A 288,358-nucleotide genomic window follows, 5' to 3' on the forward strand; every position below is an offset into this window, starting at 1 on the left:
ACAGCAGTGCAAACCAATACTATAATTTGATGAAGAACAGTCCAGAGGCACAGTAAAAAAAATAGTCTCAAAGTCCCGAGTCGATCGACTCCCGAGTCCCCGATAGCGGCGGCAAAAGGGAGAAACTCCCTGCCATAAACCTCCAGGCACCATTAACTTGCCGATACCATGGAAGCAGCCGACCACAGCCGACCCTGAGTCCATCCGTCTGAAAACTCTGAGCTTTGAAGCAGCCTCTCCGATACAGTTTCCCGAGCACCATCCTCTGCCGAGCGCCTTCGACCTCTCCCCGGCCGCAGAAACACGCAAAGCAGAGGATTTCGAGGCCTTCAGCTCCAGAGATTCCGGTTACCACACAATAGCAGCGGTAGCAAAGCAGACATTTCAGAAGTTTTCCAGATGTTCCGTTATGCACTCACATCTGTCTCCATCAAATCAGGATTGTGCACGGTCCCCTACTTGACAAATAACAGATATTCATCACTGGAGAGGCCGCGCGCGCTGTCGTCGCGCCGCCATCTTCTCCAAGACCTTCTCCAAGACTTTTCTCTATTTCAGCAGACTTCTAAGGAGTAGCGGCAGTGACATGCTTTCTTTGCAATTACATTTATCAGGTTGGTCCAGGATAGGCCCTCTGAGATAGTGTCACCCAGGAATTTAAAGTAACTGACTCTCTCCATCTCTGATCCTCTGATGAGGACTGGCTCAAGGACCTCTGATTTCCTCTCCTGAAATCTACAGTTAGTTCCTTGGTCTTTCTGACTTCAAGTGAGAGGTTATTATGACACTACTCAGACACATTTTTAATTTCCCTCCTGTATGTTGATTCATCTCCACTTTTGATACCACCCACAACAATGGTGTCATCAGCAAACCTGAATATGGTGTTGCAGCTGGACTTAGCCAGTTATAGGTTAAAGCGGGTAGGGTAAGGGGCTACATACATCAAAGTTGCTGGTGAACGCAGCAGGCCAAGCAGCATCTATAGGAAGAGGCGCAGTCGACGTTTCAGGCCGAGACCCTTCGTCAGGACAAGGGGCTATGCAGGCAGCTCTGTGGTACACCTGTGCTGATGGAGATTGTGGAGGAGATGTTTTTGCCAATCCAAACTGACTGGGGTCTGCAAGTGAGAAAATCCAAGATCCAATTGCACAAGGAAACAGCAATTTCCATTTTTTTGAATATCAGACCACCGACAGACCTATTGAAATAAAACAAGCAGAGAGTTAATTTTTCACAAAGCAAGTCAGTTAATTAACAGCCTGATCAGCAGAAAATCTAATAGACCAAGGGGTAAACGGTAAGTATGATGGTCTTTTCTTTGAGCTTTTATGTTGAATTTTTTTGTGATAACAGCAAATACTATTTACTTTATTTCCTTTTCCCTTGTCTTCAATCATATTTTAAAGTTATTAAAGTAAATGTTTACTCAATAAATTTGGCCTGCATTCCTATCTCAGGCATTCCGTCTATTCTATCCCCCTTTCTCTCCTTCTGAAAAATAAATTAACCTTATTTCTTATGTTTTATCTGAATCCTTTGCCTTGCTTCATTCTTCACTGATGCTGTTTGACTGGCATTCTCTGTTTTTCTTTCAGATTTACAGCGTCTGCATTTTCTCCTTCCCATTCCATAAAATGTACATGGTTTGCTTAGTTCTGCATCCAAAGTCTTTAAATAATTGTTAAACTATTTATTCTTGTAGAAATAACAGCAGTCAGTTGTGATTTTACCCATACAATTAATTATTGGAGGTTCTGAGCAGCTAAGGCTCTGATGAACTCTTCAATTAGTTTCTAAGTGTACTCTTCAGAGCAGCATTTTTCTAGGAGTTCCATGGTAGGGATGTATAAATTCACTCTCCCTGATATCAATTCTCTGTTGTAGAGAAAGGATTAATAAAATAACGTATAGCTTTCTAAAATGTCCCCCTTCTTGCACTTTCTCTACAGACAAAGTGTTTCAACATCAGACAATCACAGAACAGGCTTGCATATACTGTAATAGGTTCTGATCCATTACGACATACACAAAGAAGTAAAGCAAAGGGTAGACTGAATGGAAGAAGACAGCTCTTTTTTTATGCTGCACCATGGCATCCATCTATGTTCCACAAGCTTAAGGTGAAATGTTGTGCCATTTTTCTATGTTGTCATTGACTGTCTGAACAAGGACATGGCCACAAAAGTTAACGTGTATTCACAATCACTACTTAAGGGGATACAATTAAAACAGAAATACACAGCAAAAGAGAATTTTCAACTTTATTAATTAAAGCAAAGTATGTATCTTATTTTATGTGTGATATAATTTTGTTTCTGACCTCATGACCGTAAGTGATAACGTGTTCCAAAAACAGATCAAAAGAAGTCTAGATAAAATAAGCAAACGTACATATGCATACCAATTATAGAATAATGAAAAGGAATACTCTTCAGAATTCCTTATACTACGTGAAAAGAAAGAGGAGTGACACTCAGTACAAAATTGTGTATGTAACTATATTCTGCTGTCTATCCTTAGACTGTTATGCCTCATCTGGCAGATGCAGTTTTGTCTATAAATAGAAGAAAAATAGGCAAAGGCAGTAATTCTTGTGACAGGACTTGATGTCATTGTATATTTTCCATGTTCAAACAAGAAAATCTATAAACAAAGATGATGTGGAAGGTACTTTTCAAATATCATTGCTGGGGAAAGAGAGAGGAAAGAAAGCATTACTGTAAAGTTAAATCTCATCTGCAATATTTGGAGGTCTTGTTTAGGCAAGTGAGGAGAGAATAGCCAAAAGATGATAAGTGATGGCAGGTGGGTGGGAAAGGAAGGAATCTGATAATAGGTAAGACGCTGAAGTGAGTAATCGAGAAAGAGAAAGGTGGGGGGGGGGAAGAAGGAGAAATCGATGTTCATTCAATCAGCTTGGAGGCTACCCAGATGGAATATGAGGTTTTACTCCTCCACCCTGAGAATGGCCCCATCACAGCACAAGAGGAGGCCATGGACTAACATGTTGGGACAGGAATGGGGATCAGAATTAAAATGGTTGGCCACCAAGAAATTCGACTTTTTACGGATGGAAAGGAGCTGCTCGGATGTAGCACTTTGGCTGCTTGCAAGGATAAGTGCCAGGAGGGAGAATAGTGGGGAGCAACAAATGAACAAGGAAATCACGGAGGGAGCGATCCATGTGGAAAGCGGAGAGTAGGTTGGGAGGGGGAAGGTAAAGATGTGTTTGGTGGTAGGACCCCTTTGAAGATGGCAGATTTATGGAGAATTATGTGTTGTAAGCAGAGTCTTCCAAGAGGACAAGAGGAATTTTATCCCTGTTAAGGCGGCAGGAAGATGGGGTTTGAGCAGATACTGGGAAATGGAGGAAATGTGTATGAGGGCAACATCAGTGGTGGAAGAAGGGACGCCTTATTCTTTGAAGAAGGAGGGCATCTCTGATGTTCTAGAAAGGAAAGTCTTATTCTAGGGAAAGATGTGCCAGGGACGAGAAAACTGAGAATAGCATTTTTACAGGAGACAAGGTGGAAAGTAGTATTGTCAAGATATACATGGGAATTGGTAGGTTTATAAAAGATGATAGTAGACAGCGTGTCTCCAGAGATAGAGATGGAGAAATAGAGAATGGTGAGGGAGGAGTCAGAAATGTACCAAGTGAATTTAAGTACAGGATGGAAGTTGGAAGCAAAGTTGCTGAAATTGACAAGCTCATCATGGGTAGATGAAGCATCACCAATACAGTTGTCAATGTAGTGAAGGAAGAGTTCTAGGGTATTACCAGGGAAGGCTTGGAACAGGGACTTTTGTACGTATTCAACTAAAAGACTGGCATAGCTGGGGTCCATGTGGATGCCCATGGCTACATCTATGCTATCTCTTGAAATTATTTAGTACGTGTTCGCAATTGGAATATTCTTTCTTAAGCTTAACCAGTTTATTGCCTTCCACCATTGTACTTTAAGGGACAGTGAATTCTGGTTAACTGGGCCATCAGTTAATCAGGACAGCTGCCTTATTATGATACGGCTCTTAAAGTAGAAAATTTATTCAAGAAAATAGCTGGGATTTCCTTTGTTTGATTGGGATACTGTGTCGCTTAATTGGGCCAGGGGACTGTGGCTGAATAGTTTCTAACTAGCATCAATCTCTTGCTCTTACTTGGCCATTAGACACTACACCGTTCTCAGATTGAAGTTTTTAAACAGTGCCATTTGCATGTTTTTGTGTTCAAAGAACAGTGATTTTCGTCACTGATATTTGGTGAGAAATAAGCTGTAAGGGAATTCAGACACAAGGAATTCTGCAGATGCTGGAAATTCAAGAAACACACATCAAAGCTGCTGGTGAACGCAGCAGGCCAGGCAGCATCTCTAGGAAGAGGTACAGTCGAAGTTTCAGGCCAAGACCCTTCGTTAGGACTAACTGAAGAAAGAGCTAGTAAGAGATTTGAAAGTGGGAGGGGGAGGGGGAGATCCAAAATGATAGGAGAAGACAGGAGGGGGAGGGATAGAGCCAAGAGCTGGACAGGTGATTAGCAAAAGGGGTGTGAGAGGATCATGGGACAGGAGGCCCAGGGAGAAGGAAAAGGGGGAGGGGGGGAAAAGCCCAGAGGATGGGCAAGGGGTATAGTCAGAGGGACAAAGGGAGAAAAAGGAGAGAGAGAGAGAAAGAATGTGTGTATATAAATAACGGATGGGGTACGAGGGGGAGGTGGGTCATTAGCGGAAGTTAGAGAAGTCAATGTTCATGCCATCAGGTTGGAGGCTACCCAGACGGAATATAAGGTGTTGTTCCTCCAACCTGAGTATGGCTTCATCTTTACAGTAGAGGAGGCCGTGGATAGACATATCAGAATGGGAATGGGATGTGGAATTAAAATGTGTGGCCACTGGGAGATCCTGCTTTCTCTGGCCGACAGAGCGTAGGTGTTCAGCAAAATGATCTCCCAGTCTGCGTCGAGTCTCGCCAATATATAGAAGGCCACATCGGGAGCACCGGACGCAGTATATCACCCCAGCCGACTCATAAGTGAAGTGTCGCCTCACCTGGAAGGACTGTTTGGGGCCCTGAATGGTGGTAAGGGAGGAAGTGTAAGGGCATGTGTAGCACTTGTTCCACTTACAAGGATAAGTGCCAGGAGGGAGATCAGTGGGGAGGGATGGGGGGGACGAATGGACAAGGGAGTCGCGTAGGGAGCGATCCTTGCAGAAAGCAAACGGGGGGAGGAGGGAAAGATGTGCATAGTGGTGGGATCCCATTGGAGGTGGCGGAAGTTACGGAGAATAACATGTTGGACCCGGAGGCGGGTGGGGTGGTAGGTAAGGACCAGGGGAACCCTATTCCTAGTGGGGTGGTGGGAGGATGGAGTGAGAGCAGATGTACGTGAAATGGGGGAGATGTGTTTAAGAGCAGAGTTGATGGTGGAGGAAGGGAAGCCCCTTTCTTGAAAAAAGGAGGACATCTCCCTCATCCTGGAATGAAAAGCCTCATCCTGAGAGCAGATGCGGTAGAGACGGAGGAATTGCGAGAAGGGGATGGCATTTTTGCAAGAGACAGGATGAGAAGAGGAGTAGTCCAGGTAGCTGTGAGAGTCAGTAGGCTTATAGTAGGCATCAGTAGATAGATCTTTCTAGATCTTTCTGTCTCTACCTCTGGAGACAGCTTATCTACTGATGTCTACTATAAGCCTCCTCTACTGTAAAGATGAAGCCACACTCAGGTTGGAGGAACAACACCTTATATTCCGTTTGGGTAGCTTCCAACCTGACGGCATGAACATCGACTTCTCTAACTTCCGTTAATGCCCCACCTCCCCCTCGTACCCCATCCGTTATTTATATACACACATTCTCTCTCTCTCTCTCTCTCCTTTTTCTCCCTCTGTCCCTCTGACTATACCCCTTGCCCATCCTCTAGGCTATTTCCCTCCCTCCCCTTTTCCTTCTCCCTAGGCCTCCTGTCCCATGATCCTCTCATACCCCTTTTGCCAATCACCTGTCCAACTCTTGGCTCCATCCCTCCCCCTCCTGTCTTCTCCTATCATTTTGGACCTCCCCCTCCCCATCCCACTTTCAAATCTTTTACTAGCTCTTCTTTCAGTTAGTCCTGACAACGGGTCTCGGCCCGAAACATCAACAGTACCTCTTCCTAGAGATGCTGCCTGGCCTGCTGCGCTCACCAGCAACTTTTATGTGTGTTGGTTGAAATTCCAGCATCTGCAGATTTCCTCGTGTTTGCGTTTTTAAAGATTGTTAATATAGTTTTCTGGGTGGAGGTGTTACCCTCAGATGGAAGTACTGTCAGCTATTCTCCTGCAAAAACTGTTATACTGACAAGCATCAAATTTTACTCCTGACCATAATTATTTTTAAAACTGTGTTCACAAACCATATCTCTCAGAGAGTCACTAGTCCTGTTCTGTTCTCAAGCATATAACGAGTATAAAAGTAACATTGCAGACCATGGCTGAAAAGTCTGGTACTCATCTTAAATTAAGTGTCAAATCACGTTGATATACATGTGAGTTTCCAGCACAACATTTGGACCCTGGTTAGCACATTTAAGTTATGCTTTTGCAGAATAAACTATTTTTCTCCCTCCAAAACCATTATCTGATCTGATGAGTATTTCAAGCAATTTCTATTTGGCAAACAGATGAAACTGCAGGTGTTGGAATCTGAAACAAAAACAGAAACCCAAGGTTTCAGCCAGTCAAACAGCATCTGCCAGATGATTCCACAAACAATGCGACAATCTTATCAACCCTGTACTCGCCCTATCCTTTCCCTATTTCTGTGCAACTTAAGACAAAGTTACTTCCTTACTTTCTCAGTGGGACAATGGGACAAAGGGTGCTCATGAACCAAGTGTTAATTCTGTTTCTATTATCTCCTAAAATTCTGTTGTACAAGTCATAATTCTATCAGTGGTGGCAGTGACTATTAAAACGAGAGAATATAAGAAACAGAAGCAGGGGACATTCTCCTCATCTGCACCTCTTCTTCCATTCAGTAAGATCTTTTACTTCAACTTTTCTTGCAAACCCCAAGCCCTCTGTGTAAAGAAAGTGTTGCTTACCTCTGTCCTGATTTTCAGACTATGATTCCCAAAGAGGGGAAATATGAACTGTGTGTTCATACTGTCAATCCCTGTGTAATAGGATTACAAATGTTTCAATGTGACTAAAAGATCCAGTTCATATTTTCTTTCCTTTTTGGACAATTTCCCCATCCCTGCAATCATAACCAAACTAATATACCATATCAGCCTGAGCTCACCTTAATCAATTAAAGTAATGATAAGGGAAGATGAAAGACATTGCCCCAGATAGCCAATTGTGTAGCATAATGTTTTCGTCATTTAAAGAAAAAATATGTTTTGGATACAATCTGATCTGAAACTTGATCATATTTCAGGTACATGCAAATCTGCTTCAACAGCTTGTATCACCATTTATGCAAGGAATAGGTACAGACATTTGAATAGGTTATAATCTTACAATAAAGCCTGGTCCTATATTTCTTAAAGTGACCACCTTAACTAAGACATTGTCTGTGATATACAGGGCAAGTTGGCGTTCCATAATGCCAGTACCTGTTTCCTTTTGAAACCATCAAAGACTCCCTTTAAGCATTCTCAAAACAATATGCATGTTTAAAAGAAACAGGCAGATTTAAAAGGAATAGAGCCTCATAGAGCAGGCAGCGTAGTTTGCGGGCTGCGGAGTGAGCCGGGAGCAGAATGAAGACTTAAGGGCTTCGGCTCAAAGAGCTTAGGCGGAAACGGGTGAGGCGAGGAAGGTTTGGCATTCATTTTCTGTTGTTATTTGAGGAGAGGGGCAGTATGAGTGTGAGGGCAGTTTGCTGTTCTCGGTGTCGGATGTGGGAGGCCCTGGAGTCTCCAAGTCTCCCGGACGTCCACATCTGCGCCAGGTGCATCGAGATGCAGCTCCTAAGGGACCGCGTTACGGAACTGGAGCTGCAGCTCGATGACCTTCGTCTGGTCAGGGAGAGTGAGGAGTTGATAGAGAGGAGTTGCAGGCAGGTGGTCACCCCGGGGCCACGGAAGGCAGACAAGTGGGTCACGGTTAGGAGGGGTAAGGGGAAGAGTCAAGTAATAGAGAGTTCCCCGGTGGCTGTGCCTCTTGACAATAGGTACTCCTGTTTGAGTACTGTTGGAGGGGACAGCTTACCCGGGGGAAGCGACAGCGGCCGTGCCTCCGGCACAGGGTCTGGCCCTGTAGCTCAGAAGGGTAGGGCAAGGAAGAGGAGGGCAGTTGTGATAGGGGACTCGATAGTAAGGGGGTCAGATAGGCGATTCTGTGGATGCAGTCCAGAGACCCGGATGGTAGTTTGCCTCCCTGGTGCCAGGGTTCGGGATATTTCTGATCGTGTCCAAGATATCCTGAAGTGGGAGGGTGAGGAGCCAGAGGTCGTGGTACATATAGGTACCAATGACATAGGTAGGAAAAGGGATGAGGTCCTGAAAGGAGAATATAGGGAGCTAGGAAGGGAGTTGAAAAAAAGGACCGCAAAGGTAGTAATCTCGGGATTACTGCCTGTGTCACGCGACAGTGAGAGTAGGAATGCAATGAGGTGGAGGATAAATGCGTGGCTGAGGGATTGGAGCAGGGGGCAGGGATTCAAGTTTTTGGATCATTGGGACCTCTTTTGGCGCAGGCGTGACCTGTACAAAAAGGACGGGTTACACTTGAATCCTAGGGGGACCAATATCCTGGCAGGGAGATTAGCGGGGGCTACTGAGGTGACTTTAAACTAGAATGGTTGTGGGGTGGGAATCAAATTAAAGAGGCTAGGCGTGAGGAGGTTAGTTCACAACAAGGGGATGGGAACCAGTGCAGAGACAGAGGGGTGTAAAGTGAGGGTAGAAGCAAAAAGTACTAAGGAGAAAAGTAAAAGTGGCAGGCCGACAAATCCAGGGCAAGCATTAAAAAGGGCCACTTTTCAACACAATTGTATAAGGGCTAAGAGAGTTGTAAAAGAGCGCCTGAAGGCTTTGTGTGTCAATGCAAGGAGCATTCGTAATAATGTGGATGAATTGAAAGTGCAGATTGTTATTAATGATTATGATATAGTTGGGATCACAGAGACATGGCTCCAGGGTGATCAGGGATGGGAGCTCAACGTTCAGGGATATTCAATAATCAGGAGGGATTGACATGAAGGAAGGGGAGGTGGGGTGGCGTTGCTGGTTAAAGAAGAGATTAACGCAATAGAAAGGAAGGACATAAGCCGGGAAGATGTGAAATCGATATGGATAGAGCTGCGTAACACTAAGGGGCAGAAGACGCTGGTGGGAGTTGTGTACAGGCCACCTAAGAGTAGTAGTGAGGTCGGAGATGGTATTAAACAGGAAATTAGAAATGTGTGCAATAAAGGAACAGCAGTTATAATGGGTGACTTCAATCTACATGTAGATTGGGTGAACCAAATTGGTAAAGGTGCTGAGGAAGAGGATTTCTTGGAATGTATGCGGGATGGTTTTTTGAACCAACATGTCGAGGAACCAACTAGAGAGCAGGCTATTCTGGACTGGGTTTTGAGCAATGAGGAAGGGTTAATTAGCAATCTTGTCGTGAGAGGCCCCTTGGGTAAGAGTGACCATAATATGGTGGAATTCTTCATTAAGATGGAGAGTGACATAGTTAATTCAGAAACAAAGGTTCTGAACTTAAAGAGGGGTAACTTTGAAGGTATGAGACGTGAATTAGCTAAGATAGACTGGCAAATGACACTTAAAGGATTGAAGGTGGATATGCAATGGCAAGCATTTAAAGGTTGCATGGATGAACTACAACAATTGTTCATCCCAGTTTGGCAAAAGAATAAATCAAGGAAGGTAGTGCACCCGTGGCTGACAAGAGAAATTAGGGATAGTATCAATTCCAAAGAAGAAGCATACAAATTAGCCAGAGAAAGTGGCTCACCTGAGGACTGGGAGAAATTCAGAGTTCAGCAGAGGAGGACAAAGGGCTTAATTAGGAAGGGGAAAAAAGATTATGAGAGAAAACTGGCAGGGAACATAAAAACGGACTGTAAAAGCTTTCATAGATATGTAAAAAGGAAAAGACTGGTAAAGACAAATGTAGGTCCCCTGCAGACAGAAACAGGTGAATTGATTATGGGGAGCAAGGACATGGCAGACCAATTGAATAATTACTTTGGTTCTGTCTTCACTAAGGAGGACATAAATAATCTTCCAGAAATAGTAGGGGACAGAGGGTCCAGTGAGATGGAGGAACTGAGCGAAATACATGTTAGTAGGGAAGTGGTGTTAGGTAAATTGAAGGGATTGAAGGCAGATAAATCCCCAGGGCCAGATGGTCTGCATCCTAGAGTGCTTAAGGAAGTAGCCCAAGAAATAGTGGATGCATTAGTGATAATATTTCAAAACTCGTTAGATTCTGGACTAGTTCCTGAGGATTGGAGGGTGGCTAATGTAACCCCACTTTTTAAAAAAGGAGGGAGAGAGAAACCGGGGAATTATAGACCGGTTAGCCTAACGTCGGTGGTGGGGAAACTGCTGGAGTCAGTTATCAAGGATGTGATAACAGCACATTTGGAAAGCGGTGAAATCATCGGACAAAGTCAGCATGGATTTGTGAAAGGAAAATCACGTCTGACGAATCTCACAGAATTTTTTGAGGATGTAACTGGTAGAGTGGATAGGGGAGAACCAGTGGATGTGGTATATTTGGATTTTCAAAAGGCTTTTGACAAGGTCCCACACAGGAGATACGTGTGCAAACTTAAAGCACACGGTATTGGGGGTAAGGTATTGGTGTGGGTGGAGAATTGGTTAGCAGACAGGAAGCAAAGAGTGGGAATAAACGGGACCTTTTCAGAATGGCAGGCGGTGACTAGTGGGGTACCGCAAGGATCAGTGCTGGGACCCCAGTTGTTTACAATATATATTAATGACTTGGATGAGGGAATTAAATGCAACATCTCCAAGTTTGCAGATGACACGAAGCTGGGTGGCAGTGTTAGCTGTGAGGAGGATGCTAAGAGGATGCAGAGTGACTTGGATAGGTTGGGTGAGTGGGCAAATTAATGGCAGATGCAATTTAATGTGGATAAATGTGAAGTTATCCACTTTGGTGGTAAAAATAGGAAAGCAGATTATTATCTGAATGGTGGCCAATTAGGAAAAGGGGAGGTGCAACGAGACCTGGGTGTCATTATACACCAGTCATTGAAAGTGGGCATGCAGATACAGCAGGCGGTGAAAAAGGCAAATGGTATGCTGGCATTTATAGCGAGAAGATTCGAGTACAGGAGCAGGGAGGTACTACTGCAGTTGTACAAGGCCTTGGTGAGACCACACCTGGAGTATTGTGTGCAGTTTTGGTCCCCTAATCTGAGGAAAGACATCCTTGCCATAGAGGGAGTACAAAGAAGGTTCACCAGATTGATTCCTGGGATGGCAGGACTTTTATATGAAGAAAGACTGGATGAACTGGGCTTGTACTCGTTGGAATTTAGAAGATTGAGGGGGGATCTGATTGAAACCTATAAAATGCTAAAGGGATTGGACAGGCTAGATGCAGGAAGATTGTTCCCGGTGTTGGGGAAGTCCAGAACGAGGGCCACAGTTTGAGGATAAAGAGGAAGCCTTTTAGGACGGAGATTAGGAAAAACTTCTTCACACAGAGAGTGGTGAATCTGTGGAATTCTCTGCCACAGGAAACAGTTGAGGCCAGTTCGTTGGCTGTGTTTAAGAGGGAGTTAGATATGGCCCTTGTGGCTACGGGGGTCAGGGGGTATGGAGGGAAGGCTGGGGCGGGGTTCTGAGTTGGATGATCAGCCATGATCATAATATATGGCGGTGCAGGCTCAAAGGGCCGAATGGCCTACTCCTGCACCTATTTTCAACATTTCTATGTTTCTATGTTTGTTCTCCATTTATATTTGCAATCCATCTCTAGTCATCCAAGAAGAGTATTTCCAAGTATGTGTATTTCTAAATGCAAGCCTTTCCACTTTATAACTTTTTGTCATAGAGCTCACAGCAAGATTTGGCCTTTCAGGCACATACTTCATATTCAACATGCTAATTAAATCCAGTGAACCAGAAATCCTTCAATAAATCAGTCTGATCTTCAGCTGTGAGCTTCTGACTACATGTTACAATCAGCAATCACAAGTCTTGCAAGTGTAGAGAAAAAGTAATCCTAATCCTAATGAAATGATCCAGAACTTTTTTGAATGTGGAACAGAATGCAATGTAACTTACAAAATATTTGTGGACTCTATATTTTCACAGATCTTTCATCTACATTAAAATAGATATAGTCAGGCACCATAAACTTTTGTTAATTCACGTATGTAAAATTTCATATTCTGTCATAAAGATAAATCACTTCTGTATAACATTGGTAGAGGAATAATTTCAATGGAAGCCTTCCAGAGAGGCTGTATTGTTATTTGAGAAGAAAGAGTTGTATTCATATTTTCCATATGAAGGACCCCAACCTGAAACATCAACTGTCTGTTTCCCCACTGAAAATGTGACATGTTCAAAGGTTCAAGGTTCAAAGGTACAATTTAATGTCAGAGAAATGTGTACAATATACATACTGAAACGCTTTTTCTTCGCAAGCCATCCACGAAAACAGAGGAGTGCCCCAAAGAATGAACAACAGTTAAATGTTAGAACCCTAAAGTCCCCCTGAGCTCCCCTGTCTCATGCATAAGCGGCAGCAAACAACAATCCCCCCTCTCCCCACTGGCAAAAAAAAAAGTATTACCACTTGAGCACTCATGTCCCATTGAGTAAACCTCTTCTTCACATCCTTCCACATCCTTCCTGTAATAGGGCAAACAGAATTCCATACAATACTCCAACCAAAGTTTTATTCAGCATCAATATGACTTTTTGACTGTTATAACACTGGACAGCAAATGTTTTGTAAAGTGGTACTTTCTCAGAAAACTTTTGTGGCTATGACAGACCAATTGAAGCTAAAAACAAATAGAATTCCAGCCTACTCGTATTACTTAAGAATTTGGAGAGAAAGAGCTTAACTTTCATTGAATATAATGCATTAAATTGCATAATGGTGCTAACACTTTGCAATAGTTTAACTCGGCTAAAAATGTATTGTTGATGATTTTCATTTGTACTCAGTGTCTGAGGTTTCTCGCCTAAGTGTCCAACAATAATCAGCTGGCATTGATGGATTCCAGTTGCCCTGATAATGTTTTTCCATGACAGCAATGTCCTGGTCAAATCTTTTACCATGCTCACCGTGTTTGACAGCACCAAGATTTCCAGGGAAAAAGTACAAACGAGAATGCAATAAATGAATCTTCAGTGACTTGTAGCACTTCATGGTTTTGTATGCTTGAAGCATGCTGTCAACCAACTGTATGTAGTTAGGTGCTCTGTCGTTGCCAAAAAAAAAATTTCAATAACATCCTTAGATGCCTTCCATATGATTTTCTCTATCTCACTATTTCTTTGAGTCGTCTGTCATTGATGACCTCTTTGATTTGTGGACCAACAAAAATGCCTTCCTTAATCTTGGCATCAGTTACTCTGGGAAATATCTGTCTCAAATGTTGAAATCTCTCATGGAAATCTTTGCGCTGGGTGTCAGCAGATTCCATCCTTGCAGTCTTGAATCCAGTAATTCTGCTTTTGCCTTTGACAAAGCCTAGTCTCTGACCATATAATATAACCATATAACCATGTAACAATTACAGCATGGAAACAGGCCATCTCGGCCATGCCAAACGCTTACTCTCACCTAGTCTCAGTCCATAACTCTCTATTCCTTTCCTGTCCAGAAAGCTATCCAATTTTACTTTAAATGTCAATATCGAACCTGCCTCTATCACTTCTGCTGGAAGCTTGTTCCACACAGCTACCACTCTCTGAGTAAAGAAGTTCCCCCTCATGTTACCCCTAAACTTTTGCCCCCTAACTCTTAACTCATGTCCTCTTGTTTAAATCTCCCCTACTCTCAATGGAAAAAGCCTATCCACGTCAACTCTATCTATCCCCCTCATAATTTTAAATACCTCTGTTAAGTCCCCCCTCAACCTTCTATGCTCCAAAGAACAAAGACTCAACTTGTTCAACCTTTCTCTGTAACTTAGGTGCTGAAACCCAGGTAACATTCTAGTAAATCTTCTCTGTGCTCTCTCTATTTTGTTGACATCTTTCCTATAATTCGGTGACCAGAACTGTACACAATACTCCAAATTTGGCCTTGTACAATTTTAACATTACATCCCAACTCCTATACTCAATGCTCTGATTTATAAAGGCCAGCATACCAAAAGCTTTCTTCACCACCCTATCCACATGAGATTCCACCTTCAGGGAACTACGCACCATTATTCCTAGAACCCTCTGTTCTACTGCATTCTTCAATGCCCTACCATTTACCATATATGTCCTATTTTGATTAGTTCTACCAAAATGCAGCAACTCACATTTATCAGCATTAAACTCCATTTGCCATCTTTCAGCTCACTCTTCTAACTGGCCTAATTCTCTCTGCAAGCTTTGAAAACCTACTTCATTATCCACAACGCCACCTATCTTAGTATCATCTGCATACTTATTAATCCAATTTACCCCCCATCATCTAGATCATTAATGTATATGACAAAAAACATTGGACCCAGTACAGATCCCTGAGGCACACCACTAGTCACCGGCCTCCAGTCTGTCAAACAGTTATCCACCAGTACTTTCTTGCATCTCCCATCCAGCCACTGCTGAATCCACTTTACTACTTCAATATTAATACCTAACGATTGAACCTTCCTAACTAACCTTCTGTATGGAACCTTGTCAAAGGCCTTACTGAAGTCCACATAGACAAGATCCACCGCTTTACCCTTGTCAACTTTCCTAGTAAGCTCTTCAAAAAATTCAATAAGATCTGTCAAACATGACCTTCCATGCACAAATCCATGTTGACTGTTCCTAATCAGACCCTGTATATCCAGATAATTATATATACCATCTCTAAGAATACTTTCCATCAATTTACCCACCACTGACGTCAAACTCACAGGCCGATAATTGCTCGGTTTGCTCTTAGAACCCTTTTTAAACAATGGAACAATATGAGCAATACTCCATCAGGTTGGAGGCTACCCAGATGGAACATGAGGTGTTATTCTTTCAGCCTGTGTATGGCCTCACCATGGTAGTAGAGGAGACCATGGACTGGACATTTCAGAATGAAAATGAGAAGTCAATTGAAATGGATGGCCTCCAAGAAATCCCAATTTTTATAGTGGATGGAGTGAAGGTAATCAACGAGTATGTAATACATTATGAGTAATGAACAAAAAATGATTTTGTTGTCTTTCCATCCTTTCCATCCCTCAGAAAGATGGCCTGCACTTATGCATATGATATTATCTGGTGTGACTCAGGAACACATCTGTGATCCAATAGTCTTTACTGAACATTCTTCAGATGAAATCAGGTAACTGAGAAGATGCACACAAGAGCAGAACACAAGAAAGTGGGAGCAGGAGTAGATCAGTTGGTCCCTTAAGCTCATCTTGCCATTTCACGTGATCTTTTTCTGTGCCAATTCCCCACAGAGCTCAAAAACACAATACTAGACCATCTCCTCAACCAACTGAATTTTCTGGTTCTTATCGTTCCATTAAATGCATCCTGAATTCCTCTTCTAGTTTTGACCATGAATGGTCATTGTCTCTTTGTCAGTTTCAATGCCCCAATGTTCACCATCTTTCATATCTCTTTGTGGTGAAACTATGGGCATCTGATGGAATCAACTTTAGATCACATGAAATGAGGTAATGTTCATGGGTTTGTGGATTATTCAGAAGTCTGATAGCAGAGGGGAAGAAACTGTCCCTAAATCATTGATTGTTCCATCTCCTATACCACCTTTCTGACGGTATTAATGCAAAGAAGACATGTCTCAGATGGTGAGGGTACTTAAGATGGATACCGCTCTCTTGAGGCACCTCCTCTTGAAGATATACGCAATGGTGGCAAGAGATGTGCTTGTCATGGAACTTGCTGAATCTTTAAAGGTTTTAGCCTCTTGCAATCCTGTGAATTGAAGGCTCCATACTGGGCTATGGTACAATCAGTCAGAATGGTCTCCACTGTTTATTATAGAAAATTTTTAAAGACTTTGTTCAGATATCAAAGCTCTTCAGACTCTTAATAAAGTAGAGCCACGGTTGTGCCTTCTCATGATTACATCAATATGATGAGTCCAGGACACATCCTCTGAGTTATTAAATGTCCAGGAATTTGAAGTTACTCATGCTTTCCATTGTTGAACTCACAATGAAGACTGATGTGTGTTCTTGCAACTTCCCTTTCATCAGGTCCACATACATTTCCTTGGTCTTAGTGACTTTGAGCATAAACGTGTTGTTGCACACTACTCAACCAGTTGATCTAGTTCATGCCTATATACTTTCTCATCACTATCTCAGTTTCAGCCATCAATTGTGGTGTCATTAACAAATTTAGAGCTGGTGTTTGAGCTGTACTTGATTGCAGAGAGAGTAGTGCAGTGTGCTAGGTATGCATCCTTGATGTGTATCTGTGTTGATAGTCAGTGAGGAGGAAATATTATTACTGACCTACACTCTCTGTGGTCTGCCAATAAGGAAGTTGTGGATTCAATTGCAGCGGGTTGTAAAGATGCCTATGATCTGAAGCTTGATTATTAGTACTGATGGAATGAAGGTCTTGAGCGCAGAGATGTAGTTGATACACAGGAACATGATGTAGGTACTGCTGTTGTCTAGGTGCCCCAAAGTAGAGTGGAGAGCCAGTGGCATCTCATCAGCAGTAGACCTATCACAGCAGTGGGTAAACTGCAGCAATTCTAGTCTTTGCTCAGGGAGGATTTAATTCTAGCCATTACCGACCTCTTGAAGCACTTCAATACAGTAAGTGTGTTACCAGTCAACAGTCGTTGAGGCAGCTCATCTGCTCTTCTTGGGTACCAAAATGTTTGCTGCCTTTTAAAAGCAATTTTAAATGAAATAGAGCATTTATAGGAGTTAAACACAAGATAATTAATATTCTGAGCAATTACTTCTTCCAGGTTTATATAGACAAACCCGTCAGCAATATGGCCCTTCCAAGCAACTGTAACTAAAGAAAATTAATGACCTCCATATAAATGAGATGGAAGTCCTAAGACAGGTTAAAGTGCTACAAGATAAATAAATCTGCAGGGATAAATGGTGCTTTTCCGAGACTACTGAGAGAGGATATGGAGAAGATTTGTCAAGCTTTGACAACCGTAATGAATGAGTAAACAAGCACCGTAAAGCACCCCAAGGATTGGTAACAGGCTAGCATGGTATTTTTTTTCAGGATGTGTCAAAGCAAATTCAGGCAAGTACAGAGTCATTAGTCTAACTTCAAAGCTGCAGCAAGTAATGAAATCAATCATCTGAAGTAAATGTAAGGATTATCTCCGCACTCTAAGCCAGCACACAGCAGTCAACATGAGTTCTGAATCATATACAGTCTTCTTCTTCTTCAGCTCTCCATTGATTTCGATGTTGACTGTGCTGAGAGTTTAGTCTCTGCAGGCACCTTTATGGGCCACAAGACCAGCATTGGATCGGCACTGTCTCCCACATCGGTTGTGTTTGTGATTTGACTGGTCTAGCACCGAATGTCAGCGTTCGTAACCTGCTTCATATTTCTTCTGCCTTTTCTCCTCGATAGCTGGGATTGACTTCTTGACATTGCAGTACCAGCTTCTTCTGTCCAAAGCATCTTTCTCCCAAGTGTTGATGTTCATGTCAGTGTTCTTCATGTGGCAGCTGAGCACATCTTTGTAATGCAGCTTCTGACCACCATGCTTCCTCTTTCCTTCATGTAGCTCACCAGAGAGAACAGCTTTGGGTAAACGATCATCGCTCATTCTTCTGACATGACCAGTCCAACGCAGCTGAGAAGCTGTGATGAGTGATTCTACGCTGACTGTTCCAGCACGTTTAAGCACCTCGACATCCAGTACCCTCTCTTTACACTTGATGTGTAATATTTGGTGTAAATGCCTGTGTTGTGTCTTGGTCAATTCTTTGATGTACTTCCCATACAATATCATCATTTCAGTTGAATAAAGCAGGGATGGTAAAACAACTGTGTTATACACTTTGACTTTGGTTGCAATTTTAATATCATGGTGAGACCAAAGTCACTTCTGCAAAGCACGAAAGACTTTTGTAGCTGATTGAATTCTCCTATCAGCTTCCAGATCTGATGAGTTGGTGTTGGTCACAGTTCTTCCTAAGTATGTGAAAGAGTCACAACATTTCAGCGCTACCCCATTGACTGGTGGTTGGGTCTCACTGGGACTACACAGAGAAGGAGGCTGGTACCGAAGTTCGGTTTTGGAGACAGGTTTAAAAAGAGTGGCAGCAAACGAGAAGTGGTCTACAATTTCTTGAATCACTTTAACATCAGTAGCAACCAGGGCTGAGTCATCTGCATACAGAAGCTCTCTGACACATCTCTCTTGCTTTGGTTGAGGCTTTGAGTCTTGACAGGTTGAACAATTTTCCATCTGAGTGAGTCCTGATGTACATACCTTTGCCCAAATTATGGTCCATTATTTCCAAAACTGCAGCAAGATATAGTGTGAACAAAGTTGGAGCAAGAACACATCCCTGTTTTACCCCGTGGTTGATGGTAAGGGCTTCGCTGACGTCTCCACCGACATACAGTGGATTCAGTAGATTCTGCATGACAAGATTTTATGATATTTTAACAGGAAAGCCACCATAATGAACAATTAGGATTTGTATGATCTTATGCATCCAGACTTCTAAAAAGACATCTGATAATGTCTGGTGATCAAGCCCCATGGTGGTGGGTGGGATGGGTGTTTCCACGGAGAAGTTTGCACTATAGTTTTGGAGCTTCATGATAAATTTATTTTAATATACAGAGAAAAAGGTTAGAAATCAGTAGAAATCTATTACAAGAGTTTTATTGTGATACATAGAGGGAATTCCTGAGTGTGAATAAATAAAAGCAAGAACTGGAATCACTGATTATTTTAATGTATATCAAAAATGAAAATTAGCAGGATTTATATTGAGCACTAAAAACAAATGCCGGGTTTTTCAGAAGAGACTCCTCTCAATGCCAATTCCTAATCCAACAATTCAACAAAATCTAAATGGGCAGAATTACAGTTATAAGAGAATATGCATGAGTAAGGCAATATGTTTTAAAAGTCACATTGTGAGAACCTGCTCCCATGATGGAGGAATGAATGAAATGGCAAAAGAACCTAAAGTAACTTAAGGAAAACCTCATTTTTGTAAATGTTAGAATCAGAACTTCATTGTTCAAGTGAGTAGTGGAGACAGATTCAATCATGTCACTCAGAAAATAAGTGGATAAGTAATCAAAAAAGAGAAAATAAAACAGACTTATTGGGAAAGAATGACAGTGTGGAATTGGCAGTAATGTTCTTTCATTGGCCACTATAACGTTTGCAGACTGAATAGCTCCCTTTCCCGCAATATTTTTTGCTTGATTCTTTGAGACTCTTCTCCTTGACTTCAGGTTTCCAGAATAAATCTGAACAATTGTTTTAAAGAAGTGGCTGTTCTGTACACTCAGAAAACATATTCAACCATATTTATTCAGGCTCCTCTCAAACGTTCTTAGGGAGAAGAAAAAAATTCTTGAAATATTGCAAAAAATATTATTATGTGTTCTCTTCAGACTTTGGAAGCAAAGATGACCAATTTATGGCACCAGATGCTCAAGTAATTTAGTACAGTGACTGACAAGCCAAGTCAAATAACTTTTGGATAGTTATTGGAACTATCGAAGAAAATCATGCCTGTCTGTACAGTTCTGAACTAACACTGAAAATAGTTACAATAAATATCAGGTATTTCATATTGATGTTCTGAGATGAGAGTGGGTTTGAGCATAAAGGTCCCCTCCGATCTACCAACTAACGGACATACGAATGAGCATTTGGGAGAACATCAGGACAGATGCAGATTAATTTGATGATTGCCGTAGGCAGCTTGTGTCAGATGTGAATGAGACATTTCCACAAACCTTCTTTCACCATTCACCCAGCATTTGCCCTTCCATCCCACAACAATGGGAGATTGGGACAAACTGAGCAGGGCTGAGAGGGCTAAGCAGACTCTTTGAGCGAGTGAGGCTAGCTAGCAGGCACTCTTCCCAGTCCTCCTCGCTCTCCTGAAAAATCTGTTTCTCTGGACTTCTTCCTCATTCCGTTTCTGTTAATTTATTGCTTACAAAGAGTTTGGATAGTGAACAGTTTTCAGGAATAGAACCAAATCAAGACACGAGGACCACCTGCAGTTATTTCCTTGCAGTACAAACTGAGTAATTGAGGAAGATGCATCTGGAAATCTAGATACATGGCACTGTTTCCCATCACTGTTACATACCTACACATCATTTTTTTCTTGACTAGAATAAAATCATGATCATTTTAGGGAAGAATGTTGGCGCACTTGACCTTTGGAACTCCAGCAGCACTTGTCATCAATTGCGTTTGCATCTTAAACACTTTCTATGCACCAAATAATAGCTGATATTGTCATGCACACACAACACCCCTTTGGCATGTTGCTACAGAAACTAGTCCAAGTAACTCCAGCATGTGCCAGTTATTTGCACTCTGAGAACAATTAAATTTTAATAACTCTGTTTTGTATGCTCAGCAAGCTTTAAAGGAAGGTTGGCAATGGCTACCTTATTTCCCATTTTAATTTATTTCCTTGCCTACAATCCAGTAGGCACCAAACCAAGCCCTACCCACCAGATTCATAACAATTTCCTGAATGGATTTTGTGACTCGGGCAATACACCAGCAATACTAGTAGAGCTGCTGCCTCACAACCCCGTTCCTGACTTGGGAACATGCAAACAGCAGGCTCAAGAACAGCATCTACTCTGCTGTTACAAGACGACTGAATGTGCTATAAGATGGACTCTTGACAGAAAGTATATATTAACTATTTGTTAAGATCAAAAGTCTGAGGACTCTAATGCTGTTGGCAGTTAAGTGATGGGTTCATAGCCAAACTGATCATTGGTGTGCTCTAAATGAAATACCACAATCCTGTTGGTAATGAAGAATCCCAAGTCCACAGTACCCATTCAGTGTGTGAGGACAACTTCAAAGATGTGATTACAACCACAATTGTTTAAGGAACTAGGGTTGTGGGTGGTAAATTAGTGGATACATCACTGAGCTGGTAACTGAGAGGCATGGAACAAAAATCTAGTTCCTTGAATTTCGACACCTCACAGAGGCTGGGAAAATTAAATTTAGTTAATTAAATAAATCTGAAATAGAAAATCCAGTATCAGCAATTATGAGCATGAAATTACCAGATTGTCGTAAAAAATTATCTGGTGTATTAATACCGCTCAGGGATAAAAACTTGTTGGCCTTGCTGGGCTAGACCTGCATGCAATTCTGCTTGACTCTTAGCTTCCTTTCCCTCCTGAAAGGGCATATCAAGCCTCTCAGTGTCATAAAGTTGGCTCATCACCCAGTCAGATAGTAATCATATCAGTGACACCATCCTTCCTGAATGAATAGAAACAATTATGCTGTGACAAGTTTCAATAGAGAGCTTCCATTACAAAGGTGGAATCAGTAATTCATAATTTTTAAAAAATGACAGGAAATTATATATTACGTATATGAGGTCGTTTAGAAAGCTAATGATATACAATATGACCTTCAGTCTAATATACAGAACATCAATTTGAAAATCAAGTTATTTAATATTATTAAAGGGCAGCACATTCTGTAAAATTGTAACAGGCGACTGTGCTGATACGGGTGCCATGGTAGCGTAGCGATCAGACGATGCAGTTACAGCTTGGGTTATTTTGGACTTCGGAGTTCAATTCCAGTGCTGTCTGTAAGGAGTTTGTATGTTCTCCTTGTGAGTGTGTGGGTTTCCTCAGGATGCTCTGGTTCCCTCCCACTATTCAAAGACATATCGGCTAGTAATTTAATTGATCATTTTAATTGACCTCTGATTAGGCTAGGGTTAAAGAGGTGGATTATTATGTGGTACGGATAGTTGGGCTGGAAGGGCCTGTTCTGTGCTGTGTCTCTAAATAAGTAAATAAATGAATAGATAAATAATTAAAGAAATATAAAGGAAACTAACTCTGCAATGATTTTATGTCCTTGTGCTGTTTATTAAAATTGAAATATGAGAGGAGTCCTGATATTGCTAATCTTCAAATCCAAATTAGTTTAAATCAACATAATTTAAAATGATTTACTTAGCTGGTGTTATCTCTCTTGAAGAAAAACTATTAAGTTGTTGGCTGAAGATTCCCGGATGGCTAATTCATGAAAACCTTTAATTTAATGATGACCTCATTTCATCCCGCAAATTTTTTCTGAAATCATAAAAAGGCCAGACTTACAGTGCCTTGTAAAAGTATTCAGCCCCAACCTTATGTTGACATAAATGAGTATTACAACCAGGAAATTTGATCAATTTAAATGAAAATTTTTATTTGTGAATCACATGCTCCTTTTTTTCACAGTAGAGTCCAAAAAACAGGGACAATTGTAAAGCATGAAAAGCTAAAAAATCAAAAGCTTAAATATCAGCAGTTCAAAAGTATTCAACCCCTTTTGCTCAGTACTTAATTGAACCACCTCTTGCACCTATTACAGCCAGTTGTCTTTTTTGATATGTCTCAATTAGTTTTGTACAATGTGATAGAGTAAGATTTGCCCCATTCCTCCTTGCAAAGTTGCTCAAGCTGTGTCAGGTTAGTTGGGGAGCAACGGTGGACAGCAATCCTGAGGTCTGTCACAGATGTTGATTGGGTTTGTCATGTACCCTGTGACAGGTTAAAGAACCAGCAGAAATGAAAAACACTTTGGAGTCCAGTATTGCTATTAACTAATGGTATTTATTAGTAACTACGCAATACAGTAATATAAATGCAGATAAATCAAACAGGTTAGCAATGAATATATATAAGTAAGTGTGAAATATATATGAAAACCAAGCATCTTCAAGTCTAGGGGTAAGTAGATAGTCTTACGATAATGAGTAAAGTTCAGTTCAGTTCGTGGTATTGTGTTGAGTAGTGATGGAGAGAGGGAGGGGGAGAGATTTGAGTCTTCAGATAAGCTGACGCCATCGATCTTCCCGTTGTCTCCGAAATCCTTTAAAAGTCACCGACTGTGACCACAACAAAGGGGACCATTCTTCTGTGGTGGAGCTATCAACCCAGGAGAGGGTTGCACACACAAATAACTCTCTACCAATCACACCTTCTCCACACTGCGAGAGCCACTGATCGATCCTCCAAAACCCACCTTTTCTGCGGGCACAACAAAGCTCATTCAGTGTCCAAAATCATGTGTCTGTGGTCTATCATCTGACCTTCTCCTTATCTCCCTGTACTGAGTACCAACTGTCATTCAAACAGCTCCTTCCTTCCTTGTCTGTGTAAGAATACAAGCAGGCAATGCCCTTGGAGAAAGAATAAACAACCTGTGAGCGGTCTTCGTCTCTCTCTCTCTCTCTCTTTTAAACAAGTTGTTTGTGTTAAATAACTCTCTCTCTCTCTCTCTTTTCAAAAGCACAGTTCATAGGGGTAATCGAGCACAGTTTATAGGGGTAATTCAGGACCCCGTCACAGGTTAAGGTCAGGACTCTGACTGGGTTACTTAAGGACATCAATTTTCTTCATTTGAAGCCACTCCATGTTTGTACTAACAGCATGCTTTTGGACATAGTTCTGCTGAAAGATGAACTTCTCCCTTAGTTGAATCACCTCTCGCAGCTATTACAGCCAGTAGTCTTTTTGGATAAGTCTCCATTAGCTTTGTACAATGTGATGGAGCAGGATTTGCCCAGGCTTCCTTGCAGATTTGCTCAAGCTGTACCAGGTTACTTGGGGAGAATGAACTTCCTCCACAGTTTAAACTTTCTGGCAGAGGCTAAAAGGTTTTTATCCAGGATCTCTCCGTATTAAGCAGCATTCAGCTTCCCATTAATACTGACCAAATTTCCAGCCCTGCTACTGAAAAGTATCCCCATAGCATGATACTACCCCCACAATACTTTACATTTGGGATGTCATTACTTGGCTGACATGTAGTATCAGATTTAAACCATATGTGCCACTTAGTGTTCACACATTCATCCGACCACCAGGCCTTCTTCCACATGTTTAAGTTTCTTCTAACTGATGCTTTGCAAAGTCTTTACAGGCAAGGATGTACTTTTTTCTTTAGCCAGATTTCTTCCTTGCTACTCTTCCATAAATATCCCTTTTGTGCAAGGCCTTAGAGATTGTGGAGCCACAAATTTCATCTCCAATTGCAGTCACTGACTTCTAAAGCTCACTCAGGGTGACTGTTGGTGTCACGCTAGCCTCTCTTATGTGTGTCATTCTTCTCCAGTGACTAAGTGTAGAGGGGCAGTCTGACACAGGCAGTGTAGCTGTGGTTTCATATTTTTACAATAGACTGCAGCAAGCTCTGAGGTACGATCAATGCCTGTGGGATGGTCTTGTACCCTCACCCACATCCACAGATTTGTAAGGTATACAGTATTGCATCTGATGAAAGTTAAAATAATAATTACAAAGTGATGAATGCTTCTTCAGCCTCACAATTTTATTTTTAATTTTCAGTAAATTGTTAACAAATTGTGGAATTTTTCTTTCGATTTGACATGATACACAATGTTTTGTGCAATAGCTCAAAAATTCCTACGTCAATATAGCTTAAATTTAGAAAATAAGACATAAAATGTGAAAATAGTAGTAGGGGCTGAGTACTTTTTGAAGGCACTGTAAATACACCTAACATCTTGCTATTTACTGAACTGACAAAATACTCTATTCTCCAGAAACTATCAGGATGGCTTTCCAAATAATCTGCAAGTTAAGAACTGCTGACTACATACCCATTCAATGGAGCTCAAACTTAATGGATTGGGAGCAGCTGCTGCTATGAAAGTGGTGGATAATAAAAGCTTTCTAATCTCACCGTCCTTATAGACAAAAGGTAAAATCATGATATGAGATTGAACATGTATGTTTTAGATTTCAATAGAATTGTGGATGCTGTTTAGCAGACACTCTATGTTACCTTGAAGACGACGTCAAAAGTAGCGCCAAGGATTTTGCGATGTACTGACGTCATGAATGACTCTATATATATGTGGGAGATCCTTCCACATAAACAAGCTGTCAGTTGCTGATAAGTTTTATGCAACAGACTTACTGCATAATTTACATTTTCATTCATGTGAATTGTTCAAATTACATTTCAGAATTACACTCACAAACCATATATAAATGTGAATTCAACTGGTTAATTTTGTGTATGAATGATATTGCAAAAAAGCATAATTTAAGATCTGTTTGTCAACTAATTGAATACTTTTTTCTTATTGTGTCTAAACAGAAGTACCAGGTACTTTTGCCTTGGAGATTCTGCTAACAACAAACATCACAGTGCAGAGGGAGAGGAAAGTCAAAGGCTTTCACTCTACTTTCAGACTTGATAAAATTGAAAAATTTTCACAAAATGGCTTTTGGATTCCTTTTGCCTGCTTCACAGCTTTTCCCTTTTAATGATTAATGAACATGGCATTTTTCAAAAGAATGCCAAGTTGTTGGAGGTTTCAATCCTTCATTTACATTGTTTATTAACAAATGGGTCAGCTAGTTTTGTAAGACGTCAGGAAAAAAAATTGAAACACCTCAGCTGATTTTTGTTGATGATGTGACAAGCATTTGAGGAGAGATTTTGTTTTTCTCATTCCTCCTCTGTCTCTTCAAGAACAGCAGACACTACATAGTCAAAAGAAAGATGAGGGAGGGAGATAGATAAAGTTTTGATTTTGTCTCGTTCGTAAGTCCAAGGTTAATTCACTTCATCTAGAAGTTAACCAATGAAGTCACTCGGTTAGCTGAACCCAACTGGTATATTCTAGTGTGCCACAATGTGCAGAGTTTTGTTCACCTTGCCTAGAGCATTAACATCTACCATAAATCACATAACATTGTTCAATGTACAGACCTAGGTCAGATTATTTGATATTATCATTTCATATTTCTTATATGAGAATATCTCTCACAGAGGAAGCCAAATAGCCCGTCAAACTTATGCTAGCTGTTCGAGCAATCCCATTCACCTCATTCCCCCACTTATTTCTCTGTAGTGTGATCATTTGAGTCACGTATGATGCTCTCCCAAAGGATTATTCCCTTAAGGAAGAATACCTATGTGTGACATTGTTTAACATGGAGAGGCTGATGCATGAGCAGCCACCACAAGGTCTTTGCCAGATCAGGATCAGCATCCAGTGACATGGAATAAAAGATAACTGGGGATCCTTCACTGCTGCAGCTTTCCTCCTCCTTCACTGCCGAAGTGATGTGTCATCATCTTCCACCAGCATGATTGTTGAGGTTTTGGTTGGATTGCTCATTGACCTTACTGACATGGGTGATTCTACCAGGAGCTAAACTCAAGACATTATCGCTTTCATGATCTCAGGATATCACAAGCTTCTCCACCACAACAAGCTGATGATTCTCAGAGAAGCATTTCCCTGTAACCTATTCTCTCTCACATGACCATTAACACCTCCCAATTTTGCCACCCATCTACAGCACATTAGGATAAGTTTACAATAATCAAACCATTGCCAGCCAATAAAAAAATTGTGATGTTTAAGCAGTGGAAACCTTTCTACCACATAAAAGATCAAAAGTTATTATAGGCACAGGAACACTGAGTAGTTCCCAGCAGCTGAAGGAAGCCAGCATTGTTGGTGGATGCCATTTTCTCCAAAATGAAATTGAAACAAAAATGTTAACTTTCCTTCATAAGGTGACCACTGTGGCACAATGTTGAGCATAAAGTTGAGAGCTATGGCAAAGATTAGTGATGACCACCTGGAATGTTGCAGCAATTTGCAAGTTGAATTATCATGACCTTCCCCTCATAGAGACATGTGAGAAGATGAGACCAAAGGTTTCATGAGAACATCACAGGGTAGTATTCAATCAGGAGGGAACCCAGGATGATGAGTGATAGGTGACAGTGTCTATGTTGCTGGGTCCATGTATGGCTGGTTCATTCTGTCATCAGGGGGGCATTGGTGGCGGACCCAAATGCAAGACACAGACACTGTAGTAAAAGGAACAGGGCTTGACTAGAGAGCTGGGACAAGAACACAGACTTGGGCTAGGACATTGGCTAGACAAGCGGGACCAGGACAAGGAACTGGGAACTAGGAGCCTGGGCTTGGACTCCGAGCTGGAGACTGGACAAGGACCCAGAACCTGGGTCTTGACTTGGGCTCAGACCCTGGAACTAGGTGAGGACATGACATGGTTACAGGATGGTGCATGGCTTGGGTTCCTCGAGGTGAGGACATAACGAGGCTTGGGTTCCTCGAGGCGAGGACATGACTAGACTTGGGTTCCTCGAGGCGAGGACATTATGAGGCTTGGGTTCCTCGAGGCGAGGACATGACGAGGCTTGGGTTCCGCGAGGCAAGGACATGATGAGGCTTGAGTTCCTCGAGGCAAGGACATGACGAGGCTTGGGTTCCTCGAGGCAAGGACATGACAAGGCTTGGGTTCAGACTCTGAGCCAGAGACTGGACAAGGACCCAGAATCTAGGTCCTGACTCAGGCTCGGACTCCAGAACTAGGCAAAGACATGACGTGGTCTTGGGAGATAGGAACCTCGGAGCCTTGGGTGAGGACTGGACGCTTGGAGCCTTGGACAAGGACTAGATGCTCGGAGCCTTGGTCCAGAGCATGGGAAAATGGATCCTTGGACTTGAGAGACAGGAACATGGAACACAGAGCCGGGACCCCTCCTTGGGAACAGGACATAGGGCCGGGACTCATACATAGAATGCTGAACATGACGAGACGGTTTCCAACACTAGGTAGCGGCAAACGGCCGGACCTACCTAGCGAAGGCAAGGACACAGAGACAGTTCCCAACACTAGGTAGCGGCAAACGGGTGGACCTACCTAGCGAAGGCGTGGACACAGAGACAGTTCCAGCTCAATGATAGACAGTTTGCTATCTTGACACAGCAAGGCTCCGGTCTCACTCTGGTCGTGTCGTTGAACTTGACAAGGTTGCAGACGAGGCTCCAGACACAGGTTGCGGGGCAAGGCTTCAGAAGGAAGGAGACGGGAAGAGAACAGTCCAGCCTCAGGGTAACGGCAAAGACAGCCTGGCTTACCCAACGGAGGCAAGGACAGGAAGGGACAGATCCAACCGTAGGGTAACGGCAATGACGGCCTGACTTATCCCACAGAGGCGAGGACAGGATACTGACAAGACGAACCAGCACCACACTCGAAACCAGGGCCACTTATATTCCAAGCCTCAAGATGAGCATCAGGTGCCTATGATTCAGCCCAATTGAAACAAGGGACAGCCGAAAGACCTGGAAACCAGAGTCCACAGACCGGACCATGAACCGGAACGCAGACTTCACGAACCGGACCATGACAGTGTTAGGTGTTCCTTCCCACCACTATTCTGCAGGACATGTCTGGGCAAGGTGTAGCACCTGCTTAGAACCACCACCAACTCCCCCCCCCCCCCCGCCACCGATCAGAGTTAAATGAAGCCATTGGGCCAGGTGATAGATGATCATATGAGCAGCTGGTGAATATCTCAAATCCTACTTATACAACTACTAATGCTAGGCAGATAATCTCTGAAGACTAGTGATAATGGCTGGGGTCACCCATTCTGTAAAAACACTGCCCACAAGAAGGCTACCTCTTGGGCAAGCAACCTCTGTATGAACAACTGACAAGACCATTTTGGTCATGGAAAGACTATGATCACCAACATCATACAACACAGCATATAGGGAACAAACAAATGCCAGTATTGCATCCCTTTAGATCATACACAAACCAAGAATTTGATGTTCCTCTGCTGCTCATCCTGAGATTGTTCCACAGTGATTGCTGTGGATCTCGAAGATCCAGTCTGATTAGGTCAGCACTGCATGATGGTTGAGTTTTCTTAAATGTAAATCTAGTACTGAGAAAATGTCAGATACTCTAATATGGGTCACAATAGGAAGTGCTTCATCTAATTTCACAATTGGCAGAAATTCATGGAGAAATAATCACCAACACAATTTATTTTGGGTACACTGGATTTTAGATCCCATGTTGCTGGAAGGGAAAAGAGCTGAATAATCTAATTCCTTGACTCATGTTGTTCAGAATCAGGTTTATAATCACTGACATACTTCATGAAATTTGTTGTTTGTGACATCAGTGCAGTGCAAGGCATAAAAATCACTATAGATTCAATACCTCTTATCAAAAATGCTTGCAGCCAGAAGTGTCATTTTGTATCTTTTCAGATTTTAGAATATTTGCATCTACATAATGAGGTAGCTTGGAGATGGGACCCAAGTTTACACACAAAATCCATTTACAATACAAATACAGCTTATATATATACAGAGAAAGTAGTTTAAGTAATATTTTTAATAAATAAAATGTTAAAATTTAAAAATTTAATGTCATGCTCTTTCTGAAATTTCTGCAACCAGCCTACTGAATATTCACAATTACCTCCAATTTTCAGTTCATCGTGATAGATCTTTGCTTATTTCATGATCAGCACACCACTAAGTAGCATATGTTCACTCTGACACTGACAAATCCACTCTTTATATTGAGATCCTCACCTCGTTTTGTGCAGAGTTTTCCTATTTTCCATGAACTTCTACTCATTGCTTTCAGCATAATACTTTAACAGTCTGTCCTTCTGTTTCCTTAGGTTATAGATGGTGATCTTTGCAACATCATACTTCTCTGTCAGATGCTTCACACTTAGGATGCTGTCGACTTTTTTCCAACAACTTGACTTCCTGTGTTATAGATAAGCATAAACTCTTTCTTTTCTTTTCATTTTATCATTACCCACAGGAGTAACTGTAGGCCTTTTTGACACTTTCAACAACATCTTTACAGCGCAGAGCAAAGAATAAATGCAAACACATGTTAATCATTGCGAGTAATGCACAAAGATCTGTCTGTGATGACTTCTGAAAACAAACTGGTACCAACAGGGCCCCACTCAATGTATGTGAAGTCACTTCTCAGAACTCTCTGCGGTGCATAGAGACCTGCGCATTGCCTACAAATCTTCCCAGGGCCTGGTGGAATTTCCCATTTGTGGTGTCATGTGTTACGAGAATACACATAAAATTAAGATGTTTGCCGGCCTGGGCTAGCATCAGTGGCATCAGCAGTTGGTCTGCCACCTGCCCTCAGGGGAAGGAGAGATAAGGAACAATGGAGCAGCGTCTGGAGATGTGTAATGAAGGGATGTGGGAGGAAGAGCTGTCTGGAGCGGCTCCCCCCTTTGAACCCTGAACTGTTTGAAGTGATGGACAGGCGATAGCCCAGCAGGGGGATAAAAAGGGACAGGTTCGCTAAGACAGACACACGCCACCCGAGGTAACGAGACCCTGGAAGCGGTGCGCTTCTCACGAGTGGGTGAGAAGTACCAGACAACGACAAGGGTGGAAAGGTACGATCAGCGGGAACCCGGTGTGTGTCCGCCCTTGCCTGGGTGCCGGGTTCACTGCAGAGGATCGACCGCATCTGGAGGAGGGGTCACAGTCGGTGACCTCAGGTGACATCACCAAGGACCTGCCCAAAAGCTGTTTGTGAGCCATCTCGCTGGTCTGTGAGCCATCTTGCTGGTCTGTGAGTGAAGCCGTTCTGAATGATCAGTTGTTCCTGTTCTATGTCTCTCTTCCCCCACGTTGTCCACCGCCATGGCAATGGCTACTGCGAACTGAACTACTAACTGGACTGAACTTTGAGTAATTTTGAAATTGGTCATTTACCCCTAGACAACGATAGAGCTTGATTGATGCTGTTATCTTAATTCTGTGCACATGTGTGGTTATCATTGTTGAATTGTTGCATTTATTATCCTTTCGATTACTGTGTTGCTTGCTTCTTTAATAAAACTTTCTTAGTTCTAGTACTCCAGACTCCAACTGAGTGATCCATTTCTGCTGGTTTGGCAACCCAGTTGCGGGGTACGTAACACATGTCAACACTCCATAAAAATTTGGATTTAGATTTTTTTGGATTTTGGATTCTCAACCTGTATAACTAATGATAGATAGATAGACACTGAAGATAGTTGGCCAAACACACAAATAAATGGTGCAAAAGGAGTATAGTGAAATAGTGTTCATGGACCACTCAGAATTTTGTTGGCACAGGGGAAGAAGCTGATCCTGTTCATACTTGAGTTTGACAATAAAACTACTGCCCTTTCTAAATCAATGGCAGCAAAACCCATTCTCTGCCAATATAACAAAACGTGCCATATAGCAGCAACAGAAAATTCAGTTTCAGCGATGGAAGTAGAATTTTGAAAGCAGTGTACCATGCACTATCAAAACTATTTAGTGTTTTAACGGAGGATGAACTTCTGAGCCCAGATATCTACTTACCAAATCATTAGTTATGTTACATTTTTGGTTCATTACTGAATAATGAACTTCATCCAGCAAGTAAAATTTGGGAAGCTATTGCTTTGCACAAAGATGCACAAAGAAGCAAGGTACAGTGTACATAGAACATAGAACATTACAGGCCCTTCGGCCCACAATGTTGTGCCAACCATTTAACCTACTCTAGAGACTGCCTAGAATTTCCCTACAGCATAGCCCTCTAATTGTCTAAGCTTCATGTACCTATCTAAGAGTATCTTAAAAGACACTGTTGTATCCGCTTCCACCAGCAGCACATTCCACACACCCACCACTCTGTGTGAAAAACTTACCCCTGACATCCCCTTGATACCTATTTCCAAGCACCTTAAACCAATGCCTCCTTGTGTTAGCCATTTCATCCCTGGGCAAATGCCTTTGGCTATCTATATGATCAATTCCTCTCATCATCTTATAGACCTCTATCAGATCACCTCTCATCCTCCAGCACTCCAAGGAGAAAAGGCCCAGTACACGCAACCTATTTTCATAAGGTACACTCTCCAATCCAGGTAACATCCTTGTAAATCTCCTCTGCACTCTCTGTGTAGTATCCACATCCTTCGTGCTGTGAGCTGACCAGAACTGAACACAATACTCTAAGTGGGGTGTGACCAAGATCTTATATAGCTGTGACGTTATCTCATGGCTCTTGATCTCAATCCCATGGTTGATGAATGCCATCACACCATACGCCTTCTTAACAACACTGTCACCCTGCACAGCAGCTTTGAGTGTCCTATCATCTCTCAGATCTTCCACACTGCCAAGAGTCTCACCATTTATATTATATTTTTTCTACAAATCGGACCTAACAAACTGAAACACTTCACACTTATCTGGGTTGAACTCCATCTGTCACTTCTCAGTCCAGTTCTGTATCCTATTGATGACCCACTGTAACCTCTGACAACCCTCCAGACTACCTACAGCACACTCAACCTTTGTGTCATCAACAAACTTGCTAATCCACCCTTCTACTTCTTCATCTAGGTCATTTATAAAAATCACGAAGAGGAGGGATCCCAGAACTGATCCCTGCAGAGCACCATTGGGCACTGACCTCTATGCAGAATATGAATCATCTACAACCACCCTTTACCTTCGGTGGGTAAGCCAATTCTGGATCCTCAAAGCAGGGTCTCACTGGATCCCATGCCTCCTTACTTTCTGAAGGAGCCTTGCATGGGGAACCTTCTTAAATGCCTTACTGAAATCCATATACACTACTTCCACTACTCTATTTTCATCAATGTGTTTTGTGACATCCTCAAAGAGTTCAATCAGGCTCTAAGGCACTTGAAAAAACCTTGCAGGCTATCCCTAATCAGATTATATCTCTCCAAATGCTCATAAATCATACCTCTCTGGATCTTCTCCAACAACTTGCCCACCACTGAAGTCAAACTCACTGGCCTATAATTGTCTGGCTTATCTATACAACTTTTCTTGAACAAGGGAAGAATATTCGCAACCCTCCAATCCTCCGGTACTTCTCCCATTCCTATTGAAGACACAAAGATCATCACAAGAGGCTCAGTAATCTCCTCCCTCATTTTCCACAGTAGCCTGGGGTATATCTCATCCGGTCCCGGTGACTTATCCAACTTAATGCTTTTCAAAAGCTCCAGCACATCCCCTTTCTTAATGTCTATTTGCTCAAGTGTTTCAGTCTGCTGTAAGTCATCCCCACAATTGCCAAGGTCTTTTTCCCTGATGAATACTAAAGCAAAGTATTCATTAAGTACCTCCGCAACTTCCTCCGACTCCATGCACATGTTTCCACTATTGCACCTGATTGGTCCTATTTTCTCATGTCTTATCCTTTTGCTCTTCACATATTTGTAGAAAGCCTTGGGGTTTTCCTTAATCCTGCTTACCAAGGCCTTCTCATCGCCCCTTCTGGCTCTCCTAATTCCATTCTTAATCTCCTTCCTACCAAGCTTGTAATTTTCTAGAGTTCTAACAGTACCTAGTTACTGTAATATTGTCAATTCAACTGGAATCCAATTGATGTTAGCTATAGAATATCCATCTGAGATCTAACTGTGGCCCACCAGCTCAGCAGAAATAAAGGCAAGGGCCTAACTGGATACATTGTATCAAGATTTATGAGGAGAAGGACATCATATTTGGTGAATAGAGGGAAAGGAGAATCAGAATCAAAATCAGTTTTAATATCATCGACATATGTCATGAAATTTGTTGAATTTCTTTAAAAAAGGAAGACATCTCATTCGTCCTAGAATGAAAAGCCTCATCCTGAGAGCAGATGCGGCGGAGACGGAGGAATTGCGAGAAGGGGATGGCGTTTTTGCAAGAGACAGGGTGAGAAGAGGAATAGTCCAGATAGCTGTGAGAGTCAGTAGGCTTATAGTAGACATCAGTGGATAAGCTGTCTCCAGAGACAGAGACAGAAAGATCTAGAAAGGGAAGGGAGGTGTCGGAAATGGACCAGGTAAACTTGAGGGCAGGGTGAAAGTTGGAAGCAAAGTTAATAAAGTCAACAAGTTCTGCATACGTGCAGGAAGCAGTGCCAATGCAGTCGTCGATGTAGCGAAGGAAAAGTGGGGGACAGATACCAGAATAGGCACGGAACATGGATTGTTCCACAAACCCAACAAAAAGGCAGGCATAGCTAGGACCCATACGGGTGCCCATAGCTACACCTTTAGTTTGGAGGAAGTGGGAGGAGCCAAAGGAGAAATTATTAAGAGTAAGGACTAATTCCGCTAGACGGAGCAGAGTGGTGGTAGAGGGGAACTGATTAGGTCTGGAATCCAAAAGAAGCGTAGAGCTTTGAGACCTTCCTGATGGGGAATGGAAGTATATAAGGACTGGACATCCATGGTGAAAATAAAGCGGTGGGGGCCAGGGAACTTAAAATCATCGAAAAGTTTAAGAGCGTGAGAAGTGTCACGAACATAGGTCGGAAGGGATTGAACAAGGGGTGATAAAACAGTGTTGAGGTATGCAGAAATGAGTTCGGTGGGGCAGGAGCAAGCTGAGACAATAGGTGATCTCCCTCCTGGCACTTATCCGTGTAAGCAGAACAAGTGCTACACATGCCCTTACACTTCCTCCCTTACCACCATTCAGGGCCCCAAACAGTCCTTCCAGGTGAGGCAACACTTCACCTGTGAGTCGATTGGGGTGATATACTGCGTCCAGTGCTCCCGATGTGGCCTTTTATATATTGGCAAGACCCAACGCAGACTGGGAGACCGCTTTGCTGAACATCTACGCTCTGTCCACCAGAGAAAGCAGGATCTCCCAGTGGCCACACATTTTAATTCCACATCCCATTCCCATTCTGCCATGTCTATCCACGGCCTCCTCTACTGTAAAGATGAAGCCACACTCAGGTTGGAGGAACAACACCTTATATTCCGTCTGGGTAGCCTCCAACCTGATGGCATGAACATCGACTTCTCTAACTTCCGCTAAGTCCCCACCTCCCCCTCGTACCCCATCTGTTACTCATTTTTATGCAAACATTCTTTCTCTCACTCTCCTTTTTCTCCCTCTGTCCCTCTGAATATACCTCTTGCCCATCTTCTGGGTCCCCCCCCCACCTCCTTGTCTTTCTTCCCGGACCTCCTGTCCCATGATCCTCTCGTATCCCCTTTTGCCTATCACCTGTCCAGCTCTTGGCTCTATCCCTCCCCCTCCTGTCTTCTATCATTTTGGATCTCCCCCTCCCCCTCCAACTTTCAAATCCCTTACTCACTCTTCCTTCAGTTAGTCCTCACGAAGGGTCTCGGCCTGAAACGTCGACTGCACCTCTTCCTACAGATGCTGCTTGGCCTGCTGCGTTCACCAGCAACTTTGATGTGTGTTTCTAGACCAAGGTGTAGGTTTCAAAAGTGTAGAAATCAAGAGATTAATCAAGAAATTGCGTCAGTGAGGAAAGTAAGGACAACAAAGAGGTGGCTGTGGGCGTAAAAGGATGGGCTACAGGATTGCTTGAGTTGGTGGAGTGAGCCGTGTTCAAGGCTCATCAGAGGATCTGAACGAATATACCCTGGTTGTCACAGACTTCATAAAGACTTTCATGGACAAGTGTTTCCCCACAGAATCATTCAGAGTCTTCCTCAACCAGAATCCGCTGAGGGCTAGATCAGTGGTGTTCAGGTCTGGCAACCAAGGGAAGGTCCAGGTACAACCTCTGGAAAGCCATATCCCATGTGAAGTGGCAATTCTAGACCAAATTTGAATTACACAAAAATGCTTGACCATTGTGTCAGGGCTAAAATGTTATCACCTCCTACAAAAGTAAAACCAAGCAAGATACTATATGTGACAACAAGGTTTCTCTCCCAGGTGAGCTCAATGCCTTTTATGCTCACTTTGACTGACAATAGGAGGCGGGAGGAGAAGATGGCAGCGCACCACGCGTGCGCAGCTCTCTGGTGAAAGTGATACTATATCCGTTAAATAGGGGCTGTAGACAATTCTGATTTGATGGAGGATGGACGTGAAAGCACAGAGGAACATCTGGAGAAATTTCTGAAGTGCCCGTTCGCTGCTGTCGTTACTGTGTGGTTGTGAATCTTTCGGAGGATAGGCCTCAAAATCCCCGGCCTTTCCTGCTTTTGGTGACCGAGAAGGAGGTCGGGTTGTTCGGACAGAGATGGCGCTCAGTACTCGGTGTTGGAGAGCTGATCAGAGCTTGAAGTCTTCGGATGACTCAGAGTCGAATTGTGGTCGGCATGGCAGGGAGAGTTTTTCTTCCTTCCCTTGTCTGCGTGAGATGTGGGACATTTGAGAAACTTTGAACTTTACTGTGCTCACAGACTTCTTCATTAAGTTATGGTATTGTTACACTGTTTGTAACTATATGTTATAATTATGTGGTTTTGTCAGTTTTTTCAGTCTTGGTTTGTCCTGTGTTTTGTGATATCACACCGGAGGAAATAATGTATCATTTCTTAATGCATGCATTACTAAATGACAATAAAAGAGGACTGCGTGTCTTCATAATCAAAAAAAAATGGAGGCACATTCAAACTCCCACAGCTCCCAAATACTCCGTCATTTCAGTCTTTGAGGCTGATGTGAGAGCATCCTTCAGGAGGGTGAACCCGTGGAAAGCATCTGGCCCTGTGTATCTGGCCAAGTACTGAAGACCTGTGCTAATCATCTAATTGGAGTGTTTACTGTTATCTTTAACTTCTCTCTTTGTCAGTCTGAGATGCCACTTCAAGCAGGTTTCAATCATACTGGTGCACAAGAAGAACGTGATTGGCTTCGATGACTATCATCCAGAGGAATTTACATCCACTGTGAAGATGTGCTTTGAGAGATTTGTGATGAAATATATTAACTCCTGCTTGAGGAGTGACTTGGATCTGCTCTAAGTTGTTTACCGTCATAACAGGTGAATAGAAAGTGCCATTTCAATGGCTATTCACTAAACGCAGGAACGTCTGAAAGATGTATACATCAGCATGCTATCATTGACTACAGCTCAGCATTCAACACTATCGTCCCCTCAAAACTAATCAATAAGCTTCAAGATCTAGACTTCCTTGTGCAAATAGATCCTCAATTTCCTCACTTGCAGACCCCAGGTAGTTCAGATTGACAATGGTATCTCCTCCACAATCACCATCAGCACAGAATGATGCCACTACAGCATCCTCTCATTCAACATCAGCAAAACCAAAGAACTAATCATTCACTACAGGAGGAGGAAACAGGAGTTTCATGAGAATAGAGGTGATCAGAGGTGGAGGGGGAGAGTAACTTTAAATTTCTCAGCATTATCATTTCAGAGGATCTGTCCTGAGTTCCAGCATGTAAGTGCCATTACAAAGAAAGCCTGTACTTTCTAAACAACAGGAATTCTGCAGATGCTGGAAATTCAAGCAACACACATCAAAGTTGCTGGTGAACGCAGCAGGCCAAGCAGCATCTATAGGAAGAGGTGCAGTCGACGTTTCAGGCCGAGACCCTTCGTCAGGACTAACTGAAGGAAGAGTGAGTAAGGGATTTGAAAGCTGGAGGGGGAGGGGGAGATGCAAAATGATAGGAGAAGACAGGAGGGGGAGGGATAGAGCCGAGAGCTGGACAGGTGATAGGCAAAAGGGGATACGAGAGGATCATGGGACAGGAGGTCCGGGAAGAAAGACGGGGGGGGGGTTGACCCAGAGGATGGGCAAGAGGTATATTCAGAGGGACAGAGGGAGAAAAAGGAGAGTGAGAGAAAGAATGTGTGTATAAAAAAGAGTAACAGATGGGGTACGAGGGGGAGGTGGGGCCTAGCGGAAGTTAGAGAAGTCAATGTTCATGCCATCAGGTTGGAGGCTACCCATACGGAATATAAGGTGTTGTTCCTCCAACCTGAGTGTGGCTTCATCTTTACAGTAGAGGAGGCCGTGGATAGACATGTCAGAATGGGAATGGGATGTGGAATTAAAATGTGTGGCCACTGGGAGATCCTGCTTTCTCTGGCGGACAGAGCGTAGATGACATTAATCCCCCCCCCCCGTCTTTCTTCCCGGACCTCCTGTCCCATGATCCTCTCGTATCCCCTTTTGCCTATCACCTGTCCAGCTCTCGGCTCTATCCCTCCCCCTCCTGTCTTCTCCTATCATTTTGCATCTCCCCCTCCCCCTCCAACTTTCAAATCCCTTACTCACTCTTCCTTCAGTTAGTCCTGACGAGGGGTCTCGGCCTGAAACGTCGACTGCACCTCTTCCTATAGATGCTGCTTGGCCTGCTGCGTTCACCAGCAACTTTGATGTGTGTTGCTGTACTTTCTAAGAAGTTTTCAAGAATACAGCTTGTCATCTAAAAGTTTGACAAACTTCTGTGGATGCATTGTGGACAGTATACGCACTGGTATGGAAACACCAAGGCCCTTGAATGAAGAAGCCTCTAAAAATAGTGGATACAGACCAGTCCATCACAGGTGAAGTCCTCCCCAGCACTGAGCAGATCTACAAGAAAAATATGCAAAATAACAAGAAATAATTAAGTAATAAATATTGAAAACACAAGTTGTAGAATCCTTAAATATAAGTCTGTAGGTTTACATCAGCTATTCCGGGAAAGCACCATCCATCATCTTCTCACCATTCCGATTGGGAAGGAGGGACAGGGGTCTTAGGTCCCCACCATCACGTTCAGGAACAGTTATTACTCTCAACCATCAGGCTCCAGTCTTTTGCTCATTGGCTGCTTGTCTGTCTTAGTGTGAAGTTTATCATTGATTCCATTGTGGTTTTTTGTATTTATTGTGAATGTCTGCAAGAAAATGCATCTCAAGATAGTATATGGTGACATATATGTACTTTGATAATAAGTTTATTTTGAACTTTGATAGCTGACTAAATGCAGGAAATGGTTTCAGTATAATGTTTAATGTAGGTTACATCGCTTCCAAGTTATCCAGGTGTAAGGATGGACAGCGGAGCTGATCCCAAAGTTGAAGAGCCTATTTGGAATCTGAATCAGGTTTATGACCTCTGTCTTATATGACATGAAAATTGTTGTTTTGCAGCAGTGGAGCAGTGCAAAGATATACAGTAAAATTATTATAAATCATAAAATAAATAGAAAGGAACAATGAGGTAGAATTTGTGAGTTCATGTACCATTCAGAAATTGAGGGGAAGAAACTGATTTTAGATCACTGAGTCTTCAGGCTCCTAAACCTCCTCCCTGATGGTAGTAACTTGAAGAGGGCATGTCCCAAAAAGTGAGGGTCCTTAATGATGGATGCTGCCATCTTGAGACACTGTCTGTTGAAGATGACCTCAAAGATGAGGAGGTTGCGGCTATGATAGAGCTGGCTGAGTCTATGACACTCTGTAGCCTCTAGTGATCCTGTGCATTGGAGCCTCCATACCAGGCTGTGATGCAACCAGTCAAAATGCTTTCCACTGTATATCTATAGAAATTTGCAATAGTCTTTAGAGACATACCAAACCTCCTCAAAGTTCTGATCAAGCAGATCTACTATTGTGCCTTCTACATGATTGCACCAAAATGTTGGGATACCTCGATCTTCCAAGATGGTGATCCCCAGGAACGTAAAGCTGCTTACTCTTGCCACTGCTGCTCCCTCAGAGAGGACTGGTATGTGATCTCCTGACTTCCCCTCCCTGAAGTCCACAATAAATTCCTTGATCTTACTGATACTGAGTGCAAGGTTGTTGCTACGCACACATACAACTTTGAATCACAATAACTTATCTGATATTACCACATCTCTTTTACTGAACTAGAAAGGTGGTCTCTACTTTAGATTCAAATTTCCAACTGGAATCACAATTTAGAAGTCTGGACTTTGGAACAGAAGGTGTTGTTTCTGTATTTTGAGTCTGTCCCAGAAAACAAAACCTATTCAGTCTCACTCTACAGGAATGTGGCTAATATGTATCTTAACCCTGCCCTGGCTTCATAACACCTAACAAATGTCTCTATCCAAGCAAGATACACAGATTTTCTCATATTCTCTACTTATCTACCTCAGTTAAGGAGGTTCTCTGCCTAATTCAAGCAGACTTCCAGCCGCACATTAGAACAGCCTGGTCATTTTGAGGTAAGTCCATTTTGTTTAACCATCTAACAATTTTGAGGACATTTTTTGTGCCATAAGACATAAGAACAGATTTTAAATTGAACACCACCAAAACTCACCTTCCTTGTTTTGTCTTTAGTACATCCACTAGATTTCTACATTTTGCAATTTGTACCAAAATAACAACTTTCCAGTAAGTCTTCCTTTTCTCCTTTGCATCATCTTTCACTAAGATCAGTGCACACTCTCTTGGTCATGTTTCAGTACCTAAATGTTTTTGAATTAATCAAAGCACTCACTGTAATATAAAAGAAACCTTTTTTCTCATTCGTTTGAAGAAGTATAATCAATCAATCTCAATACAATCCATATTTTGATTTTGGAAAGACACATCTACAAATTATAACCAATTTTTAAATTAAATGAAGTGAATGTTCTATATAGCTTTACAAAGGTTTCCTAGTAGCTCATGTAAATATGCCTTATAACAACCTGTTTTTCTTTTTCAAATGCTGTGCAATATCAGTACTTCCCTAGTTTGATTTCTGTACTCTTGTTTGGTTTAAGCTAGGAACTAGAGTAACCCTCTTAATAGCTAACAAATGATTTTGCAATCTCTACAGCTATCTCTCGCCTCCCACAAAGTCCGGTGGGAGCAGCACATATTCAGGTATGAAGAAAGGACAGGCAAGCACTCAGTTGTGATACTCCAGTACAGTCAAAGTAATTACCAACATGAATTTGCACAGGAGAACTAAACAAGTTAGGAAAGAGTGAATGTAGACATCTGCAGCCCAACAGAGTCAACCCTATTAATTAGAACATAGAACCTAGTACAGCACAGGAACTATCACATTGGCCCATGAAAGATTTGCCTGTGCAATTTCTCCCTTTTGAGAACACTATCTGCAGGTTGTGACCTTGTGTGGTCATGAGGACAACAAAGAAGCAACCATGAGCAGAGTGGTCTTGCTTAATCATGAATATAAGAGCTAAATTATTAGCGTTTACACACTGCAGCACACATGAGCACCTGCAGGAGGTTACCTAACATTTTATGAATGATCCATGAATCCGGAACATAATTATTTGGTTTCTGCATTACTAATTTACTTTGTAAATTTTAGTAATTCTCATGTCCAGCTCTGTACTGCTGCTGCCTGTCAATGGCAATAAACCTAATTCTGATTCTGGACAGATATAAAATCTGGTTTTTGTCTATCAGCTTTGAACATTCTTTGAAATAAAAAGTAGCTGGTTCTTTATGGAAGTCGTTCATTTATCTCCAGATGAAATGTTGTTTTCCATATGTAATCTTTAACTAAAAGACATTTCCCGAAAAGAAATTAGAATCAAAAAGTCACGGAATTGTATGGATGAAAACAGGCCCTTTGGCCCAACTAGTCAATGCTGATTGTGTTGCACAGTGAGCTATCCCTATCTGCCCATATTTTACACAGAGCCTTCTAAACCTATTCTATCCATGTATTTATCTACATTGCTTTTAAATGCTGCTAATGTGCCACTTCTGCCAGTATTTCCTGCAACTCATTGCAAAAACGTACACTCTTTTCGTTAGGAGGCTGCCCCTAATGTTCCTTTTAAGTTGCCCGCCCCTGATCTTAAACCTATGCACTCTTGTTTTTAGCCATCTGGAAATAGATGTTGAGATTTCAGTGTTCTTGCGCCCCTCATGATTTTCTATTCTTGTATCAGGTCACCCCTCAATCTTCTACATTCCAGGGAAGAGAATTCTAGTCTCCATAGTCTTCCGTTGTAACTCAGGTCTCCCAAGCAGAAGCAAAATCCTTTCTGCATTCTTCCTAGTTTAATACTATCTTTCCTATGACAAAGGCTCAACGGGCTTAGGCGGAAACGGGCGAGGCGAGGAAGGTTTGACATTCATTTTCTGTTGTTATTTGAGGAGGGGCAGTATGAGTGTGAAGGCAGTTTGTTTTTCTCGGTGTCGGACGTGGGAGGCCCTGGAGTATCCAAGCCTCCCGGACGTCCACATCTGCGCCAAGTGCATCGAGATGCAGCTCCTAAGGGACCGCGTTACGGAACTGGAGCTGCAGCTCGATGACCTTCGTCTGGTCAGGGAGAGTGAGGAGTTGATAGAGAGGAGTTGCAGGCAGGTGGTCACGCCGGGGCCACGGGAGGCAGACAAGTGGGTCACGGTTAGGAGGGGGAAGGGGAAAAGTCAGGTAATAGAGAGTACCCCGGTGACTGTGCCCCTTAACAATAGGTACTCCTGTTTGAGTACTGTTGGGTGGGACAGCTCACCCGGGAGAAGCGACAGTGGCCGTGCCTCCGGCACAGAGTCTGGCCCTGTAGCTCAGAAGGGTAGGGAAAGGAAGAGGAGGGCAGTTGTGGTAGGGGACTCGATAGTAAGGGGGTCAGATAGGCGATTCTGTGGACACAGTCTCGAGACCCGGATGGTAGTTTGCCTCCCTGGTGCCAGGGTCCAGGATATCTCTGATCATGTCCAAGATATCCTGAAGTGGGAGGGTGAGGAGCCAGAGGTCGTGGTACATATAGGTACCAATGACATAGGTAGGAAAAGGGAAGAGGTCCTGAAAGGAGAATATAGGGAGCTAGGAAGGGAGTTGAGAAAAAGGACCGTAAAGGTAGTAATCTCAGGATTACTGCCTGTGCCACGCGACAGTGAGAGTAGGAATGCAATGAGGTGGAGGATAAATGCGTGGCTGAGGGATTGGAGCAGGAGGCAGGGATTCAAGTTTTTGGATCATTGGGACCTCTTTTGGCGCAGGCGTGACCTGTACAAAAAGGACGGGTTACACTTGAATCCTCGGGGGACCAATATCCTGGCAGGGAGATTAGCGAGGGCTACTGAGGTGACTTTAAACTAGAATGGTTGGGGGGTGGGAATCAAATTAAAGAGGCTAGGTGAGAGGAGGTTAGTTCACAACAGGGGGATGGGAACCAGTGCAGAGAGACAGAGGGGTGTAAAGTGAGGGTAGAAGCAAAAAGTACTAAGGAGAAAAGTAAAAGCGGCAGGGCAACAAATCCAGGGCAAGCATTAAAAAGGGCCACTTTACAACATAATTGTATAAGGGCTAAGAGAGTTGTAAAAGAGCGCCTGAAGGCTTTGTGTGTCAATGCAAGGAGCATTCGTAACAAGGTGGATGAATTGAAAGTGCAGATTGTTATTAATGATTATGATATAGTTGGGATCACAGAGACATGGCTCCAGGGTGACCAAGGATGGGAGCTCAACGTTCAGGGAAATTCAATATTCAGGAGGGATAGACATGAAAGAAAAGGAGGTGGGATGGCGTTGCTGGTTAAAGAGGAGATTAACGCAATAGAAAGGAAGGACATAAGCCGGGAAGATGTGGAATCGATATGGGTAGAGCTGCATAACACTAAGGAGCAGAAAACGCTGGTGGGAGTTGTGTACAGGCCACCTAACAGTAGTAGTGAGGTCGAGGATGGTATTAAACAGGAAATTAGAAATGTGTGCAATAAAGGAACAGCAGTTATAATGGGTGACTTCAATCTACATGTAGATTGGGTGAACCAAATTGCTAAAGGTACTGAGGAAGAGGATTTCTTGGAATGTATGCGGGATGGTTTTTTGAACCAACATGTCGAGGAACCAACTAGAGAGCAGGCTATTCTGGACTGGGTTTTGAGCAATGAGGAAGGGTTAATTAGCAATCTTGTCGTGAGAGGCCCCTTGGGTAAGAGTGACCATAATATGGTGGAATTCTTCATTACGATGGAGAGTGACATAGTTAATTCAGAAACAAAGGTTCTGAACTTAAAGAGGGGTAACTTTGAAGGTATGAGACGTGAATTAGCTAAGATAGACTGGCAAATGACACTTAAAGGATTGACGGTGGATATGCAATGGCAAGCATTTAAAGATTGCATGGATGAACTACAACAATTGTTCATCCCAGTTTTGCAAAAGAATAAATCAAGGAAGGCAGTGAACTCGTGGCTGACAAGAGAAATTAGGGATAGTATCAATTCCAAAGAAGAAGCATACAAATTAGCCAGAGAAAGTGGCTCACCTGAGGACTGGGAGAAATTCAGAGTTCAGCAGAGGAGGACAAAGGGCTTAATTAGGAAGGGGAAAAAAGATTATGAGAGAAAACTGGCAGGGAACATAAAAACTGACTGTAAAAGCTTTTATAGATATGTAAAAAGGAAAAGACTGGTAAAGACAAATGTAGGTCCCCTACAGACAGAAACAGGTGAATTGATTATGGGGAGCAAGGACATGGCAGACCAATTGAATAATTACTTTGGTTCTGTCTTCACTAAGGAGGGCATAAATAATCTTCCAGAAATAGCAGGGGACAGAGGGTCCAGTGAGATGGAGGGACTGAGCGAAATACATGTTAGTAGGGAAGTGGTGTTAGGTAAATTGAAGGGATTAAGGGCGGATAAATCCCCAGGGCTAGATGGTCTGCATCCCAGAGTGCTTAAGGAAGCAGCCCAAGAAATAGTGGATGCATTAGTGATAATTTTTCAAAACTCGTTAAATTCTGGACTAGTTCCTGAGGATTGGAGGGTGGCTAATATAACCCCACTTTTTAAAAAAGGAGGGAGAGAGGAACCAGGGAATTATAGACCAGTTAGCCTAATGTCCGTGGTGGGGAAACTGCTGGAGTCAGTTATCAAAGATGTGATAACAGCACATTTGGAAAGCGGTGAAATCATCGGACAAAGTCAGCATGGATTTGTGAAAGGAAAATCATGTCTGACGAATCTCATAGAATTTTTTGTGGATGTAATTAGTAGAGTGGATAAGGGAGAACCAGTGGATGTGGTATATTTGGATTTTCAAAAGGCTTTTGACAAGGTCCCACACAGGAGATTAGTGTGCAAACTTAAAGCACACAGTATTGGGGGTAAGGTATTGGTGTGGGTGGAGAATTGGTTAGCAGACAGGAAGCAAAGAGTGGGAATAAACGGGACCTTTTCAGAATGGCAGGCGGTGACTAGTGGGGTACCGCAAGGCTCAGTGCTGGGACCCCAGTTGTTTACAATATATATTAATGACTTGGATGAGGGAATTAAATGCAGCATCTCCAAGTTTGCGGATGACACGAAGCTGGGTGGCAGTGTTAGCTGTGACGAGGATGCTAAGAGGATGCAGGGTGACTTGGATAGGTTGGGTGAGTGGGCAAATTCATGGCAGATGCAATTTAATGTGGATAAATGTGAAGTTATCCACTTTGGTGGCAAAAATAGGAAAACAGATTATTATCTGAATGGTCTCCGATTAGGAAAAGGGGAGGTGCAATGAGACCTGGGTGTCATTATACACCAGTCATTGAAAGTGGGCATGCAGGTACAGCAGGCGGTGAAAAAGGCGAATGGTATGCTGGCATTTATAGCGAGAGGATTCGAGTACAGGAGCAGGGAGGTACTACTGCAGTTGTACAAGGCCTTGGTGAGACCACACCTGGAGTATTGTGTGCAGTTTTGGCCCCTAATCTGAGGAAAGCCATCCTTGCCATAGAGGGAGTACAAAGAAGGTTCACCAGATTGATTAGGAAGAGGTGCAGTCGACGTTTCAGGCCGAGACCCTTCGTCAGGACTAACTGAAGGAAGAGTGAGTACTCACTCTTCCTTCAATTAGTCCTGACGAAGGGTCTCGGCCTGAAACGTCCTTACACACTCTTCCTTCAGTTAGTCCTGACGAAGGGTCTCGGCCTGAAACGTCGACTGCACCTCTTCCTAGAGATGCTGCCTGGCCTACTGCGTTCACCAGCAACTTTGATGTGTGTTGCCTGAATTTCCAGCATCTGCAGAATTCCTGTTGTTCACCAGATTGATTCCTGGGATGGCAGGACTTTCATATGAAGAAAGACTGGATGAACTAGGCTTGTACTCATTGGAATTTAGAAGATTGAGGGGGGATCTGATTGAAATGTATAAAATCCTAAAGGGATTGGACAGGTTAGATGCAGGAAGATTGTTCCCAATGTTGGGGAAGTCCAGAACGAGGGGTCACGGTTTGAGGATAAAGGCGAAGCCTTTTAGGACTGAGATTAGGAAAAACTTCTTCACACAGAGAGTGGTGAATCTGTGGAATTCTCTGCCACAGGAAACAGTTGAGGCCAGTTCATTGGCTATACTTAAGAGGAAGTTAGATATGGCCCTTGTGGCTACGGGGGTCAGGGGGTATGGAGGGAAGGCTGGTGCAGGGTTCTGAGTTGGATGATCAGCCATGATCATAATAAATGGCGGTGCAGGCTCGAAGAGCCGAATGGCCTACTCCTGCACCTATTTTCTATGTTTCTGTGTTTCTATGTAAAAGGTATCACCCTAAGTGCAGCAAGCACATTTTCTTATAGAACTGCATCAACTCCTGTACTCAGTACCCTGACTAATGAAGGCCAGCATTATAAATACTTTTGTCACTGACCTACCTGCCTGTGACATCAATTTCAGCAAACTATGCACTTGCTGTCCTCAATCCCTCTGTTCCATAAGGCTCCCCAGGGTCCTATCATTCACGATATATGTCAAACCCTAGTTTCATCTCCCAATATACAATACCTTACATTTATCTAGATTGAAAGTGCCATGCATTTCATATTTCAGTAATATTTGAGAAATATTATAAATATATCATTTGGTTAAGCTTTCCTTGTTTGTTTAAATAATTTATAATGGGTTATATGTAAAAATAAGTGAATTGTATACATCCTGACACTACCACATGATGCATTCACACCTCGCTTAAAGTAAAATCACCAAGTTAGACTGATATTTCAGACTCCCTTGTTTTTCTTCCAATTAGCTTAATGTTTTGGAACTGCAAAACATAACAAAAAGCCATATGTCAATTCCTAGTCCACCATAATTTTCCATAGTCTTCTACACAATAATACCACCCGTTTTAGTATAATCTGCATAATTAATAATCATGCCTTATACATTCACAATGACATTATGATCAATGACATTGTGATTCAGCATATGAATCACAAACAACAAAGGTCCCACTGACTGCTGTGTCACACCTTTAGACACAGACCTCCAGTCTGAGAAACAACCCTCGGCCATCTGTTTCCTAGCAATGGTCCAATTTTGAATCAAGTCCATTATCCTGCCCTGGATTCCCTGTGATCTAACCTTCCAAACTGATGAAAACCATATCAAAGGCCTTGCTAAAGTCCACAGTGATAATATCATCCCAAAGCCATGTTGACTGCCCTGAATCAGACCCTGTCTTGTAAAATTCAATCATATTTCATAGTCGAACATGCCAAACAGTTAGAACACATATATTTAATATAATTTGGAGTAGAGAGAACAATAAAGTGAATAATTCTCTCAATTTCATGTTCAGTATTTGTTGACTATGTGTAACACCTGTGTAGTCTTTGCCTTATCTTGTGTGACTGGTGCCACACTCTTTATGAGTAAATCTAATTACATAGTACTACACTAGAGTAGCCATCAGAAGCTCTAGTATCGGAAGAAAGCAGAGAATTGAAAATACGCTTCTAGAGGTAAGTTTGTTTATAAAAAATAGCAATATATAAAAAGTATTTATATGACTAGGCACAATTCAAAATTCCAACATTCTGTTTAGGTTTCAAATCTCAGATATCAAATGAAAACCAAATTCCTTTTTAGTTAGAATCAGTGAGATTCATTAGAATGACCTTTATTATTCCAATTTCTCTCACTAATTAGATCTTGTTATTCCTTATTTAAAGATTTACAGAATAGCATTTGGCTTTTTCATTTAGTTATTCCTAGTTAGTTAAGAAACAAATTGAATTGCTAATCTTAAGTATTATGATTAACCTCAGTTTCAGTTTCAGGTCAGTATATCTAAAACTTCAAGTTTAATTCCAAAAATTTAACCAGCTTCCATGTGGGATTTCTTCTTCTGAATTTGGTTACTTTCCTCTCAAGCCCTTTCCAACAAAGATACAACCCATACACCCTTAGATAAACTGCAACTCTTCAAATTTATTCTAAATATTAGAACTATGTACTTCATCATATACCTTCTTTACAAACATCTACAAATATTTAAAATTATTCTTCACTTGATCAGTCTTTACCAATCATCCTCTGTAAGCTTTTTTTTGAACCATCAGAAAACATATTACATTAGATCTGGCATCTTATCTCCCTTCACCACTGAAGCCTGTGGATTTAAATGTCCAAAGGGACTTCTGTTTCATTCACTTTTCTCATTTCAGATTATCCTAAAGCCCATCTGCTTGGCCAAAATTTTCATCATCAGCATTGTTTTTTCTTTCTTTCATCTGATTAGCCATTGTGTTATTGGATGATTTATTATATCATATGTGAAGGGGAATTGCAAATTAGTATAATTATTACTTTCTAATTTGATTAATGTTGCTGATAGCTGTAGTGCTTGATTTGAAGGACCTCTCAAACAGTGTGATGGCATTTGCTTTGCTGACCACGAAGCTCTAAATTCAAACCAAAATATAAGCCCTATCAGATATAAATAGACATAAATATTCTCACTAAAGGGAGATTATACTGTAACAACTCAATCTTCAAAGACTAGTTCACATTCCTGTTTATTCTTCATGACAAGTTCCCAGTATTTGAGCAGTGGGTCCCCTCTCCCTACTAAGGCAATAATACTTCCAGCTGACAGAGTAGTTTAAAACACAGTTCATTTATTTTCAGTATGACATGCTTAAATCCAAACAACATTTCTAAATCACATTTAAAGCTCACAGAGGATTTTGATCTTAACCATTTCCATATTACAAACCATTGCTAAAACACAGATCATTTCCAAATTACAAAGCATTTCTAAAACATAAATAACAAATGATTCCCAAAACACGGGTACAATTCATATAAACTAAAAAGACACACCAGTGAGTTGCAGATGAACAAATCAACCACTGCAGAAATTAAAGCAAGAGGATTGGATTCATGTTCATCCATGTTTTTTTAAACTCAACCTTAATAGACCTGAACTGCTCTCTACATTTATACCTTTTTGTCCACTTGGGTGACTTCACTTGTATACTGTATATTTCTTCAATTGTCCTTTTTGCACTAAAAGGTCTAAAAGCATCTTGGAGATTTAGTTCTCAGCTAGCTACCATTAATGCTGTAAAGCTAACTTCCTTGAGGACATAAACCTTCCAACACTAATAGATCCGTTATTTGATATGCTAAATGATATTACCAAGCTTTCTTGAATTAAGCAACTTGGTCTGTTTTTAAATAAGCAAAATTAAACTACCCATGGTCATAAACTGACCCCTTGAGCAGTTATCCTCTTGTTTTGATACACGTTTTGCTTTCCAGTTACATTTTTAAGAATGGAAGACTGATATCCATTTACAACAGAAAGTAAACCAACTGTTAATTGGAAGTTTACGTGCATTTGTTTATGATCTCACAAGTGGCAGCTGCTGTGTTTAGAAAATGAGATTAGCAAACAACTAGTAAGACTAGAAAGTGAATGTCCATCAGAACTGCAGAGCTTTCATCAAGAGTCATTGCTGCAGACTTCAAGCATATCAAGTCATAAATTTCTAGGACGCAAACATGAGGAAATCTGCAGATGCTGGAATTTCAAGCAACACACATCAAAGTTGCTGGTGAACGCAGCAGGCCAGACAGCATCTCTAGGAAGAGGTACAGTCAACGTTTCGGGCTGAGACCTTTCGTCAGGACTAACTGAAGGAAGAGCTAGTAAGAGATTTGAAAGTGGGAGGGGGAGGGGGAGATCCAAAATGATAGAAGAAGACAGGAGGGGGAGGAATGGAGCCAAGAGCTGGACAGTTGATTGGCAAAAGGGATATGAGAGGATCATGGGACAGGCGGCCCAGAGAGAAAGAAAAGGGGGAGGAGGGAAAACCAGAGGAGGGGCAAGGGGTATAGTGAGGTGGAGAGAGGGAGAAAAAGGAGAGAGAGTAAGAAAAAACAACGCAGACTAGGAAATCGTTTCACTGGAACCCGACACAGACTGGGAGATTGTTCCGCTGAACATCTACGCCCTGTCTGCTAGAGAAAGCAGAATCTCCCAGTAGCCACACATTTTAATTCCATGTCCCATTCCCATTCTGATATGTCTATCCACAGCCTCCTGTACTGTAAAGATGAAGCTGCACTCAGGTTGGAGGAACAACACCTTCTATTCCGTCTGTGTAGCCTCCAACCTGATAGCATGAACTTTTATTTCTCAAACTTCTGCTAATGCCCCAACTCTCCCTCGTACCCCATCCGTTATTTATTTATTTACACACAATCTTTTTCTCTCTCTCCTTTTTCTCCCTCTCTCCACCTCACTATACCCCTTGCCCATCCTCTGGTTTTCCCCCCTCCCCTTTTTCTTTCTCCCTAGGCCTCCTGTCCCATGATCCTCTCATATCCCTTTTGCCAATCACCTGTCCAGCTCTTGGCTCCATCCCTCCCCCTCCTGTTTTCTCCTATCATTCCGGATCTCCCCCTCCTCCTCCCACTTTCAAATCTCTTACTAGCTCTTCTTTCAGTTAGTCCTGATGAAGGGTCTCGGCCCGAAACTTCGACTGTACCTCTTCCTAGAGATGCTGCCTGGCCTGCTGCGTTCACCAGCAACTTCTATAAATTTCTAGGACCTGCCTTCAGGAAATTTAAGTATTTGACAGGACTGGGCTATTTAAGATATGCTTGATGATGATATTTCTTTCTCTAAGGGCATCACTTAAAAAAGTATCTCAGACTTTTGTATTTCCACCATGGCTTCCATTAGCAAGGAACCCAAAAGATACACACATTTTATTGAAGTTTTAGTGAGAGGGGTTATGATGGAGAAGGGATTTTCAAAAGAAATGAGATTTCTCTAAGCTTCAACAGTGATGTATTCAAAAGCAATATGATAGTATAGAACTCATTGCATGGCATAGCAGTGAATGCCCTTGCCTCACATCTCTGGGAGCCAGGGTTTGATTCTGACCTTGGATGCTTTCTATGCACATTCTTCCTGTAACTGTACAGACCTTTTTTAATCAGTACTTCAGTATTCTTTCACATCTCAATGCAAACATATGTTGGAAGGTCAATTGGCTACAGTAGTTACCTTTTACTGGAGGTAAGGGGAAAAAAATAAAGGATGAGTGAATGCTCCTGTGAAGGAAGCAATGTATGGAGCTTCAGAGAAATAAGGACAGATAGAGTAGAGTTGATTTGTATTGACGCTGGCTTGGTCTACGTTGGTTCATGACCTTGTTCCCTGCTATAATTAATAAGAAAGGCACTTTAAGTCTTCAGTCATGTGGAATGTGCACTGAGGCTGGAAAAGTGATGAGGTAGAAAGGAAGCACAATTCCAAAAACTGGTTTCATTCAATATTTATGATTAATATGAAAAAATAAGAGGATTTGTCATATGAAAAATATGTGGATAGAGGTGAATTTGTGGGATGGTGATGAAAAAAATCTTGGTAAAATGGCCAGCAGCACAGAAGCTTTAGGAATCTGTGCCTTAGCTGATCTGGAATCCAATTCCCAATTCCATTGGGTAAACCTAGTTTTGGATCACTTGACCTTGATCTACAGTTTTAATAGAAATAAATATTGCATGATTCTGAAATCTACTGAAAAGTCACTACTGAAGAAACCTATGCATCCTTTTCCTTTTTAATTCTCTGATCCCGCAAAAACCACATCTCCCTATATTTGCCCCTTCCCATGACCTTTCCATCTGCCTGTCATCCACATGATCCTCCCACTGGCTCCTGTCCCCACATCTTTCTCCTTATTCCATGGTCCACTGTCCTATTCTATTAGATTCCATCTTGTTTGCACTTTTGCCATTTGCACATATCATCTCCCAGCTTCTAATATTATTCCTACTCTCTTCTTTCCCTCACCTGCCTATCAACACCTCACATGGATCCACCTATCAACTATATGCTCTTGCCCCACACCTGCACCTTTTTTTTGCCTGCTATATTCCCTCTTCCTTTCTAAATCTGATGAAGAGTCTCAACCTGAAATGTCAACTGTCCGTATCCCTCCATAGATTCTGCCTGACCCCTAAGTACCTCCAGCATCTGCAGTCTCTTGTGTTTCCAAACTAAAGAATTATATATATTTTTGAACTAAACTGTATTACCCATGTGTCTTAAAGGAAGATACAAAAATGTTTAAGGAGGCAAGTTCAGGAAAGGATATCACACTGTTCTGAGTATTTTACATTAATGATTGGAAAATCTAAATAACGTTAATCATAGCACAGTCAATGCACTTCCATGTGTTGTTCTGAATGCACAAACCTCAGTGTATAAACTGTGGTAAAAGAAAAATCTTTTCAAAATGCATTCATTCCTTAAATCAGTTAAGCTACATCTAAAATTTTATCCTTTTGTCTTTCTAGATTCCAGTTGAGGTGTTCAGCAAATAAACTTAGGTGACCCTCAACTACTTGGGAAGCCTGTTATTCTTGATTACAGTTTGATTTCTGTTATTTATCTAGTGTTGGCTGTGTGTACAAAACCCAGGCCTCAGCAAAACACAGCTTCCCTGAAAGTATATGGTCCTAAAAATGTGGTCTTCAGTGAATACTGGATTTTGGGCAGGTCAAGGTGGGGTCGATTGGATAAATTCAACACTGGTATTCATTTATAAGAGTGATGCAATGATTCAAAAGTGACAATAAGGCAAGGTAGGGAGCTAGGGGGTATTTTCTGATAAGATTCTGCTTCATAAGTTATCTGTAAATGTGAAGAGCGATCAGCTTCAAGTTTCTGGACATCAACATCTCAAAGGATCTTTCCTAGGCGCAAAGCATTGTTGCACATCACAAAGAAGGCACTTCATCAGCAGTTTGAAGAGATTTGGTATATTACCAAAGACTCATGCAAATTTCTACAGATGTCCGATGGAGAGCATTCTGGCTGCATCAGGAGAAGTGAAAAGGAGATGAGGGAGCAATGTTGAAAGTTGATTCATTAGCTTGTGGGACACTGAGCACTTCTGTAACTATTCCCGTGGCTCCAGGGTGGCTTGTTACATTCCATATACCAGCGTCAACATGAGTAGAGAGTGAAGGTCAGATTACAGTAAACAACAGAAATTCTGCAGATGCTGGAAATTCAAGCAACACACATCAAAGTTGCTGGTGAACGCAGCAGGCCAGGCAGCATCTGTAGGAAGAGGTGCAGTCGACGTTTCAGGCCAAGACCCTTCATCAGGACTAACTGAAGGAAGAGTGAGTAAGGGATTTGAAAGTTGGAGGGGGAGGGGGAGATCCAAAATGATAGGAGAAGACAGGAGGGGGAGGGATAGAGCCGAGAGCTGGACAGGTGATAGGCAAAAGGGGATACGAGAGGATCATGGGACAGGAGGTCCGGGAAGAAAGACAAGGAGGTGGGGTGGGGGGGACCCAGAGGATGGGCAAGAGGTATATTCAGAGGGACAGAGGGAGAAAAAGGTGAGTGAGAGAAAGAATGTGTGCATAAAAATAAGTAACAGATGGGATACGAGGGGGAGGTGGGGCCTTAGCGGAAGTTAGAGAAGTCGATGTTCATGCCATCAGGTTGGAGGCTACCCAGACGGAATATAAGGTGTTGTTCCTCCAACCTGAGTGTGGCTTCATCTTTACAGTAGAGGAGGCCATGGATAGACATGTCAGAATGGGAATGGGATGTGGAATTAAAATGTGTGGCCACTGGGAGATCCTGCTTTCTCCAGCGGACAGAGCGTAGATGTTCAGCAAAGCGGTCTCCCAGTCTGCGTCGGGTCTCGCCAATATATAAAAGGCCACATCGGGAGCACCAGACGCAGTATATCACCCCAGTCGACTCACAGGTGAAGTGTTGCCTCACCTGGAAGGACTGTTTGGGGCCCTGAATGGTGGTAAGGGAGGAAGTGTAAGGGCATGTGTAGCACTTGTTCCGCTTACACGGATAAGTGCCAGGAGGGAGATCAGTGGGGAGGGATGGGGGGGACGAATGGACAAGGGAGTTGCGTAGGGAGCGATCCCTGCGGAATGCAGAGAGACGGGGGGAGGGAAAGATGTGCTTAGTGGTGGGATCCCGTTGGAGGTGGCAGAAGTTACGGAGAATAATATGTTGGACCCGGAGGCTGGTGGGGTGGTAGGTGAGGACCGGGGAACCCTATTCCTAGTGGGGTGGCAGGAGGATGGAGTGAGAGCAGATGTACGTGAAATGGGGGAGATGCATTAAACTCTGCTCTTAAACGCATCTCCCCCATTTCACGTACATTTGCTCTCACTCCATCCTCCCGCCACCCCACTAGGAATAGAGTTCCCCGGTCCTCACCTACCACCCCACCAGCCTCCGGGTCCAACATATTATTCTCCGTAACTTCTGCCACCTCCAACGGGATCCCACCACTAAACACATCTTTCCCTCCCCCCCTCTCTCTGCATTCCGCAGGGATCGCTCCCTACGCAACTCCCTTGTCCATTCGTCCCCCCCAACCCTCCCCACTGATCTCCCTCCTGGCACTTATCCATGTAAGCAGAACAAGTGCTACACATGCCCTTACACTTCCTCCCTTACCACCATTCAGGGCCCCAAACAGTCCTTCCAGGTGAGGCAACACTTCACCTGTGAGTCGACTGGGGTGATATACTGTGTCTGGTGCTCCCGATGTGGCCTTTTATATATTGGCGAGACCCGATGCAGACTGGGAGACCGCTTTGCTGAACGTCTACGCTCTGTCCGCCAGAGAAAGCAGGATTTCCCAGTGGCCACACATTTTAATTCCACATCCCATTCCTATTCTGACATGTCTGTCCACGGCCTCCTCTACTGTAAAGATGAAGCCACACTCAGGGTGGAGGAACAACACATATTCCGTCTGGGTAGCCTCCAACTTGATGGCATGAACATCGACTTCTCTAACTTCCGCTGAGGACCCACCTCCCCCTCGTACCCCATCTGTTACTTATTTTTATGCACACATTCTTTCTCTCACTCTCCTTTTTCTCCCTCCGTCCCTCTGAATATACCTCTTGCCCATCCTCTGGGTCCCCCCCCCCCTGTCTTTCTTCCCGGACCTCCTGTCCCATGATCCTCTCATATCCCTTTTGCCAATCACCTGCCCAGCTCTCGGCTCCGTCCCTCCCCCTCCTGTCTTCTCCTATCATTTTGGATCTCCCCCTCCCCCTCCCCCTCCTACTTTCAAATCCCTTACTCACTCTTCCTTCAGTTAGTCCTGAAGAAGGGTCTCGGCCTGAAACGTCGACTGCATCTCTTCCTACAGATGCTGCCTGGCCTGCTGCGTTCACCAGCAACTTTGATGTGTGTTGTCAGATTACAGTATCAGATTTCAACAGGTACTGGAGGACCAAGTAAATTAATGCATGGCTGCAGAGAGCTCACAGGAACAAAAGCTTTGGATTTCTGAACAATACGTCAGTTACAATGCAGGCAGAATTTTTCTGTGCTTTGGGGGAGGGCTTAAACTAGCTTGGTGGGGAATGTGACTTAGAGAGGTGACTCAGGACAGAAAGAATCAAAGCTAAAATAGGATCTTAGAAATATAGTGACGATAATAGACTGTCAAACTAAGGACCTAAGAATAAGAAGAATAGACTGCCGACACAAAGGCAAGTAACGAATACTGTTAGAGTATGGAAATGTCATACAAGTCCAAATTCAAAGCCACAATATCTAAATGCACACAACATCTGTAGTAGTTTAAGTGAATTAATATTTACAGAATGAGAATCACCTTGTTATAATGAGGGGCATTGATAAGGTGAGTACACTATTTTTTCCCAGGGCTTGGATATCTGGAACTAGAGGGAAGCCTTTTTGCATAGAGGGTGGTACATATGTGGAAAGTGCTGCCAGAGGAAGTAGTTGATGCAGGTACAATAACAACTTCTTAAAGACAGTTGGAAAGGTATATGGATAGCAAAGGTTTGGAAGGATATGGGCTGATGGGCATTTTGGTCAGCGTAGACCAGTTGTTGCCATGCTCTACACTTCCTGTACCTAATAAAGTGGCCACTGAGTGTCTGCTTATTAAGTTCTGCTACTGTAGTCCATCCACTTCAAGGATCCCTGTGTTGTATGTCCAGTGATGTTTTCTGCACATCACTGTGGTAACGTGGTTATTTGAATTACTGTCGCCTTCCTGTCAACTTGAACCAGTCTGGCTGCTCTCCTCTGAGCTGTTTCATTAACAAGGCAACTTCTGCTCACTTTTTATTGTTTTTTTTTTCTTTTGCACCATTCTCCTTAAACCCAGAGGATGGCTGTGTATGAAAATCCCAGGAGATCAGTAGTTTCTGAGCGATATAAGCCACCCCGTCTGGCACCAACAAGTATTGTACAGTTGAAGTCACTTAGATCACATTTCTTCCCCCATTCTGAAGTTATGTCTGAACAACAACTGAACTTCTTGACCATGTCTGCATGCTCTTCTGCATTGGATTACTACAACATGATTGGCTGATTAGATATGTGCATTTACAAGCAGGAGTACAAGTGACTCTATATCTCTAAGGCGTGTAAAAATGAGTAGGATCTAATTACTCATATATATGTGGTTACAGGTGAGCAAGAATATAATATTCGAAGAACAAGCAAAAAGGAAAAAAAAAGTGGATAGCAATGTTAAAAAGTACAGGATTTATTAGGATGAAGTTAAGAAGAATCATGGGCACAAAGGATTAGCGGTAATAGTTCATAGGCCTTTGACTAACAGTTATGGGCAAAGAATAACAAAAGAAACTAAATACACTGGTACCAAAGGACAGCGCTAATTGTGGAGCCTTCACACTTCAATGGGACAATCACTTTAGTACTAACACTGTACTGAGTGAATTTTTGAAATATAAATGAGATGCATTTCTTGATTACTGGAGGAACCAATTGAGGAAAAGGCTATTCTTAATGTCAAACTGTGCAGTAAGAAACAGTTAATCGATAACAATGGTGTAAGGGCTACCAAGTCAAGATTGATCATGAAATAGAAAACTTTACAGTTACGTTCAAGGTGATGTGATTCGATATGGAAATAAAGATTTTTTTGGTTTAAAGAAAAGTAACTATAATGGTTTGTTGGTTGTGTTATATTGGAATCTATAGTATATGAATAGAAGTGACAGTGGAAAAATATTGCTACCATTTAAAAATTACATTACTTGTGACAAAAAATATTATTTTAAGGCATAAAGATGCAACTGAAAATGTGATCCAACCAAGATTACAGAAGAAATCAAAGATAATATTACTTCTAGAAGAAAGCCTTATAAAATTGCCAAAAAAGCAGTTAGTCCAAGAATGGGGAGATTATTAGAATTTATCAAGAAATGACCAAGAAATTGATAATGAAATGGAAAATAGAACCCGAGAGTACACTGTCAAGAATCATATACACTGTAAGAGCAACAATAGGAATATGGGAAGGGAAGAGTCTAGTGAGGGCAAATGTATATCCTTTTGAGAGAAAGAGAAGTACAAGAATTCATAATAAAGAATAAGGGAATGGGAGAGGAATTGTCTTTCTCTGTAGAATAAATCCAAACAACTTATTAGAAATATCAAAGAATCAAAGCTTCAGTACAAAGAGGAAATAAACTAAAAATGGGAATAATGCAGGAAAATGTTTTTGAGATAGATTAGTCACTATCTATTGAACAGCAGAGCAAATCCAATGGGCTGAAAGGCCTCTACTATAATGATTTATTTTGTCATTATATTGCTTATTCTCACAACAAACATGGAGAAAGATGAAGAAGTATAAGTGTTGCAGGAATATGTACAATTGGTTCATTTGGCTCTCTAACTAAACCACATGTGTATGCATGTCATTATATACATTGCACATTTATATACAGTTCTCTCTCTTTGAAAAGAAAAAAAGGAATCATATATTCACATTATTTATTGATTTAAACTATTCATATGTTTCTGAAGTCTCTTTGATGTTCTTATAAGACTTGTCCTTTCATGGTATCCACTTTTGATTCAATAGAGTTTGTGAAGTTTCTTAAACATTTTCTATTGAATTAACTTCTGGAATACACTTATAATAAAATAACTCTGATATCCTCTGGTATATCTCTTCCAATTTTATTTAATATTATCACAATATGTCTCCTGTACCACTTATTTCAGCTCATTTATGAATATTAGATAATATAACACAAAAACTCCATGTTTTTTTTTCTGTCAATGATTTCAACTACCTTTCATTTCTGTCTCATCCACCTCCCACTCTTCTCTCAAGATTTGGCTACATTCAGATCTATCTTGTTTTGTTTGCTGTACGTTAACATATTTCCAAAAGTTTGTAAGTTAATTTTTTACATGGATGTAATTGGGCAGTGTGGGTTCACTGGTCCAGAAGGGTCTGTTAGTGTCTGTATCTTTAAATAAATAAAATTAAATCTCAGCTGGAGTGTGACCTTTTGCCTCCTATGGCAGCAAAATAATATTAATTCACTGCAAAATTCATAACCCATTTATGTTTAAAAATTGATTTTTTTGCACTTGCGTAGTAGAACATTTGATGGGGCCATACTCACAGTCATCATCAATTTCCACCATATTACATATTCCAAAAATCCTTACCATACACTGCATGTCTAAATTTACCCAGTTATTCTTTACTTTTGTTTATTGAGATACGACGTAGAGAAGGCATCCCAGCAAACCCCGATTTAACCTCAGCCAAATCATGGGACAATTTAGACAGGTGCACATTCCTTTATCCGAAATTCTGAAATCCAAAAAAGCTCCGAAAACCGAAGTTGTTTTCACCAACAGCTGATGTCACTCAGGTGTGACGTGGCAGCACTAGCAGAGGCCGCCAGACGCCAGTTGTTGTTCAGCGCTCATACTGGTTACACGTGCATTTGCTGTTTGCTAATATTTTGTGTTCAGTATTGATTTTATGTTTAATTTCTCTGTGAAAATGTCAGAAAGAGCTGCAGATACCCCTATGGGTAACAATGAGAAAAAGAGAAGGAATCTTCTCTATCAATAACGCAGAAAGTTGAGTTATTGCAGAAGCTTGATTGTGGTGTGTCTGTGCAGCGTCTTACTGAAGAAAATAGTGTCGGAACTACCACTGTATATGATTTAAATAAACAGAAGGACATGTTACTGAAATTTTATAGTGACAGTGACGTTCTACATTTATTCCAATAAGTCATTTACCATGTGATTGATTTGATTCGTTTGAAGCTGTATATTTTTGTTTTATTGAATGTTTTTGTTGGAAATAAAATTTCTTCTTGTCATTATTCCCTAAACAATACAGTGTAACAGTTACTTGCATAGCATTTACATGGTATTAGGTGTTATAAGTAATCTAGAGATGATTTAAAGTATATGGGAGGATGTGTGTAGGTTTGGTGTGCCGCTGGGTCCTAAAGTCCACCACACTGGAACAGGTTAAATAAGGGACTTGAGCATACGTGTTTTTTCGGTATCGGGGTGGGGGGGGGGGTCTGAAATCTGAAAAACTCTGAATTCCAAAATGCAACTGGCCCCAAGGATTTCAGATAAAGGATTGTGGACCTGTAATGACTAATTAACCTAGCAATCGGTACATCTTTGGACTGTGGGAGGAAACCAAGCACCCAGAGGACATCCATGTCGTCACAGGGAGAACATACAAACTCCTTACAGGCAACAGCGGGATATACACCAAATCTTCCTCCGAGTCTAAATGGGCACTTTGTTCTCGTCTTCTGATTTTGTTCCCAACAAAACATTTCCTCACCTTTCAGTACCTGTTTTAATTGGTACATCTTCACTGTACCATTTTACCTGATGTGGCTCCTACACTGCCGAATTATTGGGACCTTTCTTATCTCAGTGCACACACATCAAAGTCACTCTGCTGGTTAAATGAAAAATCTGCTGAAACTCTCTGAAATGTCACAAGGTATCTTGCTTTTTCTGCAATTCTCTGCGCTATTTGGCCAACATTTTTTCCTCTGCTGAAACTTACTGGTACTTACTCAAAGTTAGTTGCCATAATGCTGCCAATACTGTCCCAAAGTGTCAACACTTTTGTCTGTATAATTTTCCTTGTTATACTGTACCTCCCTGAACAAAAAGAGAGAATCCTGATGAGTTGCAGCTCCATCTGGTATGGAAGCAGTCAAACATTGGACCTGAAGTCCCTACAATGGACTGTAGGAATAGCCACCCATCCATCCAGCATCCTCTTTGACTTTCTACCATTAGGCAGGAGACTACAATGCATAAGTACAAGAACAGTCTGGATGAGAAACAGTTTCTTCCCCCAGGGCATTAGGTTTCTGAACTCCCGGCCACATCATATTCATGGCTAATCTGTTTAGGTACCTTACGGCATTTAATATTAAGGCGCTTTAGTTTATTATTTATGTGTGATTCTTCTGTAGGTTTTATCATTACCTTCATAAGATGTGTTATGTGTATTATGCACATTAAATGCTGGTTTGAAGAAACACTTTCTCATTTCTATATACATTCTATACATATATGTAGTTAAATGACAATGAAATTCACTTGACTTGACTTGACACTTCTTAAGTTTCAAGCCTGTTAAATCTGTATTAATCTTTAGTTTGAGTAATAGATAAGTCTTTGAAAGATTTTCCTTTCTAAGTTCAATCTCTCAATCTGCTATCCTCATCATAATTTTGTAACAGATATGAGGATCTACACATTTCTTATTTTAAGGATGGAGAGAATGTAATGTAGAGAACATGAAGACATATTGAGAGCAGTTGAGCTTGTGACCCAGGATTATGCAACTCTTCCTAACATAGTCATAGTCATACTTTATTGATCCTGGGGGAAATTGGTTTTCATTACAGTTGCACCATAAATAGTAATAAAACCATAAATAGTTAAACAGTAATATGTAAATTATGCCAGTAGATTATGAAATAAGTCCAGGACCAGCCTATTGGCTCAGGGTGTCTGACCCTCTAAGGGAAGAGTTGTAAAGTTTGATGGCCACAGGCAGGAATGACTTCCTATGACGCTCTGTGTTGCATCTCGGTGGAATGAGTCTCTGGCTGAATGTACTCCTATGCCCACCCAGTACATCATGTAGTGGATGGGAGATATTGTCCAAGATGGCATGCAACTTAGACAGCATCCTCTTTTCAGACACCATCGTGAAAGAGTCCAGTTCCATCCCCACAACATCACTGGCCTTACAAATGAGTTTGTTGATTCTGTTGGTGTCTGCCACCCTTAGCCTGCTGCCCCAGCACACAAAAGCAAACATGATAGCACTGGCCACTACAGACTCGTAGAACATTCTCAGCATCGTTCGGCAGATGTTAAAGGACTTCAGTCTCCTCAGGAAATAGAGACGGCTCTGACCCTTCTTGTAGACAGCCTCAGTGTTCTTTGACCAGTCCAGTTTATTGTCAATTCGTATCCACAGGTATTTGTAATCCTGCACCATGTCCACACTGACCCCCTGGATGGAAACAGGGGTTGCCGGTACCATAGCTCTCCTCAGGTCTACCACCAGCTCCTTAGCCTTTTTCACATTAAGCTGCAGATAATTCTGCTCACACCATGTGACAAAGTTTCCTACCGTAGCCCTGTACTCAGCCTCATCTCGAATGTTCTATAGATTCGGGATCAGTTCCTGTGGATTGGAGGGTGGTTAATGTTGTCCCTCTCTTCAAGAAGGGAGGAAGAGAGGAAACAGGAAATTATAGACCAGTTAGCCTGACATCGGTGGTGGGGAAGATGCTGGAGTCAATTATAAAAGATGAAATTACGAAACATCTGGATAGTAGTAACAGGATTGGTCCGAGTCAGCATGGATTTACGAAGGGGAAATCGTGCTTGACTAACCTTCTGGAATTTTTTGAGGATGTAACTATGAAAATGGACAAGGGAGAGCCAGTGGATTTAGTGTACCTGGACATTCAGAAAGCCGTTGATAAAGTCCCACATAGGAGATTAGTGGGCAAAATTAGGGCACATGGTATTGGGGGCAGAGTACTGACATGGATTGAAAATTGGCTGGCTGACAGAAAACAAAGAGTAGCGATTAACAGGTCCCTTTCGGAATGGCAGGCGGTGACCAGTGGGGTACCGCAGGGTTCAGTGCTTGGTCCACAGTTGTTTACAATATATATTAATGATTTAGATGAGGGAATTAAAAGTAACATTAGCAAATTTGCCGATGACACAAAGCTGGGAGGCAATGTGAAATGTGAGGAGGATGTTATGAGAATGCAGAGTGACTTGGACAGGTTGAGTTAACAGATGCATGGCAGATGCAGTTTAATGTGGATAAATGTGAGGTTATCCACTTTGATGGTAAGAACGGGAAGGCAGATTATTATCTAAATGGAGTCAACTTAGGAAAAGGGGAAGTACAACAAGATCTAGGTGTTCATGTACGTCAGTCACTGAAAGTAAGCATGCAAGTACAGCAGGCAGTGAAAAATGCTAATGGCATGCTGGCCTTCATAACAAGGGGAATTGAGTATAAGAGCAAAGAGGTCCTTCTGCAGCTGTACAGGGCCCTGGTGAGACCACACCTGGAGTACTGTGTGCAGTTTTGGTCTCTAAATTTGAGGAAGGACACTCTTGCTATTGAGGGAGTACAGCATAGGTTCACAAGGTTAATTCCCGGGATGGTGGGACTGTCATATGTCGAAAGTTTGGAGCGACTGGGCTTGTATACTCTGGAATTTAGAAGGCTGAGAGGGAATCTTATTGAAACATATAAGATTATTAAGGGATTGGACATGCTGTAGGTAGGAAGCATGTTCCCGCTGATGGGTGAGTCCAGAACCAGAGGCCACAGTTTAAGAATTAGGGGTAGGCCATTTAGAACGGAGTTGAGGAAAAACTTTTTTCACCCGGAGCGTGGTGGATATATGGAATGCTCTGTCCCAGAAGGCTGTGGAGGCCAACTCTCTGGATGCTTTCAAAAAAGACATGGATAGAGCTCTTAAGGATAGTGGAATTGAAGGTTATGGGGATAAGGCAGGAACTGGATACTGATAGTGGATGATCAGCCATGATCACAGTGAATGGTGGTGCTGGCTCGAAGGGCCAAATGGTCTACTCCTGCACCTATTGTCTATTGTCTATTGTCTATCTCCCTTGCTGATGCATCCAACTATGGCAGAGTCATCCGAAAACTTCTGAAGATGACAAGACTCTGTGCAGTAGTTGAAGTCCGAGGTGTAAATGGTGAAGAGAAAGGGAGACAAGACAGTCCCCTGTGGAGCCCCAGTGGTGCTGATCACTCTGTCGGACACACAGTGTTGCAAGCACATGTACTGTGGTCTGCCAGTCAGATAATGAAGAATCCATAACACCAGGGAAGCATCCACCTGCATTGCTGTCAGCTTCTTCCCCGGCAGAGCAGGGCGGATGGTGTTGAACGCACTGGAGAAGTCAAAAAACATGACCCTCACAGTGCTCGCTGGCTTGTCCAGGTGGGCATAGACACGGTTCAGCAGGTAGATGATGGCATCCTCAACTCCTAGTCGGGACTGGTAGGCGAACTGGAGGGGATCTAAGTGTGGCCTGACCATAGGCCGGAGCAGCTCCAGAACAAGTCTCTCCAGGGTCTTCATGATGTGGGAGGTCAATGCCACCAGTCTGTAGTTATTGAGGCCGCTGGGGCGTGGCGTCTTCGGCACAGGGACGAGGCACGACGTCTTCCGCAGTACAGGAACCCTCCGGAGCCTCAGGCTCAGGTTGAATACATGGCGAAGTACTCCACATAGCTGAGGGGCACAGGCTCTGAGCACCCTGGTACTGACACCATCCGGTCCTGCAGCCTTGCTAGAGTTGAGACATTTCAGCTGTCTTCTTACCTGTTTAGCTGTGAAGCCCACCATGGTGGCTTTGTGTGGGGAAGGGGTATCGTCATGAGAGCAGGGTAGGCATTCACCTTGTATATACTTCATACATTTACATATACCAGTAACAGATGAGAAATTCCTCATTATTCTTCGAACATGGAAGGAAACTATTTGGTCCATCAAGATTTCACCAGCCATAAAAATATTCCGTCCATTCCATTCCATTCAATTGCCTTGTAGTCTATTCTCTGTCATCTGTCTATTGACTTGCCCGTAATGTTTTTGTCACCTACATATACTTGGGTAACTTATTGACTATTAGCATATTTTGGCATTTTGGAGGAAACAGGAATATTTGGGGGTTAATGTACAAACTCCCCACAGACAGCATTGAAGGTTAGACCAACACATACAAAATACTGGAGGAACACAACAGGCCAGGCAGCAGCTATGGAAAAGAGTAAAGACCCTTTGTCAGAACTAGTGAACAGTCTTTGCCTGAAACGTCAGCCGTTTACACTTTTCCATAGATGCTGCCTGGCCTGCTGAGTTCCTTTAGCACTTTCTATGTGTTGCTTGGATTTCCAGCATCTGCAGATTTTCTCTTGCTTGTGATTGAAGGTAAAAATCTTATTCAGTCACTGGAGCTGTGACGCCTCATCACTGTCTACTTTGTCATTGTGCCATCTCTTCCTTCGGGGCTCCACAGATAAGTTTGTACGATAGCAATATATTTTAAAGCAGAAAATGAAAATTTAATTTTAAAAATTCGCTTATGTTCTTATTAAATGAAGGAAGATGCTTTCAATTAAATGTTTGTAGTTAACACAAACACATTCTGAGGTTCACATTAATTTTCAACCTGTGTATTTCTGATCCACGATACTCCATAATGTGAGAAGAATGGTGTTCCACTTTTTCGTTTAAAAATTCCAAGAAAACTATATAAGAAACAGGAGAACTTCAGAAAAATTATATGTCATTTTCAATATATATCTATATTGAAATGATCACTCATTAAGAAAAAAAGTACTTCGAAATATCTTCATTCATCATTCTCTAATGACATAACCACGATGCAAACATAATTTGTCAATTATGTCTTTTATTAAAGCTACTGTAGTAGTAACTGAAAGTGAATCTCAGTGCATGAAAACATTTAAAGAACATTCATTTTGCTAAGAGCTCTATCACGCCAAGAGTATTATTGGAATTTCCTATTGAATGGCTTGCATTTTATAAGCTTACCCACCCTTACCCACAACAGCAGGCTCCGTCACCTTGTTAGGGCACAAGAGCCACCCTCACTTGGCTACAGAAAGTTTAAAAAGAAGTATACCCCCAGAGTCTGCGAGAGCGGGGGTGCAAGAAGACTCTCTGACTGACCTCCCGGTAACGAACCTTGGCATGGACACGACAATGAATCAAGAAAATAGCAATTCTCTTGAGAAACCAGCAGCTGGATATGTTCTTCAGACCTGTAGGTGTGGCTGGACTGAAGTAACATCAACTCGTGGTCTAAAAACTCATCAAGGATTGAAGAAATGCTTGAAAATCTCCAATGCAGGGCCCCGCATTAACCGGATTCTGTTAAGAGGAAGGTCGAATCAGTCGGATGAAACTCAGTGACAGGAAGAAACCCACAGTCCACAGAGTATCAGCACCCTACGGGATGTGGAAGAAGTTTCAGGCACAAGCAGCAGTCCAAGACACAGCCAGGCACATCGTAAAGTGGAGAACATGCAAGGACCTAAGCCATTGGTGAAATGGCCAAAGTCTAACAGCGAGGAGTGGGAAACCATCAATGAAGGTGTTAGCCTGATCTTAAGTGGCATCAAGAGATCAGCAGAAAAAAGGTTGGAGAAGATGGGCAACCCGATCTGCAGCTACGGAAAGGAGAAATTTGGAGTCAGCAGGAAAGATATGCCTCTTCCCCCCAAATCCCGTCATCTCCAGGAAATCCAACGACCTGTTAAAGAGAGAAGAGGCCTGAGGAAGGTGTGGAAAAAAGCAACAGCGGAAGAAAGGGAGGGCATCAACCTCCTTCAAGAGGACCTAAAACAGGCTCTCGAAGCTGCGCAGAGCAGAGAATTTAAGGAAACGACGCAAAAAGAAGGCAAAAGCAAGAACAGACTTCTACAAAGATCCCTTTAAATATGTGAAAGGCATTTTCACTAAAGAGAAAAGTGGATATTTGAAAGCATCAAAAGAGGAGTTTGAAAGACATCTCAGAATCATCCACACTGATAAGCGAAAAGATGAACCAATATTTGTCCCAGCTAACACCCCACCAATCTCACCCCCACAACGTCAATTAAGCATCAGCCCTCCCAAGCTGAGCGAGGTGAAAGAGGCAGTGAAGAAGGCAAGATCGGCATCAGCGCCGGGCCCTAACAGTGTTCCGTATTGTGTCTGAAATTCCTTTGGAAAAACACAAAGGTTGCGTGGAAAAGCAAATTATCCCCAAAGCCTGGAGAAGAGTGGGGGGAGTTCTGATCCCAAAAGAAAAGAATTCATCCACCATCGAGCAGTTTCGCCAAATAAACTTTCTGAATATAGAGGGCAAGATCTTTTTCAGTGTGTTGGTGCAAAGACTTACGAAGTATCTGAAACAAAATCATTTCATTGCTACGTCAATCCAAAAGGCTGGCATAGCAGGTTTCTTGGGATGCCTTGAACATACCAGCATCATTTGGCATCAAATCCAGATGGCTAAGAAAGAAAGAAAGGATTTGCATGTCTTGTTCCTTGACCTGGCCAATGCCTATGGATCAGTTCCTCATTCCCTACTGTGGACTGTTTTTGAATTCTTTCAGGTGCCTGCAGCAATAACAAATCTGGAAAAACACTACTTCCAGGATCTGCAAGTTTGTCCCACAACATTAGTCTTCACCACAGTGTGGCAACCACTGGAAGTAGGCATCATGGCGGGGTGCACCATCTCCCCACTGGCCTTCACTATGGCAATGGAGCTCATTATCAGAGCCTCAAAATGGGTTGCGGGAGGAAAAAGGCTACAGTCTGGTCAACGGTTACCACCGATATGAGCCTATAGAGACGATATAACGATACTAACGACAACTGTCCCCTGCACCAAGAGACTTCTGGAAAAGCTTCATCAAAACATCACATGGGCGAGGATGAAGATCAAGCCCAGCAAGTGCAGAAGCATCTCCATTGTTGAAGGTCAAGTCACGGAGAAAAGATTTCATATTGACAGAACACCTGTCACAACTGTTTCAGAAATGCCAGTGAAGAGCTTGGGCCGATGGTATGATGCTAAGCTCAAGGACACTGAGCAGTTTGAACAACTCAAAAAGGATACCATCATGTACATAGCTCACATCAACAAGACCTTGCTGCCAGGAAAACTCAAGCTGTGGTGCTTCCAGTTCGGCATTCTCCCAAGCCTCATGTGGCCTTTAACAGTGTATGAAATCCCCATCAGCAAGGTGGAAAAGCTCAAAAGAATGATCAGCACACATGTAAAACAGTGGCTTGGACTTCCAAGATGCTTAAGTCCTGTAGGACTTCACGGGAACGGCAAATTGGAATTACCAATTGCAAGTCTTGTGGAAGAATTCAAATGCACCAAAGCAAGGTTGGTCATGACCCTCACTGAATCTGAAGATACTGTTATTCGAACAGCAGCTCCCCATGTGGTAACGGGGAGGAAGTGGATCCCATCTGAAGCTGTTCAGAGTGCTAAGTCTGCTCTTCGCTTCAGGGATGTGGTTGGCCAGGTCCAACATGGGAGAGCCGGGCTCGGGCTTATCCCAAAGGCTCCTCAATGGCACAAGGCAACATCAGTGCAGAAGAGACCACTCATGGTAGAGGAGTTGAGAAGACAGGAGGAGGCAGAGTGACATGCCAGGGCCATCTCAATGACCAAGCAGGGCCACTGGACTAATTGGGAGAGCCTGGAAAAGAGGAAACTTAGCTGGCGTGACATCTGGAAGATGGAGGGATCTCGGCTAAGTTTTGTCATCAGAGCCACTTATGACCTCTTACCCACACACCAGAACCCGAAGCAGTGGTGGGGAGAAGACCACACTTGCTCTCTTTGTCAAGCACCTGGATCACTAAGGCACATTTTAACAGGATGCACTACGAGCCTCACCCAGGGGCGGTACACTTGGCAGCATAACCAAGTTCTCAGACAGCTGGCATCAATTTTGGAACAGAGGTGAATCACCACAAATGCTCTCCCACAAACATCGGCAGGAAATGTCCACATCACGTGATTTGTACCAGCAGGTCAACCTCCCGAGCACCATATAACATCAAAAGATGTAAGCATTCTGCAGGTTGCTCGGGATTGGAAAATGGACATGGACCTGGAAAAAAGGCTTGTGTTTCCCCCAGACATTGCAGCTACAACACTCCAGTCAGATATAGTCCTGTGGCCCACAACAGCCAAGCTGGCATATGTTGTGGAATTGACAGTACCATGGGAAGATGGTGTCGAAGAAGCTTATGAGAGGAAAAAGACCAAGTACTCTGAACTGGCAACTGAAGCTGCCCAGAATGGCTGGAAGACCAAGATTTTCCCTGTAGAAGTGGGATGCAGGGGATTCGTTGCTACATCTACGACCAGTCTATTGAAGAAGATTGGGGTGAGGGGTCACTCCCTCCAACAAGCAATCAAGTCCTTGTCAAGCGCAACAGAAGAAAGCAGCAATTGGATTTGGATTAAAAGGAAAGACAACAACTGGGCTGCAAGATGAAGACAGGAGGGTATGGAACTGAGGAGGGTGTATCTGGGATGTCAGGTAGCACCGTTGAGCCCTCTGGAGACGTCGTGGGCTTATCAACGAAACGTTAAAGAAGGAGGGTGCCCACCTGATGACGTACCTACCCTCCCTCCTTGTCACCACTCCAAGCCCACTGTCAACATCGAGAGTGCCGACTTACCATAGGGATTGAAACATCAAGTCCTAGTAGCTCTACTATTTCTCAGATGGTAAATTTGAAGGGATAAAAATTCACCTTCCTCAGTTGTGTGCATTGTTTGTCCTTTAAGAATCCATCTTACCTTTATTTCAATTGACTGTTATCTTGGCAATCTATAACTACTAGTCTCTCAATATCCACTTCCCTAGGAAGGCTCAAATTCTGATAGGGCCGACTGGTTTAACAGTGCCAGTTCTTCTAATTAATGAGCTGACCTTTTAAACCATCGCAATCATTGATCGAAATGTGCTGTTAGGTAGGCAGTCCAAGAACCTTTGTGCAATGGCAATGAAGGAACCCAGTATAGAGTGGATTATGGTAAATTGTGCCATCGGTTAACCGGGGCATCCGGGATTCCCTTTGTTTATCTGGGAAACTATGCTGCCTAAATAGGGAAGGTGACTGTTACCACACAGTTTCTAATTAGTGTAACCTTCAGGCTCATCCAGCTCTCATTCGTCTAGGGGAAACAGCCTTCAGCCCCGCCAAACTGGGTAATCACGTTTGTGTGGATGCTGTGTAATGTACCCCCAGTTACAAACCCACAACGCAAAATATCAGACAGTACACCATATGCAATTAAATGATTGAACTTTATGTATCTTAATCTGAATATAGGGTTAGTAATGACAATAAAAAAAGGGCCCAAGTCAAGTCAAAGTCACGTTGGAGCTCACTCAGTAGTCATTCTTCCACCATCGGTCTTCTCCGAGCATCGCCGACCTTCGGACCCTCAGATCCCAGTCCACTCCGTCCGGTGGTCTACCAGCTCTCTCCACATGCTTCCTCCCTCTTCCTCTCTCCTCGACAAAAGACTGCAAAAACAACATCCTTCCAGATACACAAGACAGAGCAACAAGCTCTTATTGGCTAACATGCATCCTGTTATCTCCAGCCATAACCCAAACATTGCTGCTAAAGAGAAACCGTTACCTCAGCAGTGAACATTACAAAGAAGCCATTACATTAGCAGTGAAACCCTACAGCACATTACACTCTCCCCCCACCAAATTTAGTCATGTCCTCATGACGTTGAGACAATTCGCCAACCCTTCGTGCAAAACACAAAGCCCAATCCAGGTGCAAAAAGCAGTAACATAGCTCCCTAAAACAACAGAGATCACGCCCTGTTCCCCAGGTGCTACATAGGCCCACCTATCTGGTGGTCTCCTAATTTTCTGAGATCTCCGTACCTCTTCACCTAACTCTTCAGGCTCAGACGCTACTGGGGATAATTCGGGTCTACTTGGCGAGTCCTCCCCCGATCTATCACTCGTGTCCCCTTGCAACTCGGAGCCCTCTGTCGCGTGTCCAGGCCCCGCTTCCTCCCCCTCAGGGTCTTGCTGTAACCCAGGCTGCCCACAGGTAGCCCCCTCCGTTTCAGCTGACCCAGTGGGAGAAGGGCCAGGAGTCTCTTCTTCAATCAATGGGGAGTTAGCGAAAGGCAGCATGTTCCACACATCCAGACCATCATTCTCCGAATCAGTATCCCTCTCATGGGCAGGGCCCGGCCCAGCCTCTCCTGCTGTGGGCCCTGCAGTCACTCCGCGTTTTCGCAGAGTCCTCTTACTAGGTGTAGTCTCCAATTCGGGCTCTGAGTCTACCTGCATCTCTTGTCCCAGGGGCAACAGGTGGTTCCGATGGAGAATCTTGATAGGCCCTTTCCCCTCTTCTGGTTTCACCCAGAAAACAGACAGGTTTGACATCTGACTCTCCACCACATAGGGTGTGGCTGCCCAGCGGTCAGCCAACTTGTGCTTTCCCGTAGACCCAAATTCCTTATGAGGACTCAATCTCCCAGCAGGAGTTGGGAGAACCTCACTTTTTGATCAGACCTCCTCTTATTTCCTCGATTCTGCTTGGCAGCCACGACTCTAGCCAATTCAAAAGCCCTTTTCAGCTCTCTCCTCATATCAGACACATACTTCAGATAAGGCTTCGATGGTAAGTCACCCTCATCAGTCCCAAAACAAAAGTCAATGGGCAACCTCACCTCACACCCAAACATCAGATAATATGGCAAGTACCCAGTAGCTTTATTTTGAGTACAGTTGTAACAGTGAACCAGATGCCCAATATGTGACTCCAGCTACGCTTCTTGCTGATCTCCAGGGTCCCGAGCATGTCTAGCAAGGTCTGATTAAACCTCTCAGGTTGGGGATCGCCCTGCTGGTGATAGAGCGTGGTCCTCAACTTCTCAACTTCAAGCATGCCCAGTAACTCATAGATGAGTCTGCTCTCGAAGTCCCAACCCTGGTCACTATGTATCCTCCTGGGAAGGCCATAGTAAACGAAAAACTTCTCCCAATACACTTTTGCCACTGTAGTTGCCCTCTGGTCCTTGGTAGGAAAAACCTTAGCATATCTGGTGTAGTGGTCCGTGATGACTAAGACATTCGTCGTGTTGCTGACATCGGGTTTTATGGACAGGAACTCCATACACACCAAGTCCAGGGGCCTTGCACTCTGTAAGCGGGACAAAGGAGCTGCCTGCGTAGGCTTTGTCTTCCGTTGTATGCAGCGAATGCACGACTTACAGTATTCTTCAACCTCCGACTTCATTTGGGGCCAGTAAAACTGGTCTCTGAGCAATCCATAGGTCTTTTCCACCCTCAAATGTCCAGAAACATCATGAAGTGACTTCAATGCAATCTTCCGAAACTTCTCGGGCAGAACCAGCTGGCATCACTGAGGTCGGTCCGGGGGTGACGTAACCTGATATAAGATCTGGTTCTTCAACTCCAACCGAGGCTATTCTTTCAGTAATGGAGGCACCGAATTGTGTTTTGTCTTCTCCGCCTGAGCTATGTCTCCCTTTCGACCACAGACCAAATAGTGCCAATGCCCGGACCATCTCGCTGAGCAGCTGCCACTTCCCCAGAACTCAATTCCGGCAGCTGATTGGTCTTCAGAGCAGTCAGGTTACAGTAAACTTGGGGTGATGGTGTCATCAGGAACCCCCAATTGATCTACTGCTCGATCCTGCCTTTCCTCTTCCTCTGCCTTCACGGTGATGGCAAACTGACACACGGCCTTCACCCCAGGGGCAGGGATGCTCTCCCACTCATCGTCTCTGTCCAGTCCCTTATGCGCCAGTCGGGACAAAGCATCTGCATCAATATTCCAGATCTCCGCCGGTACTTCAGGCTGAAATCATAGGCAGACAACACTGCCAACCACCGATGGCCTGTGGCATCCAGTTTCGCTGAGGTCAGGATATAGGTTAGGGGGTTGTTGTCCGTCTTTACCTCAAACTTGGCACCGTAGAGATAGTCACTCAGCTTATCCACCACTGCCCATTCAACACCAGGAATTCCAACTTGTGCATGGAATAGTTTCTCTCAGAGGGCAATAAACTCCAGCTGACAAACGTGACAGGCCTCAACCCAGTGCCCTGATACTGATACAGGACACCCCCTAAACCCTCTTGGCTGGCATCTGTGTGCAGCACATACCGCAGTCGGGGGTCCACAAAAGCCAGCACCAGTGCCTAGGTTAGCAGTTCCTTCAGCGACTGAAAAGCCTCCACACATTTTACATCCCACCTCTGTCCAAAGGGCTCTGATGGGTTAAGATATTCTCCACTTTCTTATCCTTTTCTCCCCCTCCCTTTCTTCCCCGAGGGAGGTTAAGCACACAGAACCTGATTCAAGGGGTGACTCACTTTAGCGTAGCCCTTCACAAATTTCCGATAATGACCACAGAACCCGAGGAACGAGCGCAGAGCGCTCACAGTCTGGGCTCTTGGCCAAGTGGTCAACCTCTTCTCTCTTAGCCGGGTCTGTAGCTACTCCACCATGAGATTATGTGTCCGACATAGCTAACAGGCGTTTTGCAGAACTGGTACTTGTCCAAGGAAAGTTCTAACCCTTCAGCGTTCACTTACACAAATGCTGCCGCACGCCTTCCACGTCTGCAGGGGCCAATCGCTGCAACCTCTCTCTAAACGGGGTGTCCTCGGTCACCCGGATAGTGTGACTAGTGCCCTTGGAACAAACCACATCAAACTCGCCAATGGAAAAGACACCTTCCAGCTTCAACACCTTCTCTACCAGCCTCCTTTTCCAACCCGGCGGCACCGGGCAGTCCCCGAAGTTGAATGACTCAGCGGTCAACTTTCCCCCTTTTTCCAATAGTTTCTCCCCTGCGTGCCTCACAGGGGCACTAGACATTACCATCACTGGGAACAAATGCACCAGGGGCATCTCACAGCGCCGCAAACAATTTACCTGTCTCTAGCTGAAAAAATGTACGCAGAAAGATTTTCCGCCTTCTCCTGACGCATGTTTTGAAAGCTCCCCATGAGCTCCAGTGGGCTCCCTGTCATACCAAAAGCGCTCTCTAATGCATCTAGATACTCAGCAAGGGAGCAGCGGGTTGGTTAACCTTCACAGCCCTCACTTCATCAGCCACCAACCCCTTCAAACTTTCAACCAATCCCTGTCGCTTTTCATCATCAGAGCACTGCCACTCATCTAACAACTGAGAGATCTTCTCCACCCATATCTCATAGGCCTCTTCGCCCTCGGGGTGGGCGTTATTCCAGAGAAAATTCTTAGCTTCCAGTGGGGACCCTCTGCCTTTACACTGGGCCATTTATTCATCAGGGAGGTAAGGGCTGATGCCAACTCAGAACCCTCACTCTTCACCGACAGACGGGGACTAATTAAACTTCCCAAATCCGACCACTCTTTCCCCTCACTCCTCAGAAATGATAGAATCTTGTCTCTGAAATCTCTGCCCCCAACTGCAGGCAACTCAGCTAGTGACCCAGCCTGCTGGGCTCCCTTCTCCTCCTCCCTGACAGTATGGACAGGCCATGGCCCTGCCTCACCTGGGGCACCGATAGATGCTGGCAGTCCCACCGCCTTTACATCAGCATTAGTCTGAACTAAAACAGGGTCTGAGCCCGCCACTTTATCAAACCTTCGCACTACAATTTCAACTTTGCCGACAGTTTTAACCATACTCAAACATCAAATTAACAATTCTTCCGGGGTATGAATAGCCACCCCACTCAACATGCACGCATTAATAACTGGCACCCACAGAGGCACACCAGCGCTGCACCCCAGCAGCATCCATACCAGCACTGATTTAAACAGGGCAATCACACAGCATCCAACAGAATCAATCCAGGACGTAGCCCCCACAATTGTAACCCTCGAGCTCGCCCAGCTTGTGTTCATCTAGGGGAATCAGGCTTCGGCCCCGCCAAACTGGGTAATCGCGTTTGTGTGGCTGCTGTGTAATGTACCCCCAGTTACAAACCCACAATGCAAAATATCAGACAGCACACCATAAGCAACTAAATAATTGAACTTTATGAATCTTAATCTGAATATAGAGTTAGTAATGAAAATAAAAAAGGGCCCAAATCAAGTCAACAGTTCACGTTGGAGCTCACTCAGTAGTCATTCTTCCACCATCAGTCTCCTCTGCGCGGCGCCGACCTTCGGACCCTGAGATCCCAGTCCACTCCGTCCGGTGGTCTACCAGCTTTCTCCATACGTGTCTTCCCTCTTCATCTCTCCTCGACAAAAGACCGCCAAAAAAATCTTTCCAGATTCACAAGACACAGCAACAATCTCTTATTGGCTAACATGGATCCTGTTATCTCCAGCCATAACCCAAACATTGCTGCTACAGAGAAACCATTAGCTCAGCAGTGAACATTACAAAGAAGCCATTATATTAGCAGTGAAATCTTACAGCATGTTGCACTAACATCAATCATGTGTACTTGCATGGTTGCAAGACACTGCTTTGTGCTTATAGCGATCGGTTTCAAATAGTGTCAGTTGTATTTGTGCCCAAAAGCAGTCATTTTTGTCATTGATCCTTGGTGAAAAATAAGCAGTAAGCCAATTTATTATCAGAGGATGTATATAGTATACAGACTGAAATCCTTGCTCTTAGTGGAAATCCATGAAATAGAATTAAAAAACCAAAAGGGTGAACGACAAAAATCTTTGAACCCCAAAGCCCCCCACCCACCCACATTAGGTTTGATTCCTTGGTTTGATGATAACCGCTGTAATGGTACAATTGGCTATGTATGAGGTTATTGATGTGATGCACACTCTCTTCGAATCCTGATCACACAGGTGTCCATACTTGAGCTGCTGGTTTTATTCTGAAGCTATTTCATTGAGTATGCTAACAGTACAAGCAAAATTCTGTCCTCAATATGAAAACAGGAATTTGTCTCCAAAAACTATGTGGCAATCATTCTTTGTAATTACCTCATAGAGGAAACATCTATGACTGGGAAAAGCTGGTCAAGTAGGCTTCTCCCTCATGTTTGGTATCTCAAAATCTGCTTTATAGCATCTGATAGCAGTATCCTTAATTAGAGTTCACAAATGGACACATACTAGTATCATATCTTAGCCACAAAGAACAAACATTAATTATTTAACTGAACAAATTTAGAAGCACTTGCTTGCTTTCATTTTTCAATTTTCTATCAAACTCAGACTCTTTGAATCAAGCCAAAATATCTGATTAGCTTTAAAAATTCGATTCCCAATGTCTTCTACATTACCATTTGTAACATCACAGATAACAATATGAAAAGCCTAGCAAACTTCGAATCTAATGATATCTCATCAAAGTTATAGTATTTGGAACACTGCTGCTTCAATGATCAATGGCAGCTATGATGATGAATCAGAATTTAAGATGCTATGGATAGCTCATGCAGATTTGTACTCTACTTCAAGATCTGGAGATGGCAATGCAAATGGTTTTAGCTTGCAGGACTGGATGAATAAGTGAGTTTAGGTCTGAATATTTGTCAATTCCCATTGACTCAAGAGGATTTAATAAATATGATAGAATAACAGATTTGAAAAGACACAATTTACCTTGCTCAATCTATTTGAATAAAACCTAATCATAGCCCAAAAGACAAAATCAGATTCAGCAACTTAATGTGTAATCTGACAGTAAAATTCATGCAAGTGCTTTCCCATCATAATGCAAATGTTTTAGGGAACTTCATTAATGATTGGATCATTGGAATGAAAAGAATGAAACAAAGTCTTGCATTGATCTAGAAAACAATCTCAACATTATTTGTTGGTAATGTCAAGGATATACTTGTGTTTAAACCCAGTGACTTATTTATGACTCTATGGTAAACTTGGGAGAATTGCTGATTGGAAGTTATCTGGTAGTCTACTCAATATAGCCTCAACAAACCACACTGCCAGATGAATATAAAATTTATTAGAACTTGAGAAACTTTCAGATCAGGCACCTCTGCTCACTGTGATCAGAAGTATGATGGAAAATTTATATGTCATCAGAGTTGATCTGTGTGGGGGATCTGTTACTGCAAGGAAACATAGAAACATAGAAAACCTACAACACAATACAGGCCCCTCAGCCCACAAAGTTGTGCTGAACATGTCCCTACCTTAGAAGTTACTAGGCTTACCTATAGACCTCTATTATTCCAAGCTCCATGTACCTATCCAAAAGTCTCTTAAAATACCCTATCGTATCTGTCTCCACCATCGTTGCCGGCAGCCCATTCCACGCACTCACCACTCTCTGAGTAAAAACTTAACCCTGACATCTCTTCTGTACCTACTCCCCAGCACCTTAAACATGTGCCCTCTTGTGGCAACCATTTCAGCCCTGGGAAAAAGCCTCTGACTATCCACATGATCAATGCCTCTCATCATCTTATACACCTCTATCAGGTCACCACTCATCCTCCGTCGCTCCAAGGAGAAAAGGCTGAGTTCACTCAACCTGTTCTCTTAAGGAATGCTCCCCATTCCAGGCAACATCCTTGTAAATCTCCTCTGCACCCTTTCAATGGCTTCCACATCCTTCCTGTAGTGAGGTGACCAGAACTGAGCACAGTACTCCATGTGGGGTCTCACCAGGGTCCTATATAGCTGCAACATTACCTCTCGGCTCCTAAATTCAATTCCATGATTGATGAAGGCCAATACACCACAGGCCTTCTTAACCACAGAGTCAACCTGCGCAGCTGTTTTGAGTGTCCTATGAACTCGGACCCCAAGATCCCTCCGACCTTCTACATTGCCAAGAGTCTTACCATTACTACTATATTCTGCCATCATATTTGACCTACCAAACTGAACCACTTCACACTTATCTGGGTTGAACTCCATCTGCCACTTCTCAGCCCAGATTGTCATCCTATTGATGTCCTTCTGTAAACTCTGACAGCCCTCCACACTATCCACAACACCTCCAACCTTTGTGTCATCAGCAAACTTACTAACGCATCCTCCCTCCACTTCCTCATCTAGGTTATTTATAAAAATCATGAAGAGTAAGGGTCCCAGAACAGATCGCTAAGGCACTCCACTGATGACTGACCTCCTGCAGATTATGAGCCATCTACAACCACTCTTTGCTTTCTGTGTGCAAGCCAGTTCTGGATCCACAAAGCATTATCCCCTTGGATCCCATGCCTCCTTACTTTCTCAATAAGCCTTGCATGGGGTACTATATCAAATGCCTTGCTGACACCCATATACACTGCATCTACTGCTCTTCCTTCATTAATGTGTTTAAGTCACATCCTCAAAAAATTCAATCAGGCTCGTAAGGCATGACCTGCCCTTGACAAAGCCATACTGACTATTCCTAACCATATTATACCGCTCCAAATGTTCAGAAATCTTGCCTCTCAGGATATTCTCCATCAACTTACCAACCACTGAGGTAAGGCTTATTGGTCTATAAATTCCTGCGCTATCTCTACTCTATTTCTTGAATAAAGGAACAACATCCGCAACCCTCCAATCCTCTGGAACCTCTTCCATCCCCATTGATGATGCAAAGATCATCGCCAGAGACTCAGCAATCTCCTCCCTTGCCTCCCGCCGTAGCCTGGGATACATCTCATCCAGTCCCGGCGACTTATCCAACTTGATGCTGTCCTAAAGCTCCAGCACATCCTCTTTCTTAATGTCTACATGCTCAAGATTTTCAGTCAGCTTCAAGTCATCACTACAATCACCAAGATCCTTTTCCATTGTGAATACTGAAGTAAAGTATTCATTAAGTACCTCTGTTATTTCCTCCAGTTCGATACACACTTTCCCACTGTCACATTTGATAGGTCCTATTCTTTCACGTCTTATCCTCTTGCTCTTGATATACTTGTAGAATGCCTTGGGGTTTTCTTAATCCTGCCTGCCAAGGCCTTCTCATGGCCCCTTCTGGCTTTCCTAATTTCCTTCTTAAGCTCCTTCATATTAGCCTTATAATCTTCTCGATCTCTAACATTACCTAGCTCTCTGAACCTTTGTAAGCTTTTCTTTTCTTCTAGACTAGATTTATTACAGCCTTTGTACACCATGGTTCCTGTACCCTATCATAACTTCCCTGTCTCATTGGAGCATACCTATGCAGAACTCCACATAAATATCCCCTGAACATTTGTCACATTTCTTCCGTACTTTTCCCTGAGAACAACTGTTTCCAATTTAAACTTCCAATTTCCTGCTTGATAGCCTCATAATTCCCCTTACCTCAATTAAATGCTTTTCTAACTTGTCTGTTCATTTTGTCACGAACCCCGTGACAGGCTGAAAAGGACCTGCAGAAATGGAATAATAGTCCAGGAAGTAGATATCAGTCTTACAGTGTCAGGTAATCTTAAGCAGTTCAGTTCACTTGGTGTTGCGTCGAGTTGAATTGATGGAGAGAGAGAGAGAGTTAACTGAGTTGATGTTCAAGTTGGCAGTTTTAGTTGTTCTTGCTTCCAAAGTCTTCAGAGTCACTTCACGTGACCCCCACACAAACACAGATGGACAGAGCCCCTTCTAGGGAACAGTCTACTAACCCACGGCACGGGTTCACCACCAGCAGACCCCCACAGGCAAGCTCTTACCCGCACTGGTAATCACGGGTTGAAATTAATCGGTCCGTCGCCTCTACCCATGCGGTGGTCTGAAACTCCACCAGTGGTTTCTCTGGTAGCTTCCGCAGTTCTCTCGTGTCGTGTCTCCTCTGCCATTATCAGCCCGAAGGATCAACTTTTTATAATCCATCCAAAATTCCAGCGTCCTGTTACCATGGTGACTTCCTAGCTCGTGTCTCACCTCACGCTGTATTTTCTCTCTCTTTTAATTGCCTTCTTGTTCATTAGGCTGCTGAACTTTCTAGCAGTTTCTCACCTGCGTGACACTATCTCTCTCCAATGCTATTGTAAAGGAGACAGAATTATGATCACTATCTCCAAAATGCTCTCCCACTGAGAGATCTGACACATGACCAGATATTTCCCAATACCAAATCTAGTACAGTCTCTCTTCTTGTAGGCTTATCTACATATTGTGTCAAGAAACCTTCCTGAACACACCTAATAAACTCCACCCCATCTAAACCCCTTGCTCTAGGGAGATGCCAGTCGATATTTGGGAAATTAAAATCTCCCATCATGACAACTCTGTTATTATTACACCTTTCCAGGATCTGTATCCCTATCTGCTCCTCGATATCCCTGTTACCATTGGGCAGCCTATAAAACCACCCAGTACGGTTATTGACTCCTTCCTGTTCCTAACCTTCACCCACAGAGACTCCTAGATAATCCCTCCATGGCGTCCACCTTTTCTGCAGCCATGACACTATCTCTGATCAACAATGCCACGCCCCCACCACTTTTGCCTCCCTCCCTGTCCTATTTGAAACATCTAAACCCTGGCACTTGAAGTAACCATTCCTGTCCCTGAGCCATTCAAGTCTCTGTAATGGCCACCTCAGCATATCTCCAAGTACTGATCCACGCTCTAAGCTCATCCGCTTTATTCACAGCACTCCTTGCATTAAAATAGACATATCTCAAACCTTCAGTCTGAGCGTGTCCCTTCTCGATTACCTGCCTATCCTCCCTCTCGCACTGTCTACAAGCTTTGTCTATTTGTGAGTCAACCTCTTCTTCCCCAGTCTCTTCAGTTCGGTTCCCACCTCCCAACAATTCTCGTTTAAACTCTCCCCAGTAGACTTAGCAAACCTCCCCACCAGAATATTACAGATAAGAAAAAGAGAGAGAGTCAGATAGCAAATAATGCTGAAACTGCAAAATACAAAAATAAACATAAGAAATAGAGCAAAAGTAGGGCAACCAGCCTTCATCTACTCTACTGTTTATACTGACTGTGCTGATCTTGTACTTCAGTATTATTTTCGAGCACCATCACCTTACACGTTGATTTCCCTAATGTTCAGAGATCAAATCTTTATTTTAAATAAGCAAACCAACTGAGCCTCTGATAAACACAAGAGATCCTGCAGATGCTGGAAATCTTCCTTGTGGTACAGAGAATTCTGATGCTTCACCATTCTAACTATGAGTAAGCAAACTGTGTCTCAGTTTCAAACCAAATAGTCTGTCCTTGACTCTTCAATCCGAGGAATTACCCTACTGGCATCTAGTTTGTCAAGGTCTTTAAAAGTGTTGTAAAGTTTCAACAAGATGTCCTTTCATTCTTCTAAACACTAAAGAATACAGTCACACTCTCTTCAATTTCCTCTCACATGAGAAATCCACTATCTCTGGAAGCTATCTGGTGAATGTTTGTTTCACTCCCTCTATGGTAATTACATATTTTCTTAAATAAGGACAATTGTATATAAATGGCTGTTGCAGTCTGATTAAGACCCTTCAGAACTTTATGAAGCCTCCTATATTCAAGCCCTCTTGTTGCAAATTTTAACAAACCATTTGCTGTCCTAATCACTTGATACACCCATACGTTGTCCGTCTCTGACATGTGCACAGACATTCCCAGGTCCCTTTCGTTATTAATACAACCCAATCTCTTGCCATTTAACAAATACTCTCTTTTTTATTATGATTGAACTCATGTTTTCATTCATATTACATATTATTTATCATGTCCTCGCTGACTTACTCCACTTGTTCTTATCCCTCCAACATTGCTTTACAATCTCTCCTTATCCCTCTCCCAGAGTGGGCAGAACTCTTAAATGCATCAGCTGTATTTGCTACACTGTTACTCTATCAGCCCTTCTCCTCCAAACTTAATTAGAGATAGTTTCCCTTGTTTTCATCGTACTGTATACCCCACAAATATCCACATTTAAAATATGCTTTCTGCTGCCTTCAACAAGATTCCAATATTCTTCCCTTCCCCTTTCATCATTCCATAGGGATTGTTTTATCCATAACTCCCTCATTCACTCTTGTCATCACAACCAACAGATTTCTGTCATCACCAACATTCTTCCCTTCCCCTCTCACAACATTTGCCGAGTTGTCCTTAAACTTTTCCTCTTCTCACCATCCAAGGACCCAAACATTCCTTCTAAGTGAAGTAACAATTCCCTTGTAGTATTTCCAGTTTGATGTTACACACTTTGTTAATACAGTCTTAGTTGGAGAAACCAAATTCAGCTCTGCAGAATACCTGTGCTCGGTCTGTGATCAAAGTTTGAGTTAAAAAATAAATCATTTTCCAGCTGGTATGTTACAATCTTCAGGAACCAACGTAGAATTCATCAACTTTCCAGCTTGTTTTCAACCAATGATATTAACTATTTTTTTCTCTTTCTACAGATATAATTTGACCCTCTAAGTATTTCCAATGGTCTCTTTTGTTTTATATTTCCAAAAATTGCTGAGTTTCATATCTCAAAGTTTTAGTATTATTTTCCTCCCTCTCCTCTGAACACATTCAGGTTCCTCTACTTACATCTCCTTTAGACAAATAGTGTGAACAGATTTCTGCTTAACACATAATAACCCCTCTCTCAGCCAGCACCACTACCTTTTGGGCTATTAATTCTCACTTGGCTTCCATCTTATCACAGTCATTCTTTGTGTTTGATCCGTGACACCATCTTCTCTGCAATTTAAAACATGTTTAAATTCTAACAATTCCTAACCCTGAGGAGACAACATGGACTGAAAAGATTAATTGTCTCCATTGACACTTCCGGTATTTTCCAGTTTTTTTTCATATGAACAATGTGCCCATTCTCTGTTTATTCCCTACAAATTAGATTGAATGGCTAATGAGATAAAAAAGACTCTCAATATTATGCCACGGTAACAAAAGTGGCCCAGTACATGCTCAAAATTCATAGTACACCTGATCTGCTGAATATCAGTTGGTGTCTTCCATGATCCTAATATTTCAGATTAATTCATTCAAAATCAAAAAATGTAACCTTTTAAAATGAAAATTTTCAGTGGAGCATGGGGATGGTCATTAAATTAAAGCCAGTGAGCTATTAATGACTTTCCATTTGTTCTCTTCACTGGTAGAATCCCTTTTACTTCAATCTCAGTTGTTTTCAATAAATCAAAGACTTAGTGAGTAAAGTAACTGAACTATTTAGCAAAGGTAGCTCCTGTGTTTTACTCCTTTACAACCAGAATTTATAAACCTTGCACTCAATGTCAGTAACACAAAAGAGCTGATTGTGTACTTCAGGAAGATTAAGACAAGGAAACACAAACCAAACCTCATAGAGGGATCAGAGGTGGAGAGTGAGCAATTTCACGTTCCTGGGTGTCAAGATCTCCAAGGATCTAATCTGGTCCCAACAGATCAATGCAGCTATAAAGAAAGCAAGACGGTGATATATTTCATTAGGAGTTTGAAGAGATTTGGTTTGTCACCTGAAACACTTGAAGACTTCTCTTGATGTAACTTGGAGAGCATTCTGACAGGCTGTATCACTGTGTGGTATGGGGGTGCAGGGGTGCCGGGGGCGGGCGGGGGGTGGGCAGCTATTCCGGACCTACAGAAGCAACAGAAAGTTGGGTTAGTCAGCTGCATTTTGCGTTCTAGCCCCCGTAGTATCCAAGTCTATGCCTCAGAAAGGTAACGTCCATTATTAAGGACCCCATCACCCAGGGCATGCCCTCTTCTCATTGTTACTATCAGGAAGAAGGTACAGAAGCCTAAAGCACACACTCAGTAATTGAGGAGCAGCTTTTCCCCCCCTACTATATGATTCCTAAATGGACATTGAACCCATGATCACAACCTCATTTTTTAATATATATTATTTCTGTTGTTGCACTATTTTTAATCTAGCTATTTAAAATACAAATATATACTTACTGTAATTCATCTACTTATTTATTTTATTTGTTCTTTCTATATTATCATGTATTGCATCATGCAGCTGCTAAGAAGTTATCAAATTTCATGACACATGCCGGTGATAATAAACCTGATTCTGATTCTGATTCTGATCTGAGATGCAGCACAACTGTGAGGCTGAAATTAGTCTCAATACCCTGGTCTCAGATTGCAGGGGATAGAATCAGCAATAATTCCACTGATAAATAATGTTTGTTGGAACTGTCTTGCCGTATCTGAGTGTATCTGGGATCATGGTGAACTCCTGTCAAACTTAATCACTCTGACTTGCATTCATTCTCTTTTAGCTGTGATTCCAGAAGAGTGATTAGAACCTTTGATACTGTACCTCAGCATGAAAACAACAGTTTCACCAACAAAATGGATTGAATAAAAATACAAAAAAAGTAAAATAGTAACCACAGTTGTCAACTCCAACTTCTTGCGATTTTCATTTTTGACAGTCACCCGAAGAACAAACTCACAGGGGATAATTTTGATTATGAGCAATTGTGTAAAATAAATGTTATTAATTAACTGCCTTTTGGTAAATCATTCTAGTGATTTTTATGCATTTTCTCCTTTTTCATCTAACTTAATTTACTAGAGCTATTGGGAGTAGTTTAAACTAATATGGCAGGTGCATTGTAAGCAGTGTGATAGAACTGAAACAACAGGAATTCTGCAGATGCTGGAAATTCAAGCAACACACATCAAAGTTGCTGGTGAACGCAGCAGGCCAGGCAGCATCTATTGGAAGAGGCGCAGTCGACGTTTCAGGCCGAGACCCTTCGTCAGGACTAACTGAAGGAAGAGTGAGTAAGGGATTTGAAAGCTGGAGGGGGAGGGGGAGATGCAAAATGATAGAAGAAGACAGGAGGGGGAGGGATGGAGCCAAGAGCTGGACAGGTGATAGGCAGAAGGGGATACGAGAGGATCATGGGACAGGAGGTCCGGGAAGAAAGACGGGGGAGGGGGTGACCCAGAGGATGGGCAAGAGGTATATTCAGAGGGACAGAGGGAGAAAAAGGAGAGTGAGAGAAAGAATGTGTGCATAAAAAAGAGTAACAGATGGGGTACGAGGGGGAGGTGGGGCCTAGCGGAAGTTAGAGAAGTCAATGTTCATGCCATCAGGTTGGAGGCTACCCATACGAATATAAGGTGTTGTTCCTCCAACCTGAGTGTGGCTTCATCTTTACAGTAGAGGAGGCCATGGATAGACATGTCAGAATGGGAATGGGATGTGGAATTAAAATGTGTTGCCACCGGGAGATCCTGCTTTCTCTGGCGGAGAGAGCGTAGATGTTCAGCAAAGCGGTCTCCCAGTCTGCGTCGGGTCTCACCAATATATAAAAGGCCACATCGGGAGCACCGGACGCATCTGCTCTCAGGATGAGGCTTTTCATTCTAGGACGAGGGAGATGTCTTCATTTTTTAAAGAAAGGGGCTTCCCTTCCTCCACTATCAACTCTGCTCTTAAACGCATCTCCCCCATTTTACGTACATCTGCTCTCACTCCATCCTCCCACCACCCCACTAGGAATAGGGTTCCCCTGGTCCTCACCTACCACCCCACCAGCCTCCGGGTCCAACATATTATTCTCCGTAACTTCCGCCACCTCCAACGGGATCCCACCACTAAGCACATCTTTCCCTCCCCCCCCTCTGCATTCCGCAGGGATCGCTCCCTACACAACTCCCTTGTCCATTCGTCCCCCCCATCCCTCCCCACTGATCTCCCTCCTGGCACTTATCCGTGTAAGCGGAACAAGTGCTACACATGCCCTTACACTTCCTCCCTTACCACCATTCAGGGCCCCAAACAGTCCTTCCAGGTGAGGCATCACTTCACCTGTGAGTCGACTGGGGTCATATACTGCGTCCGGTGCTCCCGATGTGGCCTTTTATATATTGGTGAGACCCGATGCAGACTGGGAGACCACTTTGCTGAACATCTACGCTCTGTCCGCCAGAGAAAGCAGGATCTCCCAGTGGCCACACATTTTAATTCCACATCCCATTCCCATTCTGACATGTCTATCCACGGCCTCCTCTACTGTAAAGATGAAGCCACACTCAGGTTGGAGGAACAACACCTTATATTCCGTCTGGGTAGCCTCCAACCTGATGGCATGAACATTGACTTCTCTAACTTCCGCTAGGCCCCACCTCCCCCTCGTACCCCATCTGTTACTCTTTTTTATGCACACATTCTTTCTCTCACTCTCCTTTTTCTCCCTCTGTCCCTCTGAATATACCTCTTGCCCATCCTCTGGGTCACCCCCCCCCGTCTTTCTTCCCGGATCTCCTGTCCCATGATCCTCTCGTATCCCCTTCTGCCTATCACCTGTCCATCCCTCCCCCTCCTGTCTTCTCCTATCATTTTGCATCTCCCCCTCCCCCTCCAGCTTTCAAATCCCTTACTCACTCTTCCTTCAGTTAGTCCTGACGAAGGGTCTCGGCCTGAAACGTCGACTGCGCCTCTTCCTATAGATGCTGCCTGGCCTGCTGCATTCACCAGCAACTTTGATGTGTGATAGAACTGAGGATGAGCCAGCAGGTTTACAAGTATATGATGGATGTATCATAAATGTAAGGACGGACAAGCCAATGATTCGGTAAAAAGAATTAAACTGTACCACAGAGGCAAAATTCAGAAGGCAAATAATGCAGGACTGAAGGTGTTGTATTTAAATGCACATAGCATTCGGAATAAGGTGGATGAACTTGTGGCACAATTAGGGCTTGGTTGGTATGATATTGTGGGCATCACTGAATCATGGCTAAAAGAAGGCCATAGTTGGGAGCTTAACATCAAAGGATATATTTTGTATCAAAAGGACAGGCAAGAAGTCATAGACAGTGGTGTGGCTGTATTGGTAAGAGATGGAATTACATCTTTAGAGAGAGGTGACATAGGGTCAGAGAATGTCGATTTTTTTGTGGCTGGAGTCAAGAAACAGCAAGGGTAAAAAAAAAACACACTATGGAAATCATTTATAGGCCTCCAAATAGTAACCAAGATGTGGGGTTGAGATTGCAAAGGGAGCTGGAAAGGGCATATAATAAGGCTAAGTTCACAATCGTAATGAGGGATTCAATATGCAAGGGAATTGGGAAAATAAGTTTGGTGCCAGATCACAAGAGATGGAATTTGTTGAATGCCTACGAGATGGCTTTTTAGAGCAGCTTGTGCTTGAGCCCACTCAGGGAAAGGCTATCTTAGATTGGGCATTATGTAATAACCCAGATCTTATTAGGGAGCTTAACGTTAAGGAGCCCTCAGGAGGCAGTGATCACAATACGATTGAATTCAAACTACAACTTGAGAGAGAGAAGCATAAATCACATATATCGGTATCACAATGGAATAAAGGGAATTAAAGAGGCATGAGAAGAGGAGTTAGCTCAGGTGGATTGGAGGAGGATATTGGAGGCGAGGACAACAGTGCAGAAGTGGCAGAAGTTTCTGGGAAACTTTGACTGTTTACTCTTTTCCTTAGATGCTGCCTGACCTGCTGATTTCCTCCAGCATTTTCCGTGTGTTGCCTGGATTTCCAGCATCTACGGATTTTCTCATCTTTGAGCCAGTGCCAAAGTTATCATAACTCAAAACCGGTGGTACCCAGGCTTGCAGATCTCCTACCCGGGAAACTCACACTTACTTGGAGTATGGCTCGAGGACAGGTGCTCACAACCTTTTTTATGTCATGCACCAATACCATTAAGCAAGGGGTCCATGCACCACAGGTTGTGAACACCCGCTCTAGAACTATCCTCAGCAATATAATTGTTGGGCAAAACAAAACTTTTCTTCAAGTAGTTGGCTGTGTGGCATGGACAGAGTAGTTGGCAGCTGATTAAGACGCACTGCTTGGGGAGAACCTAACTGTCAAAACTGCGAAAGAGCTTGAATATATTTGTGAAATTCTGAAAAGCATATGAGTATATTGATATAAAAAGCGTTTGTTTAAAGCGTCCAAGTTGAAAAGCATGCACACAGCCCTGGTGTAAAGGTTGAAAAATTCTACATCTTCCCACCCAATCTGCCAAACATTCCTTTTCTGAGAGAGTAAGGTATGAGATAAAATAATCAACTTCAACTAAGAAAAGCAATGGAAAATTAAATAACCCACACAAGTTAATTATGGTAGCTCCCATTCATCTGTACTTTGTTCAGTCTCCCGAGTACCAAGAAATTTGTACTGCTGAAGCAATGATTAAAGTCAAGTGCAAAACAACCGGTACAATCCAGATGTAATATGTCTCATTCCATTCACTTCAGGAATGACAGACTGCTCCACAACAAACAGTAGTCCATTGTCACTACAGTAGTCCAACAAACAGTAGTCCAACAGTCACATTGTAAGTGTTCTGGAATACCTGCTCTTGAGAAAAGGCTTCTCAACACATCAACAGTGAGTAAGGCTGTAAAGAAGGTTATTGGGAATACTTCTGCAACTTTGCAGCTGCAGCCGCTACTACAAAGAAATCTGAGCCCATGAATAGTCTGGCAAAATCGACATGAATTCTCTGCCAGGGCAATACAGGCCATTCCCTGGGGTGGAGAGGTGCTGCTCTTGGCATCCTGAACAGTGCATGGCAAGCTGCTCAATCTCCTGGTTTATCTCAGGCCACCAGAAAAAGTTTCAAGCCGGCATTTTCATTCTGACCACACCTAGTGACTGGTAAGTAGTTCCTGCAACAATTTAGCTCTCAGATTGCATGGTACTCTCAATCCACACATAAGGCAACCTCCGTCAAAACAAGCTCATCCCGGCACTAGTAAAAATTGGTGACTGGAATTTCTGCTGCATATTCCAGCTATTTTGAGTTTTCTTGTAGACTGGAGATGGTGTAGGTCTTTTCTTCTTTTCTGGTTTTCCTTTGGATCATGTCTGCTGTCATACAGGAACGTCTGATTTGTGTTAGGGAGATCACAAAGTTCAAAATACTTTTATAATTAAAGTAGGTATACTATATTTAACCTTGAGGTTCATCTCCTTTCAGGCAGCCTCAAAACAAAGAAACCCAAAAGAACCCATTAAAAGAAGACTGTCAAACACTCAACGTGCAGAAAAAGTAACAAATCATACAAACAATAAAAGTAAGCAAATAATATTCAGAACTAAAGTTCATGAAAGTGAGTGCACAGCCATGAAGCCAGTCATCACTGCAGCCGATCCAGAAACCTGCTAGGTGCAGGCCACTGCCTAATTTTAGTGCAGAGAGGAGTAAACCTCACCAAACAGAGAGCTGAACTCTGGCCCAGCCCTTGTCTCTGGCCCTCAAACTCTGACATTTTCAGTCTGGCTTTGCACTTAAATCAATTATATCCTGTCTTGTTCCTCGCTCTCAGGCCTGAGCCTCGCCGCCTCGACACTACCTCACCTCAGCTCGAATATGTAAAGAGGAGTGTCCTCTTTTGTAAATTTTTCAAGGATTTCTTTTTCCAAGAGTAAGTGGGACAATCCATCAACATTCCCAATGATATTAAACCATTGGGAATATTAAACTTCCTGGAGGGAGGAGAAGATGGCAGCGCGACGCAACTCGCAGTGGCCACTCCGGTGGTGATGACTGTTATTTGTCAAGTAGGGTGCTGTGCACAATACTGATTTGATGGAGACGGATGTGAGAGCACGGAGGAACATCTGGTGAAACTTCTGAAACGCCTGCTTCGCTGCTGCTGCTTCTACTGTGCGATCCAGAATCTCCAGAGGGGAAGGCCCCGAGTCCTCGGCTTTGTTTGTTGCTTGGTGGCCGGGGCGGGGTTGAAGCGCTCAGCAGTGGATGGTGCTCGGAAAGGCTGTGTTGGAGGGGTTGGTCGGAGGCTCAAAGTTTTCGGACGGACTCAGAGTCCGCTGTGGTCGGGTGCTTCCAATGGTGTTACATCGGCAAATTTGCGGCGCTTGAAGGTTCATGGCAGGGAGAGTTTCTCCCTTCTACCGTCTGTGTGAGATGATGAGGCTATCAGGACTTTGAGACTTTTTTTTTCCCGTGCCCATGGTCTGCTCTTTATCAAATTATGGTATTGTTTTGCACTGTTGTATCTATATGTTATGATTATGTGGTTTTTTAAGTTTTAGTCTTGGTTTGTCCTTTGTTTCTTGTGATATCATTCTGGAGGAACGTTGTATCATTTTTTAATGCATGCATTTCTAAATGACAATAAATGAGGACTGAGTGTCCTCATAATCCAACCAGATTCTGATTTCCATGATTGGTTATCCTCTTGAATTCAATTTTGTAATTATTTCCTCCAAGAAACATAATCTATCTCTACATTCATGCTGCTGCTGTTAGTGGAACACCCATCTGTGGATTAAAAATGGACACCAGTGGTTGATTATCAGTAATGAGGGTAAACTTTCTCCCACACAACCACTTGTTGAAATGTTTCCTACCCTAAATCAGACTCAAACTCTCTCTGTCGGTCTGTGAGTAATTGTTACCTGCCGCTGTCAGGGAACATGATACAAAGGCATTCTCTTCCATCACTTGTAACATGTGACAGGCATCACAGGCAATCTTCAGGGGACAATCTAGATCATATTGTGTGAGTACAATTGATAAGCTTTGTAAAGTTTGGGTATGGCATTTTCATTTAACACCATTTAACCCTTGATATGTTTGATCTTTCAATGCCATCCTTGAACATTGCTGTGGCATCATCCAGTACCTTTCTTCATTCACTTTCAGTTGACCCTATTGCAGAGGATGCGGCTTGCAAATAATGAATGGCTGTCCAATTTAGTTGTAGTTGTCTCAATCATGACTCTACAATGCTGGCCCTCCTGTTCTTTTTAAACCACATGTAAGCCCAATGTGGCTTGATGGTTGTTATATTTCACTGTTACGAATGTCATTCCCACAAGAGTTTTTTTTTGTAATATAATTATTTTGTTTTTAGATTATGAGGACACTCAGTCCTCATTTATTGTCATTTAGAAATGCATGCATTAAGAAATAATACAATGTTCCTCCAGTGTGATATCACAGAAACACAGGACAGACCAAGACTGAAACTGACAAAAAACACATAATTACAACATATAGTTACAACAGTGCAAAGCAATACCGTAATTTGATAAAGAGCACACCATGGGCACGGTAAAAAAATCTCAAAGTCCCAATAGCCCCAACATCTCACGCAGAAGGTAAAAGGGAGAAACTCTCCCTGCCATGAGCCTCCAGCGCCGCAAACTTGCCGATGCAGCATCCTGGAAGCACCCGACCACAGCCGATTCTGAATCCATCCGAAAACTTCGAGCCTCTGACCAGCCTTCTGACAACGAGCACCATCTCTGCCTAGTTCTTCGACTCCGCCCCGGCCGCCGAGCAACAAGCAAAGCCGAGGACTCGGGGCCTTCCCCTCTGGAGATTTCAGATCACACAGTAGCAGCGGCAGCAAAACAGGCATTTCAGAAGTTTCACCAGATGTTCCTCTGTGCTCTCACGTCTTCCTCCATCAAATCAGAATTGTGCACGGCACCCTACATGACAGATAACAGATATTCATCACTGGAGTGGCCGCTGCATGCTGCGTCACACCACCATCTTCTCCTCTCCTCCTAATTTGATAAACTTGCGAAATTTGTTACCACAGGCAGCTGTGGAGGCAAGGTTGTTGGGTGTATTTAAGGCAGAGATTGATAGGTTCTTGATTGGGCACAGCATCAAAAGTTATGGGGAGAAGGCCGAGGACTGGGTCTCAAGAGGGAATAAAGGATCAGCCATGATTGAATGGGAGAGCAGACTCGATGTGCCAAGTTGCCTATTTCTGCTTCTATGTCTTATGGTCTTATAAGTCCTTAGTTGGAAATTTGCAAACTACAGTACAGTATCTTTGAAAAGTCATTCACACTCATTTTGTAGAATGACTGAAACAGCTGAACCAGTGTCCAATTCTATCGTAAATAATTTTCCGTTCACTTCTGCTGTAAGATATATTGCTTTTTTCTTGTTAGTTTCACATTGTGAGCATCTAAGCAACTCAGTCTTATGTCACTTTCATCATAATCAGATTTTTCATCAACAGCATATAGAATAGTGCTTTTTTTGAAACTACATGACTTCCTATCTTGCAAACAACAGGAATTCTGCAGATGCTGGGAATTCAAGCAACACGGATCAAAGTTGCTGGTGAATGCAGCAGGCCAGGCAGCATCTCTAGGAAGAGGTACAGTCGACGTTTCAGGCCGAGACCCTTCATCAGGACGGAGTCCAATTCAGGACTTCCTATCTTCATCTCTTCCTTGTGCAGTTTATTCATTTCTGTCTGCCTGACATGCACTTTGTGTGCTACCTTGTTGCATTTTCTGCAAGTTTCACTTTGAAACCTGCATTGATCTGATGTGTATGAGTCCAGCTGCAGCTGTAACACAATTTGCTTGGCCAGGCAGGTTTCTGTTTAAGCATTGCAATTTTGGTCAGGCTCCTTTTCATCCGTGACTGCAACTTAATTGCATATCTGGCTGCTGTTTCCATTGATACAGTGATTTCAACTGTTCTTTTAAATGTGGGTTGTGCTTCAGTTAGGAACCATTTTGAAGGTTTTCTTGTAAGATTCCACAAACTAAACAGTCTCTCAGTGCATCATTTAGCGTATCACTGAACTGATAATGCTCAGACAATTTCTTCAATTCAGGCACATAAGCTGCAATGGACTCCCCTCCTTTTTGATTCCATTTGTGAAACCTAAAGCATTCTGTAATAAACAATGGTTTTGATTCTAAACATTTCTGCATTACATTCATGATATCAGCAAAGCTCATTTCAGCAGGTTTAGTAGGAGCAATTAAACTTCTAAGAAAACAGTATGCTTTTCCACCATTTGCACTGAGGAACCCCTCACACTCTGTTTTCATTGGCTATTTTATTTGCTTCAAAATACTGCTCAATTCATTCAGTATACATCATGTAGTTACCTGTTGTGCAATTGAATGTGTCTATCTTTCTGATGTAGTCAGCCATGTCTGATTTTTTAAATTTAGTATTATTATCACCTATACTCACTGTTTATAGAAACATAGAAACATAGAAAATAGGTGCAGGAGTAGGCCATTTGGCCCTTCGAGCCTGCACCGCCATTTATTATGATCATGGCTGATCATCCAACTCAGAACCCCGCCCCAGCCTTCCCTCCATACCCCCTGACCCCCGTAGCCACAAGGGCCATATCTAACTCCCTCTTAAATATAACCAATGAACTGGCCTCAACTGTTTCCTGTGGCAGGGAATTCCACAGATTCACCACTCTCTGTGTGAAGAAGTTTTTCCTAATCTCGGTCCTAAAAGGCTTCCCCTCTATCCTCAAACTGTGGCCCCTCGTTCTGGGCTTCCCCAACATCAGGAACAATCTTCCTGCATCTAGCCTGTCCAATCCCTTTAGGATCTTATACGTTTCAATCAGATCCCCCCTCAATCTTCTAAATTCCAACGAGTACAATCCCAGTTCATCCAGTCTTTCTTCATATGAAAGTCCTGCCATCCCAGGAATCAATCTGGTGAACCTTCTTTGTACTCCCTCTATGGCAAGGATGTCTTTCCTCAGATTAGGGGACCAAAACTGCACACAATACTCCAGGTGTGGTCTCACCAAAGCCTTGTACAACTGCAGTAGTACCTCCCTGCTCCTGTACTCGAATCCTCTCGCTATAAATGCCAGCATACCATTCGCCTTTTTCACCGCCTGCTGTACCTGCATGCCCACTTTCAATGACTGGTGTATAATGACACCCAGGTCTCGTTGCACCTCCCCTTTTTCTAATCGGCCACCATTCAGATAATAATCTGTTTTCCTATTTTTGCCACCAAAGTGGATAACTTCACATTTATCCACATTAAATTGCATCTGCCATGAATTTGCCCACTCACCCAACCTATCCAAGTCACCCTGCATCCTCTTAGCATCCTCCTCACAGCTAACACTGCCACCCAGCTTCGTGTCATCCGCAAACTTGGAGATGCTGCATTTAATTCCCTCATCCAAGTCATTAATATATATTGTAAACAACTGGGGTCCCAGCACTGAGCCTTGCGGTACCCCATTAGTCACCGCCTGCCATTCTGAAAAGGTCCCGTTTATTCCCACTCTTTGCTTCCTGTTTGCTAACCAATTCTCCACCCACACCAATACCTTACCCCCAATACCGTGTGCTTTAAGTTTGCACACTAATCTCCTGTGTGGGACCTTGTCAAAAGCCTTTTGAAAATCCAAATATACCACATCCACTGGTTCTCCCCTATCCACTCTACTAGTTACATCCTCAAAAAATTCTATGAGATTCGTCAGACATGATTTTCCTTTCACAAATCCATGCTGACTTTGTTCGATTATTTCACCGCTTTCCAAATGTGCTGTTATCACATCCTTAATAACTGACTCCAGCAGTTTCCCCACCACCGACGTTAGGCTAACCGGTCTATAATTCCCCGGTTTCTCTCTCCCTCCTTTTTTAAAAAGTGGAGTTACATTAGCCACCCTCCAATCCTCAGGAACTAGTCCAGAATCTAACAAGTTTTGAAAAATTATCACTAATGCATCCACTATTTCTTGGGCTACTTCCTTAAGCACTCTAGGATGCAGACCATCTGGCCCTGGGGATTTATCTGCCTTCAATCCCTTCAATTTACCTAACACCACTTCCCTACTAACATGTATTTCGCTCAGTTCCTCCATCTCACTGGACCCTCTGTCCCTTACTATTTCTGGAAGATTATTTATGTCCTCCTTAGTGAAAACAGAACCAAAGTAATTATTCAATTGGTCTGCCATGTCCTTGCTCCCCATAATCAATTCACCTGTTTCTGTCTGCAGGGGACCTACATTTGTCTTTACCAGTCTTTTCCTTTTTACATATCTATAAAAGCTTTTACAGTCCGTTTTTATGTTCCCTGCCAGTTTTCTCTCATAATCTTTTTTCCTCTTCCTAATTAAGCCCTTTGTCCTCCTCTGCTGAACTCTGAATTTCTCCCAGTCCTCAGGTGAGCCACTTTCTCTGGCTAATTTGTATGCTTCTTCTTTGGAATTGATACTATCCCTAATTTCTCTTGTCAGCCTTGGGTGCACTACCTTCCTTGATTTATTCTTTTGCCAAACTGAGATGAACAATTGTTGTAGTTCATCCATGCAACCTTTAAATGCTTGCCATTGCATATCCACCGTCAATCCTTTAAGTGTCATTTGCCAGTCTATCTTAGCTAATTCACGTCTCATACCTTCAAAGTTACCCCTCTTTAAGTTCAGAACCTTTGTTTCTGAATTAACTATGTCACTCTCCATCTTAATGAAGAATTCCACCATATTATGGTCACTCTTACCCAAGGGGCCTCTCACGACAAGATTGCTAATTAACCCTTCCTCATTGCTCAAAACCCAGTCCAGAATAGCCTGTTCTCTAGTTGGTTCCTCGACATTTTGGTTCATAAAACCATCCCGCATACATTCCAAGAAATCCTCTTCCTCAGCACCCTTACCAATTTGGTTCACCCAATCTACATGTAGATTGAAGTCACCCATTATAACTGCTGTTCCTTTATTGCACACATTTCTAATTCCCTGTTTAATACCCATAGTTGAACTTAGTGCTTGTTAATTTTGTCCATTGTCTGCCCTTTTTAAAAACTCAAATGTCACTCTCCCTTTCTGGAGAAAAATGAGCTGTGCTTCAACAGGTAGGGAGTCATCTTGGGGTTGCTTTAAAACTTCCTCATCACCACTGTTATGTTTTAACTCCAGAAACTAATCAAAAGAAAAACATAGGAGCCATGAAATTTGCCTAGTGCATATTTTTTTCCTTTTTTTATAAACAGTGAGGCATTCACATATGACATGGTGGTATAATAACATCTGTCATTCACATCTTTCTTACATATAATCCATAATAAATTATGCAAGCAAACACAGAATATTTAATCAAACAATATATTTATGATATTAATCAAATATTACTGAAATATTGAAATACAGAATCAGCTTACAGAATGATGCCAATGACAACTGCCACTCATTCTTTCCATGTTTGACATCTCCTTAATATTAGATTACTCACCAATTGTCTGGAATGAGAGAACTCATTCAGCTAATTTGCAGAAAAAAAAACAAAGCTTATCAAAATCTTTTGCACCTGTTTCTACACCATTATTGTCTTCTCTAGCTAGTAGTAGAAGTAGAAATGAGTCAACGCTGAGTTTAGGTAGTCAGAAAATAAAAAAAATGAAAAGGGAATTGAAGGACACAGGAGACAGAACAAGTGTCAAGGCTACAAGAAAGTAAAATGAAAGGAGAATGGACAAATAAATTGCTCAGCTGTGAGCCGACAAATTCTTACTGAGCTAAATAGTTGTTTTTATGAACTTGCATAGACTATATTCTAAACGGGGAGAAAATTCAGAAAAGGCTTTGAGTTGGTGGGTAAGCAAGGCAAATGCAATGTTAGCATTTGAGGTGACTGGAATATAAAGCAAGGCTGTAATGCTAAGGCTTTATAGGGTATTGGTCAGACCGTGCTTAGAGCATTGTGAGCCGTTTTGGGTCCCCAGTCTAAGAAAGGATGTGCTGCATCAGAATGGGTTCAGAGGAGGTTCACAAGAATGATCCTGGATAATAGAGTTAATGCATGTGGAGCATTTGATAGCTCTGGGCTGTTACTCAGTGGAGTTTAGAAGAATGAGGATGGATGTCATTGAAACCTATCGAATATAGAAAGGCCTAAATAGAGCGAATGTGGAGAGGATGTTCCCTATGGTGGGGGAGTCTCAGATCAGAGGGCACAGCATTAGAATAGGATGTCCCTTTAGAAACAGGGATGAGCAGGAATTTCCTTAGCCAGAGTGTGGTGAATCTGTGGAATTCATTACCACAGATGGCTGTAGAGGCCAAGTCATTCGGTATATTTAAAGCAGAGGTTGATAGGTTCTTGATTAGTAAGTTAGTCCATGGTGACGGGGAGAAGGCAAGAGAGCGGAGTTAAGAGGATTAATAAATCAGCCATGATGGAATGGTGGAGCAAACTCAAAGGACCAATTGGCCTAATTCTGTTCCTATGTCTTATGGTCTTTTAAGACAGGACAGTGAATTTATCTCAGACTTATTTAACATTTTTTTGGATATATAATCATTGTGGTCCTAAAGCATGCACCACTGAGTCATTAAGTGGGTCACATTCCTTGAAGTTCATCCATTTTAAAGGTACATAATAATGTAATAAAAATAAGATGGCCTAATAAAGAAAATTAGTACAACAACACAAGAGATTCTACAGATGCTGAAAATCAGTTGTTGGTCTGAGTGACTCAGAGACATCAAATCGGAAATATGTATCTTCTTCTCTTGTGGAGACAGAATGGTCAAAATAACCATAAAAAAATCACAGCAATGCCTGTATTGTTTACACCAACAATTACATAGGCTAAAAAATATTTGTACCTCCCTATGTGCTGTTTCTTATCATGGTGGGGAGGTTTGTGTACCTTAATGATCCTGGGAGCTATACCAGCTGGGACTTCAGTCCCTGGTAGGTTCAACCTTGTTGGGCAGGTTCCGGGTGAAGGGCCAGACGAATACAGCACCTGGTCCTCCAGGCTGGGGGGTGGGTGTAGGGCCAGCAACCCTATCCTGTAAAATCTTTACTGCTACAGAAACCGAAACAGGGAAATTTGTTGATGCTGGAAAGAGGAGTGATGCAGAACTGGGAACAGAAATTATGATGGACAGAGATCAAAGCCACCAGGAAATCTCCGGACTGAGAGCTAACCTTCTTTCACTCAAAGAAACTATCCATATTGGATGCCGGAATGTTCGAACTTTATATCAAACTGGAAAGCTTGCACAGACTATCAAAAAGATGCATAACTACTGACCGCAGCTGCTTGGAATACAAGAAACACATTGGACAGATTCTGGAAAGTGACCCCCAGCATCTGGCGATACAATCATATGGTCAGGCTGCAAGGACAACCACCATTTACAAGGTGTGGCACTCTTCATGGACAAGGATGCCTCGAGGGCCTTATTAGAATGGAACCCCATCTATGAAAGACTCCTGTATGTTCGTTTAAACTCTTAAGTTTGTTAAACTGACCATAATTGTGGTATATGCACCTACTGAGGATGCGGAAGAAGAAACTAAAGATGAGTTTTATAACAGCCTTCAAGCTGTCATGGAAAAGATCCCGAAACACGATGTGCTCATTATAATGGGGGACATAAATGCAAGAGTTGGGAGTGAAAACAGCAATCGCGTGGGTACTATTGGAAGGCATGGCATTGGAGTCATGAATAACAATGGTGAAAGACTTTGTGACTTTTGTGAAATGAACCTCTTACAGTAGGAGGCACCATTTTCCAGCATAGAGATATCCATAAACACGTGGAAATACCCCAACGGGAAAACAGAGAGTCAGATTGACCATATTAATATCAACAACAAATGGAAGAGATCACTCAACGATGTTCGGGTAAAAAGGCTAGCGGATGTTGGCAGCGATCACCATCTCCTTATGGCAAAAGTGAAACTAAAACTGAGGAAAGTGAGAATGGGCTTAGGCAGAGGCCGACGTTTCGATTCCAGCAAACTGTCAAAACTTCAAGATACAGAGGAAATTTACACTCAAACTTACAAACAGATTTAGCATACTTGGCAAAGATACTGACATGACAATCCACGACTTTAATAATGCGAAGAAGGAGACTAGTAAAGAGATTCTAGGATACCAAAAGAAACGGAAAGAAGAATGGATTAGTGAGTCAACCTGAATGAAAATAATGAAAAGGAAAGAAACCAAGAAAAGGATGCTGAGTACAACTTCCCATCGCCTGAAGGAGAGACTTGCTGCTGAATATGCCAAGAATGACAAGGATGTTGCTGCAATGAAGCTGCAGAAAGGACAAGCGACAGTATTTTGAGACACTTGCCTCAAAAGCTGAAGAAACTGCAAAAAATATGGATATGAGAACATTATACAAGATAACCAAGTGCATGAAGGGGAACTATGAAAATAAGCATGATATTGCTATAAAAGCAAAGGATGGCAATATTATCAAAAACGAGAAAGGAATAACCACCAGATGGAAAGAACATTTTGAAGCAGTTTTGAATAGACCAACACCTCGAGAAACCCCTGAGATTTGTGAGAGTAATGAAGACCTTGATATCTCCACGGAACCGCCTACAGTTGAAGTAGTTCAGCAAGCCAACAAGAAAATGAAATCAGGAACGGCACCCAGAGAAGATGAGTTAAGTGCAGAAATGCTTAAGGGAGGTGGCAGAGAAATGTACCGTGTGCTGTGTCAAATCTTTAACACCATCTGGAAAAGTGAAGAAATGCCCGAGGAGTGGAAAACTGGACTTACTGTAAAACTTCCAAAGAAAGGAGATTTAAGTATATGCAACAACTGGAGAGGTGTTACACTCCTCTCAATTACAAGCAAAGTTTTCAGTCGCATCTTGTTAAATCGGCTCTCAGAAGTTGTGGAAGGTATCATCCAGAAAGAACAGGCTGGCTTTAGAAAAGGTCGATCTTGCATAGACCATATACTCGTGGACTTCAAAAAAGCATTTGACAGTATCCACCTAGAAACACTCTGGAAAATTTTAAGAAGATACGGATTTCCCAAATTAATTGTAAACGTTATCCAAATGATGTACAGCGACTTTCAGTGCAAGGTAATTTGTGGAAAGCAACTGACAGAAAGCTTCAGGGTATGCACAGGATTTATCAGGGATGTATACTATCACCTTTTCTCTTCATTTTAGCAATAGATTGGCTTATGAGGGAAACAATCACAGAAAAGAAATGGGGTATTCAATGGACACTTACCTCAACACTTGAAGAGCTAGTTTTTGCTGACGATATCAGTCTGCTAGCAAGTCGTCATTGTGGCATTCAGGAGAAATCAGACAGACTTACATCATATGCATCGCAATTTGGGATGAACATTCAAGTGAGAAAAACTAAAGATCATGAAGATGAACACTTCCAACCTCCAACCAGTAATCATCAATAATCAGCAAGTGGAAGAAGTAGATGAGTTCACGTACCTTGGGAGTAAAGCCAGCACTGATGGAGATAGTGGTAAGGACGCATTAGCAAGACTATCTAAAGCAAATCAAGCTTTTGGCAGCCTCAATGCAGTTTGGAAATCCACACAACTCAAACAACAACAAAATCAGAATTTTTCTTTCTTTCTTTTTTAATCTTTTTATTAATTTTCAAATTCATAAACATAGTAACAATTCTAATACAAAGAGATTGGGATTACATTGCAGGTTTTCCCCACCATCCGAAGGTAGAGCGTTCCTATGAAACTGTTCATAAGCTGGAATGTCGTAAAGCAAAGAAGCAATTACCATTAACTTATATGGGAAAAATTTGTGAGCGTTTGCAGACCCAAAAATAACCTACCAAATCATGCCAAATAACACATAAAACCTAAATTAACAGTAACATATAGTGAAAGCAGGAATGATATGATAAATACACAGCCTATATAAAGTAGAAGTACTTTTCCACAATCATTGCCGCACTGTTCTCCGTAGCAAAAATCTCACGCAAGTGCTATCGGCAGAAACACAGCACGAGCGCCGTCGGCAGAAACATGGCGCAAGCGCTCTGCAGTAACCTTTAAGCTATGAAGCTGCCAAATCATACCAAATAACACGTAAAAATACACAGCCTATATAACGTAGAAATAATGTATGTACAGTGTAGTATCACTTAAGGAAATCAGGAAGACATCGAGCACACTGATGATGGTGTGTTAGGCTGAGTCGTCGGAGGATGGGGTGGTGCAGTGGCCCCCACCCTCTGGACAGTGAACCGATACCGATCCGCGAAAAATGTAGCGGTACAGCGGTAGCTGGAATGCACTCAGCACATCTTTAAGGAAAAAGCCAAAATAAACAAACTAATTAATTAGGTGCCGCCTGGCACGTAAATAATTAGCTTGTTTATTTCGGCTTTTTCTTAAAGACGTGCTGGGTGCCTCCCGGCTACCGCTGCATTCTTCGCAAATTGGTATCTGTCTGCGGCCCGGGGGTTGGGGTGGTGGGACGCTGGGGTGTCGGCACCAGGTCATCTTCTCCTATGTCTGCCTGCCTTGATGTCGAAGGTTGAGGTTCGTCGTCTGCTGTGGCTGATGTGGAAGGCTTTCTTTATTGCTGAGCCTCGCGCATTTTTCTATCATACAGTTCTTTGTAAGGACTCAAACCATCTTGCAAATATGCCCTAAACTGACGTACCCTTTCAAAATTAAAGTCGTACTTTATCATTGCAGCGAAAATCTCACGCAGTTGCATCACGTTCAGTTCCAGGATGACTTCACTTTCGGTCCCTTCGCTACATTCAGTTTTGATTGTTATCCTTTCCTCTTCCAATTGCATCAGCTTTTCATCGATCAGTTCTTGGTCATGAGATGCCAAAACCTCTTCAACATCATCTTCGTCAGCTTCTGCAAGCCAAACTCACTTTGTCCTTGCTTCGTTCACCATGATCGAAATGCTTAATTATATCCAGTTTTACGCTAAGTGTAGCACCCTTACGAGCTCTTTCAGGCTTTTCCGATACCTTAGAACTCATCTTGCTAACAGCTACTCACAGGCTCGTGTTTAAGAAATGCTGGCGAGAATGCAGGTCTGGGGGAGGAGTGGCTGCTCTGGGCACACGCTGCTTTTTTTGCGCGCTGCCTTTTTTTGTAACAGTGAAAACACCTTCTGTTAGCAAAAACAGTTAACTAATGTAGGTCTTTCATAACAGTGAGGTTTCGTAAAGTGAACATTCGAAAAACGGTGGACACCTGTATTGGTAATTGACATACAAAAGTAAAAACTACAGAAAATACAAGTATATTGGACCTCCCAAACTCTTAATATAATTAACCATGATAAAAAGAAAAATGAAAAAAAATCAAGGAAAAAAAAACCCAAAGTAAAAAATAACTAAACTGAACTGAACCAAAAACTGATCTAAACAAAACAGAACAAAGTTGGGCTAATATATTACATCGAATACAATCATTAATGTCGTTAACTCTGCTCCTCTAATCAGAATTTTTAAAAGCAATGTCCTAAGCGTGCTACTTTATGGAAGTGAATGTTGGAAGATGGTGAAAGACATCTGCAAGAAACTTAAACAACAGGAATTCTGCAGATGCTGGAAATTCAAGCAACACACATCAAAGTTGCTGGTGAACGCAGCAGGCCAGGCAGCATCTGAGACCTCGGCCTGAAACATCGACTGTACCTCTTCCTAGAGATGCTGCCTGGCCTGCTGCGTTCACCAGCAACTTTGGTGTGTGTTGCAAGAAACTTGACACGTTCCAGACAAAATGTCTACGACGTATCAAGAAGATCTTCTGGCCTGAGAAAATCAGAAATGAAGACTTGCTTACGTCTTGCAATATGGAATCAATCTCAGTTTATGCGAAAAGAAGATGATGGAGATGGCTGGGCCATGTAATGAGAATGCCAAATGATCAACTAGCAAGGGCTTTACTCTTTGGAGAGGAGGAGGATGAGCGGAGACATGATAGAGGTGTACAAGATAATTAGAGGAATAGATAGATTGGATAGCCAGCGCCTCTTCCCCAGGGCACCACTGCTCAATACAAGAGGACGTGGCTTTAAGGTAAAGGGTGGGAAGTTAAAGGGGGATACTAGAGGAAGGTCTTTTACTCAAAGAGTGGTTGGTGCGTTGAATGCACTGCCTGAGCCAATGGTGGAGGCAGGTACACTAGTGAAATTTAAGAGACTACTAGACAGGTATATGGAGGAATTTAAGGTGGGGATTATATGAGAGGCAGGATTTGAGGATCGGCACAACATTGTGGGCTGAAGGGCCTGTACTGTGCTGTACTATTCTTTGTTCTATATTCTAAAAGTAGCACTAAGGTGGACCCCACAGGGAAAGCGAGTAGGGGCAGGCCCAAAATAATGTGGCAAAGATCTGTGGAAGCAGAACTGAAAGAAGTAGGCATAAACTGGGTAACGGCGAGCAGCAGAGCAAAAGACCGGCTGAAATGGAAGACCCTTGTGGAGGCCCCACGTCCCACCTAGGCACTAAGGGTTCAGACAATGACGACGACAAAATATTTGTAGTGTTCCTTCTGAATGTTCAACTGTCAAGAAGTTATTTCAGGTCCAGGCTCCAAGAAAATGAAGATTCAAGCAAAACAACTGAACTGAAGCTGTTGTTATGTCTTCACTTCAATCTCCAGTGGTTATCACGGGATGAAGAAATAACACAAAACAAAATGCTATGACAGAGATGGACAGAATCTAACATCAAATTGAGAAACACAAAAACATGTGCTAGTCCAGACTACAAACTAATTTCAATATAACTGCAACACACATCAAAGTTGCTGGTGAACGCAGCAAGCCAGGCAGCATCTCTAGGAAGAGGTACAGTCGACGTTTCAGGCCGAGACCCTTCATCAGGACTAACTGAAGGAAGAGCTAGTAAGAGATTTGAAAGTGGGAGGGGGAGGAAGAGATCCAAAATGATGGGAGAAGACAGGAGGAGGAGGGATGGAGCCAAGAGCTGGACAGGTGACTGGCAAAAGGGATATGTACCTCTTCCTAGAGATGCTGCCTGGCCTGCTGCGTTCACCAGCAACTTTGATGTGTGTTGCTTGAATTTCCAGCATCTGCAGAATTCCTCATGTTTACATTTTTCAATATAACTGCATCAGTAGAACTCCGCAAGTATAACTATTTAAATTTGGTTGTTGTACTAACCTGCTCCTTAACTGTTTTACACTTCTCAGATGCAGAGTGTAAAATAGCCTCAGGAGGACAGGGCATTTCAGAGCACTATTAGACAAAGATAAATCACTAATTGTTGTTATGTTCTGATATTCTAATATACTTTAATCCTTTTATTGCTGTGATTAGTGAATATAGAAATGACAAGCATTCATGCATTATTCAATCAAATCATTAAACTTGGAAAATATCTGAGAACACACAGATACTCACAGCATTTGTGAACAGCAACCCTTCCTGGGACTGGAAATGAGAGGAAACTATCTTGTTTTAAGTTTTAGGGAGAAAGTTGAAGGTATGGTTAGGACAGAGGAAATACTTCAGATAGTATAAGGCTTTAATGCCATGGTCATAAGTTGCTGATAAAACCATCTAAGTGATAGGTTAATGAGAGAAGTTAGAGAAAAAAAAAACAGGGGGACATATAAAAGCTGCAGAATTGTAGGAAATGCTCAGCAGATCAATTTGGGTCATTCTCAAGAGAAATAAAACTGAGTTAGTATCACAGATGTTATCACGTAGTAGACTGAAGTTATTATTGGGATTAAATATTTTATTAATTTTTGTTAAAAGATAGGATACATTGTTTTTCATCAAATCATATTTATCTTTTTGATTTTACCTTAATAAGAATATAAACTCAGTTTTTTAAAGTAAAAAACAGAAAATGCTTCAAGCTCATAGTCGGTCAGGTGACATCTGTCGAAGAGAAACAGAGTACCATTTCAATTTGAAAAACTTTATCAGAACCAGCTTACTGCAGTTTTTGTTCATAAACCTAGGTTTCCTGAGATCAAAGCAACAGCTCGTCAAAGCTTCAAGAAAGACATATGACAATGTCTCAGCTGAGGGAACAAGGTGCTCGTCTTTGATTAGCAGTTAATTGCGGTAAAGGTGCTTTAAACGAAATGTGAACTGAATGTTCCCAAATTTTACTGAAAGCTGAATTGAGATAAATGACCAAACCCATATGCTGCATATTCATGGTTCTCATTAATTTTCCGTGCAATCATCTGCATAATTTTGTATTTCAAATCCTTGATTTTCACTGGCAACATTCAGCTGATCACTTTTATTTGACAAATTGAATATAAAAGCTGGTACATATTTTTTGAATGGAATCATTTATAAAGGAAAATGTTTGAGGTTTTGAATAATCTATGCATGAAATAACACCTTCAATAAGGTCTGTTCAATAGTGATCATCAAGTAAAATTTAACACCATGTCAAATACAACAACGACTGGTCATGGATATATCTTCATAAATGGTGGTGAATTCAGAACATCGCTGTAAATAGTTGGGCCAGCTTGTCCACAGCTCCGCATTATTTTCTATTTCAAATATTAATTCAATTCCTTTTTGAAAAGTATCATTGATTATGCTGCAAAGTCTTTTCAGTCTGTAAAATCCCAATCTTTTCAATTTAGCTTGTATTTTACTTTTTCTAATTACCCTCTCTGGTTTTCTTAGCAATTAAGTTAATTCAGGTGAATGGGCACAGGAAACAATTTGTCCTTATTAACTCTTACAAGACCCTACATGATTTTAAATGCCTCTATTAAATCTCCTCTACCTTCTCAATTGTAAGGGGATCTTAAGAACATAGTTTGGCAAAATAAGGGCCAGTCATTTAAAACTGAGGTGCCAAGAAACATTTGCTATTATAGAGTATTGAATCTCTAGAATATTCTGTCTTTGAAGATTATGGAGGCCAAACAATTCAGTATACTGAAACTGTAGATAAATAAATATTGAATAGATTTAATGAACTGAAGATTATGGGAGGCTGACCAAGAAGAGGAGTTGAGACTGTATTGATTATACATGACCATACTGAATGGCAGGATAGGCTTAAGGAGCCCGATAGCCCATCCCTGCTACTGTTCTTGAGTTTAATTTTAATCATAAGAGGTGTGGAGTTTTCACGTTCACCCAAAACCATGTGAATATACCCTTGGTATCCTCGTAAAAACCTGTTGGTTGGTTATTTTGGAAGTTTTCCCTGGTGTAAGTGAATAGTCAGAACATCAGAGAGGAGCTGTTAGGCTCGTGAAAGATAAATATGTTGTGGGGTGAGATCTCGGAGGTGGGAATTTGGACTCCGAAGGAAATACAAAATATAATAACAAGAATATTTCAGATTGCCATTGCAGTTAGTTTAATTCAGATAAGTGATCATTGTATGCAAAGTTGGTTGCTAAAACAAAGTTCTGTCCTGTTCTCCATTGGTAAATAATCCATCATGCTGAAACTCTTTTGTAGGAATAGCAGAGCGATGGCTGGATGGCTGACTTTGGTTCATTACCTCAGAATGAGGTTTGCTATACCCCCATGTGACATGAAATTGTTAACTTAGCAGCAATAGTTCAATGGAATACATAACATAGAAGAGAAAAATAAATAAATAAATAAATAAAATAATAAGAAAATGAGCAAGTAAATCAATTACAGTATACGTATATTGAATAGATTAAAGAAAATGTGCAAAAAATATATACTGTATATTAAAAGAAGTGAGGTAGTGTCCAAGGATTCAATGTCCATTTAGGAATCGGATGGCAGAGGGAAAGAAGCTGTTCCCAAATCGCTGAATGTGTGCCTTCAGGCTTCTGTACCTCCTACCTGATGGTAACAGTGAGAAAAGGGCATGCCCTGGGTGCATAAGGTACTTAATAATGGACGCTGGTGTGCTATTACATTATTCTGTAAGAAGGAAGAATAAAGGCCAATAAGTAACAGTTAAGGTACACTTTGAATGGATAGATGGAAAACATTTGTTCAGGTTCACTGTGGAATGGCGTTAGATTAAGCTAGTCATCAGAGGTAGCCAGATAAGCTGGGATTTGAGGAAGTGTATAGTCTGAGCAAGAAAGGTGTTCCTGCACAGTAAGTTGGTGAGTAGTGATGAGCAAGAATAAAATTATCAACAGGTCAGGCAGTATCTGTGGAGGAGAATGGACAGTCAAGGTCAGATCAAGACCCTTTACTTGGACTAACCAGATGAGTGTGTTGCTCCAGATTCCAGCATTTTCAACCTCTTGTTTTAACAGTCAGCAGGAGATTTCAGGTCTGCCACCAAACTTTCTCTGCAAGCTTACTCACTTCCAAACTCTATTCCTATGATATAAACTTCAGCTGCCGCTTAGCTTTTAGCACAAATTCATTTTTGTGATATAATTCATCAATATTGCCATAAGACCATAAGGCATAGGAGCAGAACTACATCATGTGGCCCATTGTGTAATTGACCTTCAGGTTTTTCACCCCTTCTCCTTAGTAATATCAACTACAGTCACTTCTGCACCTTGATACTCTCAAATTTCTGGTATGCTGCTGTTGTCTTTCACAGTAGAGATTGACATAAAGTACTTACTCAGTTAATTCACGATTACTTTATTTCCTATTATTACCTCACCATCATCATTTTATCCACTATTACCTCTCCTTCTGAAAAAAAAATCTCGTGGCATCCTCTTTTCTATTATTGGCTAGCTTAGCTTCATATTTCACCTTTTCTTTCCTCATTTTATTTGTAGTTGCCTTCCGTTGGTTTTAAAAGCTTCCCAATCCTCTGGCTTCCTATTAATTTTTGCAACATTGATACCCTCTCTTTTGCCATTAACCCAGTTTGCATTTTCACACCACTCCCTACTTTCATGTTACCTTCAAATACTCATTTGCCTCTCTCTTCCTGCATCTACTTTAAATTTGTACCTTTTGGTTTATTTGGTTCCTTGAAGTTGTCATAGCCAGGAAGGGTGTGTAGTGGGGATAAGCTCACCACCTATTAAATACTCCCAATGTCGTGCATATAAAATAGCCTCTGACAACCAAGTCCAGCTTCTGGCCCTCACGTGTGACTTAGCTAATAAACTTCACAGAACCATTTCGACTAAAAGGAGAAGGGGCAAAGGTGGATTACTGGTGCCTTCGCACTAGTTGCTTCGGGCAGATAGCACTCATTAGCCACGGTTAGCAGCTCATCTAGGAGAAGAAAACCTCAGACTTCAAACCTCTGCTGCCTTATAGCTTTACCCATTCATGGGGAAAGGCTTGGGGAGTAAACCCTGAGGAAAAATCTGGAGTTGGAGTCCCTAAGGCAGTCTTACATTGAGTTCAACCCTGACTGGCAGCTCCTGTAACGGCTGCTGATGCCAAACTGTATCAGTCTCTGCCACTCCTATGGACTCATCAGCTGTTTGTAGGGGGTGAGCATGCTGCATGGAAAACAGTTTGCTTTCCATATTGTACTGCCCAAGCTTGCAAACAGCTAGGATGCAACATCTATGGTTTACCTTGACCATTGGAGGAAAGCGCGTCTGTGATCCATCCTGAAAAAACTGAAGATTTATTTTTTTGCTCTCATTCTGATCCCTTTCAGAATGAATTATGTTGTGTTTCTGCAAGAGATTTTATCAGCTTTGAGTTTGCTTATTTCAACTGTTTGTCTGTGCCACCGGGCATTCAATTTCAACTAAAGTGCCCAGAGATCTCCCTATACAACATGCCACAATACCAAAAGAACTGAGTAATGAAAACCACAGATTAAACTGGTTAAATCTCATCAGCTAAATTGTAGGGTCATAGAGACATTAGGTTGTACAGAAACAAGCCCTTCAGCCCATCTTGTAACCCAACTTGTCCATACCAATCATGAAGCCTAACTACGCTCTTCCCATTTGCCCACATTAAGCCTGTAATCCTTTACTTTCTTAATGGAGAGTCTTCTCTTCAGCTGTCCATCGATTTCGATATTGACTGTGCTGAGAGTTAAGCTCAACAAGGTAGTGACCATCTTATGTGAGACGCCTATGTGCAGAGTTCATGCTAGCAGCTTCCAACTCCTCAAGCCTGCTGCCATCACATGACCTCCATCGCCACAGGGCTTTCCATACCATCCACAAACTCTATTCCAACACGCCTTGCACAGCAATAAGACATGCCCCTACCATACAGTCTCTCTGGGCTTCCAAATCTGATGCTAAGTGGTACACAGGAGTGTAACAGACTTAGCAGATAAGGAAGCTGCCCCGCAGTGACAACTAACTAGTCTAGTGATGCCATCCACTGACCAGCACTCTGGTTTCTCCGCATGCCACCAAGGTGCCTGTACCATTGACCCTTTTGGATTCATCTGCCACAGACACTATCAGATGCCCTGCTTCCGGCGTCCTCGTTGGGTGCAGCCTTTGCCTGAAGAGACATAACCTACAAAGTAGCAAAGGCATGCTTACCTCCTTGACTTAGCTAGCCACAATGCTACTATTAGATCTAGTCTGGTAGTATACCGACAGAACATCACCTTCACGGCTAGGTTAGACCTGCCAGAGAATGAATCTCGGCCGTACTTCGCTGATGATTGGCCAGTGTCACTCCTACGCCACAATGAGGTGCTGAGGTAGGATTTTGTAGGAGTAATGGAGAGTCATAGACTTGTACAAGAGATTTCCTGATGCAATGGGAATGTGGTCACAGATGGGTGGGAGTGCTGGGAAGGATTAATTGGCAGTGACAAAATTTTCTACAGCAGTTTTCAGAACCATATGATGATTTATGATATTCCTATGTGTCCAAATGTCAAAGGCATTCATGTAATCCCAGATTTCCAAATAACATTTGATTTTTTCATAGAAGTTAGACCCACTAACACATAAAAACAAGAGACAATCTGATCCCATGTTTAAATAGTTGTACCTTCCAGTTGTACAATTTTGCAACCATTTCAATATTCACAGTGGATTAGCAGATTGTCTTGTTATGAAGATGATTTGTATAGCTATTAATTCCATTCTTCTAAGCTGACATGCAACATGGTGGCTATTTAATACTTGCCCAAAGCAATTTTATTGCAACTGGATTGCTAATCTTATGGCGCATTAGTCCTATTTATCACAGTTACGAAAATTTTGCATTTGACTTTGAAAATGTGTGCTGGCTTATGGCAATTGCAATTCATCGACCATTGCATCCCAAAGCATAGGGGACGGCCACAGGTTTAGCACTTTTCACCTGGTACCAGTGATTCTGCAAATTTCTTCCATTCTCAGTCAACAGAACTGGAATGGCATTTGGGACAAAAAACAGCAGATGTTGGAAATCGAAAACAGAGTCAAAAATGCCTCAAACACTCAGCAGATCAGGCAGTTCCAATGAAGAAGCAGTAAACTGATCTCTTGACTCTGCATCCCTCTCAAAGTTGAACGTTCAAAGTAACTTTATTGTCTAAGTACATGTATGTCAACATATACAACCCTGAGAATAGTTTTCTTGTTACATACTTTAATAGAAAAAAAGAAAGATAGTAGCCAACAGGGCAGGCAAACAACCAATGTGCAAAAGATCACAAACTCTGCAAATACCAAAGGAAAAAAAAGATATTATTAATAATAATACTAATACATATGCAATAAATATCAAGAATATGTAATGAAGAGTCCTTAAGTCATGAGAACAGTTTTTGGGTTTCCCCCCTGAAGGATGCTCTCATGTTGGCTTCAAAGACTGAGATCATGGCGTTGTCGGGTGCTGTGGAAGTTCATGATAGTTCCTCCATGTTTTAACAGTCAAAGTGATCATAGACAGCAATGAGCTCATCTGGGAATAAAGCCTTGTTGTCACCTATGTCACTTTCTTTTTCCAATATTTTTATTATCATTGATTTTACATACAAGAATACAGAGTACAAGAAAAAATATGTATCAATACATTATACTAGATCACATATAAAGACTCCTTAACCTATAGTCATAGTCATACTTTATTGATCCCGGGGGAAATTGGTTTTCGTTACAGTTGCACCATAAATAGTAATAAAACTATAAACAGTTAAATAGTAATATGCAAATTATGCCAGGAAATAAGTCCAGGACCAGCCTATTGGCTCAGGGTGTCTGACCCTCCAAGGGAGGAGTTGTAAAGTTTGATGGCCACAGGCAGGAATGACTTCCTATGATGCTCTGTGTTGCATCTCGGTGGAATGAGTCTCTGGCTGAATGTACTCCTGTGCCCACCCAGTACATCATGTAGTGGATGGGAGACATTGTCCAAGATGGCATGCAACTTGGACAGCATCCTCTTTTCAGACACCATCATGAAAGAGTCCAGTTCCATCCCCACAACATCACTGGCCTTACGAATGAGTTTGTTGATTCTGTTGGTGTCTGCTACCCTCAGCCTGCTGCCCCAGCGCACAACAGCAAACATGATCGCACTGGCCACCACAGACTTGTAGAACATCCTCAGCATCGTCAGGCAGATGTTAAAGGACCTCAGTCTCCTCAGGAAATGGAGACAGCTGACCCTTCTTGTAGACAGCCTCAGTGTTCTTTGACCAGTCCAGTTTATTGTCAATTCGTATCCCCAAGTATTTGTAATCCTCCACCATGTCCACACTGACCCCCTGGATGGAAACAGGGGTCACCGGTACCTTAGCTCTCCTCAGGTCTACCACCAGCTCCTTAGTCTTTTTTACATTAAGCTGCAGATAATTCTGCTCACACCATGTGACAAAGTTTCCTACCGTAGCCCTGTCCTCAGCCTCATCTCCCCTGCTGATGCATCCAACTATGTCAGAGTCATCAGAAAACTTCTGAAGATGACAAGACTCTGTGCAGTAGTTGAAGTCTGAGGTGTAAATGGTGAAGAGAAAGGGAGAAAAGACAGTCTCCTGTGGAGCCCCAGTGCTGCTGATCACTCTGTCGGACACATAGTGTTGCAAGCACACATACTGTGGTCTGCCAGTCAGGTAATCAAGAATCCATGACACCAGGAAAGCATCCACCTGCATCGCTGTCAGCTTCTCCCCCAGCAGAGCAGGACGGATGGTGTTGAACACACTCGAGAAGTCAAAAAGCATGACCCTCACAGTGCTCGCTGTATTACCTTACCCTCTGTATTCGCCTACCGGAGCAACAGCTCAATGGCAGATGCCATCTCTCTGGCCCTACATTCCTCCTTAGAACACCTGGAGAATAAAGACATATACATAAGCTCCTTTTCATCGACTACAGCTCTGCCGTTAATACCATCATGCCAAATAAACTGATTCCTAAGCTCCGGAACCTGGGCCTTAGCACTCAGATCTGCAGCTGGATCTTCAACTTCCTCACAGACAGGACCCAGGGTGTCAAAATAAGGGAGCTTTCCTCTACAATCACTCTGAGCACTGATGCCCCATGAGGCTGTGTACTCAGCCCCCTGCTGTACTCACTGTACACCAATGATTGGGTAGCCAAGTTTCCATCAAACTCAATATACAAGTTTGCTGATGAAACAACAATTGTAGGCCGTATCTCGAGTAATAATGAGTTTGAGTACAGAGAGGAAATTAAGAACCTGGTGGCATGGTGCGAAGACAATAACCTATCTTTCAATGGCAGCAAGACGAAGGAAGTAGTTGTTGACTTCAGAAGGAGTAGCGGACCTCAGGACCCAATTTAAAATTGGTGGTGTGCAAGTGGAACAGGTCAAAAGCTTTAAGTTCCTCGGGGTCAATATCACAAATGACTTGACTTGGACCAACCAAGCAGAGTCCACTGCCAAGAAGGCCCACTAGCACCTTTACTTCCTGAGAAAACTAAAGAAATTTGGCCTGTCCCCTAAAACCCTTACTAATTTTTATAGATGCACCGTAGAAAGCATTCTTCTGGGGTGCATCACAACCTGGTATGGAAGTTGTCCTGTCCAAGACCGAAAGAAGCTGCAGAAGATGGTGAACACGGCGCAGCACATCACACAAACCAATCTTCCGTCCTTGGACTCATTTTACATTGCACGCTGTTGGAGCAGTGCTGCCAGGATAATCAAGGACACGACTCACCCAGCCAACACACTTTTCATCCCTCTTCCCTGCGGGAGAAGACTCAGGAGCTTGAAGACTCGTACAGCCAGATTTGGGAACAGCTTCTTTCTAACTGTGATAAGACTGCCGAACGGATCCTGACCCGGATCTGGGCCGTACCCTCTAAATATCCAGACCTGCCTTTCGGTTCTTTTGCACTACCTTACTTTCCATTTTTCTATTTTCTGTTTATTATTTATTAAAAATTTAAATTATATTTACTATTGATTTGTACTCCAGGGAGCGGGAAGCACAGAATCAAATATCGCTGTGATGATTGTACATTCTAGTATCAATTATTTGGCGACAACAAAGTATATGGTATTCATACAGATTAATTAATTGGTAACATTGAAATATAGTAATTTTATTATATTAAAAAATCTAACCCACTACCAAGACCAAAGCTGATTAGTAAAGAGAAAAAGGAAAAAAAAATTAGTCATCGTCTATGCTTTAACAGCAAATCAAAGGTTTTGATAATAATTCAAAAAAGGTCCCCACAATGTTTGAAAGTCTTAGCTAGATTCAGAGATTGAATATTGAATCTTCTGTAAATTTAAACATGACATCACATCACGTAACATTTAAGCATGAATAGGAGGGGCTGCATCTTTCCATTTAAGCAAGAGCGTCCTTCTGGCCATAAGAGAAATAAAATCAAAATGTGCAAGTCAGATGGCTCCAAAATAATATCCTTTCCTCCAACAATAAAGCGGTCAAAGGATTATTCTTAAAGTTTACTTTGAAAAGTATCGAGAAAGTTTGAAATACTTCTTTCCAATATTTTCCACGACTCGGACATGTCCAAAACATATGAACGAATGAGGCTTCTCCATTATTACATTTATCACAAAATGGAGATATATCTAAATAAAAATGAGACAACTCATCCTTGTTCATATGGGCCCTATGGACCACTTTAAATTGTAGAAGAGAGTGGCTGGCACATAACGATGAAGTGTCAAATTGAAGTCTGTAAATCCTGTTCCCAAAGATTTTTAATTTTATCTAAAGGAACACTTCTCATTCCCAACAGCACATTATAAATATTAGATATAGATCCATTATAAAAAAGGTTTCAAATTAAAAATTACATCAAATAGATTCCTATCAGGACTTTTAGGAAATGTATTTACTGTTTGTATTTGAGACTGTAAAAAATCTCTTATTTGTAGGTATCCAAAAAAATGAGTTTTGGGTAAACTTTTTTTTAGTTGACAGTTGTTCAAACAAATAGAGACTTTCCTCTACGAACAAGTCCTGAAAGCATTTAATACCTAATCTATCCCATTCTTTAAAAGCCACATCAATCATAGAGGGTTTAAAAAAGTTAGAAAAAAAATGGGACTCGATAGAGAAAATCTCAGTAAGCCAAAGTATTTTCGGAATTGTATCAAATTCTCATAGTGTGTTTAACTACCAGATTATCAGTTAACTTACACAGAGACAAAGGAAGTGAGGATCCAAGAAGAGAAATAATAGAAAATTTATTGACAGTTAACTTCTAAAAAAATACCCACACTGGGCAATCCTCACGATTAATGTAATATAACCAAAATGTAAGATTAACTGCCCAATAATAAAATCTGAAGTTTGGTAACGACAATCCTTCATTCTTTTTATTTTTCTGAAGATAAATTTTATTTAATCTAGAATGCTTACTGTTCCATATATAAGATATAACAGATTCAAAAGAATCAAAGAAAGATTTAGGAATAAAAACAGGCAATGCCTGAAAAGGATATATAAATTTAGGTAATATATTCATTTAAATAGAGTTAATTCAGCCAATCAGTGATAACGAAAGAGGCGACCAATTTGATAGGATCCTTTTTACGTGATTCAATAGGGTAAGAAATTTTTCTTTAAATAGATGCTTATAGTTTTTAGTAATTGTTAAACCCAAGTTGGTAAATTGGTTTCTTACAATTTTAAAAGGAAGTTTAGAATTTTTTGGTATCAAATTACTCAAAGGGAAGAGTTCACTTTTATGTAGGTTTAATTTATAACCTGAGAACTGGCTAAAAGAGGATAGTAAGGAAAGCGCATGGGGTAACGAAGTGTCAACATTAGAAATAAATAGCAGCAGATCATCAACGTACAACAAGACTTTGTGAATAGTGTGTCTCCTTAAAATACTGGTGATATCATTAGATTCTCGAAAGGCAATGGCTAAAGGTTCTAAGGCCAGATCAAAATGCAAAGGGTTCAACAGACAACCTTGTCTAGTGCCACATTGAAGCTTAAATAGTTTGGAATTATGAGAATTAGTGATAACCCTAGCAGGAGCTAAATAAAGTAATTCAATCCATCGAATGAAAACGGGTCCAAAATTGAATTTTTCTAAAGTTTTAAATAAATAATTTCGTTCAACTTTGTCGAAAGCTTTCTCAACATCTAGGGATACCACATATTCTGATATCATGTTAGAAGGAGAATAAGTAACATTTAATAACTGACGAATATTAAAGTGAGAATATCAATTTTTGATCAATCCAGTTTGGTTATCATAAATGACAGATGGTAAAATATTTTCAATTCTATGGGCCAAAACTTTCGATAGGACCTTAGTATCAATATTAAGTAAAGAAATTAGACTATAAGAGCATTCAGTTGGATCCTTATTCTTTTTAAGGATAAGCAAAATGGAAGCCTCATAAAAAGATTGAGGGAGACTGCCTGACTTGAATGAATCCAAAAAAAAACTGAATATAAATGAGGTATAAGCAGTGAGGAAAAAATCTTGTAAAACTCTTCTAGAAAATCCATCTGGACCTGGAGCTTTCCTCAAATGTAATGAGCACGCGGCCTCAACAATTTCCTCAAAAGAAATAGGTTATTCCAACAACTTTCTGCTGTCAGCAGAAATTGTAGGAATGTTTAGTTGGTCTAAAAAAATGTTCATTACAGTGTTACCCTTAGAAGATTCAGAACTATAAAGTTTAGAATAAAATTCTTTAGAAGTATCATTTATTTCTAAATAATCAGTTGTCCTATCACCAATAGCTTTGCATATTTCTTTAATCTGTTGTTTAGCTATAAAGGTTTTAATTTGATCAGCCAATAATTTACCTGTTTTATCTCCATGAATATAAAATTGACTTTTATCTTTTAAGAGTTAGGTTTCAATTGGATAGGTTATAAGGAGATCATATTTAGTTTTAGTTTCAACACGTCTTTTATATAAGGCAAGTTCTGAAACCAAGACATACTCTTCGTCTAATTGTTTCAGCTGGTTAGCTTGATGTCACTTGATTTCATTTTGTAAGAGGTAGTAGCATTCGAGCCTCGTCGCAGCTGCAAGCATCTTTCACTGATTCAAGGTTAGTCTAGAAATGCCATTTCAGCCGTGTGATATCCACCTTCTTAGTAGATTTTTGCCTAGCATGCTAAGTGCATTTGTATTTTCAGAATTTTTATTTGTTTGCTTTAGAAACTGAATAGTATTTGGAAGGTAATCAGAAATAATATTCTTTGTTTTTGCTTCTCATGATTGAATGGTTAAAATGATTTTAAAAGAATAAGCAACAGTTTGGCAATAGACAATAAAATCAGAAAACCTCCAATTGTCCAATATTCAAACATTTATTTTCGATATACAAGCTTTTGTTCAACAAACCATACACTGCTATTTGCTTTCCTTCTGAATGAATTGCTTTTCAGTAATCTGTGAATATATATTTTTTTGTTTTATTTACCATATATCCACAATCCACCTTTGTCACACTCCCTTTGTTACCGGAAAAGGAAATTATATTAAAAAATGCTGGAGATACTGGAAATCTGAAATAAAACCAGAAAGCAGTGGAAATGCTCAACAGGACAGGCAGTATCTAAGGAAGGAGAAACAGAGTAACAGTTCAGTTAAAAATCCTTCATCAGAAGGAGAAATCAAGCTAACAACACAGATAGATGTATGGGACAAGGGCAATAACTCTTAAGAAGCCATATGCTGTGGCAATAATACAAACTAGTCTGATTGATGGCTGAATAAGAACACAACATAAACAAATAAAGAAACATGTAAAGTTGTGAAATATGAAACAGAGCTATTGTAGGGAACTAAAACCAAATGAAGAATATTTGAAATTCTAACAGATCATGCAGTGTCAGTGGAGGAATTAATATTTTAAGTGAATAATCTTACAACAGAACTGGCTGGAGCAAGTGATTACCTGAAATTGCTGAATTTCATATTGAGTTTCAAAGGCTGCAACATGCAAAGACAAAAGGTAAGGTGGTATTCCTCAAGTTTATTTTGAGCCTCATTGGGTCAGAGTGGGAGTGAGATGGAGAACTAAGGTGACAGGCAATTGTAAACTCAGGGTAGACTCTGTGGCATGAATGCAGGTTCTCCACAATGTCCACTCAATCTGCACTTGGTTTCTCCAGAAACAGAAAGCTACACAAGGTAACAGACAAACAACTCGTGCTATTTATGGTAATGTACCTGAAGAAAGAGTAATTGGTGAAGGTAGAAGAGCAAACCTGGGATTCACAGGCAGATCACTGATAGAGAATGGGTAAAGGTCTTTGATGGTGGAATCAAATAAAAGGAAGTAGAAATAATGAAGGATATTCTGCTGATTCTGAAGGCTAGTGGGGTGAAAGAGCAGGAAGTAAACTTTACCTTAGCTTTGAATAGGAGGGAAGAGTAGACTGTAAGAAATAGATGAGACATAACCAATGACCCTGAAAATCATGGTGCAGGGAAAGCCATCATTCAAGAGGAAGCTATCTCAGTGAAACGTGTGGAAAGTCTTATCACTGAGCAAATACAATGAAAATTGAGGAACTAGAAACATAGAATGGATTTTTTTCCCCCTCAAATAGGAAGCTGAGTGGAAAGAAGTGTAATCAAGGTAACTGTGCAAGGCTATTAGCTTTAATGATCCTGTGTCTCAGACTATTCTGGTCTCAATTTTCTTCTTGCCTTGACTCCATCCTTTCTTCATTGTTCCAATCCCTTCCTATTTCCAGTTGTGACAACCTGGTTGCCATTTTCAACTTTCATGATTTCCAGTTCCTTGGCCCTAATTGGCTAATTTTTGACATAAAATGTCCAATTGTTTTACACTTCATCCCATACCATGATGGTCTGAAGGACCATATACTTCCAACTGCTCCCCTACACTAATGTATTCATACACTTAGCTAACTTTGCTCTTAAATTGAAGAACATCACCTTCAACTCAGCCCACTCTTTCCAAATCAAAAGTCCAGCTGGGGAGATTTAAATAGTCAAGCTATGCCTGCCTTTTCATGGTATACATGTAACAATTCTTTTTTTTCCAGACCTGCTCAGTCCCTATCCTTGAACTCATGATCCAGAATATTAATGACTACAGTTATATTACTTGTTGCATTCATACAGAAACTCAAAAACTTTTGCTACAAGTGTCCATTTTGCTCTTATCTTCATATAGTCCATGATGAACTCTTTGTTCCTTCTCAGTCTTCAGGAGGAAGAGAATGGGGACAAACATCCATTATAACCTGCCAAGGATATTCCTTTCATGCTATCAACCCTCCTCAAAACACCCTGCAACTTGAAACTACTTTGTTTTCTCATTTCTTCTGATCTGATAAAGTATTTGACCTGAAAATGTATGTCTTCCTCATTAGACGAATACTACCTGAACTGCTAAGCATTTCCAAGATTTTCTGTTGTTATTTCTCCACTAATACACTAGTCAACAACCCTAAATTTGTAGATAATAATAATAATTTTTAAGCTAACCTTTGTGTATTCCTTGATTGTCATCCATTCACTGACATAGAATAGTCTTTCTCTGTTCTTCTCCAGCAGCCAAATGTACCAAGTCTAAATTAGGAATCCAATAGCCAGTGTAGACACTGGAACCATGAAAATGAGAACAAATGTCCAAATCTGATTACATTCCTTGCAAAAGAAAATTAATGGAAGTTATAGAGGAAACTGAAATCTATGAAGTCCAGCAAAACAGTGAAATAGCCAAAGTCACCAAAAATACACTAAGGTATCTAAAACAACATTTGCCACTCTCCTTCACAATGAATATATAATCAGAATATCCAAAAAAGATACTACTGCTTCTGCTCCTTTCATTTTCTATTAATCCTACAGCTGTCTTCAGTGAAAACAAAATCAGTTTTCTCATCTCTTCAATCCCATCAGGATCACTTTATATTTAATCTCATTTAATTTTTATGTAAATAAGTATTAGCATTAAATTTGCAATCACTATTATGAATTTGCTATCCCCTATAGGTTCAATTAACAGTAAAAAAGTGTTAAGATGTTAATCAATTCAAAATTAATCCATGAAAACTTAATATTAATTGAACTCACATCTATAAATGCTGTGGTCTTTCAATTACATGTAATCTATATAATTTTTTTAAAAAGTTTAGAGTAGTAATTAAATCTCACTATATCAGTTTTAGAGGTATAGTTTCAGCTTATTGCAGGCTAATTTTAAGAACAATGACTTCTAATACAATACTTAGACTGACAATTTTTAAGTACTCCTGACCCCTTAGGCAAGTGTTTGGTTACTTACAGATGTAAAGCCTAATTCAGGCCTACTTGCCAGCAGGACCCAAGAAGGGCACTCTTATAGATTATGTAGCAATCACTTCATCTAAAGCAACAACCAACGGCTATTTCGGCTTGCATTTCAAAAATAAATTTATGTAAAGACTGAATGAGCAAGAATGCTCCATCAGCTTCCCAATAGTACTTGTGATAGGCCCATCATCTTTTCCTTTTGAACTTGCGAGGGCCTGAGCTGAGACAAGCAGGATGCCGATTTACATTCATAAGTTATTTTACAAATTTCTGAGATCAAGTAATTCTTTTGTAAACAAGTTCTGAAAAGAACTACAATTGCTGATGTAGGTGTAGAAATAGTAGGTAAACTCACTTTGATCTTCTTACTATACTGTTTTTTTTTGTTCCTTTCCACCTACCAGTGGCAACCCTGCCATTTCTTTTGTATTGTCGTCTTTTTTTTCCCGAAACAAGGCTGAGTTACTAACTCAACTCCCAACCCAACATGATGGAAAGCATACAAGAAGACAGCTGGATTTGAACCCCGGACCTTTCACCTCAGTCTGGTGTAGACGTCACTATTCCACTGGCCGGCCATACAGTTTTTAAACAAAACATTAAAGTGTCTTTAAAGTGGAATACCATCATTATAGAATAACTAAAACAGTAATCTGTTCAAAATGATTTATACACTTGAAAAATAACTATTAAAGTTAACATATAGTTTTCATCATTTATTTTAAACTTAGATTTTACAATTTTTTTTAAAACCAGGAATCATTTTAAGTCAAAATTCCTTTTTATTGATAAAAATGTACACCTGAAAAATGTATCTATAATTTTCATAATGAACCAAGGTTATCATTTGTGTGATGTATTCATTAATATTACAAACTATTCTAATCAGAATTTATTTCTAGAAGTTTTTTTGCTAAACCTATGATTCCAGAAATGATGCTATTCTAATCAATTAGGCTGCTTTTTGCTCTCAGAGGACTGTCAACTACTTCATTGTATTCCTTAGTTACAACAAATGAACTTGGTGAAGCTTTTGTGTTTTTCCCTCATCACAGTATTGTTCTTGCAACATAACAATATTATTGCACACAGTATAACAAGCATAGTCCAAGATTTAAAGAAACTTAGAATTACTTCTTTGGATTTGAAAGTGATTACACTATGAATGAAACAAACACCTTGCCTGAAACCTCTCTGTTTGATTTACACAATGACTTCTGAGTCAGCAGCCGTGTTTCTGCTGTCTTTATATCTATCTTCACACATTTAGGTGTTTCCCCACACCTTCACCACAAACAGCATTCCAACTTCCCTCATACAGTTTTGGGTCTCTACCCTATGAACTGTCTGTCTGTATCTTGTTTTACGGCGGTTGGCATCCAGCTTAATGGTGCATTACCGCCACCCTCTGCTCCAGAATGTGCACTAGACATACATTCTAAATCCCTTCACCCAATCAATCACACACACACACACACACACACATACACAAACCTACACTTCATCCTCCCATCTTTGACCATCCTAGTATCCTATTCCTGTTTATTCATCATATTCTATAAAAAACCCCTGTACCCCTTAAAAATGCTAAAAATACCTGGACTTGTGCTCTCTTACCCATGCCCAGCAACCCTTTTAATGTGAATTCCTGCACCCCCAATTCCCTTAGATTAATTATCATCTCTCTCTGTATCCCACACTTCCTGCAACTCAGAACTACATGTTCTACTGACTCCTCTTCCTGACATTCCTCACACAATCCTGTCTGGTGTTTCCCTATCATTTTCAATGTTTTGTTTAATGCACAATGCCCCAGCCTTAACCTAGTCCACACAGTTTCCTCTCTTCTGCTTCCATTACCTACCCTAGTAACTGCAACACTCTTTTGTATTTGATATAAATGCCTCCCTTTCCCCTCCCTGTCCCATCTTTCTTGCCACATTCGGTTGACTCTTTCCCAGATTACACACTTAACCTCTGCTTTACTGATACTAATGTGCATTTCCACATTTTCTTTCTTTAACGCCCTCTTTGCCAACTCATCCACCCTCTCATTCCCCTTCACCCCTACATGTGCTGGAACCCATAGAAATTTCACCTGACCTCCCTGATTTGCAATTCTTGTAACTAACTGAAGGACTTCATAAAGTACATCTTGCCGACTGTTTATGTGAAAAGACCTTAAACTTGCCAGAACTGAGGATGAATCGGAACATATCAATGCTTTGGCTTGTCTGGCTTTCTGCACCCATTGCAACGCAACCAACACTGCCAGCATCTCCACTGTAAACACACCTCACTTATTAGATGTTCTTCTGCTGATTCCAATTTCTTTTGCTGGTATAACCACCCCAAACCCTGTCACTCCTGTTTCAGGTTCCTTCGCACCATCCGTATAAATGTGAGTATAATCACTATACTTTTCCATCACATGACAGTTAAATGCATTTACCAAATCTGTTTTATATCTTTCTTTCCTTTTTACCTCTAACAAATGCCAGTCTATGTCAGGCCATACAAGCTTCCATGGAGCTACAACTGGATAAACTACTGAAGGACTTATCCTCAGATCAAATACTCCACATTCTTTCGCGATATCATTCCCTACCCGACTAAAGGTATCCCTCTGAAACCTCCCATTTTCCCAGCACTCCTGCAACACTCCTTTAGTAGGGTGAGAATCATTGTGCCCCTGCAAGTTAGCCCAGTAGTTTGCCATCAGTTGCATCCTTCTTAGTTCCAAAGGCATTATTCCCATTTCTACCTGTAGGGCTGACACTGGTGATGTTTTAAAAGCCCCACTGCACACTCTCAAGGCCTGAGCCTGAATCACATCCAGTTTCCTTATAAGAGACCTAGCTGCTGATCCATATACTATATTTCCATAATCCAATACAGATCTTACTAAAGCCACATACATTCTCTTCAAAGCTGAACAACTTGCTCCCCATTCCCTACCAGTCAAACATCTCATCACATTTATTACTTTTTTACATTTCTCCTCAACTTTCCTGATATGGTCTGCCCATGTTAATCGTGAATCAAATATAACTCCCAGAAATTTAAATGATGCAACCCTTTCTAATTCAACCCCATACATCCTTAACTTCTTCCCTACCTCGACCCTTTTCCTGGTAAAAAATACAGTTTGAGTTTTGTCTACTGAAAATCTACATCCCCAATCATAACCCCACTCCACCACTTCATCAATTGCTTCTTGTAGTTTCCTGATTATATGGTCCATGTTCCTGCCTCTTTTCCACAAGGCCCCATCATCCGCAAACAGTGACCTACCTATATCCACTGGTACCTTTGTGAAGACATCATTGATTATAATCATGAAAAGTAATGGGCTAATCACACTACCTTGAGGTGTGCCATTTTCCACTATGTACTGTTTTGATAATTCTGATCCAATCCGAACTTGAATTTTTCTACCAAACAAAAAATCTTTAACCCAATTAAAAACTCTCCCACCAACCCCCACCTTGTGCAGTTTAATTAATAATCCTTCCTTCCACATCATATCATAGGCTTTTTCAATGTCAAAGAACACTGCCACTACTGACTCTCTATTTGCCTGGGCCTTCCTTATTTCAGTCTCTAACATAATCACTGAGTCCATGGAATTCCTTCCCTTTCTAAAACCACTCTGATAACTTGCCAGCATTCCCCTTTTCTCAAGCTCATATGATAACCTTTCTGTTATCATCCTTTACATGTTAATGCAATTGGTCTGTAGCTAGTGGGTTTTGACAGATCCTTGCCAGGCTTCCTTATTGGAATTACTACTGCTTCTTTCCATGCACTTGGTAATCTTCCCTCCTCCCACACTCTGTTATAAAAATGCAGCAACTTCAAGAGCGCTCCTTCTCCTAGATTTTTTAGCATCACAGAGCATATCAGATCTTTCCCTGGGGAGGTTGGTCTCGATCTCTTTATTGCTCTCACCATTTCTGCTAATGTAAACGGATCATCACTTATATCATCTGTTCCTTCCCTCCTGCTTAACACACCTGGGTGTTGGCTCATTATTCTTTCCCTTCTTCTTCTCCCTTCTTCAGACAAATCTTCTGAACTGTGTATCAGTACAAATGACTTGGCCATGACCTCAGCCTTAACCCTACTGGAGAGTGCAGTTTCCTCCTCAGATATCATTACTGGATATTCCCATTCCGTTCTATCTCCTCCCATCCTCTTAATCATTCCCCATATCTCTCCCACAGGTGTTGCTCTTCCTACCTTGTCGCAAAAACTCCTCCAACTTGCCCTTTTAGCTTGACGTATAGTTCTTCTCACCACTGCCTGTGATTTCTTATATTGAACCAAATGCTGCATATTATGGGTTCTTTTAACTAGCCTGAATGCTCTATTTCTGTTTTTTACAGCCTGACAACATTCCTCTGTCCACCATGGTACCAGTTTTCTATTCATCTTATTTTTACTCCTAGGTATAGATCCTTCTGCTGCCATGATAATTGCTGAAGTCACCTGACTGTTTAATTCATGTACATTTCCAGAAATATCAATCTTTGTCAACCCTTCTTCACTCAACTTCTGGAACTTACCCCAATCAGCTTTTTCAAACTCCCACTTTGGGGTTCCGCCACCTGGTCTTACTGCAACTCTTTCACCCACTGAACACAAAACTGGGTAGTGATCATTACCTACTGTTGAAGCAGTCCAAACTCCCCAGTTACTAACGCCAGCCAAGGTATTAGACACTAACATAATATCTAACACTGACTCAGTTCCTGTTGTTATATCTATCCTTGTGCCACTACCATCATTCATACACATCAAATCCCTTTCTTCCATCAAATCTTCAATTATCTTTCCATTTGGATCTGTAATCTGATCCCCCCATATTGTACTTTGAGCATTGAAATCTGCACACCACACTACTTTATGTCTGTTTTGTCCTTGTATCTTTAATAGGCTGTCCAAATCCAACCTTTTACATGGATTGTAGTAGTTAATTATAACCACTCCCTCCCACACTTCCACCACTATGTATTCCTGATCATCTCCTTTTTCTACCCTATGAACTGGGTTCTCCTGCTTCTTTAACAGACAGCTCATCTTTCCAGAATTACTTTCACCTTATAACAATTAGCACATCTGTTGAATGTGAAGGCTAATACCTAGGCTTAATTTAATTCTTTCTTCACATTCTTTTAGCAGGATCTCCTCATTTTACAATTTATCCTTCTCCAATCCATTTTGTTTCACTATTACTAATTTGAGGTTTTCCTTACTGGTAGAAGAAGAGAAGGGGGAACTAATTTGCATTGTCCAAATTAGAATCAATAAAATAGGAAAGTGCTGGGCAGAGTACCAATTAAGCAGTACCAATTACCAAAACTTAGAACAGCTAACCCTGTCTCAATTTTTCCTTCAGATATAGTATTGTGACTCAATTCCATATCCACTTTTACAGGGAATTACTTTTTTTAAACCAAATGAACTAAAATACACCTGATCTAATTAAAATACATTTGATTTAATTATCACTCCTATTATTTGATCATTCTATTTTACTTTGCTGACTTCCTCTTTAATTTTCCATTATTTTTATACTTGATCAATTGTTTCCAATTTTATTTCCATATATAACAATTTCTTGGGAATGTCAATAGCAAAGTTACCACAACTTTTTAATAATAAGGAAATACAAAGTACTGGAGATGCTGGAAATTAGAAATAAAAATGAAAATGCTGGAGGTGCTCAACAGGTAAACCATTACCTGTGAGAATAGGAAAATACTTGTTGCTTAAAGTCTTTGAGCTTTCATAGAAAAGAAAGAAAATAATTTAAACTATATTTTGCTTTGTCAACAACATCATATATCAACTGGTGGCAACATCATTTTTTTTATTATATCTCAGCGGAACATTATATTCTCCTTGCCATAGTTAGTGTATACCATAAATCAGCTCAGTAAATCTATATTTTTTTCTGTTTTCATATTTACATAGTCTTGAAAATCAGTAGGCAGATACATTCTCATTAACACACTATTGCTCAATAATCACTTTACAACCAAATCTAGAGCAAGAGTCTGGTCAACATTTTGGTGCAGTGCCATTAGAAGTGATGAATTTGAGAAAGAGAATCCAACTCCTTGAAAAAAATTATTAATTTCAGTCACAATTAATAGAAAGATATTGGAATAGAAGTTATGCATCTTCTTAGAGAATTGAGGGAAGAAATTGCAAAGGAAGTTCCTTTTAATCTTTTCCTTGGGCAATACATCAGAAATTAAGTTTATTTCTTTCTACTGTGGTGATCTTGTTTCTGAGATAGCTGAGGAACCCAGTGTGAAAATGATAGACTCTTCTATGGATTGGATTGGGAGCTGTGTGATAGGCCAGGTTATTCAGTTGTTTGTGAGGCAGTCGACTCCTTCCACTGCTAATGCAAGGATTCTCTGTGCTTTTAATCCTGAACTTGAAGTTCTCAATACCATCCCAAATGCTTCTTCATTTTGAAGAGCTAGAGAGTTCAGGAACCAGTGAAGATATTGCACTTGTTCCAGGAGATTTTGAGCATATCTTTGAATCTCTTCCTCCATTGCACTTGCAGATTATCTTGCACTAGAATGTTAACATTTAATAAGATTTTCTGAAGTCTTTCAGATAATAAGCTTTGATTGATCCATAAAGCACTGCCCATCAGAATAATGCAGCAAAATCTACATGCACTTTGTCACTGAAGACAGCTAAAAAGGTTAAGAGGAGGAATAATTCCCAGGCTCTTAATGCACAACTTTCAAATGTTAATTATTAGGGGCATAAGCAGAAATGCTCCAAAACCCTAAAGTTCAAAAAATAAAATCGGCAATATCACCTAAACTCACGAAAATCACCTAAAAATCAGCTAACTCTGTTTAGGTGATATTGCCTGTTTAGTTTTTGAAACATATAAATACAACTACATAATAAATAGGAGCAGGACAAAGTGAGATTTTTGCTGAATCTTTGCATCAAGTATATCCTCGCAAATAATGACATTTCATGATTCCCTAGTGTTCAATCAAGACACTCAGCTCCAACTAGCTGAAGATGAATTCCTTGATATATAGACTTGGAGGGATCTAGTATAAACTAGAACAATCATTTCAAGTAGCAGTCCACATATCTGGTACTGCCAACTTTAAAACTTATCTTTTTACCTCACATAATTTACTTGTGTTTTTTTTTTCAGCGATGCTTCCAGTATTTAAGAACATTATTTTTCATGCTTTGGTATCTTAAGAATTAAATCATATTCCCCATTAATTTGTTTAAGACATAAGCTTGAAATCAGGAAAGTAGTATCTGGATTTCTGGTTCCCTTTTATGATATGAAAGCAGAATCAATAGGCCAATCGGCAAAATCCTGTTCTTATGTGTTATGGTATTATGGTCTTATGAAGGTCAAGAATTCAATGGGATTCTTTTCCTATTGGAATCACAATATTTTAGCCTCCTAAAGATTCATCAACCTGACAGCTGCTTGGGCTTTCAAAAGTGGTAACTGATCCTGTATACCCTTGAGTATCTGACTGCATCACAAAATGTTATCTTGACAGCAACTAAGGACTTATATTTCAAGACAATCACCCAGTTGTCTGTGCAAACCTCTCCCTGGAATAGGTAGAGCAATGAAATTTGAGTCTGTCAAGTCAATTAAGTAGGAATCCAACATGAGTTAAAACATATTGCACTCTCTAAGGCTCTACATTCAGCATCTTTCAGCATGGGACCTACAGTGAATGACTTGCTATAGCAGTTATATTAGATAAGAAGTGATAAGATTCTGGGATCACCTATTGTGCACAGCCACTGGTACCCACGTTGAGGGAATTTCTAATTTTTCATTCAATTAACACATATTTTGCAAGTAGGTCTTTGGTGAAGTTCTAAAGATGTGTCTCAATCCAATTTTGTTTCACGTTGAAAACAAAATAACTACAAATTTTGGAAATATGAAATAAAAACAAAAAATCACTTGAATACTCTGCAGATTAGGCAGTATCTGTGGAGAGAAAACAAAGCCCACATTTTAGGTCAATGACCATATGAATAATCATCAATCTGAAATGTTAATTCTGTTACTGTCTCTGCAGATACTGCTCATCCTTCCACAAATTTCCTGCTTTTACTTCACTTCAAGTTGTCTCTCCATATCATAACTGCTTAGTTTTTTTTTTATCAATTTGCTGGCCATTATCCAAACTTGCATCATTATCTTTAATGAAGACATCCACAGTCTTATTTGAAGTGGTTTGCTTATTGTCTGCTGTTTTCAAGAGTAAATGCTCTGTAATAGTCTATTTATAATCTAAAATCTATTTAACTATGATCTGTCATTAATTTTTCTTTGAATTTTACAATTAAGGAATTTCCTCCCTTAGAAATTGAGCTAATTTCCCTATTGACAGTTTGGGCTTGTAATATCATCACATTCTTTCTTAGTTTGCCATGACGACTGTCTTTTATTTAGATAAGCAGAAGGACTCCCTAATATACTTTTTCAGCTGCTAATTTTGACTTGATTCACACTTGGACCTGAGCCCTTCATAACCCTCTTATCCATGTACTTAACCGAACTTCTCTTAGATGTTGCAACTGAACCTCCACCATTACTTCTGCTGGCAGCTTATTCCACACGTGTACCACCCTCTGAGTGAAGATGTTCCTTGTCAGGCTCCCCTTAAATAGTTCACCTTTCGTCTTAACCCAAGACTTCTAAATCTTGTCTCACTCAACCTCATATATTTACCCTCTCTATACTCCTCATAATACTGCAATCAAATCACCCCTCATGCCCTTATGCTCCAGGCAATAAATTTCTAACTCATTCAACCTTTTCCTAAAATCAGGTCCCCATTTCCTGACAACAGGGTTGTAAATTTTCTCTGTACTCTTTCAATCTGATTGATGTCTTTTCTGTTAGGTAGGTGACTAGAATGGCACACAATACTCCAAATCTGGTCTCAACAATGTCTTAAAAATCTTCAACATAACAACCCAACTCCTGCACTCAATACTTTGGTTTAAGAAGCCAAAGTGTCAAAGGCTGTCTTCCTGGTCGTATATAATTGTGAAGTCACTTTTTAAGGAATTATGAATCTGTATTCCCAGATTTCTTGGCTTTACTGTGTTTCCCTGCCCTAATATTAACTGTGGTTGTCCTACCCTGGCTTGTCCTCATAACTGCATCACCTCAAACTTGTCTGCATTAAATTCCATCTGCCATTTTTCAGCACGTTTTTCCAGCTGGTCTAAATTCTACTGTAAGCTTAGTAGCCTACCTCATTGTCTACTATGCTCCCAATCGTGGTGACTCCTTGACTCTATCCCATCTAGCCCTTTTACAGTCTGGGAGTCACGGTCAATATGTTAAATCACCTACTAACACAACCTTAATTTTCTTGCATTTGCCTGCTATCTTGCCAGAAATTTGCTCCCCTAAATCCCAATGACTATTGGGTGGTCAATAATATAATCCCATTAGCATGATCATCCTTTTCTTATTCCTCAGTTCTAGCTTCAGTAGATGAGCCCTCAAGACTCTCCCGTCTGGGCATTGCCGTGACTTTCTCCCTGACTAGTAATGTCACCTCTCCCCTTTTAACACATACTCCTTTATCATGTCTAAACAATAGAAATGCACAGCACTGAGCTGCCAGTCCTAACCTGCCTGCAACAAAGTCTCACTAATGGCGACAATATCATAATTCCATGCTGGTCCATGCTCTCCTCTCACCTCTCTTACCTACAATACTTCGTGCAGTGAAATAGATGCGACACAGAACATTAATTCTACTCTGCTCACCCCTTCAGCTCCTCTTTTTTGCATGTAGCCTTTGCATCTATTTTCCACACAACCACTCCACTTGCTGCCCTCTCACTCTGGTTCCCATCCATCTCAAACTCTAGTTTAAAATCTGGATCAGCACTAGCAAACCTTCCTGCAAGGATACTGGCTCGCCCTCCAGGTACCAGCAGTCCTTTGGCTCAGGTCCCACCTTCCCTGGAAGAGAGTTTAATGGTGCAAAAATACTGAAGCCCTGCCTCCTGAATCATCTGTTTGACCACGTGGTAAATTGTATTATCTTCCTATTTCAGACCTCACAAGCACAGGCAGCACTCTGGAGATCCTGTCCTTTCACTATAAACCTAATTCCCCGACCTCACTATGCAGGCCCTCATCACCCCTCCTGCCTTTGTCATTAGCACCAACATGAATCCCAGACTCTAGCTGCTCACCCTTCATCTTCAGAATGCTAAGGACTCGATTCGAGATGCCCCTGACTTTGGCACATGGGAGGCAATCTGTGATACATGTTCTCACAAAATTTTATAGACTGCATTGAAAACAGCAGTGTTATTTCTAGAAGAGTAACTCTACTGCCAATCAAACCTGGTGCTTACAGCCTTTTCAGCTTGTTAGATTCTTCACCTATAACTTATATGCAGCTATTCTCTACTCACCATATTTTCCTACAAATTCACCTTGGATTTTATTGATAAAAGTTGCTGTAATTTTTGTTGTTATCTCAATTAGCTTTGCTCTTTAAATAGCCAAGCACAGGGAATACCCAATCCTCAATTTATTGTCTAAAACATTGATGTTAATGCCTATAATTAGATATAAGGAAGCAATCCTGCTGCAGATCACAGTGAATACCAGTTAAGGGTGTGACAAGAATACACATAGATAAGATGTTAGCTGTCCTGTGTGATCAACAGTTGGTCTGCCACCTGTCTTCAAGAGAGAGATAAGGAACAATGAAGCAGCATCTGGAGATGTGTAATGAAGGGACGGGGGAGAGAGAGAGCTGTCTGGAGCGGCTCCCCCTTTGAACCCTGAACTGTTTGAAGTGATGGACAGGTGATACCCCAGCAGGGGGATAAAAAGGGACCAGTTCGCTAAGGCAGGACACACACGACACCCGAGGTAACGAGACCCTGGAAGCGGTGCGCCTCTCACGAGTCGGTGGGAAGTATCAGACAAGGCACAGGGTGGAAAGGTACGATCAGCGGGAACCCGGTGTGTGTCCACCCTCGCTTGGGTGCCGGGTTCACTGCAGAGGATCGACCGCATCTGGAGGAGGGGTCACAGTCGGTGACCTCAGGTGACATCACCAAGGAGCTGCCCAAAAGCTGCTTGTGAGCAATTATCGCCGGTCTGTGAGTGGAAGCCGTTTCTGAATGATCAGTCGTTCCCGTTCTCTCTCTCTCTCTCTTTCCCCCCACGTTGTCCATCGCCATGGCAACTATTACAGCGAACTGAACTACTAAATTGGACTGAACTTTGTGTCACTTTGAAATTGGTCATTTATCCCTAGACAACAATAGAGCTTGATTGATGCTGTTATCTTAATTCTGTTCACATGTGTGTTTATCATTGCTGAACTGTTGCATTTATTATCCTTTCGATTACTGTGTTGCTTGTTTCTTTAATAAAACTTTCTTAGTTCTAGTAATCCAGACTCCAACTGAGTGATCCATTTCTGCTGGTTTGGCAACCCAGTTACGGGGTACGTAACAAGGGAAACATGGGGTAAAAGGGTAAATGATGATCTTTGGTGCCCTCATCTTCGATGTGGCATTGGACGAAGCACTCGTATTTCTAATTTTAACACAAGATGAGTACAAAACCTGAAACAACTTCTACCTGTCCATTAGAGGGATGTTGGTAAGGTTGCAATGCACCTAAAACAATGGACCACAAACTACACAAGATAAATGAATCATTGTCAGAATCACATAGGTCCCCAGTGTAGGCGCTTGACTGCTTACATCTGCAAAGCAAGGGACCAGAACCTTTCAAGCCCTCACTACCTGATAGAATAAACTGTGTGTTGTACTTCTTATGACAAGGTTTCTTATAACAATAGTTTCCATTAAGAAACTAAACACAATGCAAAAGAATATTGCTTTATTATGGAATATAGACTCGCTTTGGAAATGAATTTGTAAAGATCTCTTAAAGAAATCCCCGACAAGAGAAAGTCTGCAGATGCTGGAAATCCGAGCAACACACACGAAATGCTGGAGGACCTCAACAGATCAGGCAGCATCTGTGGAAAAAAGTACAGTCGACATTTCAGGACAAAACCCTTCGGCAGGACCGGAGTAAATTTAAAAGGTGGGAGAGGGGAGAGAGAAAACACCAAGTGATAGGTGAAACCTGGAAGGGGAGGCATGAAGCAACGAGCTGGGAAGCTGATAGGTGAAAGAGACGGAAGACCCTGGAAGAAAGAAGAGGGGGGGGGGGAGAGAAGCACCAGAGGAAGGCGATGGGGAGACAAAGAGATGAGACGAGAGAGGGAAAAGGGGATGGGAAATGGTGAAGGGGGTGGAGGGGGGGCATTATCTGAAGTCTGAGAATTTGATATTCATGCCGTCAGGTTGGAGGCTAACCTAATGGAACATAAGGTGTTGTTCCTTCAACCTAAGTGTTGCCTCATCACAATAGTGGGGGAGGCCATGGATGGGCATATCAGAATAGGAATGGGAAGTGGAACTAAAATAGGTGACAACTGGGAGATCCCGCTTGTTCTGGCGGATGGAGTGTAAATGCTCGGTGAAGTGGTCTCCCGATCTACATCAGGTCTCATCGATATACAAGAGGCCATACCGGGAGCACCAAACACAGTAAGTGACTCCAACAGACTGACAGGTGAAGTGTTGCCTCATTTGGAAGGACTGATTAGGGACCTGAATGGTAGTGAGGGAGGAGGTGAAGGGTCAGGCGTAGCACTTGTTCCACTTACAAGAATAAGTAGCATGAGTAAAATCAGTTGGGATGGACGAATGGACAAGGGAGTTGCACAGGGAGTGATCCCTGCAGAAGGGAGGGGGGGAGGAAAACATGTGCTTGGTGATGGGAATCCCAATGCCCAGCAGTCCAGTCAAAACGCAAGTAAATAGCTTACCGATAGTTACCTTCCTAGCCTATATTCCCTCTAAGCTCTGTGCATGCGCACACACGTTTTTCAACCAGCGCACAAAGGAAATTAATGTGCACACAAAAGTTTAGTTACCTAAAATAATATAGTAATTAATAATTATACTTATTGAAAATAATATTTTAGCTAAATGTTTCTGTTAACTAGTTAGTCTGTTTTTCAAATACCACAATGCACGTCACTAATTTACGTCACCTCACCTTTCCTGTTCCGGTTTGTACAGCTACATCATGGCGGCAGCCATCTTTGGCGGACAGTGTCCATATCATAAAGTTTACAAAGATCTGTTTCAAATCCTGTAGATAGCTTACTAAGTTTTTATTGAAAAAGGTTAGTCAAATGACCCTGTGGCTAAATACTGTCACGAGAAATTGATAAACATCACATACAAAGTAGCTTTACAGGTTTTAAGTGATGTATTTGATGAACTGGCTGCACTGTGCGAGATTCTGCAAAAGAGTGTCCTGACACCGATTGTTTCACTTCATTTTGCACGAGGCAAAATTAACAAGATAAGAAAGCAGTATCTGGGAGACAATGCTTCATGGAGTGATAAAGTTAAAGTTTTGCTAAGCCAACAACGTGAAGAAAACGTCACAGTAGATGCAAGTTCACTGTTGACTTTTATAAATAGTCTTTGTGTTCATTTAGAAGAAAGGTTTCCTGAAGATGAGGTACAAGAATGGTCAGCTTTTGATTTCTCCGCAATTGCAGATTGTGACTTCACATTTGGTGATGAACAAGTTAATGCCTTATGTCTAAAATATCATGATTTTCTAGCTGAAAATACTGTAATAGTAAGACAGTTTAATGATTTCAAATTTTCCGTGCAAGAAAAAATTAAATCCAAACTGATTTCAAACTTTGCTCAAATTGTGGCATTTGTACTTCAAAATGAACAGTTTTGCGACCTTGCACAGTTGATGGACATTGGGGGAAACTTTCTTGTGTCTAGTGCGGACTGTGAGCGAGGTTTTAGCCTAATGAATCAACTCAAAAACAAGCTGAGAAACCGTTTAGGTGAATGTCATTTGGATATGTTCATGAGAATCAAAAGCTATCAATTGGATAGAAGTTCTATTAGTCTAAATAGAGTTTACAAAGAATGGGTAATTGCCAAAGACAGGAGAGAGAAAAAATAACTGAATGACTTAAATATGTATGTTATTTTGTTGTTATTCTGTGCAGTTTTAAGTCAAATATTTTGTAAACCGATATAAACTGTGCCATGTGTGCATTCAGTGCGCACATACTTTTTTTCACAGGAAAAATATTTGCACAACATAAGATTTTTGCGCTCACTGACTACTAAAAATTAGAGGGAACATTGCTCCTAGCTGATATGTGAATCCATGGGCTACCAAACAAACTTCAAAAGATGAAAGGAAAAATATTTGCAAAAGCAAACTATTTTTCATTAATTCTTTCAATTTTTTTCTGGATGTATTTCAAATCACGTATCCAGGTCAGAAAAGAAGTTGGAAGTTTATTTCCTTTATCTTTTCACCTTATGTATCATTCCTGACTCTGGAGCCTTCTCTTGTATTCTGTGCAAGCAAGGACATGGACACACAGTTTAAACCCAGTCTGATCATTGCAGAGATTTATTAATAACCACTATTGAAATAGTTGTGCTCAAAATGAAGTGTTTTGGAACTATCCTACAAAGCAAAATATCATTCTATCCTTCTTAAGCAACTGACACATAATGAGTGAAAACATTACTGTAGGGAATGGGGCTAATCCGTTCAAATTCAGTTCTCTTTTTTATTAACAAAGAAAATGATCACTGAGTCCACCATTTTGGTAAATATTGTCCAGTTATATTGATAAATATCTCATTCCATTTATATATCTTACAACATGTCTTCCTCAGATGCTCCAGACTGGGGTTCTACTCTTTTATTGCAAAGATGTTTGACTGACAGCATATAGCAACTTGTGTTTTTCTAACCTTGCACAAAGAGGCAAGACTATTTCCAGGAACAGACTAAAGCCTTAATGTCCCACTGGTCACACTGTACAATTGTGTGTTTCATGGCCATCTTATCTCAGTTACTCTACTCTATATACAAATTGAATCCAACGGCGAATTAAAAATGATGGAAACTGCATTTTCTTGAGGGCTGTGATTTATTTATGTGGAAGTTGAAAAATTCCAAATAGGATTACAGAATATTAATCTTAAAATTCCAAATAGGGATTACAGAACATTAGGCTGTAACTGATTCAGCCTACTACTTACTACTTGGGGACCTAAATTCCACAATGATAGGTATTGCTCAGTTGGTCAACGGTATGTACTCAGAATAAGGGAATTACTAAAACCAGGGGACATAGCCTCTAGATTCGGGGACTATAACCAGGGGACATAATCTCAAGATTTGAGGCAGATTTTGAACGGAGATAAGGATGATCTGCATTTCCTAGAGAGTGATAAATCTAGAATATAGAATAGTACAGCACAGTACAGGCCCTTTGGCCCACAATGTTGTGCCCACCCTCAAACCCTGCCTCCCATATAAGCCTCCACCTTAAATTCCTCCATATACCTGTCCAGTAGTCTTTTAAACTGCACTAGTGTATCTGCCTCCACCACTGACTCAGGCAGTGCATTCCACGCACCAACCACTCTGAGTAAAAAACCTTCCTCTAATATCCCCCTTGAACTTCCCACCCCTTACCTTAAAGCCATGTCCTCTTGTATTGAGCAGTGGTGCCCTGGGGAAGAGGCACTGGCTATCCACTATCTATTCTTCTAATTATTTTGTACACCTCTATCATGTCTCCTCTCATCCTCCTCCTCTCCAAAGAGTAAAGCCCTAGCTCCCTTAATCTCTGACCATAATGCATACTTTCTAAACCAGGCAGCATCCTGGTAAATCTCTCCTGTACCCTTTCCAATGCTTCCACATCCTTCCTATAGTGAGGTGACCAGAACTGGACACAGTACTCCAAGTGTGGCCTAACCAGAGTTTTATAGAGCTGCATCATTACATCGCGACTCTTAAACTCTATCCCTCGACTTATGAAAGCTAACACCCCATAAGCTTTCTTAACTACCCTATCCACCTGTGAGGCAACTTTCAGGGATCTGTGGACATGTACCCCGAGATCCCTCTGCTCCTCCACACTACCAAGTATCCTGCCATTTACTTTGTACTCTGCCTTGGAGTTTGTCCTTCCAAAGTGTACCACCTCACACTTCTCCAGGTTGAACTCCATCTGCCACTTCTCAGCCCACTTCTGCATCCTATCAATGTCTCTCTGCAATCTTTGACAATCCTCTACACTATCTACAACACCACCAACCTTTGTGTTGTCTGCAAAATTGCCAACCCACCCTTCTACCCCCACATCCAGGTCGTTAAAAAAAATCACGAAAAGTAGAGGTCCCAGACAGATCCTTGTGGGACACCACTAGTCACAATCCTCCAATCTAAATGTACTCCCTCCACCACCACCCGCTGTCTTCTGCAGGCAAGCCAATTCTGAATCCACTTGGCCAAACTTCCCTGGATCCCATGCCTTCTAACTTTCTGAATAAGCCTACCGTGTGGAACCTTGTCAAATGCCTTACTAAAATCCATATAGACCACATCCACTGCACTACCCTCATCTATATGCCTGGTCACCTCCTCAAAGAACTCTATCAGGCTTGTTAGACATGATCTGCCGTTCACAAAGCCATGCTGACTGTCCCTGATCAGACCATGATTCTCTAAATGCCTATAGATCCTATCTCTAAGAATCTTTTCCAACAGCTTTCCCACATCTGTAGAATTCTCTGCCCAATGAAGCAGTGGAGGTTACCTCAGTAAATATATTTAAGACAAAGTTGGATAGGTTTTTACATTGAAAGGGAATTAAGGGTTATGAGGAAAAGGCAGGTAGGTGGAGATGAGTCCATGGCCAGATTAGCCATGATGTTCGTGAATGACAGAGCAGGCTCGACAGGCCAAATGTCCTACTCCTGCTCTTATTTCTTATGTTCTTATAACATAAACTGTCAATAATGCTCTGCTGTAGACTGAATAATTCTATACTACAACACAAACAAAATGCTGGAGGAACTCAGCAGGCCAGGCAGTATCTGTGGAAAAAAGTAGTCGATGTTTCAGGCCGAATTCCAGCATTTACAGGTTTTCTCTTGTTTGTATTTCTGTATTGCAAGTTATGCAGAGAAAAAAGGTGCCTGGACATATATTCACAGTCTCAAATGTTATATCCCTAAGGTAAACACATGTCCCTGCAAATTGGAATATATAGAGCCTTATTTTGGGTGCTTTCTGGAAAAATTCTAACTTTATCTGGAGTAGATCACACTGGAGGTTTCAGGGTGGAATAGCACCAGACTTAAAAATGAACCAGGCTGTTGACCTTAGTTCACTTGATGCTCTCTAAAGGTCAGGCATATAATAAATACATATTTATTTGTCTTTTCTGCCCATACTGACATGAATTGCATCTCCAAGCTACAATCTATGGCCACAGTGGAACAGTGTTATTAGAACAAGGAGCTCATCATGCTAGCTTATTGTGTTATTTTTGCCCCTTAAAGAATGTTCTCAAGAGATTTGGTAAGTCAATTCCAAAACTCCTTGTAGTCTGTTCACATATCATTCAAAGTCTACATGAAGACACAAGAAGCTGCAGATGCTGAAATCTGAAGCAACAAACTACCTGCTGGAAGACCTCAGTGGGTCAAACAGCATCTGTGGAAAGAAAGAAATTGTCAATGTTTCAGTCTGAAAGCGTTCAGTGTTTCAACCCAAAATTTTGATGATTCCTTTTCTCCCACTGGTTCTGCTTGACCTGCTAAGCTTACCCAGCAGATTTCTTGTTCATTCGCATCCACCTGGTGTATTGCAATTACCAAGAGGTACCTTATTACATTTTAGTTCTAGAGGTAGTTATTCTAAGAACGCACAGCTAACAACACTCTGGCAGTGGAAGAATTGTTATGCTAACAGCTGCCTCTCTGAGTGGGTTCAGAATCTTGGGGAAGTAAGCAAAGCCATAAAATCTTTAAAAAACAAAGCAACTTCCTATTTAGATCTCCCTGCTGGGCAAAGAACAGGGCAGTCATCATGAAATGCATGAAATTCTGAAGGAAGATCTTTGCCTGAACTCCATTTTCTATGGAGATCAAAGTCATATTGGCCATTGTCATCCAAACCACAGGAGATTTCTAAGCAGCTGCAGCAGATGTCTGCCCTGTATCACAACTTGACGCATCAGAGAAGTCAACAAATTTGTTCATCCAGTTTAATTTCAGTAAAAAGTATTGACACTGGGATCTGTTGTATTTTCTGGCTTCCTCCTGAGTTCAGTAGCTATTAAGAATTGGAATCAGAATCAGAACCAGGTGTGATATCACTGGCATATGTCGGGAAATTTGTTACGCCTTTTCCCATAAGAACTCCCCTTCATAACTCAGACCTTCATCACCAAGAAATACTCATGACTATCCTATCCAAAAGGAGTCTATACTGCTCAGCATATTGGATTTTGGGGGAAGTGGTTTCCATTCCTTCCTCAACTCCTTATATCATTGTGCTCTTCAATGATATCAGCCAAGTACAGAAAAAAACACAAATATTCAAGAGGCAGCACTGTAATGAAATGATGACTGAAGTGCACAAGATTATATTTTGTTCTCTGGAACACGCAAAATACTGGAGGAACTCACAAAGTCAGGCAGCATCTATGGAGGGAATAAACAGTTAACATTTTCGGTGGCACCAAAACATTGATTATTTATTCCAGTCCATTGATGCTGCCTGATTTACTGAATTCCTCCAGCATGTTGTGTGGGTTTCTCAAGATTTCCAATATCTGTGGAATCTCTTGTGTTTATGATTTTGTTCTCTGCAAAAGTGTACGGAGATATTGAGATACACACCAATCCGGTGGGGAGACTACACAAAGTTATGCTGCATCTGTTTAGTGGCAGCTCATTTCATGAATTCTGACTTCTGTATAACATATATTTTCAGTGAGGACCTTGACACTGCAGTTGTACAGAAGTGGGCATATTACCATAACACAACATGCGAGGTCAGTATATGTCTCTCAGAATTGCTCCATCATGTGCAGATTCACTTTCCTGGAGGTTTTCTCCAGTTAGACTATTCTGTTGGTAGGTCTCATGGCTCTCCCGGACACCTTCTTCTGGTATGAATAATAATATAGCAATAATTAACATGCCCACATACAGTAAATAACTATGACTTTGTGTGCTAGCATTGTTTAATATAATATTCACATTAATTGCTAAAACCCTAGTTACTGAGAGAAGTGCAGGGCATTGCCTAATGAAAGAATGAACAGTAAAGTGACTATGTTGGAAAACCTGAAGTCAGTGAAACTGAACTGAACAATGGTACTCTGAGAAGGTAAAGTTAACACGTTCATGAAATTCTATGATGATTTAGTTTGTCAGGCAATGGCCAGAGACATACTAATGTTGCCTTAAGGAAAAAATAAACATATATTATGTGCACTTGTGGAATGTGACATGTAACAACTTATGCATAAGAGAGAGAGAGAGAGAGTGAGAAATAGAGAGAGAGAGAAGGAGAGAGAAAGGGAAGTGCTTACACCCACCTAATTAGATGGGTTTTAGCTTGTTGGACTGTGTAAGAAGTGGTCAAAACCTCTCAAAGTCAGAGGGTTGGATCTTCAAACAACATCAACTCATGCACTCCATTGGAAACTTATGAGGACTGGCCATCAAAGCTCAGATAACATCTGTAGCCTCAAATTACCTCGAACTTGGAATAATAAAGTCAGTTAGTTCGACGTGAATTTGAGCTCTCGACTACATGAAAGCAACATGTAGTTTGGTAATTTATTATACATTGGCTAGCACCTGCCCACCCCTATGAACGAACATATCTCTCCTCCCTGCAGCTTTTATCTCCTCTATCATAATCACCTTGTGTGTTGCTGCTGTATGACCATAAGACCACAAGATACCAAAGCAGAGTTAGATCATTTGGCCTATCAAGTCTGCTCTGCCATATCGTCATGGCCAATCGATTTCACTCACTCCCAGCTCCTTTCTCCTGCCTTCTCCCACCTTTTCCCTCTATCCCTTCATGCTCTGACTAATCAAGAATCTACTGACTTCTGCTTTAAATATACCCAATGACTTGGCCTCCACAGCCACCTGTGGCAATAAATTCCACAGATTCACCACTCTCTGGATAAAGAAAATTCTCCTCATCTCGATTCCAAATGGTTGTCCCTCTATTCTGAGGCTGTGTCCTCTGGTCTTAAACTTCCTCACCATAGGAAATATCCTCTCCACATCTATTCTATCAAGACATGATTATGTAAGATGTTTCTTTAAGGCCATCGTGGAGTAAGAACCATAGAACCATAGAAACTACAGCACAGAAACAGGCCCTTTGGCCCTTCTTGGCTGTGCCGAACCATTTTCTGCCTAGTCCCACTGACCTGCACACGGACCATATCCCTCCATACACCTCCCATCCATGTATCTGTCCAATTTATTCTTAAATGTTAAAAAAGAACCCACATTTACCACCTCGTCTGGCAGCTCATTCCATACTCCCACTCTCTGTGTGAAGAAGCCCCCCCACTAATGTTCCCTTTAAACTTTTCCCCCCTCACCCTTAACCCATGTCCTCTGGTTTTTTTCTCCCCTTGCCTCAGTGGAAAAAGCCTGCTTGCATTCACTCTATCTATACCCATCATAATTTTATATACCTCTATCAAATCTCCCCTCATTCTTCTACGCTCCAGGGAATAAAGTCCTAACCTATTCAACCTTTCTCTGTAACTGAGTTTCTCAAGTCCCGGCAACATCCTTGTAAACCTTCTCTGCACTCTTTCAACCTTATTTATATCCTTCCTGTAATTTGGTGACCAAAACTGAACACAATACTCCAGATTCGGCCTCACCAATGCCTTATACAACCTCATAACATTCCAGCTCTTATACTCAATACTTTGATTAATAAAGGCCAATGTACCAAAAGCTCTCTTTACGACCCTATCTACCTGTGACGACACTTTTAGGGAACTTTGTATCTGTATTTCCAGATCCCTCTGTTCCACTGCACTCCTCAGTGCCTTACCATTAACCCTCTATGTTCTACCTTGGTTTGTCCTTCCAACGTGCAATACCTCACACTTGTCAGTATTAAACTCCATCTGCCATTTTTCAGCCCATTTTTCCAGCTGGTCCAAGTTCCTCTGCAGGCTCTGAAAACCTTCCTCACTGTCTACTACACCTCCAATCTTTGTATCATCAGCAAACTTGCTGATCCAATTTACCACATTATCATCCAGATCATTGATATAGATGACAAATAACAATGGACCCAGCACTGATCCCTGTGGCACACCACTAGTCACAGACCTCCACTCAGAGAAGCAATTTTCTACCACCACTCTCTGGTTTCTTCCATCGAGCCAATGCCCAATCCAATTTACCACATCTCCATGTATACCTAGCGACTGAATTTTCCTAACTAACCTCCCATGCGGGACCTTGTCAAAGGCCTTACTGAAGTCCATGTAGACAATATCCACTGCCTTCCCTTCATCCACTTTCCTGGTAACCTCCTCGAAAAACCCCAACAGATTGGTCAAACATGACCTACCACGCACAAAGCCATGTTGACTCTCCCTAATAAGCCCCTGTCTATCCAAATGTTTGTAGATTCTGTCTCTTAGTACTCCCTCCAATAACTTACCTACTACTGACGTTAAACTCACCGGCCTATAATTTCCCGGATTACTTTTCGATCCTTTTTTAAACAACGGAACAACATGAGCCACTCTCCAATCCTCCGGCACTTCACCCGTAGACAGCGACATTTTAAATATTTCTGCCAAGGCCCCCGCAATTTCAACACTAGTCTCCTTCAAGGTCCGAGGGAACACCCTGTCAGGTACCGGGGATTTATCCACTTTAATTTTCCTCAAGACAGCAAGCACCTTCTCCTTTTCAATCTGTACAGTTTCCATGGTCTCACTACTTGATTCCCTCAATTCCATAGATTTCATGCCAGCTTCCTTAGTAAATACAGACGCAAAAAACCTATTTAAGATCTCCCCCATTTCCTTTGGTTCCGCACAAAGCCGACCACTCTGATCTTCAAGAGGACCAATTTTATCCCTTACAATCGTTTTGCTCTTAATATACTTGTAAAAGCTCTTTGGATTATCCTTCACTTTGACTGCCAAGGCAACCTCATGTCTTCTTTTTGCCCTCCTGATTTCTTTCTTAAGTATTTTCTTGCACTTCTTATACTCCTCAAGCACCTGATTTACCCCGTTTCCTATACATTTCATACAACTCCCTCTTCTTCTTTATCAGAGTTGCAATATCCCTTGAGAACCAAGGTTCCTTATTCCTATTCAATTTGCCTTTAATCCTGACAGGAACATACAAACTCTGCACTCTCAAAATTTCCCCTTTGAAGGCTTCCCACCTACCAATCACATCTTTGCCAGAGAACAACCTGTCCCAATCCATGCTTTTTAGATCCTTTCTCATTTCTTCAAATTTGGCCTTCTTCCAGTTCAGAACCTCAACCCTAGGACCAGATCTATCCTTGTCCATGATCAAATTGAAACTAATGGCGTTATGATCACTGGAACCAAAGTGCTCCCCTACACAGACTTCCATCACTTGCCCTAATTCGTTTCCTAACAGGAGATCCAATATTGTATCCCCTCTAGTTGGTCCCTCTATATACTGATTTAGAAAACTTTCCTGAACACATTTTACAAACTCTAAACCATCTAGACCCCTAACAGTATGGGAGTCCCAATCAATGTATGGAAAATTAAAATCCCCTACCACCACAACTTTATGTTTCCTGCAGTTGTCTGCTATCTCTCTGCAGATTTGCTCTTCCAAGTCTCATTGACTATTGGGTGGTCTGTAATACAATCCCACTAATGTGGCCGTACCTTTCCTGTTTCTCAGCTCCACCCATAAGAGTTGGGGAGATTCTTGCTGATGGATGAAGTCACATTTTGAATTTCCTTGGTGCCATTTTTCATTTATTTCTGGGTAAGAGTCACACAAATGCCATGTTAAACTGTACATTGGACTATTTCTTTATATCTTTCAGGGGGCCCAATTTGGAATTAACATAAAATGCAGCCATGTTTTAACAGATCAATAATTGGTTTAATTATTGTTTCAATCAATGGACCAGAACTGCAGATCTCCAGCTGACTCTGTCATGAAATACATTTTATTATAAATTTATTCATGAAGAAGCAACCCAAGCACTTGGTAGGAAATTATAATCTCCTCAATTAATTAAAAAAAGGAAATAACTCTTAACAATGGGCTTTCTCACAGATCACGTTATTGCAACTACAGAATGATATCATTGGAGAAATATGTAAGTGGGGCATACGGTGGAAATGTGATAAGCAGAACAATCAATGTCACCAGCCAGAAACTGAAAGCAACTTGATGGTTCAACCTTGCTTAAAATTAACAAGCAAACTACCCAAGCATATGTAATGGTATTGGGCAGAGCAAGCAATTATCCAGTGGCGTTGACACATGGTGGATACGTGTTTACACTCCTAAAGCCTCGGAGTTTTGTCATATGAGAATGTTTGAATCTGTATCTAACAGCCAGAGAACCTTACTTCAATAATGCTGTGATGGAAGTATCATCAGTTAAGCAACAAGTCAAGTCAAGTCAGACCAGACAGACCAGAGAAAATATTTTTACCCTAAGGATGCAGAATGGATTTTCAGGTTTGGAAATGGGTAACAGAATGATTGCATTGAAATACGGGCCAAACCCTAGAGAAGTTCAATGACCTTATTTGGATATCAAAGCTGAGGATTTTTTTGCCGGGCTTCACTCAGAATGACAAACTTTCGATGCTCTGCAAGAACAAACTTCCCCAAACACTTCCAACCCTTTTCTTCTCTGTTGGAGATATTTCTCCTCTACTCATAACAACAGCTTGTATTAACCCTCCTGACTCTAATCACATACTTCTTACTTATTTTTCAAAACAGACAGACAGAGAATTTTGCTGTTTACCTCGAAACAAGAGATCAGAGTTTAAAAGGGGTGTAAAAAACAGAGGTCCAGTGAGTAGAATAAGTGAGGAAAGTGAAGCCCATAAGTCTAGCAAATACTTACTTCAAGCAAAGAACAAAGATTTTTTTTTAAATCTTCCAGATATTTAAAGCAGTAAGTAGACTAAAAGTATTGCATTTTGATTATATGCTTTCCATCAGTTTATATAATTTAATAATTAAAGATATGACAGTCACCTTAGATTCATGCAATACACATTAGGTGCCTCATGGGAACTCCAAGATGTTTCTCATGTCTGGAACAACCTCACCTACAGAAAGAGTGATCACCCAATTAAGCTTAAGCACTGCATTTCAAGAATGAGCAACATTGACATTAATGCATTCTACACATGCTGACAAAAGAGCCAAAAGTAACATAGCTGTGTAGTGGACTGGCTGCATCACAGTCTGGTATGGAAAATTCTACAAAAAGTAGTGAATCTCAAGTCCATTTCAAGTAAAGCCCTCCCCACCATTGAGTACATCTACATGAAATGTTGTTGCAGGAAAGCAGCTTTCATCATTAGGGATCTTCATCATCCAGGACATGCTCTCTTCTCACTGCTGCCGTTAAGAAGAAGGTATATGAGTCTTAGGACTCACATCGCCATGGTTAGGAACAGTTACTATCCCTCAATCATCAGGCTCTTGAACTAAATGGGATAACTTCACTCAACTTCACTTGCCTATCATTGAAATGTTCCCATAATTAATTGACTCACTTTAAAGGACTCTTTATCTCATGTTCTCGATATCAAAGGATCAAAGGTCCAATTTAATGTCAGAGAAATGTATACAATATATATCCTGAAATGCTTTATCTTCGCGAGCATCCATGAAAACAGAGAGGTGCCCCAAAGAATGAATGACAGTTAAAAGTGAGAACCCCAAATTCCCCCATGCACGCATAACCGGCAGTGAGCAATAGTCCCCCCTCCCCTCACCAGCAAAAAAAAAACAAGCATCAGCCCCACCAGCAAGCACAAGCATGAGTTAGGCATTAGCAAAGACACAGACTTGCAGTTAACCCAGAGACTTTGTATTTCATCCAGCATTCGACAGGTTCTCTCTCTCCCTAATAAGTGAGAGGAAGGTGTCCACCATTTTCACAGCGAGTGGGGAGACATAACAACAAACCACTGGTTTACAATATTAAAAGTCCGTTTTGTCATTTCTTACAAGCTCTGTGCTTGAAGATAGCAAAGATCTTGGGTCTTCGGGCCCACAGTGAAAGATTTTCGCCCACCCCCCCCCCCCCGATGACACACAAGTCTCCCGCCACAACACCAACCCTCGATCTGCCCATCTGCAGAGTCCTGAGATCTTAGGCTTCCAATTACGAGCAGGACTCTCAGCCCAAACCCTCGGCATGTCGGATAACGGCCAGCCCTGAAACCCCGGGAAAGGTTCCCTTTCCCGCAAAGAACCAAAGTCTGCATGCAACTCCAGGTCAGGGTCTTCAAAAGAACCCTGAAAGGAAAAAATAAAGATATTAAAGATGGAAATAGAGCTGTTTCCGAAGATGCAAGCAGAAGTTGATGAAAAGTCCTCGTTTAGCACCATCTTAATTCTGCCTCCACCTCGATATTTATTGCTTATTTATTTATTATTATTTCTTTCTTTTTGTATTTGCACACTTTGTTATCTTTTGCACACTGGTTGAATGCCCAAGTTGGCGCAGTCTTTCATTGATCCTGTTATGGTTATTATTCTATAGATTTATTGAGTATGCCCACAAAAAATGAATCTCAGGGTTGAATATGGTAACATATATGAATTTTGATAATGAATTTCCTTTGAACATTTTTAACTTTGAACAAGAAATTCTTTATACATAGCAAGGGATTAGGGCTTAGAAAGCACCTCCAAGAGTCCTAGTGGAGATGAGTCTAATCGCAGTCTTCAAAATAGGACTGGATATATACCCGAAAGGGAAAAAGAAAAAAAGTGGGGAAAGAAAGTGAGTATCGCTGGAATTATTGTAATTCAAGCCAAGTTGAAAGTAACAGACTAAATAGCTCCTTCCACTCTTGATTCTGATGTTCTGTGTACTCACTGTTATGCCATCTGCTATCACAGTTCACTTTGATGTTTGAGACCCTTTTCCAGGATGATTGCACACTTACTTCTGAACTTACTACGAAAGTTCAGTTCCACAGGAAATGAAAGACATGGTATGGACAAGATTCGGGGCTAACTTGAGTAGCAAAAAATCTTCATGCCACAGAAGTGCCAGGCCACGAACACCTCTACAAGGGAGAGTCCAACCACCTATCGTTGACATTTAATTGCATCAGTCTTGCCAGGGTCCTATCATTCAGGAAAGCATTTTGATTAACAGACAAGTAAGGACCTGTGTTGAATTCTCTGAAATGGTGTCGTAAACCAATCCAAAAGTAATTTTCAAAAGCATTTTGATAAATACTTATACTTCAAAATTACTGAAATTTGGAGCAAAGGAAGATAGGTGGGGCGTACCGACTTTCTCTTCTGAAGTTCTAATGATAATTAAACTCCAAAACCACAGCACTCAAGCTGCAGTAATAATGCTGATTTTCACAAGCTCAGAGGCAAATCTTTGTTGATATTTTCTCTGAATATATGAGTGTGGACTGAACACACATCACTGCAAGACAAATGCATCTTTAAAATCTGGCCCTGACCCAGATGTCCATCTGAAAATAAAGTTTCTGAGTAAAGCCCTGGAAAATATGAACGATTTCAGAAGCCAAATCATGCTGAAGGCAGGCATCAATGGCAAAATTCACCATCACCTTTGATATGCTAGCATAGTTTATGGTCTGTTCAAGAAAACAGTATTTGAAGATCAAGACCTCTGGAAGAGTCATATGTTATAGGACAGTAGTGATCTCTGTCCTTTACACCTATGAGACCTGTACTACCTTATCGGGCATCTCAAGGCATTGGGAAAATAACATCAAAAATAATACTGAAAAATCCTCCAAATTCACAAGAAGGACAAGCTAATGAATATCAGTATCCTCCCTCTGTCCAACGTCATCCACATTAGTTTAGATTGTGCAGCAGACACATAAAACAGTCACCTCTATTTCCTAACTTCTGTCATTGTAAGAAGTTACTGGGGGACAGAAAAAATGATGCAAGGAAGTGATATCACTGGAGAGGGTACAAAGAAGATTCACCAAGATGGAGAAGTTAGGCAAGTTGACTGTAAAGCAGAGGAGGTAAGAGGGGACATAACTGAAATATGTAAAATTCTGAGAGTATCCAGGGGGAGTCTACAGGAATTTGTTTCCCTTAACAGTGGTGAATAAAACTAGAGAATGTATATTTAAAGCAAGAGATGTAGAGAGATCTGAAGGGAACCAGTGTCACCTAAACAATGACTGAGTACCTGGAATGCACTACTGGGGACAGTTATGGAAGCAGAGTTGCTAACAAGATTCAAGTCTTGAATTGCATTGGACCAACTTCTGGAAAATGGAACTAAGAATAAGCGGTGTCCAATAGTCAGTATTGATGAGATGGGCTGAATGGCCTATTTTATGCTGTATGATTTTATGAAGTGCTTAAAGACTCCTTGAGGAAATACAACATTTGAATTGACTCCTTGTGAATCGCTGGCCCATGTCCACTCGTAGTGCAGAAGTGCATTCAGGACGGCATTGAGAACATTGAGAACCATACATTGTTGGAAGGGAGACCACATTATTTTACATCACTTTAAATACCACGTTACTCAACTCAACTGCCCCATCTGTGGAAGTGTATGTGGCTCTCAGATTGGCCTTATTACCACCACTAGACTGACTAAACCAAAATGGGAATAAGTCACATTAGATCCTAAGGGAGTACCTAAGAAAAAAGTCACAGAAGTCACACAATGATGGACAATCAATAAAAGTCAGTATTTTCAGGGAGAATTATCTACATAATGGCACCATTCTTGCTGTGCCCTTGAGGCCCCACTACAGAGCCTTTATTTTCAACTCTCATTTCAAGCACATGCATGCAGGCGCACACACACACACACACACACACACACACACACACACACACACACACACACAATCACTATTAATACCACCCATATAAGGCACATCAAAGTAAAACAATCAACTGAAATCTTTTGCCAGCCACAAAACTTTCAGCATAATCCACAGATTAAAGGCTTGGATAACTTATTGAACCAAGGATGAGGAAGAAAGAATTTCAAGTCTTGTGAATTATTAAATGAAGATCACAACTGCAAATGAAAAGCTCTCCTCTCTTTCATGTTCTAATCGCTCCACATTTCTTTTGAAGCTTAACATCTCACCTTACTTGAAATTAAAATATTCACTTTTCTCTCTAAATTCTAACAGTTAAAATGATTTGATCTTCTTGTGATATCAATCTTCAAAAATGTTACAAGCCCAATATCAATAACAGCCGTCATATTTCAGAATTGTGTGGCCATAAATTCAAACTACACTTTGGGAAATAAGTGTATGATTCAGATTATAACTCTGACTAATCCAGGTATGGCAATGCAAAAATCCCATGTTGTTAAACACCTTGGTACATCCTGAAGCCTTCACTGATGCTAAACAAATGCAAGTTCTTTCCACACTACATCATCAGCATGCAATAACAAATTATCTGCTAGAGGAATCCAGTGGTTCAAGCAGCATCTGTGGGAAGGAAAGAAATTAGTGATTTTAAGGGTCAAATTCCTGCATCAGAGTGAAGAGGTGACATGGCCAGTACAAAGAAGAGAATGGGAATGCTGAGAAAGGAGTCCAAGGTGATGTGTGGACTGAGGAGATACAGTATGTAAGATGACAGGCAGGTTGTGATGTAAGGGAGAGGAGGACAGGTGGAGTTGAGGAGTAATGGCAGGTAAATGAGAGATAGACCTTCTATATTGTATGAATAGGATGCTCCACTCATCATGTGATCCTAAATAAGATATAAACTCATTAAATATATGTGTTCTTCAGGCAGAGCTTGTTCTCTCAGGTGTAAATTATTCTTTGTTATTACTGAGAAAAATACAAGGAACATTCCTGGGGTCCTTAGTGAAATCTCACAGTGAGCAAATTTGCTTCTGTGTTTGCTTAGGAGAATAGTGAATATTCTTAAAGTTGTGATTATGAAATACGTAAGGGGATTCTGACGATTTGAGGCGGCCAAATAAATACAAATTTACTTGTTTTACAAAATGAAATTGTCTAATTTAAAATTTCAAAGATGACGTCAAAGTGGATGTTTGCTTCTTGTTTTTAATGAAATCCTTGGTACTAAAAGTCAGGAGAATCAATATTGTTCATTATAACGTGGAGACACAAGAGACTGCAGATGCTAGAATGTGAAGCATGAAACAATCTGGACCTGATATAGTGTTTAGACAATTCCATTCCCCACACAGATGCTGCTCAACCCCCTGTGTTCCTCTAGATTTTAGTAACCAATGTATAAATATTCCATCCAAGCAACTGGAAGATTTTTTTTACTCTCTCAAGTTTATTGTGAGTTAGATGTAGAGTTAATTAACTTGATTAATTACCCTTTTCTTTCCCACAAATCTGGGTGTAATTAACTGGTATAATCTGGGAAATAGATGTTAAAATTGTCTGAAAACCAAGAGGTTTCTTGGTTATTTATTTCATTACTGTGTGTGATATCTTGTTGTATAAACTCAGACTTAAATAACTTTCAAATCTCAAGTTGTGAAAGGCACATTTTAGTAAGTTCCTTTTTTTCTTCTTTTGTGATCCTAGTACCATTGCTTCCCATATGGGAGTGGAAAGGCTGTTGTAGCAAGGGACTTCCTACACACATATGATTTTCTCACTGCTAAGTCAATCTATCAACTTTAGGCTAAATACAGTGACCCAGCATTTTTATGACTTGTACCTCTCAGACAAACCAACCTGCCTTTTGGGTATTATGTGATGAACAAGGCTAAAGTTTTGCTCTGAAACACTCAGTCTCACTCATAAAGATGAAAAACTTGTTTGATAAGGGATATGGTCTATGTATAGAAAGAGCAGGGAGAAAGTCTTTGATACCTTTCAGTGCCTGCTGTGGATTATCTACTAATGGAATCCATTGCCTCCATTGCAACCTAAATTCCACATAGGGAAACATTTTCACCATTCTGCACCCGACTGTACTGCTAACTGTGGCTATAGTGACCAATTTTATTGTTGTGTTTCAGTTCAGAAAATTAGATTTTGATGGAATACAATTTCAATGGATGGTTTCCTGCTGTAACTTCATCTTGAAAATCAACAGTACTTTGCAGAAAATGAATTTTGTCACCTTTAGTACCTGTCTCTGGAATTTGCTCTGCCACTGGGTGACTAAGAAAATCCCTCATAAAACATGTGTCATACTCTGCATGGAGGTCGGTGACCAGTGGTGTGCCTCAGGGATCTGTTCTGAGACCTCGTCTCTTTGTGATTTTTATAAATGACCTGGATGAGGAAGTGGAGGGATGGGTTAGGAAAATTGCTGATGACACAAAGGTTGGGAGTGTTGTGGATAGTGTCGAGGGCTGTCAGAGGTTACAGCGGGACATCGATAGGATGCAAAACTGGGCTGAGAAGTAGCAGATTGAGTTCAACCCAGGTAAGTGTGAGGTGGTTTATTTTGGTAGGTCAAATATGATGGCAGAATATAGTAGTGGTAAGACTCTTGGCAGCGTGGAGGATCAGAGGGATTTTGGGGTCCGAGTCCATAGGACACTCAAACCTGCTGCATAGGTTGACTCTGTGGTTAGGAAGGCTTACGGTGCATTGGCCTTCATTAACAGTGGGATTGAGCTTATGAGCTGAGAGGTAATGTTATTGCTATATAGGACCCTGGTCAGACCCCTCTTGGAGTACTGTGATCAGTTCTGATCACCTCGCTACAGGAAGGATGGGGAAACCATAGAAAGGGTGCAGAAGAGATTTACAAGGATGTTGCCTGGATTGGGGAGCATCCCTTATGAGAATAGGTTGAGTAAACTTGTCCTTTTCTCCTTGGAGAGACAGAAGGTGAAAGGTGACCTGATAGGGGTGTATAAGATGATGAGAGGCATTGATGATGTGGCTAGTCAAAGGCTTTTTCCCAGGGTTGAGATGGCTAGCACAAGAGGGCACAGTTTTAAGGTTCTTGAGAGTAGGTACAGAAGAGGTGTCGGTGTAAGTTTTTTACACCGAGAGTAGTGAGTGCGTGGAATGGGCTGCCGGCAATGGTGGTAGAGGTTGATATAATAGGGTCTTTTAGAAGACGCCTGGATAGGTACATGGAGCTTAGAAATTTAGAGGGCTATGGGTAACCCTAGGTAATTTCTAAAGTAAGGACATGTTCGGCACAGCTGTATTGTGCTGTAGTTTTTCTATGTTTCTATTACCCTATGTATATGTGATGGTATTAGACTTGCTGACCATGAAGATCTAAACTTAAACAATGATCATAATCCCTATCCAATATAGATACTATGGCTACAGGTAACCTCAATAAAGGGAGGTTATTACTGTAGCTACCTACTCAACAAAGACAAGTTCACTTCCTAGTTTATCCTCCATGGTGATTTTAGCTGCCAATACCCGCTATTTGAGAGGCAGGTCCCCTCTCCCTATCCAGTTAACAAACTAATTTCAAAACAGTTTATTTATTTTTAGTGATACACATTTAAATCCAGACATAATTCTTAAAACACATTTAAAACTCAGAGGTTTTCTATCTTGTGAAAGATTTCCAAATTAACAAAAAAATTCTAAAATACGAAGGATTACCACAACACAGGTACAATTCCTATAAGCTAAAAATAGATACTAAGAGTTGCAGACAAACAAATCATTCGTCAGAGAAATCAAAAGCTGAGGGATAGATTCTAATTCACCGTTTTCCTGTCTTTCTTCTTAACATTCCTTTCCATTCCTAATGAGCCTGACTATGCTTTACATTTGGACTGTTAATCTGCCACTTGGGTAACTTTACACGTACAGTACTATACAGAAGTCAGAGGTACATATACTGTAGGTATTGCTCTCTGCTTCTGGAGGCAAAATTCCCAGATTCTCTCAATTAATGTTTTGAAGCTGACTCTTTGAGCACACAAAGAACAAATGATCTATTCCATGTGCTACGAGATAGTATCAAGCATCTGCAAGCTTCATTGAACGAAATAATTTAGCCATGTTGTCTAGTTTGAGACAAGCCCAATTAAATAACCAGGAAAGCTGATGAAGGGAAGGCAGAGGATGTTGTCTACATGGACTTTAGCAAGGCCTTTGACAAATTCCGCATAGGAGGTTGGTCAAGATGGTTTAGTACTTGGCATTCAAGATGAGGTAATAAATAGAATTAGAAATTGGTTTTGTGGGAGAAACCAGAGAGTGATAGTAGAGAGTTGCCTCTCTGACTGGAGGCCTGTGATTAGTAGTGTGCCACAGGGATCAGTGCAAGATGCATTGTTGTTTGGCATCTATAAGAATGTTCTGGATGATAATGTGGTAAACCGGATCAGCAAAATTGCAGATGGCACCAAGATTTGGGCATAGTGGACAGTGAGGAAGACTATTAGAGCTTGCAGTGGGATTTGGACTAGAGGGAAAAATGGCAGATGGAATTTAATCCAACTAAGGGTGAAGTGTTGCACTTTGGTGGGAAGAGCCAGGGTAGTTCTTAAACAGTTAGCAGTAGGGTACTGAGGAGTGCATTAGAACAAAAGGATCTGGAAATACAGGTACATAATTCATTGAAAGTGGCATCACAGGTAGATAGGGTTGTAAAGAAAGCTTTTAGCACATTGATCTTCATAGATCAAAGTACTGAGTACAGGAGTTGTGATGTTATGTTGAAGTTGTATAAAACATTGATGAGGCCAAATTTTTCTATTGTATGCAGTTTTCATTACCTACATTAAAGGAAAAAAAATGCAAATAAGGCTGAAAGAGTACAGAGAAAATATACAGGGATATTGCCAAGACTGGAGGGCCTGAGTTATCAGGAATGGTTGAATAGGTTAGAACTTTATTCCCTAGGTTGTAGAGATTGAGGGAAGATTTGTCAGAGTAATACACAATTATGAGCGGTATAGATAAGGTTATTGCAAGCTGGTGTTTTGGACTGAGGTTGAGTGAGACAACAACTAGAGGTCATGGGTTAAGGGTGAAAGGTGAAATGTTTAAGGGGAATATAAGGGGAAACTTCTTCACTCAGAGGGTAGTGTAAGTGTGGAATGAGTTGCCAGCACAAGTGATGGATCAGATTTTGATTTCAACATTTAAGAGAAATTTGCATAGGTACATGGATAGTAGGGGTATGGAGGGCTATCGTCAGGATGCAGATTGATAGGACTAGGCAGTTTAAATGGTTCAGCATGGATTAGATTTGCCGAAGGGCCTGTTTCTGTGCTGTAGTTTTCTATGACTATTTTGTGTTCTATAAACAGTGCAGCTGTATGCAAAGTTGTCCTTTTAACTTTACGCTGTTTATTGTTTGCCAATAAGAACTGAATAAGAACTCCCATTTACAACAAGAAGTGAAACAAATAATATTGGTTGGAAGTTTATCTTACTCAGAAGCAACCCTTTGATCTCTAAAAGTTTTAGTTCTTATATTAGAAAGCTGAACTTAATGAAAAAGTAAGGCCACTGGTAATGGAAGGTGAATATCCATCACATATGCAGAATCTACATTGTCCAGAACATTCCCTCTTTCTTATTACTACCAGTGGGAAGGAGGTGCAGGAGCAATTGAATACCCATTTTCAATGATTTGGGAACAGCTCCTTCGCCTCCGGCAACAGATTTCTGAGCAGCTCGTGAATCCACAATCATTAATTTGTTCTTCCTTTTTTCAGTGTTTATTTACTTATTTTATACATTTATGTCTTTGCGCTGTATTGCTGCCCACAAAACAACAAATTTCACCAGATATGTCAGTGATAACAAATCTGATTCAGATTTTGCTCCTTCAAATGCAATTTCAAACAAAGTATATGTCTGATTAAGAACTTCTCAGCTGAAAGGTGCATACCAATATTGGTAAAATGATTTGAAAATTCTAAGACTCAATAATTGCTGATTGCACAATTATGCATATTTCTTTGGTTTCATCTACCTTTGGGTATAACCTTTCAAGGGGCTTGGAGTTTAGCTTCTGAATTGTGTCGACAATGAAACTCTGGAGCAGGACCTACTGTTTCAACTGTTTGGCTTTCTAAGGTTAATAAACTAGAAAATGGATTACATCGTAGTCTTTAACCTGGAGAAAGTAAGATTAAGGATCATTTCAAGGTGAAATAATGCAACTAACTGCTGGCACCCAGCCTGTGCCACTACTGATTCAGTCTACAGACCTGGACCAGAACTGGTTAAATAGCCCCGGAATCACAAGTTTGATTGCTGCCTTCACTCCTCTCCTTGCGTTCAGTTCTGACATCATTACACACAAATGGCATCTTGTTGCTCAATGCTGAAAGCAATCTTCTCATGTGTGGCATCTTCTGCTCAATGAGAACCACAAGCTGCTCCCCAGCGTACAGCAGAGTTCCTACAGGGCTTTAAGCTGCTCCGGTGTGCAGTGACCAGACTTCTGGATGGATCAACATGAGACTGCTTAGAAATTGAAAGGCAGTGCATGGAGAAACCTTTGTTGCCATGACAGCCATCACCTGATTCTATGTTGTTGGACTGCTCTTAACTTTAGAATGCTTTCAGAATGCTTTTAAAGCAATTCTTCTCAATTCACATCTCTCCACTGGAATCATTTTTAATTACCTACCCATTCATCTTACAGCCCAATTTCCCTTTCCAGCAAAGCTAAAAACCCCATACATTGTGTTAAGGATTTCTCCCCTGTGTTAGAAACATAGAAAACCTACAGCACAATACAGACCCTTCGGCCCACAATGCTGTCCCGAACATATCCTTACCTTAGAAATTACCTAGGGTTACCCATAGCCCTCTATTTTTCTAAGCTCCATGTACCTATCCAGGAGTCTCTTAAAAGACCCTATCGTATCCGCCTTCACCACCATCGCCGGCAGCCCATTCCATGCACTCACCACTCTCTGCGTAAAAAAACTTACCCCTGACATCTCCTCTATACCTACTTAAAGAACCTTAAAACTGTGCCCTCTCATGCTAGCCATTTCAGCCCTGGGAAAAAGGCTCTGACTATCCACATGATCAATGCCTCCCAACATCTTATACACCTCTGTTTTCTATAGATATTTCAGAAGCTCTGTCAATGTTATATTTGGTAATAGCTTTTTAACTTCCTGAATAGATTAACACTGATAGAGATCATAATAATTTATTATTAGTGTTGTTCCGCTATACCCGAGAAACAAACTGAAATGGATCAAGCCAAAAACTGTGATAATTCTACATACTGATCCAATTTCTGTTCATCAAAGACATATTAAATCTCCCATTTGAAATTTGCATCCCAATAAACAGATTGCTTGAGGAAATTCAAGCAATATTCAATATTCAAAATCTTTAGATGGAATTTTAACCATCTAGTCCTTAGTATCAATAATAATTCCCTTATTTTTATAAATAATCAGCAGTGGCTGACAATGAAGTAAATAATATTGAAAAGTCAAGTTGTGTTTATGTATGGAAGTGGTATTAACAGGGAAGATGTTTATATATCATAAAAGAGCACACATTTGTTATGAGAGCATGACATAGATTCATTCGATTTAGTTTTTTGGGGGGGTTGATAAGATATATGGAGAATATACCTCTGAGATAAATGCAGTGGCAATAATCCAAATTTGACATGCAACAGCACAGTATGATTGAAACTTAGCCACCAATTTCAAGATATATAAAATTTTCACTTTTTTTTTAAAGTTGGAATCACAGAGAACAGCTTCAAAACAAATAATTTTGTAGCATTAGATAACAAAATAAGATAGGTCCATGACCCATGAAAACCATTGGCATGTTCCTGCTCAGACTAAAAATTCTTCGAATGGGTCATGTATTAGCCTGGATATTTGACAAAAATCAGGTGGAATAGCTAAAGATGGTGTCAGAGCTGTTTGCGGACCTAGGGAACTTCTTTCAGTTTGTCTACTAATCAGTTTAATTTTTTTTACTCTTAATGGCTTTTTTATGCTTTTCAAGGTAGTTGGGGTTCTGCCCGGGTCCATGATGAACATATGAACTCGATCCGCGGTTCTTCACGGCAGTATGTTCTCGTTCTTGGAACACACCAAGCAGCCTGCGTACGTTGCTGTCGAAAGAAGGTCCTTGAGTTGGGGGGAACTCGAATAAGTGATACTGCAGATTTTAACATCTACTCAGTCGCCCCCTGGTCTGCAGCAGGAGCAATACCTCTCTCTCCCTTGTTAGCGAGAGAGAGAGAGTCTGTTTGAGATGTCAAGGTCTTGGGATAGACAGTAGTTTTTGATGGACTCTAGATCATGATCTCTGGCAGCTTCACTATTGCTTACAAGGTGAACAGTGGTGGTTGGTGCTTTTGCTGGAGCAATGGGGGAGGGGCAGGGGAAGGGTTGTTGCTTTTGCTACTGCTTGTGCATGGGAGGGGGAGGGGTTTTGGGGCTTCTACCATTTTCTGTTATTCTTTCTTTGGATTTTTTTTTCTGTTTTGTGGATGTCTGTGAAGAGTAAGGATTTCAGGTTGTATGCTGTATACATTCTCTGACATTAAGTTGAACCATTGAATCATTGAACTCATTTTCTCAGTTGTTTTCTGCCTATTTCTTTCTTCAGAGATACAGTGAGGAATAGGCCCTTCCAACTCTTCTAGCACTTCAAGCTGCTTCGCCAGCAAGTCCCACTTTTAACCCTAGCTTAATAACAGGACAATTTACAATGAGCAATTAATCTACTAACCGGTAAGCCTTTGGGTTGTGAGAGGAAACCGGATAGGCCATACATTCCACAGAGAGAGCAAATAGAGTCCTTACAGATGACGCCAGAACTGAACTCCAACTCTGATGCTCGAAGTGTCACGCTATCTGTTATGCTACCGTGGTGCCCATCCTTGCATTCAGGAAAAAGAAGACTGCGTTACACAAATGGATTAATTTATATTGCCCTAATTACAAATGAGTACAACCTAACAGAGTGTGCAGTCTGCAAAATCGAGCAGAGGCATATGTATTTTGCCGTGTCACCCACTGTTTTGCCACACTCAGAGAAACAAATGGTTCTGCCAGCATTCCAGAATACTGTATCTATCACTTACTATGGTTGTTTTGATCAATTCCATTGTTCCTGGTGGCTGAAATATCTTATTTTGCTAGCAAAAAAAGTCACTAAGAATCCTTCAAAATCCCTGCTGCTGTTTCATATCCAGTTCAGCAAAATAGATTCTTCAATCATTTTTCAAGTGTTAACTGCTTTTTGATGTGTTCTTCTTTCTACCTTTCTAGTTCTTTTTATCTAATTGAGTGTACAGTTATTACACTTGACTGAAAGAACATCCAGATTTTAATGGCTGCAAAGATGAATCCAATCTGTACCAAACTGCAATGCACCAGTGTGGTAAACAAGTTTAAAATGTTTCAAAGAAACCAACTAACTGTTTTATTCATTAGGCACAATATCATCCAATTTTAATTCTTGTTGACTTCAGTACAAAAACAAATTATATTGTTCATGAATCAGGCAACTAAGATTAATGTGCCAGTTCCATGCTCGGTAGGTTAGTTTTACTTTTTTTTTTCAGTTCAACCCCAAAATTAGCACTTTTACTCTTGAAACAGCAGGACTTTTGTCCCAAGTTTCAAATAAAAGGGAACTAACATACTCAGCATAATGACAAAGGTAGTAACTTTCAGTGGAGATGTCCTATTGATTTGAGTATTAGATTATGTATGGCACTAGTGATAGATGAGCAAAGAATTCCATCCCTCAAATAACACTAGATAATCATTATAATGACCCAGAATTAACATAAAGCCTGGCCTAGCATTGTGTCAATATGCGTATAACTCTGTGTTCATTTCTGACATTGAAAAACATTGACATCTTTTAGAGCTACAGTATTAAATTTTACTTATAAAACCTATGCTGCAAATAACATAAGTACACTCAAACACACTTGGCGGGAGGAGAGAGAAGCAGCGCGCTGCGCATGCACAACCCTCCGGTGAAAAATGATATCGTATCCGTTAAATAGAGGCCGTGGACAATTCTGATTTGATGGAAATGGACGTGAAAGCACAGAGGAACATCTGGAAAAATTTCTGAAACGCTCGTTCGCTGCTGTCATTACTGCGCAGTCAGGAATCTTTCGGAGGGAAGGCCTCAAAGTCCCCGGCTTTGCCTGCTGTTGGCGACCAAGATGGAGGTCGAGTCATTCAGATAGAGATGGCGCTCAGTACTCGGTGTCAAAGAGCTGATCAAAGCTCGAAGTTTTTGGATGACTCAGAGTCGGACTGTGGTCAGGTATGGCAGGGAGAGTTTTTCTTCCTTCTCCCCTCTGCGTGAGATGTGGGACATTTGAGAGACTTTGAACTTTTACCGTGTTCATGGACTTCTTCATCAAGTTATGGTGTTGTTGCACTGTTGTAACTATATGTTATAGTTATGTGGTTTTGTTAGTTTTTTCAGTCTTGGTCTGTCCTGTGTTTTGTGATATCACACGGGAGGAAATATTGTATCATTTCTTAATGCATGTATTACTAAATGACAATAAAGAGGACTGCGTGTCTTCATAATCTAAATATAATATAAACCAGAAAGAACAGCATAAAAACTGGTCCTTCGGTCCACGTATCTGGGTCAAACATGTTGCCAAATCAAACTAGATCTCTTCTGCTCATAAATTAGATTAGATTAGATTATGAGGACACAGTCCTCTTTTATTGTCATTTAGTAATGCATGCATTAAGAAATGATACAATATTCCTCCAGTGTGATATCACAAAACACAGGACAGACCAAGACTGAAAAAACTAACAAAACCACATAATTATAACATAGTTACAACAGTGCAACAATACCGTAACTTGATGAAGAACAGGCCATGGCACAGTAAAAAGATCAGAGTCTCTCGAATGTCCCACATCTCACGCAGACGGAAGAAGGAAGAAAACTCTCCCTGCCATGCCCGACCACAGTCTGACTCTGAGTCATCCGAAAACTTCAAGCCTCCAATCAGCCCTCTGACACCGAGTACTAAGTACCAAGCACCATCTCCATCCGAACGATTCGACCTCAATCTCAGTCGCCAGCAGCAGGCAAAGCCGGGGATTTTGGGCCCTTCCCTCCAGAAGATTCTCCATCACCCAGTAACAGCGACAGCAAACCGGCATTTCAGAAATTATCCCTATGCCCTCATTCCTTGCATATTCATATGTCTGTCTAAGAACTTAAGCACCACTATCATACTTGATTCCTCCAATGCCACTGGCAGCACATTTTTGGCACCTATCACCCACTGTGCAAAAAACTTGTCCTGTGCATCTTCTTTGAACTTCCCTCCTCTTACGTTAAATGTGCGTCTTACAGTGTTTCACATTTTTGCCGCCGGAAAAAGACACTAACCATGCCTCTCTTCAATTTATAACGTTCTATCAAGTCTCCCATCAGCTTCTGACTCACCTGAGAAAACAATCCAGGTTTGTCCAACCTCTCCTTAAAGCTCCTACCCGCTTATTAAAGCATCATCCAGGTAGACATGTTCTGCACCTTCCCCAAATCCTCCACATTCATCCTGTAAAGGGGTGACCAGAACTGCATACAATACTCCAAGAGCAGCCTCACCAACATTTAATATAGCTGCAAATTAACTTCCTTATTTATTGTACTCATTGCTGTACTAATGAAGGCAAGCAAGTAGTATGTATTCTTCACCATCCTTTCTAATAGGGTGCCAAGTTCAGAGAGCTGTGGAATTGGACCTCAAGATCTATAGAAAAGAATATACACCACTATTTCCTTGGGGCCCATGTACAGTGGACATCCTCTTCTACAATCAATGGAAAAGCAAGCTCTGCACTAGGTTCACCCCATCGCACAAGGTTTCTGTGGATCTCTCACCATATGTGGTGAGGAGTTGATGCAACACAGGCTTCCTCATTGGACTCTTTGAGGAAATAATTGTTAAAGCACATCTGCAAATCGATGACCATATTTCTGGGAACTTCATACATAAATCCTAAAGTTGCTTACAGTTATCAAAGTGAAAGTTGGCAGCTGTGAAGCTCCCCACAAAATGCAAGACAATACTGGTTGGTATAGGCAGCTAACCTATTGCATATTTTGCAGTATATGAAGATCTTGAAAGATATATGAGATCAAACTGTTATGTTGTTAAAATATTTCATTTCATTTTTATTTGAAGGCAATATAGTTTAAACAGCCTTTGTAATTTCCACTTGTTGAACTTAATGATAAAATCAATTAAATTAGATAATCAGAAGATGAAATTCATTTTTCATCACAATGTAACACAGGTAGTCATGAAGCAGACAACCATTTTATAATATGTTTGATTTTCTATTTATTAAACTCAATAGTAAAGAAAATCATCCTTGACATTGATAGGGCTGCCGAATCACTGTTATACATTTTGTGTTTCTGATCATAAATTAATACACACATCTGGTTACAATTTATCCACTGTCATACAAATTCCCATAACTCTAGTCTCTTCCCTAACCTATCTCATAATAAAGAGGTCCACACCAGTAAGATTCATGAAATCCCTGGGGGATATTCTGTTCTCTCTTGTGTTTGAATTACTCTGGTAAACTTTGCAAGGTGGCTTTGTTAACTGGAAAACTAAATTAATCAAAGGATTTGCAAATGTCAAGCAGGATAATTTCATAAAATACTTCATGCTGCAGCAGGATGTACTTTACCTAGATATAGCTGATTTGTTTCATTAAGTGAAGGTCAAGTACTCTCTTGCAGACATTGGAGACTCCATGGAGTCAAACAAACTTCTACCACCTCACAAAGCAATCATTGGAACAGTACTGATTCATTATTCAAATGCAGGTAAAAAAATCACATCAATTTGAAGATGAAACATGAAGATTAGCAAATTACAGCAAATGCTTATTGCTGACAGAAATATGGTATATGCCAGGAACTTGATTAGTCTAATGTGACAATATTAAACACCCGGGCAAAGGAGAAGCTGAAGAAAACTTGGAAGAAAACAAGTAAAATTTGGAAAGGAAAATGATCCACGTCACTAAAATAATGAAAAATTTGCACATGGAGATATTAATGGAAGTAGAAAATTGAAGTAGTAAGTTTATTTTTGCACAAAACCAGAACACTTAATGTAATAGCTGATGAGAATCTAATGATTCCTGCAAGGTTAAGTCAAAGACAGACTTCTGACTCTAGTGTTTTAAAACCTCTATTACAGCTCAGTGCATCCTGGAATTTAGAGTTCCATTCCGGCACTGTTTGTACATCCTGTCATGGAATGAGTGGATTTTCCCTGCGTGCTCTGGTTTTGTTCCACAGTTCAAAGACATATCAGGGAAGTTAATTGGTCATTATGAATTGTCTTGTGATTAGGTTAGGGTTAATTAGGTTCATCATGGTTGCTGGGGCAGCGTGAATCGAAATGCTGGAAATGACTACTCCATGCTGTATCACTAAATAGATTTAAATAAATCCTGATTCCTACTGGCGCTGAGTATCATGAGCATTGAAGCTGCCTTCAGACAGGCAAAGAAGAGTATTCCATCACATTTTTGACCTGTGCTTTACAGATGCAAAAAGGGCTTTGGGCTGTCAGGGGACGAGTCAATAATTATAGGGTGACCTGGCCTTGCAGTGTCATACAGATGCTTCAGTTAATGATGACCTCCAGATTGTTATTGAGGGAGACTCCATGATGGTAATGTTATTGAACGTCAAGGGGAACTTTTGTGGTGAAATATTGAAGTGCATAAAAATGTAAAACAGAAATCATGAAATTATGTAATGTCACATGAAGAAACATGGTCTAAAAAGCAAAACTCTCCATATGCTGCAAGTATAAAATAAAAACAAATTACTAGAATGCATGTCTCCTCCATAGAGAGAGTTAATGCACCAGCTTCCTGGGAGTTCACATCATGGATGACCTCACCTGATCCTTTAATTTCACCTCCCTGAACAAAAAGGCACAGCGGTGCCTTCACTTTCCAAGAAGATTGAGACAAGCAAGGCTACCACCATCCTCCCCCTACCCCACTCCCACTGCCTTTTTTAACTGTGCTTTACAGGAGCACATTGAGAGGTTACATCTCCATCTGGTATGGCAACAGTTGAGCATCAGAGCTGAATTCACTGCAAAAGTCTGTGAGAACAGCTGAGAGGATCATAGGGGTGTCCTTACCATCTACCCTGGATGTCTATCAAGAGCGCTGCATACACAGGGTCCTTAATATTATTAAGATTCCCACCTATCCATCCAGCATCCTCTTTGACTTTCTACCATCAGGCAGGAGACAGCAATGCATAAAAACAAGAATGGTCTGGATGAGAAGCCGTTTCTTCCCCCAAGCCATTAGGCTTCTGAACTCCTGGCTGCATCGCATTCAAAGCGTCACTGGTTAATCTGTTCTGTACCTCACAATATTTAGTATTAAGGCACTTTAGTTTGTTATTTTATGTGTGATTCATTGGTAGATTTCATCCTTACCTTCATAAGTTATTTTGTGTTATGTGCTTTACACCCTGGTTCAAAGAAACGTTATCTCATTCCTGTATGTATTATATACGTTATACACATGTAAGTAGTCAAATGACAATAAACTTGACTTCATTTATGCACTTATGCAGCAGATCAGGCAAAATCTCTGGAGAGTGATACATTTGCTTTTCTTCACTCTCCATGGATACGGCCTGACCTGCATTTCCAGCATTTTTTGTTCCTTGCAGGTGATGGGGGTTGTGAACCTGTTACGTTCCTAATTATTTCATCAATGAAGAGGGAGTAAAACGAATACAATTCAAGGTTATTGCACACAGATATGTCCAGCAATGTCACCAGTCACACCAAGATGAACACAAATGTCATCCAAGGCTATTCTAGAACTGCTAGAACAAGCACACTACCTTAAAACGGAACATCCTGACTTGTCCAGCCTTTTAAAATGAGAACAGAATTTCCATAATTTTTTCAATCATATTTGTATTGTCAAGGGCCGTACTTGTGCTGTCTGCATAAATGCTCCCCTCACTCCACCTATTGTCTACAGATTCCCCCTTTGCCTGTCAAACAATTATTGGGGACATAAGTTATGAACTGAAGTAACAGATCAACCATCCTAACCAATGTCTTTTAAGTTATCAGAGTCACAATGGATGAAATTGTGACAACCTGAACCATAGTTCAAGCTGGTTGCCATGGCACCTGCCCAGATTTGCATGTTCCAGACATGGAAAATTAGGTAGCTAACTCTCCACTGACAGACTCCAATCACAAATATCAGCGTTTTCTGAATTACTGTTAAATATTTCTGATAGTCATATACAGATAAACTGATCAAATTGATTTGGACAATAAAGTGAAAAAATTACTTTAAAAATTAAAGAAGAAGCATTTAATTCATAGCAACTTAAAATACACACATACATTAATATAAACATTGAAATGAAGTAAATAAATTCAGGCAGTTACCTGCACATATGCTTCATTTTACCAGTCCTCCCTGGAGAAATAAAGGTGAGAGATTAAATGCAAGTTTAGACAAGACAATTGTGCAGTATTAAATAAAATCTAAGGATTTAACAGAAATATCACACTTTCTCTAAATTTCACGTTCATGCCATTGAATGTTTGTTACACTGTTTTGAATACAACAGTTAGTTGAATTTAAACTCTCTTTGCCTTTCAGAAGGAATTGAACTATCTGCTAAAGAAAATATTGGTTGTTTTCTTAATCTAAGATTTATGTTGCTGTTGCAATGGACGAGGCAAACCCAAACACAGGACACAGGTACGGAGATTGAATTAGGATGCAGATGTGGGCATGAGTGTTGAACGGCAAACAGGAGAGAGTGCAGGAAAGCAGGAGGCAGGCAGAACTTACCTTGCCACGGAGCATAGAAAGGAAAGCGGCAGACAAAACTTTTCTTGGCATGGAGAGATGGAGTTATCCAGGTAAACCTCAGTGCTGAAGTAAAACTTAGAATACTTATCTTGACATGGAGAGACTGAGTTTTACAGGTAAACCTCGGTACTGAAGCAAAACTTAGAACACACAATCCTTAGCGGCCGGGAAACGTTAATTACCACACTGGTAAAACCAACGATCTGGCTGGTGGGTGCAAAGCCAGGGTTCTTATGCTGCAAGTCCTGATGAAAACCAGGTGTGCTGCCATCAAAGGAAATTAGGAGAAAATGGAGAATTAATGGTCGGAACCATGGCACAATCAAAGGGAATTAAGAGAAAATGGGGAATTAACGGTCGGGACTGTGACAATACACCCTCCTCAACGGGAGTCTCCAGGTGAACCACCAGGCTTGTCCGGATTGTCTCAATGGAAATCTCAGATGAGGGAATGGTCCAAAATGAAGGAGCGGGGAATCCAGGTGCGCTCCTCAGGACCGTATCCCTCCCAATCGACCAATTACTGGAGACCCCTGCCTCGGCAGCGCACATCCCGTATTCGCCTGACGGTGTAAGCTAGGTAGTCGTCAATGATCCAGACGGGTGGAAGAGGTTCAGCAGGAGGGCTGATAGACACGGGTTTCAGTTGGGAGATGTGGAACATGGGATGAACGTGCATGGATCTGGGCAGTTTGAGTTTGACCACCGAGGGGTTGATGATGCTCTCAACTTCAAATGGTCCGAGGTGACGAGGAGCGAGTTTCTTGGGTGCATTCTTGATGGGGGATGTCTTTTGAAGAGAGTCAAACCTTCTGAACAGGCCGAAAGTTGGGCGCAGGAATTCGATGGCGATCGGCGATCTTCCGGTTGCGGTCAGTGGAACAGTGCGGTCATTGGGCCGCGCGTGCATCCTTCCAGACCTTGCGGCACCAGCGGAGATGGGCATGAACTGAAGGCACAGCAATGTCGTCTTCATGGGCAGGAAACAGAGGGGGTTGATAACTGAGAGAGCATTCGAAGGGAGACATTCCGGTGGCGGTGCTGACCAGGGAGTTGTGGGCGTACTCCACCCAGGTGAGATGGGTGCTGCAGGATGACGGGTTGTTGGCGGATATGCAGCGCAGTGCTGCTTCCAAATCCTGGTTTGCTCATTCTGTTTGACCGCTAGTCTGTGGATGGAAACCGGAAGACAGACTAACTGAGGCTTCAAGGACTTGACGGAAGGATCTCCAGACTTGAGAGAGAATTGGAGGCCCCAGTCAGAAACAATGTCAGAGGGAATTCCATGAAGGCGGAAGACGTGATGGACAAGGAGGTTGGCTGTTTCACGGGGCTGTAGGGAGTTTGGGAAGGGCTATGCAGTGCACAACTTTGGAGAAACGGTCTGCCACGGTGAGTACAGTAGTGTTATCATGTGAAGGGGGTAGTCCAGTGATGAAATCCAGAGCAATGTGGGACCAAGGGCCGCCAGGGACAGGTAGGGGACGAAGCAACCCAGCAGATGGTCAATGGGAGGTTTTTCCACGGGCACATACAGAACAGGCAGAGACAAAGGAGCAAGTGTCAGTATGCATGGTGGGCCACCAGTAATGTCGGTTCAGAAGGGACAGAGTTCGATCGAGTCTGGGATGGCAGGCGAAATGAGAAGTATACCCCCCACTGGGGAACCCGAGACCAGACAGAATCAGGCACGAAGAGGCTACTGGGGGGGGAGTCCATTGGCTGGGTCAGGTTGAGTCCATTGGGCCTCTTTGACTATGGATTTCATCTCCCAGGTGAGGGCAGCCACGACACAGGACGGTGGAAGGATGGTCTCGGGGTTGGGAAGGCCCTCCTTGGAGACATATTGAAGAGAGAGAGCATCTGGCTTTCCATTCTTGGAACCAGGATGATAGGTGAGGGTGAATGTGAAGCAGTTTGGATGTATGCCAGGTTCTTATGGTCCGTCCAGACGATGAATGGATGTTCAGCTCCCTCCAGCCAGTGCTTCCACTCCTCCAAGGTGAGTTCGACGGCCAGCAACTGCTGGTTCCCAACATCATAGTTCAGTTCGGCGGGGGAGAGACGGCGACAGAAGAAGGCACAGGGATGGAGCTTTTGGTCTGGGCCAGAACGTTGGGAGAGGACCGCTCCCACCCCAGAGTGGGAGGTGTCGACTTCCACAATGAATTGGCGAGAGGAGTCAAATTGGACCAGGATGGGAGCGGAGGTGAAACACCTCTTCAGCTCCGAGAAGGCTGAGTCCACTTCGGGGGTCCAGTGAAAAGGGGTCGCAGGAGAGGTGAGCTGAGTAAGGGGCGCTGACACCCGGCTGTAGTCCCTGATGAAGCGATGGTAGAAGTTTGTGAACCCCAGAAATCGCTGGAGTTGTTTGAACGTCATGGGTTTTGTCCACTCTATCACCGCCCGGCTCTTTTCAGGATCCGCCCTCACTTGCACTTTCTCAATGATGTACCCCAGGAAACTGACAGAACAGGCATGGAACTCGCACTTCTCTGCCTTAACAAATAGCTTGTTCTCCAAAAGCCTCTGAAGAACCTGACGGACATGGTAGCTGTGTTCCTGAAGACTATGGGAGAAGATTAGGATGTTGTCTAAATAAACAAAAATGAAATGGTTAACAAGGTCCCTAAGGATGTCATTTACCAGGGCTTGGAAGACGGCGGGGGCATTGGTGAGACCGAATGGCGATACCAGATATTCAAAATGACTGAGGGAGGTGTTAAAAGCTGTTTTCCATTCATCTCCCTCCCTTATCCTGACCAGGTGAATGGCATTCTGCAGGTCCAGCTTAGAGAAAATTGTGGCTCCGTGAAGGGGTTCGAAAGCAGAGTTGATAAGGGGCAGTGGATACTTTTTCTTTATGGTGATGCTGTTCGGGCCATGGTAGTCAATGCAGGGGTGCAGTGAGCCGTCTTTCTTCCCCACAAAGAAGAAACCTGCACCTACAGGGGAAGATGAGGGTCGGATAATGCCAGCCATGAGAGAGCCATTTAGGTAAGCCTCCATTGCTCCCCTTTCTGGTCGGGACAGGTCATACAGCTGACGGGTGGGTAATGAGGCTCCGGGGAGAAGGTCAATTGCACAATTGTGAGGGCGATGTGGAGGCAGGGAAAGAGCCTGTTGCTTGGCTCACTAGTGAGCTTTCCCTTTTGGCCAAAGGGGACAGGGAGCAAGGAAATGGCCGGATTGGCCGCAACATAGACATTCACCCGCTCTCAGTTTCCAGAATCATTCTGTAGGAGAAAGGCAGTTCCGTCCCAGCTGCATGGGTTCCTCTCCCGGGGCGGTGGAAATGGCAGGGCTGGGAGTTACTCTAGGAGCAGGAGGAGGAGAGAGGCTTGTTCTGGTGGGAGGCAGTAATGAGTGCCGAGAAGTGGCCAAAGGTGGTGGACTACCCGTTCTTTCTCTATGGCGTTCTCAGAGGTGATTGTCCAACCTGGTGGCTAGGGAGATCAGGAAATCCAGGCTGTCGGTGTCGTCTCTTGCCACCAACTCGTCTTTCACCATGTTGCTGAGACCATTCTGAAATACCCCTTGGAGTGCCCCATCATTCCACCCTGAGTCGGCTGCGAACATCCGGAACTCCACGGAATATTTGGCAACACTGCGTGAGCCCTGGCAGAGAGTGAGTTGATGCTTGGTGGCGTCTTTACCATGGACGGGGTGGTCACAGATCTCTCTCATTTCTGCAATAAAGGTGGTGAAGGAAGAGTAGATATCTGGTCGGTTATCCCAAACAGCTGTGGCCCACGCTCATGCACTTCCCCACAACAACACCATGATATAAGCAATCTCTGACTTACCTGTGGAGTACGTGGACGACTGCTATTCAAACACCGAGGAGCACTGAAGAAGGAAGGCCCGGCACTTCCCCAAATCTCCAGTGTAGTGCTCCGGTTCAGGTACGTGAGGCTGTCTTGGCGGGGCTGCTGCTGACATGCGGGGAGTTACCGCTACTGACTGTCTGGGCTGCCTTAGCTGTGTTCCAGGAGTGGGTTGAGTGAAAAGAGTGGAGACACGGTCCACCTGGTTACCGATCTGCGCGATGTGAGCAGACAGGGAACGGAGGTTCTCCATGACCTCCCGGAGGAGTTGGTCGTGCTGTCCCAGTATAGTACCCTGGCTGGCAAGGGCTTGTTTTTTTTTAATATAAGGGTTGAAGGGTATTCGTGTCCGCTGGGTCCATGGTGGCCAGATCGTTCTGTTGTAATGAATGAGGTGAACCTAAAACGCAGGACATAGGTACAGAGATTGAATTAGGATGCAGACGCGGGCATGAGCGTTGAACGGCAAACAGGAGGGAGTACAGGGAAGCAGGAAGCAGGCAGAACTTATCGTAACATGGAATGTAGAAAGGAAAGCGGCAGACAAAACTTTTCTTAGCATGGAGAGACAGAGTTACCCAGGTAAGCCTTGGTGCTGAAGTAAAACCTAAAATACTTATCTTGACACGGAGAGACTGAGTTTCACAGGTAAATCTCCGTACTGAAGCAAAGCTTAGAACACACAATCCTAAACGGCCGGGAAACATTAATTACCACATTGGCAAAACTAATGATCTGGCAACTAGTGGGTGCAAAGCCAGGGTTCTTATGCTGCAGGTCTTGATGAAAATCAGGTGTGCTTCCATCAAAGGAAATTAGAAGAAAATGGGGAAATAACGGTCGGGACTGTGACAGTTGCCTGATTTACATGCAGTGACCATTGATGCTGCCTTCAACAACCTAGTGGCAAAAAAAAAAGCTCAAAGCAGTTTTTGTCACATTAAAATCAATATTGTTACCCTGATAATGTTGGGTGTAAACCTTCAGCCAAGCAATTGACTAGTTAACTCAATGGAGTGGTTAGCGGTGGGAGGAGAGAGAGCAGTGCGCCACGCTTGCGCAGCCCTCCAGTGAAAAATGATATCATATCCTTTAAAAATGGCCTGTAGACAATTCTGATTTGATGGAGACAGATGTGAAAGCACAGAGGAACATCTGGAGAAATTTCTGAAACGCCAGTTCGCTGCTGTTGTTACTGTGCGGTCAGGAATCTTCCAGAGGGAAGGCCTCAAAATCCCCGGCTTTGCCTGTTGTTGGTGACTGAGATTGAGGTCGCATCGTTTGGACAGAGATGGTGCTCAGTACTCGGTGTCGGAGAGCTGATCGGAGGCTCGAAGTTTTCGGATGACTCAGTGTCGGACTGTGGTCAGGTATGGCAGGGAGATTTCTTCTTCCTTTTCCCGTCTGTGTGAGCTGTGGGACATTTGAGAGACCTTGAACTTTTTACTGTGCTCATGGACTTTTTCATCAAGTTATGGTATTGTTGCACTCTTGTAACTATATGTTATAATTATGTGGTTTTGTTAGTTTTTTCAGTCTTGGTCTGTTCTGTGTTTTGTGATATCACACCGGAGGAAATATTGTATTATTTCTTAATGACAATAAAAGAGGACTGCGTGTCTTCATAATCTAAAAATAAAATGTATATGTAGGAATCAAAATGGAACTTTGATGCCATCACTGTTTGTGCCTCCCAGCAAGGTTCTTGCATCTCCTCATCCTATTCTACACAACAAAAAAGAAACTGAAGATTCCCTTTGAGAAATTCATATCTGCAGCTCAAAACATCGTGCACCAATACCTCCTTGTTCAGTAGTCGAGAAGATGAAGACACAAAAATAAAAAGAGTCGAGTCAAGGGAAGAGAAGAAAATGAAAAGGCAGTTCAGAAAGTTAAAAAATGAAATATATTCAGAGTAGAAATATAGAGGAAAGGGACAGAAAAGACAAAGTTGAGAGGGTAGTAACAATGATGGAGAGCAGAAGTGTTAAATTTCAGCTAACTATATTCTGCACACAACCCCTTTTGTGATCCATGGGTATAAGCAGAAGTGTTTTATTCAGCTTAAAAATGACAAATAAAGTGCATCAAAATGGAAACCTTAAACAATGAAAGAAAGGAAAATGTATGGAATTAATTCCAATTCAATGCTATAGAACAAGTTGTTGAAACAGTTCTGGAAAATAAGTGACTCTGATGAAAAAAGAGAAAGTAGAAGAAGACTGTGTCCAGTATTTTGAAAGATATATTTGCCTACTTAATTGAACTGCTTATGTGAATGTCATATAAGTAATACAGGGTCTTTCTCCTATCCCCTGTATTACTTCAATTTTCAACATAATAACTGTTGTATTTTTCTAGGGTAGTTGAGAGTAATAGGATATTATAAGGAAAAAAGTTTCTTCCATAGCATTTACATATTGCTTCAAAAAAGCTGCAATTTGCCTGTCATTATTGGTGATCATGAACTTTGGACAGCCATGCGGGCAAACAGTGTCTGCCTCAGATTATTTCTGACAGCTTTATTATTTGCTTTCCTATGGGAGTTAATTTAGGTCACAGTGTGAAATAATTAATGAACACTCACTTCTCTGCTTGCTACAAGATCCCTTGACATAATGCCTGCAAACTCTCATGGTTGTTTGACCTTTGTTAAACCCGCTTTTCCAATGGCAAAGTTTTCAAAATCGTAAATCCTAGCAAATCAGACTGTCATTCGAAAATACAAATATCTTTTCACTAAATTGATTTACACTGATAAATTGTAATCTAACAGTTCATCAAGTAACTTACATTGTCAGGCTTCTTACATAATGGAGATAATTTCTTCTATATTGCAATCAAACTTGCGCTGTGACAAATTTTATGAATTTCACTCCAGAAAAGACAGATTAAGATATCTAACCTAGGTGTTTGCTCATAAATATATGTTCCGAATGATCTCCCAAAAGTTTTGGTAGCTGTTTCTGCAATACTTTTCCTTGTATTACATGTTATTTTTGTGTCTTGGTACAGACAACAATACTGTTAGGTGGGTTTGTACCTTCAGTGCAACAACTATTGATGTATTTCTTTTGCAAATTACTGCTTTTTTTTACTTCTATTAGTACAGAAAAATTACTGCTGGAACTTTAAGGAGTAAGATAACTTCTTGCATTGCATGTTGTTTAGATAGATGCATTTTAGGGTTCAGGTCCTATTAATATGATTTCTGATCAAAACATGGGATGCAACACCAGTGCAGTAGGGAACACTACCAAATGTGTTAATGTTCTAGAATAACACGCATAAGTGCTAGAGGAACTCAGAAGGTCAGGCAGCATCTCTGGAAGGGAATAAAGAGTTGATGTTTTGGGCTGAGACTTCATCAGGACTGAAAGGGAAGGGGGAAGAAGCCAGAATAACCTTTCCCCTTCTCTCTTTCTTTCCAGTCCTGATGAAGTGTCTCGGCCCCAATGGTCTACTCTTGATTCCTTTCCACAGATGTTGCCTGTCCTGCAGAGTTCCCCTGGCACTTTATGTAGGTTACTCTGGATTTGCAGCACCTGCAGAATCTCTTCTGTCATGTTTTTTTTTAGACAGTCATTAAACTCACTCAAGTAAATATAAAATCCCTCCAAGTACGATTTCAGATGAGAGCTGGGACCTCTACCTGGTAGCCTCATAAAGATGTATCTCTCAACCTGGGTTTTATCTAATTCCTATTTGTGGAATCATGTTTTGTGGAAATAGGCTGTCATGTTGCCTGTAATGCTGCAGATGTTGTCCTAAGGGTAGATGATGCTACACATACCAATACCTCTATTCCTTGTTTATTTTTCAAATCCAGAATCTCATCATTTCTGATCATGTCATCAAGCTGAATCACATTGACTTGTTTAGCAGTCTGTTTGATACCAGTATTCAATGCATTTGCTTTAGATATAGGAAGAGTTGTCTCTTTTTCTTAATGAAAATAATTTTCAAGAAAAGGTTTCAATTACGCCTGCCAGTGTTATTGTAAAATTGCTTAATGGTTTGTAGCAGGATGCTCCCTCAATTTTAATGAAAACTTTAAACTATTTAAAAGAAACATGCTAATGTCTTCATTAGTATGGCAGATAGACATTTGTTACACAGCCACATCATAACATCGCAGATGGCTATTTCTATTCAAAGCTGTGGCACTTGACAGTGATCTTTCCACCGTAAGCCAGCAAGATCTAGGATGGTTATGAATTTTGAAATCTGCCTTAGTGATTGATCTCCATGAGTTGAAAATCAGGCTGTGATCTGCTGCTCCTGTTTTTGTTTGGTTGATGAAGATAGAATTTAAACCCTTTATTTGGATTTGAAGGTATCTTTAACAGTTTTAGTTACTGCTGGTTTTTTTTCCCTTTGAGGTTAAGCGTACAAAACTTGTTTGTTCCTAATATTGCCTCAGACTTACCGAATAAACAATTTAATACTTAGAAATTTCACTTTACAATTTCCAAATATGCAAATTGTTATGTAAACAGCTGTAATATACTTGCATGAAAAGGCAGCAGGATGCATATAACCAGAAGAATATATCCAGAAATTGTTTCTCATGGAAGCTGCATGTAGAGCTATCTATTTTGCTCCCTTAATTTCTGGAAAGTAAAGTCAACTTTAAAAGAACCTTTTTTTGGAGCAAACATACACAAGATTCATTAATGGCTGTGATGGATGAGAGATGTAATAGGGAATGGGAGATATGATGAGTCTCTGTGTGTATAAAGTCTTCTGTCTTGTGACAATGCCTGCTCGAAAGGAACTTCATGTGGCCTGTGACATTACGCCAGGTCGAGCTATGCCATGATTGGGAGGCAGTGATGACAACACTATGAGTTCTCATAGGTCAGTGTTGACCATGCATATTGCATCCTAGCTGTCTAGTTATGCAAGCCTGGGCAGTATGATATGGAGGGAAAGCTGTTGCCCATGAGCAAGTTCCCCTTCTCTGTGCATCTGATGAAACCAAAGGAACAACTGAGACCGGTACAGTTTGGTACCAACAGTTTCGCAGGAGTTACCCGTCAACATTGAACTCAATGCAGGACTGCCTTAGGGACCCCAGCTCTGGAATTTTTCCCTTGGAATTTACTCCTGAAGCCTTCCCCAAGTGTGGGTATAGCCGCAAGGCAGCGGAGGTTGGAGATCAGAGTTTTCCATCTCCTAGATGAACTGCCCCATCTGCCCGAAGTGACTGGTTTTAAGGTGCTAGTAACCCATCATTGCCCCTTCTCCTGTCAGGAGTAACACTTCCGCCGGGCTTAGCAACTAAGCTACACATGAAGGCCAGGAGTTGGTTGTCAGAGGTTATTTGAGCCACACGCCATTGGGAGCATTTAATAGGTAGTGGGAGCTTGTCCCTGTTATTATCCCCGGCTATAACAACCTTAAGGAACCTGACAACACAATAAAATGCACTATATAGAATAAAGAGATCACAATTCTTGATAGGGAAAAAGAAGTGAAGAGGCTTTGAATAGCTTGAGCATCAGAAACTGAAGCTGTGAGATGCTATGCATAAGACATCAATGACATAATGAAAATCATATAATCAACAATCTCACCATGATGTGATTTTTTTATTCCGCGAATGCGCAGTTAAAGTTGAGGGTGACATCTAGATGATTCCTTTTATGCTGTCAATGGGGGAAATATGTACAGCATGATTTATGACATTGTTAGATGTGGAACTAATGCCAGAAGATAATCAAATACACTCAGGTGAACATGTGTAGGGTAGGTTGTGGGCCAATTGCCTAACAGGCACTGTTTCAACTGGAAATGATTAGTAATTCAACCTGAGCCGAGTAAAGCTGCTCTGGGACATGCTTTGAACATGAATAACAGGTTCTAATTGATCCAACTTCAAATCTGCAAAATATTTATTGGCTTATTGTGTCACAGATGTATTGTAGTGAGCAGGACTAACAACAAACAGAAAGCAATTTTGTTTTAAAGCTACAGATGCTAGAAATCCAAACCAGAAAATGCTGTAAAAACTTAGCAGGTCAGGCAATGTATGTGGTGTGAGATTTGGAGTTACTGTTTTAGGAAGAAAGGCCTTCAGCCTGCTGAAGGAGAAAGCAGATACACTCAGTAGCCACTTTATTGGATACACCAGCACACCTGCTCGTTAATGCAAATATCTAATCAGCCAATCGTGCGACAGCAACTTGAGGTATAAAAACATGCAGACATGGTCAAGAAGTTCAGTTGGTTTGCCCAAGAGTTGGGATTGCCGAGCTTCGGCAGTTGAGTTCTCGGCTGAGCAGGGAGGATTTTTCAGAGAGAGCCGGGAGGTGGCTGAGGGTGTGGAATTGGCTGGAGTTGGAAATTTGAGTTGGCTGGTGGAGTTGGAAAAAAGCACGGAGGCTGCAATTGCTGAGTTGACGAAGAAAATATCCTGTAGGATGAACAGGTTGACGGATAGTGAAAGTGAGTTTGAAATAGAGGAATGGAATGAAGAGAGTGAGGAAAGGAAACAGAGGTATGAGACGTCAAACTCTAAGGAGTCAGTCGACAAACAAAGTAGGATAGCATAATGACGGAAAGAAGGTGAGATTAAAGCAATTATAACACTGAGCGAAGACGGAGCGTCTTTTTGGTGAATGGAACCTGATTCATTTGATGAAGATAGTCAACAAACCAAGGTGAAGTCAAAAAAGCAAAGATTTCACGAAATGGATCGCTATTAGTGATTTGTTGGGACAGTGCTCAACAAGGCAAAGTGATAAGATTAAATAAAATAGACAGCAAAGAAGTACAATGCTCAATACCCAATAATAAGAAGTGGACTACAGGAGTTATTTCCGGTATACCAACAAAAGTTATTATGGATGAGATTAAACAGAACATAAAAGGAGCAAAAATTATTGAGGCCAAATGTTTGAAAGTTACAAGAAATGGGAAAAAGTGTGATAGTTTATCGGTTATGATCAACTTTGATGAAGAGAGATTGCCAACTAAAGTTTACTTAGGGTATATGTCTTATGAGGTCAGAATATATATACCACCGCCTTTAAGATGCTTTAAATGTCAGAAATTCGAGCATATTGCAGCGGTCTGCAGAGGGAAACAAAGATGTGGAAGATGCGCTGGAGAACATGAATATGGGAAATGTGAGCCGGGAGCTAGGCTAAAATGCTGCAATTGTTGTGAGGAACACAGTGCCGCTTATCAAGGGTGCATTATTAGCAAGAAAGAAACTGAGATACAATATGTAAAAGTAACTCAAGGGATCAGTTATGTAGAGGTAGTGAAAGCATTTGCTGGAAAAAAGGCTATCAAGCAAACAAATACAGGGAGTACTAAACCGGTGAACTGTGAGGGTTGTAATATGATAAATAAGGACACACTAATTATGAGTAAGAAGGATTTCGTACTGTATATGGTAGATGCAATTAACTGTTCGGCGCAAACAGACAAAAGAACTGAAAAAATTAAAGTTATAGTCAAGTCTGTAGAAGAAGTATTACAGGGGTTAGGTGGGAAACAATCAAAGATACGCTGAATGGTGGATCAAACAGTTCACAGGCAGGAGAGGCAGGAAATTAATGGCTGTGTATATATATATATATATATTACAAGGGAATGAAAAGAGTCATCACAAATGGTCAAGAACTTACGAAGTATGTACCAGAATTTAAGGAAAAATCTCAGATTTTATGTTACAAGAAACATGGTTGAAACCCAGGGTAAATGTGCAGAACTCCATCAACAAATAGAAGTACTCAATAAGAACAATTGTGAGTTGGAAAGAGATTAGATGAAATGGTACTGCATTTAAAGGAGATGGTTTCTGAAAAAGATGCTTGTTGTCAAAAATTCAGTGACATGGAAAACAGATTAAAATGGAGGAACTTATTCCGAAGTTACAAAAGGAAAAAGGAATTTGTTGCAAAGTGAATTATCTACATTCGGATTATAAAATGAAAACATGGAATCAACTAAGGAAGAATTTCAAGATCTCAATAAACAACTACAGGTTTTGATTCAAGAAAAGGAAAACTTGGAAATAGCAGATAGACTTGGAAAACAACAATTTTAAATGTTAAGGATGCGATAATGAATATTCTCAAGCAAGAAGCTTTTACTTTTACAAATGATTCAAATGAGATTAATGTAATTTGAGGCAATGCCATTATTTGGAAACCACATGACAAAATTCGAGAAGGAAAACAATCTGCGGCATTGCAATTTAATGAGAACATACAATATTTGCAAGCAGAATTATAATTAATTATACATCCTGCGGAGGGCAGTAATATGGCTAGATGCGTCTAAACTGCTGGAAATAGAAGAAGAAGAAGAAGTTCAGTTGTTGTCCTGACTATACATCAGATTGGAGAAGAAATGTGATCTATATAACTTTGACCGTGGAATAATTTTTGTGCCAGATGGGGTATCCCAGAAACTGTTGATCTGGGATCTTCATGCAATTAACAGAATTAGCAGAGAATGATGGGAAGAATTAAAAAAAAACATCCAGGTGAGTCACAGTCCTGTGGGTGAAAAGTCTTGTTAATGTGAGAGATCAGAGGAGAATGGCTAGACTAGTTCAACCTGACAGGAAGGTGACAGTAACTCAAGTAACCATGCATTGCAATAGTGGTGTGCAGAAGAGCATCTCTGAATGCACAACACATCAATACCTTGATGGGCTACGGCAGCAGAAACACTTACTGAGTAAGCAAGTGAGGAATAAGCTTGGTCTGTGAGCTGGCATAGAACTGATGGGCTTCCTTCTATGTTATTAATGAAAATGGAATATGAGAAGTATGAGAAGTACGAGAGGTGGCACTTAAATGGATTTGATCGACAGGGTCGACACAGAGAAAGTGGTACCACTAGTCAGATAAACCATCGGTAAAGTTAATAAAAACACGATAGTCTCTAATAAACCCAATGTAGATTTCAGAAGATTTTTTTTTTATTCAGAGGGTGTTTAGTAAGTGGAGAATACTACTGCAAGAAATAGTTGAAGTAAACAATAGATTCTCCTTGAATAGTATTCAAGTTAAAACTAAATAAGTACCTGAGAAATTAGGGAATAAAAGGTTGCTGGTGAGAAGATAGGAGGCTCATGGCAAACGTGGATGTGAGGAACCTTCGTATGTTGCAAGTAACACAGAAGTTAGTTTAACCTGAAGAATAAAACAGAAAAGCAAATGAAGCACATCAATGTTTATTTAAAAATAAAATGTTGAACTACCACAATGCATTGTCACTACAGGAGCAACTTCATACAGGAGTAGCTTGGTGATTTGTCTGTTGAAAGGGGAAAGAAGGTAGTAACAGAAGTTGTGTACAAACCTAGTCACTTTCTACAGCATGATTTCAGTTCATGATAGACAAGTGAAAGAAAGGAGTGGAGAACGGAGAGCTTGTGTGGTTACCTAATCCTCTGCAATCTGCTCTCTGGCACATCCATACTTTGAAATATTTATATTATTGATTCCTAAATAAAAGATAAGTGACAGATAATCCTGTTCAGTCAATAAACATATTACACGTAAGAGTGCTCTTAAGTCATTTTGTACATTTGATAAGAGGATAAAATGGAAGGCAGAATGCATTAGTGTACTCAATTGTTGCAAGTGCTCTTCAGTGATTGAAGTGATGTATAACATGAGCAAAATTGTTGGACATTAGCGAAGATAGTGGTTTCAAACTGGGAATTGGCTATCTCAATCAATTACACAGTTTCAAACCAGAAGAGGAAAGAAAATACAACTAATAACAAGGAGCCCAAAGAGGAAATATCATTGCAGGAGACTATGTGACATCCAACCATGTTGTGCACCTGGATAGTAATCAGGATTTGTTTGTGTTATTTTAGTTATCATCTGAGGTTAGTACACCTCACAATCCAAGCTAGAAACTAAAGGCTGCACTAAAATGTGTTTGATGGAACCAATGAAGGGTGAAGAATGAAGACTGAATGGTGGTAAATGTCCAGAAATGCAAAATAAACAGGTATAGTTTATTTACTGAACTGTACAAGTGCTTCCAATGGATATGGCCAATATAGCAATATTGTAGACCAAGTTAAAATAGAAGTACAGAATCATATTATTGTGAAAGCAAAGAAGAAAGCCATTCCTGTAGACAATCTACTCAGTTCCATACCCAAATGAATATTGGTATAAACCTCCAAGGTTTATCATTAATGATAATAAAGCAGGTTTTGTGGAGTACAGAAGTCTACTACTGCTGTTCATCGCATTCCTTCCCTTTCTTTTTGAGAAATTAGCCCCTTGAAAGAAGGGTTTTGGACTTGCAGTTGTCAAGCAAGAGAAGGTGAAAGCCAAGACACCACACATTAACTGGTCATGGTAAATCTGAACATTAAACAAATTTCCCAACTCCTATTCAACAAAGAAATGTCATTATTTATTGTAAGGCTCTAAGTGAAGCCACTCATGTAATTACACATTTCTTAAAACATCAGCATCCTGATTATCATGAATATTGCTAGCAACCAATCTTCAGACAGCTCCTCAAACAAAAAATAGTAACATCTCAAAGAAAATACTGAAGAGATCTCGCCAACTTTGCTTTCAAAGTGTTGTTCTTGCCTATTGCCTTGTTTGCTCTGAATTCGCTTAGTTTATTAACCCAGCATCTAACTCCAACCGACCAGACTAACAATGTTTCTTGTTGATTTAAAACAAAAGAGCGACCTACCAGGGGATTTTAAAATTATTAAAGAGCATGATAGGGTAGTGTTGAGGGTAATTCTAACTGCCCTAATGAACAGTGGTAAAATCTGAAGACAGCTGAAATTGTGCTGCTGCCACACCAGTTTTACCAGTGGGGTTAGTGTCAGTCTGTTCTTGCAGACATTATTTAAACAGGCAAATGATGCAGCAAGTCTCAAGTTTGCAATTTAACAACTCCAATCCAATTTCTCAGGAGCTAACTGAAGGCTAGAAGAGACAGCCCTTTTCCATCCATGTCATGATCTTGCATCTCCATCCTATCACACATTGTCTACAACATTTATCCATAGTTATTTTTCCTCCAAGCATCACCAAATGATCCAAGGTCCATTTTCTTTATCCTTAACCATCATCTCTGCACAGACAGTATTTAAACTTTAATCTTCCCTTATCTATGATGTTTTCTGAAGACCCAACTCATATCTTACTTGAACATACTGCTTCCTCCTCAAATTACCCTCTGGCATACCAACCAATCTAAAATCTATTCTAACTTGGTCTCTCAACTTCTGTTTGACCTCTTCCTATGCTCCTATCTTCTTTCAAGTTATGCTCTTATCCATAAATGAGAGCCATATGTAGTCTGTATGAGCTCAAAATAAACAATAAATACAAGGAACAGAAGTTTCATCAAAGTGAGAAAGGTGAAAAAGGTGAGGCTGTGGATTCACTACCATAATGCGTTGTCAAGGAAACAAGAGAACTTACCTAAGCAGATTGCAGGAGAGGAATAAAATAATAAAGGAAGAAATGAGTCATGTAGTTGTATTAGATGGGTTTGAATGAAGGAGAATTAGAGGAGTCTCATATGAAGCATCAAAAATGGTACTAATCTGTTGGTTCAAATAACGTGTCTCAATGTGTAAACTATTAATAATCCAAATTCATTTCAAGCATTTTTTTTTGTTCTTGAGTATATCATATTGTCATTTTAGATTTAAACTTTCTTACCTCTAGATAAAATGTAATTGAATATGATTTGTGTAAACATTTCAGAAATTTATATTGCTGCAACAAGTAGAATTTTTAAGTCGCTTAATTAATTCTTATCTCACCCTGCACAGCTGCACATCCTTGACAACAAGGTAAGAATTTTTTGGCTTTGCAGGACCATAAGAAATTTTTTAGGAGGAAGGTTATTCCTCTCACTCACCGTCCCCCCACGATGTCATTGTCATGCCTGGAGTCTTGGTGACTATTATTCAGTAGGAAATGGCCAAACTCTGCAGAAAATGTACTGAACTACAGTTTCAGAAAAATCAGCATGTTGTGATGTTGGCAGGAGTCCCACAAAACATTAAGGTAATTTGAAGTCATCCTTGAATCGTTTATTCCAACAGAAACAACGGGTACTCTGTTCTTCTTACTAAACTCTACACCTGATCCCATTATCATACTTTTAGCATGTGAACTGAGTTGCTAATTTTGACTGGGGGAGTTGTCTGATGCTCTTCCTTCATCTGTGTCATTGACCACTTCCCTTTCCTCCAGCATGTCTACATGTCCATTCTCTATATTCATTATTTTGCCAGGCCAAGTGAAAAGTAGTTTTGAAGAAGGAAAAAAGTTGTCAATGTTTTGGGCTGTATCAGGACTGTCAGTGAAAAATGAAATAGATAGTATGAAGAAACCAAGGAGAGCAATGAAATAGGTGCTGGTAGTTGAGGGACTAAGGAGGTGTGAAGAGTAATAGTAGATGGAACCAGGTGTGGAAGGGAGAGGTATGCGTTGGGAGACTGATGGTGGCAGCTGGTCGGGTGGGGGGGTGGGTGGAGGTATTGGTGGTGGTGATAAGAGGACAAGCAGACAAAGGGAAAAAAAGAGATAAAAGTAAAGGAGTAGAGATGCTTCTTCCAGTGCCTTTCCACCTACACTACATCTGGGACATCTTTCATGCCCTCCATCATTTTGACAATTTCTGATTCCCTAGCGCCCACAGTATTATCTTCAATATGTTTGCATCTACCTATTCCTCTTTTCTCCCTTTTGCTTTCCCTTTCTGTTCACCCCTCTGTTACGTACCCTGTAACTGGGTTGCCAAACCAGCAGAAATGGACCACTTAGTTGGAGTCTGGATTACTGGAACTAAGAAAGTTTTATTAAAGAAATAAGCAACACAGTACTCTAATAGTAAGGATATAAATGCAACAGGTTAGCAATGAATAAACACACATGTACACAAAACTAGGATAATAGGATCAATCAAGCTCTATCGCAGTCTAGGTGTAAAATGATCAGTCTCAAGTGACACAGAGTTCAGTTCAATTTAGTTCAGTTAGCAGTAATCACTGTTGTGCCATTGGGGAGGGAGAGAGAGAATGAATGAATATGCAAATCAGATTCCAAACAGACCTTCGATATTCCTCGCAGTTAGCTTTCGGTTGAGCCCTTTGTAATGTCTTCTGAGGTCACCGACTGTGACCCCTCCATTCCAGATATGATCGTTTTTCCGCAGTGAACCCGGCACCCAGGCAAGGGCGGACACACACATCGGGTTCCCGCAGACCGTATCTTTCCACCCTGTGCGTCAATGGCTGGTCCCGCGACCAGACCTCCAAAACTCCACCAACTTGTGGGGGCACACTGCTTCCAGGGTCTCGTTACCTCGTGGTGTCATAGTGTCTGTTGCCTTAGCGAACCTGTCCCTTTTATCCCTCTGCTGGGTTATCGCCTGTCCGTCAAACTTCAAACAGTTCAGGTTCAAAGCAACCGGTCTCTGACAATGCTCGGAACTGTGACTCTTTTTCGTTAATCTCTCTCGTCTCTCATTAACACTTCTGAATGTTCCCCCATTGTCCTCTTATCGGCATCAATCTTCTGATAATTTGGTCTATTGTCACACCCCTATCCTTCAAGGATTTTTACCGGGGTAAAAATTATAGTCATGAATACACTATTAGATACACACAGATATACATGTTTATCAGCTATTTAGCTAATACAGAGAATTTTAAGTTGCCAACACCTTGACAGACAGTCAGCAATCACATTTTTCGTTCCTTTTATATGTGTTATTTTAATAGTCCTCTAAAACCAGGCTCCAACTTAGCAAACTTCATAGTGGCCGAAAACACTAACGAGTTGTGATCAGTGTAACTTCTCAGTGGTTTTCGCCCCAGACACAGATAACAAGGGTCGTCCCATACCAACTTAGCATTCTTTGGCAAGGGCTTAGTAAGAGGGTGGGTATTATCCACAAAGTTGTTTTTTTTTCTGCAAAACTTCCGATAGTACCCCACCATCTCCAAGAACCTTCTCAGGGCTCTCTTGTCTGTTGGGGTGGGGACTTCAGAGATAGCCTGCACCTTATCTTGCAACGGAGCCAGCTGCCCCTGTCCTACCACAAATCCCAGATAAGTGACCTTCACGCGGCTGAACTCACTTTTTGCGAGGTTCACTGTCAGGCTGGCTTCAGACAGCCGTTTAAACAGTGCCACAATGTGCTTTTCCCACGTGTCACTCCAGACCACTACATCGCCACTATACACTTCTGTGTTCTTTAGCCCTTTTGTCACTAAATTAATCATTCTATAGGGGTGTTGCTCACTAGGCTGACCTGATGTGACAACAACTCCATGTCCCAGCTCTCTGCATCGCCTCGGGACATCTGGACCTACGTGTGCGTGCCGTTTAATTAGCTCTCTTAGTTGGTCGCTTTGTTCGGGGATTAAGGGAGAGAACTCATCAGCAAAGTTGGTCAACACAATAGAGGTCTCCCATCTGGTCAGCACCACACTTATCTTTTCAAAATGGATTTTCCCCTTATCAGGTGGCACCCTAGCCTCATTAATTTTCATGATGTCACCAGCTAGATCTGTTTTCTGATCATGGTGAGCTTTTAACATGTTAATAGCCTCCAACAGTGTTAACTCACGTCTGCAATAGTCAATAACATCCTTCCTCCTGTGCAGCCAGTAAAACTCTTTCATGATTCCGCCGACTGTTTTCCTCCCCCCAAAATGTCCACCGAGGGGTATCCTGTGGGCCAGCTTAAGAATCTCATCCCCGTAAATTTTTGGCACCATCCCCCATTCCTCATCTGCAGGCATGGTACTTGGTCTCCCTTTCTTCCTTAGTACTCCCTCCTCCACACAATAGCCCACTGGCTCCGTTTTTGATTCTGCGTCAGAGAGAGCTGTCTCCGCCGAAACCATCAGCTCCTCGTCTCGCTCCTGCGCCTGTACAAATTCCTTCCTGGCTAATGCTAATTCTGCCTCAGCTCCCTCACTTCCTCCTATTCCACTACGCTCCTTCTTTTCACTTTCTACCTCCCCTGGTACAAGGCCGGTAAAAACGTTTCAGCCAATTCTATATTTACGTCGGCAGCCTTTCTAGACATACACCAAGTCACTGCGCAAACGGGATGAACATGTGAGTCCATGGGCGGGGCCTCAATGCTGGCAGGCTGGCTTGTCAGTTTTACTGCTGAGAACACATTTCCACCGGTGAGGTCATTACCGAGTAAGACTTCCACGCCTTTCATCAGTAGTTCGGGCCTCACCCCGATCGTGACTGGTCCAGAGACCAAGTCGCTTTTTAGGTGTATCTGGTGCAAAGGTACTGCCTCAGTCCCTTTCCCAATGCCTTTTATGACCCTGACTTTCCCAGTCTCGGTCTCTGAACTAAAGTCTAACACACTCTTTAATATCACTGACTGACACGCTCCCGTGTCTCTCCAGATCTGTACTGGAACTGGGTTTAACCCCTCCTTCACCGACACCAATCTGGCCGAGATAAACCTCTCGCGCCCTTTCTGAACTTTGTCAGACCTCTTCTCTTCCTAGCGGTTTGCTTACCAGCTCAATACAGCCAGTCGGAACAGCCGCCTTTCCTTTTCCCGTCTCCTTCTTTGGGGCAAAGCACCTGGACGCAAAGTGTCCGACTTTCCCACAATTATAACATACGACCCCAAGAGGCTTCCTACCAAACTGCTCCCGGTCTACCTTATCCTTCTCACTAGTCCCCGGGTTACTTTCTGACTTTTCTGTCGGACTCTTCCCACTGTCCTGACTACCCTTCTGGTAGCCTTTACTCGGGGCAAACTTCGTTTTATGTGTCAACGCGTACTCATCCACTAACTTAGCAGTTGCGGCTAAAGTGTCTGTCTCTTTCTCATCTAGGTAGGGTCTCATACCTTCAGGGACACAACCTTTAAACTGCTCAATCAGAATCAGCTGTAGCAGTCTGTCATCGTCCCCATTGACCCCTTTCGAGGCACACCAATGCTCAGAATATGTCTGCATCTCACGGGCAAACTCTAAATACGTGCGGTCCCACTGCTTCCTCACATTCCGGAACCTCTGCCGTTATGCCTCCGGGACCAACTCATAAACCCTGAGGATGGCCTCTTTCACCACCTCATACCTCTGGGCATCTTCTGTGGACAAAGCTGAGTAAGCTTCTTGGGCTTTCCCTTTCAGTACACTCTGAAGCAAAACAGCCCACTTATCTCTCAGCCAGTCCTGACTTACAGCAACTTTTTCAAAGTGGAGAAAGTACCGACATTGGTCTCGTCAAATGCGGGAACCAGCCTAACCTCCTGAGTCACCCTGAACACTCCACCTTGGTTCGGCATGGGCCCCTGCGCTGCCATCATCTTTAACTTCTCCAGCCCAAATTCCCTTTCCCTCTGTTTCTCTTCTCGCTCCAACTGCCTCTCTCTCTCTTGCCGTTCTAACTGTCTCTCTCTCTCTTCTCGTTCTAACTGTCTCTCTTCGTGTTCTAGCTGTCTTACCCGGAACTCGTGCTCGAGTCTCAACTTTTCAAGCTGCACCTGTACTGCGTCTCCACCAGATTTTCCAATAGATATCACCTCCAGCTCTCCTTGGGGAAACACACCTTTAGACACATAATGCTCTATGATAGCTCTGTGCATCTCCTCTCTCCTCATTGTCGACTTCCCCTTAAAAAGATTCAACTGTTTGGCCACAGCTGCCAATTCCGCTTTCCTGGCATCCTCTAATGCCTCCAAGGTCGGCGCCTTTAGAAATCCCTCAATCTCCATTTCTGCTGTTTGCCTTTTCTTTCTTTCGGGAATTTTAACCCAATCAATTTACCCCGTCCCAAATTTAGCGTTCAAAATCGCGGACGAGAACCCCACTTATGTTATGTACCCCGTAACTGGGTTACCAAATCAGCAGAAATGGACCACTTAGTTGGAGTCTGGATTACTGGAACTAAGAAAGTTTTATTAAAGAAATAAGCAACGCAGTACTCTATTAGTAAGGATATAAATGCAATAGGTTAGCAATGAATAAACACACATGCACACAGAACTAGGATAATAGGATCAATCAAGCTCTATCGCAGTCTCGGGGTAAAATGATCAGTCTCAAGTAACACAGAGTTCAGTTCAATTTAGTTCAGTTCGCAGTAATCGCTGTTGTGCCATTGGGGAGGGAGATAGAGAACGAATGAATATGCAAATCGGATTCCAAACAGACCTTCGATATTCCTCGCAGTTAGCTTTCGGGCGAGCCCTTTGTAATGTCTTCTGAGGTCACCGACTGTGACCCCTCCGTTCCAGATACGATCGTTCTTCTGCGGTGAACCCGGCACCCAGGCAAGGGCAGACACACACACCGGGTTCCCGCCAATCGTATCTTTCCACCCTGTGCGTCTATGGCTGGTCCCGTGACCAGACCTCCAAAACTCCTACCAGCTTGTGGAGGCACACCGCTTCCAGGGTCTCATTACCTCGTGGTGTCTGTTGCCTTAGCGAACCTGTCCCTTTTATCCCCCTGCTGGGGTATCGCCTGTCCATCAAACTTCAAACAGTTCAGGGTTCAAAGCAACCGGTCTCTGACAATACTCGGAACTGTGTCTCCTTTTCGTTAATCCCTCTCGTCTCTCATTAACATTTCTGAATGTTCCCCCATTGTCCTCTTATCGGCATCAATCTTCTGATAATTTGGTCTGTTGTCACACCCTCCCACCCTCCTCCCCCACCCACCCTGCAGCTAGGCATTTTATATTTCATTAGATTAATTCTGGAAATAACAGTTCATGTCAATAAATGATGAAACTTATGTATTTTCATTAAGTATCCAACTAATATGTAAAACTTGATCATTACCTGGTTTGCCTTGATATGACTCCAGACCCTTAGTAATGTGGTTAATTCTTAACTACCCTTGGAGATGGCCAAAGTCACACTCCATTCAAGGTAATGAATATGGGTAACAAATCATAGTCTTGCTGGCAACAAATACACTTTGTGAATAAATCTTTTTGAAAATTCTTGAATCAAGTCTTCCAAATATTATCAAGGCAACAGAGCAAGGAAAAGTTATGAAATACTTCACTTTCAACCTGCCCTTGCAGCCATAGCACTTGTGTGGATGGTCCATTTTCTGGTGAAATCTTATTTGAAAGATACCTGTTTAGACTCATTCTTTTTGAAAGTTGTCACATCTAAGACTTATTTTTTCCAGAGTCTCTGCTTAGTGTTCAATTTTGATTTAAAACCAGAGAGGTGACCATAAGCTTAAACTAAATAGCTTTATTGAGAGGGTGTTTGGTACTTTCTGCAGATCTAATCAATGCTCCTACCACCATAACAAATCATTGAAACTACTTCTAAATCACTTGAAGTACTATCAACTAACAGATTGCTGATTTAGTTGATAGTTACTGTGTACAAACAGTCCTTGGAATGTTTCCTAGCTATCTGCGCTGAATATTCTTTGTCCAGTTGACTGGCAAGGTCATCTCCCAAACTGCAACTTGCTAGCTACTGACTTGATTTTCAGAGCTCATATCTCCCAAATCCTCATTGAGAAAGTAGGTGGTCTTTCTCTTGTTAATTAATCATGCAATGTGCCATCTGCACCACACTTCCACATTGCTGTGATCACATTGGTCTAGCCTGTGAGGTTCTGTGAGATTTTGTTAAATAGACTTATAGGGCCAAGCTATGACTTTACTGCTCTCCTGTGAATTGTAAATTGTTCAGTGATTTATACTATTACTTTCAGTGTCCATTTAATCTTTGTAATCAGGAGCATAAATGCAGACCTTCTTCAAACATTTTTGTTGCTTACAATTTAAAGCCACTTCAAGTATTTTTTCCAACTAACCCCTCCATAACACCTCCCCCAGTCAAATGTAGATATTGAACTAGGTTTTTAAAAATGGTATTCTACAAATCAGTGTACAAGTAAATGCATATTAGCAGCAAAATCAAATTACTAACATTGATATTTTTCAAAAGCTTTGTAAATTCAAGATTTTTATCATGTTCAGAGGATAAACAACAAATTAGCACCAAAACAAATTAAAATATTACATTACAATCAATGCAAATAATAGCATTTACAACCATAAGCATGGACTAATTTCTAAATCATTTGTTTCTTTCCGTAATTCCTGAAGTAATTAATGCAAATGGTATGCTTTTAAAACAGAGGTCCACAGTGTCTTATTTTGAATAAAGACACTAAAGAATCTTCATTACTCGTTTATCAACTCCTATCTGCCTCTGGGCAATTATTGAAAATTGATACCTATTCTTTATCTTGACCTGTGTCATTTCAAAATCAATGTACCTCTTTGTTCTCTTATTTTGTCTTATAATTACTCATGTGCTTAAAACCTTAAAATGACTCTCAAAATTGGCCCTTTTTAATAGTTTTTAAAATTTATTTTCTTTCTCTATTTTATCCGTATTTCTCTCCTATCAAGTTAAAAATGTAATGATGTATTGACAATGATCTCAACATGTCTGGAAGCCACTTTCAATGCAGAGCCATCTTGTATTTTCAAATGCTTTAAAATAACATTCACTGGGTATCTTACTTTTGTTCCGCCCATTTCTTTTCCAGTATAAAACACCCTTCGACCTTGCTCTCAGTACCTCCTTGTGCAATTGGATCCCCAGTTTCCTCACTAGCAGACCTCAATCAGTTTGGATTCACAGCAAAATCTCCTCCATGATGTGCATCAGCATGAGTGCACCACAATTTGCTTAGCCCTTGCTCTATTTGCTTATGGCTGTGCGGCTAAGCACAGCTCCAATGTCACATTCAAGTTAGCTGATGACAACATTATCACTGGCTGAAGCAAAGTTGGTGACAAATCAGCATATTGGAGGGAGATTGAAAATCTGGCTGAGTGGTGTCTTTTCAACAAACTCTTACTCAATATCAGCAAAACCAAGGAGCTGAACGTTGACTTCAGAGGAGGAAACCAGAGATCCATGAGCCAGTCCTCACTGGAAGACCAGAGTTGGGGAGGATTAGCAAATTTAAATTCCTCAGTGTTATTTCTGAGGATATGTCCTGGACACCGTATGTATGTTCAATTATGAAGAAGAATGGTAGTGCCTCTAACTCCTTTGGAGTTTGCAAAGAGTCGGCACGACATCTAAAACTTTGACAAACTTCCAAAGATGTGTAGTGGAGAGTATATTGACTGGCTGCATCACAGCCTGGTACGAAAACACCAACGTCCTTGAACAGAAAGTCCAAAAAAAAGTAGTGGATAGAAAATTTAACAGATCCCTGTTAAATAAGATGGATCCTTGACTTCATAATCTATCTTGTTTTGGCATTATACTTTGTTGTCTTCAGTATTAAAAGCAGGGAGACAGGAGACAATATGGATACTGGAAGCTGGAGCAACACACAATCTGATGGAAAAACTCATCAGGTCAAGCTGCCTCTTTTGATGGGGGGAGGGTGGTGAAGAAGAAGAAATTGTCAATATTTTTGGTATTAAAATCGGGTACTCTCATGTTTCTCCCTCTGTAACTAATTTCCACACTTATTCCACTCATTCTGCTATTTATTTCTCTCTCTCTCTGATTTGCTCAGAGATATTAAGTCAAATATACCTTCATCTACCACAGAGATATATGTTTCATATTTCTGTGAGACAATTGCTGCCGGCTAGCTTTGTGTATTCCTGTTACTCAGTGATTATCCCATCACTTATACTGTCTCTAGCAGAGACACCTATTTTTCTTTCTTTTTTCTGTTTTTTCACCAGACATCATCTTTCATTTTGTCTTACCTTACCATTTGCCTTTCACGTTTTATTCTATTTTTCTGAAGACCTTTTAGTATTCAGTTTCAAGCTGCATGGTCTTATGATTTTATTTCTTCTAGCACTGCTTTTTATGTGAAAGGCAGCAAACTTGACACTGCAATACTTCTCTGAAGTGTCCTGTCTCTGTTTTGCTCATCTTGCTTGAACCCACAATTATATGTCTCCAAGCTAAGCATTTTACTATCAAGAATACTGAAATATCACACCTGAGGTCTTCCGAGAGAGATTTTAAACCTATACCCCGTCTGCCTGCCCTGAAAGGAATCCCACAGTATACTTCTAAAAAGAGCTGAGGAGTGGCCCCTTGTGTTCCTGTTAATGTCCATTCCCTATTACTAAACCAACATCACTAAAATAAAGCTGCTTGTGGGACATTCTTGCCCTCGAATGGCTATTTTTTTGCCTGCAAGTCAAAGTAATTCATAGACTCAAAGGTCCTTTGAGATGTCCAGATATCTATAGGCTTACCTTGGCTGAAAAAATATAATCTATAAAAATTCTAAGCAAAAGATATCATATTAGGGACAAAGTTGATGGCAATGAACTTTGTGCTTGAAGTCTGGATTGTACACCTCATCATTAATGCACAGCTTCACAGGACATCATAAGGATCTGCACTGGTGGCCAATTTAAGCGAAAGTGATTTAACTATGGTCCGGTTCAATTCACTGACGGATTAGGTTCTGCATACACACAAAGAAGGTGAAGCATTTAATTAGGTAAAAAATAGGCTTTTGGTCATTAAATATGTTATTTTAATTCTTTATTTTCTTCTTTAAGATTACAAAAGTGATTTACTGCTGTTTCCCAAGTGATGCATTCAAGCTGCCAGTTCATACTCTAGTGTTAATTGGTTGATATATTGGATGCAAACTTGCCTTCTCGAAACATACGAAACACTAATAAGAATTTTTAAATTCTGTACTAGTAGTCAAGGAACTATGTTAGGCACAGACGTAGAACAAAAACAGATCAGGTTCATTGTATTTTATTGTTGACTTACATTTTCTCCAGTTTCTGTAATTAGTTTCTTGTATATTGTTATATATCAATTAAATAACATGACCACTAGTTATTTGCTTCAATTTGCAGCACAATATCCATCATCACTTAATTTAGAAAAAGGCCATACCTTGCACTCTATGTAGGATCATTAATCTTATAATAGCATGACCATTTTCATTTGTAAAGTACCTCAATGGGATAGTTGGAACTATTCTTTTAATAAAGTCCTAGTAACTCTTAATATTTGCATTTAAAGCAGATTTCTGTCAGCTCCGTTAAATCAATGTGTGTATCTGAACGTCAGAATGTATAAGACTAAAGAGCCTGTTGTGTATTCAGCCCTTTCACTGGAAGAGATTTTGGTTTACATGGTTGGGGGATAAATTATTCTTGGACAGAAATGGAAATTGACAGAGCTGAGCAACAAGTTGCCAATCTGGCTTTACCCATAATGCATCATCTTCGTAAGACAAAATTACTTCCTGATATTCAGAATACAAAAGTTATTTCCTTTGTACCAGACAAAGGGAAAAAAAAAACCTGTCTCTGAATCATTGGCCTGGATTTCACAGGGACATATTATCAATTCCCCATGTAACTGCTGTCATTTCCTTTTGTAACTGTAAGCAATTTAATGATCTCCATGCAACCACCAGCTTCCTCAGACTTTCACCATCTTTTCACCAACTATGTGCAATGTTTCTTCCTTCAATAATTCCAGTGTTATAATATGAGCCTTTGGTGATTTTCCCTCTAACCTATGATTGAGAATCTGCTTGAACAACCTGCACAGGCCAAACCAAAATAACTGCTCAGACATTTCACTGTATATAGGAAGGAAGTCCTTTATTGTAAAATTCGAAAAGAATCATGAAGATCTTACTAGGGTGAGAGGCTTGGGCTATAAGGATAAGCTCAAGAGGCTGGGACATCATTTCCCTGCAGCATAGAAGGCTGAGTGTTTGACCTTATGGGGGTGCATAAGTCATGCATATAAAGTGAAAGGAGAAAAGTTTAAAAATGATGTGTAGGGCAGGTTTTATTTTTACACGCAGAGAAAGTTAGGTGCCTGGAACAGGCTACCAGAGGTGCTGGTAGCAGATAAAATTCTGGCATTTAAGAGGCTTTGAGATGGACTACAAATACGCAGGGAATGGAAGAAGATGGGTCATGTACAGGTAAATGAGTGTTAGTTTAATTTGGCGTTGTGTTCAGTGCAGACACCATCAGTTGCAGGGTCTGTTCCTGTGATGTACTATTCTATGTTCTGTAAAAAAAAATATGAGGGGACTGAATGATGTAGGTAGTCACAGTCTGTTTCCCAGAATAGGGGAGTCTAAAACTAGAGGGTGTAAATTTAAGATGAGAGGGGAAATGTTTCAAAAGGACCTGAGGAGCAGACACCATCAGTTGCAGGGTCTGTTCCTGTGATGTACTATTCTATGTTCTGTAAAAAAAAAATATGAGGGGACTGAATGATGTAGGTGGTCACAGTCTGTTTCCCAGAATAGGGGAGTCTAAAACTAGAGGGTGTAAATTTAAGATGAGAGGGGAAATGTTTCAAAAGGACCTGAGGAGCAAATTTTTCACACAGAGGGATGTGTATATAGAGCTGCCAGAGAGAACAAACTGTAGAGGTGCGTATAATTACAATCAACATAAGAGGTTCTGTAGATGCTGGAGAAACTCAGGTCAAGCAACATAAAGAGTCAAGCTTACAGGCCAAGATCCTTCATGTAAGTATTTCAAAGTAATTTGTACAGGTACGTGGATGGAAAAGACCTACAGGAAGATAGGCCAAATGCAGGCAAATGGAACTAGCTCAGATAGACATTTGAATCAGTATGGACAAGTTGGGCCAATAGGCCCGTTTCCATGCTGTGTAACTCTATGACTCATCGTAGGGAAATCACTGTCAAGGTCTAATATCCACTTGGATTTGTTTATATTATTCTGTTCTTCCAAAATGTATTAATCTTGTTGAGCATTAGAAACACTTGGAAATACTAATTCTGTTTGACAGCTGTCAAGGAGCTTTGTTTATTTTGGGTGGGGTTTCTAAAGCTCACTCTATGGTATCATGCAACATTGTCAAAAGTCCTGTTGATGTGCAGGAACTTCTTGCATGGGAGCAATTTCTCCCCAACATAATCTGCCACTTCCCATAAACCTTGGCCCATGAAAGGTACAGGGAGGGGTAAGTTTCTACTCATTGCAATGAGGAATATTGGACCAAAATGAACAATTTACTGAGAACATGTCCCAAAGATGATCAAATTGTGTTTTACTGCACATTTTTCATGTGTCCAAAAGAAGCACTACATACTCAACGAGATGTTGCAAATTCTTCTTTCCTGTGTTCCCTATAAGGTTACATCCAGAATAGCAGCTGTGCCTTAATGGAGATTTTACGGCTTATCACTAAAAAAGCTATGTTGAAGAATTCCACCAAAACAATATGTTAGGTTTTACTAATTTTGCCTTAATGTAAAGATGAGTACTATCCAAGTATCATGACTTCAGTACAGAACTTGGCCATGCTTTTCAATCACAAGCATGAGAAAGTCTGCAGGTGCGGGAAATCCAAAACAACACACACAAAATGCTGTTTTGTGTGTGTTGCCATACTTTTCAGTACCATTTTTTATTCTCGATCTGTCATATATTTGGAGGCATTTTGCCCTAATTGTTAGTTTTGCAGGGTCAATTTCGGAAGATTTTCAGGAATATATCAAAAGTACCTAGTGGTAGGTACAGATGAATTAATCTTGCTGGGTGTCTTACCATGTGTTTGGGCCCTTGAAGATGGTATCACCTGTAAATTATTCTTTCATTGTAGTACTTTTGAAAGTACTGCTTTGAGCATATTCACAATACGGGCCATATCTGCTAGATAATTGCCAGATACTCTGATACTGGAAATAGTAAAAGTTCTCCTCTTGCTTTGTTGCCTAGCAAAGAAACAAAGTATCATACGGTTTGTGTGAACGCAATTGGAGGGACGGGTATCTCCTGTATGACTGATGTGATTAACCTATAACATTAGTCAGAAGAATCATATTTTTCCATTGATAGGGACTGTCATGTGTCCTTATGCTTTTATATATGGACAGTATATGAAACAATTCAATGGAATCATTATGTTCTTTTATGCAACATGGAAATTAAATAGGGTTGATGAAAAAGCACTGACCTTGCCTCAAAAGACCATGAGTCAGTTATAGGAGAACTGCTGAAAGGGCACATGCTGATATGCCAGATCCAGGTTCTATCATAGTGAGTACCATTGTCATGACTCCTTCAGTTGTTCTTACTTTCACGTCAGTGGACATCTGGCAATATTGAGGAGAAAATGAGAAATGCCAATGGTAGTTATGGTGTGAGGCAGATTGTAGATCAATATCATGAGTTATGGTTCTCTCAGTCTGGTGAAGATAAACTACTTGGTTGCCCTGGGATGTTTTCTCCCCCAAATCAATATACATTCAGCTAGGTAGTCATGTTATGAAGTCTACCTTAATTTTTATCCTGGACCTCATATGGTTTGAGGCAGTGGTATGACACAGGAACAAATTGCTTCGATGCACTATCCATTGGCTTGTCGAATGCAGATTCATCTTTTATTTGTGGAATGAATGAAAGGATGGTGCTGGAGTAATGGGAGGACAGAGCCCATGCTGGGTTGTTAAGAAAAGGGCAAGAGATGGATTCTTTCTCTTTGCAGCACAAGTTAAATGTCGAAAATGTACCTTGTTTGGTTGGCGAATGAACTGGTAGAGCCCAGAAACCCTGATGATAACACCAAGCTCTTACTGGAAGATATGAAATAAGATGTTTTTGTTTAACTTTAAATGAAGCATTTGAAGGTCAACTCAAAGGTAGATTATAATATTAAATTAATTGTCAGATGCAGCAATTGTAATTATTAAGCTGCTAATTATTAATTTGTCTTTTCTACTGGGAATAGAGACAAGCTCTAAATTATAATTTCTTATAATAAATCACATCTGTACAAGACATATACATTAATTCAGTCTAATTAAGTGATGCATAATAATAGTGCTGTTGAGGTTTCTGGAAATGAAGATCTGAATTTATTACAGAATATATTCAGCTGCAAGCCAAGTGTAGTTTCATGCTCAATCTTTCACCCTCTTCTCTCCTTCAGATACAGGCATTAATTTCCACATAGAGCAAGGCTGAACATGAATGAAAGGAAGAAAAGAAGTTCCAGCATTTATGTAGCATAGAAGCATAAGTTAAAGTTCAAAACTGGGGCAAGATACCTTTTGATTAGACAGGAACTTGAAAAAGTTGGTTGGAGTTGGTCCTCCATATGAACTCCAGGAAAAGGGAGGACTGGCAAGTGCGAGGCTTCTAAAAGTGAGATATTGAGAGTTCCATATCCAAATGTTACTGTTAGAGTGAAGGACAAGTTTAGCATGAGTAGGGAATCAAAGATGACATGGGATATTGAGGCTCTGCTCAGAAAATGGAGGAGACGTGGGTCAGGTACAGGCTTCTGGGCTCAAGAGAATCCTGGCAGCAGTACAGAGTATTATCAAGAGGGAAATCAGAAGGGCAAATGGGGAGAATAATTTAAATTTGGCAGAAAATAATGAGCATCCAAAGAGATTTAGACCACTGTTATATCATCATCAAGAATGCTTACAATACCATCCCATGGCCACACTTTGGAAAGTCCTATCACCCGGCTGTACTTCTACTCTTGGCATACAGGCAGAGACTAAAGACCACAGCACCAGTGGTGAGGACCAAGAAGGTATGGTCACGGGAGGAAGAGGAGTACTTGTAGGACTGTTTTGAGTTGGTGGACTGGACAATATTCAGAGATTCATTTTTGAATCTGAATGAATACACCACAGTTGTCACCAACTTCATCAAGCATGAGTGCGCCTTTGAGAACATACTGCACATACCAAAACCTGTAGATATACCAAGGGGTTCATAGTCTGTTGAGTGCTAGATCTATGGCAATCAAGGTCAGTGATCCAGAACTATATGAGAAGTCCAGGTACAACCCATGGAAAGCTATTTTAAAAGTGGAAAAAAAAACAATTGTGATTGATGTTAGACAGAATTGGATGCACGTCAGCTTTGGCTGGGTTTGCAAGCTATTACTTCCTATAAGGTGAAATGTAACATGTTGAATGGATGTGATGCTTCACTCCCAGATAAGCTCAATACTTCTTATGCACGCTTTGAAAGGGAGAACAAAACTGCACCTGTGCAAATTCCGGCAGCAGCTGGTGACCCTGTGATCTCTGTTTCGGAGGCTAACACCAGGATTTCTTTCAAGAGGGTTAACCCTTGGAAGGTGTCAGGGCGTGATGGTGTACCTGGTAGGGCTTTGGATACCTGTGCCAACAAGCTTAGTGGTGGGGGGGGGGCGGGTGTTCAAAGATGTCTTCAATCTCTCACTGCTGCATTTGGAAGTTTCCACCTGCTTCAAAAGGACAACAATCATAGCAGTGCCTAAGAAGAACAGCTACAATTTCTCCATTTCCACAATAGGTCAACAGAGGATACAATCTCACGAGATCGGATCATTTGGACAATAGCTATACCTATGTCAGGCTGTTGTTTATTGACTACAGCTGCAACACAATCATACCCTCAGTTGTAATCAACAAGCTCAAAAACCTGGGCCTCTGTACTTCCCTCTGCAACTGTACCTCCTGCTGTCAGTATGGATCAGAATTATCATCTCCTCCTCACTGACGATCAACATTGGTACACTTCAAGGATGCGTGCTTAGCCTACTGGTCTACCGGCTGCATAATCATGACTATGCAACCAGGCACAGCTCAAAGGCTATCTATAAATTTGCAGATGCCTCAACTTTTGCCCATCTAGTCTGTTATGAATAATTTAAGTTGCTCAGTCCTATTGAGGGATCAGCAGTGGAAAAAGAGATCAGTTTCAAGTTCCTAAGTTTCAGCATCTCTGAAGAGCTCTTCTGGATTGAACATGTTGATGTAATTACAATGGAGGCATGACAATGGTTATACTTTAACAGGAGTTTGAGGAGATTTGGTAAGTCACCAAAGATTCTTGTGAATTTCTGCAGATTTACTGTACAGAGCAATCTAATTGGTTGCATCACTGTCTGGTGTGGAGGAGCTAGTACACAGGATTGGAAAAAGCTGCAGAAAGTTGCAAACTGAGGCAGCCCCATCATGGTCACTAGCCTCCCCAGCCTTGAGGACACCTTCAAAAAGGTGATGGCCCAAAAGGTTGTATCCATCATTTAGGATGCACATCACTCAGGACATACTATCTACTCATTGCTACCATCGAGTAGGAGGTACAGGTGCCTGAAGACACACACTCAACATTTTAGGAATAGCTTTTTTCCTTCAGCCACCAGCATTTTGAATAGACAATGAACACTTCTCCCTATTTTTTTCCTTTTATTTGGCTCTTTTTTGCACTACTTATTTATTTAATTATATGTATTTTATTCTTATTGTATTTTATTGTTTTTTATTATTATGTATTACAATATACTACTATCACAAAACAACAGATTTCATGACATATACCAGTGATATTAAACCTAATTCTGATTCTGATTCTGAGATTTTATAAATATATTAAGGGGAAAAAGAGGACTATGGAGAGATTAGGGCCCACAAAAGACCAAAGCTGACATCTTTGTGTGGAGCCAGAGATAATGGGAAGATCCTCACTGGAAATTTCTCCTTTGTCTTTTACCATGGAGAAAGCCAGCAAGTCTTTGGACCTTAAGGTTAATGGGAGATCTTGGGAACAGTGTGCATTACAGCAGAGGAAGTACTTGATGTTTTAAAATATTTGAATATAGGTGAATCTCCAGGGTCTGATTAGGTATGTTCAATAACACAGTGGGAAATTAGAGAGAAATGTATTTGGAGAGCTACATGAATCAGAATGGTTTATAAGGATATTGTCCAAACATGGGCAAATAGTCTAAATTAGATGTGAATATTGGTCAGCATGGACCATTTGGACCAAAGGCCAGTTTCTCTGCTGCATGGCCCATGACTCAATGAGCACTGACCAATGTAGGTTTTATTTCTTTAATTTCTCTGCATTAGAAGATTTTAGTTTTATTTTCTGTTAATCTGTAATTACCAACAAATATTTATGCAATAAGGATATAGTCAAATTCTTAATGGTTTGTTGTCTGAAAGCATCCTTTTAGAGGGATGCTATATTTCAAAATGAATCTGGCCATTTCTCTGGAGAATGTACGTTAATTTTTATGATAAAATTAATGTGTATATGAATTTCATAATAGCAGGCTAATATAGCAAAATCCTGAAAATAACAAATCATTATATTATCAAGGACATAAGTGCAGTATCTCAAACTCGTTATTGCAATAATTTTTACCAGCCCTTCACTTCTCAATTTGCAGAAGTATTTCATCTTGTAATTATTCCTTGAATGAGTTACTGTCATTTCAATAAGAGCAGCCAGATTTCAAAATGCCTGGAGCAATGCACAGATTTTAATCTACTTCCGTTGTTAATACTTCAAATTAACAACAAAAAACTTCAATAAAATTTTAATTTGTACCTTGAACATCGGGAAGGACTATAACTTCAAAAGTGCTAATAATAGCCCTTTTTTTATTTTTAAGTTTATATTGCAGAATGTTGAAGGAGGAAATAACGCCATGACTCGTGTCCTTTTGTAATTTGCTAAGAGTGACATGAAAATCGTTTGCAAAAAAATGAAGTAAAAGACTTGCTCAATGTTATGTTCGATATTGAGGGATAGTTCAGAGCACACACCAGGAGGTCACCCTTGCAGGATATCCAACTGAACTCTATTGATAACTCTGCTTGTACTCTACATGAACTCCTGCTGTGTGGGAGTGGGGGAATGACACAGGAATAACACTATCAACTACTACTACATCCCCCTTCTCAGGTAAAAAAGAAGGGCTAGGTATGCACTACTTGTACATAGACTGCAATGAAATTAATAGTCACTGAAATGGAGTGATTCAGAATCAGGTTTAATATAAAAGGAATATGTCGTGAAATTTGTTAAGATAGCAGCAGCAGTACAACGTAATACATGATAATAAAGGGAGAAAAGTAAATCAATGAGACTAAGTATGTATATATGTATATTAAGTAGTTAAATTAAAAATAGTGCAAAAACAGAAATAAAAAAAGTGAGGTAGTGTTCATGGAGTCAATGTCCATTTAGGAATTGGATGGCAGAGGGAAAGAAACTGTTCTTGAATCACTGAGTGTGTGTGCTTTCAGACTTCTGTACCTCCTTCTTAACAGTAACAATGAGTAGAGGGCATTTTTCTGGGTGATAAGGATCCTTAATGGTGGACACCGCCTTTCTGAGACACTGCTCCTTGAAGATGTCTTGGATACCACAAAGGCTACTTCCCAAGATGGAGCTGACTATTTTACAATTTTCTGTAGCTGCCTTTGATTCTGTGCAGTAGCCCCATTCCACCACCCCTCCCCACACTCCATACCAGACAGTAATGCAGCCTGTCAGAATGCTTTCCATGGTACGTCTGTGGATTTCGAGAGTCTTAGGTGACAAACTAAATTTCCTTAAACTCTGAATGAAATATATCCGCTGTCTTACCCTCTTTATAGCTGCATCAATATGTTGGGACCAGGTTAGATTCTCAGAAATCTTGACACCCAGGAACTTGAAATTGCTCACTCTCTCCATTTCTGATCCCTCCGTTAGGATTGGTTTGTGATCCATCGTCCTTGCCTTTCTGAAGTCCAGAATCAGCTCTTTGGTCTTACTGGCACTGAATGCCAGGTTGTTACTGTGACACTACTTAACCAGCTGGTATATCTTGCTCCTGTACTCACTCTTATCTCCATCTGAGATTCTGCCAACAATGATTGTATCACCAGCAAATTTATAGATGGCATTTGAGCTGTGCCTAGCCACACAGTCATGGATATATAGAGAGAGTAGAGCAGTGGGTTGAGCACACATCCCTAAGATATACCAGTGTTGATCGTCAGCGAGGAGGATTTTTTCGTACCAATCTGCACAGATTGTGGTTTTCTGGTTAGGAAGTCAAGGACCCAATTGCAGACGGAGGTACAATGACCCAGGCTCTGTAGCTTATTGAATAGGATTGTAGGAATGATAGTATTAAACACTGAGCTATAGTCAACAAACAGCATCCTGACATCCTGACATCCAGGTCATCTAAGGCTGTGTGAAGAGCTATTGAGATTGTGTCTGCCATGGACCTTTTGTGGCAATAGGCAAATTGCAGTGGGTCCAGGTGCATTCTGAGGCAGGAGTTAATTCCAACCATGACCAACCTCTCAATGTATTTCATCATCGTAGATGTGAGTGCTTCTGTATGATGGCCATTAAGGCAGCTCACCCAACTCCTCTTGTTAACTGGTATAACTTTTGCCCTTTTGAAGCAGGTTGGAACTTCTGACCGTAGCAATGAGAGGCTGAAAATGTCTTGAATACACCCACAGTTGGTTGGCACAAGTTTTCAGAGCCTTAGCAGGTACACCCCCGCCCCATCAGAACCTGCAGCCTTACAAGGGTTCACCCTCCTGAAAAACAGCCTGACGTCGGCGTCTGAGACAGAGATCACCAGGAAGAGTAGAGATCTTCACTGCTGTAGTTATATTCTCCCTCTCAAAATGGTCATAAAAGACATTGAGCTCATCTGGTAGTGAAGCAACACTACTATTCATGCTATTGGGTTTTGCATTGTAGGCAGTAATGTCCTGCAAACCCTGCCAGAGTTGACACGCATCTGATGTCACCTTCAACCTCAACATTATTGGCAACATTATAACTGTCTTTTTCTCTTTGTTTTCCTTCTTTTTTCACCAATTCATGTTTTTTTAAGAACAGTCTCATTTTATGGAATGTTTTCAACATTAGAACTCTTTTTTAAAAAATGGACGTCAGGGTAGACTACCTGAACACTGCAGCAAATTGAAAGGATTACTCTGTCTCTTTAGTAACTTTCCCTAAGCTATTAGCTATAGGGTATAAATGAATGGTGGGACAGGTTCCTGGAAGTGTTGGAGCAGATGGAGTTTCCTGAACAGTTACATCCACGTCATGTAAGTGGTCCTCGCCACTGTATATCTTTCTCCGTCTTCTGTGGACTTTGAAGGTGCACATGTCTGCTCCACCTGATTTCACCTTGTGATGTTCTGATCACAAACAATCAGGTGCATGCTGCTGGACTACTGTTCCTTTGGTGAATTGGTCAGTCTCCGGCCCCGTGACAGCTCTGATGCACTGCAGCCATTCAAAAGAGTTATATAATGATAAGCTAGCAGTGATTTGTAGGCAGATACGAGGAAATCTGCAGATGCTGCTAATTCAAGCAACACACACAAAAAATGCTGGTGAACGCAGCAGACCAGGCAGCATCTATTAGAAGAGGTACAGTCAACGTTTCGGGCAGGGAACCTTCATCAGGACTAACTGAAAGAAGAGACAGTAAGAGATTTGAAAGTGGGAGGGAGAGGGGGAGATCCAAAATAATAGGAGAAGACAGGAGGGGAGGGATGGATCTAAGAGCTGGAGAGTTGATTGGCAAAAGGGATACCAGGCTGGAGAAGGGAGAGAAACATGGGACTGGAAGCAGGCAAGGAGTTATAGTGAGAGAGACAGAGGGAGAAAAAAAGAGAGAGAGGAAAACAGGGGGAAAAATAAAAAATATATAAACAATATCAAATAGCCTGCTTCCACGATCCTCTCCCTTCCCCAGCCTGGTATCCCTTTTGCCAATCCCTGTCGCTTTTCATCATTCGAGCACTGCTACTCATCTAACAACTGAGAGGTCCTTTCTGCCGACGTCTCATACTCCTCCTCCCCTTTAGGGGTGGGCGTATTCCAGAGAACAGGCAGAGCCTGCCATAGCTGGGACTTTGAATCTGATTTTTCCATTCATTAGCCAGAAAAGTAAGGACGGATACTACCTCAGAATTCTCACTCTTCATCGGGGTCATGAACTAATTAGACATTCTAAATCCGAACACTCTTTCCCCTCACTCCTCAGAAATGATAGAACCCTGTCTCTGAAATCTCTGTCCCCAACCGCGGGCAACTCAGCTAGTGACCCAGCCTGCTGGGCCTGTCTCCTCCCCCAGACAGTATGGACAGGCCATGGCCCCGCCTCACCTGGGGCACCGATAGATGCTGGCAGTCCCACCACCGTTACATCAGTGCTAGTCTGAACTAAAACAAGGTCTGAGCCCACTATTTTATCAGACCCTCGTGCTACGATTTCAACTTTGCCAACAGCCTTAACCATACTCAAACATCAAATTAACAATTCATCCGGGGTATGAATACCCACCCCACTCAACACGCACGCATTAATAACTGGCACCCACAGAGGCACACCAGCGTTCCACGCCAGCAGCATCCATACCAGCACTGATTTAAACAGGGAGATTACACAGCATCCAACGGAACCAATCCAGGACGTAGCCTCCACAATTGTAATCCCCAGGTTCGCCCAGCTCGCGTTCGTCTGAGGGAAACGGCCTGCAGCCCCGCCAAACTGGATAATCACTTTTGTGTGGATGCTGTGTAATGTACCCCCGACACAAAATATCAGACAGTACACCATATGCAATTAATGATTAAGCTTTATAACTCTTACTTTGACTATGTGTTAGTAGAGAAACAAAGTATAAGAGAAAAGGGGTGCCAATCTTATTAAACAGTCTGTGCACAATCGTTGGAGCTCACTCAGTAGTCTTCCTTCCACCATTCGATCTCCTCCAAGCATTGGTGACCTTCAGACCCCCGCTCAAAGCCCACCCTGTCAGGCGGCCTACCGCATCTCTCCATTTGCGTTTTCCCTCTTCATCCCTTTCGTGCTCGCAAAACCGCCAGCTTCCAGAATCACCAGACAGGGAAGCAGAATCCTGATTGGCTAACATGCATAATTATTCTCAGCCATAACCCAAACATTTCGCTACAGAGAAACCATTACCTCAGCAGTTAACATTACAAAGAAGCCATTACATTAACCTTAGCAGTGAAACATTACAAAGAAGCCATTTCACTTGCAATCCTAAATGTCTCAAAGCACCTGAGCCATCTATCAATGTTCCCTGGTTTACAGAAACCAAATGTCCAGAGGTATTTATTAGTTAAGCAGTTGCAGGTATTTGCTCCATTTTCCTGTTTATATATTTATCTATTATTTTATTTATTTGGACTGCAGAAGTTTTCATTTCTCTTCCAGAGAGTTCGACTGACTACTCTGATTTCTCTGCTGCACCTGGGTCTCTGTGCACAGTGTTATACAGATTATTACAGTATGTCCTCTTTTGGGTGCAGCTTGAAGGCATTGCCTAGCAACACTGGCCAGTTCTCAGCTTAGCCTCATCGTGCACATAATTAGCAACTTGTATGGACAGTTTAGGTTGATAAGTCTCTGGATATTTTTCATAAATATATATGAACAAGAACAGACACTGTAAGTTCTTTCCTGTTGGGGATCTCACCTGGTCTGCAGCATGAATTCATCGACAATCAGCCACTTCTGACAACCTGTTGTGTTTGTTATGAGGGGGAGTGCAGAGTGTACACCAGAGGCCAGCCTTGCAGGATATTCAACTGAATTTTATTGATAACTCCTCTCATGTGGCGTGGCTAACGGAGTGACATGGAAATAACACTATCATCTACCTCCCATTCAACAGGAAAAATAATTTGATTTACCTCAGTTCAAATCAGCTTATTCTAAAATTACCAGTTTCTCTAATTTTACTCATATTAACCTTCATTTCTTTTTTCATCCAGAACCATATAATAATAGATCCTACCAATGAACTGTTTCAAGTACATGTGCCACAAAATCAGGCTTAAAATGTAAAATGGCAAAATCTCATGGATAGCAACTCCAACTGATTTTATGTCATATTGTTCAGTAAGAGAGAAAAAAATGGTACACAGGTGACTCCAATATTGCAATTGTTAATTCAAAACAGTAACTCATGCTTCTATTTTCACAGTGAGCACAGCTCTACTAAATAATTTAGTTTTATTATAGATACCTGAAAACAAAAATTCATTTGTGTCAGGGAGAAGGTAGCGAGGGAAAATTATAATACAAACTCAAAGAAATGCTTCAATAAATTATTCCTCAATTCCCTTGCAAGTACCTTGCATATTACTTTTTTTGAGACTTTTAAAAACAGAATATAATTAACAATGTGTGCATTCTTTCCATCTTATTAACATCGATGTTCAATTATTTCCAATGGTAAGCACATTTATTTTTACAATATTTTAAGTGTGAACAATCCCTGTCCTGCCAAATGAATAAAGCTGAAACTGTCTAACTGATGAACTATTACACCGAATTGCTGTAAATAAGACAAAAGTAACAACTGTGACTCATCTAATGGCATTTTTTCATACAAATACTGCCTTAAGATCAATTGCTTCAAGACTTTGGAAAACTGATCAAAACAGGACAGCAGTGTATCCTGCATCATCATTTTGAGCAATTAAGTTATACATGAGTGCATCTGATGGTTTTCATTCCTCAGTTGCAAAGCCAAAATATAATCATGCATTCTACTAAACTACTTACTCGTTCTTCTCATACCCACCATTGAATATTGCAATGCGAAGTGGCAAAATTTGATTTAATTTTCCAGTGATCAGTATTTCTTTTGATTTCCTTTAAAATTATTCAAAGGATGGATCTGGTTATGATCTAGTTGCCCACTGAAGATATTTCTACTTCAGTCTAAGACTTGGTCACGTTACTCTCTCTCTCTTCAGCACTAATGCAATATGGAGGAAGGAGTGCATTTTGAACAGAAGGTTAAATGTTAGTATTTCTTTGATTTGCCACTGCTGTCACCTTTTTGATTTCTGGTTGAACAAAATCATTCTGGTTAAAAGGTCAAAAGGTAGTTTGTAATTGAAAGTGACAGACAGAGCTGCTCCAGTGATATAAAGGAATAGAGTTGCTTGTTGATCTGTTTGTGCCAGTTACCTGGTCTAACAACAATTAGAATTACGGTTATACACAGGGATCTGTAGTATTTCTATGCTACTGCAGAGTTGGATAAGTTGACTGAATAGCTATGTAAAATAAAGAAATTTTGCGGTGAGCTTTCTCATCATTTATAACCAAAATGTCCTTCTTTATTCTTAAATCAAATTTGCACCAGTTACTAATAAAGCCTTTCTTCCATTTATATGAAAACTGAATCTCTAAACCATTGCCATCATCAGGGAAAAGATACAAGAGCCCAAAAACTCACACTCAGTGAGTCAGGAAAAGCTTCATTCCTTCCAGCATGAGATTTGTGAATAGTCCATGAACCCATGAACACAACATCATTATTCATATTATTGCATTATTTATTTATTTTGTAATGTACAGCTATTATATACTGAATAGTAACTTTATCTCTTTGCATCACATTGCTGCCACAGAACAACAAATTTAACATCATATAAGATAATGGCATGTAAACCTGATTCTGATTCTGTCCAAAGTCAAGCAAAAATCAAATTGAAAGTGTATAAGTCAGGACTTTGTGGGCGGCAAACTTTGATCATGTTATTTTGCTCAGCTATGCACATTAAAATGAAAATGTTTTAATGTTCTCTCATTATTAATACACCTGCAGGCAACATCAAGCTGTTGCCCTATTCCTTGCAGTTTATTTCCAGCCCAAATCATCACTAATCTTAAAAAAGGAGCATAATCTGATTTTAGACACTTGAGTGACAAAGCTAATTAGACACAGGAAGAAGATCTTTGGGGGATGAATGTGAGCTTCCTGACTTCAGAGAGAAGGAACAAAAAACAACAGGAGTGAAGCACACATGTTCTAAAGTTCAAAGAGAGGGAATGTCTCCAGCCACATATTTAATTAATTAAAAATTCTGACAAATTCCAACTTCCCTTTAAGACATTTAAAACTATAAAAGCGAACAAAGCTATCAAACTTTCAGCTTGCAGATTTTTTGAATTCAATAGCAAGTTTAAAGTATAGCCATACAACATAGATCTTGTAACACAACATTGAAGGTCTGTTCTTCATTTTGTTTCCCTAGAGTTTTCCCCAGGCTACATCCAACAAGCTATGAAAAAACAATGACCAGACTTTAGAAGCATTGATATATTGAGGGATTTTACAGCTAAGCCCATAGCTGAAAAGTGGCAGCACAAGTAGATAGAGTGGTAAAGGAGGTATACAGAATGCTTGCTTTCATTGATCAGGGAATTGACTATTAGAGATAGAGAAAAATATTGCAGCTACATAAAACTTTGACTAGATGACATATGGAATAGTGGGTGCATTTCTGGTCAGCTCATTATAGGATGAATGTGGTGGCTTTGAAGAGGGTGCAGAAATTCGCTAGGATGCTGCCTGGATTAGAGAGTAATAGCTACAAGGAGAAGTTGATCAAACTTGGATTGTTTTATTTGGAGCATTGGAGTCTAAGGAGGGACCAATCAGAGGGATATAAAATTATGAGAAGCTTAGAAAGGGTAAGCATTTTGTGTATTTTTCCCAGGGTAGAAATGTCAAATACTAGAGGATGTAACCTTAAGGTTTGAGGGGGAAAGTTTAAAGGAGATGTATAGAGTTTTTTTTTATGCTGTGCTAAGTGCCAAAGAATACACTGTCAGGACTGGTGGTAGGAATAGACATGGTAGAAGTATTTAGACGAACACATGAATATGCATGGTGGGGGACTACGGATCATGCCAACCAGATGACAGTAGACCCAGACATCATGAGCCAAAGGGCCTGTTCCAGTGCTGAACTGTTCTCTGCTCTATGTTCTATGATAAGATAAAGTATGGAGATGAATTATCACATCTGTCCATGATTCCATTTTTATCCAAGTAACTAAATTAACATACTTATTTTCCCACATTGGCATTGCAGAGCACAAGAAAGCAATATATCAAACACAAGCTCCTCCCTACACTATAAATTACAAGAAATTTCACTGAGGTTTACGTCCATATCAGATTTATTATTAACCTTTCTCTCTCTGTGGGAAAGAAGATCCTGAAAGATAATCCATTTCCCCTTTTATTTTTTTCAGAGATGGCACCAACCTACTTCCAGCTCTCCACCATTAGCAAGTCTTAAGGATTGTATAATTTAGACCCCTTAAAAAGCATTGTTTTCAAAAATTAGTAATCTTTAAAAATTGTTAAACTTCTGTTTAAATTTGAACTTTCTTTATAAGAAATCTCAGAGTTACTTTTATTAGGATAATAAATTCATAGTTCAAAATAGAGAATATTTTAAATCCTACTATAATTGTCATCATGTGAACCAGATGGCTTCAAGTTGGGAAAATATTTGAGCCAAGCATCTCTATTTAACAATCTGGGCATCAAGCAGTCAGAGACACATAAAACATTATTCAAGACTGCAGTCCAAAAACATCTCCTAATTCCCCTCAACAGGGAATACATTGTGGTCTTTCTGAACTGAAGTAAATACAATCTATCATATATTGGAAATAGAAAGATAAATAATATATTCCATTTTTGTAACATAAAATGAGACAATTCATCTCACTGAGTTCATGTCAACTTATTCTCCCTGTTATTTCCCTATAGTTTATTTTCTCTCACATGGCTATCAATTCCACTCAGTCACCAATTACCCTTCCAATCAGCATATCTTTATGATGTGGTAGGAAACCAGAGTGCAGGAGAGTAACATGTCATGGAGAGAATATGTAATCAGACAGCAGCAGAAGTGAGGATTAAAGCCAGATTGAATTGGTGATGCATTGACATTACCTGTTATGCCATTGTGCCAACTATATTCATTTAAGTTCTTCTCAAAGACATTGGTCTCAATGTACTTTGGAAACGTTGACAAAGGAAAGAGTGTATAGAAATTCTGTTCATGATCACATGATAGATCTAAGAGATTAATGTACATATATTAGTGTACAGTCGAGAACAAGGTCATTTACAAGCTTAACTGGTTAGCAATAAGTGGCAATTTGATAACTATTTGTCATGGAGTAGTAATTGCCTTCATCTTCTGAGATTGCTGAGCTCAGATATTGTTCAATGAATTTCTAAGGCTGTGTTGACAACCTGAATAGGAACAAATCTCATAGTAAATGATTACTGAAAGGCAGAAGGTGAACGCTAATATACAATGATTTTGTTTGAGAAATTAATAATTAATTTGCTTCTGGTGACTACAATCCCAAAACTCAACTCCAAGTACCAAGCGGAGGAAATGAAACAGAAACAGAAAACTTCAGTGGGAATGGAAATAACTACAAGTTACAACCTACTGTATATGAGACCAATGACATAGGAATGGTCATTGTTAAATTCTGGTCAAGGTCTCTTGAAAAACATAAGAGGAGATCTCCACAATTAGCTCCTGAGCAGTAAAATAATAACAAAGTTCAAAGTAATTTTATTATCAAAGTACATATATGTCAGCATGTACATCCCTGAGATTTGTTGCTTTGTGGGCATACTCAGTAAATCCAATAAACATGATAGAATCAATGAACGGCCACAGCCAGAGTGCAAGAGACAACAAACTGTGCAAATACAAAAGTAATAAACATATAATAATAATAATAAAAATAATAATGAAATACGCAATAAATAATGAGAAAACGAGATGAAGAGACCTTGAAAATGTGTCCATAGGTTGTGGGAACAGTTCAGTGATGGGGCGAGTGAAACTGAGTGAAGTTATCCCCTCTGGTTCAAGAGCCTGATGGCAGCAGCGAGAAGAGAGCGTATCCTGGGTGATGGGGATCCCTGATGATGGATGCTGCTTTCCTGCGCCAACACTTTGTTTAGATGTGCTCAATGGTGGGGAGGGCTTTACCCGTGATGGACTAGACTGTACCCTCTACTAATTGTAGGATTTTCTGTTCAAGGATATTGGAGTTTCCATTCCAGGCTGTGATGCAGCCAGTCAATATATTCTCCACCACACATCTATAGAAGTTTGTCAAAGTTTTGGATGTCATATCAAATCTTCACAAACTTTTAAGGATGCAAGGGTGCTGCTGTGCTTTCTTTGTAATTGCGCTTATGTGCTGAGCCTTGAACAGATCCCCTGAAATGATAGCACCAAAGAATTAGAAATTGCTGACTCTCTCCATCTCTGATCCCCCGATGATGACAGGTTCATGGACTTCTGGTTTCCTCCTCCTGCAGTGAATAATAAACTCCTTCATCTTGCTGACATTGAGTGAGAGGTTGTTGATGTGGTACCACTTATTTAGATTTTCAATCTCCCTCCTGTATGCTGATTCGTTACCACCTTTGATTCAGCCAATGGCAGTGGTGTCATCAGCAAACTTAAATATGCATTGGAACTGTGCTCTGCCATACAGTCTTAAGTGTAAGGAGATAGAACAGGGAACTAAGCATACAATCTTATGGTGCAACTGTGCTGATGGAGATTGTGGAGGAGATGTTGTTGCAAAACCAAACTGACTGGGGTCTTGCAAGTGAAAAAAATCAATGGTAAAACTGGACAAATATGCAATACCTTGGTTTAAGACCATGCTTTATTTTATTAATACAGTTATGCTCTTGGATATTTTATTTTCTGCAGATTTTCTCAAAAGGCAATGTGTTCCTTTAATTACATTATACCATTGGGTATTTATTTTTTTGCTGTTTAAAATAATAATTCAGTTGATTAAGTTAGGCTTGCTGTAATAGCCAATAGGATTTATCTTGTTAACATTTTATCCAATAAGATGACCTGGAACATTCCAGAGGGATTGGGAGTCAGGAAGTTGTTGCCATTTCCTCCAAAGAGTCCAGGAGTTTTAGGGAGGTGGGGGAGAGAGAAAGAGAAAGAAGGAAAATAGAAATGGATAACAAACATAGCAGTAGAACATGAATTCATTTGGAAGAACGGAAGAACAGATATGTCTGTCATAAAATCCTGATGCAGACAATAGTCTCATGGCGAATGTACAGATAAATTTCAATTAGCTAGTTATCACATGACCTTGGAGAAAGTTTGACACCTTGTCCTTGAATATTGCATGGATATTTATGTATGTTTCGCTTGGAATTTGTTTTCGGGCAAAATTGTTCAGTACCGTGAGTAAATGAAGTGAAGCAAACCAGATTGATTACGCAACAATGTTCTCCAACGATTACGTGCCACTGGTGGCATCCGTTAGTCTCCCGAGACCATGGATCTGTGCCTGGAAGGTCTTGCTTCAGTGTGTGTTAGAGCAGCATCTGTTGTGGCTGTAGAGGCCCACACGGTAGTGACAGTCTCGGCTGCATCGACTGCACTTGAAGGCGCTGTCCTCCAGTGTTGTCTTGGTGCTGTTTTTCCGATGAGTGCGCTTTTCTTCAGCAGCAAGCTTCAGCTTCTCTTCTCCTCGTTTTAGACCACTGCGTAGTTCCAGCCTCCAGTGAGAGCGATCGCTTATGATGTCTTCCCACCTCTCAGCGTTCATTTTCAGTGACTTCATGTCTCTCTTGCAAACTTCTTGGAAACGAAGTTGGGGTTGCCCTTGCGCTAAGGCTTTTCTCTTTGTGGAGAAGAATGAGATGTGACTTGATAAAGGTGTAGAATATGATAAAATTAATAGATACGGTGGACAGCCAGTGACTGTTTCCCAAAACAAGGCTGAATGCTTAACCCCCTGCTCTGCTCTCTATGCATAGATGGCTGTGTGGCTAAGCACAGCTCCAATGCTATGTATAAAATTGCTGATGACACCGCTATTGAGAGATGATTCACAGGTGGTGATGAGGCAGCATACATGAGAAATAATTCAAAATGGAGACAACAACCTCTTGCTAAGTGTCAGCAAAACTAAAAAAACTGCTTGCTGACTTCTGGGATGAGAAGTAGGGCAAGCACATAATATATATATTAATATATCAATGACCACTCTTGGGTCCTGCATGTGGATGCAATCATAAGGGAAGTATGTCAGCACTGTTGCTATTTTAGAAGGTTAAAGTAGTTCATCTTATCATCAAACATTCTTCGAAACTTCTGCAGATATAAAGTTAAAAGTATCTTGACCAGATGTATCATGGTCTCCTTCAGCAATTTGAAAGTGAAGGTACATAAGCTTCAGAGAGTAGTGGACTCTTAATACGTCACAATCATTTTCCTCCCTCCAACCCCCACCCTCCGATCCCCTTCAATAACATCTACATGAGATGCTGCCTCAAGGAGGCAATATCTATCATCAAAGATCCCCATCATCAAAGCCATGTCACCTTCTTGCAGCAACCATTGGGCTGGGGGTACAGAAGGCTGAAGTCCCACAACACCAGATCAAAGCAGCTATCTCCCTTTAATCATTGAACCAACATGGACAACCCCAATCATTACTGTTTAGCAACACTGTGATCACTTTGATACCTTTTGCACTAAATAGACCTACTTTTTCTCATTTTGTTCCTTCTTGCAAAAATTGTGTATAATTTATGTTTAATTTGCTTAATACTACTCATGTAATGTTATGTGACTGTGAGGCTGCTGCAAAGTTCTACATTAGAGATGTGCATATGTGTACTCATGCATATGACAATAAATCTGACTTTGACTTTACTGAGATCTGCTGAGCCAAGGTCTTTGCTGATGTTATCTGTGATGTTATCTTTACGAATAGAGTTATTCACCTCTATTCTAACTCTCCACTTTATGCTTGTCCTTCTTAAGTGTTGAAGACCCTAGAATATCTAGTTTTCATTAGTATGTAGACCTGACAGCCAAGTTGCTATGCCGGTTAGATCACAGCCATTTATGACTATCTAGACAGATGCAGAAAGATGGGCCGAATGGCATCTGCTATCTATTATAATTTTTGAGCTCTGGTTTGGAGGAGAAAAAAAGAACAAGTCTGCCAATCTTCAAAGGTGACTGAGCTATCTGCAGAAAATGCACAAAATATTCTGAATAAAACCTGGCAGTTGGAGGCTCAATTTTCTTGTGATATTCAAGTATTTTTTAAAAAGTAGATAAGATTAGAACAACACTGACAACTAAGCATGTTGGTTCCAAATATATATATACATATATACATATAGTGTAATAAGGGGAGTAAAAATAGTAGCCTTATTTACCTATCTTCTGTTAATGCCTCTCCTCCCTTCTTAACCCATCCCCAATTTATTTATTTATTTCTCTCTCTCTCTCTCTCTCTCTCCCTCTCTCTCTCTCTCTCTCTCTCTCTCTCTCTCTCTCAATCTCAATCTCCCCCCCCCCCACACACACACACACACAATAACTCCTTGCCTGTTCTCCATCTTCCTCTGGTGCTCCCCTCCCCCTTTCTTTCTTCCAAGGCCTTCCGTCCCATGATACTCCCCCTTCTCCACTCTTGTATCCCTTTTGCCAATCTACTTCCCAGCTCTTGGCTCCATCCCTCCCCCTCCTGTCTTCTCCTATCATTTTGGGTCTCCCCCTCCCCCTCTCACTTTCAAATCTCTTACTATCTTTTTCTTTTGTTAGTCCTGATGAAGGGTCTCGACCCAAAACGTCAACTGTACCTCTTCCTATAGATGCTGCCTGGCCTGCTGCATTCCACCAGCATTTTGTGTGTGTTGCTTGAATTTCCAGCACCTGCAGATTTTCTCATGTTTGAGCCTTATTTATCAAAGGTTTTATAAAAGTATGAGACTGTAAGCTTGAAGTTGCGGAAATGCATAACGGAATCTATTTAGAGTTAAAGAATAAGAAATGAACCGTCAGTGGACTGGGACTAAATTATATGGTGTCAAACCAGATGGGAAAAATGTGTATACAGATTAAAGAATGATGCAAAAATAATCAGTCATAATAATGGATGATTTTAATTAACTAGCAATCTAGTGGTGTAATAATAATATAAGTGGCAGAGAACAAGACAGGTTTATTCAATGTGCTGGTCTGTCCACAAGGAAGAAAGAAATTTTAAATTTAATAATAGGAAGCAAAGCTGAGCAGAAGGATAATGTCACAGCAATAGTTTACCTTAGAAACAATGATCATTAGATTAATACAACTCTTTCCTGCAAGAGGTGATTAGGGTACAGCAAGGGAACTGGGTTAAGTAGAGAAATTAACAATGAAGTGAAAATTATGAAAGGAAAACAACACATTTTATTCCAATAATAAAAATTGTGATTTTGACGTATAAAGGGCTGGCAAGTGGATACTAAAAATGAAAATATTTGAAAACAAACTTGAAAAGGAACTGTATCAGGAACAGTAACCTAGAAACTGAGTACATTTCCACATTTTGCACACACAAATTTCACATAAAGGTACTTTTCTCTGGGTTAGATTGCACCAACAATTATGTACAGACATATGGCAATGTCATTTTTCAATGGTCAGGGTAATGGAAACTCTGTCACTGATGCTCCCTTCACTGTTTGTAGTCTTTTTGTGCAAAACAAATCAGAGCCGCATACTGAGAATTCTGTCATGTTAGTCGTCCCACATTTTTGAGTGGCATGGAATTCTATCAAGAAAGAATATTATAAACAGGATGCCCTGACACATAGGAGATTATGTTAATCTCCTCCACATTTTCTCTCACCTCCACTGACAGCCTAAAATGCAGTTCCTATGTGGCTGCCAAGCAGAGGCCAGTGACTGGCAAGTCAATGAGCTTTTCAAGAGGCATCTGGCAGGAGCTACAGACGTTGTATATGAGGGCATGATGATGAGTGCAAACCAGAGCAGTACAGTTTCTAATGTATTTTCCCAGTGTTATGAACTTTGGTGAGCTGTATAATTGAGCATTAACACTGTAAGCAGCATGTTTCTAGCATCAAGAAGCAAGAAATCCAATTGCTAGGCATCTATTTATTTTAAATCTGCAGATCAATTAATTTCATCCTTGATCTATGTTGATTTCTCTTTTAAAATGATTGCTACATCTTCAATAGATATCTAAGAACTGATTCTTTATGTGCTTCTCTGACACAATTGTAGTTAATTCCAAGTTGTATGCCTGAGGATCACAAGCCAGTACATCACAGGAGATGATACTTTTGGCCCAGTCAGCCAATGCTGATTTTCAAAAACAATCTAATTATTCATCTCCTCTGTTCTTTCCCAATGTTACTGCATCTTTCTTTGTTTTTAAGCAAATAGTTGTTTCTCTTTCAAGCCTACATCTGAATCAGTTTCAGATGTAGGTTTGAAAGATAAATTAGGCAATGCATCCCAAACTTTAACTGTACTTTAGATAAAATACTTTTCCTGTCTTTCTTCTGGTTCTTTTGACAATCACTTTAAATCTGTTTTCTCTATTGTTGGCAATTCAGCCATTGCAGACTGATTTGCTTTATGTACTTCATCCAAACCTTTCATGATTCTGAACAACTGTTTAAAATCTCTGAGCTTTCAGTGCTCAAAGGATATAAACTAAAGCTTCTCCAATCCCCCTACAAATCTGAAGTTGCTCATCCATGAAATCATTCAAGGAAGTCATTGAAGTGTCCTTTCTGAAGCTTACAGTTCCTGCATCAAGAAGTGTCCAAATTTAGGCACAGTACTACAGCTAGGGATAAAGTAATACTAAACACTCAGTTGCCACTTTATTAGGTAACTTCTGTACCTAATAAAGTGGCCACCGAGTGTATGTTCATGACCTTCTGCTGCTGTCACCCATCCACTTCAAGTTTCAACGTGCTGTACATTCAGAGATGCTCAGTATCTTTTAGCAGCACCTAGTCAGAGAGATCAGAAGCTAGAGGAGATGTAGTTCACCCAGGTTCACTAATTGAGTAGAAAAGGCAACAACTCGTCGTGGTTTTGGAGCTTTGAGCAGCGCCCAGTTAGAGAGATCAGAATTGATTGGTAAAATCAAATTAAAGTAAGGCAGTGGTGAGCACAGTGGGCACGTGGCCAAGTAGTTAAGGCATTGGACTAGCGACCTGAAGGTCGTGAGTTTGAGCCCCAGCCAAGGCAATGTGTTGTGTCTTTGAGCAAGGCACTTAATCACACATTGCTCTGCGACGACACTGGTACCAAGCTGTATGGGTCCTAATGCCCTTCCCTTGGACAACATTGGTGTCGTGGAGAGGGGAGACTTACAGTGTGGGCAACTGCTGGTCTTCCATACAACCTTGCCCAGGCCTGCGCCCTGGAGAGTGAAGACTTTCCAGGCACAGATCCATGGTCTTGAAAGACTAACGGATGCATTTTATGGTGAACGCAGCAGCCATTGTTGGAGTGGACAGAGTTAGCGTGGAGATTTTGAGGATATTGAACCAAACACAGTAGCTTTGAAACTCCTGGAGTTTTGAGAGCAAACTGGCATTGCTGGGATTGTACAAGCCGAGGCCCAATTTGTGCTTCAAGAAATCTCCGTAGACGACACAAAATATTTTCATGTGGTAGTGTCACTCAGAAATTCCATGGTTGTGAGAGTGGAGAGTCTATTAGAACACCCACCTGAACATGATAAATACCAATTGCTAAAAACTGACCTTTTACAGACTTTTGGATCATCATATTCTGAGCATGCCAAACAGTTACTCTCCTTGCCCAGCCATGGCGATGCTAAGCTGTCGGAACTAATTGACTACATGCTGTCTCTCCTGGGAAATTGCCATCCTTGTTTTATTTTTAAAGAACATTTCAAACAGCAAATGCCTTACCAAGTTTGCATAGAGCTTGCTAATGTAACCCTGAAGGACTATAGGGAGCTTGATAAAATGGCTGATAGTCTACACCAGAGTTTCTCAACTGAGGTTCTGTGAGAGGTTGCTAGGGGTTCCGCGAGAGATCCTGAATAAAAAGAAAACATTGTTTTTTGAGCTTCGCACAACGCGCGATGCTAGCGCTTGCAGTGGTGGGCAGAGACCAAGCAGCCCTGTTAGCAATCACATTAGAGTTCTCTCAACCCAGTGTGGCAGTGCACAGTGGGACCATATTTATTTACTTCAGTCCATTCTCAGTTTTTAACACAAGATAGGGGAGGCCATTGATAATTGGTGGGCGCTTCATTGCACAGAGGGGAGGATAGTAGGCTGTTGTACAACGTGAAGTGCATTTTCCAAGCATTGAATGGACTCACCTAACTTGGGCTGTGATGTCGGCCTCTCCCTCCCAAATTACCGCCATTACTTTCCCCTGACACATCGCTGACTGACTTACAAGAGCAATCAAACTACCAGTTTCATAGAAAATTGGAGGGATTTCTTTTATTCTAAAGGTGGTCCAGTGCGGCAATTTTTTAAGGGGAGGTGTGAGATGGAAGAGGAGGATTCTAGGCCTAGGCCTATGGACAATTCTGATAAGGTTAATGATGAAGAATTACAATCTTCTGAGTCACTTCACTGCACTAGTGCAACAACAAACACAAAAAAGTCCGTCTTTTTCTTCAAAACTATAGAAGTTTATTTACACAACAAATACACAAAGTATAAACTTTAAGTATTTACAAGGCAATGAATAAAATCAAAGTAAAATGTGATTATTACTGTCTATAAAACAATCAATTCCTTGGGGGGCTCACAGCTCCCAGAAATCCCCCACTGTACGTATCGAGACTATATGCTCCCTCTCCAGGGACAGTGCTGATCATTTTAAATGATTATTGAAATCTCAAAATAAACAGATTAAAGCTTTGGAAAATAAAGTCACAGTCAGTAAAAGGTAGAGGATGCAAGTTATTTAGTAGCTTTAAGACCAGTTCACTCAAGAATATTTTAAAAACTGTGTGAAAACCTGGACAAAGAGCACACCAGTCTCCTGCTACATACATAAGTCCTGTGGCTTAGCAAAGGAAGAGTTCTCAGCAGGGTGTTTGAGCTGAAAGGTGAATTGCAGGAGTACTTCCAAGGAAATAGTAGGGTAGATTTTGCTAAGTGCCTTAAAAATGAAGAATGGCTGCAGAAACTAGCCAATACAACAAACATTTCTTCATATGAACTAGTTGAACAAGTTTCTGTAAGGCCCTAGAGAAAATGTTTTGACTTCAAGTGATCAAATTCATGGGTTTAAAAGGAAACTGAATCCTTGGAAAAAACATGCTGCAAAAGAAAATCTTGAAATGTTTCCACTGTTGCTTGGGCTTGAAAGTGAGGAAGGAAATCAGAAATTCTTGAGTCTTCTTGAAAACCACATGGAAGAACTGCAGAACAAAATTGAACAGGATTTTTCCTCCCTTTCAACACAAGTTTCTGACAGGGTGAAGGAACCTTTCTATGAATCTTTTTCTCAGCCTGAGAACTTGACTTTGAGAGAAAAAAAAGAACTTGGTGAGCTACACTCTGATCATGTTCTCACGATGAGTTTTACTGACCTGCCATTGGACAAGTTGAGGACTGTCGTGAAAGACGACTCTTCTGTCATTCATAGAAAAGCAATGATCATTTTGCTGTGGTTTTCAACTTCTTACACAAGTGAGCAAGACTTTTCCTGTTTAACAAGCATCAAGAGCTAGGACAAAAATCGTCTCATGTCAGACGAACGTGAAATCCATGTGTGCTATCTCAAATTCAACAAAAATTGAGGAATATAGTAAGTTTGCCTTATGAGTTTTTAAAATTTATGAAAGAGAAAGAAAGTAATTTTGAGGAAGGTAAGCTAAGCTTAACTATCTATTTTTTTCAGGAAAGGTTGTTTGAAAATTCTCTACTCAAAAGAACACTGACAAGTACTTTTAGATTATTATATATATAACTTACTGATCACACTAACATACCATGAGCTGTAGATATAATAGTTTTTCTGCAAGGGTTCCCTGAGACCTGAAATTTATTACAAGTGTTCCTCCAGGGCAAAAAGGTTGAGAAAGACCAGTTTATACTCAGCCAGGCAGGGTTTCATAACTCCTCCTCATTTCCCTGCCTCAGTAAACCTGGTCAGCAAGGCTTCCAACATAAGCACACGAAACAGAGAAGTAACTAATACTGCAAAACAGACTACGCTGCGTCTGTGTTTTTACCACACTCACTTTGGCACAAACACAACGAAATGCGGACCACCTTGCAGATTCAACAGTGCCAGCGCATCAGGACAGCAGAGGTTTGTGAACACCATGGGTTCCAGCTGCCAGGGTCGTTTACTGTTTAATAGACACACCCTTTCAGGGCGATGCTTCCTGAGTGACACGGGTGCTCAAGTGAATGTGCTGCCAGCATCGCCTATTGATGTGAAGGCAAAGGGTGACACAACCTTGCTGGAGGCCGCCAACGGCAGGATTAAGATGTACGGACCATGACGGGTGATGCTGTGTTTCAGTGAGTGACATTACATATGGGTGCTGTGCATTAACAGTTGGTCGGAGGCATGTGGCAGCTGCTCGCATTCTTCAGCTGCCAGCTCTGTCCTCCTGGAAGGAAGTACAGTACGTTTGACTGTGACCTTCTCGGTTTTCACCATTTTCCATTTCTTCTAGAGTAAATCATTTCACAGCGTTTGTTGACCACATATGCCTGATGTACAGGATGGCCAAAATATTTGACCCTTTGTCTGTATGGCAGCAACACTATCTGGCCTACATATCAGAGTTCACAACTGAAATGCAACATATCTAAGGGAAAATAATTCCGTGGCTAATTGCCTCTCATGGCTAGCCAGACACATGAGGTTGATTATGCCAGATAACAGCCAACCAAGCTACTGGCCCAGAGGCCCAGGTTGATGTGCCTGCAGTTGGCTGAGATCAAGTTTGGGGAAATTGCAGTTGCAATGTCTCAACCAGTTGCCCTTACCCCATCGTGCCTGCAAATCGGAGGCGGACTGTTTTTGACTCCATACATGGTCTTTCCCATCCAGCCAGAAGGCCTCACAGAAACTGGTTTGTGTGGCATAGCCTTCAAAAGGTCATGCATGATTGGACCGCAGCCTGTGTGGAGTGCCAGCGGGCAAAAATTAGCTATCATGTTCAGGCACCATTGGCACCTTTTGTGGTCCCCGTATGACTATTTAACCATGTCAAGGTAGACCCTGTTGGTCCTCTCTCCCCCTCCCATATGTTAACCCCTTCATTCCAGAATCATCCTCATGAACCTCCTCTGGAATCTCTCTATTGACAACACATTCTTTCTGAGATATGAGCAAAAACTGTTGACAAACTCCAAGTGCATCCTGACTGGCATCTTATAAGGGCTTAGCATTACCTCCTTGCTTTTATACTCTATTCCCCTTGAAATAAATGCCAACATTGCATTTGACTTCTTTACCATAGTATCAACCTGTATATTAACCTTCTAGGAGTCTTGTACAAGGACTTCTGAGTTGCTCTGCACCTCTGATGTTTGAACCTCCTCCCCATTTAGATAATAGTCCACATTATTGTTCTTTTTACTAAAATGCATTATCATACATTTAACCAACATGTATTCCATCTGCCACTTTCTTGCCCAATCTTCTAATTATTCTACGTTCTGCTGCAATTGCATTGCTTCTTCAGCACAAGCTACTCTTCCACCTATCTTCGTATCATCAGTAAACTTTGGCACAAAGCCATCAATTCCATTATCCAAACCATTGACAAACAATGCAAAAAGTAGCGGTCCCTGAGGAACACCACTAGTAACCTGAGGACTTCCCTTTAGCATTGACGACGACAACAGACATGCCTTAGGTGTTCATCGGCACCTGGCTTGCTTGGTTTTGCACCCCATCTGAAATTTCCTCTGACCAGGGTCCCCAGTTCATTTCAGACCTCTGGACAGCAATGGCTCAGAGCCTCGGTGTTAGGCTACATCACACTACAGCGTATCAACCGCAGTCGAATGGCCTATGCGAGCAGTTTCACCGCTCGTTAAAAGCTGTTCTGACGGCTTTCCTGATGGATGAGTGTTGACATGTTCATCTCTGAATTGTGGCTGAAGGATTGTTGTAGATGGGAGTGGAATGTCCATGGTTACACATTATATTGGAGGGCTAGGAAGGTAGGCGGAGGGGGTGGTGTGGCTCCGCTGGTAAAGAATGGCAGCAAATCAGTAGGAAGATGTTACATAGGATCGGAAGATGTTGAATCCTTCTGGATTGAGATTAAGAAACTGCAAAGGTAAAAGGACGTTGATGGCAGTTATATACAGGCCTCCCAACAGTGGCTGGGAGCTGGACCACAGATTACAACAGGAAATAGAAAAGGTGTGTCAAAAGGGCAATGTTATTATAGTCATGGGAAATTTTAACATGCAAGTCGATTGGGAAAATTAGGTTGGTAATAGATCTCAAGAGAGTGAGTTTGTTGAATGCCTAAGAGATTTTTTTTGGAGCAGTTTGTCATTGAGCCTACTAGGGGATCAGCTATGCTGGATTGGGTGTTATGTAATGAACTGGAGGTAATTAGGGAGCTTAGGGTAAAAGAACCCTTAGGAACCATTGGTCATAATATAATTGAGTTCAACTTGAAATTTGATAGGGAGAAAGTAAAGTCTGACGTAGCAGTATTTCAGTGGAGTAAGGGAAATTACAGTGCTGTGAGAGAGGAGTTGGCCAAAGTAAATTGGAAAGAGCTGCTGTCAGGGATGTCATCAAGGTAGCAATGGCATGTGCTTCTGGGGGAAAAAATGAGGAAAATGCAGGACATAAGTATTCCAAAAATGAAGAAATACTCAAATGGTAAAATAGTACAACCATGGCTAACAAGGGAAGTCAAAGCTATTGTAAAAGCAAAAGAAAGGGCATACAACAAAACAAAAGTTAGTGGGACGATAGAGGATTGGGAAATTTTTAAAAACCTACAGAGAGCAACTAAAAATCATTAGAAGGCAAAAGATGAAATATGAAAACAAGCTGGCAAATAATATCAAAGTGGATTATCAAAGTTTTTTTCAAGTATGTTAAAAAAAAAGACAAATGAGAGTGAACATAAGGCCGCTTGAAAATGAGGCAGGAGAAATAATAACAGGGGACAAGGAGATGGCTGATGAACTAAATGAGTATTTTGCATCAGTCTGCACTGTGGAAGACACTTAGCTGTATGCCTGATGTTATAGTGTGTGAAGGAAGAGAAGTGGGTGCAGTTACTATTACAAGAGAGAAGGTGGTCAAAAATCTAAAAGACCTAAAAGTACGTAAGTCACCCAGACCAGATGAACTGCACCCTACGGTTCTGAAAGAGGTAGCATTGGATTATGCGGAGATTTGTGACAAATATGATTATACGATATATATGTACAGTATCTGAAATACATCCTATGGAAATGTTTGTTTGATGATGAAACTCAATAAGAAATAAATTACAAAAAAAAAGAAATTGTAGTGCCATTAGAAATGATCTTCCAAAAATCATTGGACTCTGGCATGGTGCCAGAGGACTGGAAAATTGCAAATGTCACTCCACTCTTTAAGAAAGGAGGAAGGCAACAGAAAGGAAAATATAGGCCAGTTAGCCTGACCTCAGTAGTTCGGAAGATGTTGGAGTCAATTGTTAAGGATGAGGTGATCGAGCACTTGATGACACAGGACAAGATAGTACAAGGTCAGCATGGTTTCCTTCAGGGAAAATCCTGTCTGATGAACCTGTTGGAATTCTTTGAGGAGATTACAGGTAGGATAGATAAAGGTTATGTAGTGGATGTTGTATATCTGGACTTTCAGAAGGTCTTTGACAGGGTGCCACACATGAGGCTGCTTACCAAGTTAAGAGCCTATGGCATTACAGGACAGTTATTAACATGGTTAGAGCATTGGCTGATGGGTAGGAGGCAGTGAATGGGAATAAAAGTATACTTTTCTGGTTGGCTGCAAGTGACTAGTGGTGTTCTGCAGGGTTTGGTGTTGGGACCACTTCTTTTTATCCTATATATAAAAGATTAAGCTGATGGAGTAGGTGGCTTTGTTGCCAAGTTTGCAGATGATACAAAGATTGGTGGAGGGGCAGGTAGAGTTGAGGAAACAGAAAGGATGCAGAAGGACTGAGACAGATTAGGAGAATGGGCAATAAAGTAGAAAATGAAATACAATGTTGCAAAATGCTTGGTCATGCATTTTGGTAGTAGAAATAAATGTGTGGGCGATTTTTTAAACGAGGAGAAAATCCAAAAATCTAAGATGCAAAGGAACTTGGGAGTCCTCGTGCAGAATGACCTAAAGGTTAACTTTCAGGTCTAGTCGGTGGTGAGGAAGGCAAATGCCATGTTAGCATTCATTTCAAGAGGTCTAGAATACAAGAGCAAGGGTGTGATGCTGCAGCTTTATAAGACACTGGTGAGGCCTTACCTTGAGTATTGTGAACAGTTTGGCACATCTCATCTTAGAAAAGATATGCTGGCATTGGGGAGGGTCCAGAAGAGATTCACAAGGATGATTCCAGGAATGAATGGGTTGTCGTTCCCGGAATTATACCTGGGTCTGTACTCACCGGAATCCAGAAGGATGAGGGGGCATCTCATTGAAACCTTTTGAATGTTGACAGGCCTAGACTGAGTAGATGTGGAAAGGATGTTTCCCATGGTGGGAGAATCTAGGACAAGAGGGCAAAGCCTCAGAATAGAGGGCTGCCCTTTCAAAACAGAGATGCGGAGAAATTTCTTCAGCCAAAGGGTGGTGAATTTGTGGAATTTGTTGCTACATGCAGCTGTGGAGGCCAGGTCATTGGGAGTACTTAAGGCAGACATTGACAGGTTCTTGATTGGACATGGTATCAAAGGTAACCGGTTGAAGGCCAGGTATAGGGGTTGAGGAGGGTAAAAAAGGATCAGCCATGATTGAATGGCGGAGCAGAATCGATGGGATAGGATGGTCTTATGGTGTCATGGTCTCCTTTGGGTCCTGTTGTGGCACAGAATAGCTCTGAAAGAGGACCTGCAGTTGTCCACTGCTGAGTTGTTATATGAGCAGCTGTTATGAGTTGCAGGTGAATTTATTCCTGATGCCACGACCACCTGGCTGGCCTCTCAACAGCATCTACCCTCCTCAGTAAGTTCAATTCCTTTGCAAGTATTCCTACCTCCGATCATGACATACATCACTCTTACATTCCTGTTGACCTACATTCCACCTTGTTTGTTTTTGTCCGCCATGATGCACGTCAGCACCCTCTTCAGCATCATTACGATGGCCCATTCTGCATTTTGGTACCGAGGGAACAGACATTTATCATAGATAAGAAGGATAGACCTGAGTGTGTTTTGGCTGATTGCCTTAAACTGGCGCACCAATATTTGGAGAGTTCCACTGCCATGCCACTGGGGTAAAAATATAACCATGAGTGTGTCAACACACCTCTGGACAAGCCAGAGGCATCTGCTGTTCTTCTACTCATGGAACATAGGACCCGAGTGCGGTGGCTCATCTAAGCTCAGGACAAGCTCACGTTCCCGGTTTTTATTGAATTCTGGGGAGGGCAGCTGTGTACGGTAATGTAATTGGTGAAAATGTACGTAACTCAAAACCACCGACATTGAATTGCAGTTCACTTCAAAGGGCTGGTCTGATTTGACGTGTTCAGGTTTTGGAGTTCAATAAAATGTGTCACATTTTCCTCAAACATAAAAATCCTCACTTTTTTTTTTGCAAAAGCCTACAATGTATTGTACTGGTGTAACAAAATGCTAATTTACATTACATTTATATCCTAAGTGTGTATGCCTTTGACAATATACTTGAACTTAAACTTAAATCTTGTGTCTACTACACAGCTGAGAGCCTTATAACATCCAACATTTATTCAAGACAGAAGAAGTCTGCTTGAATAGCACCTCATTCATCATGCTAAATATTCAACCCCTCCACTCTCCATTCCGGGTGCAAACTGGCTGCAGTAAGTAGTCTACAGAATGTACTGTGATTACTTGCGGAGCTACTCCAAAATACTTGCTAAAGCCAAAAATTCAAAGGGGAATAATCACACAGATGAAAACACGTAGTAAATTGAACACCATCCCGACCCAAAATTTTGGATGTCACAGTAGCGTAGCAGTTAACACAAGGTGATTACAGGTCAGTGTGTTGGCATTGGGTGTTCAATTCTAGGGTCATCTGTAAGGAATTTGTCCTGCTGTCCATGGAATGTGTGAATTTTCTTCAAGTCCTCCAGTTTCCTCCTACAGTCCAAGGATGTACCAGGCAGGTTAATTGTCTATTGTAAATTGTCCTGTAATTAGGATAGGGCTAAACCGGGGTTATCTGGTGTTGATCACTGGTGTAGTTCAAAGGGCTGGAGGTGTCTTTTCCACACTGTATCTCTAAATAAGTAAAAGAAATAAACAAATACGGAACAAATATTTCACTATTTCTTCATCAACACTGCATCGAAAGTCTAAATCGTGGAACTCTCTATAGGAAAAGCATTGTGAACGCATCCTCACCATCTTCCCGCTGCTGTATGTATGGAGTTGGTGCACTCTCCCTGTGAACACATTCTTGCTTTTCTCCAGGTGTTCCGCTTTCCTCCCACATTCCAAAGGTGTGCGGATTAGCAGCTTCATTGGTCACATGGGCATATTTGGGAGATGCAGGCTCATTGAGTCCTGTATCTCTAAATAAAAACAAATAAATAAAGAATGTATTGGTTCAAGACAGTGACTCACTCCAACCTTGTCAAGCACTAATAAAGATGGACAATAAATGTTGGTCTTCCTTACCAACAAGTTTCCAACTTGAAAAATATATAATGTTTTAAAAAACATGCACCTTTTGTCCTAGAACACCATATCAATAGCATTCTTAGGATACTTTCACCATTATGTGTTCTATAGTTCCAAAAAATAACATTGAAAATCTGTCTTGTCAGTAATAGCCATACTCCATGTAGGAATAAAAATATCTATAAAATAAATAATTATTTGTTCACTACAATGCAAGATCTATAAGGATATTTACATTCTGAAACAACAAAATAGTGACATTGAATTCAGCTTTTTAGCAGCACCCATTTACAGTGAAGATCATTGTTCCATATGAAAATATCTTTAACAGTACTTCAACAAAGTGAATTGCTAATCACAGTGATATATAGATATCAAGGAAAAAATGCAACAGCTTTCTACAGAGTTTCTCTATTATAATGTGCATCATTGCAAATGACAATTTGTTTTATTATATGGATCTTAATCAGTGTATTAAGTACAATAAAAACTTTTAAAATAAGATATGACTGCTCTCTGCAGGCAATCTTTTGGAAGTTATTTAGTGACGGGCCAATTTAATTCTCAGGTCATACAGTTCTTTGCCTGCCAACAATTTAGCTCTCATGACTGAATGTACTGGAACATATTCTGAACTAACAGAGCTGCACAGACAATGCAAATTAATTAAACAGTACTTATTTACACAAGGATGTAGGCTCCTACGCAAGTGGCATGTGGAAAACCTCCACAAGGAAACTACTATTAGTTGCGCTAAGTAATGTCACTATAAAATGTCACCAATTGAACATTCCATGAATTGCTATCAAACTGATGGATTTCAGTGCCTGTAGTTTTCCACTAATTTGTAACAGGAGGTTCCACAGACATAAACTAAACATTTGTAAACTAATTATCCATTAAATGCCTCAAATAATCAGCAGAGTCACAGTATCAATTATCTGCCAGGAGAAACAAATGCTGCAGTGTTTATTGAAAAGGCGCAGTGTGACAACCTTCATTCAGTCACAGAGTACCTCAGAGTGTGCACTACAGGTGGGTTCTTTCTTCATGAGGAAGCAATTCTCATTCTTTTGACCTTTGATTTGCCATCTATTTATAGGATTATACTCATACATCATGCAAGAAGAAGTGTTTATGTGCAGCCCACTAATTGGTAAAAAGAGTTTCCATGAAACCCCCAGTGGAAATCCTAAATAAGCTTCATAATTCTAGCCCACATTACCACTTATCAGAAATGTTTTGCAATGTTTCTGTAATAATAAAAAAATATAAAAATACATTTTTAAAACAAAACACAATTAAAACACTTAACATTATGGAGCAACATACACATTTTAAGTTACCCTGCCATTCTTCCATTTCTTCCTTCCTGTAGTCTTACAATCTCCAATCAAATGAATGCACTTGATGCCGTAAGTTGAGGGGATGGTGCAGAAGAATCTTCTTACGTCATCAATAGACACATCTATTTGGAGTCATTTCTCCAATGCTGAAAATGCATTAATACTAAGTTTATTTTTTTTAAATGAAGATATTCCTGTCCACCATTCATTTCCCCAATACACAATCCACCAACCTCCTGACAGTTAGAATGTACAAACATTCCCACATCCAAAATTCATTCAGTAAGGATGGGCTCCTTCAGGCAGAATTTAGTTTATTATTGTATTTTTGTAATATTAAGTAAAAAAAGTATAAAGTATTACTTAAAAGACACATATATGTCCAAAAATATAATTATGTACTAAGGAAAAGGTTAAATTATACAAAATCACAAATTTGTTAGCACATTTAAAATCAGGAGCTTAATGTGAATCACACTTCTGAAGAGAAAGGCAATTAAATGTAACCTACAGATTACTCATCATAAGTCAATTTAATAGGTTACCTTAGCAACAAGTATAGAATCAGATGGGAAAATATTCTGCAATAGTCAACGTCTAGAGGTCAAACCAAGGTCAGAAATCTTGCACATTTGAATCTTCTCCTGGTACAATAGTCCCATTGTAAACTTTGCTCCTTAATTAATTTCATGATTTTTTTTTCTTTTTCTAGTAAGTCAAAGCTTTAATTTGATAACTGGGAACACTGATGGTGTGCTTGAGGGAAAAAGCTGTATTATCCTTTAGCATTGGATATTATTGTCCTTACGTTCAACTATGCAGAGCACTCTGTCCCTCTTACTATACCCCTTGCCCATCCTCTGGGTTTCCCCCCCCTCCCCCTTTACCTTCTCCCTGGGCCTCCTATCCCATGATTCTCTCATATCCCTTTTGCCAATCAACTGTCCAGCTCTTGGCTCCATCCTTCCCCCTCCTGTCTTCTCGTATCATCTTGGATCTCCCCCTCCTCCTCCCACTTTCAAATCTCTTACTAGCTCTTCCTTCAGTTAGTCCTGACAAAGGGTCTTGGTCTGAAACGTCGACTGTACCTCTTCCTAGAGATGCTGCCTGGCCTGCTGCGTTCACCAGCAACTTTGATGTGTGTTGCTTGAATTTCCAGCATTTGCAGAATTCCTCCTGTTTACCTGCATTTAATGTTTTGAAGTTACAAAATATATCATCGGCAATGAGGCATTTTTAAAAATGAACCTGAGACAACAACCAACCTACCAAAGTGGAGTAAGACAGTCGAACTTATAAAAAATGCTGCAAGTAATGATCGAGTCTAAAAGAAACAGCCCACCATGTATAGAGGCAGTCTTTGGAAGGGAAGGCATGATTGAGTTTTTATTAAAAGGCCGTAAATAGAAGAATTCAGGGTTCATAAAAAGTGGGTACCAGGTGATAATAATCATTACAAAAAAGAGCAGAAATGGCTCTTGGAAAGATTGATGAGCTTGATTACACAACAAATAATTGGCTCAAGTATACTAAGGTATTGGAACAATATTTTGAAGCAAATGAAATAGCCAATGAAAAGCGACTACCTATTTTGCTGATTTCTTTAGGTTTAAAGGCATACAGTTTGCTTTGAAGCTTCACTGCCCCAACTAAAACATCAGAAATTAGTTTTGCTACTATTGCAGGAACACTTAGAACCAAAGCCATTGTTAATTGCAGAATGCTTAAGGTGTCATAAGCTGAATCAAAAAGAAGGGGAGTCCATTTCAGCTTACGTAGCTAAATTGAAGCAGATGTCTGAGCATTGTCTTTGGTAATGGTCTTAATGTAAGAGATCATTTTGTTTGTGGAATATTAAAAGAAAGCATTCAAAAACAGCTCCTAGCTGAAGCACAGCTTATATTGAAATGAGCAGTGGAAATCGTTGTTTCAGTAGAAACCACAGGCTGAGACACAATTGAGTTGCAGTCAGGAATTAAAGTGAATGTCAGTAAAATTGCAGCATCTAAACAGAAACTAGTATAACTGAACAAATTGTGTTACCATTGTGGAAGCGGCTCACATACACCAAATCAATACAGATTTAAGGATGAAATTTACAGAAAGTGCAATTTCAGACAATGCGTACAAAATGCTGGAGGAACTCAGCAGGCCAGGCAGCAACTATGGAAAAGAGTAAACAGTCGATGATTCGGGCCAAGATCCTTCATCAAGACTGGAAAAAAAGATGAGATATCAGAGTACGAAGAAGGGGGAAAGGAAGAAGTACAAGGTGATAAGTGATATGGGGGAGGGCTGAAGTAAAGAGCTGCAAAGTTGATTGGGAAAGAGTTAAAGGGCTGAAGAAGGGGGAATATAAGGAGAGAGGGTAGAAGAAAATAAAGAAAGGGAAGGGGGAGGAGCACCAGAGGGAATTGATGGACAGGTAAGGAGATAAAGAGGGGGGGGAAAGGGAATGGGGAATGGTGAAGAAAATCTTTTCAATGATTTCAAGTTCCCTGTTCTCCATCATCTGATTTTTTACAATGGATGTCCGGTCCCAATACATCTCCATCACCCACCAGGAAGGCCTCAAAGCTCACAGTTTTTTTTTCTGGACACCAGACCCAACCAGCTCCCCTCTAACACCACTCTCCTCCATCAAGTGCAACTTGTTCTCACTCTTAATAATTTCCCTTTTGGCTCCTCCCACTTCCTTCAAATAAAAGACGTAGCCATGGGCACTCACATGGGTCCCAGCTATGCCTGTCTGTTTGTCGGCTACATGGAACAGTCTATGCTCCAAGCCTACACTGGTGGCCCAACTGCACTTTTCCTTCACTACATTGACGACTGCATTATTGATGCTTCCTGCACCTGTGTGGAACTCGTTGACTTCATCCACTTTGCCTCCAACTTTCACCCTGGCCTCAAATTTACCTGGTCCATTTCTGACACCTCTCTCCCCTTTCTCAACCTGTCTCTGTCTATCTCTGGAGACAGCGTATCTACTGATGTCGATTATAAACCCACGGACTCTCACAGTTGCCTAGTCTATACCTTCTCCCACACTGGTACTTGTAAAAACACCATCCCCTTTTCTCAATACCTCTATCTCCGCCACATCTGCTCTCAAGATAAGGGTTTTCATTCCAGGACGAAGGGAAATGGGAATGGGGAGTGGTGATGGAATTTCAGGGAATCGAGGTTCATGCCATGAGGTTGGAGGCTACCCAGACAGGATATAAGATGCTGCATCTCCAACCTGAGTGTGGCCTCATTGTGGCAGCAGAGGAGGCCATGGACTGACATGTCAGAATGGGAATGGGAAGTAGAATTGAAATGGGTGGCCATTAACTGATCCTGCTTTTTCTGGCAGACTCAGTGAAGCGGTCCCTCAATATGTGTAGGGTCTCGCTGATATACAGGAAGCCACACCTGGAGCACTGAATATAGTAGATGACCCCAGCAGACTCACAGGTGAAGTGTTGCCTCAGCTGAAAGGACTGTTAGGGGCCTTAAATGGTAGTGAGAGAGGAGGTGTAAGAACTGGTGTGGCACTTGTTCTGGTTGCAAGGATGTGAGAGGAGAGGGATCAGTGGGAAGGGATGAATGGACAAGGGAGTCACGGAGGAAGTGATCCCTGCGGAAAGTGGAAAGTGGTGGGGGGGGGGTGCGTAGGGAAAGATGCACTTGGTGGTGGGATCTGTTGGAGATGGCGGAAATTACAATGAATTATGTGTTGGACGTGGAGGCTGGTGGGGTAACGGATGTGGACAAGTGGAACCCTATGCTTGATAGTGTGGTAGGAGGATGGGGTGAGGGCAGACATGCACAAAATGGAAGAGATGTGGGTGAGGGCAGCATTGATGGTGGAGGCTGGAAAGCCTCTTTCTTTGAAGAAGAAAGACATCTAATTAGTTCTGGAGACGGACGAACTGAGATAAGGGGATGGCATTTTCATGTCACAGGGTGGGAAGAGGTATAGACCATAAGACCATAAGATATAGGAGCAGAATAAGGCCATCTGGCCCATCGAATATGCTCCTCTATTCAATCATGGCTAATCCTTTTTTTCTATCTTCTCCTCGAATCCAGTTCCCAGCCTTCTCCCCATAGCCTTTGATGCTATATCTGATCAAGAATCTATCAATCTCTGCCTTAAAAGCACCCAAAGACCTGTCCTCCACATCTGCATGTGGCAAAAATTCCACAAATTGACCACACTTTGGCTAAAGAAATTTCTCCGCACCTCTGTTTTGAAAGGCCTCTCCTCTATCCCAAGGCTGTGGGATACCACTTGTCCTAGACTCTCCCACCATGGGAAACATCTACTTCCGCATTCTCTCTGTCTAGGCCTTTCAACATTTGAAAGGTTTCAATAAGATCCCCTTTCATCCTTTGAATTCCAGTCAGTATAGTCCCAGAGCCATCAAACATTCCTCATATGATAACCCTTTCATTCCTAGAATCATCCTTGTGAAACTCCTCTGGACCCTCTCCAATGCCAGCACAGCTTTTCTAAGATGAGGTGCCCAGAACTGTTCACAATAATCAAGGTGAGGGCTCACCAGTGCCTTATAAAACCTCAACATCACATCCTTGCTCTTGTATTCTAGACCTCCTGAAATGAATGCTAACATGGCATTTGCCTTCCTCACCATCGACCCTACCTGCCAGTTAACCTTCAGGGTGTTCTGCACGAAGATTCCCAAGTCCCTCTGTATCTCAGATTCTTGGATTTTCTCCTATTTAGAAAATAGTCCACACATTTACTTCTACTACCAAAGTACATGACCATGCATTTTCCAATATTGTATTTCATTTTCCACTTTCTTGTCCATTCTCCTAATCTGTCCAGGTCCTTCTGCAGCCTACCCATTCCCTCAACACTACCTGCCCCTCACCAATCTTTGTATCATCCGCAAATTTGGCAACAAAGCCATCTATTCCATCATCTGAATCATTTATATACAGCATAAAACAAAGTGGTCCCAACACTGACCCCTGCGGAACACCACTGGCACCCAACCAGAAAAGGATCCTTTTATTCCCACTTGCTGCCTCCTACCAATCAACCAATGCTCTAACCATGTTAATAACTTTCCTGTAATACCATGGGCTCTTAAATGAACGAGTATTTTGCATCAGTCTTCACTGAGGAAGACATCAGCAGTATACCGGACACTAATGGATGTCAGGGAAGAGAAGTATGCACAGTCACAATTACGACAGAGAAAGTATTCAGGAAGCTGAATAGTCTAAGGTTAGATAAGTCTCCCCGACTAGATGGAATGCACCCTCGTGTTCTGAAGGAAGTAGCTGTGGAGATTGCGGAGGCATTAGCGATGATCTTTCAAAAGTCGATGGATTCTGGCATGGTTCCGGAGGACTGGGAGATTGCAAATGTCACTCTGCTATTTAAGAAGGGGGCAAGGAAGCAAAAAAGAAATAATAGACCAGTTAGCTTGACATCGGTGGTTGGGAAGTTGTTGGAGTTGATTGTCAAGGATGAGGTTACAGAGTACCTGGAGGCATATGACAAGATAGGCAGAACTCAGCATGGTTTCCTTAAAGGAAAATCCTGCCTGACAAACCTATTATAATTTTTTGAGGAAATTACAAGTAGGCTAGACAAGGGAGATGCAGTGGATGTTGTATATTTGGATTTTCAGAAGGCTTTTGACAAAGTGCCACACATGAGGCTGCTTAACAAGATAAGAGTCCATGGAATTACGGGAAAATTACATACGTTAATAGAACATTGGGTGATTGGCAGGAAACAGAGAGTGGGAATAAAGGGATGCTATTCTGGCTGGCCGCCAGTTACCAGTGGTGTTCCACAGGGGTCCGTGTTGGGGCCACTTCTTTTTACATTGTACATCAATAAAAGATTAAGCTGATGGAATACTGTATTGGTACCAATGACATAGGAATGAAAAGCAATGAGGTTCTGAAAAGAGAACTTAGAGAGCTAGGTAGAAAGCTGAGAAGCAGAACCTCCAGGTAGTAATTTCAGGTTGCTGCCTGTGCCACACGCCAGTGAGGGTAGAAAGAGGATGTTTTGGCAGATAAATGCATGGCTGAGAAGGTGGTGTAGGGAGCATGGCTTCAGGTTCCTGGACAATTGGGATCTCTTCTGGGGGAGGGGGTATGAACTGCTCAAAAGTGATGGGTTGCACCTGAGCCCAGGGGGACCAATATTCTCACTGGCAGGTTTGTTAGGGCTGTTGGGGAGGGTTTACACTTACTTGTCAGTTGGGTAGGAACCAGAGTAAAGGGAGTCAGGAAAGGACGAATGGTAAAAAAGTAAAGATAGTGTGCAGTCAGACTGTTAGGAAGGGCAGGCAGGTGATGGGACTTAGTTGCAGCCATCAGGCTGAGTATCAAATCATTAGGGATGCAGAATCAGAAAGGATAGCAAATATGGTACTGAAGATGTTGCATCTAAATGTGAGTAGTATAAGGTGGACGATCTTGTTCCAATATTACAGATTGCCAGTTATGATGTTGTGGCCATCACTGAATCGTGGCTGAAGAATGGTTGTAGCTGGGTGCTGAATGTCCAAGGTTCCACGTTATATCAGAGGGATAGGAAGGTAGGCAGAGGGGATGGTGTGGCTTTACTGGTAAAGAATGGCATCAAATCAGTAGAAAGATGTTTTAACCCATGTGGATTGAGTTAAGAAACTGCAAGGGTAAAAGAACATTGATGGCAGTTATATACAGGCCTCCTAACAGTGGCTGGGCGGTGGACCACAGGAAATAGAAAAGGCGAGTTAGAAGGGCAATATTATGGGAGATTTTAACATGCAGGTCAGTTGGTAAAATTAGGTTGATAATGGGTCTCAAGAGAGTGAGTTTGTTGAATGCCTAAGAGATTTTTTTTGGAGCAGTTTGTCATTGAGCCTACTAGGGGATCAGCTATGCTGGATTGGGTGTTATGTAATGAAATGGAAGCGATTAGGGAGCTGAAGGTAAAAGAACCCTTAGGAACCAATGATCACAATATGATTGTGTTCAACTTGAAATTTGAATGGGAGAAAGTAAAGTCTGATGTAGCAGTATTTCAGTAGAGTAAGGGAAGTTACAGTGGTATGAGAGAGGAGTTGGTCAAAGTAAATTGGAAGGAGCTGCTGGCAGGGATGTCAGCAGAGCAGCAATGGCATGTGTTTCTGGGAAAAATCAGGAAGGTGCAGGACATGTGTGTTCTACAAATGAAGAAATACTCAAATGGTAAAGTAGTACAACCGTGGCTGGCAAGGGAAGTCAAAGCTATTGTGACAGCAAAAGAAAAGGCATACAACAAATCAAAAATTAGTGGGAAGATAGAGGATTGGAAAGTTTTTTAAAACCTACAGAGAGCAACTAAAACATCATTAGAAGGGAAAAGATGAAATATGAAAGCAAGCTAGCAAATTTTATCAAAGTGGAGAGTAATTTTTTTTCAAGTAAAAATAAAAGATATATGAGGGTTGATATAGGACCCCTAGAAAATGAGGCAGAAGAAATAATAACGGGGGACAAGGAGATGGCTGATGAACTAAATGAGTATTTTGCATCTGTCTTCACTATGGATGTTGTAGTGTGTGAAGGAAGAAGGTGCAGTTACTGTTACAAGACAGAAGGTGCACAAAAAGCTGAAAAACCTAAAGGTGAATAAGTCACCCGGACCAGATGAACTGCACCCTAGGGTCCTGAAAGAGGTAGCGTTAGAGATTGCGGTGGCATTAGAAATGATTTTTCAAAAATCATTAGACTCTGGCATGGTTCCAGAGGACAAGAAAATTGCAAATGTTACTCCAGTCTTAAGGGTATCCTGCACGAGGACTCCCAAGTCCCGTTGCATCTTAGAACTTTGAATTCTCTCCCCATTTAAATAATAGTCTGCCCGTTTATTTCTTCTGCCAAAGTGCATAACCATACACTTTCCAACACTGTATTTCATTTGCCACTTTGCCCATTCTTCCAATCTATCCAAGACTCTCTGCAGACTCTCTGTTTCCTCAGCACTACTGGCCCCTCCACCTATGTATCATCAGCAAATTTAGCCACAAAGCCATCTACAGTAGGTACCAATATGTACTAAGACATCTGGATGCTCCCCCTCCCTTTCCAAAATGTTGTGGACGTGATCTGAGACATCCCTGACCCTGGCACCTGGGAGGCAACATACCATCCGTGCGTCTCATTCATGTCCACAGAATCCCCTGTCTTCCCCTCACTGTTGAGTCCCCTATCACTACCACTCCCTTCTTCTCCCTCTTTCCCTTCTGCACCACGGACCCATGTTGAATACCTGTAACCCAGTCACCATGGTATTGTCCTGGGAGGTCATCCCCCACAAAAGTATCCAAAGCGGTATACTTGTTTTTGAGGGGAATGGCCACAGGGGTGCTTTGCTCTAACTGCCTATTTCTATTCCTCCTGTCGGTCACCCAGCTACTCACGTCCTGCAACTTTGGGGTGACTACTTCCCTGTAGCTTTGATCAATTATCTCCTCACTCTCCCGTACAAGCTGAAGGTCATTCAGTTGCTGCTCCAGATCCCTAGCACGGTCTTCAAGAATTTGCAGCCAGATGCATTTCACACAGATGTAGTTCCCCGGGAGACTCTGGGTCTCCCAGTTCTCCAACATACAGCATGAAAAGCACAGCACAGCCATTTACATGGTACAGTAAGAAAGGAAAAAAAGATAAAAAGGAAACCTGAACAGACGTTTTACACAGAGCTGACACCTCTTCCCAGCTGGAGCCTCCTTTGAGCCAAAGCCTCTCACTTCTACTCTCACCACCGGCCTACTCCCAACAATGGCCACCCCGACAATGGCTGCTCCGCTTATCCCTTCTGTACTTTTATTTAGTTCATAGAGCTCTGTTGACGCCGCTAATAGGCCACGTACAATGGACAAATGCCCTCAAAGCTCCGTTTTTAAATAACCACCGCCAACCTGCAAGAAATATCTCTTGGTAGAGCTCTGATGATGCCACTGATAGGCCACATACAATGGACAAATACCCCCGCATCTCCCCTTTTAAAGTCCAGGTAGCTGTGAAAATCAGTGGGTTTATAAAAGATATTAGTAGATAAGTTGCCTCCAGAGATATAGACAGAGAGATCAAGAAAGAGGAGAGAGGTGTCGGAAATGGATCAAGTAAACTTGAGGGCAGGGTGTAAGTTGGAGGCAAAGTTGATAAAGTTGACAAACTCAGCATGGGTGCAGGAAGTAGTCCCAGTGCAGTCAGCGATATAGAGTAGGAAAAGTTGGGGAGTGATATCGGTGTAGGCTTGGAACATAGACTGTTCCACATAGCCGACAAAAAGGCAGACATAGCTGGGACCCACATGAGTGCCCATGGCCACACATTATGTTTGAAGAAAGTATGAAGAGCCAAAGAAGAAATTATTAAGAGTGAGGACCAGTTTCGCCAAATGGAGGAGTGATGGTGGAAGGGAACAGGTGGGGTCTGTTGTTTAGAAAGAAGCAGAGAGTTTTAAGGCCCACCTGATGGGAGATGGAGGTGTATAGGGACTGGACATCCATGGTTTAATTGAGATGATCAGGGTCAAGGAATGAAGTAATTGAAATGATTCAGAGCCTATGAAGTGTCATAGATGTAGGTAGGAAGGGACTGAACTGGGGGAGGCGGGGGGGGGGCGGGATAAAACAGAGTCAAAGTATACAGATATAAGTTTGGTGGAGCAGGAACAAGCAGAAACAATGGATGCACCTCGATAGGCAGGTTTCTGAATTTTGGGTAGGAGGTAGAAATGGGAGGTGGAGATATGGAAATTATAAGGTTTGTGGCAGAGGAAGGGAGATCCCCAGATTTAAAAAGATCATTGATGGTGTGGGTGACAATGGCCTGGTTCTCCTTCATGTGGGGTCTTGTTTGAGGGGTAGGTAAGCGGAAGTATCTAAGAGTTATTGCCTGGCCTTGTAGCATAGAAGTCAGATGCAATAAAATGCAATAAAGTAGATCACATACTAAGAGGATGTCAGGCAGACAAATATAGTCTACTTAAGAAAAAGATGAAGATAAAAAGTCAAGTTTCAGTTTCAAAAAGAGCAATAATCTGCAAGCTGTTGATGAAGAATCTGAAAATGCTGAGAGTGACACAAAATGGTGTAGCCATGAAATTTATAGTGTAAAAATTAGCAATAGACAAGCAATGTGGCTCACACTAGAAGCCAATGACAAATTAATTAAAATGGATTTGGACTCAGCTGGTTCAGTCATTCCACGGAATGAGTTTGAACAGCATTCTAAAGATACCAAACTGAAACCTGCAGATATCCGATTAAGAACTTAAACTGGAGAAAAGTTAACTCCTGTGGGAATGACATTGGTAACGGTGAAATACAATACCCAACAAGCCAGCATTGTGGAGGCGTGACTGGCTGAGACAACTACAACTTGATTGGAAATCCATCCACCATTTGCATGTCACATCTCTTGCAATGAAGCCAACTGAAAGTGAATTAAGAAAGGTACAGGATGATGTAATAACTGTTTCCATGCTGTACACCACCAACCATTGCCTAACAGAGAGAAAACAGGTATTGGTGCCAATGTCTGTGCCTCTGCTTGGAAAGCATATTGGACAAAGGAAGGACCATGCTATTCAGAGGAATCATGAAAGTGAGGAAAGTATTGGTCCAACTACAACGGGGTTTGGAAGTAACAGATCTGAGAAAGCTTCTGATATGTTAATCAGGCAGTTATTTACAAAATGGGGCTATGCTTTAAGCTGGAAGAGAGTTTAAGGAGCTTCAGGAAAGTTACAAACATTCAGTTTTTGTGAAAATAAACAACTAGAATCTACTCGGCGTGTATTAGGGTTATTGCATGAACTTTAAGTAGGAGACAAAATGTTGCTTATAAAAACCAAAAACCAAACCCTAACTGGATGAACGGAAGGCCAAAAAGAAAGGAGTGAATGGAAATACTAAAACAGAGGATATGTCAGACGATGCTGTGAATGAAGAAATGCGTAAAGAGAGCAATGGAAGGGTTGATAAGAGAATACTCCAGTGAACTAAATGCACCTTCCCAAGATCAAGATGCACAAACTAGAAGAAGAAAAAGGAGCAAAGAGATGATGAGAAAGAATTAGAATGAGAAAGAGAAAGCTGTGAAAGTGAGAAGGAATGTGAGAAAAAAAAGAAAGGGATCGAAGTAAATCCAGAGAGAAAAAAAGAAGAGAGGTGTCCACAGCTGTCAGAACCAACTCCTGCAGACTCAAAGTCAATTTTTACAACGACCATAGAGGAGGGCCCAGAGCATGAGATTATCTTCACAGCTGTGTCTCATCGCTCAAGCAGAGTGATCCCCCTTATCAGGCAAGATGTTATTCCACAAGAGTAAGAAATCCTCCACAGCAATTAAACTTTAAGCCTGAATGGGACAATCACTATGCTCTGGATGTCCATATAAAGCAGTTGCATTATATGATATACTGTGTATATAGTTGAAATACATTCTCTACTGAGTTGGAATTTATAGCTAAGCAGGAGGAGTGTACGTACTTAATATTTCTTTATATTTTAGCAGTCATATATGTATGTTGTTTGATTAAATATTCATGTTCATTTAAATAATTAATTACAGGTGAAATGTAAAAATATATTATTTGCTATGTCATCACGCTACCATGTAATACATGCACACCTTGCTTAAAGTTACAACAGAATTTTGGACTCCTGCATTCATTTGAATTAATTTAATGTTTTGAAATTACAAAACATAACATCATTTGACCAGCTGCCCTCTCCCTCTCACTCGCTGCTGCTAGAGAAAGGCGCAGGAATCTTGGGTCTTGGGCAAGGTTTGATCAGGGGGTTTGTGGATTGGACTCCTTTTTAGATGACTCTGCAGTTCATGATATTTGTGTTTCTGGTTTCTAGTTACTCCTTTTTATTGCTATTTTGCATGATTTGGATTGGTTCTGCAGTCAACGAGTGACACAACACTAAATTGAACCGAACGGAACATTTCCAGACTGTTTCAAGGACTCAGGTTTAATGCTTAATATTCTGTGTATTATTCACTTGTTTTTTTTGTCATTTGAATAGGTTTTTTTGCATGTTGGGCATTTACTGTTTTCTTTGAATGGATTTGATGGTGTTTCTTTGTTTCGTGACTGTCTGCGAGAAGACAAATCTCAGGATTGTATTCTGCATACCTACTTTGATAATAAATGTACTTTGGATCTTTGAGATTTTTGAATCTTTAATAAAGAGATACATAATGATTATCTTTACTGACAAATGAAGCAGCAAATGATTTTTTACAACCCAAAAGCACAGGAAACATCTCACGCTGGCTTGGTAACAGCGAGATAGTTACAAGAACATATAAGGTTGGATGATATATTTCAAGATCCTTGCAAGCTTGATGTATGCATCAGTATTTGAATAATAAATGGTTGGGCCAGTTGGCATTAGCTTTTCTCTGCTTGTATTTTTTCTTCTGTCATTGGTGTGTGAACACTGGATACACAATGGTAATAATGACAATTACTGTATGCACCTCTACAATTTTTGTTTGCAGTAAACATATTTTATTTATATAAGTACAGCCATGTATTCAAGTTTATCCATGAGATATTTTTAAATGGTGTTTACCCTTTTCAGCTTGTTCAGAATTCAGATACACCAGCAAAGGAACAAAACCGTTCAAATGATGGAAGAAGCAGCAGAGATTTTCAAGTGTAGTGGAATGAAAGATATCACATGCTTACAAAGGATAATAAAATATCTTAATCAATGATAATCTTTCAAAATCACTGTGGCACTCAAGAGAATGGTTTAATTATTGCCATGCTTTGGGGCACATGCTTTCAAATAGGTTTGTTGCCCCTGCCTTATGGTCCCCCTGGCTGCCGCCGTTAGCTGTATGCGAATGTTGTACTTCAAAATGGTGATGAGCTTAGGCTTTGGAGACTGAATGTTGTTAATGAAAGGACACCATGGAAAAAATACCCAGGCAATTAAATGAAAATTCTTTATTGATGTTAGAAAATTGCTAATTTGTGCAGCTTTGATCAAAACAGACTGGCTCTCTGGCCTGCAGTCAATGAATGACATGGTACTTAATTAAACTGAACTGAGCTAAACTGAACATTCCTAGATTGTTTTAATGATTCTGTGGTTTGATGCTTTATACTCTGTGTTTTTCATTCATTTTTTTTTGCCATTTGTGCGATCTGTTCTTTATTTTCACATTGAATGTGTGTTGTGTTTCTTTGAATGGTTTCCATTGTGTTTCTTTGTCTCATGGCTGTCTGTGAGAAGAAAATCTCAGAGTTATATAATGCATACATACTTTGATATAATAAATGTACTTTAAATCTTTGAAAATTATTAAAATAGTTTAAGATTCTGTTTTCTAATGTGGATCGATTTGGATCACATGATTGATCAGTGGTTAAAAACAAAATGTTCATTACATTAGAAAATAAACCAGAGCAACTTTTTACCACTGATGCAGAGAAATGTATCACTATAAAATGTTATTTTCTACTGTAATGAACAATACATTATCCATAAATATGTACATTTAATGCAAAATCTGGTTTTGCTGTCTGAAATTTAACTCAAGTAAAAGAACAGCAAAAATTCATGAGTAATTATCATTACAGTTATTGATTACAGTTTTCCTCATCTGCACTTTGCAATTTTGTGAAGTTTTCCACTCAGCATTACTGTTTAAAAGAAAGATTCCTCCAAAAGTCATGAACCTAGAAATCGAATCCATTAGCACTCATGTTTCTTGTACCAATCATACACAAAAGCAACTTAACCAGATCTAGATTTCACTGGAGACCATTTAAGGATAAAACTCTGTCCATCAAGAAACTGGCCCAGCAACTTCTATGCACCAGTTGACATAACACAACTGATATTTTTCCAGCCTCAGTCATACACACTTTGACATCCAACACCACATGCATTTCCTTTCTTACTAACGTATACTTTTGATTTTAGGTATAACCCACAATCTCCTTTGAAGTCAAAGAAAAAGCTTGATAATGCCAAGAGAACATTCTCACGCTGAGAACACCAAGGGAACATCAATAAAAGGATCTCCATTCTGAATTCAATGCCTTGCACAAGTATCCGTCAACCTCATCTTCAAAGCACAGAATAGTTGAAGCATTATCACTGCTTATTCCATATCTGATTTTCATTCTCTACACATGCTGTGATCTCTGCTCAATGATCGCCTGTGCCTCATAGTAGTGTGGAGTCACTTGCTATGGGACAGGTTTCTCCCTCTGCCTTGCTCTCAGACTATAAATCTAAATAGCTCACACTGGACAAGAGAGACAGAATGAACAAAGTCCTGTTTGCTGCCTGGTGAGGGGAAGGTGCAGATTAATAGAAAAGTTGCAGTTATATCCTTTATGGCTAACAACAAGCAGTGCAGCACAGGGAATCTGTTTCAACCACAATACCAATTTAAACTGTACACAATAGCTTCCCGTCCATTCCCTGCCTGTTCAGATGCCTGTCCTAATGCTGTCTAAGTATTGTTGCAATGTATTTCAAGCACCTACTACTCTCTGTGTTAAAAACTTTCCTCATTAATTTCTTTTAAACTTTCTCCCATTTAAGCTATGCTTTCTAACATTAGATATTCACACCTTGGGATTAAAAAAAGACTGACTATCTATTCTATTGATGTCTTTCATAATTTTATATATTTCTGTCAAGTTGCCCCTCAGCCTCTGATACTTCAGAGAAACAATACAAATTTGTCCAACCTTTCCTTATAGCTAATACTCTCTAATCAGGGCAACATCTTGGTGAAAGTCTTCTGTACTCTGCAAAGTCACCAAATATTTTAAATAGTGCAGTGATCAGAGCAGTAATTAAATCTCCAAATGTGGTCAATCCAAACATTTTAAACAACTGTAACATGACATCCCAACTTTTATATTCAGTCCTCAACTCATGAACCCAAGTATGCCATATGCCTTCTTTGTCACCCTTTCTACTCTCAGATACTTAGCACTGCAGCATCCCCCCCCCCCCCCACATCAATGTTCCTCAGGGGAACCACAAGAGATTCTGCAGTTGCTGAACACACACTTGAATTTGGTTTTGTACCTGAAACCTCTAATGTAAATGCAACACCTTCATAATACATTTAGGTCCTGATGAAGGTGTTGAAACTTCAACTCTTTATTCTCCTCCAGAGATACTGCCTAACTTGCTGAGTTCCTCCAGCATTTTGAGTGTTTTGCTCTGTTTCCCTAAGGGTCCTGCCATATTCTGTATATTTTCATCTTACAGTTGACCTTGGTCTGGTTTAAATGCCATATGCTTGATGCAGGATCTCTACCCAAAACATTGATGCTTTTTTTCCTCCCTTTACATGCTGATTGACCCACAAAGTTCTTCAAGCAGTTTGCTTTGGCTCCATCTGCCATTTCTTTATCCATGTTTCTAACTGGCCTATATATTACTTTATCCATTAATAACCTTCCTCAATAACCACAACTCCAGATGCTGTGTCATCTGAAAACTTACTAATCAGCCCACCTGGGTTTTAGTTGCATATAGAGAAAATTGGCCTATATACGATTTTATCCTTAACCAACCTTCCTCACTGACCACAGCGCTATTGTGGTCCCATCTACAAACTTACTAATCAGTCCACATGGATTATCACAAACAAAAGATGCCCCAGCGGCGAGCCAGAAATGGAACTACCACATGTCCTCCAAAATCCCTGACTGGGAATTTTAAATAAATGTCAAAAGGCCAGAATTCTTTATTCTTTAGTGAAAAATCTTTACTTGAGGTTGAACAATTACAGTAAGTTTAAAGACACTAAGATACCATTCCTTTTCTTTCTATACATGTTCTACAAATGATCTCATGAGCTATAACCAAGTTCTCACTCCCTGACTGCAGTACCCTCATGACTATGAAGTCTTCCTGTTGAGTTAAACCTCCTCTAGCTATGAAGAACTGTAGCTGCAACTTCCCTTTAATCTGACACTAAGCTTTTCACTTCATGCCTGCATTTAGCCAACATCTCCTTTCAAAGTTTCCTACCCATATATCTGTTCAAATGTTTTTCAAATGTTTACTCCACCTGTCTGAGTGACTGCCTTTTGCAATTCATCCAATATACATCCCACCCTCCGCATGAAAAAGATGCACCTCAGGTCCCTTTTAAATATTTCCCTTCTCACATTAAAGCCATGTCCTCTAGTCTTTGATTCTGGTTTCCTGAGCAAAATACTCTGCATTCACCTTATGACTTTATACACTTCTAAACGTTTGCCCATCACTCTCCTATTCTCTAATGAACAGAGTCTTAGCCTGTGCAACATGTTCCTATAGCTTGGTCCTCAAATCCCGGCAATATTCTCATAAATCATATCCAATTCTCCCACCATAGGCTAGGAATGAGATAGCTATTAATGTGACACCTAGCTTCAAATTCCTGGGTGTCAAGATCTCTGAGGATCTAACTTGGTCCCAACATATCGATGTAGTTATGAAGAAGGCAAGGCAGCAGCTATTCTCTATTTGGAGTTTAAAGAGGTTTGGCATGCCAACAAATACACTCAAAAACTTCTGTAGTTGTTTTGTTTAGAGCATTCTGACAGGCTGCATCACTGTCTGGTATGGAGGGCCTACTGCACAGGACCAAAAGACGCTGCAGAAGGTTGTAAATGCATTCAGCTCCATCTCGGGTACTAACTTACAAAGTACCCAGGACAGCTTTAGGGAGCAGTGTCTCAGAGAGGCAGCGTCCATTATGAAGGATCTCCAGCACTCAGGGTATGTCCTTTTCTCACTGTTACCATCAGGGAGAAGGTACAGAAGCCTGAAGGCTCACACTCAGTGATTCAGGAACAGCTTCTTCTCCCCTGCCATCTGATTCCTAAATAGACATTGAATCTTTGGACACTAGCTCACTTTTTTTAATATACAGTATTTCTGTTTTTACACTTTTTAAAAATCTATTCAATATATATAATTGATTTACTTGTTTATTTATTATTACTTTTTATTTTATTTATTGTTTCTTTCTCTCTCTGCTAGATTATGTATTGCATAGAACTGCTGCTGCTAAGTTAACCAATTTCATGTTACATGCCGATGATAATAAACCTGATTTTGATTCTGATTCTGATTCTGAATACAAGCTCACAGCAACATAATACAACAATGCATGGGAATAACAATGAAAATGCAATTACCAATAAATAAACACATCTAGGATAAACATGATTGGGGTAAACACAGACATAGATGATTGATCATTCCTTTAAGGGAAAGTAGAACTGTTATTTGTATGAGTACTGACACACCCTTGCAAATTTACCGGTTGGCAGAAAGCAATAATTTAGATCACACTAATATTAACTTAGGTTGAAATTGTATTGACAAAATATTTGAAACTGTAACAAATACAATAATACTATATAATACAAAATAAGGGGCCCATCAATATTCGTCTATAATATGCAACAAATTGTTAAAGCTCATTGCTGCATAATCAATCCAGTTTACTTCACTTTGTTTACTCACAGTACTGAAACAGTTTTGTGCTAAAGAAATCATTCTAGGAAAAAAACACTCAGCGTCCAAGGAAAAAGTGTTGAACTTTCTGCAAGGTCGTGTACTAACCAGCTAACTAAAAGTTATCGGTACATTCTCCATGAGATCATTGTCTGCACAAGGGTAGTCAGACAGCAGTATCTGTCCTTCCAGATGGGTTCTGCAAGCGTTTTACCACGTTCTTCTGTTATGTTCATTCTCTGTTTCATTCTTCTCTTTTCTCCTTCTTCGATTCTGCTCTCTCTTGAAAATAGCTATATGTTCTTTTCCCGCACTCTCCTAAAGAAATGTTTATCAAGACAAATTCAAGTATTATTGAAGTATAGAATATAAAGTATTCTATTGGCTAATTCAACAAGCTTAACTTAATCAAATGAATTTTTATTTTAAGCAGCAAAAATGAAATACTTAATTGTACAATGTAATTAAATGAACAGTTACTGCATTTTGAGAAAATCTGCAGAAACTAATATACCCAACAGCAAAACTGTATTAATAAAATAAATCATGGTCTTAAACAAAAGTACTACATGCATTTGCAATCATTCCAGCTTAGTGATGTCATTGCTACAACAGGGTAACTGAATCCGTACACAATAATCATGCTCCAGCTTCACCAATGTCTTGATAAAAATTTCAGTATGTTAAAAGCAAAATCATCATTTCTGAATTATTTTCCATGTGGTCATATACAATATGCTGTACAAATTCCCTAATTGCAAAGGTGTCGTATTTACAGTGGAGTTTCCAGGTACAAAGCCAATTTCAATGGAATTTGCACAATGGGATTACATTTTATATTGGAAAATAAAAACTTCAAGGCTTCTGTGAATCTGACCACATACAGATATGAAATGCCATGTGCCATCAAGTAGTCTTTCAAACATACAGCTATGTACTGTTTGAATGGTTTACAAATCAATAGGTTAACAGTTTCTGAGAATGAAACCTGTTACATTGCTGTATTGGGAATATCATAACCCTGTTGACAGTAAAAATCCACAGCAGGTTAGATATCCATCTCCTCTCTATCTCTCATTTGTTCTCACACCTTACAAATCCACAGTCATTTCCTCTCAAGGGCTGTGATGGATAATTATAGTATTGGTTATTCTCTGGACAGGAGAGCAACAAACTGTCTCTAATGCATGCAGTAATGATACTACACATGGCATTACAATTGTGCCTAATAGAATGGACTCCAAACAAATCTGGCAGCTCAAAACTACACTACATCTATGCCAGCTGCACCAAGTTGCAGCTCCTGAGAGACCATGTTAGGGATCTGGAGCTGTGGCTTGATGACCTACAGCTTATTAGGGAAAGTGAGCAGGAGACAGGTAAGAGCTACAGGGAGTTAGTCACCCTGGGGCTGTAGGAGTTAGATAAGTGGGTGACTGTCAGGGAAGGAAGGGAAGAGCTCAGATAGTAGAGAGCACCCCTGTGGCCACTCCCCTCAGTAATCGTGATCTTGTTTTGGATGCTGTTGAGGGGGGGTGGCCTTTACAGAGGGTGACCACGGCGATTGAGTCTGATTCTAGCACTGAGCCTGGTTCCGCAGTGCAGAAGGGAGAGGAGAAGATGAGGAATGCAGTAGTTGGAGGGAATTCCATAGTGAGGGGAACAGACAGGAGGTTCTGTCAGCCTGATAGAGATACCCACCGGATACCCAGGTGCCAGGGTACGGGATGTCTCAGATCGGGTGCAGAGGATTCTGAAGGGACAGGGTGAACAGCCAGAAGTCTTGGTACACATTGGTACCAATGACCTAGGTAGAAAAAGGGAGGAGGTCCTGAAGAGAGAATTCAGGGAGTTGGGTGGGAAGCTGAAGAGCAGAACGTCCAAGGTAGTAATCTCAGGATTGCTGCCTGTGCCATGTGCTAACGAGCTCAAGATTAGCATGATCAGGCATACTAATGCATGGCTAAGAGACTGGGGTAGGGGGCCGGCATCGGGTTCCTGGATCACTGGGGCCTTCTCTGGGGAGGTACAGCTTGTATGAAAAGGATAGGTTACAGCTGAATCCAAAGCCAGGTTTCTTCTGGGGGAGTTACGACTTGTACAAAAAGGACAGGTTACACCTGAACCAAAAGGCAGGTTTGATTGAGCTGTTAGAGAGAGTTTAAGATAATTTGACTGGAGGATGAGAACCAGAGTGAAACGGCTGAGGAAGGGGAAAACAGAAATAATTCAAAGCTAGTGTGCAACAGAGATGATAGAAAGGAAAGGCAGGAGATGAGGCATAATCACAGCCAGTGGGATAATTTACAGGGCAATAGAGGCGTGGTGCAGTTAAAACCGAAAGCAACAAATACTAGACTGAAAGTGTTATATTTGAATGCACGCAGCGTAAGAAATAAAATGGACGATCTTGAAATTCAGCTACAGATTAGCAGGTATGACGTTGTGTCCATTTCTGAAACTTGGCTAAAGGACGGCTGCCATTGGGAGCTGAATGTCTGAGGATATACGGTGTATCGAAAAGATAGGCTAGTAGGTGGCAGAGGGGTTGATGTGGCCCTGTGTATAAGAAATAATATTAAATCATTAGAAAGGGATGGGGTCTCTATGGGTTGAGTTAGGAAGTGGCAAGGGTAACAGGATCCTAATGGCAGTTGGATAGAGGCCTCCAAACAGCAGCCAGGATGTGGATTGCAAATTACAGCAGGAGACAGAAAAGGCGTGTCATGATAATCATTGGGATTTTAACATGAAAGTGGGGGTTGGGAAAACTAGGCCAGTACTGGACCTCAAGAGAGAGAATTTGTAGAATGTCTAAGGGATGGCTTTTTAGAACAGCTTGTTGCTATGCTGGATTGGGTGCTGTGCAGTGATCCAGAGGTGATAAAAGAGCTTAAGGTTAAGGAGTCCTTAGGGAAGAGTGGTCACAATGTGATCAAGTTCATTTGAAATTTGAGAAGGAGAAGCTGAATTCGAACGTGTCTGTGTTTCAGTGTAACAAAGCGAATTACAACGGCGTGAGAGGGGAACTGGCCAAAGTTGACTGGAGATGGACACTAGCAGGGAGGACAGCAGAGCAGCAAAGGCTGGAGTTTCTATGAAAAATGAGGGAAGTGGAAGACAGATATGTTCCAAATAAGAAGATATTTTTGAATGGAAGAAGGACACTACCATGGCTGACAAGTGAAGTCAAAGCAAAAGCAAAAGAGAGGGCATACAAGGAAACCAAAGCTAGGGGGAAGATAGGGAAGCTTTTAAAAACTTGCGGAAGGAAAATAAGAAGGTCATTAGGAAGGAAAAGATGAATTATGAAAGGAAGCTGGTGACTAATATCAAAGAAGACACTAAAAGCTTTTTTAAGTATATAAAGGGTAAAAAACAGTCGAGGGTAAATATAGGACAATAGAAAATGACACTGGAGATATTGCAATGAGAGACACAGATGGCAGAGGAAATGAATGTGTATTTTGCATCAATCTTCACAGTGGAAGACATCTGCAGTGTAGTGGACATTCAAGAGTGTCAGAGAAGTGAAGTATGTGCAGTGAAAATTATGACTGAGAAGGTGCACTGGAGGCTTAATGGTCTGAGGGTCAATAAATCTCCTGGACCTCATGGAATGTTCCCTTGGGCTCTTAAGGAAGTAGCTGGAAAGAATGCAGAGGCACTAACAATGATCTTTCAAAAATTGATAGATTCTGGCATTGTACCAAGTGACTGGAAAATTGCAAATGTTATTCCACTATTTACAAAGGATGGGAGGCAGCAGAAAGGAAACTATAGACCTGTTAGCCTGACGTCAGTGGTTGGGAAGTTGTTGAAATCGATTGTTAGGGATGAGATTACAGAGTACCTGGAGGCACATGACAAGATAGGCCAAAGCCAGCATTGTTTCCTGAAAGAAGAATCCTGCCTTACAAACCTACTGCAATTCTTTGAGGAAATTATAAGCAGGGTAGACAAGGGAGATGCAGTAGATATATTGCACTTGGATTTACAGAAGGCCTTTGACAAAGTGCCGCACATGAGGCTGTTTAGCAAGATAAGAGCCCCTGGAATTACAAGGAAGTTACTAGCTTGTGAAGCATTAGCTGATCAGCAGAAAATAGAGTGGGAATAAAGGGATCCTATTCTGGCTGGCTGCCAGTTCACAGTGGAGTTCCACAGGGATTGGTGCTGGGACTGCTGCTTTTTACGATGTATGCCAATGATTTGGACTACGGGATTAATGGATTTGTGGCTAAATTTGCTGATGATTCAAAGGTAGGTGGAAGGAAGTGTTGAGGAAATAGAGAGCCTGCAGGGAGACTTAGATAATTTATAGGAATGGCAAAGAAGTGGCAAATGAAATACAATGTTGGAAAGTGTATGGTCATACATTTTGGTGCAAGAAATAAATGAGCAGACTATTACTTAAATGGGGAGAGAATTCAAAATGCGAGATGTAAAGGCACTTGGGAGTACTTGTGCAGGATACCCTAAAGGTTAACCTCCAGGTTGAGTCAGTGGTGAAGAAGGTGAATATAATGTTGGCATTCATTTCTAGAGGGATAGAATATAAGAGCAGCGATTGATGTTAACGCACTATAAGGCACTTGTGAGACCATACTTGGAGTATTCCGTGCAGTTTTGGCTCCTTATTTTAGAAAGGATATACTGACATTGGAGGGGGTTCAGAGAAGATCCACAAGAATGATTCCAGGAATGAACGGGTTACCATATGAGGATCGTCGAACAGCTCTTGGGCTGTATTCCCTAGCATTCAGGAGAAGGAGGGAGATCTCATAGAAACATTCCAAGTGTTAAAAGGCCTGAACAGATTAGATATGGCAAAGTTATTTCCTGTAGTAGGGGATTCTAAGACAAGAGGGCACGACTTCAGGATTGAAGGACGTCCATTTAGAACTGAGATGCGGAGAAATTACTTTTGTCAGAGTGTGGTAAACCGTGGAATTTGTTGTTATGAGCAGCTGTGGAGGCCAAGTCATTGGGTTTATTTAAGGCAGAGATAGATAGGTTCTTGATTAGCCAGGGCATCAAAGGGTATGAGGTGAAGGCAGGGGAGGGGGGATGACTGGAAGAATTGGATCAGTACATGATTGAATGGCGGAGCAGACTCAACGGGCTGAATGGCCTACTTCTGCTCCTATATCTAATGGTCTTATACACACCAATGATTTGCAATGGACCATCAGCAGCAACAGAAACAATCACCCAAATAATTATTGTGGCTTGTGAAGTGATTGGTCTCCATCACTGATTCTTGTGGCATCCTGCTAGTGATGCCACTATTTAATCTTACCACCTGTTTTGCTGCTCATTATCATACTTATCTATTATCCTCAACATCATGAACTCTAATTTACTTTCATAATTTCATATGGCACTTTATAAAATGCTTTCTGGAACTTCAAATGAAGTATTTCAGCTGCTTCACCCTATCTATTCTGCTAATTACAGGCACAAAAATTACTTTAAAAAGATTGGTCACACATGATTTCCTTTCATAAAATCATGTTGACTATCCGGAATCCAATTTTTATTTCTAAGTACCCTGTTACATCTTTCTTAATAAAAATTCTAGCATTTTCTCAACTAATGATGTTAGAATATTGGTTTGCAGTTCACTGTTTTCACTCTATCTCTTTTCAAAAATAATGAGCTTGCATTTGCTACTTCCAAGTTGTCAAAGTTCAAAGTTCAAAGTAAATTTATTATCTAAGTGCATATATGTCACTATATTCAACTCTGAGATTCATTTACTTGTGGGCATACTCAATAAATCCATAATAGAATAATAAGCATAATAGAAGCAATGAAAGACCAAACCAATTTCGGTGTTCAACCAGTGCGAAAAAGACAACAAACTGTGCAAATACAAAACAATAGAAATAATAATAATAATAATAATAAATAAATAAGCAATAAATATTGAGAACATGAGATGAAGTTTCCTTGAAAGTGAGTCCATAGGTTGTGGGAATATTTCAATAATGGGGCAAGTGAAGTTGAGTGAAGTTATCTCCTTTGATCAAGTGCCTGACAGTTGAAGAGTAAAAACTGATCCTGAACCGAGTGGTGTGCGTCCTGAGGCTCTTTATTCCAGATGACAGCTGCAAGAAGAGAGCATGTGATAGATGGTGGGGGTCTCTGATGATAAATGCTGCTTTCCTGTGATATCTCTTAATGTAGATGTGCTCAATGTTAGTGAGGGCTATACCCACGATGGACTAGACCATATCCATGACTTTTTGTTAGATTTTCCATTCAAGGGGTTTGGTGTTTCCATACAAGGCTGTGGTGCAGCCAGTCAATATAAACTCCACCACATATGAATAGAAATTTGTCAACGTTTTAGATTTCATGCCAATCTTCTCAAACTCCTAGGGAAGTAGAGATACTGCTGTGCTATTTTTGTAATTGCACTTATATGTTGGGCCTAGGACAGGTCCTCTGAAATAACAACACCAAGGAATTTAAACTTGCCGACCCTCGTCACCTCTGATCCTCCAGTGAGGACTGGCTCATGAACCTCTGGTTTTCTCCTCCTGAAGTCAATAATCACCTCCTTGGAATTGATGACATTGAGTAAGAGGCTGTTGTCGTGGCACCGCTCAGCCAGATTTTCAATCTCCTGCCTATATGCTGAATCATCACCACCTTTGATTCAACCAATGACAGTGGTGTCATCAGCAAGCTTGAATATGGCATTGGAGCTGTGCTTAGACACACAGTCATAAGTGTAAAGCTAGTAGAGCAAGGGGCTAAGCACACAGCCTTGTGGTGCACCTGTACTGATGGAGATTATGGAGGAGAGGTTGTTGCCAATCTGAACACACTAGGTTCTGTAAGTGAGGAAATTGAGGATCCAATTACACAAGGAGGTATTGAGGCCAAGTTCTCAAAGCTTATTGATTAGACTTAAGTTGATGATGGTACTGAATGCCAAGCTGTAGTTAATGAAGAGCTTCCTGATGTATGCATCTTTGCTGTCCAAATGTTCCACGGTTGAGTGAACAGCCAATGGGATGGCATCTGCTGTGGACCTGTTGCTCCAGGAGGCCAATTGGAGCAGATCCAGGTTTCTTCTCAGGCAGGAGTTAATATGTTTCATCCCCATCCTCTCAAAGCACTTCACTACTGTGTATGAAAATACTACTGGATGATAGTAATTGAGCCAATTTACCACACTCTTCATAGGCACCGGTATAATTGAAGCTTGCTTGAAGCAGGCGAGTACCTTAGACTTCCAAAGCAAGAGGTAAAGATCTTGTGAACACTCCAGCCAGTTGATCAACACAGGTCTTTAGACCATAAGACTATAAGCCATAGAAGCAGAATTAGGCCATCGGGCCCATCGAGTCTGCTCCTCCAAAAAGGATGGCTGATCCTTTTTTTTAAATCTCCTCCTCAACCCCATTTCCTGGCCTTCTCCTCATAACCTTTGATGCAATGTCCAATCAAGAATCTATCAAGCTCTGCCTTAAATAAGCCCAACAACCTGACATCCACAGCTGCATGTGGCAACAAATTCCATAAAGTCACTACCCTTTGGCTAAATAAATGTCTCTGCATCTCTGTTTTGAAAGAGCATCCCTCTATCCTGAGGCTGTGCCCCCTTGTCCTAGACTCTCCCACTATGGGAAACATCCTTTCCACATCTACTCTGTCTAGGCCTTTCAACATTCAGAATGTTTCAATGAGATACCCCCTCATCCTTCTGAATTCCAGAGCCATCAAATGTTCCTCGTTAGATAACCCTTTCATTCTTGGAGTCATCCTTGTAAACCTCCTCTAGACCCTTTCCAATGCCAGTACATCTTTTCTAAGATGAGGTGCCCAAAACTGTTCACAATACTCAGGGTGAGGCCTCACCAGTGCCTTATAAAGCCTCAGCATCACATCCTTATTCTTGTATTCCAGACTTCTTGAAATGAATGCTAACATGGCATTTGCCTTCCTCACAGCTGACTCAACCTGCAAGTTAACCTTCAGACTGTTCTGCACAAGGTCTCCCAAGTCCATCTGCATCTCAGATTCCTGGATTTTCTCCCCGTTTAGAAAATAGTCCACACTTTTATTTCTACTACCAAAGTGCATGACCGTGCATTTTCTAACATTGTATTTCAATGTTGTACTTGGACAGGTACCCCACCTGGGCCGGATGCTTTTCATGGGTTCATCCTCCTGAAGGCTTCTTGTATTTCACCTCAGAGACTGAAATCACTGGATCATCAGGGGCTGTGTGAGTTTGTGATAGTTCCTCCAAGTTTTGATGGTCAAAGCAAGCAAAGAAAGCATTTAGCTAATCTGGAAGTGAAGCTCTGTTGTCACTCATGTCATTTGATTTAACATTATAAGAGGTGATTATACAGAAGCTCTACCACAGGTTGTCAGAACCATTCGAGAATATATGGAAATTTGGAAGATGACAACCAGTGAATGCATCATCACCTACCTCTTTCTCAGCCAAAAAACACATTTTAAAAGGTGCTGGGAATTAATTATTTTTCAGTAACATTATTTATTTCCATTCTAATTTACTTTTCTAATGCTGATTTCTTTCAGCTCTTTATTTATTTGTTTTTTTCACTATTTCAGGAATTCTTTCTGGGTCTCCTTCATGAAAACGGGACAAAATAATTTCTCTGCCAGTTGCTTTATGAAATTCACAGCTGTGCTATTCACTTATGAGTTTTTCCTTCAAAAAGGGTACTATTCCTGAGAATTTTTCTATAGTTGTTTACAACATTGAAAAAAGATATCCAGTTTTGTAGCAGAATCCAAGTCTCCTAGAGTGGTATCAGAGTTATACACATCCTAACCAATATCACCTCACCCATTTCCTACACCTTACTCACACCACATTTGACTTTATCTCTCATTCCAAGAAAACAATCATACAAAACCTTTGTTTCCCCAGTGGAATGAATAATGAATGAACATTTCAACATGTTCTGTAAATACTGGGATGTGGTTTTGAACGGCATATAAAATATTGGTTAGTATCTGGTAATTGAAATTATTATGCACAGGTATGAAATATAATATTTTAATGTTAGATGTTTAAATTTCCACTGTAAGCACATTGCTACATTTATTTTGCCTCATGCTTGAACCTCCTATCTGATCTACTCATGTTGGAGCGGACAGCAGACCAAGGAACTGATTGTGAACTTCAGGAAGGAGAAATTGGGAGAACACACAGCAGCCCTCACTGAAGGGTCAGCAGTGGAAAGGATGAGAACTTCAAGCTCCTGGACATCAATATCTCAGAGGATCTATCACGGCTCAACATATTGATGTGATCATGAAGAAGGCTTGTCAGTGGCTCTGCTTCATTAAAAGTTTGAAGAGATTTGGTATGTCACGAAAAGCTCTTGCAAATTTCTGTAGATGTATAGCAGAGAACATTCTGACTGGTTGCAACTGCCTGGTATGAAGCTACAATGAACAGGATCGAAAGGGGCTGGAGAGGATTGTAGTCTCAGCCAGCTCCATTATGGCTCAACCATCTCCACCATCAAAGACAGTTCAAGAGGTAGTGCCTCAATAAGGCAGCATCCGTCATTAATGTCCCAGATAACCTATTCTTGTTACTACGTTCAGAGAGGAGGTACAGGAAGCTGAAGACTCGCACTCAAAGATTCAGATATGGTTTCTTCTCCTCCCCATCAGATTTCTGAACAGTCCATGAACCAATGGACACTACCTCATTATCCCTCATTTTCACTAAATTCTTTTTGAATCGTGTAATAATTTTTATGTCTTGCAGACAACTGCTGCCACAAAGCAACAAATTTCACTACATATGTCAGTGACAATATATCTGATTCTGAAACAGACTTCAAGCCCAGCAGTTGGTAAACACTTTGTAAGAAGTAAGTAAATTTCTGGCTGTGAGTAGGATTAAAGTTCATAAGGTTAAAAGCAACTAGAAATAATTAATTTCATTATACAATACATTGGCATTTGACTCTCTGTCACCATGGAAACAATAAGCTATAGAAAGAAAAAAAAATGATGGCCTAGATATTGGATTCTGTCACAACATGATCCAACGTGGATATCTGTCAGAACAGTGACCGTGACATTTTGTGACATAATTAACACTGCAGGGGTCACCAAACCCAAAAGTCACCATTGTGTTTAAAACTAACACTGATTAGGTGTTTTATTGCTTTTGGCTGCAGATCTGATTATGTCGTTCTCTATTTTGCAGTGCTCTAAATCCCTAACAGGAGCAACTGGAACATATTGTTTTTCACCTGCATTTTCGCAGCAGGTGTTCATCATTTCCAATAGGCAGATGGTTTATTTGAAATGTTCAATCTTTAACATCACTATCTGAAAGGTCATTCATAACTTCTGCTGCCTGCTCCTGAAAACTCAGAAAGGACGCAAGACAATCACTGAACTTCACTATGCTGACCTTCATTATCTCTTTCCACCCTACTCAGCCGGATTCCTCCTTTCACCCAGACCTCCACCTCTTATTCCAAGAAGCTCCCTGGTGCAGAGTTGGGTGACAGGTAATTGGTGGTACTGATTAAATTACTGGTCTAGTCTCCCAGAGAGTTAGAAAAAAAACTCACAGTGATTCAAATCATGGCAGCTGCATTTAAAAATATAATAATTGTAGTCGCGCGCAAACATGCTACTGAAGAAACACACGGAGGCAGAGAGAGCTGAACTCAGAACGCCTTTACTGATTCAAAATCGTACGCTTAAATCTCCCCTCCCATGGGCCCCTGCAACCTGCGGGGTGGACGTGACTTCAGACTGTCCCCGGAAGGCGCGCCACGAGCGGGTAGTTCCAAACGCACTGCCATGTGTCTGCCCGTGGCTCCCGATGGCGGTGCGGGTACCCTCACTGGTTGCTCAATGTCCAAGTGTGCCGGTTTGAGGCGGTCCACTGTAAAAGCCTCTTCCCGGCCACCCACCTCCACGACACACATGGTTCCATTGTACTGGATCACTTTGAAGGGATCCTTGTACGGCCGCTGTAGAGGTGACTTGTGCATGCCCCCGTGAATAAAAACATACTCACAGTCTCGGAGGTCTTTAGGGGAGAAGGATGGCGTGGGACCATGCCTGGAGGTCGGGACCGGTGCCAGGGTCCCCAGCTTGTCCCGCAGCCTCTTTAGCATCGCTGCTGGAGTTTCTTCCGAACCTCGGGACTCTGGTACGAACTCGCCTGGGACCGTCAGGGGGGCACCGTAGACCAATTCCGCTGAGGAGGTGTCCAGGTCCTCCTTGGGAGCTGTGCGGATGCCCAGTAGGACCCAGGGATCTCATCTCTCCAGTTGGGGCCCCTGAGGCGTGCCATCAGGGCTGACTTGAGATGCCGGTGGAATCGCTCTACCAAACCATTGGAATGGGGATGGTACACTGTGGTGTGATGCACAGGAGTCGATCCACTGCCGGGCCAATGGAGACGTCCTCCAACTGGAGCCCCGAAACGGCGGTGCAATAAGCTGTGATCTCGGTGTCCAACCGTTGTGCTTCCGCCAGTGCTGCGTAGTCTATTCCTGAGGATGATATGCCTACTGAGTGGAGGCAGGGGCGAGACAGTGTGTCAGCGACAACGTTGTTCTTCCCTGCGATGTAGCGGATGTCCGTGGTGAATTCTGAAATAAAGGACAGGTGCCTCTGCTGCCGAGCAGACCATGGGTCTGATAATTTGGCCAGTGCGAAGGTGAGGGGCTTGTGGTCCGTATACACGGTGAACTCCCCTCCCTCGAGGAAGTACCGGAAATGCCGGACAGCCAGGTAGAGCGCTAGCAACTCTCTGTCGAAAGCGCTGTACTTCACCTCTGGTGGCCGTAGGTGCCGGGTGAAGAAAGCGAGTGGTCGCCACTGGTCCTCGACGAGCTGCTCCAGGACTCCGCCGACTGCTGTGTCGGAAGCGTCGACTGTGAGTGCCATGGGTACATCGACTCTTGGGTGTACTAGGAGGGCCGTCTTTGCCAGTGCCTCCTTGGTCTGCTCGAACGCCTCCGTGAACTCCGCGTCCCTTGCCACTTCTTTGGCCTTGCCGGCCATCAGGCTGAACAAGGGTCTCATGATGCATGCCACCGCCAGCACGAACCGATGATAAAAGTTGACCATCCCTACGAGCTCCTGCAGGCCCTTGACCGTGCTGGGCTTGGGGAACTGGCGGATGGCCTAGACTTTGTCCGGTAGGGGAACTGCGCCATGTCGGTTGACTCTGTGGCCCAAGAAGTCGATCTTTGTCAGCCCGAACTGGCATTTCGCCAGATTGATTGCCAGTCCGCAGTCGCTCAGGCATTGGCAGAGTTGGCACAAATGTGCCACGTGCTCTTGGTGCAAACTTCTGGCCACCAGGATATTGTCCAAATAAATGAAAATGAAATCCAGGCCACGTCCCACCGAGTCCATGAGCCTTTGGAAAGTTTGGGCTGCGTTCTTGAGACCGAAAGGCATCCTCAGGAATTCAGACAAGCTGAACGGGGTGATGAGGTTTGTCTTGGGCACTTCGTCGGGGTGCACTGGAATCTGATGGTATCCCCTGACCAGGTCGATTTTCGAGAAGATGGTTGCTCCGTGCAGGTTTGCCGTGAAGTCCTGGATGTGGGGTACTGGGGATCTATCGGTGGTTGTGGCATCGTTGAGCTTTCTGAAGTCTCCACAGAGCCTCCATCCTCCTGCGGACATGGGCATCATGAGCAGCGGGGATGCCCATGGGCTGTCTGAGCGACGTACGATTCCTATCTCTTCCACCTTACGGAACTCCTCCTTGGCGAGGTGGAGCTTGTTGGGTGGGAGCCTGCGAGCTCAGGCGTGCAGTGGTGGTCCTTCCGTGGGGATGTGGTGCTGCACGCCGTGCTTGGGGTCAGCCGTGGAGAACTGCGGGGTGACTAAGGAGGGGAATTCCACCAACACCCTGGCGAATTCGTTACCCGAGAGGGTCACGGAATCCAGGTGGAGGGCCAGTAGCTTGGCTTCTCCAAGCTGGTAAGTCTGGAATGTCTCGGCGTGGACCAAACGCCGGCCTTTTAGGTCGACCAGGAGGCAGTTGGCTCGTAGGAAATCTGCCCCTAGTGGTGGCTGTGACACTGCTGCCAATGTGGGAGTCCAAGTGAAATGGCTGGACCCGAAATGCAGTGAGATAGTTCGTGGGCTGTACGTCCAAATACTGGTGCCATTTGCAGCGGTGAGTTCTGGGCCTGGGACCGCCTTACGAGTGTCCATGTTCGAGGGGGGGAGTATGCTGACTTCGGCCCCAGTGTCTACCAGGAAGCGCTGCCCGGAGTGTCAGTCCCAGAGATACAGGAGGCTGTCTCGGTAGCCAGCCGTTGTAGCCATTAGTGACGGCTGGCCCCGGCGTTTCCCGGAAAAGCACGTGGTGGGCAGCAGCGGCGCGCGCCTGAGCCCCATCTTTGGTGATAGCAACACCATTGTTCCGAACTTTCATCTTTCTCCCCCATGGGTCTCAACGACTTCGGTTGCGGGGCCTGGGCTTTGGGGCGCGTGATCATGGCTAGGCTATTCCACGTTGCTTGCTCTGCCAAAGGACGTTTGCTTTAGCCACGACCCTGCGTGGGTCGCTGAAGTCCTCACTCGCGAGGAGGAGGCGAATGTTCTCTGGCATTTGCTCAAGGAACAACTGTTCAAGTAAAAGGCACAGCTTATGGCCGTCCATGAGCGCCAGCATATCATTCATGAGCTCGGATGACGTGCAGTCACCCAGGCCGTCCATGTGTAGGAGCCGCGCGGCCCGATCGCGGCGGGAGAGTCCGAAAGTATGGATCAGGAGTGCCTTAAGCTTAGTGTACCTGTCCTCCATTGGTGGCTGGCATAGGAAGTTGATGATCCAGCCTGCCGTCTCCTGGTCGAGTGTGCTGACCATGTAGACGTACCGCGTGGCGTCGGCTGTAATGTCAGATATTGAACTGGGCCTCAGCCTACTCAAACCAAACGTGGGGCTGAGTGGCCCAGAAAGTCGGGAGCTTCGGAGAGACCGCGCTGTGCGAGTTACTCGAACTCATGACTGGTCACTGAGTCACCGGCTCCAGATGCCATCTGGAACGTCGGGGTCACCAATGTAGTCGCGCGCAAACATGCTACTAAAGAAACACACGGAGGCAGAGAGAGCTGAACTCAGAATGCCTTTACTGATTCAAAATCGGGTGCTTAAATCTCCCCTCCCATGGGCCCCTGTGACCCGAGGGGCGGACGTGACATCAGACTGTCCCCGGAAGGTCCGCCCCAAGCGGGTAGTTCCAAACACGCTACCGCGTGTCTGCACGCAGCTCCCGATGGCGGTTCGAGTCCCACGTGTGCAGGCCTCCACATAATATAATATAAAATATAAAAATATGTAATGATATCTATGAAACTGCGGGAATGTAATGAAAAATTATCCAAAGACCTTCAGAGGAAGAAGTCTGCTACTTTTACCTGGTCTAGTCTTTCTGTGAACCTAACTCACGGCATTGTAATTGACTTTTATGAAATGACTTCATAAACTGGGATAACTAGTAAATGTTAGATTTGCTTTAGTGCCCATATGCTGAAAAATGGGTAAAATTATGCTCTGATTTGCAGAGTCAAACATCCTTCTCATACTGTGTGATATTTCTTTATGCTGGAGTGACCCCTTTAAGGGCACCTCAGTAAACTGTCAGCAGATCTTTGTTATTTAAATAATAGCATCATTTCATGGTGTTATGCACCACTCAGGGCAATGTGACATCTTGAACACAAACATATTTCACATATTTTCTGATGAGAACAATAAATTTAACTATTAAAAATACATTTTTCAATTGCTAACAATTGAATATAACAGCACTGTTGTGACTGCCCGGTCAGCATTATACCATTGTTAGTGAATTTAAACCAATTTCTAGCTATATTGTTTCTGCTCCATCTAGTTTAAGATGCCTTGTTTAGGGATAATAGACCACCACAAAACTGGATCACAGATTCTTGATTTGGCCCACACCCTACACTTGTCTCCCATGTTTTTCTTACAGACATACATAGCCGTAGCAGACCACAGGACAGATTAAGATCTAGGTTTCAGCCTGTGAAGTGGGTTCATCTCCAGCAGATCTGGAAATCCCACCCAAACCACCAATGGCCTTTTGGTAGCTTCTTCTGTCAAAGGTTTTTTCAACAATTCCAAAATTGTTTTGATATGCAAAAACATTTTTAAATAAAGGTAAAAAAATGATTTAAATATTTCAAAAAACTGAAGACTATTATAATGAAAAAGGGTTAAAAGATAATCACCTTATGAGTTATAAACATTACTATTAATTAAAATCTATAGGTACAGTGTATTAAAAGAGTGGTGAGGGAGAGAATAGGTCCTTCTAAGGTTCACCATGGCCATCTGATTGCAAAGCCAAAGGATGAGAGTCTATGGTTTGTTTCAGCTTTACCGAACAAAAAACAATGCAAGTTAAGGAACTGGGGGAAATAAATGGGAGTCTATGGACTGGTCAGGCAAGTTCAACACCTGTGGGGTGAAAATGGAACACCACATCATATCCATACTTAAAAAGGCAGGGTTCCACATGGGGATGGTAAGCCAGAGGGTTGCCTTCTGGATGCTGGCAGCCTTATTAAAGTAGCAGTATGAGACAATCTCACAGAAGGAGAAAAAGGTAGATAGTTTGAGAAATGAAGTAGAAGTTCTAAATCAGCAATATGTTACCATGGGGGAGGCTGCCTGGTCAGTGGAGACTCTGGTTAAAGAGTTGGAGGATAAGAATACAGAGATGGCTTGTCAGCTAGTAAAGGCACAGCAGTTAGAGGCTGCCCACATGGATAACAGGTGACCAGACTCCATTAACATCTGAGCCCTGATGTTGCGAGAAAGTGACCTCGACACGTGAATTCTAAACCCTTTAACCTCCAACGTGGAACTAGACAAGGTTGTCCTTTGAGCCCTCTGCTTTTTGATTTGGTATTAGAACCCTTAGCAATTGCTTTTCAAGAGTCTTAAGAGATTACTGGCATTTCAAGGGGAGGTACTATCCATAAAGTGTCACTCTATGCTGACGACTTATTGCATTTTACATCTAATGTTACAACCTCTTTACCATTTGTGTTCTGTTTACTGACTAGTAAGTCCTGACGAAGGGTCTCTGCCCAAAAAGTCGACTGTACCTCTTCCTATAGATGCTGCCTGGCCTGCTGCATTCACCAGCAACTTTTATGTGTATTGCTTAAAGTTAATTTCTTGTTTTTTTCCAAATTCCTTAATGATGCAAGTAGTCTGAAATTATATTTCTGTTCAGCTTCAAATGGGCTATCATAAACAAAAAAAGTTCTGAAGAAGTAACACTTACGAAAAAAAGTTATTCAGTGTAATTGGGTAGAGATTTCTTCAGACAAACTTGATTGAATTCCACAGCAATGTAAGGCATCAGTTTAGACTGTTTCTTTGCTAATCGTGGCACTCAGTACATCAAGTCTTGCTTAACATAAGTCTTTGGCGGTATGTAAACTGCAGTCAGGGTCATAGAGGAATACAGGGCTATTCGCCAAATGTGGCAGATGGGACGTGCTCACTGGGAAACACAGTCAGCATGGACAAGTTGGGCCAAGTGCCTTTTTCTATGCTACGTAACTCTATAAAATAAAGAGAAAACAAATGCTTGCATTTACCTCTACACTCCAGGATCCCCATACAAATGTAATACATAATCAGCCATGGGCGAGGTCAAGCTGAGGTGCTAGTTACAAAGTATGTTCAGCCTCTCAGCTCAACACATCTGAGCACCATCTCTGGACTCTAAGATGAATTCAGTGGCAACGCAGAAAGTCAGATGTACAAGCATTTGACCTTCGGTGTTCCTTCCTTCTGCTCTGCAACACACACACTCAGATGTCAGAAGTGTGCTGACCTGTGCAATACTGTCAGTCAACAGTGCTCTACAATCTTGACCCAGTTCAATACAATCCAGGCCATCTTTTTACATCACAGCAAGCCCAGATATAAAAACATGGATCTATGAATGTAGTATCGTTGACAGGCTATGAGTGCAGAATTTGAAACCAACTAATCAGATATTCAGGTGCCAAGTAGCTCCAATATAGAGAATGAAGCTCTTTGGTCAGAAGGCAGTAACCAACATCCTTTTTCTAGACTGCAAACCTCTGCAATAATTAGCTGCAAGAGGAATTTGAGGTTGGAAGATTGAGCATAAAATTCACAGAACAGGATACAAATCTGGAAGAAGGGAGAAAGGGATTTCAGCAAAGTCCTGATTTATCCAGGGTCTTCAGAAATTAAGTGTCCTTTCTGAATGTCAACATGGATATGTATGTGAGGTACTACGCTTCAGTGGAGGAATATTGAATGTAATATGCCCAGCTCCAAACATAGTCCAACCAATCTGTCAGATTTTGTGAGAATCATTTTGTCAGCAATAAAACATAACACATTTTATAATGCTTCACATCAATAATGACATAAATTTGAAATTACTTTGTTATTTATTCGACATTCCCTCCCCATTCAAAATTGGTATTGTGTTAAATCATGCAACATACATGGTCACTGTAATACAGTGCAATGTGAGTGTTTAGCATTCTATCTGGAAGTGTAGGTAACATGCTAAACTGAAAATATTGTAACCACTATCTTGACCATTTGATGTTTTCATGTAAAATAACTGACCTGCAAATATTATAGTGAAGTGTATTCTTTTCCAAAGATCACAAATAGAGCTGTTGTCATTTGAAGGCAATCCATGAACTACTAAGGTGACATTGTAAACAATTTTGAAAATATTTTAACAAATAACTTCAAACCAGATTCTTCACACTTATTATTAAGCACTTTCTTTATGTAATACTGAACTCCTGCCATTATAATCACTTAAAATATCCATTTGCCATTAAATGAGGAGACCAATATTAACTGTGCTGAATTCCCTCTATATTTAACAGCTACCAATATCAACCAGTGGAGATTATTTATACAATGGGTAGGAAATAGATTGGGACATCAGTTTTCTCTTTTTTTTTCCCCATATGACAAAAGTCTGCTGAAACAAACAGTCAAATCCAAATGGGGCCAACCATTCAACTGTTTCTTGTGGTTAGGGTCACAAGTTCAATGTTCATCTTCTGGGGCTCCCAGTCTAGCTGTTAATTGTTTATTGATTTTTTGAAATATCCTGCTTAACATTTATTTCTGCATTGTAGTAGAATCCTATTACACAGCTGGTAACTCTCTGTAATTGTGATATTAACAATAATAACTGCTGAGAAAACGGGTATCTGTGAACGACTTGGCATCAGTTATGAGCTGCAATGCTATACATTTCTCTGTAGGTGTAATACACTTTCTTCATCCCATTTAATTATATTTCAGCATATTTCAAAGTGTGTGATAACCCAACTCAATTCTTCTGCACACATTAGGTACAAAAATTGCATTCTGCATTATTAAGCTTACACAGATAAATTGAAAGAAGTTAAAAACAGGGACAATCACCAAGGGTCAGGTTGCTTATTCAAGTTGTTAATAAAGCTATTCTGTGGTGTCTTACAACATTGTTCGAAAGTTAATCAAAAACAGAATAAGCTGGGAAAAAAGTAAAAGGGGTCAAACTGTATCTGTGCAAGGATCAGTCAAGTTAACCAGTATAGAACATTTATAAAATGTTGTAAACTGAAAGGGACTGGGGAGGGGAGGGGGCTGAAGATATGTAGACATGGAAGAAAATAAAAATGATGGGAAAATCATGGATCAAGTTTGAAGTCTCACTGAATCTGCAACACAGGAACAAAAATCAGTCCATCTGTAATCACTACTGATGCTCCTCTCAAGCTTCCTCACACACCATCAGTACAACTTCATTTCAATTTTATGAATTTATCTGGACTTTTTTTTCATGCATCTAAGGAATCTACCTCAACAACACCTTCTTGGAGCGTGCTCCTATTTAAATAACTCTTGGGGTAAAGACATTCCATTTTATTTGAACTGAAATAGGGCGGGTGATAACAACAGTAGACCTTGTATAAACAAATTAATACAGACTCAGAATACTGGTTTGCAGACTACCAAAACTATTGAGGTGGATTCAATTGGATTGAATTGACTTTATTTCTTACATCCTTTACATACATTTTCATTTTAAAATCTTTTTTATTAATTATTATTAAAGATCAACAAAAATACATTAAGGTAATCAAGTCAACATGTCAATATGTACAATGAAGAATTAAATTACCAAATAACTGATTAACAAAGCTAAACAATATATCAATAATAATAAGAAAAAATAAAGTGTTAAGAATATTTTTTAAGGAAAAAAAGGAAGGGAAAAAAAGAACCCCCCGACTAACTAAAAGAAAAAAAAACCTGTTAACAAAAAAAGTGAAAAAACAAAACCATTGGGAGCACAACCCCAGAGCTATACGCCATACAAGCTTCCATAAAAGAAAAACGTCAATCCGCCAACTCAAATCCATTTAAACAAGAATCAGAAGGAAACTCAATTAACTCAAATCAGGTAATGGTAGCGGGCAAATAAACCCCACCTTTTCTCAAAGTCAAATTGAGGATCAAAAGTTCGACTTCCGATTTTCTCCAAACTAAGACATAGCATCAGCTGAGAGAACCATTGTATCAAAGTGGGGGCAGAGGCATCTTTCCATTTCAGTAAAATAGCCCTACTGGCCAATAATGTAACAAATGCAATTACATCCTTTACATACAAGAGGAGTAAAAATCTTTATGTTACGTCTACATCTAAATGTGCAATGTGCAATTTATAGTAATTTGTAAAAAAAATAGTATGTAGCTGTCCCGGAGCTTGTTGGTCCTGGCTTTAATGCTGCGGTACGATTTCCCAGATGGTACCAGCTGGAACAGTTTGTGGTTAGAGTGACTTGGGACCCTAATTATCCTTTCGAGCCTTTTTACGCACCTGTCTCTGTAAATATCCTGAATAGTGGGAAGTTCCTATTTACAGATGGGCTGAGCTGTCCACACCTCTCTGCAGAGTCCTGCGACTGAGGGAAGTACAGTTCACATACCAGGCAGTGATGCAGGCAGTCAGGATGCTCTCAATTCTGCTCCTGTAGAAAGTCCTTAGGATTTGGGGACTCACGTCAAACTTCTTTAAATGTCTGAGGTGAAAGAGGCGCTGTTGGTGCTTTTTTTTTACCACAGAGCCAGTATGTACAGACCACATGAGATCCTCAGTGATGTTTATGCCAAGGAATTTAAAGCTGTTCAGCCTCTCAGGCCCATATGTCAATAGGGATTAGCCTACCTCCATTCTTCCTGTAGCCCACAAACAGCTTTGTTTTTGCAACATTGAGGGTGATATTGTTTTCTTGACACCATTGTGTCAGGGTTATGACTTCTTCTCGGTAGGCTGCCTCATTATTATTTAAGATAATGCCAGTCATTGTAGTATCATCTGCAAATTTAATTAGCAGGTTGGAGCTGTGGGTGGTGACACAGTCATGGGTATACAGAGAGTAAAGGAGGGGGCTTAGGACACAGCCCTGGGGGGCTTCTGTGTTGAGTCTCAGAAGGGCAGAGGTGAGGGAGCCTACTCTTACCACCTTCCAGTAATCTGACAAGAAGTCCAGGATCCAGCTGCACAAGGCAGGGTCAAGGCTGAGGTCTCTGAGCTTTCTGTCAAACCTGGAAAGAATTATGGTGTTGAATGCTGAACTGTAGTCTAAGAACAGCATTTTCACATAAGCATCTTCTTCTCCAGATGTGTAAGGATGGAGTGTAGAGCTGTGGCTATTGTGTCATCTGTCGATTGGTTGTGTCAGTAGGCAAATTGTAGGAGGTCCAGTGTGGGTGGTAGCAAGCTGCAGATGTAGTTCTTGACCAGCATCTCAAAGCATTTGCTTATTATTGAGGTGAGTGCAATAGGACAACAGTCATTCAGACATGTTACCTTGGTCTTTTTAAGTACAGGAAAAATGGTAGATGTTTTGAAGCAGGAGGGCACACTTCACAGAGAGGGAGAAATTAAAAATTGAAAACTAATAGAAAGAGGCCTGAAGCCAAAGAAAGGTCAATGTAGAAGAGAGCAAATAAAGTGGAAATCCAAAGGTAGCTCAGGACCTTGCTGTGGACTTAACAAAAATGTGTAACCCTCTCACCAGGGCTCGTATACAACCTTGGCTCATTAGCTAACTCTGCTTACAGCCATGTGACTCAGTGGTAAGAAAGTCACCTTTCATAAACAATATACACCTCAAGTCGGTATGATTTGGGTTCAACCGAACAGGAACGTCGGGACGTTTCAATTAAAGGAACCTCAAATTTGAGCAAATGTGTACATACCGCCCATACACAGTTATCGGTAGCCCAGAAATGACAGATTATACACCAGCATAACATTATAAAGGAAGCATACTTACCAAAATTCTTACTTTAACAGACAGCTACAGAAAAAAAGAAAAGGAAAATAAGAAGGCTCATTACAGTTAAACCAGTCTGATGTACAAAAATCATTGGCGCTCACACTATAGTAGTTGGGGGTGTATCTCTTTATTCATGCTTTGGAACCACTGTCTGCGTGAAAGCACCAGCTACATTTGTTACGAGAATACACATAAAATTAAGATGTTTGCTGGCCTGGGCTAGCATCAGTGGCATCAGCAGTTGGTCTGCCACCTGCCCTCAGGGGAAGGAGAGATAAGGAACAATGGAGCAGCGTCTGGAGATGTGTAATGAAGGGATGTGGGAGGAAGAGCTGTCTGGAGCGGCTCCCCCCTTTGAACCCTGAACTGTTTGAAGTGATGGACAGGCGATACCCCAGCAGGGGGATAAAAAGGGACAGGTTCGCTAAGACAGACACACACGCCACCCGAGGTAACGAGACCCTGGAAGCGGTGCGCTTCTCACGAGTGGGTGAGAAGTCCCAGACAACGACAAGGGTGGAAAGGTACGATCAGCGGGAACCCGGTGTGTGTCCGCCCTTGCCTGGGTGCCGGGTTCACTGCAGAGGATCGACCGCATCTGGAGGAGGGGTCACAGTCGGTGACCTCAGGTGACATCACCAAGGACCCGCCCAAAAGCTGTTTGTGAGCCATCTCGCTGGTCTGTGAGTGAAGCTGTGCTGAATGATGAGTTGTTCCTATTCTATGTCTCTCTTCCCCACCTTGTCCATCGCCATGGCAACGATTACTGCGAACTGAACTACAAACTGGACTGAACTTTGAGTCATTTTGAAATTGGTCATTTACCCCTAGACAACGATAGAGCTTGATTGATGCTGTTATCTTAATTCTGTGCACATGTGTGGTTATCATTGTTGAATTGTTGCATTTATTATCCTTTCGATTACTGTGTTGCTTGTTTCTTTAATAAAACTTTCTTAGTTCTAGTACTCCAGACTCCAACTGAGTGATCCATTTCTGCTGGTTTGGCAACCCAGTTACGGGGTACGTAACACATTCTAAACTCCCCTCTAAGACCATCTTGAACAAACTGGCTCTCTCTCAGGAGTATTGTCCTTTCCTCCTTGGAGCCGTTCGTCTGCACAAAGCACTTCTTCCAACAGCATTCTGCGGCATCTTCCCTTTTGCCCCGCTCCACAGCTCCCACCAAAAAGACCCCAAACCGGGCCACTGTCCTTCAGAAAAACCTTCCCCACAGTTCTCTAGAACTGTCTTTCACGTCCCACAATTCTGATTGGCTGTCACATTCCTAAGTTGAACAACATGGCTCCAAATCTTTGGGCAAAGTAAAACACTCTTTCCAGCATGGCACACTGCTTTCACAGAGAACTACAAATATAAACTACCTCTACCCGTAGAAATCTTAACAAGGGCATTACAAATATATAGGAAATCAATTATCTAAACTGGAGGATTTATCAACTACTGAAAGAAATAGATTGCAATTGAGAATGCTGATGAAAGCTGATGCAAATATTGCAATAATTTGGACATTGACAGTTATTTTCTGACTTAGTATAGAGAAAAAGTTTGATCACAATAGTTTTGTTGAGAGTTTACTTTTTGAATGTATATACTTCCATAAGCAGATAAGGATGGATGACTGTATCTGGGTTTTGAAGTAGCTCATCCATTAGCAGATGCAATAATTTGCTATCATACAGCTGGAGATTAGAGAAAACAGCCTCAAGGAGAATTACAGAGACTAACACAGAGAACAGGGAAGAGAAATTCAACCTCAGGTACCGATGTTGAACACACACACACACACAGATTTGGTGCACTCCATTTCAGAATGAGGTTTATAATCGCTCTTTTATATGACATAAAAAATAACTGCTACGTAGTGTTCATGAAACATTCGAAAACATAATGGTAGAGGGAAAAAATGCTGTCCCTAAATTGCTGAATGTGGGTCTTTATTGTAGTAACAAGGAGAGAGCATGTTCTAGATAGTGGGTCTTCTTCGTGATGGATGCCACCTTCTTGACGCACCACCTGTTGAAGATGTCTTCGATAGTGGAGTGGGTTGTGCCTATGGTAGAGCTTGTTGAGTCTGCAACCCTTTGCGGCCACTTGCAATCCCATGTACTGGATCCTCCATACCAAGCTGTGATGCAACCAGTCAGATTTCTCTTCAGTATATATCTATAGAAATTTGCATCCCAAAATTTAGTTCTGTTGAGCTTTAGGTGATGTGATCAATATCAGCTACAAATTCACATTGACATCTGAGATACCACAGATGTTCTTTTTTATACAAAATTCACTTATACGATGACAATGAGCCCATGTTATCAGTTAATTCAGATATGCAACACTCTCCTTGCTTAGAAAATACTAGGTCCTTTAAATTCACTATCTTATTATTGTATACTAGTCTCCAATTATGGTTGAACAGCTTCTCCTTGAAATTGAAAGATTAATTGTACTTATATTGTGATTTTCATCAAAATTCCATTTTTAAAAATATAACATTATTTTAAATTAAGTTAAGGGTTAGGTTCTTCCTTACTTGTATACATCCCAATATTTGTTCATCATAAAATGCTCAATGATATTAGTTGAAAATTGGAACATTTTACTTCCTGGATTGCTGCTATTTAGAGTTATTTAAACTGAATTGTTGCTTAAGGAACTGGAGAAACTAAGCAGGTCAGACATGTATCTCCATGCCTCCATTCCCTCCATCTATGGAGAGAAATGGACCGTGAACATATCAAGTCAATAACATTATTGTGCTGTCTTCATTGACCCATGCAGCAGTTAACTAATAATACCTCAGCATGGTGTGAGCTATCCTACCCGGAAAGAGGAAGAGAGAAAGTGAGAGAGAGAGGGAGGGGGAGGGAGAGAGAGAGGGAGGGGAAGAGAGAAGGGAGGGGAAGAGAGAGAGGGAGGGGAAGACAGAGAGAGAGAGAGAGAGAGAGAGAGAGAGAGAGAGAGAGAGACAGAGAGAGACAGACAGACAGACAGACAGACTCCCATATTTTCTGATTCAAAAAACAGTCATTTGCCTTGAATGCAGTCATTTCAGTTTGGAGGCATTGGCCAAGTCAATTTCCACAGAAGTACAGTACCCTGGCAGGGGTATCAGACATCCCACCTCTCCCGGAAGTTCCAGGAGTGTCCCGCATATTAATAGTGGCTTCTTGATGCCCGCAAATTATATACAATATCCTGGAAATAAATTTTTTTGAGAGCAAGCGAGCATGAGAGCGATAGAGAGCCAGCGCGAGAGCGACCACGAGAGAGAGAGAGCGAGCACGCCATGGCAGAGTGTTCTAAACAAAGAAAATATAAAACGCACGTCACCCCAGACTACACTAAAGTGTACCCCTGCCTAATAGGGGTCAAAAATAATGACTGTTGCTCGCTGCACTGTTTGCAACAGTGACTTTTCTATTGCCCATGGTGGGTTAAGACTGTAAAAGTCATGCTGAGGTGAGTTTAACAGGTGTCATTTGTTCATTACCATAGCTAACGTTATTTAAACTAGCTGGCCAGCTGTGAAGGAGCTGCTCTATTGCAGACATCCCACCTCTCTCGGAAGTTCCGGGAGTCTCCCGCAAATTGATGGTACTACCTCCCTGAAATGAGTCTTTGCTGGGTGGGATGTCTGGGGTATAGTATTCAACTACCAACCAACCTGACCAATGCAGATTAAAGGCACCATTGCACTCTCAAGGGGAGTTGCACTTGATCATTGAACACATCCTGAAATGGTATGAAAGAGCAATGGTCTAATGATCCTCTTAAGCATCCATTCAAGATAGAGACAAAAGACGGTCAGTGATTGTGAAGAGCGAGCATTAGTGTGGAGGTGCAGAGTGTGGGGATGAGCAATATGCAAAGCAGCACATTGCTAAATGTGCCATAATTGATAAATTTCCTGAACTTCCTAGGTCATTGACCCTATTTTTACACTGAATCCCAGCTCCTGTTCTCCTAACTACATGCTCCAACCATGCATTCCAGTCCTGGCTGTTGCTAAACAATGAAGGTTAGCCAAAACATACACAGAGAAAGGAAGTGCAGTGTTTACAATCATGCAACTTTGTTTACTTTACTTCAGACTCCTTCAACTTCCATGTTTGAATGATTCATTTATATACAAATTGTCATTGCATTAGATCAATCCAAATCATGTTGCTCACACAGTCCATAGCTTTTACGGACTGTAAAAGCTTTTATAGATATGTAAAAAGGAAAAGACTGATAAAGACAAATGTAGGTCCCCTGCAAACAGAAACAGGTGAATTGATTATGGGGAGCAAGGACATGGCAGACCAATTGAATAATTACTTTGGTTCTGTCTTCACTAAGGAGGACATAAATAATCTTCCAGAAATAGTAAGGGACAGAGGGTCCAGTGAGATGGAGGAACTGAGCGAAATACATGTTAGTAGGGAAGTGGTGTTAGGTAAATTGAAGGGATTGAAGGCAGATAAATCCCCAGGGCCAGATGGTCTGCATCCCAGAGTGCTTAAGGAAGTGGCCCAAGAAATAGTGGATGCATTAGTGATAATTTTTCAAAACTCGTTAGATTCTGGACTAGTTCCTGAGGATTGGAGGGTGGCTAATGTAACTCCACTTTTTAAAAAAGGAGGGAGAGAGAAACCGGGGAATTATAGGCCGGTTAGCCTAACGTCGGTGGTGGGGAAACTGCTGGAGTCAGTTATCAAGGATGTGATAACAGCACATTTGGAAAGCGGTGAAATGATCGGACAAAGTCAGCATGGATTTGTGAAAGGAAAATCATGTCTGACGAATCTCATAGAATTTTTTGAGGATGTAACTAGTAGAGTGGATAGGGGAGAACCAGTGGATGTGGTATATTTGGATTTTCAAAAGGCTTTTGACAAGGTCCCACATAGGAGATTAGTGTGCAAACTTAAAGCACACGGTATTGGGGGTAAGGTATTGGTGTGGGTGGAGAATTGGTTAGCAGACAGGAAGCAAAGAGTGGGAATAAACGGGACCTTTTCAGAATGGCAGGCGGTGACTAGTGGGGTACCGCAAGGCTCAGTGCTGGGACCCCAGTTGTTTACAATATATATTAATGACTTGGATGAGGGAATTAAATGCAGCATCTCCAAGTTTGCGGATGACACGAAGCTGGGTGGCAGTGTTAGCAGTGAGGAGGATGCTAAGAGGATGCAGTGTGACTTGGATAGGTTGGGTGAGTGGGCAAACTCATGGCAGATGCAATTTAATGTGGATAAATGTGAAGTTATCCACTTTGGTGGCAAAAATAGGAAAACAGATTATTATCTGAATGGTGGCCGATTAGGAAAAGGGGAGGTGCAACGAGACCTGGGTGTCATTATACACCAGTCATTGAAAGTGGGCATGCAGGTACAGCAGGCGGTGAAAAAGGCGAACGGTATGCTGGCATTTATAGCGAGAGGATTCGAGTACAGGAGCAGGGAGGTACTACTGCAGTTGTACAAGGCCTTGGTGAGACCACACCTGGAGTATTGTGTGCAGTTTTGGTCCCCTAATCTGAGGAAAGACATCTTTGCCATAGAGGGAGTACAAAGAAGTTTCACCAGATTGATTCCTGGGATGGCAGGTCTTTCATATGAAGAAAGACTGGATGAACTGGGCTTGTACTCGTTGGAATTTAGAAGATTGAGGGGGGATCTGATTGAAACGTATAAGATCCTAAAGGGATTGGACAGGCTAGATGCAGGAAGATTGTTCCCGATGTTGGGGAGGTCTAGAACGAGGGGTCACAGTTTGAGGATAGAGGGGAAGCCTTTTAGGACCGAGGTTAGGAAAAACTTCTTCACACAGAGAGTGGTGAATCTGTGGAATTCTCTGCCACAGCAAACTGTTGAGGCCAGTTCATTAGCTATGTTTAAAAGGAAGTTAGATATGGCCCTTGTGGCTACAGGGGTCAGGGGGTATGGAGGGAAGGCTGGGTTCTGAGTTGGATGATCAGCCATGATCATAATAAATGGCGGTGCAGGCTCGAAGGGCCGAATGGCCTACTCCTGCACCTATTTTCTATGTTTCTATGTTTCTATATAACATATAATGATGTTGTTTCAATGAAAACCAAGAAGTAATTATAATGAAATAGGTTGCTAAAATCAAAATGTTGACAAATACATCCTGTTTTGTTTAAGGTTTTCTCCACACAAGACCGTCCAAATTTAAAAAGTAAGAGCAAAAAATTTCTTCGGTCTCTTCAGGCAGCTTTTCCATTTAATGAGATCATGGCTCCTGTGGCTTTGACAACATTGCTGCTTTATTAGTTGTTTCCTGTCATCCTTGAGTCTCCTATAGACAAAAAAGTCTACATTAGGACATAAACACTTCTCATATTACTTTTGTGAACTTTTTATTCAAGTCCATTTGACAGTGTATAGTGTGAGGTAATAAGACTCCACAGCAAGAAATTCTCTTTTTGATAATAATGAAACAAATTCTCTTTCCCTTAGATGTGTTTTTATAGTTTTGAAGGAGTAAATAACTCCTCTCTTCACCATTCTAATCCTAAAAGGTGACACATAGGACCCTATAACATGAAGTAAAACATCTTATAGAAGTTGAAAAGATTTCTTAAGGTACTGTTGACATTTGAAAATAAAACTCTATCTCTCTACGTGAAGAGCAGCATAAATTCATAAAATAATGAATTGCACTTGTGTGTCATGTTGGAAAATGCAACACACTTCAGAAATGACAAAGCTCAAAGCTGCTTAAGGGCAACTGAATGTCTTATTTAAAGATTTCCAAGAAATAAGGGGGAACTAAATTAGAATAGCAGACTTTCCAAAAGGTGTGCTGAGCTTTGCTTTGTATCTATTCAATCTAGAAGTGGATGCAGTTTGATCTAAATGACAATTAATACATTCTCAAAGCAAGTCTTTACAGATCCTTTAATTTTCATGCATCTGCCAAATTAATTACAACATAGAGATTTTGGATGGTGTTTATCTTACGTTTAAATCCACCCCCCCCCCCCCCAGTATTTTATCAGAAAGGTACAAGTCAGATGGCACCTTTCAAAATGTGTACATTATTGCAATTATTTAAACATGTAATGGACATTTAAAAACCTATAGAAGAAAAAAAATGCATTTTTACTGAGATTTTTCTGAATCTTGGTCATGAATTTTGTAGGCACAGAGAAAATGAAAAGTGTCCTCTTACCAACAGATTAGTGAACTTGACTTGATTTGAATATGTTGTGACGTGCAATTAGTTTGATTATGTGGACTTGAAGGGATGGTCAAGGTTCAGTATAACTCTTTACTAGCACAACAAATGAATTACACATTGTGCTATACTTATGACTTTTGCACGGTACTGTATAGCTAGGATGCCTAAGAATTTTGTACAGTACAGGTTTCCCCCGCCATCCGAAGGTAGAGCGTTCCTATGAAACAGTTCGTAAGCCGAAATGTTGTAAAGCGAAGAAGCAATTACCATTTATTTATATGGGAAAAATTTGTGAGCGTTCGCAGACCCAAAAAATAACCTACCAAATCATGCCAAATAACACATAAAATCTAAAATAACAGTAACACGTAGTAAAAGCAGGAATGATATGATAAATACACAGCCTATATAAAGTGGAAATACTTTTCCACAATCATTGCCGAACTGTTCTCCGTAGCAATAATCTCACGCAAGCACCCTTTGCAGAAACACGACGTGAGCGCTCTTGGCAAAAACACTCTCTCCAGTAACCTTTAAGCTATGAAACCGCCAAATCATACCAAATAACGCAGAAAAATACACAGCCTATATAAAGTAGAAATAATGTACGTACAGTGTAGTATCACTTATCGGAATTGGGAAGACAGCACCGAGCACACTGATGATGGTGGTGTTAGGCTGAGTCATCAGAGGTTGGGGTGGTGCAGTGGTCCCCAACCTCCAGGCCGCCGACCGATACCGATCCATGAAGAATGCAGCGGTAGCTGGGACGCATCCAGCACATTTTTAAGAAAAAAGCCTAAATAAACAAGCTAATTAATTAGGTGCCGCCCGGCACGTAAATTTCAGCCCAGATCAGAGGCGACGCAATCTGCAATCGCCTCTGATCTGGGCCAACATTTACGTGCCAGGTGGCACTTAATTAATTAACTTGTTTATTTTGGCTTTTTACTTAAAGATGTGCTGGGTGCGTCCCGGCTACCATTGCATTCTCCACGGCAATGTTTTGGTCCGCAGCCCAGCGGTTGGGGTGGTGGGACACTGGGCTGTCACTTCATCGTCGTCTGTTTCAATCAGGGCAGGCAGGTCATCTTCTTCACATTCAGTTCCTGGACGACTTCACTTTCGGTCCGTTCGTTACTGCATTCGGTTTCGATTGTTATCCATTCCTTTTCCAATTGCATCAGCTCTTCATCTATCAGTTCTTGGTCATGGGATGCCAAAATCTCTTCAACATCATCTTCATCAGCTTCCACAAGCCAAACTCACTTTGTCCTTACTTCATTCACCACGATCGAAACGCTTAATTATGTCCAGTTTTACGCTAAGTGTAACACCTTTACAAGCTCTTTTAGGCTTTTCCGATACCGTAGAACTCATCTTGCTAACGGCTGCTCACAGGCACATGTTTAAGCAATGCCGAGGAGAATGCAGTTCCGGGGGAGGAGCTTGGCTGGTCGGGGCACGCACTGCCTTTTATCGCGCGCTGCTTTTTTCACATGCTGCCTTTTCTCGTAACAGTGAAAACACCTTCTGTTAGTGAAAACAGGTAACTAATGTAGGTCTTTTGTAACAGCGAGGTTTCGTAAAGCGAGCGTTTGAAATGCAGGGGACACCTGTACTGTATTTGTCAAATTGGTGTGGAGAACAAGTTTGTAAATCTGGCGTGATCAAAGGAATATAGGAATGTCAGGGGTGGAGTGCGACAGGAGACATACAGGACACTCGGCAGAAAAGGAGTGACAGGTGGTGGGGGTGGCTCTGAGGCACCAGGCAAGGTCATTTTATTCCAAACAATTGGTTTATTGATCATTACAGAATGTCCTTTGTTTCCCTTTCCCACCCCTCTCCCTTCCCCCATTTCCCAACCACAATTCCCCTCTCCCAGCCCCCTTCCCACTCTCAGTCCACAAGAGAGATCCATATCAGAATCAGGTTTAACGTCACTCAGGTATGCCATGAACTTGTCTTTTTACAGCAGCAAAACTTACGTAACTTATTAATGCAATACCATATTTGGTTTTTTTTCTGAAACTTCCTTTCCCCACTGATGGATCTTTTGTTTTATTTCTTGTGAAAATGTTATCATGTTCATTCATTATCTCAAAATATTGGATTGATGGAGTCAAGAAATGACCATCGAGGCAAAATTGTATGTACTCCTGGGTGCCCCCATTTTGAGACATTTCCAAAAGTAAGTTTTCAATTAACTTCACACATTTTTCAACTAGGTACTGACAAAGTGAACTGATTTGATTTGCTGCCTCATAAATTGTTAATACTGTATGATTTGTTGTTGAAAATAATCTTGCAAACATTGCAAAGCAGGGTGAGAGGGTGAGCTCCAATAAAGCAGAGAGGCCCCAGTGTGATTCAGGTCGAGTGAGCAAATAGGACAGACCTATTGGCAATGACTCAAGAAAATGGACAATTGACTATGAGCATAGTCTGTATCTGCAGCAAGGTATGCAAAAACCTGAGAGGTCTGAAGATCCACCAGACAAAGATGGCCTGCTTGAGGAGGGAACAAGTGAAGCAATGCACAGGAGCCGTAGCTAGTACTACAAATTCTTTGGTGCTGACTACAGAAACTGGTCAGACGGAGGAAGAGCCAGACCCAGAGTCACCCCACAGTGCCCAGAACCTCCAAGCAACACAAGTCCCCCCAATAAGCGGATAGTCAGAACAGCGTCAGGTAAAGTGGCCTGACGCTAACGAGAAGGAGTGGCTCCAGTTGGATGAGGATGTAGACAAGATTCTGGAGGCGATATTGAAGAGCAATGCTGACCAGAAGCTCCGGACTATGTGCACCCTCATAATGAGCATAGGCTCAGAACGGTTTAGCGTCAAGGAAAAGCATGGAACAAGTAATCCAGTGAGACCAAACCGGCGGGAAATGAAGATCAGCCAGCTGAGACAAGAACTCAAATCTCTGAAGTGCCAATTTAAATTGGCCAAGGACGAGGAGAAAACTGCCCTGTCAGACCTCACGGGTATCATAAGGAGGAGGCTCATCACACTCAGGCGGGCTGAGTGGCACCGAAGGAAGGGCAAGGAAAGGGCCCGAAAGCACAGTGCTTTCATTATCAATCCCTTCGGCTTCACTGAGAGAATACTAGGACAGAGGCGAAGTGGCCACTTCTGTAGAGGAGATAAACCCATCTCAGTATCACTTTCAGTGACACCTCAAGAGAGCAGGACCTCGGCCCATATGAGACACTGGTGACACGTCCAGAACCGGTGACCCAATTCAACATCTCTGAGCCCACCCTGAAGGAGGTCAAAGAAGCAGTCAAAGCAGCAAGAGGAAGTTCTGCCCCTGGCCCCAGCGGAGTGCCTTACAAAGTCTACAAGCAGTGCCCAAGGCTCCTTGTGCAACTCTGGAAGACCGTAAAGGTGATCTGGCGAAGAGGAAAGGTCGCTGCTCAGTGGGGGAACACAGAGGGTGTCTGGGTACCAAAAGAAAAGGATTCAAGCAACATCGAGCAGTTTCATATCATCTCACTGCTCAGCGTTGAAGGGAAGATCTTCTTCAAGATTGTGGCCCAACATTTAACTGAGTTTCTCTTGAAGAATGGACATAGACACCTCAGTATGGAAGGGAGGAGTCCCAGGGGTACCTGGATGCCGAGAGCACACAGGAGTGGTGACCTAGCTGATCCAGGAGGCAAGGGAGAACAGAGGAGACCTTGCAGCACTCTGGCTAGACCTAACCAACGCCTATGGATCCATCCCACACAAGCTCGTGGAAACAGCACTGACAAGACACCATGTTCCAGAGATTATCCGAAACCTCGTTCTGGACTATTACAGCGACTTCAGGTTGAGAGTCTCCTCAGGGTCATTAACATCCGCCTGGCATCGGCTGGAGAAGGGCATAATCATTGGATGCACAATCTCGGTGTCACTCTTCTCACTGGACATGAACATGATTGTCAAGTCAGCGGAGGTGGAATGTAGAGGCCCCATGTCTAGATCAGGTACTTGGCAGCCCCCAATAAGAGAATTCATGGATGACCTGACAGTGATGGCAACATCCGTCCCTCCGTGCAGGTGGCTCCTTCAAGGGCTGGAACGGCTCATCTCATGGGCAAGGATGAGCTTTAAACCAGCCAAGTCCAGGTCTCTGGTCCTGAAAAAGGGAAGAGTGGCCGACCGATTCCACTTTACCCTGGGAGGGATCCAGATTCCAACAGTGACAGAAAGACCAGTCAAGAGCCTGGGCACGATCTTCGACAGTTCCCTAAAGGACACAGCCGTACTTCAACAAACCAGGAGCCTGACAGCCTGGCTCACCGCGATTGACAAATCAGGGCTTCCAGGAAAATTCAAAGCCTGGATGTACCAACACGGAGTCCTGGCAAGGCTACTCTGGCCCCTTCTAGTCTACGAGGTGCCAGTGTCAACAGTGGAGGCTCTAGAGAAGACCGTCAGTCAGTTTCTCCGAGGGTGGTTGGGGCTCCCCCTCCCCCAGACCTTAAGCAGTATTGTCCTGTATGGGCATTCCACCAAGCTGCAGCTCCCCATCAGCGGCCTATCAGAGGAATTCAAACTCACTCGAGCCAGGGAGGTTATGATGTACCGAGACTCCTCGGGTGTTAAATTCGCTTCGGCAGGAATCCGCGTAAAGACCAGAAGGAAGTGGTAGGCACAGAAAACTGTCGACAGAGCGGAGGCACGGCTGCAGCACAACATTTTGGTGGGCACTGTGGCGGTGGGGCGGGCATGGCTGGGCTGTTTTCCCAAACCACGTTACGACAAAACCCATGGAAAGGAGAAGCGTCAACTGGTTCAGAACGAGATACGAGCAGAAGTGGAGGAAGAACAATACAGCAAGATGGTCGACATGTACAAACAAGGCGCCTGGACGAGATGGGAGCATGTGGAACCTCACTAGTTCATCTGGACAGAGCTCTGGAGAGCTGAACCATTGCACATGAAGTTTCTAATCCAGTCTATGACCTTCTCCCAAACCCGGCCAACCTGCACAGGTGGGGCATGGCAAACACTCCAGCATGCCAACTGTGCCAGAAGAGGGACACCTTGGAGTATATCCTAGTTTGCTGCCCGAAGGTGTTGGGGGAAGGGCGATACTGCTGGCGCCATGACCAAGTCCTAAGATCTATGGCGGATGCAATCAGCACAGAATTCAGAATTCAAGTTTCTTTGACCCGTATACACCAACACATCTGTTGTTTGCATTAACAGCCAAGACACCCAAGGGTATGCTGGGGGCAGCCCACAAGTGTCAGCACACATTCCAGTGCCAACATAACATACCCAGAATTCTCAGTAGAACAGCACAGAATACAACAATCAACAAAGAACAACAGCAAAAACAAGCTGATTCCTCCCTCCCAGCCATACATAGCCCTTTAACTCCAGGACAGACCTCCAGCTCCAGCTTCCTATGGACATGGACTGAAGTCTGCAGACATTGGGCTTTGACCTCGCCAGTAGACTTGCAGAGATTCGCAGCCCTGGCTCCAGCCAATGGACCATAACTTCTGGACTTCTGATTCATCCTTCGGCATCAATCCAAGGACATGAGAGGCTTCAAATTCCAGAATCGCTGATGGTGGGAACCCAACCATTAGACCTCAACCTCCAGCCTTATTGATTCATTGGAGCTTGTTCCTCCTCCCTGTATGGAAATCTAACTCTAGAACCTGCCAAAAACTTGCTGACCTTTGGGGGGGGGGGCGTTATTATCTACTCTCTGCCAGTTTGACATTTGACATCTGACCATAGACATCCTACATCCATGTAGCTGGTGTTCGAATCCAAAGCAGAGTCTTAGGCTCCAGCCTGACCTCTAATTCCCCTGCATCCGCTCTCTGTCCCCAAAACCAACTTCATGAAACTGAAAAACAATAAGAAGTTAAATAATTAAACAATTAAAGGAACAACTAAATCTGAGCTGCAACTCATCAGAGGTCACAGCTCAGTGCCATCTTGAGTCCTGTGCAACTTGTGTGTGTACCAGTCAGTGAAAGTGAGCATATGGATGCAGCAGTCTGTTGAGAAGGCAAATGACATATCAGCATTCAGAGATAGAGGAATTGATACAAAATCAAGAATGTCTTACTGCCATTGCACAGAATCTTAGCAAAACTACACCTTGAGTATTACAAACAAGAAAAAATCTGCAGATGCTGGAAGTCCAAGCAACACACACAAAATGCTAGAGGAACTCAGAAGAACAGGCAGCAGCTATGGAAAAGAATATAGGCGATGTTTCAGCCCAAGACCCTTCATCCTGATGAAGGGTCTTGGCCCAAAATGTCTACCATACTCTTTTCCATAGATGCTGTCTGGTCTGCTGAGTTCCTCCAGCATTTTTTGTGTGTTGCTTGAGTATTACATGCAAATTTGGTTTCTTTATTGGAGGAAAAGTGTTCTTGCTATGGAGGGAATTCAATGAAGGCTCACCAGGTTGATTCCTGAGATGGTGCATTAAGAGAGATGGGGATTACTGGGCTTATATTCACTGGACCTTAAAATAAGAGGGCATCTCACTGAAACTTACAAAATTCTGGTGAGACTGGTCAGAGCAGATTCAGGAACAATGATCCTGATGGTCAGGAAATTCAGGAGCAGGGAATACAGCCTCAAGATATGGGGAAAACCATGTAGGACCGAGTTTGTACTAATGAATATATTCATGAAGAAGTTAGGTATCATATTAATGGCTGAAGACATAAAGGAGTAGAGGTCAAAGCAATAGAAGGTAATGAATTTAGATGATTACATTGAAAACTCATACAGCCTACTCCTACTACTAATTTTTATGTTTCTATGCAAACTAAATTAGTCTTATTTTAATATTAATGACAGGAGTTTACAACATATCGAATTTTGGATTTGTACCCTTAATTCTACCTTTTAACTGTGTCATTATTATTCTTAATATGTATGATAATATGCACATTCTACCTAACAGAATGAAGCCTCAGATGGCATTTTTAATGGATGTGTATTTCTGTTAAATATTATCCTTCTTTAAAGTATAATGTTAATATTGCATAGAATATTAATCTTCACGACGATGATTAGATTTAGCAGCTGATGCGTTAATTAATGTGAGCAGCTATTTATAATAAGATGCTAAATACAGCTGTCTGTGTTATCATTAATTGATATGCATATAGCAATTTTAAACCTACTTGCCAAACAAAATACAATTTACAACCAATTACTTAATAACAGTAAGGATGGCAGAAACTGTTACTTGCAGCCTAAGGCAACTGAAACTCCATGCTCATCTAAAGGGGAAGAGAAAATCTTAATTGCAACATAAAGAAATCATATCAGGGTGAACTCAAGGGCTTGTGGGAGGGAAAGGGGAGGAGAGGTGTGTGGCAATACTTGCAGAACTTAACTTCATACTAATTTCATCAGTTTGTTGAAACCTGATTAAAATTAGCCCCACCAGCTGTATTTAGATTTAGCTCTGAATTACAAATTTGACATGCATCGTATTTTTGCCAAATATCGTTTGGACCACGCTCCCCTTCCTATCCGTTTGCTGGGTAACTGTCAACCTTTTTCCAAAAATATCTTTTTGTTCCTTTTCTTTGAATTTTTTTTTTGCCATTTTCTTTGTTATCTCGACAGTTAATCATTTCCCTAATATACTTTGAGAGTGAACCTGCTTTACTAGAATGTTTACATTTTCTTTGTGCTTTGTGCACCGGCTTCTGTGCTGATGCATTGGTCATACTGTATGATATCAGAACTGCAGTTCAGGTGCGTAAGTTTATTTTGAAGCATAAAGAGTCCCTCTATAATTGAACAAAGCTAACTGAGGGCATCTTATTTGAGAGAAAAGAACATATCAATGAGAGCAACAAGCAGAATATTATAACTGAATATAAACTGATATTTATTTACTTCTTCAGAAGCTATGATACTGATTGAGAATGCTTAATTACTTTGAACTGAGCTGACAGTTGAGTCGACCATATTGATGTTTCAAACCAAGAAGAACAACAGATTTCCTATCCTGATTGACATTAGGGAACCAGATCTTTTCTTACAGCAGGTCAACTATTTAGAGAACACCATTATTAGTTTCATTAAGATACCAAATTCATGTTTAATTAAAATCCCTAATATGCAATGGTGGTATTTGAACTCATGATTTCCAATCAATTGTCAGCTCTAGCCCTAGAACCATGGAAGCACAGAACATTTACAATGAAGAAATAAGACATTCAACACATTCTGTATACGATTGTCAACAGGAGACATCCCACTTAATTCCACCACCAACACAAGAATTATAGTTCTGTGTCTTTTCACCTACACAAAGGCAAGAAAAATTTCGGCCACTACCACTTTTCAGGTCATAGGTTCTAGATCACTTTCACCCTTTAGATTAAAAAAAGCATTCCCCCGCCAATCATTCTAGAAATTACTTAAAATATACCTCTAGGTACACAGTATCTTTAGTTCAGTAAGATTTCTCAAGTTTTGTAAGGAATTATAAAGAAAAATGTCAAAATAACTTAGGAGCAACAAGAGGCAAAAGGCAGTGCTACAGAAGTTGACCTTGTTAAGTCAACATTATTAGATGAACGCAGATACTGCTGATTGCTATGGTGCTGAATAGAGTTACATGTATCCATTAGCAGTTTCAGCTGTGTAAAACAATAATAATTTATCAGGATCAAAATTCTTTGCTTCAGTCTCAGGAAATAATGAAATGCTTGAAAGGATGTTTGAGAGCATTTAAAACCAGAGGATCACCTTTTGTTGTTGCTATGACCTGATAGCTGCTGGGAACTATAGCAACAGTCATGGAGGCAAGGACATTTACACAACTATAGTTCTTTGCCATTTAGTGCTCTGTTAAATTTAGAATTCATGAAAACTGATTGTCACATTGTATCCAACTTTTGAAATTCATCCATTGAAATCAAAGGAATAAAGTTCAAGGGCAGCATGCAAAGCACAGACTCTATGACATTGCTCATTTACCTCTACCAAATAGGGAAAGAATTTTAAGTAGACCCAGCTTGCTGCTTCACATTATATTATTATTGCTATGAGTTCTTCAACAGTTCAGCCACATTTTTCTCTTGAATCTGGATGCATTGCAATTAAGTGACTGTTCAGTAATCCCATTGTCTTCCCAGAATATTGGAAATGATGTTTTGCTATTCAACAATTTATAAAATAATCTAACTCCTTCATTGCTTTCCAGTTTGAGGACAGTTAAACCAAGAAGAAAACAATGTATACGTGTCTTCTTCATAGTAGGAGATGATGGCTGAATTAGGATGGAGTTAAAATATACATCTAGGGCCACACCATTCACTTACTTCAAAGAAGATCAATTTTGAATATCCCTTGAAAGGAAACCATTACGGAATTGTACAGAAGAATGTACTGGATCCTGATCTGTAGGATGTAACAGTTTAAGTCTAAGTGGAGTGCTCAGTAGTGACAACATTGGAGTGTGTTATCAAAAAAGAAAAAAAAAACAACTACAGACAATGTTGCCGAGAAAACAATTGTTCCACTCTTGGAGGTGAGTATATCAACTCCAAAGGGAATTCTGGATATTCACTATGGTGAAAACTTGGTGAGTTACTTTTGTGCTGAAAATATATCAGAAATTACAACTTTGTGTTTATGGATACAAAGAAACTCTATGGAAAATTCTCAGTTCATCCTTCATTGGAAAGAATAAAGAGTGTAAAAAGAAAAACTAACTTATCCAGTTTAGGAAACACTAAATCAACTACCACATTTAATAAAAGCTAACTGAGAGATAGGTGCTGATCTCAAATAACAACAAGGCAGCATCCAGGAAGGGGAGAGAATCTGGTACTATGGTATCAAGACAATAATCTTTCTCTCAATGTCAGCAAACCAAATAGTTAGTTATTGACTTAAGGAAGGATGATGGGGCACATGTTCCTGGATGTATCAATGGTATTGAGGTGGAGATGGTTGAAAGCTTCAAGTTCCTAGATGCGAATATCACCAATATCTTGTCCTGGTCCAACTACATAGATATGATAGCCAAGAAAGATAGAGTCAAGTGCTCAGTTTAATTCATTACATACCATCACTATCATTACAGACACTTAGCAGAATTTCTTGCATTCCATTGTCAAAGCTTCCGTCAGTCAAGAAGTCAAAGCCCTTCTGTCCTCTCCTTGGATCTGATGGTCATACTTCTGAGAAGGCAAAGGGTGTTATTCCGTATCAACACCATTTAAAAACAAATTATATAGCCATTTCTCATTGCTCTAGGACTTTGCTCTGCACAAATTGACTGCAACAATTCCAACATAGCAGTAATTACACTTTAACAGTATGTCACTGGCTTTGGGATATCTTAAGATTGAGAAAGAATCTAAATAAATACAAGGCAGTGGCTGATTTTCCAAGAATAATTGAACTGCTGGGTTACTTCGTCTCCACAGTAGCAGATTTTATAAATTCTGGGAAAGAGCTGCAGACTACAAAAGGAAAGAATTTATGGCTAAATATCTGCAAAGGTGCAGAGAATGCAAGATCTATTGTATAATCAATACATTATTTATAACTGTATATTAGTTTTCTTATATTCCTGTCTCTGCTACAGAAATTCAGTTATTAATGAAGCAATTTATTGATGCACTTAAGATGAAAAGTAGGTTTTATAGGTTAGATTAATCTTTTCCTACTTATGGACATGAAGTAGCTAAAGGAAGTGCAAAAGCTGAAGAAGCCTCAGGATAGGAGAATATTTTCTTTTTGCTCAGATACTTCAAAGTGACATTATTCAAAATTAATGACATTGCAAACATTGCGAGCAGTTGCTTGATGAGCTGTGATTGTGTGGTGTTTATTAAGGGCTCACAGACTTTTGGGACTTTTTGGTGGGCTGCAATGATAATGATATATTTGGCACTCGGCAAAGGCCAATATAAAGAACCAGAATGTAAGAGAAGCAGTCGTTCTTAGAGTGGACAATGTCAGAATGGTCAGACTTTGGTTCAACTTGCTCGGGTGAGAACGGGCTTAGGTGAGAACAGGCAGGGTCTCTAAGTATATAGTATGATTTTTATCTCTTTCTTTGTCAATTAGTGCTGTGAGAAGGGTTCAAGGTTAGTGGTATGTTCTTAATGTGAGATGTGGGAATTCTGAGAGACCTATAGTTTGCCTGATAACGTCATCTTCATAAAATGCATCGAGCTGCAGCTCCTCAGAGATCGTGCTAAGGAATTAGAGATGCATCTGGCTGACCTGCTGCTCATATGGGAGAATAACGTTAGATAGGCAATGCAGGGATGTAGTCACCCTTAAGTTACAGGAGGCAGGTACCTAGAAAACATAGAACAGAACATAGAAAACCAACAGCAGAATACAAGCCCTTCGGCCCACAATGCTGTACCAAGCATGTGCTTACTTTAGAAATTACCTAGGGTTACCCATAGCCCTCTATTTTTCTAAGCTCCATGTACCTATCCAGGAGCCTCTTAGAAGACCCTATTGTATCCACCTCCACCACTGTCACCAGCAGCTCATTCCAAGCACTCACCACTCGCTGCATAAAAAAATTTACCCCTGACATCTCTTCTGTACCTTCTTCCAAGCACCTTAAAACTGTGCCTTCTCATCTTAGCCATCTCAGCCCCAGGAAAAAACCTTTGACTATCTGCACGATCAATGCCTCTCATCATCTTATACACTGGGTGATTGTTGTTAAGTTTTTTAACTCCAAAACATAAAACTAATCAAAAGAAAAACACAAAACCCGGAATAACATGCCTATTTTGTTCTTACTTTAATGAGGCATACCCTTATGACGTGGTGGTGGACTGATGTACAGTGGTGCTAGAAAGTTTGTGAACCCTGTAGAAATTTCTCTATTTCTGCATAAATATGACCTAAAATGTGATCAGATCTTCAGATAAGTTCTAAAACTAGATAAAGAGAACCTAATTAAATAAATAACACAAAAAAACTTTATACTTGTTCATGATGTGGTATGACCCTGCCAATGGGGCTATATTATAGGCAACCCAACAGTTCATGGGATTTAGAGGAACATACCTGTAGAGTGATCACAGACTGTTGCAAGACAAATAAGGTTCTTATAGCAGGTGATTTTAACTTTCCATATATTGACTGGGACTCATAGACTGTAAAAGAAATAGATAGGATGAAGTTTGTCAAATGTGTTCCAGAAAGTTTCCTTGAACAGTACATCGAATTCCCAGTAAGCGAGTGCACAATATTAATCTGCTAACAGGGAATGAGACAGGCCCAAGACAGAAGTTTGTGTAGGGTAGCACTTAGCATCTAGTGATCATAATGCCAGCAGTTTCAAAGCAAATATGGAAAAAGATAGATCTGGTCCATGGGTGGAGATTCTAAATTGGAAAAAGGCCAATTTTGATGGTTTCATAGAAGCACAAAGCTGTGCTGAACATGTTCTTACCTGAGAAATTACCTAGGGTACCCATAGCCTTCTATTTTTCTGAGCTCCATATACCTGTCCAGGAGACTCTTAAAATACCCTATTGTATCTACCTCCACCACTTGTCACTGGCAGCCAACCAGTAAAGGGTCCTTTTATTCCCACTTACTGCCTACTACCAATCTGCCAATGCTCTAACCATGCCAGTAACTTTCCTGTAATTCCATGGGCTCTTAACTTGGTAAACAGCCTCATGTGTGGTACTTTGTCAAAGGCCTTCTGAAAGTCCAAATATACAACATCCACTGCATCCTCTCTATCTGTCCTACGTGTAATCTCCTCAAAGAACTCCAACAAGTTTATCATACAATATTTCCCTTAAAAACAAACATGCTGACCTTGTCCTGTCTTGTCCTGTCTCTCCAAGTATTGCATAACTTCACCCTTATCAATTGACATCAACATCTTCCCAACCATTGAGGTCAGGCTAACTGGTCTATAATTTCCTTTCTGATGCCTCCCTCCTTTCTTAAAGAATGGAGTTAAGTTTGTAATTTTCCAGTCCTCTGGCACCATGCCAGAGTCCAATGATTTTTTTGAAAGATCATTACTAATGTCTCCACAATCTCTACCACTACCTCTTTCAGAACTCTAGGGCGCAGTTCATCTGGTCCTGGTGAATTATATACCTTTAGGTGTTTTTGAGCATCTTCTCCCTTGTAATAATAACTGTACTCATTTCTCTTCCCTTCCATCCGTCAACATCTGGCACATTGCTGGTGTATTCCACAGTGAAGACTGATGCAAAATTCTCATTTAGTTCATCTGCCAGCTCCTTGTCCCCTGTTATTATTTTCCAGCCTCATTTTCTAACAGTCCTATATCCACTCTCAACTCTCTTTTATTTTTTATATACTTGAAAAAGCTTTTACTATTCACTTTGACATCACTCTAACTTGAAAAAAGTACACGGGAATACTGCAGTCTAGCGTGTTGTTATATAGTGATCATTTATCATGCACTAAGGTCAGTATTCTTTCCCATGAAATTCCCTGTGACATGTATCTGAGACTTGTAATCAGTCCCACCACACAAAACTTGCTGTTTCCCCAATTTTATGCGTTCTTCTGAAGAAACTTTGGAGTTGCATTCTCTATTCTCTGAGATCATCGCTCATCCACTTTATATCATAAATCCCTTCTCATTTCTCTGTTTATTGAAACACCAGTAAATGAAATTGGTAGAGTTACTGCACAGAACCCTCTATCAGTTATCCTAATTCTGAATAAAGTCCACGCCTATGTCAGCACACAGATCCATAAATAATAGGTCTATTTCCACGTTTTATTTTTGTACCTCAACTGCAAATGTAGAAGTCTGTGAACATGAGATCAGACTAGACACGTTTTCCAGGTCAATTAGCACCCATCTGACTGATTCCCATTTAGCATGCTGATGTTTTTTTCAAGTAACCAATGATGCTAGTCGCACAAGCCAAGGAGACTCTAACAGCTTTTGTGGGAAACCTACAATCTTACTGAAATACTTCTCCAAGAAAAGGGACTGCATCATGCAGAGTTCAGGATTGAGATTACAGGGTCTGCCCTCTACCATCAATGTTTGCACACAGAATCTGCCAGGTTCATGACTTGCATAATTCACTAGAGAGCCTTTTCATCAGGTTGCAGCCTTCTGTTTACATTTATTTCTGACCTAAACACAATACAACGGCTCAATGGAGCCAGTTGACTACAACAGCAAGCAAGAAACTGGGCATCCTGTAGGGAATGACTCCCCTTCTGTCACCCAAAAGTCTTTGCACCATAAGCAAGGCACAAATCAGGAGTATGAAGGACTACTCCTCACTGCCATTGATGGATACACCCGAGCAATGTGCAAGAGGCAAACAAAGCAACTGTAACAAAGCATATGTTTAATTGGTAACCAATCCACCATCTTAAAATCTGTTCCCTCCACTATAATGCAATATCCACTGTATGTGAGATACACTGCAGTTATTCACCTATGTTATTCCAACAGCATCTCCCAAATCTACAACCTGTACCACCAAGTAAAACAAGGAAGCAGATACAGGACAACACTTCCAAGTATATACTGTACTGACTTGGAAAACAGCAGTTCCTTCACTGTCACTGAGTCAGCACACAGATGCATAAATCCTGGAACACCTTTCCCAAAAGCATTGTGGGTGTACTTCCCAGGAGGGCTCCACTGATTGAGGGGACTACCTTACCCTTACCTTCTTAAATGTAATTAAGGATGGGCAGTAAGTTTGGCTCTTGACAATATGGCCCCCATTCTGAGAAATTAATGAAAGAAAAAACTGAAGTAGTTTGGGGCTAATTTTGACATAGTTATAGGTTAGGTCAGTCTGTCTTGAGGGAAATAGGGCCCACAGAACTGAAGAACACCATTACTCCTCACCTTCATGGCAGTTTTTTGCTGTTATGCTGCGAATGTCAGTTATCCATTGCAGTGGTCAGTATGACAAAGACCTGGCAACTGCAAACTCTTCATCAGCTACTGACAGAAACAAGTGACATCCCATTTTATTGCTTGAATTTGACTGCTAAGCAAGATGGTATTATTTTTATGTACTTATGACCAATTTCATAAATCTTTTCAAGATTGGGATGGGTTCCCATCAACTTCGAGGCAAAAGAATCAGCAGCATCTGCATCTGTGCCCAACCACATCAAATAGACAACTGGCTGCAATTTACATAATATTCACAAGGTCATGTGCACAGCATAGCATCCATTGCCTGGTGTTGCAGCAGCCTCACAATAATTTTAAAGTTAGATGTTATGCAAATTAAAGGAGAGCTTCCTGGTTAGGATCCAGATTGTCAAAATGAACATAATCTGGATAGACACGTTTAAGTCTATTCCTTTTTCTTAGCCACACATGCTCTCCCTTGATGGTGACTCCCACCCACCTAACAACTTCTCTACTCTTGCCTGACATCCTCTATTACCCACTGAACTGCCATCAAACTAATCCAATTTCAACCTGACTCCAGCACCTTTTACCAATAAATAACTGTGCCCTTTCCCTGTGCTGAACACCAGTCTCTACCTCTGAAAGCCAATCCTCCTGATCCCAACTGGACTGCTGCTTCCATAATTCAATAATTGTGCACATGCCCCCAGAATGCCATCCCAACCACCCCCACCCCCAAAGCAAAGTCAGTTCTCACTTCCACCACCATCTCCTCAATGCCATCCTTAACCCTACCTTATACTTCTGGGTTGGTTGGGATCAGTTCTTTCTTTTGATCTTTGACCATGCTCTCCAACCCCCCCCCCTCCCCAGTTCCCAACCAGTCATCAACCCTCTCTCCAACGTAAATCCCGTCCCTTGGCCCAGAACTCAGCTGATCTTCCTTGTATTCATTCTGTATTATATTTCCCTCATATTTCTTCAAAGGTCTGTATGAAGGAAAAACCTTAACACATACTCCATTTTCAGCTCAGTTTGAAACAAACCCAATTAAAGCTCAATAAAGAGCGAAAATGGAGTAGCCCAGTAGGTGAGCCAGCAGCTGTATTGCTTTTGCTATACGTTTTCCATTCTCCCACTCGTACATTAGTCAAAATTTCCAGCTGCTCAGAGCAACATACCGAATTCACTTGCCACAAATGTGAAGTATTCAGCTGTCCAAAGATATGGCTCTATTGAAATATGAATATGCATAAATTATTGTCAGCAATTCAAACAATGTTTAACATTCTGCATCTTCACATTATATTGTCATCCAGACTAATGAAATCCTACTTAATCTGAGCCGCTGGAGCTTACTTCAAGGACTGTACCATGGTAATTTTAGAAATGTCTAGTTTATTAAAAAGTATTAGCTCCATTTACAATTGAAAACTTATTATCTCCAGTAAAACATAATAAGCTTATTTGTCATCAACCCTTGCCCTTTCTTATTCTAATAAAAAAAGTGATGATTGGTTGATCTGTTTACATATTCTAGTAAAATAAAAAACATTTACAGATTCTCATGAATATCATTGTGTGTAAACCTGTCAAGAAAGCATATAAAGATGCATTTTTCGATTTAATGTTTTAAATATGCAAGCAAACATTACCAAAGCAGAATATCAGGGATTCTAAGGGTGCACATTCAATCTCAGGTTCTGTTAAATAATTAATTATACATATCCCATTACTAGGTACTCTATAACTAGGAAGTATCAGAACCAAATGTTCTCTTCAATGATGGAGGATAAATCTTATGAGGAAACTTTGTTGTCAGAGCCTATTCTTAGGTCTTTCTCTGTGAACAAATAGACTAGATAGATGGCTTGATGCTGGATCACTTGTTCCCCTTCTAAATAATGGGAATAAAACACATAATAACACCAAAATTCCCCATATTCCAAATAGAAGAAAAACGCAAACACAAGGAATTCTGCAGATTAGTTCTGACGAAGGGTCTCGGCCCAAAATGTCGACTGTACCTCTTCCTAGAGATGCTGCCTGGCCTGCTGCGTTCATCAGCAACTTTGATTTGTAAAAATGAATTTTATTGGTTGAAAGAGAAGTTATCAGCATCATTTAATGGCCAATCCCTATTCTCTCAGAATCATAGATTCTTATCCCACTCTTTCATGGGAACAAAATCTTAGTCACATTCCAGAGCAGTGTAGAGGAGTAATGCAGTGTGGATGCAATGATAAAGCAAGGCTCTGGCTCAGGTGACATTTCAGGAGGACCATATGGCAAAAATTCAGGTATTTTGGCCAATGCTTATCACTTATCCAATATTATAGAAACAAATTATCTGCTCTTGTTCCTTATAAATTGGTCAGGGACTTCAAAAATATTTTAACTTGTGGTGTGGGGAGAGGATTGTTATGTCAGGAACACAGAATTAAACCATGAAGTGCCCAAATTGTGACTGAACATCACCATCCATACAACTGTCTATGTTTTACCCTTGGCAGATTTTGCAGGATTCCAGAGTATCACAGTGGGAAGTTCCACAGAGTCATATTTTAAACACAACCATCCTCAATAGCTTTATCAGCGACCGCTTCCACATGTTCAGAAGTGAGGATGTTCACTGTGATAACAAAATGTTCAATTCATTTCACAAGCTATCTCAGATAAAATACCTGCCTGTGGTAAGACCCAGACAATATTCATCCACCTTGAGCTGAGAAATAATTTTTCTCACACAAATTACCAGCAATAATCCTCTTCAAAATCAGAGTCTCACTACACCTTTATCATGTTTGTTCACATAGCCAGTGGCTAGACCCTCCAGCAATAAACAAGGTTCACCATTGGCCAACAACCAATATAGACTAGCCAAATAAACACCGTGCCTTGAAGATCAGATCAGAAAATCAATAACCTGTGCAAAGAGCAGACTGCTGGATAAACTCAGCAGGTCAAAAGGCATCTATAGAGGAAAAGGAATGGTCGATGTTTCAGGTCAAGTTCTTTTGTAGACACTAAGAGTACAGAGAGAAGGTAGCCTGCATATAGGAGTGAGATGGAGGAGTCAGAAAGTTGCTGTTAAGTGATAGCTGAAACCAGGTGAGGGGTGGAAGATGAGCAAATAGTGCCAGATTGGCTCGGTCTGAGCATTGAGATGGCAAGTGAAAGGCGGAGCAACACACACAGAATGCTGAAGGAACTCAGCAGGCCAGGCAGCATCTATGAAAAAGAGTACAGTTGATGTTTCGGGCCAAAACATTGACTGTCGAAGGGGTTCAGCGCAAAACATCAACTGTACTCTTTTCTATAGATGCTGCCTGGCCTGCTGAGTTCCTCCAGCACTGTGTGTGTGTTGCTTAGATTTCCAACATCTGCAGATTTTCTCTTGTAAGTGAAAGGTGGAAACAGATAAGGCAAAAAAAAATCATGCAGTTTGAAAAGGGTGGGAGAGGTTGCAGGAAGAGACTGGATGGTGATAGGTGAAACCAGATAAGGGAAGGGCGACGGGTAGATGGAACAAGGTGAGGTAAGAAAGATGAAACAAGGGAAAAGATAGCCAGGTAGATAGGTATGTGAGTGATGGGCAGATGAACCAGGAGAGCGAGTGTAACAAGCAGAAGAGATGGAAATGAGAACAAAAGAAAATGGAACCTCGGTGGAATGATGAGAGTGAGAAGGAGATACTGAATTACCTAAACTGGAAGATTCAATGTTGATATCTTTGGTTTGCAGGCTACCCAGGTGGAATTTGTCAAGTGAAATATCAGCTAGAGATTCTGTGGTAAATACCTTCTGCTCTTCCAAATGCCTTTCTCTCATTGCATCAGGAAAGTGATAGAGGGTTCATTTTTCACTTGCCTGAATGAAATTCTAGAACAGACATTCTCACCCCAATCTTTCACTCCCCTCAGACACAGGCAATTGGTGACTCCAAAGTACAACAACAAATCGGGTGACTGCCTGAACATCATCTTCCAAATATATGACCTCTAACACCATGAAGGACAGGTGCATCATCATTTACAATACTTGTATGCCCACCCAAGCTATACATTGTACTGATTTGGGAACCATGTTGCTGATCCTTCATCTCTTGGAACTAAATACAACATCACTGCCCCACCAATGGACCTTCCTCACAAGTATTGCAGTGTCTCAAGAAGGTGGTTCGCCACTACTTGCTCCAGGGAAATTAGGCTTGCGCAGTAAATGTTACTGTTGCCAGTGGTGCCTGTATATTATAGATACATAAAGAATAACTAAGTTTTATTAGCTTAGTTAATTTATGCAGTTAACATTTTACTTAATTGCTTGAATTTTAAAGTAACTCTTGTTACACAGATTTGAGAAATCTGGTATTGAATAGGAAGAAAGAGTTATCAGCTGCTGAAGTGACTTTTTAAAATAAGTCCACAGGCCTGAAATACAGGGAATTCTCTCACCAAGGCCCATCTCCAGCCTTTTAGTTTTCCCCTACCTATCTGAACACCCTGCCTCTGGGCACATGTTTGCCTTCTCCACTTGCTTGAGACTGGAGCATTGATGGCAAGGCTGGAAAAAGACTAGCAGTATCATGAAGTATCCCACCCACCCTACACATGGACTATCCCACTCACATCAGGGAGGAGGCTATGA

Source organism: Mobula hypostoma, chromosome 4 (genome assembly GCF_963921235.1).
Source record: "Mobula hypostoma chromosome 4, sMobHyp1.1, whole genome shotgun sequence".
Lineage (NCBI taxonomy): Eukaryota > Metazoa > Chordata > Chondrichthyes > Myliobatiformes > Myliobatidae > Mobula > Mobula hypostoma.